The sequence below is a fragment of the Aulonocara stuartgranti genome (genome assembly GCF_965226115.1).
Source record: "Aulonocara stuartgranti genome assembly, chromosome: 19".
Lineage (NCBI taxonomy): Eukaryota > Metazoa > Chordata > Actinopteri > Cichliformes > Cichlidae > Aulonocara > Aulonocara stuartgranti.
The window spans coordinates 13773695-14042060 of record NC_138955.1 but is presented as its reverse complement, the minus strand read 5'-3'; the positions used below and the strand labels follow the sequence as shown (position 1 = coordinate 14042060).

The window sequence follows — 268366 nt, the reverse complement described above, 5'->3', positions numbered from 1 at the left end:
AGTGTTTGTCATACAGTTGAGATTAGTTTAAGTTCATTTCCAGAGTGAGTTTTTGTCCCCAGTCCTACTTCTTTCTTTCCATTGCTGGTCCTGGTGCCTTTTGAAATTCAGCCCACATATGTTCGCATCTGAGAACCAGTTGTTATGTAATGTTATTATCAGATGGTATCACTTTATGGTCAGGTTTATGTTGTAATTGCATTTATTCATGTAAGGAAAAACACAAAATCCAGCATGAGCTCAGATAAAATGGAGAAAAGTCTCAGGGGTTCTGTGTTGCCTAGTTACACAGATGAAGACACGATCAACTCTTCTTCCTGTTATCTTGGTGTGGTTCACGTTCGTGTGTCACCTGGTCACTGTAGTGAAAATTTCAAACAGTGTTTTTGGGATTATTTTTTTTTAGGAATTATACACATCTCAGTGATGTTACTAGCAGAATAAGAACAAAATCAGATGCCCACAAACTACTTGATTTACAAGTAGTTTGCAATTCATCTGTCAGCTAGGGTCAGCTAACACTGGCCAGAATGTTGGCTATATGTGTAGCCAACATATGAGACAAACAAACAAAATATGAGACCTATTTTTCCCCACTCAGACCCTCTGCTTTGGTTAAACAGTAAATGTGACATCAAACTTCGGGTTTGTGCAGATTTTATATATGACTGAGATTTTACTGTTATGTAAATACTGTATTATGTGCTTCAGTGTAAGTGATTAAATCTTATAAATCATTTGCTTATATTGCTTCCTACAGCACAAACAAGGCTGCAGGCTGCAAAAACCAGGTGACACTGTTATTATAACCGACAGCAATGTGAACCTGAATATTTCTCAATGGGATACACTGCTGCTAAGGTTTGACTTCTTTATTAAACGTGCAGAGGAATGTCACAAACCTGCAGACGTTTTAATATCCACTTAAGGCTGGCTCCAAAAGTGAGTCAGTTTCCATAGACTCCCATGTTAACACATCCAACTTTCAGCAGAATTGGATTGGTACCCATACAACACCTTGCTACTCATTTGAGCACTCAAAGTGCTTTCTTACTACAAGTCTCTTTCACCCAGTCTCCCACACACATTCATGCAACACTTTTATCTATTTCTGAGCACTTTCACACACGCTCAGGCTATGATCCTGAAAAACAATCAATCCCACTAGTGGAAGTTAAAGTTGGCTCTATTTAGTTTCCATTTACCTTTTATTGTTTGAAACTATCCAATTTCAGTTTTGTTTACTAGTTTATGTCTTAGTTTTATTTTTTATGTTAAATTTCTTTTGAATAGAATAAATAATTTCTTGACACGAAAGCAGGCTGAGGGGTGGATGCATACATGGGCAGCTGTAGCTCAGGAGGTATCCACGTCTAACAGCCTGAAGGTCAGTGGGCCAATCCCTGCACCCTTAAAGCTGCTTGTTTTTATTACTGTACATCATAAACATTAAGCTGATTCAGTTTTGCTTTTGAAATTATTGTAATCTCATTATATCAATGACAAGATTTGATTTTGGATTTAGATTGCAATGAGCTATGCGAGTGGCGCTTTTGGTGGAATTTTTTAACAGAGCTTAAATATCGTTTTTGGCCCTAAAAATTTCAGGCAACATCTACATAGCAGCTGGAGAAATACGGCAATAAAAAGTGTCAAATTTTACCTAATAGCCATGGCCTCATTGACTAGGATTAGGATTCAACTTTATTGTCATTACACATGTATGAATATAGGGTAACGAAATACAGTTTATACAGTGAAATTCCAAAAAGACAATCTGCTTATTCTGATTGGCTCAGATGGGAAGCACTTCCTGATTTTCTATCAGACGATCCAGCTAGCAGTGGGAGAAAACCTGAGAAATTAAGGTGAATATAACTGCAATGAGAATCACTTTAGGGCTTGTTGTCTATATGACTATGGGTAGTCATATTTTGTTGAGTCATTCACAGATAAAGTATTCTGTGCCCTGAATCTTTTGTAGAACACTAAAAGTGTGGTAATTATTAATAGCTGATACTTAGTGTTAGTTATAGTAGCTGGCTGCAGTATCATTTACCTTTGTTGTGTTGTGTGGACCACATGTCTGCATGTGACCAAAGATGACGGGATTATTGACCTATCTCCTGATGTTATCAGTTATTCTTTCTCCCTGTAGCAAAAACAGATGCTAAAGACAACTTTACTAAACAGCTTTTTGTGACATAGCTGTCTATGTTGTTACACTTATAACAGAAACACAGGAATTCATGGTTATAATTAGGCTAAATGAAGTGATAAAAGCCTGGAGAAGAAAAAAAAGACATTTCACCTTTTATTTTTCATTTGTAACAGCCCATCTGTGTCACCCAGACCCTACGTGCTACTTTTATTTTTATGCAGGAGTGCTACTTCAGCTTGCTTAATGCCATGTTAGTTTTCAGGTTCCAGTTGACGTCATAATATATATGTATGGAGGACCAAAACAGCCAAAATCATATAACGGATAAAAATTTCCCTGACACAAATAAATATGCCAAATAAATGTACATAAAAAATAAATTGACTTTTTTTTTTTTTTAGATATTTAATCATTTCTGAAATATGACATTTGGTCATCTTGATCAAAATCACTTAAATGCTTCTTATTTGCTTCTTTCCCCCAGTTTATTTCTCTTATTTATTTATTTATTTATACATACATATACATGCAGTTAACCTGTTTATTTCTTTATTTCTTTCTACATTTGATTCTTAATTAACTATGTAAATAAGAGGAATGTCATTCAAAGATGGCCATTCAATAAACTTAATGAATGCCCACAATTATTTTAGCATAATTTGCAGTGGAGTTAATAGTTTTCATTTCTTTATTAGTTCTGATTTCGACACTTTCAGCCTTCCATAACAGAACGGGTATTTTTTCCACAGTACTGTCTGCTGCCCAGTACTTCTCTTTAGGTGGTAGGTCATTGGAGGTTAGTTGTGGTTTGGTCAAAGAAAGGGAAAATTTGTGTGCATGAACAAACAGATCACATTTCGGGACTATTTTGTGATTTTCCATGAGACCAGGGTTATTCATCATGCAGATTTGCTCTCAGTGCTCCTGTGTGTGACCTGCTTGATGTTCTCTTTGGCCTTTTCTGGCACCTCATTGAGAAATGTTGTTTTGAAAAACCCCAAACCCAATTTTAAAAAGAACAGATATAAGACATGAGACATTTTTCCCCACTCAGACCCTCTGCTTTGTTTAAACAGTAAATGTGACGGCAAACTTGGGGTTTACTGTTATGTAAATACACTCAAGCACATAATACAGTAAGTGATTAAAGCTTATAAATCATTTGCTTATATTGCTTCCTACAGCACAAACAAGGCTGCAGGCTGCAAAAACCAGGTGACACTGTTATTATAACCGACAGCAATGTGAACCTGAATATTTCTCAATGGGATACACTGCTGCTAAGGTTTGACTTCTTTATTAAACGTGCAGAGGAATGTCACAAACCTGCAGACGTTTTAATATCCACTTAAGGCTGGCTCCAAAAGTGAGTCAGTTTCCATAGACTCCCATGTTAACACATCCAACTTTTCAGCAGAATTGGATTGGTACCCATACAACACCTTGCTACTCATTTGAGCACTCAAAGTGCTTTCTTACTACAAGTCTCTTTCACCCAGTCTCCCACACACATTCATGCAACACTTTTATCTATTTCTGAGCACTTTCACAAACGCTCAGTGTGCCAACTCGGTATTCAGTACCTTGCCCAAGGAAACGTTAACTTGCAGACTGGCCATGTTGGCTAATAATCATTGTGAAAACATCTAATTCAACCCTTAATCATGGCCTCTTCCTGAACTTAACAGAGCAGTTTTGGTAGCTTAACCTAAACCAAAGAAAAAATGTATATGGATAAAAGAACAGGGCATCAACAGCAGACCTACAGGTTCTGGTGTTCTCAGGTACATGCAAATCAGGCTGCACAGTGGCTGGGCTGTGAAGAAAGACTACACTAAAGCTTGCTAGACCCTCATGCTATATCCATAGAGTCTGTTTCTAACAGTTTGGTCTGAAATATACATGTGAGTAATCTGTGGGTCATTCCTCTTAACACACAGGAAAAGATGCTCGTCCTGCTGGTGGGTTGATGTCCTTCTATGGTCTTATCCAGCTCTCCTCATGTAATGGCGAATTACATGAGAAGAACTGGACAAGGCTATCCTCATGTAATTCGCCATTACACTTCCATGTATCAGTTCAGTATCTTGCCCAAGAATACTTTGGCACACACACTGGAGCAGTTAGGGATCAAACCACCAACTTTCTGATTAGTAGACAATCTGCTCTACTTCCACAGCCAGCCTAAACTTTTCTGTGGTTATGAGTCATTGACCAGCAGAACATTTGCTCTAATCATGGTGATAAAAGAGAAAGAACTCGATGCAGATAACTCTGGGTAATAAAGCTAAATCTTTTACTGCTGCCAAGGGCAAACGCTGCAGTAAAACTCCAAAACTGTGACAGATAAAAGATAAACTCAGAAGTGTTTGAGGATATTTATTGAAGGTATGATCAATGATCAGTATTTATCTACCTAAGCTGGCTCTCATATTAGTCAACTGATATGTTTGCCTTAGGCGTATCCCTCTCTCCATCCTACTCATTGGACCTCAGCTTACTGTTTTGAGCCAATGAGAAGACAAAATGCATATTCGACCTCTAAAGTGCATTATTTTCCCTTACCTTCCCCTCCTCCTCTGCCAGATCTGCCTTGCTGTGACACACTTACCCTCCTTTAACCTCTCACCTATGACGTAATACCTAACCTCTGTTTGTGTGCATTTCTGAACCTGTCTGATCGACCGGCCTACTTGTTTACTTACGCGGCTCAAGCTGCACTTCACACAAATCCTAACAATTACTGTAATCAGGTGAACGGAGCTAACAACAGTGTGCGCTGCTGCTAAAAAACTGCAGCGCAAAGATAAAGCCAAACCAGGATAGCCTCTGGTAAACTGAACAAGTCAGAGAAATTAATTCTGAATTTACACTATATGACCGAATAGTTGTTGGGGTTTTTTTGTTTTTGTTTTTTTAATAATTTAGCTCTGTCTCCTTTTATTGAGGTTCTAACATCTTTAATCAGCTTGAGGTCTGGACTTTGGCTGGACCATTGCAACCTCTTGGGGTTTTTTTTCCAGCCACTCTGTTGTAGAGGTTCTGGTTAGCTTAGGATCAATGCTCTTTCCATGACCCAGTTTAGGCCAAGCTTTAGATATTGGACATTTAAGTCTAGAATACTTTGGTCAATTGAGTGACTCCCCTATGTGGCTGCAAAACAAGCCTAAATCATCACCCCTCCTCCACCGTGTTTGATAATTGGTTTGAGGTGTTTTTGTGGTGTTTTGTGTTTGAGTTTTGCCAAAATGTAGTGCTGTGCCATGATGACTTAACATCTCCACTTTGGTCTGGTTTGTCCAAAGGACACTGTTCGACAAGTCTTGTAGTTTGTTCAGTTGCAAATTTTCAAACCTAAGCTATGCTGCCACGTTCTTTCTAGCGAGGAGATGTTGTCTTCTGGTAGCCCCTCCAAACAAGCCATACTTGTTCAGTCTTTTTATAATTGTAATAAAATGCTAGGATTTAATTTGCCACAACTGGAGCACTGACTCGTTTGTGGTATGTTAGTATAGTTAACTGAATACACGTAGACATGGAGGGCTAGCAGGAGGGACCATGCGCTTACCTGCTGCTCTCTGGCAGGTAGCTCCATGCCCTCCTGGGTTTTAAATGCACCTTACAACACACATGCATCAACACTACAATGAGCGGGTGGAGGGAGGTTTGGAGTCTTCTCTCACCCCCATTCTCTGCGACCTGCTGGAGCGGGGGGGCTAGGAGGAGGAGTTGGCCGTCCGACTGCGGTCTGGAGTGTGGGGCCTCCCTGCTGCTGCGGCGTCGGGGCGGTCTGCCTCTCCCCACCGCAGGGAAAAGGGTAACACCACCTGGGTCTGGGTGCAGTTCCCCCCTCCAGGGGCAAGGGTACCTAGACCCGGTTTGTAGAGTACGCTTGGGGAGTGTGATCGTGTGTACAGCGTCTCTTTATGTCTGTCTCCACGTTGGTTGAGTGTGGAGTAAGTGCATATGAGAGCATGAGGGTGGGAATGGATGTTTGTATATGTGTGTGCCTGTATGTCTGTGTCTATATGTCAGGTTGGGTATCAGACGCCACCTCTCTGGGGACACCTCAGGCCCTCCAAGGTTTGGAGGCCTATCTCCACCCACCACCACTTCCCCTGCCAGTGGCGGACTCCCTCAGGTGTCGGTGCGTTGGTGGTTCTTTGTGTCTGGGGGTGGGCGTCTGGGTACACACCGGCTCACTCCTTGGCGGCCGCTTATCGGGGCCTGGAGCCTGGGGCTCGCTCGGGCCACTTCGGAGGTGGGGTGCCCCCAGCCTCTCGGCCTGGGGTTCGGTCACTCAGGCACAGCTGGCTGCCGGCGGAGCTCACGGGCGCGTCACTGCAACTCCCCCTGGCCTCTGCTCCGCGGCTGCTGAGTGAGCCCTCATCTGGGACTCTCCTCAGCTCTTACTGGGACAGTGGCGCGGCTGCCCCTCTGTTGGTCTTCCTTGGTCTCTTGTGTTCTGGGGGCCTCTGGATGTCTGGAGTTTTGATCTCCTCCATACCTGCTTCATGCCCTGGAGGACGGGGCTGTGGCCCCCCCACACTCCCTAGCAGATCGTTACATGGAGAAACCTTTGGAATGCAAGCATGCTGATCCACACAGGTATGCACACATGGGTATTCACAGACGCGGACTACAGCTTTCTTGGCTGCTGCCTCAAAGCACATTGTGCGCGGTCTATCTTGCGTGCTGCACAATATCGTTTATTATTTAGTATCTACTGATATCTACTGCTAGCTAGTTTATTGTGATGGTGCTGTTTTTTTTATTATGTTGCTCTTTGTTGTTTGCTTTCTCTTCTGTTTTTTTTCTCCATACAGGTGACCCAGGTGTTTTTTTTTTTGGTTTTTTTGTTTTTTTTCTTTCTTCCCCCCCTTCTCACCGTCTTTTCTCCCCTTTGGTTTTCTTTCTCTCCCTCTCTTTCTTTCATTCTTTCTCCCTGTCCTATCCCCCAGTCATGTCTGTCCCGTTTGTAGCAACTGAAAATAAAATAAATTCATAATTATAATAAAGGTCAATCAAATGGACCAATATGGCAAGGCCATGATGATCCACTTGGTAAAATAAATCCGCTTGGCATCTTTCTTGGCCTTAAGACAACAATTCTGATGGCTAAAGATCCAAACGGGACACACAAAAAAAAAAAAAAAAAAAAAAATAGTATAGTTAACTGTACAGTAAACCTTATTTTTGTATCGGATAACTGCATTCAATTTACTCCAAGAGGCATCAACTGGTCTGGTTTAAGGACTCAGACTACTTCAGTAGCATCAAAGCAGATAGGTAGGTGCTATATCCACTTGTGCTTGCATCCATCCATAACTTGAAAACACCACACCAGTAATGCTGACTTTTGAGGTTTAATAAAATTGATTAAAAACAACTGTTATAAGTGGAAAATCTATAGATCTAAAGGGGAAAAGCTACCAAATCTGACTGCAAACGTCTAAAATGTTAACATGAAAGTTTATAAGGATTTAATAATTTTTGTAGCCAGCCTCAAGTGGCCATTAGAGGAACTGCAGACTCCAGAGGTTGATACTTGGATTGCTGTGTTGGTGCTTTGCTATTGTAAAAGTTAAAGGGTGTTATCAAAAATATATTCAATGATATACCTTTGAACTCATTTTTAAGACAACTGTAAATAATTCTAATAATTTATAACAATTTTCTATATCCAATCAATTGATCTTGTTTTCTGTATCCCCATGATACTTTTAATCTGAGGTTTCTTTGAGAAATGGTTTTGATTTAAAAGATTTTCTGTTCTGTTTTTCGAGGAGTTCCTTTATTTTAAGAAATATTTCCCATCTTTATAATTTTTTCCATGTTGATGGCTGAATTTTGCAGTGTGGCTTTTGTATTGGGTGTATGCCAGCCCTCTACACATCTGTGTTTTTGCTTTTACCCTGATATCAGAGCGCCTGCTATACACAAAACGTGCGAAAGAGAACGTGTGAAAGCAGGATGTTTGGCATTAAAACGGGCGTTTTGACGGCCCAACAAACACTGAGCTCTGAGCAAGGTCACACTGAAACTATCTGAGCAGAGTCGACAGATAAAGTTCCCAGGACAAGTTGACCTGCCCAAAACATGAGAGTTCACCTCACCTTACGTATTTTAAATATGTAACGCTGGTACATGTATTCCGTTTCTCCCCTGTTCACAGCACATGTGTCAAAACATGTCTGTCTGCATACACACTGAGCCAAAGCTACACGTCTGTCCACTTCCAACTGTTTACCTCAGCAGGAAATGTGTTTACTGTACTGTAGTTTACTGTGTGTGAACCTTTTGGCACCACTGTGCTGTGTAAAAGCCTTTACTATTTAATTCTTTATGTTTTACTTCCAAGGAGCCAGACATTCTTGAAGTTTTGTGGTCTTGATCAATTGTTCTCCAGGTTTCCACTCCAGTCATTGTACCTGGCCATTTTCTGAGGCATGTTTTTTTTTCGTTTTGTTTGTTTGGTAAGCCACTTAACCATGACTCACTGACTCAAGAAAACAGTACCTAACTCAAGACAGAACCAGTGCTGTGTCTACACATGGCAGAAAACTTATCAAAGAACTCATTTTAAATTTCTTTGCTTAGGCTTTTTGTTAATACCAGCCTGTTGCAAAAACACAGATTCATTCACATTTCCTTAGTTTAATCTACAGTGAATGGCAACACAATTCCAGTTTATACTTTTACACCAACTTGGCATATCTTGGTATCGTGTTCAGTGTGTCCAGATGAGTAGTATCTGAAGGTCATGACCTTAAGAAATAGGAAAAAATCCAGCAAAGATCTGACACAGGAACTGAGAGATGCATCTGGCTCTTGAGTTGATCCATCTACTGTTCTCATCAGAAATGGTCTCAGTGGGAGGGTGGCTGTCAAGAAGCCATTCTTAAGGAAAGAGAACAGAGATCAAAGGCTTCTATTGCACAAGAACTGGATTGAAAATCAATAGTCTGCTTTAAAATGAGCCATCCTGACTAAGGTAAACATACAACATATACATGCACAAGTGAAAATCCGAAATATTCCGTGTTTTAATTTGATAATTTATATGTCATGTTTTGGTCGATTGTTTCCATCTATGCTTTACTTCCACCTGTGTCTTCTCTATATTCTTTGTATATACACTTTATAATGCTTGTACATCTTTGTATTTCTTTTTCTGAGTCTTTGTAGGATCATTTGTATTCTTCCTGTGTGAGTCTTCATCCACAATTACCTTTCTTGGGATATCAACTTTTCCTTTGCACTCTGGTCTCTTGTCTTAGTATAAACCCTTCGGGCTCCAAAAAGACAACATGTAAACAGAGCAAGCTTAGTTAAACAAGCCACAAAATTCATCCAACTGAATGAGACTGAGGGTGAACATTTGTATAATTTATAACGCCTGGCTAAGCTACAAACTGGTCCAAATCTTATTGATTTAATCCTTTTGTTAAAGGAGATTATTTTGAACTTCCTTTTATTGTTAAGAGCTTAAAAGAAGGTGATTGGACTTGTTTTTGTTTTTTGAAGATGATCACCTCTTATCAAAGAGTGGAGAGTCTCAGGTATACCACCTTCTAAAGGTGTTTGTTGACCCACTATTAATCATGTGCATCATCACATGACCCAAGGTGTGAAAAAAGGGATGAAGCATTACTTGGAGATCTTTTTTTTTCTGGATTCATGGATGACATTTTCTCTCTCTCCATTAAAATGAAACTACACTGTTCATTTGTACATGAGCCAACTTACAAATACAGCATGGGATAGAATAATTATTTACAACACTGTATATGCTTGCAAAGCTCACTCAGCTTAATTATCAAGGCAGGCTTAACATGATGATGGCTTAAAAGCCATAATGTGCTTTATTGCCCATCTGACAATGCTTTTCACAAACATTGGAGCGTAAACCTGGTTTGAAACTTGGTGACGATAACTTTCTTTAATATAACAAGATAAGGCACTCTACACACAGCCTTTCTATTTCCAAAACTAGAACATATTTGACTTAGAACTGAGCGTATTTATGTAGCACTTTGGAATAAATGAAGTAACTTGCCAGAAAATAACAAATAATGACACTAATAGCAGTTATATAAGGTCACTGTGCCCAATATAGAATCTGCCAATTAAAACTGTAATTTGATGATGCCAAAAATAGGAAAAGTCATGAGATCATAAAGTTAATATGTCTGAAAAAAAAAAAGAAAAGAAAAAAGTGACATTTTTTTAGTCTGTTATCTTGGGTTTGCACCAGAAAGAAAGACGTCTCTATTTTCTGGGTCTGCTCATTTTATGTCACCTTAAACACCAGTATCACCACTAAACAGAAAAATGTCTTTGGCACGCACCCAAAGTCTTCCTTAAAAGCTGACCTTGTGTTGACCTTCAATCCTAAATGTCAACATTTTTCTGGGTTAACTGAGCTGAAACAGTGATCTGTTTACACACTCGCTGATAACCCACACAACATACTTACTACACGGCGTGCGCACAAAAACACGACTTTTGTCTGAGACTGTGTGTTTGTCAGCAGAGACGTGTTTATGTGTGCGTAATTGACTCACCACAGACTGCGGAAGAAATTGCGTATCAGAGAAATCCGGATGTGCAATCCATAGTAATAGCGGAGAAGATAACCACAGCAATCTCTCAAAAGTGACAATATGTGTGTTTGTCTCTCAAGAGTCATTTTAAAAACATACTATTAGGCCCCTGTGTGTGTGGGTGTTTTTTTAAAGACCCCAACATTTCTCAGCCTAAGAAACAACTGTTTTACCACAAAACTTCAACCACTGGATGAATTTCTTTTTTCCTCTTCTACTGTCTTCAGAGCCTCTCATTTCTAACATAAAACATCAAATAATTACAATGACACAGTTTTTATTAAATGCACGTTATTCACTGATAAAGAAATCCTCTGGTTGGCAGCATACGTCACTCCAAAGTCTTTATATATTGTTCACTATTAATGGGCCCTTACATATGTGAAAGCTATCCCTGTCATGTGCTTTACGGCCCCGCATACCATCACAGATGCTGGCTATGAGTCGTGTGCTGATAACAAGCTGATAATCCCTCTTCTCTTTAGCCCATAGGATGCAGCGTCCATGATTTTTCTGATTGGTGAGACCACAGGAACTTTTTCCACGAGGTCTCAGGCCATCTTCAATGAGGTCAATGTGAAAGCATAGTAATGTCCTCTGGTCTCCTACAGTTGTTTTACATTAAAAAAAAAGAATGCTAACATTTAGACGTGTACAGTCCACTCTCCTATCAAAAGATAATTACAAAGGAGTAATCTATTTGTTCATGTTTGTGGACATTCATTTTTAAATCCAGCCTCGTGTGAACTGATTTATGCCCATGTACTTCAGGGTCATGAACAAGATGACCAATAACATGCACACACCTGTTGTTGTCTCCTCCCTGTCTGAGTTTGAGTGTCATTTTGCCGAATAATGTTTCAACAATTATAACATCAACTGCTGTGTTTTCATTCTGAATTGGCTAAACAAAAAAATGGCAATTTTCATAAAGGTTATGCATCCCCATTGTTTTGTATATTTTCTTCTGTCATGTGAGCACTCTTCTGTTAGTGTCATTCATTTTGTCAACATTGTGTAATAGATAGCTGAGTTTGGAGAGAGTGTTAGTCTCAGTAGGGGTGGGGATAGAGGGGCAGGTGAAGTACAAACATGTTTTTAACAATAAATAAATAAATAATCTGGCTACAAGAACTAAAGTTTAAGAGAATAAAAGTGTGTTTAGTTTAGTTTTAGTTTTTTTCCTTCTTTCTGGATTGGACCCTGAGCAAGTGCCTAGAATACCCATTGGATAACCTGTCTTAGACCCTGATGAAGCCCATGTGATGAAACATGCTAAAACTGGGTATCATACTATGAATTTTGCTGGAACTTTAACTTGTTCAGACACAATGCTAAAATGCAACAGTGCAACATCTTTCAAAGGAACACCCAGTCTGCAGACACAGAGTCCGCTTCCTTTCTAACACAAAATGTCACAATTTGTGCAAGCTGCATTGCAAAGGCTTCTGGTAAAGCAAACTGAATCATCCACAAGTTTACACAAGTTTTCCGATGAGCTTACTAACTCAAACCACTGCACATTCCTCCTCGTCGCTTACTGAACTCATGCCACATAACTCTCAATAAGACCTGTGTGAATAAAATATTTTTAAGACATTAATGCATCCTTACAGGGTGCGTTCCTCCGGCTGCTGCTCACATGTTCACAGTAAAGGGCAGAGATTTATAAAGGCGCCTCTACTGACATAGACTAACTGTTTTGTGACTGCTGTCATATGAGCCTGTAATAAAACTCTTGCTGTCTTTATTACTGGCTGTTACAGCTGAATGAAAGCTTTGTACCAGTGACCTTTAAAAAGCAACTCTTAAAACTGTATTTTTCTTCTTTTTTTTTCATAATGTTTTAATATTTAAAGTCCAGGGGGTCTAAAATCTTAAATGGTCTTAGGCATATTAACTGAAGCCTTGTAAAAATTTCTATAATGATATTTTTGTATTAACATAGTATTTTATAGTTGCAATAGCAAAACTGCACCAATTTGACGTCTATGGAGTAGAGAAACAAAAGCAGCCATTGACCTCCTGGATGTGTCATCTGTTCTGGTAACTCATTGGATGATATGTTTTTAAAAATGCTTTCCACAAAAATTTGAAGACTTATATCAAAATGTTTGACAGGCAACTAGTCAAAATGAAGCCCACATGAGGGGTCTCTGGATTGCCTACATTTCAATGGCTGCCTACTCTTGTAGCTGTGATTCCTTATGGGTCAAAATAATTTAAATGAACCATTTCTGATATGATATTAATTCAAAAAGAAAAGACACTTGGGTGCAGTGGATGTAAAATGGATTTGGTCAAAGTTTTTGACAGAGTTTAAACATTGAGTGTGGCCGTCTCTTGGGCTCAGACTATATCTAATCACCTCTAAACCCGATGCATTAGTTTAGACTCATTCCCCGTGAGAGGTGATGCCATTTAATTACATGAAATCCCTATGGTGGTTCCTGCAGGTGGTGGGCACAGAGCACAGAAGGTGCATGATAAACTTTTGACCCCACTTGCGACCATTTCCTTTGTGAAACCTTATCAGGGACAGACTGCCCTCAACAACACAGCTCCTGGGATCACTAGACTACACAAACCCCTCCACAATGATAAGGTTGTGATTTACGGAGGGGCAGGTGAGAGGTGACCCTAATGTAATCTGGCTATTAAATAACACACATAATGAAGCTGTGTGATAATATAAGTAAACTTTGAACTCCGATAAAGGAAGCTGAGTTTTGGTTTCCAGGAATTAAGCACTTCTAATACACGGGAAACCATAATCTCTGTCATGCCTTTTTTCAGGAATCTCATAAAGGTGAATTTAGAGATTATACTTCAAGCCAATGGCATGCCTTCACTCATCCCAGAGCATTTCCTCTCTTCAGCGTGGACAAGCCTGTGCATGAGAGGTGAACAGCAACATAAACAACCTGTGGTGTTTAGTCAGCACCTCTGCTTGGCTTTTTTATAGCCTCTTGGGAGATTGCTTACAACTTTGGGCAGTAAATACATTTTCCCAGTACTAGTGTTTGAAAAGCATTCTCAGGAACCTTATCTATATCTGGTTTTCATATGGAGTGTATTTGTGATTTGATATACTTTTCTCGTTGCAGTGTAGCCTGGTAAATACTTACTACACTGACCTTCAGTGGTCTGATACGTAATCACAACTCTTGTCCTTCATTTGACAGGAAATTAAAGGACAAAGGGAATAAATTTAGAGACCTGTGACAAACAAATAATAATAAATAGAAGTCAAGCCTATCTCCTTTTGCACCTCTGCATCACTTCTACTTATAGAGAATGAAACAATAAAACAATGGGCTTTATCAAAACGAGACAACCACAAAAGTGTAAATGGAGGAACAGACAGAATGACTTCATTCTAATGTCTTTAGCCCCTCTGTCAAAACAAGCTATTAGCTCCTCCCCTTATAAGGTCAGGCTCACTTAAAGACAACTATCGTCTGATTCGCTGCCCCTCTTAAAGTGTCACTCTCTCTCTCTGTATGAATATTATATATACACATTTTAGTTTTTGTTTATGTCTAATATGAAAATCCAACCTTTGAACTTCAAAGACACGAAATGCGGAATAAGTAAACCTTTTCATTTGTGCAGTGGCAGTGTTAGAATATTTCTTTAAATCATTTACTTTTGTTTACTGCCTTCCTTTTTAAATTACATTACAGCCTTTTAAAATTATTCAAATCACTCTGACATCTGTGTGCCTCTGGAAGTCACAATATTTACATAAATATTACATGTTCTGTGGGTTTAGCCCTCAGACCAGTGATGAGCTAAATATCTGAAACTTTGACCTTGTGCAAGATGCTCACCCACTGCTGCGACAGTGTATATACGACCAAAAGTAAGGAAATGGCAGAATAAGATTCACTTTGATCCAGGATATTGCTTGGTACAAACAGCAGCTAGGTGCTCTCAGAAGTTGTTTGCGTCACTGAGACAGCTTGTTCTTTAATTTTATCTCAGTCTGAAGCCTCCCAGTAATAAACAGGAAGCTAACGCCCGTCCTACTGACACCAAACATCTCGATATAAACTAACCTTTTTGTATGTGACACTTTGCAATGAAGGCCACTAAAGTGCTGAGATTCTCAGTGTGTTATTTATAGACATTTAGTAGCCTGTGCCAACCTGTTGCTCGGTGCATTCGCATATGCCATGATAATTACAGTTATGCAACACTTTACATGTTCATAAGGAACAATGAATGTGTGTCTGTAGGCCTCAAGTTCCCATTAACTCTCTCTATGAAACTATGCGTACTTCATTACCAGCTGCTTATGTTCCCACTGTGTGGTCCAGAATCAAACACCCCATGTTAAACTAGATGAGCAGGACTTCACATTTTTCAGTCCGACTGAAGCAGTCTGTTTGTCCCATGAATATCCCTTCACATTGAGAACATTTAAACACTCTTGCCACATTTTTAAATTAGCTTTGTGTAACTTCGACATACCGTTGTTATTAATGACACCCGCAGTGAACTGCAGTTCGCGTTCTCTTACATATGTGAATGCCCTCTCCACACTACCATCAGCCCAAACAGGGATGAGACATGCACAGACTGCTCTGCACTGTTATTTCATAATGCTGTATGCCATGCACAGTGTGCAACATTGTTGTTTTATAACAACGCTTTTAGTGTTTTGGGCATTTAATATATTTGTGAGTATTATTTTTTTCTATAGAATCAAACCAAGCAGACATAGCTTCAGGTCTTTTCCCAAAATGTTTGAATCTCTCAGACAAACACAGTAAAAAGTGTTCTTTTAGCTTCTGTGCATTTAGTGCATATGCTTGGAAAATGTTTAGTATGAAAAGCTAACTTGTACAGAGCGCATTTAACTATGATAGCTTTTAAATAAAATCAAATTGGAGTTTCTTCCAAGCAAACACGTTGCAGAAAAATCTGCAGGAGCAATAGTAACACTTAGACTGCACTACTCCTGCTATGTCCTGCTACAAAGGACCAGAATCTTCGAGAAGAGGAATCTTCAGAATTGCATGATGAACTAACTTGTTATGCAACAAGTCAGAGAAACCGCAGGAGTAAACAGAGTGTAACAACTTGCCCTGAGTCAAGGCCGTAGTTTATAATAGTCTTAAAGTAGTTACTTTTTTAAAAATCTGTCTACTTAGCTGGTAAAACGAGTTTTTACTCATCTGTTTTACAGTTGAATATAGAAAGCGTGATAGCATAAGCTAAATTAGTAGCCCCAAAGTTTAAGACTTAATTAAAGAAGTATTATGTGAAAAACCTGGGAGCTTCTGTCCATTTGTCCTCTATTTCATGTTTGGAAACACATACAGTAACGATGTGCATTCACAGAAACTCATACAAACCCCAGGTAAATTAGCTTGCTGATTGTGCCGCTTTCCTTCCTATCGAGAAGCTTGGAAAACACACAAGACAAACATCAAACAATGGGAAAGTAGGAAGCAGTTTCTCACTCTTTACACATGGTAAAATCACTCTATACACCCGGACGTGCTAAAAATATCACTTTACAAAGGGCTGGCGTACAATATTAATTAACAAACAGGAAGAACCTGCCATAAACAGACATTTCAGTGATTGAGAGGAAACTAAATTTTGTTTTAATGTCCTCACAAAAATACTTCAGCTGCAAATTTAATTATTTGTTGCACTCAAAAAAATGAAATTGGGTGGTTGTTACATGCATAAGATCCAAACTTGTAATTTGAACTAGTAAGAGTGGCTGGATCCAGGCAACTAACCGCTCTTACTAGATTGTATGATGTCATCTCAACAAGAACAAATTAAGTTGCTGAATTTCATGCAGATCCTACATGATTTAATTATGGTCACCATAAAAACATGGAATTATTTAGTTCAAATTACAAGTTTGGATCTTATGCATGCAACAACCACCCAATTTCATTTTGGGGGTCGACTCACGAAATTCACAAGATCACATTAGATGTCAAACCACAGGAAAATCAGTGGGGTTACAAGAGGAAGACAACCACACCACGTGTATGCTGTTACTATTTCTTATGGTTTAACTTGTCAAGAACAACAACATAAAGCATCATCAAGCATAGCTTTCCTACTTTTGTTAAGTCTGTATTGACAGATTAATGCCATGGTGGTTCGTGCTGTTGCCTCAGAGCAAGGAGATCCTGGGTTCAAATCCACAATGTGGCGAAGTTTGCAGTGGGTTCTCTCTGCGTACTCTGGTTTCCTCCACAGTTAAAAGTCATGCAGTTGTAAGGGTAACTGGTTATTCTAAATTGCCCAAAGGTGTTGAAGTGCAAATGATTGTTTGTCTCTGTATGATTGACTGGCGACCTGTCCAGGATGTACCCTGTCCCTCTTGCCCTATCACTTCCGCAGCCCAGATAAAGCTAAGAAGATGGGTGGATTGGAAGTTGCTGTAAATCCATTGATTTTTTTTGGTTGAACATTACTTAATATGAATACAACATGTACTACAGACATAAGTTACATTTCAGTCATTCAACAAGATTATCATTGGTGTAACAAACAACTATTTTACTAGTTCATGTAACAAGACTGATTTTTGATGTGCTAAAGTGTTTAAACAATATAAGATGGATTTAAATAGATTTAATTAGACTAACGTGGTGCAAACATGTTGATTGAACAAAAGTCAAATTAATTGAATGTTAATGTTAATATTATGTTAAACCTACACACATATATCGTGTTGACACAACACAATCAAGATGGATTAATATAACATGATTTGTTTAGATGGAATATAAGTGGCAAGATAAAATTACGTTCATCCAATGAATTATTTTTTTGAGTGTGTAGTAAAGTTAATGGTACTGAGAAACTGCTCCTGCTCACTGTTCTAAAATCACAGGTCACTGACAGATACAGAGCAGTGTGCTCTTCTTGCATAATGACTGTTTAACAGGGCAGATGCTTGTTAGCCTGTTGAATATGAGTTATAGTGTTGTTGCACAGGGATGTTAAGTGGGAGACTAGCCAATCAGAGGTGAGGCACAAAGTGTTAAATAGGTGATAGGCGCTCTCAGCTATGTGCCCCTCGGGATGATCTGATATTCTCGTGCTGGTGTTGTTCCCAGACCATCATGAAAATGTTGTTCCAGGTTCAACATTGCAAGTGACCAATCACATTGTTGTGACGTTATTCTTTTGCGCGCCAAGCCATTCGTGCATTTATGAAATTCCAATGTTACAAGGACAATATCAATTCTGCTTACTGTTTATTAAAGGGTTACAGTTAGGGTTAGGGTCCGTTGATCGGCGGACAGAGGCGGTTTCTCGCAGCTTAAGTACAGTTTTTTGTTTTACGCCGGTTTTTCCCAAAGTCGCAAAGGTATGACGTCACAACATTCTGATTGGTCACTTGCAATGTTGATCCTGGAACAACATTTAGTATGATGATCTGGGAACAACACCAACACGAGGATATCAGATCGTGCACGTTCCTCGACTGTGCTGGGTTCGCTATATGGTTTGGACCCAAAGATACTTTAATAAGTTCATGTTTTATTTATTGTAATGTTTTATTTCTGTATTTGTACGTTATATTTACTTACTAATTCTCTGTTTGTTTACAGGGAAAGCAATGACTGCTGTTAATTTTAGGATGGTCAGTGTAGTTGGATTGTTTTGAGTCATGTTAGTAGTTGTGCTCACTGTAGGCTTTTATTTTGACCCTGTCCTCTCCTCCTGTGTTTGGTGGTTGTCCCCAGTCACGGGTACCGACACCATACTGGTAGTTTTTGGATGATATCATTTCTTTTTTCTCATCCTTTTGTAGTAAAGATTTTAATGACATGCCATTTATTGCACCTGAAGAACACTGACAGATATGTCTCATGCATCTTCTTACATTTGTTACAGTCTGTAAAAGATGATATTACACTGCTCAAAAATGCTGCCAATATAATGAAGCAACATCTTGTTTAGGTTTATCCACTAAAAATTACTTTGTTAAGTAAAATGACTAAAGGTTTACACAGTAAACTATTACAACTAGAAACTATTCTGTGGGGTTTTGGCACTAAACTACTAGCTTATAAATCTAGAATCTCACTGCGACTACGCCAAAGGAATGGAGGACTGGACATTTTCCATCCATCCACGCATGCACCAATAGTTACCCTGGGAGCTTATCCGGAGGCCCGGTTTCATGGGGGCAGCAGTTTAAGCAGAAAACCTTCCTCCTCCAGATACCTCCTCCAGCTCATCCCGAGGGACACCAAGGTCTTCATAGGTCAGCTGAGAGATATAATCTCTCCAGCATGTCTTGGGTCTGCTACAGGGCCTCCTCCATTCTAGTCAGATGCCTGAACCACCTCAAATAACCTCCCTTGTATCTGTGATTTCATTCCTTCAGTCACTACTGTTTATAAAAGCATAAAACAATATCACAGTCCATTTTTTTGGTGTCATGCTGAGTGGCAGTCTGTTAAAGCAGCTATTTTTGTAGTTATCTACTTGTTTAGTTTAAAATTTTGACTTTATTGCTGGAAAAGGCTGGTTTTTCTTGCTTGTTGCGATTTTGTTTATTTTTACAAGTGTACCGGTGCTTTTTCGTCATATTACATTGTTGGCAACACCAGCTGATCGTGCTCACTGTTTTGCCTCCTGAGTGAGGGCTGTAATCCTGGAGGACCTAAAGAGGAAATGACAGGGTTTCATTGCACTGGAGCTGTTCAAGTAATCATCATAGTGGATGTTTCAAAAATAATATCAATAAACTCGGTGAGCTGATTAGGATGAGTGGCGCTTGATGCCCTCGATGTAACGTTGCAATGTGACACAGTCACACTTCCCAATCCTCTGACAGTACCTGGCTTTAGAACATTGACAGAGATGTTAACCTGGACAATAGGAAGAAATGTGGAAAACTGATGTGACCCCAGATGACATTCTGTCAAGAGGTAGGTTCTATGTCCTGAATATTGAGCCACTAAATTTGGGTATGCATCCACGTCATTCACTGTTGTTGCTGTTTGAATCGACGCTGTTTGGATTCCTCCATCAGGTGACAAAAAGCACTTCCAAATAACTGTAACTGCTGTGGATAATCAAGAGATGCTAACCACCCTCTGTACTGGTTACTGTGCAGCTAAATATTCTCTCTAACATTTTCTCATCTTACCTACGATGATTTTTAGGATCCTTATTGAGTAACTTGAGTTTTTTTGAATCGCTTCTTCTATAAGATCCCAACTTTAGGAATAAAGTATTTCATTTTCTTCTATTTAAAGGAAATAACCATTGACTGTGAATTGATTACACAGGAGGGTGAGCTTTGTGCCTAAAGGATATTTTTGCAATGAGGAAGAAGTACACACAGTGCCAGCTAATCCAACTTTGAACTCAAAGTTTCATTTTTGCTTCCACAAAGAAGGTTCTTTCACTTTCTATTTGCAAATCTGACAGACTATTTGTGCGATAGCTTGAGAGATCAGAGAAAAGAAATAACAGCTGAATGGCGTACTTTAGCTGTTATTGTGCACTTTAAAACTAACATTTCTCAGTAAATACAGAAACCATTTTTATTTTTTAAATGTCAAAACAGATCTCTACAAAGATTGTCTCCTCCAAATGAAACATTGTTTTAATTCACCCACAGTGGATGTTGTTTTATCTGATGTGGCGCTTCTGCTTGTCTTATCTGGGTTGACGGAAAATCTGGAAGTCCCCCATATCCCAAAGCTCTTTTCACCACAAACCAACAAGATGGCCTTCAGCATCTGTTCATGTTTGGCTTTCATACAACTGCAGCCAAAAGGGACCAATCGAGCAACATTTACAAAAGATTTATCAGATTTAATTTATGAGATAAGTATTGACGTCAATATCAGAGGACTTTGTTTCTCCCTATTTTTCTCACGGCATGTGAAAATACTCAGTGTTTACTCCTTAACAAATGGATATGTGATGTGTTTCATTCACATGGCCAAAATTCCAAAACACAATTTGTGTGATAAGACTGATAAGATTATATTTTTGTTTCTAATCATGATTAAATGTTGTTGATGCTTTGTTTTGTTTTTTTACAAAATCACTGCTTTGGAAAGTTCTTCCAAAAGGGTCACAGTGACAGGGCTCTTTGTGCGGGCAGGCAGAGATGAGGATCCAAATGCAGGACTCTGAGACAGAATTGTAACTGAAAACCTCAGCTTTATTGCTGGCATGAAACAAGAACACACACAATTCTGAGGGTACAACGTGACACTAATACAAAGAAACACTAAATACACTGAGGAAGTCATCAAGGAATTACAGACAGAAGGGGAACACAGCTGGAAGGAATGAGACCTAACGAGACAGGGGGAACAAAGCTAGAAACACTGACATCAGACATGAACAGGAACCTTCAAAGTAAAACAGGAAACAAGACACACTTAACTAAGACATGGACTAGACAGGGTGAGACAGACTAGACACTGAACTAAACCTGCAATAATAACAAAATACAACCAGAACATTAATCATAATACAGAAATATATCAGAATAACTAAAACATAGATTTATTATAATACTCAACAAAGCACCAGAGAAACAGAAAACAATCCATCATTCAAAAATAAACCAAAACATAAGAAACTCAAAATGCTGGGTCAAAATGACTCAGAACCGTGACACACAGTAGCCCAAAAAACACAATCTCTCTTTCAGGATGTAAGTATCTTCCTGTGAGCCTTATCCTGTAACACCTCATCTAGGAGACATTCAGGAGATATCCTGGTCAGTTGCCTAAATTTTCTCAGCTGTCTACTTTCAGTGTGGAGGAGTCGTGGCTCTTCGCTGAGCCTCTCCTGAATGATTAAGCTCCTCAACACATTTCTAAGGGAGAGTCAAGACACCCTAAAGAGGAAGTTCATTTCTGTTTGTATGTCCAATCTAATTCATTACAAAGCCAGAACAAAAAATTCAATGCACTCATCAAAAAGACAACAAACAACCTGGGACAATGACAGAAACTTGCAAAAGCTAAATCACCCAAGGAAGACTCAAACTTGCCACTTGCTGATGAAAACACTAGTCAGGCAGTGAAACACACAATGAGACTTAATTTATTCCAGATATACATAAATAACATAAAAGTGTGTATATTTTTAAAAAATAAAAGAAACGATTGTTATATAATTATTAAATGCGGCCTGACTGGACCTTCTTTATTTGTGCAAACAACATTAACCTCTTTTCTAATTTTTGTTTGTTTTTTGCAGCAGTCAGTTGTAGGTTCCCTACTTTGAAGCACCTTGAGCTGAGTGTTTTTGCGATTTAGCTATATAAATAAAACTGCACTGAATTGAACTGAAACTGTTTCAACCATGTATGCAGGAAAGTTGTGCAAAAGCATTACGTTTAAAAAAAAAAAAAAAAAAAAGCTGAATCTGCAGATGCTCTGTCAGGCGCACAGATCACATGACACAGTTCAGCGTGTTAAATGAGGTTCTCCTGTGACCTCGTGCGACCTGTCCAGGGTTTAACTTGTCTTTCATCCTGTGACAGCTGGGCTCTAGCTTGGAAAGCTAGCTAGCTTATCTCAGTAACTGGAAAACTGGAAAATCCAACCATGTGAAAAGCACAGGAATGTAAAATAAGAGACCAACAGTAAAAAAAAAAAAATTACAGTGCACAGGTCCAGTTTAATTTTTCAATTAACTGCCAGTGACTGGCAAACAGCTAGCAGCTACGATGCCTGTTTCCATCAAAGATTTAAAATTTAAGCCTTAAAACAATTTAAACAGGTGAGTTAATGAGTCAGAGTAGCACGTTGTTTAGCGCGGTTGCCTCACAGCACGGAAATCCTGGGTTTGAATCCTCCATCTATCCATTCTGTATGGAGTTTTCATGTTCTCCCTGTGTCTGTGTGGGTTGTCTCCAGGTACTCCAGCTTCCAAACAAGCAATTACTAGGCTTAGGTTTACTGGTGATTCCCAGCCACCTCAACAGACTCCTCTCAGTGAGACTATATTATATATGTTGACTACTATATAGACTATATTCTCAGCAGCCGCAGCAGCACTCTATTCCTGCTGTGTCACGAGAGCATCAATTCCAACTCCTGGGTTTAGCACCAGAACAAGCACCAGTAACTTTGTAACCGCAGTTTTGTGCAGCAGGCTTAGCATGGGAGGTGTGGAATATGGTCCATTCAGACTCAATGTCCCCAGCTTTTCTCAGGGAATCAGAATCAGAATCACCTGCACCCCTGCTACCTGATCCAACTCACCACCAGGTGATGATTTGCTGACACTAGAGTTCCTGTAGATGGAGCACCCACACTGTGTAGCTCCTTCCGGCTAAGCCTAGCTGGGGGCCATGGGCTAAGTCCCAGCGATCAAATGATAAGTCCCTACTCCAGGCCTGATGCCAGGGTAGGACTCCAGTAACCCCGTCTCAGGAGAGGTGAACTGGTCTCTTGGTCTTCTGGTCATCACAGGTCTGGTCCCTCACCCAGGATTTATTTGCCATGGGAGACCCTACCCAAATGAAAATTGCCAGCATAGCAATTTGACAGCATAGCTTCTGGGATCACTGGAATACACAAACATTACTACCATTATAAGGTTGCAATATTAACTGGAGTGGGTAAACATAAATACAGTGGGATGCAAAAGTTTGGGCAACCTTGTTAATAGTCATTATTTTCCTGTTTTGGTTGTTACAATAAAAAATGTCAGTTAAATATATCATATAGGAGACACACACAGTGATATTTGAGAAGTGAAATGAAGTTTATTGGATTTACAGAAAGTGTGCAATAATTGTTTAAACAAAATCAGGCAGGTGCATAAATTTGGGCACCACAAAAAAAGAAATGAAATCAATATTTAGTAGATCCGCCTTTTGCAGAAATTACAGGCTCTAAACCCTTCCTGTATTTTGGACAATTCCTCTTTACAAAACATCTCTAGTTCATTCAGGTTTGATGGTTTCTGAGCATGGACAGCTCTCTTTAACTCACACCACAGGTTTTCAATAACATTCAGGTCTGGGGACTGAGATGGCCGTTCCAGAACGTTGTACTTGTTCCTCTGCATGAATGCCTTAGTGGATTTTGAGCAGTGTTTCTGGTCGTTGTCTTGTTGAAAGATCCAGCCCCGGCGCAGCTTCAGCTTTGTCACTGATTCCTGGACATTGGTCTCCAGAATCTGCTGATACTGAGTGGAATCCATGTGTCCCTCAACTTTGACAAGATTCCCAGTCCCTGCACTGGCCACACAGCCCCACAGCATGATGGAACCACCACCGTATTTTACTGTAGGTAGCAGGTGTTGTTCTTGGAATGCTGTGTTCTTTTTCCTCCATGCATAACGCCCCTTGTTATGCCCAAATAACTCAATTTTAGTTTCATCAGTCCACAGCACCTTATTCCAGAATGAAGCTGGCTTGTCCAAATGTGCTTTAGCAAACCTCAAGCAGCTCTGTTTGTGCTGTGGGCGGAGAAAAGGCTTCCTCTGCATCACTCTCGCATACAGCATCTCCTTGTGTAAAGTGCGCCGAATGGTTGAACGATGCACAGTGACTCCATCTGCTGCAAGATGATGTTGTAGGTCTTTGGTGCTGGTCTGTGGGTTGACTCTGACTGTTCTCACCATTCGTCGCTTCTGTCTATCCAAGATTTTTCTTGGTCTGCCACTTCGAGCCTTAACTTGAACTGAGCCTGTGGTCTTCAATTTTCTCAATATGTTCCTAACTGTGGAAACAGACGGCTTAAATCTTTGAGTCCATTTTCTGTATCCCTCTAAACCATGATGGTGAACAATCTTTGTCTTCAGGTCATTTCAGAGTTGTTTTGAGACCCCCGTGTTGCTACTCTTCAGAGAAAATTAAAAGAGGAGGGAAACTTACAATTGACCCCCCTAAATACTCTTTCTCATTATTGGATTCACCTGTGTATGTAGGTCAGGGGTCGCTGAGCTTACCAAGCCAACTTGAGTTCCAATAATTAGTTGTAAAGCTTTTGGAATCAATAAAATGACAACAGTGCCCAAATTTATGCACCTGCCTGATTTTGTTTAAACAATTATTGCACGCTTTCTGTAAATCCAATAAACTTCATTTCACTTCTCAAATATCACTGTGTGTGTCTCCTATATGATATATTTAACTGACATTTTTTATTGTAACAACCAACGATTTATACAGGAAAATAATGACTATTAACAAGGTTGCCCAAACTTTTGCATCCCACTGTACATGAGAAAACGTGCTGCCTCTGCCTCTCTATAGAGAACATGCAGGTTTCCCATCATGTCCTTCAAAGGTATAAAGACATTTCATTTATTTGGGTTTTTAGATTTTACCACTTCAAAAATAAAAAAATGTTTTTTTAAAAATCCACTAGAGACACAAACAGTTATGTAGTATAAGTGTCTCTGAAGATGAGCCACTGAGTACCTGAACCTGTTTGACAGGTGTGGCCTGTATACTGTATGTCCTCAGGGTGTTTGGAAAGATACTGTTAATCAGGACAATATGTGGCAGACATGCAAATAAAGAAGTGAAGGTGAAAAAGAAACTGCTGAAAAAAATGACTTAATGACCGCACTCAGTCACTGGAAGGCTAAAGGTAACATGTGTCAGTGTCCAGATATGAACTTCTTAAATGTTTGCTCAAGTGATGCTCTCTGTTTTCTTTGTTGATACTGAGAGGAGAAAAGATCAAACAAAGGAACCCTTATCTGTATGTCTGTTCTGTTTCAGGCGATCAGACAGAGATAGGAGGGTTTATTATCATTATATGTGAGTCTGAAGTTTGTTTTAAAGGTTGAAAGATGAAAAAATTACACCAATTAGACTTTTCAAAATCACTGCTGGGCTATTTCGTGTAAAATTAACAAAATATGAATAAAGCTCCTGCGAGAGATCCTTAGAATTAGCTGGGGTGTTGTGGTAAAGTAGCTTTTACCTTCATTATATTAAGGCCACTGAAATATGGGTGTTTGTAGTATTTTTTTAACAGTATAGAGCCTTTATAACTTCAGAAACACAGGAGATAGTCACATGAAAATTTTATGACTTTTTCTAATTAAAGTTCAATATCATGGAATATGTCAGAGCTGCAGTAGTATGCCTGCATCAGTTTAATGGTGTTAAGGTACCCTGGATGTTTTGTATGTTTTCTGATCCAAAAAGAATATTTTATGCATTATAACATTCAGAAATGCAGCTTGCAGCTGTGAAGCTGAGAAACAAAATTGGTGTTCACATTTTTTATGACATGTAACCCTGTAAAAAAAAAAGAACATTTTCATATATCTGCACAAAGTTGTGAAAAAAAAAGTAAACCCTTTCTGCTTGCATGGGGAACTAAGAGAGCAGCAGCCAGGTGTTGCCAATCAGATATACTTAATTAGTAATCAGCAGATTTCTGGTCTGGCGTATTCAGGTGTATCTTAGCACAATGCCACAGAAGAGGATGTGCAAATTCATAATGTCGAGCCATGCAATACTCAGAGAAACTGCAAACAGCCCAAGAATACATCTCAGACTGCAGGTCTCAGTTAGCGTGTTAATGTTAAACTTTATGACAGTACAATTAGAAACAGACCGAACAAGTATGAGTTGTTTGGAAGGTTTGCAAGAGCAAGCCTCTTTTCTTCACAAAAACATGGCAGCATAGCTTAAGTTATATCTAAACAAACCACAACACTGCTGGAAAAATCTCCTTTGGACAAACAAGACCAAAGTGGAGATGTCTGGTAAAAACCAAACACAGCATATCAGCACAAACAAATTATACCAACTGTCAGCAAGCACAATGGTGGAAGGGTGATGATCTGGGCTTGTTTGACCTGAGCATGTTCGGTCGACCAATTCAACCACGAACGCTGCTGTATATCAAAGTATATAGAGGGCCAATGACACCAAGCACAACAGCAAATCCACAACAGAATGGCTGACAAAGAAATAAATTAAGGTGTTGAAATGGCCCATAGTCCAGATCTGAACCCAACTGAAGTGTTGTGACCTTAAGAGAGCTGTGAAAAAACAAATGCCCACATTAAACTGATGCAAGAAGAAGAGTAGGCCAAAATTCCCCCCAACTGATGGGAGCGACTTATAAAGCCAAACAGAAATTGATTATTTCAGTTTATTCCTATGAAAGGTGGTTCTACAAGCTTTTGAAACATGGGGTGTCCTTTGTTTTTCACATGACTGCATCATATCAATCAAGTTCTGAAGACATTTTTCAAAGTCACTGAAAAGAGATGGCTAACTAAATGTCGCCTTGATCCCTGAACATTTCACGTGGTTAGTTCCTGCACTCGTTTCTTACTGTGATTAAGTAATGAAGGCTCAAAACGTACTAGGATGACCTGCAGCTCTGAAATTCTTAATCAAGATCAACACTGTTTGTGGGATGGTCAGATCTTACCGAGCTTGTGGTAAAAACACTACAAGTTTGTAACTTATACTGAGTATATGAGTTCAGCTTGAATGAATTTCAGGTATTGCATCAGGATCAGTCATGTACTGCTAGCCTTAGGCTTTTTTTTCCTTGAGTGTGTTTGGTTTTATGCTCGAGCAAGTACAAGTTAGGTATAAACTCAGTTTATTTTTAGGTTGCTTGACTCACACACACGTTTTTAGAGCTCTGCTTTCTGCAGTAAAAAGTAAAAAGATTTTTAGAGACATATTAAGTTTCCTAACATAACAGTTGTACTCAGAGCTGCACCAAACGATTGGCAAACCTATCCATAGCTCATTTTCTCATGGCATAACACTTGAAAGTGTGGGAAATATCTGGCTGGCTACACAGCTTTGTGCAGGCTGGCAGTGCAAGTGTTAACCTGTTTGATTTCTATACCGAAGAAATAAAATATAGTAATAAGTAGCAGAAAAAAACACCTTCATCATGTCAAAGAATGTCACTGACATTTTACATTAACACACACTTAAAATAATTATACACAAGAGCGTCCTTCTTTAAAATATTTAGGTTCACTCCAAAACAGTAATTTTCCATGTTGCAAGACAGAGTCCTCGTTTTATGTCTTTACGCTGTGCTGGCGCTTTTTCCTAGAGGTGACTGTCCTGTTACCTCCTGGAAAAATTGCAAATAAAGACCATCAGTATGCCAAAGATGCATTCAGACCCATTTTGTTTTCAGTAGTTGAGAAAGTTTATTTCAACCAGAACTGACTGCACATTTGAAACGTGTCAAAACAGGCCTACATAGGCATAGTCATGGTGTAAAAATGTGCATCAGATTTAAGATAATTTTGTAGCAGCAGTAAAAAAAAAACCTCCCAAAACCAGAGTCTTCTGGTTTTACAGCGAGGCAGGAGAGAAGCTCACTTTTAAACCATAGCACACCACATTTAAGACGTCTACAAATTTCATGCTTTTCTTGCCCCTGGTGCAAAGAAATAACATTGAATAACCAACACTAGAAAGAAGAAACCCCACAGTAGGGGTTGTGGCTTCGATTTTAGAGCCAAGCATGAATCTCCAGAGCTGAAAAATGAAGCAACGGAGTCACATATTTTAATGAATGACAGATTAAAAAAATTCAAATGAAGTGTAAAAGTTGGGTCTGCGGTTGCTAAATAACTCACTCCAACACTAGCCCAACCACTCTCCAAATGCGGACTTTTTTTAATGCTTAAAAAATGGAAAATAAATTTTGTGCACATGGAGATGGCATAAAAATAAGGATGGGAAATTCATGTTCTGGAATACAAATCAGCTATTTCAAACACTGCCCTTTTGCAAAATTGATAGCCTGTGGGGGAGATCATTCATCAGTTTCTGTATTTTATAAAGGTTTGGGATGTATATTTAAGTCTATGGTATTGTGACAGAAAGCTTATTTAACTTGAACTTGTCATGACAATTACATCACTCTATCCATGTAAATTCCTACCAAACTGTCTGTATAAATGGATTAAATAAGTAATCTTTAACTGGATGGAATGTAGGCATAGATAGTGAGCCAAACAATGTTATAACAAAGGCCACATTAACTGTGTTTAAAGAGCTATTTTCTTTTACTTCTTCTTCTTATTACTTATACACATTATTATTTAGAATTCTGGCTCTTTTTCAATGTTAACGCTGAAACCAATTGAGGACTTTTATTTTGAAGGCAAAGTGCCTGCATCTGTCATATGTAGATGGATGTAGTAAAACCTGAAGAATCTGATCCCATTCAGAAATTCTAAAACTAAGACATTAACTGTTTATTTCTATTTTATTTAGCTTGTTTTGCAAGTGCACGGTGTGGTTTTAATTAATGGTTAATTGTTATTTTTTAGCATAATTTTGAATTGAATTGAATCAATTTTCTTTTACTTAGTTTACTATAATAACTGTCGGAACAAGCTGACTTCACGACTGTGAATTGTACCACATTCAGAGTCCAAAGCAACCGGAACAGAAAGGCCCTGGGTTTGAATCTTCTAGGTGTTTTGGTGCTTACCACAATACAATGTATGAGGTATCTATTGGCATTGCCACAAGTAGGACAATGAAAACAGGAAATGCCAATGAAATTGACATTAAATACATAAAATAAAATACATAATAACCTGACACTGAATAAAACCATCTGTGTGAGGACCTGGGCCTGCAGGCGACCCTGAAAATCGTAGCCAGACTTTTTCTACACCAATTTTCCACACTAATTTCCTGTGGGGCCCCTTCCTCCCTTGCTCTTGGCCACCCTGTTACAAAAAAAGACGAAAAAAAAACGTGGAAACGCCCCTGCTCTGGTGATCTCTTAAAAATTTTCATTCTTTTTGACTGAAGCTTCTGCGATTTAAAGAGGTTTGGATGTGTAAACGGTGTTCAGGAGTGCACCTGTAGGAAAAGAAAACAGGGAAAGAAGGAAGCGGATTTCAGAGTGGTTCACTCGTGGGCGGTGCTCGGTCCCGTTGTTCTTCATTTGCAGTCTGCTGCTCTCAGCGCTCAGTTTACCACTGGTTGCGCACGTGGACACATTACTACTCCTGCAGCTCCACGCGCGCGCACGCTCAACGAGCTTTTTGAAGCGCTTTTTTAAAGCTTTCCCTGTCCGGAGCCCGATGCTGTCAGCTGGTCTTTCTGGGAAACTTTTGGTAAACTTGCAGAGTATGAGCTCTGCATAGTTTCGGTTCCTGCTCTTATCTGCCCCCCTCCCTCTGTCTTTTTCCCCCGTCCCGCGCGCTCTCCGAGCCTTTGTGCAGAAGTATGGTAGATAAAGGTCCCTTGTTGACCTCTGCCATCATTTTTTACCTGTCCATCGGGGCAGCCATTTTTCAGGTGCTAGAGGAGCCCAACTGGAACCAGGCTGTAAAGCAGTACAATGCCCAGAAGGACAAAATATTGGAGAAATATCCGTGCTTGTCCGGGGGGGATTTGGACAGAATATTGGAGGTATGGACATCTTCATTCAAACGTTTCATTCTGTGTTTCACAGCTGCATGAAGATAACTTCCTGTTTAGTTTTACTGGAAGGCACTGGACACTTGAGTGTTTATTGAGCCCCAGCTGGTTTGTAAGCTTTTACGACACAAACCTCCTGGCCTGATTAACCAGCTGCTGTCAGACTGGCAGTTTCACTAATATATAAATTCACTACTAAACGGTGCCTATTTTTAGTCCTTTATAAATCATAAAGCAACAAATTTCCACGAGAAATTGATGCAGGGAAAAAGCTTAGCAGGAGAGATAACTTAGCTTTAACTGTTTACATGCCCCCAATCTTAAAATTTACAGGACCAGAACTCATGTAATAATTATCATCAAACCGTCTTATTATCTTTGCTGGCGTCCTGTTGTCCATGCCTAATGATTAGGATAATTATTTTATTACTTGTAAACGTGACAGTGTATCTAAAGCAGTGATTATGTGGGTGTGGATGTCCTAATCTGTGACCTCAGATCTTAAAATCTGCAGTACTTGTTGTTCCATTTACTTTCTTGTCACAGTGGCAGTTTCTTTACCAAAAAACCGGGGCCACTGACCTCTGTGGTTTCCCCCGTCAGCATGGAATGACCACAATATGTCAACAATCATGTAATTTTTTTGTTTGTTTGCCCCACGCAATGCTGTTTGTTCATTTACTTTGACTGTCAGAGCTTTATGACCTTTTGGTTTCCATTTGTTGAATCTGAACTTGGAGGGAAGTCCTACACTGGAGAAGAAGAGTGCTGAAACAAACTGTTTGGCCCGTATTTGCAGTTTTCTAGCTTCCTTGAATCAGCCAAAGATCCAACTTCATCGATTAAAATGGATTTTTCATTAATTGCATTTGGGCCCCCCAAAACTGGGAATAACCCATGCTGGCTCAGCATGGGTTATAAGACTGAACTCGTGCTCCTCATGAGAACAGCAAGGCAGCTGGGCAGGGGTTGATGGTGAGCTGAAGCCACCAACTGACACCTTTTCTTGGCATGCAATGCTCCCAGCATTAGAAGTCCTTCCAAAGGATCACCTGCAGAAACGCACTTCTTCTAGAAGGATCTTGAAGACCAAAGCTTCTCCTTTTGTCATCTTGACACTTTAGATGAGCTAAACTGTGAATGAATTTGTGCTGTGTGAAAATGAATGCTCAAAGTATGTTTTATCATCATTACATGCTTTATCACAATCCATAGCAGTCATATTTGGGACATATTCAGGCTACTTGTGGCACTTTCAGCTCTGTTTCAGTGCAGGAAAGGGGTGGAAGGGCCTGACGCATCCTGAGTGCCAACACACCCAACAAGTGGCCGATATAATCTCTCAGATTATTTCAGAGTTGGGAGCATCAATAAAGGCCACAGAATACTCCCATATTTGGGCCAGGCATTCATTGTTTTCTGGGACGCATCAGAGAAAGGAGAGAAGCCTCACCATCTGCCAGAGGTGAAAATTTAGATGGTATCTGGGTCCTGTTTCTCACATTTTGCACTTGGAACATGTCTCAACCTGTTTCTACCCCCCCCCCCCCCTTCCAGTATTGGGGGGATTCTCCCCCCCCTCTCCTCCTTCTGCTTCTTTGTGGGCAGTTGAAAGAGTCTCAAACAGCCAAAACCCCTGAAGCGGCCAAATCTGCATATGAATGTAGTTGAGAATAATATGGCTGAGAGATTTTGGCAGTTTCCCTTTCAGCAGCAGCTGCTGCTATAAATCAGCTGAGAGTGAGAAGTTTATTTGGTGTTAGTAGCTGCTCAGCTGCAGCAGAAATGACTCCTGCTTCTGTTTTCTCTCTGAAGTCTTAGGCAACATGGTGTGTGTGTGTGTGTGTGTGTGTGGGTGGGGGGTCACATTGACATGTTCCCCCAGCTGCGCAGACAGTTGTTCTCCTCTTGTGGTATTATGTTTTCTCTGTTGCTGTTTGCTGAAACACCTGCTGCAAAAGCATTACAGTCATTTTAATAACAAGATTTTTTTTAAGAAGCAGATTCTATTAGATTTCCACTGTGGTAACTCTGCCCAGCTCGTTAACGATTAAATCAAATGTAAGCAAGCTTAACGAGAGACTGTAACACTATTGTAAAAGTTCTGTTTTATTAACAAGGAGTTTTACTATTAACTGCAGGAGCCTTGAAGTGGTCACAGTTTGCAGATTGGATTTTATGGCCCATCAAAGTTGGCTCTTGAGAGGCTGCTAAAAGTTCAGCGGGGGGGGGGGGGGGGGGTGAACATTATCTCTCCCACAAAAACGACTGAAGTTTCCTGAAAGCAGTAGCTGTTATAAGAGAAGTGGAAGCAGCGTGCTTTCTGTTACAGCCCAGAATAAACAAGAGGAGGAGGAGCTGAAATTTACACATGCAGGTAAAAAGTGTTCTGAGCTGCATTTGCAGCAAGTGGTGTTTTATTTGCTCGGGTTTGGTTTTTATCTTTAAGCAATTATGGCACAAATAGAAGCACATTTTGTTGTATTCTTCATCACCACTATACACTAATCTAGTAAGAGAAAAGATGTACAATTTCCATGTGTAGCCCTGAGGCCTGTGCACACAATATTAAATAAGTGTTAAAGTTTTTAAAAAGTGTGATGCATATTCTTGGTCTGCAAAATGAATCCAGTGCCGTAATGTGGTCAATCAGCATTCTTCTTAATGGCCACCTAGGGGGTAACGTACGGGTGTAAACAAAAATCATATTGTACAAAAGTCTGAGAAAATTAGCTAAATGAATCTACAGGCTTGCAAGTTTGAAGTCTTATGCAATACGATGTGATATTAATTTTAGATCACATTATCGTCAAGAGGATGTGATTTATGACAGTGCTAACTTGAGATTGACAGTTTGCTACCATATGAATATCTTTTAGTTTGCCAGGCAGGTTCACACCTTACTTGTCACCCTCAGCTCGATGTTTCAAAACCTGCCTTCTCAAACCAGTCGGTTACATCTCAGTGGCTATATCCATCTTTTATGTACAGTCTGCAGATTTTAACCAGTTACGTCATCATTATCCTGCCTATCATATACACTGAGATGGCTTCTCGATCACTTCAAACTGTACTATGTAGCACAACAGGTAACAATTTTAGGCCTTTTCTTTTTAGCCTTCTGAAAAAAAAATCAAGAAGTCAGCCATTTTTAAGGTATGTGACATCTCTTGGAAGAAAATTTATCTTGAGATGAAATCATCCAGACTGGAACGGCTTTGGTGTTAAGTCATGTTTTTAGAAGTCTTTCATTACTCAGAAGCCCCTAAATAGTTTGGTAAGAGGTACAGCTCAGTTGTTACTCCCATTGGCATGAGTAAAATAAACTGACGCTATAAATCTGACTCCCCACAATCTCCCCCCCCCCCCCCCCCCCAAAAAAAAAAGAAGGGGAAAAAAAAACACTCCACTCAAACTCTGTGTGGTTAGAATTCTGCAGTAAAATGACTTTAAATGATCTTGGAAAAAGGTGTCCACTTCCTGAAAATGCAAGTGAATTACAGGATTTTTGTTTGTTTCAAATGACTGGCTCCAGACAAACATACAAATTGTAGTGCTTGTATCCTCTGATTATCTGCTGCGTTGCCAGGTTAACCTTCAGTCTAAGGTGGGATTATGCTCTGTTGTAAACATGGAAAACTGCAGATAACCAGACCAGTGGTCACTCTTTGAAGTCCACTTGAAGAATGCATGTGTAGTTGGTGCTTTAAAGTGCAGTCTCTCCATGGATGAGTCCGAGTTTTAAAAGAAACTGGCAGGCACACAGCCATCCACACTAGCAAATTCACTAACATATATTTTAAGATTTAAGTATTTTTGAGTCTCTGATGGAAAGTGTTTTTTTTTTGTTTTTGTTTTTTTTTTCTCTCTCTTTTTCTTGCTAAGAAAATTGGTATTTTTAGTTTGGGGGAGGGTGTCTTTTTTTTTTTTTTTTTTTTTTTTAACTTTTTAAAGAAAGAAATTTGAGTCTGAACAAGACGTTTTTAGCGCTTTCACGTAGGACGATATACGTTGTCTTGATATTTATTTTTTAAAGCCATAAAGTAAGAACAAAAAGAGTTCTTAGTCAAAGCTGTGTCCCAGATCTCACACAGGCACTTTTATTAACATACAGTGTAGATGTACATGAAAGAAAAATTACTCAGAAATAAATTATCAGCATTTATTAAATAATAATGCTCCATAAATAAAATAATGTTTTTGTGCATAACAAAAAACTCAGAACTGTGCAGTTAAATCTAAACTAAAAGACGCTGAGCATAATAACAAAGACCGATTTCGCAGCTGCTCTGTTCCCAAGTTCTACTGTGTGACTGACAGCCTTGAGTTTGAAATCCTCTTTGCAACCATGTCTCTTACAGGTGCCATTTGTGGTCCGTATATGCACACAATACAGTAATATTACGTTGAAGCACAGTACGTATCACTCCGCGAGGCTCCTGACTACGATAGCCGTAATGCTCCGACAATCCATCAAGTGGTGCGACTTCGCAGCTTACCAAAGTCGTACTAAAACATTTTTTGACAGATTGCTGAGCACCACATAAAATCGGTTCGAGGTCAGTAAGCACAACCAGAATTCATACATAAGGCTCGCTGTCGATTTTTGAGAAAATGAAAGGATTTTAGGCCTTGCAGCCCCCGTGTGTGGGAGAGACAAAAGTAGACGAAAGAGAAGCAAACTTGCGTCTCCACAAGTATAATTATGACGTAACATAGACTATCGATTTAAACTATATTGTTATATCTCAAATAAAAATATAAAGATATATTTAAAAACTCGATATATCGCCCAGTCCTGCTTTCACGCGTTTGGCAAGAAATTCAAAAGAAGCAGAAAAGAGAAGTGGCTCTCTGTTTTTGGGGACAGCTTATTTTGTCATGTGCCTGGAAATGTTGTCCACCGGTCACTGACTTGTGATAACCAAGACTTGGTTCCTCATTTTGGAAAGTGAAGAAATCACAGGGTGCGGCCCTGTAAGTTTCTGTAGGGTGTCGGTGACTCCCTTTAGGTGCTCTTCAAAACTCATACATTAGTCTCCAGGAGGTTAAACTGAGCTGAGTCCCAATTAAAGCCAGGATTGTTCTCCATCATGGGTGAGCACATGATTAGTTGTAGACACTGATCTAAAGGAGCCTTGAGTCTTAAATATTTGTACATTTTCAAGTGTGACATAAAGTTGGTAGTTGTTTGGAGTCCGGACTCATTCAAAAACAAAATCAAAACATGTGATTATCTAGTGCTCTAACAAATACAGTATTCATTCTCTAATGAAGCACAGCATCATAACATCTCGTGGAAATGGGATCTGTTTGTTTGTGTACATGGACAGAGGTGCCAGTGGGACCAAATTTTTTTTTTTTTTTTTTTTTTTTTTTTTTTTTTTTTTTAACTTTGGCCATGTTTAATATGAAAACCTGCCGTTTCACCAGGATATCTGAAAGAAAATGTGGGCAAGCAGAGTAGTTCAACAGAAATTTGTACATTAAGGTTTGAGGGTTGTGTTGTGCAGTAATAGCATGGGGAAACCCTGCTGAAGCAAGGATTAAATAATCTGTAGCGTTTATCCAGATAACGGCACATACTATACAGTGTCTGTACATGCTGATTCAGCATTTAGGTCAGTGCAGCCTCTCTCCAGATAAGGCCTGTTTCCTCTGAACCTTCAGTGAGCCTGGTTTAATTTACTTAAATACTAATAAACTCAATAAATTGGATAATAAAGAACGCACTGTGGTGTCAGTAAAGCAAGCCTGCTTCATGTGATGGTAACAACCTAATTCAAAGCAACCACTCACAAATCTTGATTTCACCATCTTGGATATAAAAATCTTTTCACTTTTACTGGCTTACAATTTTATTCCCCTTTTTATACATTCATTAAATCCATGAAAAAGATGGATAGTCCTTTTTTTCCTTTACTGTTACTTCATTTATCCTAAAAAAGTTTGAAGACGTTGTTGTTGTTTTTCCTCATGCTTGGATCTTTGGTTGCCGTACCGTACATGCAGTCAGATGTCAGTACTGTTACTCAGATGCATTGTTTGCAGCTTATCTGCCTCTTCCTCAGGAATAAATACATAATGAGACAGAAGAGCTTCAGTTTCTTCATTAATTGCAGCTCAGAAAGGGCTTTTGTACACTGCTGTTTGCTTCTGTTGTACTGAAAGTGGAAAAACACAGAGCTGGAGTGGCATGTTGAGCTGCCGCTGTCCTGATAACAGTTTGTCATTGTGGAGGGTTTTTTTTTTTTTTTTTTTCTTAACTGTTATTTTTGTTATCTGTGTCCTGCAGCAGAGTGGTAAACCTTCAGTTAGTTATACAGAAATGAAAGGAGCTTTTAGTAGAGGAGTGAACTGTGTTCTGTCATGCGATGTGTGTGTGATGAGTGTTAGTGTTGGGCTGGGTTGTTTGTTTTTACTTTTTTTTGTGACACAGTGGTGTAATTTGAAATATTTAAAGATTTCATCTCTGTCTTTTCAGTGGACAAGATTGTAGCTCTGAATTACAAACAAAAAAAATGGCACACTGAAAACGTGAGACACAGAATTATGCTCTTCTCTAATTTTGGTGAAACAGATAATTGGTCCGGGAACTTTACGTGAGAGACACAAATGGTAATGTTAGTTATTTGTATATTGTGACGTAAAACGATGCACTCTAATGCTTTCAATAGTTCTGTCATTAAAGTCAAGGTGTGGTTGCTCATTACAGAAAGCGCTTGTTTGCATATAACTGGGCTACTTTCAGTTGAAATGGAGTTGAATACAGACTTATTACATCCATCAGCTCAAGATGCATTAACATAAAGCTGCATTTCTTTTTCTTTTCTTTTATTGAGTTGTTTCACTCCTTCTTTTGGGTGTTCAGGGGGCTGGATTAGGATGGTCCATGGGCTGATTCTGGGCCATGGGTTTTTGTTTGTTTGTTTATGTGAAAACAGTTCTGGCAAGGGGTGGATTTTTTTTTTTTTGGATTTTTTTTTTATTTATTTTCCTCTCTCTCTCATTTTGTGAATGAGGCAGTGGGGAGAGCGGTCGCACACAGATCTCCATTTGGAAGATTTGAAGATATTGCCCAACTCCACAGTAGTTAAATTTGTTTGTTCTTTCTCTAATTAATAAGCAGTCTTTGATTCCGACCTAACTAAAAGTGTGCCATTCAGAATTCCTCACATAAAACTTTATCATGATAGAGAGGCGTTAAAGCATGTTAAACCTGCTTAAAGTTACAAGCATCTTGCTGTCATTAATGTTATAGTCCAGTAATGCAATGAAGTCTTTGTGTGGTTCATTTTATTGAAAGCAGCATTTTATTCATTTTCCCTCATTTAATTTGTCATGTGCTCTGTGTGCAAATTGGGGAAAATGTAGTTTGCTTAACAAGATTTGCCAAATTTCTTTTTATTTTACCCTTTTTTTCTTTTTTTTTTTTTAAATTTGTGCATTTAGAGATAAACGTTTTATAAATAAACTTTACATTCTGTGATCACTTTATTTGCAAAATAAGCTGCCCCGTGGGAGTTTAATCTGTGTGGTTTAGCTACTATTTGGACAGTGGCAGACATGTGATGAAGCCAGTTTAACAGCTTCCTCCTGAGCTTGTTTGGTCCCGTTTTGACACAAACACACTTTTGTGCTTTTTGCTCATTCCTCATGCTCATTAGTGACCTGAGGTGGCCTCTGGCTGACCTTTTCACCTTTCACGGACTTTTAGCTCTGCAGAGCTTGTTCGAGAGAAAGTTTAGTTGTGGAAACACAAGAAATTTGAAGACTTGCATTTTCAGTCTGCTTTAATTTTAGATGTCATCACATTTTCTATTTGACTGACATACACCGGAGGTATGTGGTACTTGCTTCCATGCGTCAGCCTTTGCTGTGCTCATTCCATTCAGGTGAATCAGTAGCTTTATATGTGCTAAACTTGAGCCATGTATATCTGCCAGACAGACTATGAACATCCTCAGATCTTCTGTATAATGCGAGAATGAGGTGAAGAGTTCACATCAGTTTCAGAGTAATGAACGAATCGCTTATTATTTATTGCTTCATCTTGAGATTAAATATCCACCATGATTTCCAGAAAGTTAGCTGTGTTATTAGAAATGCCATCACTCTGCATTAAAGCAGCCCAAGCTATCAAAGTCTGACAAAGAACAAAAACCAGACAGGTTTTTCAGGTCTAAAAAGTGCATTGCTCAGATTAGAGCTGTGTTTGCGCATATTAGATTCTTGGAGAGTCGTCGTCATCATCTAGAAGATGACACGTTATATCTGTATCTAGAATTTATAAGGTTAAAGAGACCTTTGTTGATCAGCTGAATAGGTGCATTTTTTTTAATACACTCTATGACACAGCCTTTGAAAAGATTAGTGAGTAGTACTGTGGAACAAAGCACCTATGTGGGAGTCTCTGTTACACTTTCTAACATGATTCACATGCCTGGTAAGCTAGCTAATACCATGTGTTTTTCCCATCTGTTCATTTAGAGGCTGCAAAGCATCCTTCATCTTATTCAGGTTCCTCAGCTTGCTGGTTTCGGTGCCACCTGTTTTGTTCATCGAGAGAGGAGATCTGTACATAGATCTCTCCACCCTGGCAGCTTGCGTAATAGCTTTTTAACATGTGTTAAAACTTTCTAGTTTTTTTTGCCGACAGTGCAGCGATTGGGGATATGTTGCACAAGCATGGATGTGCAATGCATGCAAGAATTCAAAATCCTCAAACTTTTAGGGATCCTTTGATTGTGGGGGAAAAAGTGGACAAAAGTGAAAGAAAAATGGATCGCACTGTAGTCGCACGCGAGTGTAGGTGTACAGCTCTCCACTCAAGGTCAGCAAAATAAAAAGGATGATGGAATTAGCATATTTTTATACGTGCCCAAAAAAATGCTGACCGTAGACTTGACCAAACATTGTTTATATCCAGCCAATTAGCCTGTTTATCTGTGACACATATTCTAAAAATCCTCTTAGATCCTAAACTCTTTTTCCTACCTCTAACCAAGAGGAGTCTGATACAATTAGGGATGGGTATCGTTTAGGTTTTATCCGATACCGGTGCCAAATCGGTACTTTTGAAACTGTGCCGGTGCTTAAACGGTGCTCGAACCGGTGCTTAAAGAATGGAGAACACAAACTTTGTCCAAAAACCTCCCATGTTCAGCTGTTTTGTTTTGTTTTTGTAAAAAGATAACAATGTTAGCCTTTTCTGCAGCTATGGGGCATATATGGTATCACTCTTGGCTGGAAGCAGTGCTTAAACAATGGGGAAAAAAAACACAAACTTTGTCCAAAAACCTCTCATGTTCAGCTGTTTCCCACTTTTTCTTTGGTCATTTTAGCCTTTTTGTCCAGGGTGAAGGGAGTATCTGCCATCAAACAAGAGGACAGCCGCATGTAGCTATGATGATGTTTGCTAGTTCACCTTACATGCATTAATGTAATAACGTGGTTAGCCTACTCAACGTAAATTACACACGAACAACATTTAGCTACTCACGCAGAGAAGAACGGCTGCTGCTGCATCATCATCCTCATCATTTCTGCTACACTGGCAGGGCTAGGGGCCAGGACTCTATTCTTTGGGTTTTTGGGGGATGTTGCTCCGGGTCCGATAACTGGCAACCCACCCAACGTGCACGGTGTGAGGTCTAGCAGCAAACTATCAAATACGGCGCATTTCTCGGCTTTTAAAAAAAAAAACGCTATGCGTCGCCAGGTGTTTCATCAGTTTCGAGGTGTTACCTCCTTTGACAGTATCACAGTATCAGCTTAAAGCACTTGTTGCAGGCTGCTGAGTTTGCATCTTTTGCTGTGAAGTACAACCAGACTTTTGACCGCTTCGCCTTGGACATTTTTAATCTGTAGCTCTGCTCTAACTGAACGTACGTACCTGGACCCACCTACTATCCTGGGAAACGTAAAATGATTGGCTAGAAGTGTATCACAGCTCAGGAAAAAAAAGCACCGAAATAAAGCACCGAAATGTGCGCTGCTTTTCGGTCTGGTTACTACCGTTTATGTCAGATGGCACCGGACACCGGTACCCATCCCTAGATACAATACTACATTTTCTTTCTTTTATGCAGGTAGATTATTCTCTAAGTTAGATGCTTGCTCTGATCATCTGGTACATGCAGTTGCAGTTCCTGTAATCAGTTTTATGCAAGCAAAATTTAAGCCTCAACATGGCCAATAAGTAGTTTACCTCATGCATATAAATGTAAGCAGTCATTAGATGTGCTGGGTTGCTGGGAGGATTGGCAAAAGTGCGTAAGCGAACAGCAAACGACTGAGGTTTTTCCTCTTTAATTTCTAGTCATGGATTGAAAACAAACTTGGTCATCACCGCTGTCATCCTAAAGCCCAACAGTCCAACTGTGTTGTTTCAGAAGACAAAAGACTGGCCTCCCCTTGTTCTGGTAATTACAGAGGAGAACTGTAACAGGCCTGTTATTATTAGAGAACCAAGCATCTTTCAGGACTTGAGGGCTTATGTGAATTTTGCCAACGCCTGCACATTTCCCCCCTTTTCAGCCCTCGGGGAGAGAGAGCGTGGGGTAGTGCATTGTCCCGGCACACATGGTTGGGTGTTTGCTAATTCCCAGGAGGAAAAATTCAGTTTTTGTTGTGGTTGCGGATGGACACGTATGGTTGGGGATGATTGATTAAGCGCCTTTTGCCTCATCATCTGGATTTCAAAATGTCATTGAAAGAGTTGGCTGACATATTCCACACATAACTTGGTTAAACCGGGTTTTTGGGTCTTGGGAAAAGGAAAAACAGTCCAACAAAAGAACTGCTTTCAAACTACCTGATCTTTTTAATGCTGCATAATCATGCGATTATGAAATGGGTGTTTAGGTTTGCAGTGCTTGCCTTCCTGTTTCTCTACCAAAGTAAGCAAAGGCTTAGACTTAGAAGCCCTCAGGTTAAAGATGAGTCTCAAGGGTGCCAGAGTGACGTTTCAGCTCATCAGTAGTACTCTAGATACTGTCAGCATATCACAGGAAGGATGTGCTAGAAGAAACGCAGGTTGCACAGGATGCACTTCCTGCGTTCTTGTACTGAGCTCGGTGGACTGTTTTCTAAATGCTAGTTGATAGCACCCATCTGTTGTTCTATCTTTAATTCTCTCTAAGACAAAGTCCAGCCTTTTCTCATGCACAGTCTATGTTTATTGTCCCCAGGTGGTGTCAGATGCTGCAGGCCAAGGGGTCACAATAACAGGCAATAAGACTTTCAATAACTGGAACTGGCCAAATGCCGTTATCTTTGCCGCTACAGTTATTACCACCATCGGTAAGTTCTTCTGGATGTTTGACAGCTGGATTTATAAAACGGATGCAGGATCACTTTAGAGCTGGGCTCTTGGTGGTTTTTATATTTTAAATGTCTTTATATTTACACTCAAATTTAATCTTAAAGGAGCACCGTGTAAACTTAGAGGACAGTTATTAATGACACCAGATCGTGCTCGTTTGTATCAGTCAAAGCGATGAGATATACAGTCTGTCCTGTTTGTAGTGTATGTCATGCAACCACTTAGAGACTGAGCCGAGTATCAGCATATTGACGGCAGAGTTTACTTGGACATTGTGAAGCTACTGATCTCAGATGGTTTTGTGATTATGTAGCCAAGTAACAGATTGATGGGTAACAGTTTGCTGTAGAAAGCCAGTTTTAGTTGCTTTTCTTTGTTTTGTGCCATTACGTGATTTCTAAAATCAGTACTGTAGAGTTAAATATTGAAGTAATTTGGCAAACTAGTCAACTAGTGTTTCCACTCGGATATGCTTTTTCTTTTGCTGGTGATATCGTGAGCCAGCAAGCTTTTGGTGACTGGAAAATGGGCAGCTGAGTTGGTAGGGCAGATGCTAGCTAACATTTTAGCAAAATCTATGTTTTTAGTGTTGTCCTTTTAAGGACTTCGTGTTGTCCCGGGAGCTGAATGTTTGTTCGCATTTGTGATTAGTGAAGTGTTGCTCACTGTTGAAGCTGTAAGTGGAAGAGACACTTGGGAACAAACCTAAAAGCTTCACATCCTTTGGATTCCATTACACAGAATTTAGTCCAAAAGCTCTTGGAGGCAACAGAGCAACTTACAATCCATTCAGATGTGAACAGTAAAATTGTTTATTGCTTGAAAGTAACATTACATCATGCATTTTTAAACGTTTCAACAGTGTGCTTATCTTCAAATTGTAAGAGATGCTCAAGTGGCGTCTTGGAGTCTTTTATAACTTGCTTACCTCTAATGTAGGACTCTCAAATCCTCTTAAATTATCTTTGCATGTTGCATTAAATGGCCTCTTGTTTTCTGATTATACAACGCAGGACATTTCAGGGAGTAGTCAGGAACCAATAGGGTGTCCAAATGTAAGCATGCTGTTAGGAATGATAATAAAAGTAAATTCAAAGATAAATCAGAAAAACAAATTATTTACAAATTAGCCAACAGGAGTATCAGATGTTGTAACTCTGACGGTAGTCAGTCCGCATAGTTTTGCAGATTTGATCATGAGCCACTTATTTGTATAATACAATGGAGGTTGTTTTGGGTTTTTTTTTTTTTGTTTGTTTTTTACCCCCCTCTCTCTCTCTCTCTCTCTCTCTCTCTCTCTCTTAAGGCTATGGGAACATTTCTCCGAAAACATCAGCAGGACGTGTGTTTTGCATCTTCTATGGCCTGTTTGGTGTGCCTTTGTGTCTTACCTGGATCAGTGAACTGGGGAAGTTTTTTGGCGGTAGAGCCAAGCACCTGGGCCTATTTTTAACCAAAAAAGGCCTATCACTGGTATGCTGATACTCCTTTTTTTTTTTTTTTTTTTTTTTTTCCCCCTCACTCCCTTCTTTAATTTCTTTGAAAAGTACTTTAATCTGTTGTTCAGCTGAAGTAACTTTTTTTTTTCTTCCCTCCAGAGGAAATCTCAGTTTACCTGCACGGCTATCTTTCTTCTTTGGGGTGTCCTGATCCATTTAGTCCTCCCGCCTTTAGTCTTCATGTCTCAGGAGGGTTGGAGTTACATTGATGGCTTGTACTTCTCATTTGTTACCTTGACCACAATTGGATTTGGAGACATGGTGGCAGGTAAGCTGGCTTCTAAAATTTAGACAGTTAAGTTAGTATAGTAAAAGGTGCCTCTTGATGACCTTGAACTTCAATGCAAATCACTCACACTGTTCTTTGTCCATGCAGGTGTGGATCCAAACAAACAATATCCACCTCTGTATCGTTACTTTGTGGAGGTTTGGATTTATCTAGGCTTGGCCTGGCTTTCTTTGTTCTTTAACTGGAAAGTTCGGATGGTGATTGAAGCCCACAAAGCCCTGAAGAAACGCCGCAAGCTGCGCAAGCTATCTCTCGAAGAGCTCCGCCACTACAAAGAGTCTAACAAAGTTTCCCCTACTTCGCCTCCCACTCTGAATGATGTCAACATTTTCAGCTTCTTGTCCAAGAAGAAGGAAGGCTACAATGACCTGATTAAACAGATTGGCAACAAAAAAGATGGCAGCAAAACGGTCTGTAACTCTAAAGAGATCGGTCGCTCGAAGAGTTGCACCGATGCTCCTATGTTTAACGGCCATACCATCCTCAGCCTGGACCGCTCGCCACGTCAAAAGAGGCGCTATAGCTTTAGTGACTGCGTCACTGTTGCATTTTCTAAGTCTAAGAACTACCTCCTGGGCTCAGACAATGGTTTACTGCTAAAGGAAGATCAGGTGGAGGGTGACCTAGAACTAAACCATGATCAAATGTTTGAGAACCAGCTTGACAAGGATGTGAATCTGGAGAATGGAGGAGAGAGAGAATGTGTATCAGTCGGTCACAGGGCGTGGGACTCCAAGGAGTACCATTCTCTAATGTTCCAAAATGCCAACATCACCTTTATCGACGAGGAGAACTTCCTCAGCAATAACTCTGAGGAGCTCGAGGACGACGACGACGATTCTAAAGCAAAACTCTCCATCACCACGTGCGACGAAAACATTGAGACGAACTCCAAGGAGGAGCAAAGCTCCGAGTCCGAAGGATCTGTCTTCACGAGTGACGGTTCAGAACACAGCCACTCATACGAGAAACTGGTAGAGGAATATGCAAAGGAGGAAAACACAGACTCCTGACACGTGAAGGCAACACACGCGAAGCATTGTAATGTGAAGTGTTTGAGAGGAAAGTTGCATTGCACTTTGAAGGGGTCTGATCATGAGAAGTCAAGATCAAATTTCAAATCAAACTCTTGAGCACGTGTTCTTTGTCTTGCTGAATCTGAACTGCAAAGTACGTGACACATAACCCCAGGAGTATTTAACGACTGATCTGTTTCTTTGTTTTATACGGTTTGGAAAAACTATAAGCAACATTTTGTCATGTCCAAAGAAGCAAGTATTTCTTTGTTTTGTTTTTTTCTACTTTCACATGGGATTTCTTCTGATTTCCTGTATTTTCATGTATTTATAATCACCATATTGGTGTTTTGTTTTGGTTTTTAATATATTTATTCAAATGAAGGAAAGGGTAGCTTTTATTCAGTGGCTACGTGGGTTTATGTTTCCCGTTGCACAATTCCACCAAGTGAGGATAGACCAAAGTTCATCCCAGTGCACATTGTTCTTTATATAATCTGAGCCAAGCATGTCTTAAAAAAAATGAAGGGCCAAATCTTATTGCTGTGTCTGAGATTTCAATTTATTTTGACTGTAAGAAACAGATATGACTGTACTCTGCTACACATGCGTCCTAGAACAAACGTCTTTGTGAACAGACTCCAAACTTGTGAAGTTGTGGGGCGGTGTTGTGGTTTTGTGCACATCTGTTCGATGCCTCCTTAGGCATTTGCTTCCTAAAGTTGGTATTTTGACTTGGGATGGCGCTGCCTGACTGGAACAAGCCTTTAACAGTAAAAACATTCCTCCTTACCACTCTTACACGATTTTTATTTGCCATGTAAATATTGGCTGAAGTAGCCTCAAACATGGCTCGGGCTTGGGACGCGGCCTTGCTACTCATGTTTGCCTTCGGGGGGCTCGCACTGCCGTCAATGATTGAAGTGCCACTTGTGAAAGGGAGCCAAGGTTAACTCGGAGCAGATCGATCCTCTTTGACGCATGTTTCAGCCGTGCCTGCACAGGCCTGTCAGTTGTTGATGTCTGATGCGTCTCAGCCTTAATTATTTCTGCCTTTTTTGCACGTGAACTGGCACACAAACTTGAAACAGTATTACTCCGAATGGTAAAATGGCAGAGATCCAGTGCCACAAAGGGCTACTTTAAATCTAAAGCCAACTAAATTTAGTAAAGTTCATTAAAAACTCATAAAATACACATTAAAACGTTTTGTTTTGTTTTCCTCATGTAAACATGAAAACTGCCTTGCAGGTGACCGCCATCACCTGAAATGGCTTTAAATCCACTGTGAAGCAGTAGATGAACATCACTGTAACATCTGTTGAATGTGACTCACTGAAAAGTTCTTTCACACTGGGTGAAAGAAGATGAGGAAATAAGTTCTGCTTCCTCTCTTGTGTTTCATCAGAGCCACTTTTTATTTTTCTTTCTTTTCACATTTTCTGAGATGTGTTAGTGCAGCATTGGTGTGTGTGTGTGTGTGTGTGGACTGAATTTCTAGCAAAAAATGATTACTTAAGAACAAGTTAGGTAGATTTAGGGCCATTGTTCATTGTTTCCTTCCTAATGTTGCTCCATGGTGTAATAAAACTCCATTATACTCGTCTGTAAGTTTCTTTTTGTTATGATTAAGTTATTCATGTTTTTGTGTAAATTTTGTATATGAGTTCTGAACAAAACTGTATATTTCGTTAAAAATAAACACTGAATGAAATCTTGAGGTTTGTTTGTTTTTTGTTTTTGTTTTTTTGTTTTTTTTTTCCCCCTCCATTTATTGGACTGGTAATGCATTGATGTCTTTTCCAGTGGTGGAGGTATGAGGTAGCTCTTAGTTCATGGTTGGCTGTGGCCATGCATCATATAACTGAAAGAGGGAGGGGGGGGCATTTTGGTGCAGATATTTTAAGTTTTTGAATGTAACTTTGCACTGCCCTTTGTTTTGAAGGGCATTTCCTCTGCGCAGGTAGTAATACACAGTTCAAATTATGCTACATTTGTAAACCCTATTTTCACAAATAAGGAAAAACAGTTGGATACACCAAATATCCTTTCCATCACTAGCTGCATTCCAAATGTTGTAGTCATGGGTGGTTTAGGGGATTAAATAGTCCTGTATTTTTTGTGTATGCTGCCCAAAAATGACCACAAATCTATCCTGGTCACCCCACTGTGTGTGTTTGTTTTTTTTTTGGGGGGGGGGGGGGGGGTTTCCTGCTCATATCATGAAATGATCTCAGATGGTTTCCTCACGTCTTCATGTCTCAGCTCTTGAGTCATGCCACAATAGACGAACGGTGTTTTAAAAACTGTGCTGTTGTAAAATTTTGGCAACCATAACATGCAGGTTATGGTTGTATAGCTAAAAATAAAAGTGCTTTGTTCTTGGTAACACTTGCTCGACTAAATGTACTTCAGAGGGCAAGTTACTTAAAAAAAATAATAATTACCCCTATGTATTTATGAGAGAAGTTGAAATTTTGGATTAATGTTCTTTTATACTTCAGCAAGCCATGCTAATTGCCAGATGAGTTCCACAGTATTCCCACTTCCATGAATGACAAAATTAAACTGGATGGTGAATCCTCAATGAATTGAATGCTTCCATGTTTGCAGACAATAAATTCCAGGGATGGTATCATTTCAATGATGAGTGACCGTGTAATCTGCCATTTCCCATTTTGTAACAATTTCATACCAGTTGTAGCTCAAGCCTAAATATAAACTGGTCAGAGATCTAAAGCATTTGGTGTTGCATGCTGCAAAATTTGGACATTTAAACACGCAAGTCTGGGCATTGACTCACTTTTGGAGCCAGCCTCAAGTGGCCGTTAGAGGGAAAAGTCCAGCTTTTGGCATTGTGCACCCATTATAGCTTTCTTCTTCTTCTGTTATTTATCTATGCTAGGAGCAAAAAAATGGATTGCAAACATGTTTTTAACACCATCTTTGCTATGCAGCCCCAGAAGTTGTGTAGCACACATAGACTATCCATTAAAGTGGGCATAATTTGTTTTTCCTTCTCAACACCTAATTTATGGAGTGAGTCAAGGACACTCACTAGTTCCAACCATTTTCTGTTCTATCTTATGATAGTGAGAGCCAGTCGATCAGAAGAAAGTTGGCTTAAAATACTAAACTAAGGATTCAATAAAATTATGAGATAAATAATACTAAATTGATAATTTACTTTGAGTTGTGAATCTTGCAAAGCTACTCTGGAAATGAGCAGAATGACTTCCTTTTAAACTGAATCCATATTGGAATGCATCTTAAGTATCCTTCAAAGGTTTAATGATACTTTCATTTCATCTTCTACAGTCTGTCCTTTATTATAAGAACGTAACGCTTCAAGTTACATTTACAGTATTAAAAATACTGTAATTGTGTTATTTCCCCCCTTTTTTTGGAAACACTAATTCAGTCTGTACAGGGTCATGGTCATGCTGGCAGACAACAAGTAAACACAGACACAGCAGCTAAAAGCAATAAAAGCAGCTATGATAATGACACTCAGTTTATTCATAAGGGTGGAGCCAGGCTGCTGACATCTCCTGATCTGCTAAAAGAACATAAGGTTAATGTTTGCTTGACAACCAGTTTTTGTTGGCACAGTCGCCCACAGAAACTATGATCGTCTTCCACTTACAAGAAATCTGCTCAGAGAGCCTCCAAAAAGTTGTAGAAAAGGCTTAAAACGGACAGCGGCTGATATTTTTAATCTCTATTTAAAACTTTTTTTCTTTTTCTTTTGTTGCGTCTCCGTTTGAAGGTGTGTGAAAATGGTGTAAGATGAACATCATGTAGTTGGGGGAAATTAATAAAACAGCACACTGACACTGAGCAATAGTGGAGCAGTGGTTAGAACTGTTGCATCATATTAACAAGGTCATGGGTTCAAATCCACCATCTCAGAGGTTATAACAGGGGGTTTTACTCAGAAGTGAGAATAATGAGTTTCTTAACTGTTGTTATGTCCACTGACCTTTTAGCCTCTTCTTAGAAGAGAGCTGCTCTCCCTCCCTCCCTCTCTGTTCCAGGTTACCACACCCGTTTGCCACAGCAGAGCAGCATCAAGATCATTTGTGGAAAAGTACATATAGCTCTAGCAACAAGTGCTTCGCCCTCTCTTTTAACCATTAAGTGCTGGGAAGTGTTGCGTTAGTCCTGTCTAGCTTCAGTTGTTATTGAAGATTAAGGTGGCAAATTTGTGGGACGTAGTTTGTTTCTCCTGTTTTGTGGCCAGCCAGTGTGCCCCCTATACTTCACAGACAAGGGAGGGGTCGTAACACCTGTCTTTCTCACTTGATGGGAGAAAATGTTGCAAGTGGCACCAAGTGTAATTACATAGTTAATGAAATCACTGAAATAATACTCATCGTTCAAACACTTAGATAAACTATTAACATGAGAACAGATTATTATTCATACATATCTGCTACACTGTAGAGTTACTGCATGAGCTGTGACAGATTTCCCGTATCTGTCGTTTGGGTAGCGGAGCCGAAACACAATTTAAAGATCCGAAAGTGCTCACACTTTGAATATGAGCCGATGCTGAGCACTGATGATTCTCACTGAACCGAACTAAAAGGAGAGCTCAGCATGAAAACGTGCTGAGCGTGGCAGAAACACAAACGTCTCCTATTACAGTGCGGTTGAAGCAAAACTTAAATCATCACTCTGCAACTTCGTCAAAACGACTCAGTCTGAGTTTTTTGAATCAATTTCTTAAGTGGTCAGTTCAATTAAAATCAACAAAGTCTTAAAACAAATGTTGCCACCTCTAAATAAGCACATTTTCTATGCAATAACTCTTGCATATCTAACTCACAGAAGTATACGGGGGTGGCTTGAAATGTTCCACTTTTTCATTCAAACTTTGAGTATTTTTGAGCCTTAGATTCTTGTTTTATCTTGGTTTATTCTGTGGATACTTTCATATCAAGGAAACAAATTCAAAGTCAAATTAAAACAAAGGGGAATATAAGTACCATCTGCGTAAATGCTTACACTCCCTGTGCCATATGTAACAAACTATTAAATATCTCAAATCTAAACTTTTACATATTATATAGCTACTATACCCAAACAAGAGTAGGTAAAAGTTTACCACTTCTAGAGATCTAGTCCTTTATAAGTTAATAAGTACATGATTTATCCATATGAAAAAGGTCAGGACAGAAAAAAAAAGATTTCAATCGCTTTAAAAATCAGGGAGAAAAAAAGTCTTACACTCACTCCAATCGTCACCATAAATCGAAGCATCAAAATAATGGGCTATAACATAAACATTAAACAGCAATGATGTATAATGGCTGTGAGATGGAGTAACAGAAACAAGCTTTGGTGCTCTGGATGTTCGATCCAGTTTCTGATATGCACTGAAGGAAGATTCAAAAAGTGCATTTCAAGGGTCACATCACCATATGAGATGGGCTGCTGGTTAAAACAGGTTCTATCATATGAAAGGCCTCATTTTTACCTACAGTTTGTTACCCGGCTATCCTCCAGTTGTGATTCCATTCTAAAATAGGCATCGTTTAACACTTGCAAATAAAGCTGTGAAATGGAGAAACATCATCACTCCTCCTGTGTTTAGACATATTCATTAAGAAAATCAATTAATGTCATTTATTCAATGATCCATTTGTTCTCTTTTCTTTGCCCTCACCCTCCAATCAGTTGTTATAGATGGCTGGCCCTTCACAAGTCTGCCTCTGCTGGAGATCTCTTTCTGTTAAATGGGAGTTCTTCATCCCACTGTCACCAACTGCTGTTCAAAGTGGATTGATTGACTGATCTGATCCTCTTACCTGAAAGCAACTCTTATGAATTATTGCTACAAAAACAAAATTGAATTGGAAGGTTTTTAAAAGCTACGATCAGAAAAACAGCACTTTGTCTGCAAGTCTGAAAAAAATATAGTCTGAAATACTGTCTATTTACCATCTGAATGTGCAGCTAAAAGAGCCTCAATCGTACTGCATGTACGTGAGCAATTATTTCATGGTTTTATTATTAGAGCCAGGAATACCAGGCAGTTGTGGAGAGGCAGCACGTGTTGAACATCACAGTACAAATGTGTGCAAAGAGTGTATTCAAGGCTTTTCTCTTCATCATAAGAGTAACTGCAATGTGCAAGATGCCTTCGGGATACTTGGCATTTGGTCTGAGACAAGTCTCAGTTGGTCTCTGTGATCGAACTCAAAGAGTCAGTGTTGTCTGGCACTCGGCTCAAAAGGGAGCAGCTTGTTTGGTGGCTGTGTGTGCCGTCATGCTCATGGGGCAATAACTGTTACGTTCCCCTGAGGGGTCTAGGCGGTGAGGGGGGAGTAACAAAAAGTGACCGGGTTAGAAAAAGGACAGGTGAAGGAGGATCAGAGGGTCTCGTGTCTTTGGTTTCATGGTGCTTACGCTTCACACATTTTATCACAATGTCAGCCATGAAGATTTTATATGGTTAGGGGATTTTTGGAGTCAGATTAGATCAGGGTGAGAGGTTTGTTTGCACTTTAGATAGAACATGCCTCCATCAAGTGTGCTGGCTCTATCTGGAAACTTGAATCTGAGCCACACTAAATACCCTAAGGTTTATGGTCCAAAGTTTATAAAGTTTATGTTATAATTAGAAGTAATATAAAGCAAAAGGGTTGCACATTGGCACTTGTCACCTAGAATCTCAACTTGTAAAGTTCAGAGTTCACCTGTCATAAAAGAGTCTGACCTTTGAATCTACATTCCTGCAGCTTTTTATAAGCTCATAAAGAACAAAGACGCACAAAACAGGATCAAATATTCAGCGGGTATTTTAGATATTCTGATCACATCATGGAAAAAAGAAATCATGTGTATCAATTTGAAGTTAATATCTCTATATAATGTCATAAAATTACTTTCTACATGAAACAGTGGAACAAATCAAGACTATAAGAGAATTTAAAAACACAAACACCTTTCTCTAGGTGTAGAGGGCGTGGTGGAAAATCAAACCTGTATCGGTCCTCCATGGATAGCCACAAAGTAGCAATGATGAGATAAAGTTTAACTGCTAATACTCAAATAATTATATCTATATTACAGTAAAACTTGAACTTTATCCTTGTTTAGCACATCAAATGACCTGCATGTTTTCCATTCTTCATGGGTGTGCTCTGTGCTGTTCGTTTAGGGAGTACGATAATGCAAGAATGACCTAAACCACGCTTCAAAGCCTCCTCTGTCTATCCCATCAGCAAAGCACCTTCTGGCACAGCTTCCTTATTAGCTTGTGTAATAGATTACAGTAAGACAGCAGCTGCAAGACTTCTGGGAAAACATTTAGAATCACACTGAAGCCTATCACCTTTTACAAAGTTTACCCGCTTTGTAAAATGCAGATTCAAGCGAGATAGAGTGATTTAAGATATAATGACAGCATATCATAGACTGAAGCTGAAATGTTATTATTCATTTCAAAAGCGCTTCCTTCCTTGCACTGCTGCGACAGTTATTTGAAGCTGTTTCAAAAGACCAGAAAACAAAGAAAAGATCAGGTTAAATACTCAAATGAAGAGACTCAAGAACACCTAAAAGCTGCACAGCTTTTTTACTTTATATAATTATATGGTTGTGATATGGTTATGCAAGGACCTGCACCCTGCAGAGTTTCCTTAAAAGGTTTTTGTTCAACATTGCAGATTTCATGTGAAACGATTGTGAAATGTCAAAGACTGCTTAGCAAGCTCTTTCTGTCAGAAAACTGAAACCTTTGGTAACCTCGTTACAAAACGGGTTTGGAGTTAAGCAGAATAGTGTGTGTGTGTGGGGGGGGGGGGTAAATAGAAAAAAAAACAAGTTGTTTAAGTGGGGGCTTGGTATTGTACTTTTACCTTGTTTGATATATCAGGTGCTTGACAGTTTGGTGCCTCCCTTGTCCTTACTTACTTTGTATAATGTTTCTTATGGGCCTGGAGTCTTTTACTGTGCAGAATGCATGAAAACCTTTATTATTAAGTTTATTATTGTCTTGCTGAAACACATCTGTAGCATATGCTCCCCACAAACCTGTACACATCAGTTAGCATTAATGGTGCCTTCGCAGATGTACAAGTTATCTATGAAAAGTGTACTAATGACCACCCGCCACACCTTCACCAATGCTGATAACAAGCTAGCTGGTCCCTTTTCTGCAGCATCCATGGGACGTGTTTCCAGAGAAGGTGGCTGATAGCATTTCATGTTCTTTTTAGTCTTTGTTTTCCCTTTGCACGCTAAAGTTTGAATCTAAATTTTGGACTATGCTCACTGACAATGGTTTTTAGACGTCTTCCTGTTAAGATGTAGTTTAAATTGGGCCATCATATGGCAGACTAGGATGCCAAATACAAAAAAGACCAAAAGTAATTACACCAAAAATACTGAGTTGAAAAAAAGCATGGGAAATAGGCATAACAAAACTAACATGAAGGAAACTGGAGGTCAAGCAGATGAGGAAGGAAGATGTGACTAATCATGTCTAAATGCCTGAATGCACTGAGCTGCTGCCATGCAATTACATACTGCATTTAGAACAATGAGCATATGAGCAAGTAAACCTAGAACAAAGAGTGTACATTATTTAATAAAACTATAGCTCTGTCAGTTTCAGATTTTTACACATTCTCTTTTTACTGTTTTAAATCAAATGTGGAATTTTAATGACAAAGTGATAAAAAAAAACTTTGTTTGTTTGTTTTTTTTACCTCTATTTACTTTTTACACATTGTTCCAACCCAAAATGTGGTAGAGAACAACTTAACATGCCATTAAAAAAAATTAGTTATTTTGTTTTATTTTAATAACACAACAAAAGTCTGAATGGCACCTATGACGTTACACATGTTTGTCTAGAACCTGCAAAACAAAAGCCAAAAGCTCAAAGCGGTGGCTAATAGCATGTATAAATACATAAATGCCATCTTCCATTGTGTATCAGTAGCACATTCATCCTGAGACAGAATGATGCCAGCACGCTCTCCTGTCAACAAAGGAAGACGGGGAACCAGATGGAGAGTTGTTTCTGCTGCCTGGAAAACAGCAACGACACTTCAGGAGGGAGCGAATACTCCATGGACCTCTCTGACACCCAATTGTTTCCTGAGTTTCTGTGTCCGGCCTTCCGGACCGGAAACTTTTGGGCACCCCTCGGGGGCTTGCTTTGCATGTGTGTACTCATGTGTTCATGCACTCCACCGGGCGTTAGTGTGCGAGCGTGCTGTGGATGTGAGAGAGTGCAAATGAAGACGCAAAAAGTACACTGGCACGTTGCCCAGTGCTTTTTAAAGAAAGGGATGGGAAAGAAAGAAATGGAGCAGCTTTCAACACTGCCGGTAACAGCTGCTTATGTTGACCACAAGCTTCCAGGAAGGGAAGTGGCAGCTTTGACCTTTGACCTGACAAGATCCTCACTGAAATTATGCTCTATGTCTTCAGTAAAGTTAAAAAAGCAGAAAAGGAAACACGCTGAAAGAACCTAATGTGCTGCATAAATCCTTTAGTAAAGTTAAGGATTATAGCTGATCACTGGTGTATTGCACTGTATTACCCTGAGACTTTAGTGTGTCTATCACTTAGATTTATAAACTTACAAGGGCTGGAAAAAATACAGACAAGGGCCTACAACCTGCAAAAAAAAAAAAAAAGCAGCTGATTCTTAGTCACACAGCTTTAGTAGACAAAGATTCAAACCAATGACTGTATAAAGGGACAATGAACCCCAGTCTTTTATTGTTTAGTTTCTTAACACAATAGCTTTTCTGTCATATCTAACTTGTCAGGCTATTAAGGACTACAGGTGGAAATGTATTTATGATTATAATCTGGTTCAAAGCATCTTCTGCTTCTCATGACAGGAGGAGTTTGGTGTATGTGTGCTCTGTCCCAATCAAATAAACCCAGTAAACTAAAATAAATTACTAAAACCAAGCCAATTATGTGATATTACATTAAAATACCAGTTTATATTTCCGAGATTTAATTCAATTTCAGTGGCTTATGGTGGGATAAGGTGAACTGCTAACTCAATTTACCCCTTAGCTCACTCACAGCCCTTGGCTGCTGTTTTGGAAAAAGATGTAGCAGATGTTACATCTGGTACATCAAACTTTTACTCTGACAAGCCAAAAGGAAAAGTTTCTGAGTAAACTTATTAAAGTTTTAGTTACTCATAATGTTGTAGATTTTAAAATAGAAATATTCAGATTTACAATGCTGTGTTAGTGTTGATAAATTAGCTGGTCTCATCATTTAAGCGGGCTAATTCATGACTTGTAATTGATTTGGGACCAGTTATTAAGGATAGGAGCTGAAATATGTTTGAGTCTTAGGTGAATTCATTTATTTTATGCAGCACCGCCACCTGCTGCTCAAACTAATTAACTACCAGATAGAGAGATAGATCTTTGTCTAATATTAAACATTTATTTGATTATCTGAATAATGTAAGTGGGACAAGTATGCACAAAAAAATAATAATAAAAAATCATTTATGACTATTATAACATGTATCAGGAGCATGTCTTCATTCCTGAGTGCTGTAAAACAAGACCCAACTATACAAAGTTCGGAGATACTGGACATCAATCTAAAAGTGAGCTCGTCTGTCTATGGATCAGTGGAGGGAATGGGACTTTTTCACGAATATAAATTACGACTGAAAGAATCAAAAGGAGGCAGTAAGATAACATAAGGAGATGTAAAGTGCCAAGTGCCAACACCACAGAAGAAGAAGAACGTCCCTTGCTGAGGAGCTTGTATTTCCTAGCAACGCCCCTTGTTGCTAGGAAAAGGTGGAGGCGCGCTCGTTGTGGCGGACTGTCAGCAGTAACAACAACAACAACAACAACAAAAACGACAGCATGGAACCTCCAGAGGTAATTTGCACGATTGCAGCTTGTCTTCTGGTGTGATAATATTGGAACTCGTGGTTCGGGAGCCTTTAAAGTAATTCTCAAGGCGGGAAATGTGAATATAATCACAGTGTTGGCGATATTAGTAGCTAGCTGGCTAGCTAGCTAAATGCTAACCGCTTTGCTAACTAGCATTTAACGTTACCCAAGTCTCTCCAGTATAATGTTCCTTGTTCCATGTCCAGTTGCAACAAACGTAAAGAATATGCACATTAGTCAATGGTTAGTCTCTTGAGTTACACCAGGTTAAATGTAACCTGTTGCTTCTAGTTTGTCAGTCCATTTAGTCTGTTAGTTATAAATAAATCACTTTGATGACTAAATGCTGCTAATGTGCCGACTCGAAAAACCGCAGATTTGTTTATAAAATTAACTGAGATAGAGATGTTAGATTACAATAATGCTTTGTTTATATAGTTTAAAAAAAACCCAAAAAAACACAGACTTGCTATGAGGATCATTACAGTCTGTAGCTATCCACCATCATTTCTAAAAGGAAGAACTCCAAAAATTTTACGAATGAAGAAACGAGGAGAAGAGCGTGTTCTTTATCCAAAATAGAAGAGTGTCGATAATTGTATTATGTACTGAGATGATCAGCAACAATACTCAGGTAAACTGCGGTGTTTAAATGATGCTCATTTGGTAAGAAAGGACCCACCTGAAACCAAACCAAACAACGTTTTTCTCGTCTTATTTTGTCCCGTTTGGGTGAGCCCGTTGCAGACTTTGGTTTCAGTTTCTTGCTTTCCTGTGATACCAAAGGCACGTGGTCTGGTCTTGCTGGTCCTACCGTAGCTTATTTGTTAAAGGTTTCATGTATTGTACATCTTCTGCATACTTTGGTTGTAACAAACACTTGTTTGAGTTGCTGTTGCCTTCCTATCAGCTCAAATCAGTCTGGGAATTTTCCTCTGACTTCTGACTGACAACAGTGTAATACTGGTGTAATCAAACTGGAATCAGAGCTGCATGGGATGAATGTATGAACTTTTTGCTTTCCACTTTGCTCATCAAGTAACAGACGTTTTTCTCAACAGACATTGGCTTGTCTCAAGCAGAGTTATTGATTGCTCAGTTTCGTTTGATGCCCTCAAACCACCATGTAGTAATGCGGGACCTCCTGTAAATGAAATGCTGCCAGAATTAAAGTGTGATTCTTTTCACAGAGGAGGGCAGCATCTCCTGAGTTGACAGCAGATGAAGATGTGAGCCGTTCTGCTGGACAAACACACATAAGCCAACTAGGAACACAAAGACATTCTGAACTTCAGCAGCCAAGAACACCTGCTCTACAGTTAGGTATGGATATTAACACAGTAATGATTGTAGATTGCAATGCTATCAGTATATTAAACCCCTATTTCCTCTGCATGATACATTTGGTAGATTTGGTATAGACAAAGTAGAGTTTGCAGATTGTATACTACTGGAGTGTCAGCAGAGCTTTAATCTCTTCATCTTTTGCAAGTGTCTCAGCCCACTTAACTCTGACTTTGTCATCAAACAGATTTTGTTTGATGTATGATTTATTCATGACAACAGGAGGCTGCCAACACTGATGGGTCTTACCATAGTTTTATGTTAGATTGCTGCTTTTTTTATTTGTGTGTGTTCATTCTGCACTTTCTGTTAGATGTTCAGGACAGTAACATGTCTCCAGCCCTTTCCCTATTACCTGGAGTTGATCACAACCTCACTGAGTTTTCTTTATTACAACAAAGTGAGACAGAATTTGCCCCTCTAAGGTAAGAAAAAAAAGTCATCTTAATCGCTTGCTCTGTGTGCATAGTTTTCTACATATTGTGTGAATGTATAACATGTAGATGGATAATTATTATTTACGTTTTAAGGGCATACCCTGATGTTTCCATGGCTTCAGAGCGGTTTCAGTTTTTATCCCAGGATCACACCACTTGTACCTCTGAGCGTGGCTCATTATCCCAGCACCCATTGGCCCAGGCAAGCATCCTTTCTGAAGAAGGAGAAAGCAGCTGCTGCTCCCTCTCTCAGCACAGTCTATCACCAGGGGAGCAAAGTAAACGAGAGGAAAGGGTTCATCCCCCAGTGATTGTCATTGATATGAGTAGCAGAGAGAAGGACCTAGAGACCTTGATTAAACCTGGAGCAAAGCTAGAAGGAGAACCTGTTGAAGATGAGACTTTCTTTCTGAGTAAGAATATACCTGCTCAGCATCTTCTGAAGCTCCTGCAGAAAGATGTTGGGATGCTTAGCAGCAATAGCAGTGCTACTTCCTCTGCCTCTGAAACCTCTGTGAAGAGAACAGAGCCTTCTACAGAAGAGTCTAAAAGTACTGAGGTTTGTGAACTGACCACTCAGCAAACTACTGATGTAAGAGAACACCCTCCAGGTGAAGTCTCTTTTCCCCAGCAGCAGACACAACAGCAGCACAAAGTTTCAGATCCTGACCAACCACAAACAGTGTTATCTGAAGTGTCTAACATCACTGTGGGTTCCCGCAGTACTCAGCCTGATGAGAGTAGTGAAATGTTACATAGAGAGCTGCTCTCTGAAGTAGAGAAACGCAGCAGGATTGAAGCTGAATCCAAAAACAAACAGCAAAAACGTCCTACGCCACCTGGTCCATCTCTCACACCTAATCTCAAACAGATGTCTGAGGGGAAGCCAAGTGCGAGTAGAACAAATGTGGTTGGTATGCAATGGACAGGGCCATTTTCAACAGGTGTTGAACGGGTTTGCAGAGAGCAAGACCTCTGGTCCTCAGGAAACCATACAGGGTTGGATGGCTCCTACCTGGGTTTTCTTCCACAGTCTCAGTCCACTCCAGGGATTTTTAATGCCCCAACCAAATCCAGTGTTAAGGATAAATTGGGGCACCTTTCCTCCATTGAATCTAGTAAAGAGAACTCTTATCAGTCAGTCACAAAAATTTCTCAACAACCAGCTTTTCCTGTAGTTTGCACCCATAACACAAACACAGCCACTCAGTGCCAAGAGGATGCTGCCTCTGCAAAAGTCCAGTCCCTCCCAAGTCTAAACTATATGCAGAAAGTAGATGCGTGGAGGGCAAATCAGAGTTCAGGCAAGGTGTCTTTGTTTGATAGACTGTCACTGCAGGGATTTTCTAGCATCCCCTCTAAACAGAAAGGTTATGACGCAGTATCTGGCAGCCTGAATGAACTGGTTAGTCAGAAGATTAGGAGTTTACAGCAGCCTCTTGTTTCAGGTGCTGCCACACAGACCTCCTCAACAGCACCTTCTGGCTATTCTTCTCCAAGAAGAACGGAGGCAGTGGGCAGTGCTCTTGCTGATGAGGAGAACACGGGGTCTGCAGTACCACCCTCTGCCTCACCCCTAGGCAGGTCACAGTCTCACTCTTCTCTTAGCACAGTTGTGATGTCAGTTCAAAAAGATCAGCAGATCGACAGCCCTTCAGAAAGAGACAAGAGTCAAAACCAGGATGATGATGCTCATCATCATGATCAAACCAATACAATTCAAACCTCACATCTCACAAGCCTCGGTCACTTCAGTGATGTGTCACTTGATCGAGACTTGACACTTTCGAGTTCTCAAGATAGTTGCAGCGGAGTAAAGTTAGGAACTTCCATTGGGACGTCATCTGTTGTCAGCCTAGAAATTGATAACTACGTACCCTCGTGGACTTCAAAACTGTCAACACCACCTCTCCCCAAGCCTCGAGAGCTCAACATTGATGAACGAATTCCGGTAAATTTAAAAAAAAAAAAAAAAAAACAACCTGGGAAAAATACTCTATGTTTAGACTTACACTTTATTATCTGGTCTTCTCTCTGTTTTTTTTTTTTTTTTTCCAGTTGTATCTTCGTAACTTGGGTATAGACCAGTCTCCATCTACAATCCTGACTCCGTTTGTGCCCAGGGGACCAATCAGAGAGCCTGAATTCTCTCCCACTGAGTTCTGCACAATTAAAGGATCTACTGGAACCCCAACTAAAAGCACTCAACCCTCCGAGGGTATCTAACCTCAACAATTACTATTACAAGTTTACTTTTATGAAAAGCTGTTGAGATTTTAAAAATTCCTCAGGCAATGAAAATATGGTCATATATCCTGTTCACACACCCATTTAAGTACCCAAATTTGAGGGGTTTTACAGTTTGAAATATGGTATTGTGTTTTCAGGTGGCAGTCCCCACAAAGAGGAGTTTTCCCAGTCCAGCATTCTGTCAGTAGACTCCAGCATATCCATACCGTTCAGCCTGGACAGTCTCTGTCCAGCGGCAACTATCCCAGAGCAGGCCAGGTGGACTTCTCCTACATCATATACAGAAGCTAGACAGAGTAAACACAAACTGGCACCTTACACCTCACCCAATGAAAACACTCGTTCTTCCATACCGCAGCCTTGCCAACAGCAGAAGGACAGCAGTTTAAGCAGCAGTGGGGGAATCAGCCAGGTAGAAGACAAATTTAACCCTGACATGCCACCAGCTGTCAAGGAGAGGCACAGAGAAAGAAGCTTGGAGTTGCTTTTACAAACGAGTCGTAGTGCAGATCAAAGTGCAGAAGATTCTTTCGTTAGCTCCAAGGCCTTGTTGGAAATCCGTAAACTGGTCTCTCATACAGAGACCATAATGTCCACTGGGTCTTCTGCGGCTTCCTCAACCTCCCCCATTAGCCCCCGTCTTCTCCCCGATCAGGACATATCCCCATTACTGAAGAAGAAAACCAGCAGACTTGAGGATTTGTCCTCGTCCTCTACAACTGGAGACCAAAGAACATGTTCCTCACTGCTTTGGACCAGATCCTCCTCTGACTCCATGCTGACCTCAGAGAAGATGAGGAAAAGCTCTTTTGGTCAGAAAGGTGTAAATCGATCGTTGCAATCTGATTATTTATCCACACAAGCTGTTTTTACTGCACCAACCAAAGTGGCATACAAAACACCACAAGATAGCAATGTTAATGGTGCAGGGATGTCACTTGTCCTCTCCAAATCAGCCTTCCGGACAGAGCCTGAGGGCTGCAGTGCTGCACCTCCTGACAAAGCCCCCACACAGCCGGTGGCCATCAAACCTCCACCAGCTGTGAGTACACAAGAGCTCACTTCTACGCCTACAGATTCAGTTGATGTCCCAGAGGAGGAGGAGGAGGAAAACACTCCCTCTGAAGGTGCTTCACAGAGCAGGTCCTCCTCACCCATCCTCAAGGATGCTGATCAAGGAGTGATGAGTGATGGGAGCTGTGAAAGCTCACTGACAGCCAGAGTGGCCAAGTTGCTGCAGAGTGAATCTCCATCCACCATGGTCTCCAGTACACCGAGCATTTCAGACCAAGAGGAGAGCAAAGCTAGAGGTAAAACAATTAACATACACTCATGAATGAGTTTCTTACATCTAAGGTTTTAACATTTTAGATAATTTCAAAAATTCACCTGCCGCACTGACCACTAGCTGCACAACTTGACCCTTCAAATTTGTTTAGATTTGATCTAGTTTAAATTGTGATCCTATTTAAATTGTAGCTTAAGACATCAAAGACGTCTTTGTCAGATGAAAAAGCGTGTCTTAATGTTGCAGAATGGATTAAGCTGAAGCTATCAGGACAGCAGTGTGAGCCTCTGCAGCTGGACGAAGAAGATAGAAGGCGGATAGAAGAGATCAAGCGAGAACTGCTGTTAAAAAATCCCATAAAGGTAATTATTATAAGAACGACTCTTAATTACTGCACTTTACAAAGTAGGCAACCGCCGTATGTAATTTGTAGCAATGTACTTAAATATAGTGAATTATAAAATGTAAATACGTACGTTTGTATGCATTTTAAACTAAATTTGTGTAAACGTTTATTTATCATCTGCTAAACGTGTCTGGACAGCTCTCATACTCAAGGTAACTGGTGTGTTGCAGGACTGCTGTGGGCAAATGTTAATTTGTTGTAGACAAATTATAATAATAATAAAACTGTCACCAGTTATGGTTCACATGCAGGTTTGCAGTGCAAAAATATTTGATGTGTGGTGAATGAAGAACACGTATAACACCAACAATGTCCTTTCCTGGTCTCCCTATTTGACACAGACTTGTTTTTTGCCTCTTTCAGAGCCAGTTCAGCACAGATACAGAGAGCAGTGTAGCATCCAGTGTTAAAATCTCGAGGGAGCTTGATCCATCTCAATCTGCGGAGACGTTTGCTGTTCCTAGGGATGCTATAAATGAGCCAATCCAGCTGCTGCACAGCCTGAGTAGGACCACCCGCGACTCCAGGACACTGCTACAAACTGCTCTTCAGTCAGACCTAGAAGCTCGAGTGTGTGAAATTGCTGCCAGAGAAGGAGTGACGCTTCCTACTAAAAAACCTCAGGTCTTCACATCCATCACTATCGCCACCCACAGAAGCTCCACCTCCCCCTCAAATTCCACTTCCCCACCTCCCATCAGCCCAGCCCCAGAGCCCCTCCGCCTGACCGAGCTCTCATCAGGAGCCGTCAGAACCACAACAACAGACAGGCAACTGACTGAAGAGCATGGGGTTGATTTACTACAAACAACAACCAGGGAACAATCATCAGTGCATGGACCTAGTAACAGTTTGCACAGCACGAATCAAAATGTGACTCAGTCTGCACCAGCCAATCAGAAGAGGCAAGACACTGAGGGAGGCCAGTTTGAAGAGCCGCTTCCTCCCTCACAGGGTTTAGATAAAGTAGATGTGACTGTCAGATACAACAGCACACAGTCATTCAGGCCAGATAGTAAGTTATCTGCTTCTGGTATGGGTGTTAGTCATGCTTTAGATCAGGCCACAGGCTCATCTGTAGTTGAAACCTCCGCCCATACAGGTCACAGCTCACATGTCGATCTCACTCTGCCCCCCAAAGCTACAGATCCCAGCTTCACCTCTATAGTCTACTCCAGTCAGGCTGATGTAATCTCAAGGCTGCCACCTAATGAATGTCTCAGGGGGACAAATTCTTTATCAGCCGCCAGCAGTCCGGATGAAGGTGTCGGTTTGTCCAGTCCACCTGAGTGGTGCGACACCAGAGAGCCATCACGACAGCGGCTGCCTGAAAGATCCAACAGCTCTACTGTTTTTAAAACTGTTGTGCCTCAGGAGAGGATGACCACCACGTCTGCACAGCCCTTTACACCACGTGAAAGATCTGAAATTTCAACAAGACCCTTTAACACCGAAACCCCAGGTAGTTTTTTTTTTTCCCTTTTTTAATTGTCTGTAATTTCAGCAATACATCAGTCATAATACCAACTGATTCCAACTGCATCTCCCTCCTACTTCAGTGCCTGTCCTGCTGCCTTATAAACCTCATGGCAGTGAGGAGGTCTTCTATGTCCCTCACATAGAGGCTGATCTCTCCTCCACAGAGGCATCTGACACCACCATGGAGAGCACCCACACAGGTACATTTATCACAGATTTTTTTTTCTTTTTCAGCCTTGTTCCCATATTGCTGTGCTGAAGTGTCACAAGATGAGGATTTTAACATCTGCAGTTCAGCTCGCAGCTTGTAGTCTGTTCACACTGTTAGATCTTAAACCACAGTTTCATACCTGGTGAGTTTAGGGTGGTTTTTTTCTTTTCTTTGAACAAAATTCAATTCAATTCAATTTTATTTATATAGCGCCAAATCACAACATAAGTCGCCTCAAGGCGCTTCATAGATACAGAGAAAAACCCAACAATCATATGACCCCCTATGAGCAAGCACTTTGGCAACAGTGGGGAGGAAAAACTCCCTTTTAACAGGAAGAAACCTCCAGCAGAACCAGGCTCAGGGAGGGGCGGCCATCTGCTGCGACCGGTTGGGGTGAGAGCAGGAAGACAGGATAAAAGACACGCTGTGGAAGAGAGACAGAGGTTAATAACAGATATGATTCAATGCAGAGAGGTCTGTTAATATATATTATTAATAAAATATATTATTTATGTCTATAACGTGAATTTTTGGGGCCATTTTTGCATCTTTAATGCTTTCGTAAATCACACTGCAAGCTGTAAAACATGTTCAAAGGATTAGAAATAAGAATTCAGAGGCATGCTGGGAATTGAATTGTGAGCTCTCATTTCTCCTGTGCTTGAATGGGTAGCAGCTGGTTCTTTGTAATGTACACCAAGCAGCACATTAATTATTCATGTTCAGGGGCTGGGTGAAACAAAGGCAGGGCTGAGACCCTGAGACGACAAGCGCAGGCTGTCCCTGAACATCTTTTCAAAATATTTACCCAAAATATTTCGCTTACTTTTTTTAACTGGTTTTTTTTGTTGTTGTTTTGCTTTTACAAGAAGAATAGTCGTGTTTTGCTCTGAATGCCACTCCTCATGAGATAACAGAGAGTATTGAATTCTAACTAGGCTCAGACGACGCCGTGCCTCCTCACTTTAGCAGTGACGTCCTCGGGAACAAGGACCCAGGGTTGGACCGCGGAGTGACCATCAGACACACAGAGGGCATCTACAGCAAGAGGCTGAAAACTGCCAACTTGACCATGCAAGAAAATAGGAAGAGAGGTAACCTGAACACGACGCATGCATATTCACACTGGATACCTCCTTTATTTCTTTGGTTTGATTCTGAAACATTATGTTACTAGTATGTGGAAAAAAGGTAATCATGTGAGTTCATTAATTTTTTTGAAGTTGCTGTAAATGTTAAGTTGGACAGTTTTGTGTCTGAAAACTAGCTGGTTCTTGGTGTCCTGTTACTGTGTGTAATTTTTCTGTGTGTGTGTCTCCTGACAGATGCCTCTACAACATCGAATAAAAGCTTGCAGACTGTGAGCCAAAGACTAAAGCCTTCTTCTCAGGTTTCTGTCACTTTTATCGAGGAATCGTTACTGAGGAATCAAGAAACCTTCAAGAGAGACCAGGGGACCAGCCCAATCCAGTTCACCCAACACCATCAAAGCGAGTCTCACCCTGAGAGGTTTCAGCCGTTTATTTCTGAAATGGACTACGGTAAAGGAAACAATCACTGGGTCCAAACCTCTGAGCCTCAGACAGGAAGCGAGCAGCAGAGGGGTTCTGAGCACCCTCTGGACCAGTTGTGGCAAAAGTTCTGCGATCAGTGGACCACGGAGGAGTTGCATCCCAGCAGTGACAGAGAAGCATCACTTCTGGAGCGTTTAGAGCACCTTTCTCGCCTTATTCAAAGTGCAAGGGGATTTAATGTGTGTGATGCACAGAAGGTGACTGGTTATCATCCAGAACAGGAGAGGAGGAGAGAGGATGTGTCAAAGAGGAAGAAAGAAATAAAGCAGACTTTGGGGGAGATTAAGAGGAGTGTAGGAGGTGAAGTCAGAGAAGATGGGAGTAAATTAAGAGGACAGAGAAAAACTGAATCTCCCATTCAACTGAGCTTTCGTGTTGATGAAACCTGCCGGTCTACAGAGGATGGCAGCCATGCCTCCCTCACCTCCAGCTTCTCCCACAGCTCCTCCCCGAGCCAGTACGCCTCTCCCAGAGACAGACATGTGTTGGAGACCCTGTCTACCACGTCTGGCTCCATGTCCACTGTGGACACAGCCCGACTGATCCGAGTCTTTGGCCCCCACAAAGTACAGCACCTGAAAAGCGCCCCAAGCCTCAGTAAACTGTACAACACCATCAACAAGCAAAAAGAAGAGAGGAAGGACAGTGGAGGAAGAAACAGAAAGCCTCCTCACGCCTCTGCACTGTCAGTGACAACCAGCACTGATCAGTCGGTATGTATATCTGCGTGCTGCTGAGTAAGAGATTATTAAACCGATCTTAAGGAATGTTCACTAATCTGTAAAGCAAAAGTAAACACTAGAGATGGTTGTGTTTCAGTAGATCAGCAAGTTCTGAAATACTTTGACTAGCCCGTCTGGTACCAACAAGTTTGAATTTCAGCGAGTCATTTTGACCATCTCCACATGCCTAAAAGCACAAAGTTGTTGCCATATAATTGACTAATTAGATATTTACAATAATGAGTAGTTGAACATTACCTAACAAAGTGGCAGGTGAGTGAAAAATTATAGCTTTTTATAACATTTGATGTTACTGTATTCGTCTTCAGGTTGCTGCTGACTCTGTATCGTCGACCAGCACTTACAGCGTCCCTTCACACCACGGGCCTTCCCGGAGTCTGCCGGGTAGGAAGGCCATTAAACTGGTGAACAAAAGAATCCAGGCAGGTCAGAGAAGACGCATGTCCCACTGATTCATCAGATTTAGTTAAAATTGTGATATACAAGAACATTCTGGTCCTTTTTGTAAAGGTTTATTGGCACCAGCTGCTGGTGCTGTAAAATCTTTGTGAAATCGTCTGTGCTAAGATTACATTTCTGTTAAAATTCCTTGGCATAAAATGTATTCATTTGTGTTTGTCACGCTTTTAAGGCTTTCTCCTGAAAATAAGGCAGGAGTGTTTTTTAACACGAGTGAAGCACATGTGATGGAGTTAATATACATTCAGTCCAAATTCACACAGGTGACCTGGAGATTGTTCATAACGGGACTCGACGACACACCAGAGATGTTGGAACCACGTTCCCTTCCCCGGGAGGAGCTAGAGCTTTCAAGCAGATCTCGTTGTCTTCGTCCAGCGTAGTGAGAGAAAGAGGAGGGCGGAGGAGGAGCAAGAGAACCCCACCAAAGCCTTACCCTAAAGGTTTGTAAACTAGCAACGATTTGTAGCTAGGGGTGGGTATCGTTTAGGTTTTATCGATACCGGTGTCAAACCAGTACTTTTGAAACGGTGCCGGTGCTTAAAGAATGGAGAACACAAACTTTGTCCAAAAACCTCTCATGTTTAGCTGTTTTCTACTTTTTCTTTGGTCATTTTAGCCTTTTTGGCCAGGGTGAAGAGAGTATCTGCCATCAAACAAGAAGACAGCCGCATGTAACTACGACGGTGTTTGCTAGTTCACCTTACGTGCATTAATGTAATAACGTGGTTAGCCTACTCAACGTAAAATACACACGAACAACATTAAGCTACTCACGCAGAGAAGAACGGCTGCTGCTGCCATCATCATCCATCATCATTTCTGCTACACTGGCAGGGCTAGGGGCCAGGACTCTCGTCTTCGGGTTCTTGGGGGATGTTGCTAACTCCGGGTCCGATAACAGGTGCACACCCCACACCTGCACTCGGTGTGAGGTCTTGCAGCAAGTTATCAAATACGGTGCATTTTTCGGCTTTTAAAAATAACGCTATGCTTCGCCAGGTGTTTCATCAGATTCGAGGTGTTACCTCCTTTGCACAGTATCACCTTAAAGCACTTGTTGCAGGCTGCTGAGTTTGCATCTTTTGCTGTGAAGTACAGCCAGACTTTGACCGCTTCGCCTTGGACATTTTTAATCTGTAGCTCTGCTCTAAAAGAACGTATGTACCTGGGCCCGCCTACTACGCTTGCAAGGGTAAAATGATTGGCTAGAATTAAAAGTGTACGGCATCTCAGGGAAAAAAATCTCAGGAAATGTGCGCTGCTTTTCGGTCTGGTTACTACCGTTTATGTTAGAACCGGTGCCCATCCCTGTTTGTAGCTAACTGTAAATTTTCATTTTCTAAATTAAATCCCTGTTTTATTCTTGGTTAAATTTTTTCTGTGGGCTTTTTCAGCCGTTTCATGGTTCATCTCTGCTGACGGCCTGCTGTCAGAAGCAAGGAAGGAGAACCAGCCGGAGGAAGAGAGACCAAACATCGCCTGGTTTGAACCGTACAGCAGAATCAACCCATGGAGACAGCCGCTCAGACAGAGACAAGTGCATGAGGACACAAACAAACATCACTCTGAGCCTGAACTGGAGCCGGAGCCTGATCCTAAACACATGATGTCTTCTGGTCCAGCATACATGTCACTTCAGGTTAGCTTATATTCCTCTTTAGAGAATTATAGTCGTAGGAATTGTATGAAAAGATTTGAATTTCAGACGTGTAACTTACCTACTTAAAGGCTTCTATCATGGGTGTCAGCAAGATAAACTTTACCATCATAATACCAATTAAAAAGGTAACACTGTCGGTTTCCTGTTACTTTGCAGGAGGCCTTGGAGATGCATCGTCCAGAGTTTATTTCCCGGTCCATGCAGAGGGTGAATCGTCTGTTTCTGCAGGTGGAGGAGAGGAAGCTACAAGCTGCTTTAATCCAAGAGAGGGGGGATCTATTTAACCACCCAGGAGGAGCTGGGAGGCTGCCAAGGCCTGCAGGTACCAAACAGCGGAGGGGATGGATGCTGCTCAAAGAACTTTTAGTTTACTGAGCTGATAATCTGTCCACTTGTCCTTCTTATATCCAGTAAATGTTACCTGAGGGACTATAAGGTCTTTTTTGATTTAGCTTAGAGAGTTATTCAGTTAGTTTTTAATTATGGTTTGTTTCTCTCTATGAAGGCGCTGCTCTGCTCCAGAGGGCCGTTCCCAGGAAGGAGATGATCCAGAGGTCCAAACAGTAAGCTGCTGTTATGATTCATTTTATGTGACGACATCAGAACCATAACTGTACCTCACACAGTATCAGTGTCAGTCTATCTTCTACTGAACACTGTCTCTCCGTCAGGATATACGAGAATCTGCCAGAGGTGCAGAGGAGGAGAGAGGAGGAACGAAGGAAAGCAGAGTATCACACTTACCGACTGAATGCACAACTTTTCAACAAGGTACAAACACCTTTTGTCATTCATGTGTCCGTGCTTCGAGCACTCCAATTACATGTTCCTATAAATAAGCCTCACGCGCTCAAATTAGAAGAAAGTTGTGTGTTAAAGCAGTTTGTATGATTGAAACCACAGATGTCTTTAAGACTGCTTGCTGTGTCAAACTGTAACGTTGTGTGAATCGAATCAATGACTGTGTTTTGTGTCTCTTTTAGAGAATCACAAACAGACTCCTGGGCAGAAGATCAGCGTGGCAATAATCAGAACAAGAGACTGGATATTGAAATCAACGACGTGAAACTATTTTTTACACTTTTAATGTACATATTTTTAATTTAAAGATTATGTTGAAATTAGAATTACATTTAAATGGAAACATCTCTGATGTTTTTGTTTGTTTGTTTTTAAGGTCAAATTCGCAACTAGAAAATGTTTTTATGTTAAAATAAACAAAATTTGAACAAATTTACATGTTTTAGATGTAAATTATTGTTTTTGCTTAACCCACAGTAGATTCAAGACGGTGAAATGCTTGTTTTAATGTCTTTATTGATCAGTTATTGGTTGTGCATGAGCAAGAAGCCACACAAGGAAAAAGGTAAGACAAGCTGCAGTTTCAGTACATCAGCTGCTCACTGAGAGCACAGATAAATATTACAACCAATAAATAAGAGATGTCTGCATTTCCCTCTTTAACTACAGTTACTTAGATTCCCATTAATAAATAAAACTTCAAGTTATGACAGCACTGTGTAAACAAAACAGTCTATTAGACAAATTAATAATAAATTAAAAGCTCCTTGAAAATCAAACATGGCAGATGTGAAGAGAAGAAAAACAAAGACTCTTTGGCAAAGATGTTGCTTTGCTTAAACAATGTTTGGTTGAAACAAATTGAAAATAAGACAGGTGACTGATCTTTACCAAAAGGCTCTCTGCAGGTTTAAGGCTCGGACAAAGTTTACAAAATCTACAGCAACGGGAAGCTCGGCAGAACACAAGCAATGCAGTCGAATATCACCAGTGCGACCAGTGTGTCATTTATACCAAGCCAATAAAGTACACAGTTACAGGTTACACCAAAAGTGTAGTATATGTGAAATCATTTAAACCATGTAATGCTCTGGCTAAAGTGCAGCCAGATTGTGTGTAAATCTGCAGAAGAATTTCAGGAAAACCACTGAGCTTAATGTTTTTGTTTTATTTTTCTGTTCTGTGCAGCCAGCAAAGCCACAGAGGTAAACACTAAAACCCTCAGTTTGTATTTAACTTCAGAAGGCTCAGTATTTAAATTAAATGTGCAAAAAAAACCGTGTCAATGCCCGCTCACTTAAACTGGCAAATCCATCATTTCAGTGCTTCTTTCCTTTTACAGCAATGTTCTTAAAACGGAGAACGTCACTGTGACACCTCATGAAAGTTTACAGCACAGGCTCATGATTCTTCACATCTCGTTAGGCAATAACTGCAAACGGGAAATATGAAACAACATCCAATGTTCTGGCCAAATATAAACCACACCAGGGTGCAGGAGGAGGCTGGCTCATTTTCTACTACATAGATTTGGTGAATCTGGGCAGCATGCAAGAGCATTGTCGCTTGTATCTCTGTTTTTCTGGCCATAAAACAAAATCTAGACGTAAATTACAAGGATGGCATCACAATCTCATCATCCAGGTTCCAATTTACAGCCAGCAAGGCCTCAGTCAAATGCAGAGTTGCCTGAAACAAGTCACATGTGCAAAGATGTGCAGTCTGATTTTGGCTGTGTGAAAAAACAGAACAGTCCTTCTCTTTAGCCTCTGACCTGGACTGAAAGTAATCACTAGTAGTTAATCTCCCCAGTTATTTTCTCAGTTCTTTTAAAATGTCTTAAAATAGGAATAATTACAATAAATGTTTTTCAAGCCATCAGTGTAGATTCCACTGATATTCAAATAACACATGAAAACCCTCGACATTTAAAAACGCTAAAAATCTGAGGAAGACTTCTCAGTCTTCAAAACTTAATGTGACAATGACTAACACAGTTGCCAATAAGCTGCTTGTCAGTCGACTAACAAATTCAGACTTCTATATTTCTACGTTTTAGCCTTCACCTGTGCACTTTGATGCCAGAGCTGCAGGTTGTAATCTCATAGCTAATAACCTAAAAAGCCTCCTGGTTTGACTTGTTTGGCCCTGGAGAAAAAGCTGATGGTGGTGGAGTGTTTTGGTGCGGCTGGCGGGAAGGCGGGGCATGTGATGTTTAGGTCCGCAGCAGACTGTGAACTCGCCAAAGCTCCGACTGTGACAGGACGAGGCGGTGGACCTGCTCCTGACCGCGGGGACACGGCACCATGACCCTTCCCACCAGCACAGTGTCACCCTTCTTCTCCTCCTTCACCTAAACACAGAAAAGCAGTCGGCTTTAGAACTTTAAATTCACAAGTATTTGTACCCTGTTGCTACTGTGAGACCGCCAAAAGCTTTCATTCATCCACCTCCAAGTCAAAACAGAGCTTTACCAGAGTGCATGGACCAGCAGACTTACCTTAACAAATGAGGTCGAAGGGAACGTGGCGAAATCAGATGAGACTCGGGCTCCGGGCTGCAGGTTGACGACATGTTCTGCTACCTCGTCCTGACAGAAGCAGAAGAGATGAAGACTAAGGTGAGTACTTCAAGTTCAGCATCAGCTTGAACAGTAATGTTTTAATGTAACTTTTGTGCATTTTTATCAGCTTATTCTCTCTGTGCTTCACAGCTTTGTGTTTTATTTGCACCTTCAGTCTGTCCAGAGTGTCATTCAGGGACTGCAGTCTAGCTGTCTGTTCCAGAAGCTGAGCACCAGGGGTCACTGCAGGGCAAAAACAAAATGAGAAAATCTCTGAAATCAGTGCCCAACAATCAGTTCTAAATATTTGCACATGATTTCTGGTGTAATTAAGTTAAGATCATCCAGGATTCTATAGATTTAGCAGACAACACAAACAATACAAGGCAAATATTATGAAGACTTCCTGTTACCTAACCTGCTTTAGCCTACAGAAATGGGAAAATGCCAGTTTAATCAAAATAATTACTCTTGGTGGTGAGATATCAGGTAGGAGAACATTTTAGTTTTCTTTGCACATTAATTCTTCACTCAGCTAAAAGTTATTCAGTCTAACTGTGCTGCTTTTGACACTGTCGTGTCAAATATTTATGAATTCCTTTCCTCGAGGAAGAAATGTCACATACCAGGAGATTTTCCAGTGATGTCCACCACCTTGACATTGGCACTCATTTGCAGCAGTGTCTCAAGGAGCTGATCGGTCTTACGGTAGAGGGCGCTGGAGAGCACTTCAGGACGTCCGTCTTTGGAGGGAAGCTTGGTCACATTGAGAGGAGGCAGAGAGGCGAGCTGAGCACGCATCTTCTCCGCCTGTTGGAGAACACATGTTGATGGTGAATAAAAATAATCCATCTAATTTTAGGTGTGGTGATCTTAACTCAAAAAGCCTCAAACCATGTGGAAGTCGAAGTAAAATCTCAGCTTTGAAAATCTACAAGTTTGGTTTTTTTTTTTACCATATTTGTTGTGTTTAATGAAGGAATAATTTCACTCTTCAGTTATTTGTGTAGCCTCTGCAGGTTCTTTGACCTCTAAAGTGTGACTTCACTGTTGCATCCGTCGCATGCTGAGGTGGTGGAGAGGCATTCGTTACCTTCAGCCTGTTGTTCTCGTTCTTCAGGTGTTTGATGCAGAGCCTCTGAGCTTCGATCTGCTGAGTCAGCAGAGGTGAGTCGATCACTTGAACGCCCGATCCAGAGCCGACACCTGACACCATGTTTGCTGTGAACGATAACAGGAACGCCTTATGAGTATTTGAGTGCAGCCAAAGCTTTATTTAAACCTGAATGTTGGCAGTATTTTCACATTCGTTTGACCCTCTGACCACAGCTTTGCACTCTCGTCTTTAACATTGAGTTCTGATGAAAAAGTAAATAATCCTCTTGCATGCTAGAGGTGCACGGCGGTGGAAGCAAAAATACATTTGACTTTTTATTCCACTGCATTTACTTGGCAGATGCCATTCCTGTGCATTCTGACTGACTTGCATACAAACATATGCATAAATAATAAGCAGATGTCCTTAAAGACATGGGAGGGATATGGTGTGCATGCCAAAACAATGCATATACACAAAAATGAGTTCCTACAAGGTTTACTAAGACTTTTAGATACTGAGTACAACACAAACAATATGATGCTGTTTGATCCACCGTCAGATTATTTATTTCAATTTAATTCAAAGCTCTTTCTTGTGCTACAACGTCCTGGTTTAGTGGTATTATTATTTGTAGTGACACATGCATGTCATGTTTAACTCCTCTCATATCATGCGAGTGAACCACTAAAGGTAAAAAAATAAAATAAATAAGCATGCATCATCACATCAGATGCCAATAGAAGCAAGTAGATACCTTTTTGTTCCTCTGAAGAATGAGTAGGTGAAAATAAGAGGAATTAAAGCAGAGTTATACGGAGAGAAGAATCATTGGTTGTTGAGGAAAGGTATTAAACTGGAGTTAAAATAATGATATATAACCACAAAATTCAGTATCAATCCTGCAGTGTGATTATCAGGTAGGTTAGTTAAAGTGGGAATTTATCTATTACCAGAGAACCACCAAACTAAGAGCATGTTATGCAGCTGCTTCACTCACCTCCGGCCATTCCTGTGACAATGGAAGCGATTCCTGACGGCCCGGTTCCTCTCAGCCCATCGATGGTCATCTTTGATTGGCTGTTGATTCTCTGCTTCAGTTCGGCCTTCTCTGCCTCAAGCTGATCGATGTCGGCCTGCAGAGCGTCCATCGTCTCCTCGAACTCTCTGCAGAGGAGAGGACAACATCACACAATTGTAGATCTCAGTAATCTACAGACGTGTTCTTATTCTTACTTCTCCTTCTTCTTCAGCAGAGTCTGGGCTTCATCCAGTCGAGTCTGGATCTTCTCAACACGTTCGTCTGCATCTTTGGATGAACTGTCCAGCTTCTTTTCTAGCAGACTGAGACGCACGTTCGCCTCGCTCAGCTCTTCTCCCTGAAAAAGCACACATACCCCCCTAAATCAAAACACTGTGTCTCTGCAGAATTTGTGACTTTTCTTCAGATATTTTGGAGCAGATTCCCTCAGTGTGTACAGATGTGAACGTTGACCAGTTCAGAAAACACGATTACACAATAAACTCCAGATACATACCTATCATTTCAGCTGCATGAGCTCTAACCTGACAAAAGATTCGGCAGTTCTGTGTTTTTAATGTTTTTATTCACAGTGAATTTGCTGCTTCTCTCTACCTTGATCTTGAGAGACTTCTTCAGCTCCTTGATGACCGTCTCTCTGTCCTCCAGCTTCAAGCCGAGTCCTTCTGCATCTGTGATTTCTGCTCGAAGAGCTGCCGCTCGCACATCTACTGGCGGAGGGTTCTGGAAGAAAAACGGAGTAATATGAAAATAATATTCTGGGTTCACAAAGCCAGAACTAAAATACCGACACACCTTCACAGTGGCCCCAGACTGAGCTAATTACCTTGTTTTGAGGCTTCTCTGAGTCATACTCTCCCTCCTGCATAGCAGTCGCCATCTTGTTCATGGTTGCTATGACGATGCTACAGGACTGTCGCAGATACTCGTAGGGGTTGGCACCCTGGGATCCATAGATCTGAAAACGAAAGTATGATTGTCCAGGAGGCTGTCAAAACAGTTGTCCATAAACATGCTCAGACACACAACAAAAGTCAAAGTGCATGAACTCCTCGATTAGCAGGTGAGACTTTTATAATAGTTTCCGTTACATAAACACTTTCTCAGCTCACATTGAGTTCATTCAAAAAATTGCTGGCTTGCAAAATTTCCAATAATTCCTGCTGCAAGATGACTTCTAATGGAAACTGTTGTCACTGTGTCACTGCATTGTTTTTAATTCATTTAATTGAAATATTCTGCTATAAAAGAATTTTTGCACCTAAATCAATATTACTTTTTGTTGTCAGCCACAATTCTGAATTACAAATGACTCTAAGCAGTGTCCTGGACATACGTCTCAGTCAGGTCACTTGGCCTTTATTAATTAAGTACTAATGTAATGTAATGTACTTGTTCTCCAGCTTTGAACGCCACGTCCTCCAGTTTGACGGCCGACAGCCCCTCCTGGTCACCGAGAGGTGACATCATCTGAGCTCCGGCTGCTGCCACTTCTTGCAGGACTGCCACCACCCAGGTCAGGTGTTTCCTGCAGTCTGAAAGGGTGTCTGACACCTGTTGGGTAAAAAGGTAAAAACGAACATGAAATGAAAAAAAGATTTTAAAAAAATTTATTTTTTTTACTGTGACTTTCACCATAGATCTGGGGTTCTTGTTGTTTTGGGGGGGTTTTTTTAACTTGATGGTTTGGTCACTATGGTTACCTGCTGTCCGAAGCTAAGTGCCGCTGGGATGCCGGGCGCGTCAGTTCCAGGCATTCTGCGACGGATCTTCTTGCAGAACTGCCTGATGTCACTACAGGATGTCTCCAGATCCTTCAGCAGCACGGCGAGATCGGCTTTTTCCTGACCCGCGTGCAGGAATGCCCGCAGACGACCCACCTCCACAGCCATGCAGTCCAAGGCACTCTGGGTAAACTGCACATGAACATAAGCCACGAGTAACCAGTGAAGTCTATTTTCTTTAGGCAGCAGAAACAGAAGCATCTTAATAAAAATACATGAAAAAAGATTGAAACAAAGCTGGATTGAGGGCCGATGGGGTTTATAAACCTCCTACAGATTCCTCGGAGACTGCAGGTGATGTCGATACTCACTCTGATGTGATCAGCGAGCTGCATGGTGCAGTCCTCATTCTGATCTGCCAGGTGGATGCTGTACAGGTGCTGAAAAAGGACAAATATCATTAAACAAGCAGTAGGAGTATAAATTGCATGTTTTCATCATAATGCAAATGAATTTTGTAATACAATATAGAAAAATATACCATATTGAAAATGTATTATAGTATAAAAATAAATAATATAAATATAATGAAAATAAGGCAGAATATTAGACATTAAATACTTTATGTTTTAATAAAACACAGTTATATTAAACTGCAGTAATCACGCATTACGTTTGTTTGTGTGTACCTGATAATATTTAATGGCCTTGGTGAGCGGCTCCACATTGACCGTCTCATCCAGCTGGTCTTTGTGCAGCAGGTCAATAAGGAAGTCCAGAGATCGCTCATGGACGCTCATCTCTGGGTACAGAGAGCCGATCTTCTTATAGACCTCCACGCTGCACTGAGACAGAGCTCTGACAAGCACAAGAAGAGCGTATGGAGGAGTTACTCTAATGATAAGCAACCCCTGAAAAAATTCTTTATTTGGAAGCAGTGAAACAGCGTCCGGCACAGCCAGGACATTAACACTGAAAATACAGTTACAACTTAAAAAACTGATAGAATAGTTGTTAATCTTTAGTTTAGAGTCTGTGGTGAAACTTACTGCTCATATTTGTGCAGCGTGGCCTGCAGCAGACTGAGCGAGTAGACGAGACCACCCGCGAAGCTCAGCTGCTCACCCAAAGCTCCCTTCAAGCCGGCTCGCTCCACACAGTTTTCATTCAGGTCAAATTTCTCCTGTGCCTGTTTGCTGATCAGCTCGGCCTAAAAGACATGTAAACAGTTACAAAAACATATTTAAACCTCACGAAGAGCAAGTCTCCAGTTTCTAAAAGATGCAGTGGCTTTTACCTTGCAGATGAGTCTGGGGATGAGCAACAACACCAGGATGCAGTCGTGGTCTCCACCGTGACGGAGGAAGGACTCTGGCATGAAGGAGGTCAGAAGAGAAACGTGTCTGTTGGCCTGACCCACCTCCATCTTCCTCAGCTCCATCTCAATAGCCTAAAACATACACAGACATTAGAAGTTTTGTTTAGCTCCAAAGTTAAAATCAGAAGTTTTGATTTAAAACCTGTAAACACGTGAAAAGAGGATGAGAGCTACTTATTATTCAGACCAAAACCCTGTGATTGTTTCTGACCTTGGCGTAGGCCTTCGTCTCTGCAAATTTAATCTTGAAATCAAACATCTCTGCTGGCGGCTGCTGCTGCAGCTCTGCTGAGGCTTCCTGCTGGCTGGTCAGCTCTCTGTTCACCTCCTGCAGCAAACACATGAGAACAATCGTGACTGACTGACTGTAGGACACCAACACGTGATTAACAGGTTAGATGTGAAAACACATTTTACATATTTCCTCTACATGTTTACCTGTAGGTGAGCTGTGAGCTCGCGGTACTTCTTGATGGTCTGCTGGTAATCGGCTACGGTCTCCTGTGCGGCTTCAACTCGTTTCTCTGCCTCTCGGACTCTCGCTGCTCCCAGATCCAGCATCTCCCTCAGCTCCAGCTCCGTCTCTCTGGCGTTCTCCTGCAGCTCGTCGTTCATCTCATTTATAGCTTCCTGCACAAAGGAGATGTGCACACAAACAATCAGGGCCACCTCCTTTTTTTGAATTTGATTTTTGAAATCTGTCTCTGTTTTTCTAGATCAATTAATTCTTGTGGGATAATAATGAGATTTTGCAGCTTGTATAAACTCATGTTTTGTTTATTCTTGGAAAAAACAACGTTCTTTAATGACAGGCACAGGACAGACGAGTTTCTTGTGTAGGATCATATGATCATTGTTCTAGGTCAGTGCACACCAAAGGAGCACTTTAATCCAACAAAAGCTGCAGTGATGACAAACACCAGATGGCTCCAAATGCATATTAATGACCCCGGCCCCATATTATTAATGAAATGAGTCAGCAAACAGCAATACTTCAATTTTTTCAGACCTTATTACTATGAATGTATGCAGGTAGGCCAGTCTGAGCAGTAAAACGAGATAGTGAGAAATAAATCAGAGTGTTTATGGACTGAAAATCACTTTGGGATTTTTTTTTTAGCCATGTTTGTTCTGGGCGATTGTCACTCACCAGATCTGTGACTGTCTCTCTCAGCTCTCTGACTTTCTCCTCCAGGTCCAAGTTCCTCTCTGTCAGAGTCTCCACCATCTCCTCTGCGCCTAAGGCTGCATCCACCTGAAACAGAGCACATGTTGTTTTTCTGCTGTTATCCATCCCACGAATTAAAAGATCACAGGCCTGGGGGGAGCTACCTTTCACTTCCTTTACATACAGCTGAGTCATAAGGTCCACTGACCTGCTCTTTCAGCTCATCGATGGTCTTTTCTGCCGCTTTCATCTCTTCCTGCAGTTTCTCCTTCTGGCTTCTCAAACAGTCAAGTTCCACGTTCTTCTTCTCCATCTGCTTCTGCAACTTCACGTGTTCCTGCTTCTCTGACGCAGACAGGTCACGCATCCTGGACACAAAAACACGCATCAGTGTTTTGGAGCTTGTAAAGTTCTGAATTAAAGTTCAGTTCAGTATAATTGTGGCTTTCATGAAGACATCAGCGGACCTACCTGACCAGAGCTTCCTTCAACCTGCTGTTCTGCTCCTCCAGCTGTTTCACATGGTAACTGGAGGCGGCACCATCTGAGCCTGACAGAAACCCAAAAACAATACAAAAAAGAAAAGCTCGTCATTAAAGCTTGCAAACTTTTCACTCTAAATTGATGTTCATTTTACATACTTTAAAACCCAGACTCAAACTTCAGTATTTGTATTGATTGTTCATGTCCTGATTTAACAGAAATGAGGCCTGGATACAACATCTGCAATGATAAAATCAGCTCTTCAGTACCTTTCTCCTCAATCTCATGCTTGAGGATCTCCAGGTCCATGGTGAGCTCATCCACTTTCTCCTTGAGGGAATCCACCTCCAGCTGCAGAGACTCTGCTCTCTCCTCAGCCATCTCCTTATCCAGCGTCGCCATCTCGATGGCGTCCGCTGTGTCCGACATTTCCTCCATATAACGCTCCTTTGCCTCCAGAGCTTCTTTAGCCTCCTACACACAGAAAAGCTTAGTTTCAACAAAGTATTACATAACTGCATGTTATTTAAACTGCATGCAAATCGTATACTTTTCCCCTTATTCCCCTTTAATAATAATTTTACAGAAAGTAAGAAGGTATGTGGCAGCCAGGTGCTGTTAATCAAACACACTGTGAACACTTCACCAAAATAAATAAATAATCTGCAATAAAGGTTGAGATGAGTTTAGGCCCAATAATCTCAAAACCTACAGACTTAAATTAAGAGTAATTAATAAGATTTTTAAATTTGTAGTTCATTGGAAGCTAAGGAAGGAATGCAATTGCTGGATAGTTTTTGTTAGCAGTCAACTGCTGCTTTTTAACACTTTTTCAGCTGAGCCTGAGCATCTACACTCCCCTCCCTCCTCCATCTGTGGCTCCTTACCCTCTTGGCCTCCTTGAGCTGCTTCTGCAGTTCGGCCTGCTGCTCTTGCATCTTGGTCTTCCACTCCTGCAGCTGCTCCAGCTGGATCTTGTGCTTCTCCAGCTCCTTCAGTTTTGCTTTGTCCTCCGTGCGCTTCATCTTCAGGGTCTCCAGCTTCTCCTCCAGATCCTTCACTTGATTACGCAGCGCCTCCTCTTCCTGGGTAACAGTTATATGGACAAGATGAAGGGGAAAAGTGAGATTTAAATAAACACATATTAGAGGAAACTCTCTAAAACACAAAAGGAGGATTCAAACTTCCATTTTCTTTTCTTTTTATGAATCATTTCTCTTTAATGATTCTTCAGAGTGAAGACCGAAAGCAGTGAATCAGGTTTAAAGTCTTGTGTTAGAAGCACTTACGCATTAAATATTAAACCTGCAGAAAATGCACCTGTGGAGAGAAAACACACGCACACACACACATGCTGTATTACACATCCAGTGTGCACACACAGATAATCACACTCCTCTAAACACTCTCTGAATCCTGTGATAAACGTGCAGCAGAGACAATCACTGCACACACACAGGTTAAAAAAGGAGCCACGCCTCAGCTGATTAAAACGTTAGTGAGAGCAGAACAACACTTCAATACTTCAAGTGCAGAAACATCACATCACACCACCTCGCTGCACCTGTGTTTCCATAGTGACATCTTCCTGAGGGGACAAAATACCAATTAGACTGATTATTCCGACTTTAACATTTCATTAAAAAAAAACAAAAAAAAAAAACAACACACTCAGAAGGCGATTTTTACAAAAGGTTGATGTGATAATCTCTGATGTTTAAATACAACTTAATATGCAAAAGAAAACGAGAGACACAGATAAAATCTTGGTGTTGATTTGTTATCAGCACATTAACAGGCAGATAATTCACAAAAACAAAGGTAAATTCTGTCACGTTGCCTAAAAAGCGTTTCAGGCCTTCGGCTCTCGTTCTGACTCTGCTGGATGATGTCAACACAAAGTGACAGCTGGGTCAAAAAATACACTTAAATTTAGAGGAGAGATACTGACAACGTTGTCACATCTGATTTTACTCCTTCGCTGGGCTTGTGTGGGTTATACTCAGAGTCCACTGACTGTGGTGGTACATTAAATCCTGCTAAACAAAATGTATGAATGAATTAATGTGACTATGGGTAGTGCCTTTTTAAGCAGGCTTTGCTCATTCGCATAAATACTTGTTGTGGACTAAGTGCTGCCACAGAAGCTTCCTTCATAATGGGTCAATAAGCATTCAAAGAAAAGAAAAATGTATAGATAAACAGTAAAACACATCAGATCTGTCCAACGCAGGGTGAATAGAACTTCTGATCCAGACACACACTGACCTTGCTGGGGATGGGAGCTGGAGGGTTTCCAGGGGAGTGGAGGGTGGGGATGACCGGAGCAGCCAGGGGGGTCTGTGCCGGCGTGCTGGGCTCGCTGCTGCTCATCTCCCCAGCAGAGGCTGAAGCCGAGCCAGACGCGGCCCCCTTCCCTCCTGCAGGTCGGCTGGGCTGCTGAAGGAATCGAGAAAAAAGTCCAATCAACAACAAGAATTACATTTTTTTTTTTAAAAGAGAGAAACACTTTGCAAAAAGCAGCTAAGAGTAAATCATTTGTGTGGATGAGGCCAAAAAAGGTGTCCCTCTGCAAGCTGACTGCATTTAATTATTGTAGTTGGGGTTTTTTTGGCTTGACAGCTGTGATTCAGGATGTGGTGTCTACAAGCAACATGAGAAGAAGCACCATGAGAAATGTTAATAGCTGCATCTGACTGAGTTACAGTGCTGTGGAAAAGTCTTCCCTCATTTCTTTATATTTTCTTTCCAAGGATCCCGATTAAACAGGACAACTTTTAAACTGTACCATTAAGCACATTGTTACTAACAGACTGCAAAAAAAATGTATAGCTCAATAAAATAAATATGTTGAAGAATAAAACATGGTCATAACAACACGGTCTTTAAAATTGTACGAACTCTGCCATAGATGCTGCATTTTCTTTCATGTTTGTGCATGATTTAATTAATCACTGCACATCTTTCTCTTTCCAAGCGAAATGTAAAGACATTGGGTAAAGTTCACCACTTTTGCACTGTGCTCTTAATTTAACTCAACTTTGGGGCTGGATTTAGCTTCTCTATAAAATCACCTACATCAAAATAATTGTTAAATTATTTATCATTACATTTTTTTATTCTACTAGCTGAGACCTGAACATCTGTATAATATTAAATGTCTATACAGTATATTAACAGATATTTGATTATTCATGCTCATTGTTTTGTTAGCTTCAGACCTTAAAAAGAGAATTTCAGTTTATCTAAAAATTGACTGAGTTGTTTATTAGCTGTTGTAAATTTCCCAAAGAAATATACAAATGGGCCCTTCTTCAGTAGAACTCAATAGTGACCTCAGACACAATTAAGACCTTAAAATAGAGAAAACAAATACCGATGTAATACTAAATGAGAAGTGCTAAAAATATATGAAAAAAGGTGTGCAGCAGATGGAAAGCAATAAGAAATAAAGCAAACTTTAGATGAATAAATGTAGTGTTGACATAAACATAAGATGTTTTAAAAAGTGTAAAATCTGTAAGATTAAAGTGGACCATCTTTTATGCTTTTGAACAAAAATATGATTCGTGTTATGAGTTATGTGCATAAATCTGATCTGCCTCGTGAAGTGAAAATAATAATCGCATGTTCAAATAACGCAGGCTGACAAAAGGTGGAAACCCTGATGATGTTGAAGACTGGGCTCACCTTTGGCCTTCTGGCCGTGGTCTGAAGAAGAGGAGAGGAAGCAGGTAAAGGTCAAAGGGCAGCAGGAGGAGAGGAGGGAAGGGAAGGAAACAAACAACCAGGGTTAGTAATTCAAGGCAAAGTCATAGTAAAGAAAGATTCCAAAAAAATAAAAAGTAAGAATGAGTGGATGAAGCTGATATGACTTTAGGCCATTGTTGAATATTTGCTGCTTCACTCACAGTTGAAACCCTGTTAATGTATTCTTCTTGACAAGACGCCCCTACTTATATTACTATCATCTATCATAATAACATCTACACAGATCTCTGCTCTGTTTCTCTAATGATCTTTATTGTCTTAACTCATCTCTGGGCCTCATCTCATCCACCCATATGACCACAGTCTTGGCAACAACAGAGACACTGACTGGTACTGCCGCTGTGACCTCAATGACCGCATTGTATCTCAGTTAGCTTCATCTATGTCGAACTACACTCATACTGCTGAGGTAACAGCAGCATTCAGGTACAACATGTGTTTCAGACATGCTACACCGCAGGGTGGATGACAAGATTTGCAGTTGAGCTTGTAAAGAAACACTTTGCACTGTATAACACACATGGGTTACACTATTTTTGATTTCCTACCTCGAGGATGACAATGACAAATGCAGTTAAACTATAGATTCCCTGGTAACTTGTCCACAAGTCTTCAGTCACCCAGGCCTATAGACTAGCCAACAATCCCCTGTGAGGAATGTGTATTCCTCAGTGGGTTGGAGAGTGGTTTTTGAAACCAGTTGCAAAGTTGCTGCAACACAAATGCCCTTGTGATTGGTTTTGGTAGCAGACTACCACGGCCGACTACAGTTTTCATGGAAGATACCAACTTGTCTGCAAACACTTGCCATCTAACCACTACCAGTAGTAAAACTTATGCAAACTGGGAATGCCTCCAAAATAAGAGATTGAAAGCAATACATTTTAAAACTTTTACTTTGGTGGTCTCCATTTATGGTTTGTGTTACACTCTGTAGTTTTACGACTGCTTAGCAAGTATTTGGGGAGTATATGCAGACAAGCTGGCATCTTTCATAAGTCTGCAAGGAGGTGCTCGGTACAGCACTGTAACCCAACTTCACCTACTAACAGCAAAAAACCTCCAACATTCGACTGGTAGAAATACATTTTTCCCCAACTAACCAAAGGTTATCAGGGCTTCATAGACTGATCTCTAGGCCCAGGTTACATGACCTAATTATTTACCAGCGACATGAAACTGAGAAACTGAGTCGCTATTCAGCAGATTAAAATCATAGTCTGTTTTTCTACAACATACTAAAGTTCAAATTATTTTCTTTAAAGATCCTGGAAGTAAGTCTTGCGACTAGTAAGTCTAGATTTGCACATGGAAAAGATTTCTAATATATTACAAATGTACCAATTAACCATTGTCTCTGTTACCTGTAATTAGTGTTAAATTACAGAGGAAACAATCTTTGACGATACCAGAAAATTCTGAAGCATTCAGGCACTGCTACAATAAATCTACAGTTAACAATATTAATCTTTTCTTGTGACTATCACTTCATATTAAAGTACGTCTATGATGATGATTTAAACTTAACCCAAGCCTGACCAGACACTTGTATACTTTCTACCATATTCATGTAAAATGATCTGTTGCATCCAATTATCTTCCACTATCTGCCCTCAGTACACTCAATCAATATCCATCTCCATCTGGGCTTTGGCTTGTTATTGTTCTTTATTGGATTAAAGCACTACCATCCAACAGAAACTTGCCCAAGCTTATAGCTGTACCACCTAAGATCTGTCAGTCCTCTTAAACCACCATGTTGTGCTATAGTTGCCAGAACAAACTGTACTCAAACCACATCTGCCTGCCTGCCACATCTGCAAACAGTGATGGAAATCAACGTATAGTCTTGAGTAAGACATAGCTTCTGTATGATGAGGCTAAATAAAACAATAAATATGATACAAGGCAACTCAACAACTGCAAACACATGTAGAAGCATGGACAGCTACCGACAACATGGGCAAAATAAACTTAGAAGTCAAAGAAAGAGCACAGCTGAGCTGCAAACACTTTTACTTTTATGCTGGGAATATTAAATATCAATGGTCTGGGGAAAAAAATGGGAAAAAAGGCAATTCCACCTTAAACAAAATGAGGACACATGACCTTTACAACAGCTCTGCCAACAAAACGAAAAGGATGATAACATCAACACAAGAAACCCAACAGAAAAAGAGCATCACATGGAGTTCTGTACCTTCCGGGGTGCAGGAGTCTGTCTCATCATTTTTGCAAGGGAAGAAGACATACACACACACGGTCACCCAGAAACATACAAACACACACACACAAACAGGAAGCTGATAAAACAGGCAAAGATCCACAGACAGCGGGTTCAGAACAGACAGGCGGAAAGCTGAAGCTGAACAGTCAGACAGGCAGCGGCTCAGGCCGGGGAGCTGCAGTGGTGCAAATGGCCGCGGCGATTTATTCCCAGGCTCCCCCTCCCTCCTTCTGTTCGTCCCTTCCTCCTGCTATCGTCCTCCTTTATGTCCTCTTTCTCTCATAATCCATTTGCCGGCGCCCTCTGTCAGCACCTCTCTTCTGCTCTCGCCTCTGATTAGGACTCGAACATCCCTCTGCCACGAGCCTCCAGCCTGCTGCCGTTTCCTGCTACACCGGAGACGCCTCTCCTCCCCTAACCTCTCTCTCCAACCCTCTGTCTCATTTCCCCCCCTCTTCTCTCTCTCGCTTGTTGGGATTTGTCAGCTGCTCCTGCATTACATCACTGTGTGCCCTCCTCCCTCCCTGCTGCTCACCCACTCATCACCACCTCTAACACAGACAGACAGGGGGGAGGGAGGGAGAGGGGGAGGGAGGGATGGGTGTAAAGTGGTGATTGGGGACAGACAGGGGAGGAAAGGGATGATGTGAGGGAGAGGAGGGCGGGACTGTAAATGGAGGTGAGAGGGGAAAATGAGCAGCCATGCTGATGCAAGCCTCTCTTATCTCCTAGCAACGCTGGCAGATCCTCAAAAAGGTTCATTAAAATGAGGCTGATGAAAACAAAAGGGGTGGGGGGTGGGGGACACACCTGAGCGGCTTTATGAGGTCTACCTTTCTTAGTGAGTCTTGCTATTTTTGAACTGCGCCTAACCGTGCTTTACATAGACACATACCCAGAGTACAGAGGTTAAGAAAGCCTCACATAAAAACTCAGAAATGCAAACATCATGACAGCCAGAGATAAGATCCGAACTTTAAAAGTAACATTAACTGTAGCAAAAGGATTTTTTTTTTTATTTAAAAGGGAGATTTAATAGTTCGACAGTCTCCTAAAGAGCCGTCTAAGGAAGCAATCGTGATACCTTCCTCACTAATCTGTTGCTCTGCACCAACAGCTCAGCAGGAAGAGAGAGGGATATCTAAGAGGATTAATCCACAAAGTATAAGATACTCTGATTAGTTGTGAGCTTTAAACCTCGAATACTTTCACGTCATGGGCAAAAATAACATGGGGAGAAAATGTCCAATGAGGTTTTAGTAAACGGGCGATGTTTAAGAGTATTAGGAATCTGATTGTGGAGAGAAAAAAACAAAACAAGCAACAGGACGTCAGGCAGCAGAGGCAGAAAGAAAAACAGCTTATGAGTATCTATTACAGAGCAGCTTAGAGAAAACTGTCCTGTTCAAATATTAAACATATCTTTTCATAATCCACTCAAATTCTCTCCAGCACACAGACTAAGTGCTACTCTGAGAGCGATGGAGTGAGAGCGGCCGACAGACAGAGTGGATGCGGAGATGGGTGGAGATGTATCAGGTTCCTGCTTTCCCAGCACACAGAGGGAGGATCGCTGCCTCCGAGGTCACTGCAATGCAGCTTCAACGAAACGAAAGGAGATAAAATTACTGTCCAGAAAGCATAAATAAGCCCAAAACCTTAGCTGAGAAAAATAATGGCTTATGGGTCAAGCTTCAGAACAGCAGTACAAAAGCATTTTACTTTGCTTTTCCTTCGCTGAGTTTCCATTTTGGTCTTGTCTAACATTTCCTACTCTTCCTCAGTTTCACCGGCTCTGTGACTGAACATTTGATCCTCCTGCTTTAAAGTTCCCTCCTGATGTTCAAAGTCAGCTTGCCAAGGAGGAGATGCAGACCAGGAGACGATAAAGAAGAACCGAGCTGACGGGAAATCTATACTCTGCAGGTTACTGCAGGCAGGAGGGCAGCTCATTTCACCTCAGTCGCATTCTGACATTTTCAAGGAACGCCTGCATGTATGAGTCAGCCAGGAATGACAAAGAGCAGCGGACAGCCAGCTTGGATCTCATGATAGACGTGTGGGAACAAATACAATATTATAAGGAAATTATATTTTCTAACTTTGTGGCTGGTCTCAAAATTATTGTGTAACAGGATAATGTACACACCACCCTGTCTTTAATAAAGACCTTTATTAACAAGAGTAATAGGGAGTGGTGCAACAGATGGTCCAGCCCTCACAGAGCAGTGAAGTCAGCATCATGCAGTCAGTGTAGGATTACATGAAAAGACAGAAGAACTGCAGTTCTCTAAGATGCTTCAAACAACCTTGGAAACTTGGTGACGGTCACACCAAAGACTGGTTTAATTTAGTTTGTTCTCTTAATACTAATGCTTTAGTTAGTAATAAATTAAAGTGATTTAGTAAGGCTTTCATTCAAGAATCAAAGGCTGAATCACTGGACTTTTCAACAACAACCGAACTAATCCATCTCATTCACAAAAACAGAGACTTCAGGGTTTAATATAAAAGTGTTAACTTCCATAATAGGTTGCAAGATATGTTAATGTTATCAAAAATGCGTGAATATACAACTTAGTATCTAGACTGAGCAGAAATATCCCAAAAGTGACATAGGAGTGAATGAGAGGGCAGGACCAAAACCCATGAACCCCAAAACATGTCCTGATCTTTACAGTTATTTTTATTTCATGCAATTAATCTGCTGCAAAAAATATCTATTGCCAACCAAAAAGTCCAAAGCTAAGGTGTAGAACATAAGATCCAGAAACGGCCTGGCAAAGACTCAAATCTGGCCGGTCTTTGGAGAATGTGACGGAGGATATACATTTTTGAAAGTATTTTTTACAACATTTCCTACTAAACAAAGACCTCCCCATGGCCATTCATTCAACACCAAAGTAATTAACCAATAGAAAAACAGTTAAGTCAGACAATTTCCTGTTTTTTCATTGTCTACTATACATTTTTTTTAAAAGTGTGTCTGTGAATTAACAAAAACATTGTGCTTTACAATTACAGGACAGTGTGGGTAACATGCTGCCACAACTTCTACACCTTTTACAGCCTGTAAGACACAGGTGACCCTCCCCTCCCATACAAACCAAACAGCAGACCATGGCTTTAACGGGTGGGGGGAGATCGTAACAGTTGTGTTGACAGATTTCTTTATCATGTAGAAAACCTGAGACATACTGTTAAAATCATACTTCTTTTTCTTAATTTGATATTGCGGAGATTAAATGTGCAGTTAAACTTCTTTACATCGACACAAAGAGGATTTTCACCACTGTGGCCCATCCAAAAAGTGCTGTATGTGGTGCATAATGTAAAATCTGTTTGACATCCCTGGTCAGAAGCCTAAGATAGTTACATGATAATGATGGACTGCTTTTTGTCCTTTTTGTTAGCTCGTGTGTGTCATTTTACTTTTATAGATGCAACCTTGCAGAGGAAGTAGGTGGTAAGTGGTAACCATTATTGTTAAAAAACAATGGTTCCATGCAGGAACCACTGCACGTTCACAGAGCCTCTGAAAAACCTTTGGACACTTAGCAAACTTAGCATGTTTGAATGTGCACAGAAAGCAGAAGACCAAGCAGACAATGTTGGACAGAGCTGCACCGAACAGAGAGCAGAGAGGGCGGTGAGGTGATGGGACACAGCTTTCATTCATACAAACACAGAGCGCTTCAGTACAGAGACCAGAGATGGCTGCGAGGAGTCATGGGTAAAATGAGGGGTGAGGCTCTGTTGCCATGCAGCAGAGAGGCCATTCAGAGCCACGGTTACCACGGTTACTACGGTCATCATCATAACATTACCACTGTACCGAGGTTAGAGAAACATGCAGCACCTTTTTGGGTTTCACTCCTCGCTGCGTCGGTCAAAGGAGGTAAGGAGACGAGGAAAGGAAGGAGGAGGGAGGGAGGGTGAAGGTTAAAGATCAGGAGTTTGTCAGCAGCATGCCAGAGGTGATGGGAACTGTGGTGGTTTGGACCTGTGTGTTGGACCTCAATAACTTTCACAAACACAAATCTCTTCATACTCACTTCTTCATTCTCATTTTGTTCATTTTCTCCACATTAAAAACACATTAAACTACACTTTCGTGTAAAAATATTTTCATTGCCTATTATTAAAATAATTTGAGCCATTCTCCCATGGCTGGTCAACAAAAAAAAATTATTCTTCTATTTTCTATGACACAAGCAATAAAAATGGAAACAATGAGATCCTACAAATACAGTATATGTAAACATGAAGTACTACTTCTTTCAAGGGTAAGGTTTTACATATTAGGACATAAAAGATTATCTGGTCATTACCAGGTATTAAAATTAGATCAACACAACCTGAGATGAACAATAAACAGGACACAGTACAAGTTGTAATATATTTAACAAAAACTGAGTGAAAAATCAGAAGCAGCCTGTGAAAAACAGAAGCACACCCCATGATTCAGTACCTTGTAAAACCACCAACAGCAACAAAAACCTGAAGTGACTGTTTTCACTTTATCACTTACTAAGGACCAGATTATTTTCATTATGTCCTCATACATGAAACCTTACAGTTAACTTTCTTTTTACAATGACCGTACAATTTGCATAAATAAAACAACATATCTGGTCATAGAAAAAAGTCATTTAAATGTGACTAATTTGGAATATACTTTTTAAATCAAATGCCTCCGTTCTGGTTTCCACTTGACAGAGTGAACTTATCATTACAGGTTATTCCCTGTGCAAAGATTCTCTCAAAATGCTGACATTTGAATCCAGGACTGTCAGTGGATTAACCTTTAACAGCAAAGAGATTTTTTTTTCCTTGATGTGTACAACTTTAAAGTTTAATTCAAACCCAAAACTTCTCAAAATTCCTTTAAATCCAGATATCCATACATCACTATAGTCACATCCATAAACCATGTTTGCTTTTGCTCTTTTCATCAAAAGTGAACTCACACCATATTAACAGACTGCAGGTTTAAGGTAAATTTAACCAGTATACTTCTCTTCAGCACCAGATTTCTATTAAAACATATAACAATTCCTATGAAAAATTACTGCAATGGATTTAAGTGTCAGTTTGACGTGAAGGCAAAAGTCAAGCACACTAAATAAATTATTAGTTAGATCAGTGCTTTTTTACTCCTGAGTCATGGCTCTGATGTGCTGGATTCTTTCTACATTTTTCTTAGTGTCTACCAAACATGCAGAGTAACACTGGACTTACGTGAGTAAACGGCGCCCTCTACTGGACAGAGAGAACTCATTCAGCTCTAGAGCTACAATTTGGTTTAGCACATTTCTGAATTTGGTAAACTCAGATTAAACTGTAATTGCATTAAGATGAATTAAATGGAAATATTTACAGATGTAAATATGCAAGAGCCTCATATAATATTGCATATTGTTTAATAATCCCATTACTTTATTTTTTTTATTGTAAATTAAAACTAATTACCACATCACAGTGTTATGTTACACTAGTTTCATGTAGGAATCACCTTTTAAATTCCCAGCCATGCTATGATGAAGCCAAATTAAATGTTAATCTACTGCAGGCACTTTCCCCAAACACCTGATCCTAACAAAACCTAACAAAACAGCAGCCGTCAGAAATAAATTAAATATCTCACATATGAATCTCCCTGCAGAGTGCAAATCGCCAAACAATAAACACCAACACATAGCACTTACTTTAGTACGTCTATGTGTGAGTGTGTGTGTGTGTGTGTGCAGGTGGAAGTCTGTATGCATGAATGTGTGTACGTGCAGTGTGGGTGTGTGTGTATTCAGGTGTCAGGCGGCACGTTTGCCTCGGCTTTCCTGCAAACTTTGCGTCACAGTGCAGCGTTATCTGACTCACCAGTTTAGCAGACTTGGCTGACTCCAGGATTTCTGACGAGATAAAGAAGAAACACATTCCCAGAACATTAAGATAAAAATCTTTAAGAGTTATAAAAGTCCCACAGCAGGCTATGGCGCAAACAGAGTCAACATAATTTATTGTTCATTCACCAGATGGTCAAACCTGACTGGCAGCTGTTGAAACCTGTATGCACCCTTATTTAAAATTCACTTCTCCATGCCCTTTTTTCCCTACTCAAGTTATTGAGGGAAAGTGTTATTTGCATGCTGGTGATCTCACCGTCACTTTCAGAGCCCCATTTACTTTCAGACAAAAGCCAGATCGTAAGACAATAACTTTTCTTTCTGGCTTTCAGGCTGGCAGAGTTCCAAATTAAAGGCCCTAACTCACATAATGGCTGCAGCAGCAGGTAAGAGAGACAAAAATCTGCATCCTGGAAGATTTGTGTAATAGTAATAATCTGAATAATGTCTCTTTCTTCCACTCACACAAAATAAAACTAATAGAAATGTGATTGTGGTTTACAAACTTGCGTGTCAGAGATTATTATGAAAGGGCGACAGAACCGGATGTTCCAATGCCGATATTTTCTTGTTTTCAGTTGGCTGATTGATTTCATTTGTGTCTTGGAGGCCCTTCATGTTTAAAAATAAGAAAATATTGGCAATAAGGCAGAGGTAAAATTACAATGTGTACAATGTGTACAATGTGCCTTGCCGCAAATTAGCAACAACAGGCAAAACAAGAGAAAACTGTAAAGTTGAGACCCACAGAGGCTGAATATATTTGAAGATATGAAGATGTAATATGGGAAGACTTGGGAAGGCATGTTATAAGAATTCAATAACATTGAATGGATAACGGTAAAGCCAGAGTGGATATAAAACTCACTGAAAAAGGTACCAGAACACGAGACAGACATTTTTTAAATATATTTATGGGGTGTAAAAAAAAGTAGCTCACCTAAATAGACTGGAGCCTTTTGAATGTTATTACTTATACCTGTCAGCTACACTTACTGCTCATCTTTCCCTTTGCATTTTGGTGCATAGCAGCATTTACAGAAGCACTCAGCGTTTCAAGGCCTTTTCTTCGCGTCACTGCTTTAAATGAAAAAGTGTCTTGTTGCCAGGTTACATCTGAATCAACTGTCCAGTCTCATTTAATCTGCCTTTTCATGGCCCAGATGTCCATCAAAAATCTCACAAAAAAAGTGTTTACCACTGAAACATCACGAGTTTAGTGGGGAGAAAATAATGTGTTATCCACATATATGTGTGTTAAGATCTCAAATCCACATTGGGATCCACATTCATAATTCCCTCACTTGATAAGACATGACATGATAACATATTTCCTCGTAATGTTAATCTGCTGTAGATCGTTTTATGTTTTTTAGACCTGCCACTTCTTTTGTCCTTCATTTATCCAGTTTCCTAATTTTTCTAAGGACATGCTACACACCAAGTTTTCAGCTAATAAGTCTTTCGAAATCACCTTATTTGTGCAAAAAAAAATCAATTTTATGCCTGTTAAACTATGTTATCTTTAACATTTTATATAGATTCAAGAAGTGGAGCACATTACATGTTCTTGTGACAGGCTGTTAGTAACAACATGCATAAAATGGGAATTTAAAGTTTGTTCTGTGCCAAGTTATCTGTAATGCGTAGAGACATAGACACAAGTTAAGTGCCTTTTTTATGCTTGAGCGATTTACGGGTCAGTGTTACGTGACTTTAAAAAAATAAATATATAAAAACATTCCTCTGAAAACAGCCAGAGAAATGAAGTTTGGAGAACTACTGCTCAAAAGATTTGCAAAAAAGTCGGGCTCCTTAGAAGACAAATACAAAGATATGAGGGGTGGCTCAAGATATAGCAAAGTACTCTTAAATAAAGACACAGCTATTGTTTAAACTGTGGCACGATCATCACCTTTATCTATAAAGCACTTTAAAACAACCACCGATAAAGATTTTGACATCTGGTGGTGGCTAACTTACCGTACGTGGGATTCAAATCCACAATTTTTACTTGTTATTCACTCATCACATAAGTAAAACCAGGCAGCATCCCTGTAATAAGATACTAAATGTACCAAAGTGCTTTTATATCTTAGATCTTCAGCTGTCTATCTAAACTACAGCAGGAGAGCAGGTGAGAATAAACCCTGCTTATTGGTTTCAAATATGGCATGCACACTTACTATCAGGCTCTATAAGGACAGGATAGACTGGATTTTACTGTGTTTGGGCATTTTTTTTAATTTTACTGATAAAGCAGTACCAGCAGAATACTAAAGACGACCTGCAAATATGACCATCTGGATGTGTGTGTGCGTTCTCACCTCGTTTGGGAACCTTGCCAGTGCCGGGCTCAGGTGTCTCAGGAGACGTTGTGTCTGCCCCATCATCTACCAGCTGGATCTGAGACAGCGGGAGAGAGACGTTTAGTCATGTCTTCCAAAAACACAACTGTGAGTGCTGCTGTTAAATGAAAGAGGTGACAGAGAAGAAGAGGCATATCGCAAAAGGGGAGCCACAAGCGAGCCTTTTAAGCCAAGCAGGAGACACGCTGAAGAGGATTAGTGACACAACTGCTAATCTACAGTAAAGCTGAATCTTATGCATAAACGTGTAATTCTACATAGGTTTGATGTTTCTTTTTAGCATTAAATTCGTATCACTTTTTTTCAGCACAGTCAAAAGGTAAAAAGCTTTAACAGTTACTGGTAACTGTAACAGAACACACAAAGTATAAACTGTTCTCTGCTAACATTTAAGTACAACCACCATCACATTAATTGGTAATGATTTTTTAGCCCTGAAGTGGATGGATTTGACGAGCAGCCAAAGAGTGATTGATGTGTTTGGATTCAGCAATGTAGACATCTCGTTCTGATTTGATGACTGCAACAACTTTGTGTAATTTGATCATAATAAGCTACCGTAAAATGGTGCTTGTCCCAGCACTAAAACAAATAGAATTAAACTGACAGTCACAAAGACCGATATGACAATACTGCAAGTTACATTACACTGACTGTTTATTATTGTGAGCCCGCACATAAGAGATATCCTGCAGGTACCATTTCTTCCAATCTTTTGACTTTTTCTTTTTAGTAGTAACAGTCCAGTTCCACATTAGGTTGGCAACCCTAGAGATGTAGATTACAGTCATATGATTAACATAAACCTCACTGTAAACTTGCTCCTCCCAAACAGATTTATTTATTTATTGCCAGACTCAGTGTGGCCTATTCTCTTAGCGCTACTTATGAAGGATAAAACAGGTAAAGTAAGCCATCGTAATAATCACAGGTCCATAACCTTAGCCAGTATAATATTTCAGAAAGACTTTTGCAGGATAAATACATTTTTTAAATTTAAACCCAAACATGGAACTGGTCTGTGTATGTATATTTTGAAGGAAATTATAAACAAACACAAGAAAAGAAGTCATCAGTTTGTATTTGTTTTATTTCTATGCCTGCAAACCTTTGATTGTGTAAAACAGAGTTATTTTGCTGAGCTGAGTCATAAAGGGATGCCTGAATACATTGTGAGAGTTCTGATTTATAGTTGAATTATGGTCACATTATGCAGAATTTTGAGGGAGAGAAACTCGGAGCTGTTGCAGATCAAAAAGAATAACCAAAGACCCCGAAGCAACAAAAACCAAAAGCACCACAGAAGACAATAAAGGAAAATATCAGCCCACACACACAGCACACTGTGCCACATAAAAGGAAAACAAAATCTCTTATGTGTTAAAAAAAATAACTGGGGTAAAGACATTTACTTAATACACCTGTATTTACCTGTGACTGTCTCACAAAAATCCCATGATTCTCTTCACAGGTGAAGTAACGCTTTCCCTGTACGGTGCCGTCATTTTTGCCCTTGGCTTCATCCAGGATGACCCCCACCCATTTTCCAGAGGCAAAGAGGGTGGTCCCGATGTAGGCCACTGTGCCACGCTGCCCCTTCCCAATCACCTCCACCAGGGAGCCCACTTTGACGGGCCGCCCGCCCCCGTCTGAGCTCATCCTGCTGCTGCCACTGCTGGTGGTCTGGGTGGGATGAGGAAAGAAAACACAGACCTGGGCTGTTAAAACAGGCATTTATAATCAGCTCAACATCACAGGTGATTTAGTTTGAGTGGTATTAAGAGGTATTTAATGTTTAGCATTAGATTTAGGTTAATGTATTTATGTTAAATGCTACTGTTTAGTTTACTTTGAAAGAACCATTTTCCACATTGTGTTGGCAAAGGTTTGCAAAAAATTGATGTTTCACATTCAATAGATTGTCAAGATGACTGAACTGGTTGTGTTCTGGTTATATTTCTATATAAAAGTAAGGTCGCCAAACACTTGTGTCCTTTTGCAGTTAAATCATAGTCATGCAGAAACTCTGTCACAATTTGTGAGGGAACGTCTGAATTTCTTTAAAAAATAAAAATAAAATAAAAAGTTCAAATGAATTTGAAATTGTGATTTTCCCCAATTTATCACAGTTAATCATCACATTATAACAAACAACTGCATGTAACTACCAACTTAACCCAATTTAATCTGATAGCAGACTGACAGCAAACTGACTCAGTCTTATTGTTATTTTCTTGCACTCCTGATGCACCTAAGACCCTTAGAAGAGAGTAACTGACCGCGAGTGGTCACAGGCGTGGTCGCCGACCTTAACAGGCAACAATATTGCAAGATGATTGCACATGTTAATAGTAATTTTTGGTCAAGTTGCTGTTTTCAATCACTGTGTGACTGTAGCAAAGACCGATTAGCTCAGGGATTAGGGTTGGTTGGGTGATACAACAGCGGGTGCTTTTATGAGACACAGTGGCTCACCTTTGAGGGACAGAGGACCAGGCCTCATCCTGATGCTGCTCTCTCTAAATGTCAGTGCACGCTTGAACAGCACTGCTCTTTCTTTCTAGCTGAGGAGGCAAACTTTATGGTAATTCCATGGCAACAAACACCTGAGACGTCACAATGCAATTTGGATGTGTGAAGAACAAAATGCACACAAGAACGTTTTCAAATTGGCTTCAGCTACAATATTTTGTAATCAAATAATACTGCATAACCCAATTTACAGAGCAATGTCCTAGAATTGATGGTGACTCAGCAGAACAGTGCAGAGAGGAGCAGATATCATTCTCTGCTTCAGCTAAACACACACTGTCTATGTGTTGCTGTTTAACTTAAAGGTTAAACTACACAAAAACCTTTGTGAAAGTTTAACCAAAAACAGAAAAACACCTATAGCATGAAGACTCTTCGACAGACACTGTATCCTCTGCTGTCACTACTGCTGCAAGAAGCTGTGCTGTTATGTTAATTTGGGGCTTTTAATGATTTCTTAGAAGTGTTCATTTTCAGAGTGGAATGATAGTACATCGTACATCTTTACTGACTTTAACAAACAAGAGTTGCGTGCACAAGTTTTTTTATCTAGTTTATTTTGGAATAACTGTAATCTACGCATGTTGAAAAGTATACAGCCTTAAATATATACATAAACTCGCTCAAATCTGGTAACAAGTGGTGATGAAGGTTCTAAAAAGAGGTCTGTGTCTTTTAACTTGATAATGCCAAGCCCTATTAACTTGTCGTTAGCGATCATGACTGACAGGAACTGATAGTTTTGCTTTGTCTGCATCTCACTGGACTGCCCAATAGTCATATAGGAAAAGTATTAAAGTCGAACAAACTCAGTGAAGATCGAAGAATGAGTACAATTGCTTGACCTGATGATCCCGATGTTATTTGGATGAGTCACCACTCTGCCTTTGTCTGGAAAAAGACCTAAACTGTTATCATCAGTTGTGGGAAAATTGGTTAGGATCAACCCAGGAACCACCAAGGCTCAAGCCTGCCATGAGCTGAAAACTACAGGAACACCAGCATCTGTCATGGTCCTGGGACTGCTGACTCAGTGTTTTTGTTTTGATTAAGAGTTGCTTATGTTTCTGATTAATTCTTATTAAGATTTGCTAGTTCCTAGGTTTGATTTCTGTGCTCCCTCTGTTTAGTGTCTAGTCTGTGTCTCGGTGCCTGCCCTGGTCCCACATCTCCTGTCTAAGTTCCCTCTGTACCGTGTCAGTATCGGGTCTCTGAGTCTACCAGTTTCACGTTGCAATGGACTAAGAGCCATCTTTTGTGCCACCCAAGAAAGAAACCTCTGCTTCAAATCCACTACACATTGGGCCTGTGTAAAATCAACACCTTTAAGCTTGATTTAAATTTGTAGCTGCCCACATTAATAAATCAAACTAATTCTGGAGAAAGGTTTTTTGGTCAGACAGAACAAAGACAGCACTATTTGGTCACGACAAAAGGTATGTTTGAAAGAGTAAAGGTGAGGTTTTCAAACCTAAGTACACTGTACCAACTGTAGCATCATGCTCTGGGGCTGTTCTGCTGACAGTGGTACTGGTACACTGAAAAAAGTGAATGGAACAATGAAGGAAGAGGACTACCTCCAAATCCTTCAACTTCACCTCAAATCAACAGCTACGGTTGAAACTTGAACACAGTATTCTAACAGGACAATCATCTCAAACACACATCAAAACTGGTTTGGAATTTAAAAAAAGCAGGCTGACATTAAGTTTCTGGAACAGCCTTCCCAAAAGGAAGGCAATAAACCAGTTTAAAATGTAAATGAACTCTACCAATTTTTCCAAGAAATGTTGTCAAATATTCAGCCAAAGCACCTGGTCAAGGTGCAACCTGCTAAGGGACATTTAACCAAACTGGAGGTGGTTGTAACTTTTTTTGCCCTGTGTGGAATAGAGAAAGTCCAAAATAAATTTAAACTTGTGTTCCCAGTTCTTGCTTTTAAAGTCAATGAAGATGTATGCTGTACAATTATTCCACTCTGCAAAAAGAACAATTTAAAGAAATAATTCAAAGCCCTGTGACATGTATGTCCACAATGAGTCGATGTAAATTTCTGAACACAAATGTACATTATGGTCATTCTAGTTCTAAACATAAACCTCAAACATTTGACTTTACTTCTTGTTTTCTGTGACACACTCGCTCCAAAAATGTCCAAACAGTTAACACCAGCTGAACAAGTTTTCCAGTCCTGTTTTAGTGAGCCTCAGTTAATGTCATCTCTGGCCTGCATGGTGATTAAAGTGGCGTCTAAGTCTACAGTGAAGGTCCTCAATAAAGGCAAAACGTATTATGAACAGGTGTCTACTCTCTTCAAAAGAAATCAACACAAGTACACTGGACTGCCATTTGTTCTTCAGATAGCAAAAGCTTCAAAAACAGTTGATGTGATTTATGGACCAAGACACACATTTTGTTAACTGGATTATAATTTCATGCGTTCAAGGAAACCCCTTTATTCAAACATGTGGCTTACCGTACTACATATTTGGTATAAGTTTGAACTTGTTAGCTTTTAGGTCTTCAAAATCTAATCTGATCATCTGCTCCACATAAAGCATGAAGCTTCCACTACATTGTGCATTATTCTTGAGTTTCAGTATTCATGAAAACATTAAAACATAAAATCTGGTTAAACCACATGCCTAAAGGTCTTAGACAATCAGTACCCTAATGTAAGGTCACTGAAACTTTGCAAAGTATACATTGGAATGCTGTAAAGTAAGGAGCGCTTTGCACAATCACTCCAAGAATTTTAATGGTCATAAAATCCTGGCTTGAAAAACATATTTAAGTATAAAGTTGGTGTTTCAATGATTTAAAGGCACTCACCTCACACTGAATGAAAGTTACATACATGTATCTTTATTATAAACAACCATAGCTCCTCACACATAAAGTCAGACAGTCACTGCTGATATTCACTTAAGTGGCAGCTTTTATTCAAAGCCTGGATCCCCTTAATTGTTTAAAGTCGAATTAACTCCTCTTATAATTCATGACCAACATGGAGCGAGACATTTTAACTAGTCATGAGCAATAAATGATGCTTCCACAGTTTCTACGTCACAGCTGAGTCCTTGAAGCTTTTACTTAAAGCGTCAAATCACTTCAGTCTACATGGCTTCACAGGGCAACACAGCTCAACAATCTGCAATCACACATCCATCAGGGGATTATACTTGAAGTCATAATGAAAACTTGAAAGCTAACGAGTCTGTAATGATGTATTCACCGATGTTCAGTCATTGCTTAGAACCGTTTGCCATGTGCTGGAGGCAGAAGACCCAAGGAGGGCGTGCTGAATTATTTAGTGCCACTCTACTCTTACAACACACGCAAGGCTCGCACTGACTTTAAAGCTGAAATAAGATGAAAAACACGCATGTAGCTTTCTGATTGTCAGCACGATGTTGTATTTAAGCAAGAAAAGCTGTCATATGCGTGCTTGCCACAGACCGCCTCCATATAAGTTAAAATCCATACAGTCTAGGAGCTATTTTTGCTTAGTAAGCTGACATGTAAGATCACACACTGATGTCATCCCTCCCATTGACAGCAAAGTCGCCTGACTCAGACACGGATGACAAACAGGAAGTCTTCTGGGCTCATGGATTGTGTGTTTAGCTGATAACAAAAAGCGAGCCAACTACCTACCTACTAGTTCACAGGTCGTCAGAGTCAAGTCATAGCAAAGGTATGAGCTCTCAACATCGCAGCAGCAATGTTGATATTGCCCCAGAGGGGCATTTGAGCCGAACAAAGAGGCGACAATTCAGACAGAGGAATGCAGCAGTGAAATGGATTAGAAACCCTCCTATTGAAGGCAGGAATTGACAAGGAGGGGATGACAGAGTGAAACAAATCAAAGAAACCTTACAGAAACAATGGCCCGCTGAGCAGGACAAACTTAAACGCCACTCAGACCGTTCATTCAACTACCTTGAGCGTATATATATATCCACTCACCCGGGTGTACGTATTCCTCCTAGTGTGTGACATGATTTCTGGTTGCTGAGCCCCCCACTCAAAACTGCCAGTCTTGACTGAAAGAGCGTGTTATTGGGGAGAGCGTCAGCCAGACAGAAGGGGGTCGAGGAGAGGGGAGTGGGGTTCAGTGATGCTGCCGGAGCGTCTCCCTCTTCCTCTCTGTCTCCTTGCAGAATCACACCATCCCTCTCCTATTGCTTACAGCCCGAGCTCCCAAAACTCCACCGTCCCGCCTCTCTGCTGCCCACAAGCCAAAGTCTGCGGGAGCTTTTTTCACCATATCAGGAAGTCTCTGCTGGGGAGGATGCTGCCAATCCAGCCCTCTGATTAAAGGTGCCAAAGGCGAACAGCAGCGATATGAAGACGGGGGAAAAAAATAAAGCCAAGCTGGGTCTGCTGTGAGCGCATCAGCTGAGGGGCAGCACTGCACTGTGCTGTGTCTAAGCTGGCTTCTGCAGGAGGGAGGGTGGTTTAGGCCCAGACAGTGCTGCTGGGTCCTAAAGCCTGCAGACATGCTTCTCAAAATAGACAGCTATTATTCCCGTGCATGCCCTCATTGTTTAGGATGATGCAGAGGTTCAGGCTTGTTTTTTACTTCTTATCATGAGTGCACTGATCAAAGGCTACTTTCAGCCTCGGCAACACAGACTTTTAAGGTAAAAATTAATAATATTGACTCAAGTTATGATTAATCAGTCAGGGAATGGAAAAAGAAAAAACATACGGGGTCGTAAATACATCAAAAGAAAAGGCTGAAATTACACTAAACCTAATTTCTCGCTGCACTGCAGCCTATAATGGATTTCCAGGGTTTTTTTGTGTGTTTTTTTTTTATTACAAAGCATTCCACTTTCTTTCATCTGCTAGAGTGAGAACTGGGAGGGGGGGGAAGTCAAGAAAAAAACAGGTGCTAAGCATTTTTCATCCAGTGGGAGGTGAACCAGTTCAAGTTAATCAACTGCTGTTTCATTGTGGTTGAACACAAAAGGTCCAGGTGATGCTCCATAACACAGCACATTGTAAGCAAAAAGCAGCAGAGGTTGCATTAGGGTCCAGCCTAAAACTGTGGCCCATCACAGAGCAAGGATTAGTTCTTTTATCTGCTAACTGCATGGCTGGAGCTTTTCAACTCCCAGTCATCTCTGTTTCTCTGCTGTCATCTCTTTGCAATGGAAGCAAGCGCTGCAGGGTTTCTGTGTAAAAGCTTTCAGCTTAGAGGCTGATGAGAAACGCTGGCACCCAAGCCTTCAAGAGGAGAATATTTTTCCTTTCAAAATGATGCAGGACATATTAAGCTTCAGCAACAAACATGGGCCAGGATAACAACAAAAACCAGCCATATATGCAATCCACAGACTAATATTTCAGCTGGGGGATAGCTGGGGATGTTTAGGGACAAAACAAACCTCTGCAGTGTCTTTGCACCCTTTTATGCAAATGATGGAGGCAGAACCAAAAAACGGGGGTGTTGGGCATTTGTGGGAAGAAATAGAGAAGGGGAGCCTCTTATCTCTCTAAAGACTAGCAGACAGTCTAATTCAAAGCTCGTCCTCCTTATAGAAGATGATGGAAGAGAAACTGAGAAAGAGGCGGTGCTGCTGCTTTGAGCCCACTCAGACCAGCGAACGGGAAGGACGCAGGAACAGAGGTGACACTCTGGGATTTTAAGCAGGAAAATTACAGCCACACTGCACCTCTGTCTGTCTGTCCGGGAGGAACAAATCAATATCACTCAACAAGGTAAAAACGAGCATAACTATTGCTCCAAGGCAGCTTTTATTTAGCACAAGCTTGGCTTATATGACACAAATTTTGCCAATATGGACACAGCAGCTGACGGTCGACTGAAAAAGAAACTGCAGCATCATCCAGGTAGAGTTTTAGAGGTGACCATTTTTAAAAGGAGACACTACGTTAAAGAAAAGAAACTAACTGAAATAAATTGAATAAATAATTTGTTCATTTTAGGTCAGGAAATATTGAGGTTACTGTGATTATTTTTAGCTTGGTTTATTAATCTTTATGTGAATAACAAACATAATTAATGGACTTACTTGAGTCACTGAATTATACATTTAAATTGTAATCAGTGTAGTTGAGCAGTGTCACTCAAGTTTATTTGAAGTGAGATTAAAACAGCAGATGTGACCATGCAAACCTTTTTTCAAACAATGTTTTTAAATGTGTCTAATTGCTGGAGAATACTGGGGGAATTACAGCCTGTAATGCTTGCATGTCAATGATATTCAGGATGGTCTCATCACTGAGCAATGCATAAAAGAAAAGTAGGTCATCAGTTGAATAGTTGTGTAAAGCCAGCACTTCAACCCTGTATGCATTCAATTAGGATTTGAGTGCATAAAACACAAAGCACCCTTAGTATAAACTGGTATAAAGTATTTATAGTGTGCATGTCTATAGTCTGTACCATATGTTTACATATGTAATCTGGTGCCATCTAGTGTGTATAAAATCTACTGAAGGCTGAAATTCTGCTGCAATAATCGGGACATACAATGATATCTTATTTATACATGTATTACTGGGAAAGAATTAAGATACTACTACACATTAAAATAATAACTATATACATTTCTGCGTATTGCTTCTGCTGGTAATCACAATAAATCACAGCATGGGTGTGGCTGAAGCCCTACAGGACATTTTCTCCCGACAGATTAACCAAACTGGATGACAAATTAAGAAAAACAATCTGGATTAGAAGATTATTTAATTTAACCGAGAATAATCATCCCTTTAGGATTGGATATCGACACAGCCGCCTTAATAGCAAGCAAGGCTCATTACACTTGCCATGTTCTTCATTATTAGTCGTTTTAATGTGAGAACATTTAATTTTAACAGCTGTAACTAATACTAAACCTTAATTTTAACGCTCACATTTGGTGCTGTCAGCTGTCAGGCAGACACTCCCTGATCAGCTGCTAGCAGCAACGTTCGTTAGCTTCGTTTGGCAATTTCAATAAATGAATAAAAATAATAATATCCAAGAGATAATATTAAGAAACCCCACAAGCTTATAGTTTAAGACAGGTGTGTGTGTGTGTGTATTCTGAGTTAAAACCCCGACGGTCAGATGATAAATATGCACTAATACCTACCTGCTTACGTCAAAATATCCGGCTAACTGCTCCGCTTCGTCCCTGACAGGCTACATCCATCCATGGAGGTCTGGCCGGACACATCCGCTTCGAGGTGGCCGAGCTGCTGCCTGACTCAGCCCGCCTGACACAAACTCAGGGGCCCGATGAAAACTCAAGTATTTAAACGAGCTCAGCAGCACAAAGATGACACGGTTTAAACACATACAGACTGAGGCTATATCAATAAAAAATGAAATAACTTTTTAATTTAAATTTTGCTTTTTTCTGTCATTTTTGTGCTATTTATCGTGGCATTATTTTGTACTTATTTCCTGATTACAGGCAAGTACAAAAGTACCTTATATCACAATTTAAGTATAAATTTTAAATGAAACAAAAATACTCTTCACAGCTTTAATTATTTTTTTAAGGAATAAAACAACAACCTGACACAGGTGAGCATCATTGAGGTGGTAGTCATTTACAGCGAGGCATATAGCATGTAAAATAAACTCAAACCAAAGCAGTGACCCAAAATATCTGTTTGGGTTCTTCACCCTGCAGCCACAACCTCCCCCTGGCCCACAGTAGACACTGTTGGGCTGAACAGCTGTCAGCTTCCTTTTTGGGCCTCCAGCAGTACAATCTATAGTCTCAACACTCTGCTCAGAGGACCATAGAAATAAAGATGACTTCAGGTAGTTTTCCATGCATAGAGGTATTAAGTGATTTGTACATATATGAGTGTATTTCTGGATAAAACAGAAGTAGTGCATGCATTGTAACATTACACACCACTGTGCAAAAGTCCTAAGCTACCCCTCACTTATCTATATTTTACTCCAAGCAGCCAGACTATCTTAACATTTTTAAGAGGGCCTTGAGGAATACTTCTTCAAGGTTTCTAAAGTTCTTTTAAAGTTTTCTGTCGGCATTGACTGCTTTTTCGTGTATTTTCAGTCCAGTCTTTGTACCTGACCAGTGGAAAAGTGGCTGTCAAGGATAAGGTATGGCAAATGATATAAGAACTGGACTGAAAATCAGTGGTAACAGGTCGAAGGAGATGATGGAGAGATTATTCCAAATTAGAAAATGTTTCAATACATATATGGAGGAGGTAAGGAGAGACATGCAACAGTGAGAGTGTAGAGCCATCTGTTAAAAACAGTGGAGGCTCTCTCATTGTTTGGACCTAGCTAACATCTGGTGATGTTAAAGATCTTGTCCAAATTAATAGAATTATGAACACAGAAAAGTACAGTGAGAGAAATTTATAACCAAACTATTATGAATATTTTAATGACACCAGAGATTGTTGTGGCTAAGTTACTAAAAGGGCCTCTAGTGATCTCCTGTATTGGATCAATGCATCACAAACTGAGCAAAAACAACAGATTTGAAATAACACTGCAAAAGTGATCGCAGCTTTTGTGTTCAGATGTATACATTTATTGTTAAAATCATGTAGAAGTTAAATAAAATGACAAATCAACACAAAACCCTTAACAAAAGCTGAGTTTTTCTACTTTAACATTTTGTGGAACCAACTATTTTACACACAAATAAAACAGTAACGATCTTGTGTGTGTTTGAAACAGGAGAAAACACAACTGGACCAGCTCTACAAGTGTTGAGTAAACACGCCCCCATCTCAACCCCCCATGCCCGACCTGTCCAGAGTGTTTCTGCCTCAATCAAATACATGCTGGGAAAACACAGAGTGGAGGAACTAGATAAATGTGTTGTACTGCTGCCCTGAAATGGTTGTCAGTGTTTATATCTGATTCAGTCCATTCTTCAGTCCTGCTGTAAATCAAGTCTGTACTCAAGCAGGGTGAAGTTTAGGATTTTGGCAAGAAACTCTGGAACGACAAACTCTCTTATCTTTTTGTAGCCCATGTGCTCGTACAGCTTCTGAGCATCTGTCTGCACCACAGAAGTCTGCAGTATTACAGCTCCGTAACCCCTGTCGCGAGTAAATTCAGCCACTGTACGACACAGAGCCTTTGCGATGCCCATCCCGCGGTGACTGCGGCGGACCGACATGCGTTTCAGCTTCAAGCAACCAGGAGCATCCTCAGCAGGAAGACAAGCCACCGAACCCACTACCCGGCCATCGCTATCAGCCACCCAAAAGCATGAGTCTTTCCCTTTCAGGTAGGTCTCACTGATGTTGTTGAGGTCCTTTCTGAGCGTGGATTCGATGTATTTGTTGAACATGTAGACGACCATCTGCCGGGCTCCAGCCAGGCAGAAGGTGACGGCCAAGACGGGAAGCAAGAAGGACTTAGAGCTGGTCAGGAGAGCGCAGAACATGCACATGAGGACCATCTGGGTCAGCGGCTGCTTCAGAACGTGCACAAAGGATGAAGGCACGTGCTCACTCATCCCCAAGGTGAAGAGCTCCTTCACAACATCAGCATCTTCATCATTAAACTTCCGGATCTGAATGTTGTCCATGGCTCGTTCAGCTTTTCAATCACAGAGGTAAAGACATGAGAGATGTCAAAATACAAGCAGGGATCAAACAAATCTGCAATACAAAATCACTTTTTTCACTCTGACAAAAGCTTTCTTTATCTCAGGCGAAAACAATCATTTTCTGTAGTAATTAGTGGTAGTAAAGACATCTAATCATCAACACTTGAATGCAATTCAATTTCCAGAAAAATATATTTTGTCTTTGCAGAAATTATAACCTAAAAATACAGACACCAATATATTTCAGTGAGATAATACACTCAACATCTGCTTTATTAGGTACACCTTTCTGGTATCGGGTTAGACACCGATTTGCCTTTAGAATTCCCTTAATTCTTCTTCTTTGGTCCATGTTGACACGACAGCATCACACAGCTGTTGCAGATTTATCGGTCGCACACCCGTGATGCAAATGCCCTGTTCCGTTACCTCTTTTTTAAGACACAGCTGATCACGTTGTTTCACCAACTCTTCTGCACAAGGCATATTGTACAGGGTAAAACAGCCGTGGCACTTGAAACAACAAATGCAATCTCCACATTTTGACTTTATTCTCGAAATAAATGTTAATAATAATGAAATCCTCCATCGGATGGCTTGATTTATTGTAATGTGAGTACAATAACAGAGTCATTAAGACACTTGCAGAACAGGTTTCTTCTTTATTTCATATGCAACCCCTTTATAAATCCTGTTGACTGTAGTCTATTTCCAAATATAAGCGAAAATGTCGACCATCACAAAGATTAAGAAAACCCTGCTGGCTTAAATGACTCGTAAAGTATGCACCAGAATAAACAGTGTAAACATAAATAAACAAACACGGTGTGGCTGGAGTTGGAAGCTATTTTAAAAATTAAACAGTTTCATCTCTGATCGAAATGTCCGTTAAACACACCTGAAGGCACATCACATGAGTTAGCCCAAAACCGAAATAAGCTTTAGTAATGCTAACTGTCCGCTATTTGACCAGATATTAGACGGGACACGTTCACATATTAAACTCGTCGTGTCCTTTCAGAAAAGGTGAATAAACAATCCAGATTAGCCAACAGAAGCTAGCATCAGTGCTAACCTCACAAAGGCGCTGAGGATTGGACTGCAGTTTGCTCTGATATTTTATGACTCACAAAAACCACAAAATAAATGCGACTTACCTGTTTTATGCCAGTCCTTGAAAGTGGAGTGTAAATTCAGTTTACCCAAGTCAAAAGCCCTTCATTTCGCTTGGCTCCTAAACTACTTCCTCATGTCTACCGTGCTACATTCAGGGATCGTCGGAAGAACTTTGAAAGCTGGCGTGAAAGTGTTTTAGGGTTGATATTAATGCATTTAATGTATTAATGTATTTTTACTGTTACTGTTTTAGGCTGTTGCTACAGCCTTTTTGGAGATATTGTTCCAGATATGGAGATAATGTTGGGTAAAGTTTAAATCTTTACTTGCAATATCATTGTAATATCACAGTTTTGCAGTGGTGCACTGCCAGGTTTCCTGCTACGTTTCCAAACAACTTCACTACATTACAAGGATAAATAGTATCCCTAGCCTTCTCTGTGATGTGTAAGTTGTATTGCAGATTCAGAAGTACACTGCATATACATGTTACTGCTTAAGAGTATTGTTTTGAAGACTCACCTTCATGAGTTAAAAAATTAAGATGTCCTCACACATCAACTATGTATAGCCCTAATATGCAGTATTCTTCTGCTCAATCACTGTTTATATCCTCAGATACACATATACTTATGTAATCAGCATTTTTTTGTACATTTCATGATTTCATAGTCTGTATATAGAAACCATTTTTAAAATTTTTCATTGCAAAGTAATTTATTTTTTAAAGTGTCACACATATTACGATAATCACTTTTTATTTCATTTCTGAAAATATTTGAATGCTTTAACTTAACAAAGACAGTGAAGAGAGATGGGAAATGAGGGTATTTAGAGGATGGATAGGAGAGCAGACAGCCCAGCTAAACAGGAACCACCACTGAAGGCATTTTCTCCCATGTCTTATGTGTCCTAATCACTCCATTGTCAGGTCACCCTGAGGATAATGAAGAGAGCTCATAAAAAGTAAGAAAACATATTCTGATAAGCTTTTTTGTTATATGTCTTTGTCCAGTGGAGCATAATAACTAGGTTGTATTGTGCTACATTAATTGCTGTATTAAAAGAGTTGCTATATCAATCACAGTTCAGTCTTGGTGTAATTATCATTCAGTTAAATCCCTAAACGAGAAAGGGCAGCGAAAAGAAATCTGCACGTTTGAAATACAGCCGCAGCAACACAACCTGGAAAAGGTCAGAGAGGTCAAACATTTTCATTTTCCTGCCACAAAGGGAAACAAAAAATTTGGTTTACAGTGTAGCACTGAAAAGGTTAAAAAATAAAATAGTTCACAATACATGAAGGCTGAAAAAATAATTTATTGTCTCCTTAAAATACATCTAGATTTCATACATGACGATGTAAAGGTATTCCCTTTTTATGGAGTAAACACTTCCACTATATTGATTGTACAAAGGTAGAAAAGTATTGTTTTAACTTTTAACATCAGGATTTCACTTTAAATTTACTTTGCAGTCCAGCTCTGTGAGCTGTGAGCAGAAACAGAAGCAGCTCGAATCTATTTTTATTTCCAGCTTGTGTCTCTGTGTCCTCTAGCCCAGGTTGATCTCTCCTGCGAACATGGTGATCAGAAGTATGATGGTAAACCCGGTTAGCAGCCCTGCATTTTGGATCAGGAAGAAAACAATCTTCGTAGAAGTTTTTTTTTGTTCCCGTGCTATGCTGTCCATCTCTGGGAACTGAAATGAGGAATAGCAATTAGCAAGGTTGAGGTTTAGATTTGGGAAGCAACAATATAAAAAGAAGAAGTGTAAATATTCAGGTTTGTATGGCTACAGTTATATTGTTCTCATGTGGTTCATATGAAACGAGGGAAGTTTTCTCATTGTTAACAAATTCCATGAAAACCAAAACTAAATAAATTGCCCTTCTTAAATACGTTCCTTTACATGAAACAGCTGAAGGTTTGAGTTGATTAACAAAACAGGAACAAAAACAAAGTTCTTCACACAACACATTGTACTTATAATACCAAATACTGCAGTGAATATTTTTATTTCACTGGCCTTAATTAACCAAACTTAAAAGGTAGAAAAGGCACTGACAGCTTACAGAAATACAGGAAAATATAAGGTTATTTGGTGCCATACACATTTCTGAACCTTTTAATTAAATATGTATTTTTGACTTAATTTTAAACCTACACTTGAATATTACCAGGATACTGCTATATTTGCTGGCCACTTTATTAGGTATTAGGTGTTAGTACCAGTTCAGCGTCTTTTTCTTTCAGAAAAACTGGCATAGATTCAACAAGTTGCTGGAAACATTCCTCATAAATTATGGTGCATATTGACATAACAGTATCACACAGTTGTAGCTGTACAGCTGTACATCAATAATATGAATCTCCCATTCCACCGCATCCTAAAAGTGTTCTGTTACATTGAGCTCTGACTGTGGAGCACATTTGAGTACCGAGAACTCACTGTTTTGATCAAGAAACTAGTTTCAGAAGATCTGAGCTTTGGGACATGGTGCATTAACCTGCTGAAAGAAGCCATCATCAGAATGGACACACTGTGGTCATAAAGGGGTGGAGATGGTTGGCAATAGTAGTCTGCCATGTTTAAACAATGCTCACTTGGTACTAAGGAGTCAAGAAATGTTCTCCCTCACCTTCCCATGTTTTCAAGTTGTATATGTGCACAAACTCACTGTTTTCAAGTTGTTAATAGTTGTTTCAAGTTGTTGACATGCTCTTCCAACCAGATTTTCCTTTCTATTGTCCAATATTGGTGAGCCCACACAAAATGCAGGCTCAGTTTCCTGTTCTTTCATTTTGCCTTTTGTTTCTAAAGACTATCAGAGATGCTCTTCTGCATACCTTGGTTTTGAATTACTGCCACCTTACTATCAACTTGAAGAACTCTTAGCATTCTCCTCTGATTTCTGATATCAACAAGGTATTTTATTTTAAATGTTAGAGATGGTTGTGGAGGAAAATCCCAGTAAATCAGCACCTTCTGCAAAACTCATACCATTGAAAGTAATTTAAATCACCATTCAGATGCTGGGTTTAAACTTCAGCAGTTCTTTTTTGATCCTAAATGAATCAAGGTTAACGAGCAGCTGAATAGCTGTACCTAACATAGTGGTCACAGAGTGTAACTGACATATATTATCATATTATATAAGCTGGCATACTGAATTTTTTATCAACCCATCCACAGCTGACTGTCTCTCCAGTATCTGCTAAAGATAGGTCCAATATGTTCTCTACTTTTAATTCACATGAAATGTTTGTCTTAATGCTCCATTTTGGTCACAGCGTGTTTGAACAGGAGGAGTGTACACAGAGTTTACAGGTATCAGAGGCTTCACACAGATAGCACACAACTTTTTCTAGGAATAACACTGATAAACTCAACACGAGCGATTTTAAGCTGAAAAGTTGTGCATTGTAAAACAAAGACAATGGAGCTGAATGATCATAAAAAACTACATGCAGACAACCATGAAACCCATCAGTAATTTAATAGAGTGGAAGCCTCGAACATGTTGGGGAAGTCCAGTGACTGACTAAATAAATGTTGGTTCTGCTTTTTTTTGTATCTGCCATCAAGAGAACTCAACTCACCATGTCCGCCAGAGCGATATACAGAAACATTCCTCCTGCAATGGCAAAGATCGCATTGGGGGCAAAGTTGCTGCCGAGCAGGATGCCAAACACAAGGCCGATGTAACACGACACGGCTGACAACAGGTTGAAGAAAATGGCTTGCGGGATGCTCATTCCAGCATTCAGCAGGATGACGAAGTCACCTTGAGAGGACAAAATAGCTCTTTTACACAAGCAGATTGAACATTATACTTAAAGCAACATTTTTTCTTTCTGTCTTGTCTGTTAGTCACATTTCCCCCTTTAAAGCGAGCTACAGTATATTTCATGAAAAGATTTATTTTCATTTTTATACCCAGAAAGCAAGTTTGAACTCTAACTGTAAATATATACATGTTCCTTCCACTCATGTCTTTTCTGAAGTTTTTTAGTTGCAAGTCATATTTTCCATTATTTCTAAGAACATGTATTCTTGGGGCACTTCTGCAGCTTGTCTCTACATGCCCATAGATACAGGATGTACAGGCACATTCAATGCAAAGTTTGGCTGCACAGCAGAGTTTGGAATGACTCATGAGGAGGCTGAAACTGATTTTCCGCTACATATCACTCACCCAGCTCATGGGGAAACTCCTCACACACGATGGCAGTGGATGTACTGAACCCTGTCAAGACAGACACTGTGAAGGAAGCGCCGATAGCCAGACCATCTATGAAGTTATGGAGTGCGTCACTTAGAGTTATCATCCACGCCACAGTCTTGATGCTGCGGATGCGCTGGCCCCGCAACCAGCGGCACATGACATCAGGCACCTCGGCATCCTGGAAGAGTGGCAGGAGAAGTTACACATACACGGCTACGACTAATGCCTGATTGTGTTTTGATAGTGAGTGTGAAAGACAACATGTAGCTACATCACATACTTTCACAGTGAGAGGAAAGCACATCCTCTTTCAATTCTAAGGTTTTATATTATCATGACACAATAAAAATGATCTTGTTCTAACAGGATCAGATAAATAGAACCTCACATGAATAAGAACACAACAACAACAGAACTTATTATTATTATTTACAAACCTGCCATAGTCTTTTGAGGAAATGAGGATAGCTATAAAGTCATATCAAAGACTAAACACACCCACCAGGAAAATGCTGCCCCCTGTTGGTGAATGTTTCGGATAATTATAAAAAGTAAACTAAGCGTTAATATAGTTTGACATCTTAGTTTGGAATGTTAAATTCTGACTGAATTATGATGCTAATGCCAATGTTGTTGCAATCCACTGTAAAGGATACACACAAATCTTGATATTAAACGATTTCATCCAGTTCTTACGACATTTACCACAGAACATGGACATGATGCTAAATGAATGTGTGTTTCTAAGAAATTTATCAGCAGTCCTATTAATAGTTGGATCTCAAGGTTGAGCGATAGTTACACAGTCATAGAAAGAGTAACGCAGCTAGAAAGTCCAAAAATAAAGATGGTACTAAAGGCTTTAATCATGAAAGAGTCTTCATCTTTAACCCACAGAATAATACTGATTAATTGAAAACAGGAAATATTTTCTCTAAGTGGATGCACTGCATTACTCACACAACTCCTCGCTTACACATATAATGGCACGCGTGCTGTTAATAGGAAACCTGAGAACATGCGGACACAAACAGCGCCTTTGGGATTTGATTAAAGACATTCTGCAGTAACAATAAACCCCTTTTACTAGCAGTGGGCACACAAGGAGTCTTTGTGCTCCTTTGACAATTCCAGCGTTTAGACCGAGGGGAAAGACCTGAAGCTTGGTTTCGCTGCTCGGTCCCTTCTTGTCATCAGCAAGTCTGTTTGCTTGGCCTCCATATGGCACAAGAAATGTTGTTAAATATTAACAGACACGCCAATCAGCCTGAAAACAGCTCAATAAACGGCTCCAGGAAAAAAACTATCGCTGTTTACTTATTAAATATTTTTAAATATTGCCTACCTTTTCAATTTATTTATGCATATCACACATCCTAACAGCATATCATGATTGCTTCCTGTGAGGTGTGTCTTTTATAGCAAAATTTGCTGGACAGCAAGTCTCTATCAATCAAACACATGCTGTAGATATAATTTCAACGGAGGTTCAGTAGATTGACAAGCTTATCATAAGCTGATAAATACAAAACATTTGAGCTACTCTAGATAAAATGTCTTTGATTATAAAATTGATTGTTCCAAAGGTTGATGTGACCTAGAGCTGATACCTGTTGGCTTCCAAACCTGCGCAGTTTATTCAATCATGTGTCAAATGTTACCTGAGAAGTTTCCACGTTTGTATCTAGGATTGGGCTGCTCTTGTCTGTAGCGACGGTGGTGATGGCAGTTAAAATGATGGAGTCCTTTGTTGCCACCACGTCTCCGTTGTGGATAGAGTTTTCCTGAGATGTCTCTGAAAGTGTGAAGTGGCTGTGGCCGTGCTAAAAAGACAGACATCAAATTCAGCTTAAAGAAGCCTTTTCCACTTCAGGAACTTAAAAACACATTACATTTAGGCTATTTTAGGTGTTTACTTGTTATCTGTGTCATGATTTATGGTTTTGGTGGGTTTCCTCATGTTTTCTTTTTCTTCTAGTTTCGATTTTGCATACTACCGCTTTGTTATTTTCCACATCTTTTCTCCTTTTGTACAACTTTTGGACTGCTCTTTGAACACTCTTTGAGTGATCATGTGTGGATGACCCAAAAGATAAAGATTTCAGTGTTGGACTTTTGCCCTAAATGTGCCCTAAATATACGATTACTCGTGCTAAACATGGGCTGGGTTTCAAATAATAAGGTCAGCATGCAGTTAGATCCATGAATAATGAGACAATGACACATTTTTTATTTTGCAGATTTGCCTCACTACATCATCATAGTGTATTTTAAAACAGTCAGTCTAGTCACTGTAATGTGCACATACTGCAGAAACTGTGTCACTGTCCAAACTGTAAATGCACCTAATTGCTGTGAACTTCAATATCTCGCGTGTCATTTCTGATAAGAAATTATTTATGTACACATGACTACCTTGAAGTGTTATTAGAGTGATCAAATTATCCAATAAAACAGACATACTCAATGTCAGATGTAAAACAGGAGGGAATGAGAACATTATAGTTCTTTGAACCTGAGAAACTTCCTGCACTGTTATCTTACCTCGTGGTCCATCCGGAGGCATAATTTCAGTATCTTTTCCACAAAGAACAGGAGGTAAAACCCTCCAAATATTGCAGCTGCATTTGTCGCATAGTGATCCACTTTAGGATCAAACCCCAGGGCCTATGGAAAAAACGAGAATGTCAGTGGTGCAGAGAAGACTTCTAGAGTGTGTGTGTGCATTCATAGGTATTATTCTATGAAACAATTAAACATCTCTCAAAAAACCAGTGACAAGCTTAATTTTACTCACTCATCCATTTACAAACCTCTGGTATGAGCTGAAGAACAGCATTAGAGAAAAGCGTCCCGATGGCCAGACCAATGAAGTAGGTCAGCACTTTGGGGAAATAAGGCTTCTTGATGAACGGGATGAGCAGGAGACCAAGCAGGGATGCCAGGTTGATCACAGTAACGGCCAGAAACCCATAACCCCACACTGTCACGGCACAAAACGAAAAGAAAAGGTTCTCGAGAATTCAAGGTTTTTACTTCTTTCTGGACTCTTAAATGCAGCCTCGATACCTCCAACATACCTACTAAAATGGGGCCTGGCAATGTGACAAGAACCTGGAATGTGCAACCTGTGAAACACTGCAGTATTAAACCCTAGCTAACCAAACTCACCTGCAGAAATAAATATACCTTCTTAAATGCATTTGTAACACCATCTGCAAATGTGTGTGTTTTATTGTTTTTGAAAAATTGCCAGTTTTTTTTAAAAGAACTTCAATAAATGTGCCAGACATTGTTATTAGACCAGCAATAATGCTATTTAGTGAAATATGACGATATAAGTTATTATTTTAATGTGGGCACAAATTACTTTTCTTAAATATAATCTAATGGTGAATAGATTTTCTTATTTTCAGTGCCAGGCCTCTTTTATTTCGAGATTTTAAAACATACTATTACTATTTATTTGCCTGAGAGAAATTCTTCTCAGGCCAGCAGAGGAAACAGCATGATTCGGGAACAACATGCTGAACAACAGTCACAGTTGGCTATAACTGTGTCAACAGCACTGAGCAGGACTGTTGATATGGCCGATATCTGCGAGGTCAGTGGCTCCGTGAGTCCGACAATGTGGCGCGTTATAGCTTCACAACTACAACATTCTTCTTCTGCACTGTCCAGCAGGAATAAATTATTATTACCATTCTCAAACCATCTCTAAGCAATCAGAATCAAGAATGTCCCACATTTTCTTTATCAGGGTCAGTATAAGAAAAAAAACCTATCAACAGCAGCTTTAAAAATCATTCGCCATAAATGGGACTGTCCACAAAAATTTTCTTGACCCAATTCAAGTAAACAAGCAAACCCTGGCAAATTATTTAATTTACAGAGGTCTTGACAAATAGACACGTTGGGATGATTTGGCTCACCAGAGTAGTCCACATGAAGCAGTTCCTCGGGGGCAATGTAAGGGCAGGAAGGCAGCAGCACCTGGGTCAACACAGCAGGGCAGATCTTCTCCAGATGTTCCACAGTCAGCTGACTGACATTATTGTAGCCAAACTGGGATAAGATCTGCTTTGCAGAGAGACACTGAGGGACAGAAAGTTGTTATTAGACATAATTTTCATGCATTTAAATATAAATGTACCGGCTTCTTTTCTGAAGCCCTTTGTGATGCATGTACTTGGATATGCTGTGTAATTAAAACTTTCATTATAAGTGGCAGAAGAGACATGCAGTAAAGAAATATTTGAAGACAATTCTGCTCAGTAATGAAAGTTTAAGGTCATTTAGAGTCTTTTTAAAGGCAGAAATGATACCATATGGCACATGGAGAAACTTTGAGGACTTGAGTAAAAATGTAAAAAAAATAATAATAATAATGATAATAAAAAGTAATAAAATAAAGGTTAAAATGTTCTATAATTGCATATATGGGGGTAAGAAATGAGTAATTACACTACAAGACTACTCATATATCATTGCTACACAATATTTCAAGGATTACATGCAAGGTCAAATAGTGTGTGGTTGTAAGCCCCAGAGAAACATTCTTGGTCGTAAGCAACTTTAATGATCAATAACTCTAAATAATAAAAACTGCAGTATATAGGAAATAGAATACGTTTGTACCTCTTGCTCTTCCAGTGGATTTTCCTTACTTATTAAGTCAGATCGTCTGGCTGAGATCAACAGCAGTAAATCTTCAAGATTCGTTGTTGTAATGGAATTATTTTCACCATAGTAGTGGATAATATTCTCCAAAAACGCGTCTCCATCAGTGACATTCCCACGCACACTCTGGGAAGTTGTGATAAAAGCCAAGACGCACGTTAGAAAACATATGAGGTTCAACATTGTCTACTTTTAAGCGATGTAGTTTCTACTTTTACGCGATGTAGTTTCTTCTAGTGGACATAAATCTTTTTTCTTTTTTTTTTCTTTTTTTACTTCTGCTTTACTCAAAGCATTTCACCGATCCTCCAGGAAATAAGAATTAGGCTGTCCGTGGAAACCGCACGCAGCGCAGAGGCAGATCCATTCCAGGGTCGGAGATATCGGGGTTTTATCCAGTTGCCTAAATTATTATAGAGGTACAATTTCCGCTGCGGTGCTCTGAGTAATCTGTGTGGAGTTAACGAGGTTCAAAGATCAGCCATGAAAGGAAAAAACGGAGGTGGAGGTCGACAGCGTGCGCTCACTGTTTGAGTACTTTCTTTTGTGACTGACTTTCTCCCCACAGAGCCACACAAACACACACGCAAGAGGGGAAAAATAGTGTGTTTCTGTCTCGGTGACTATCTGTGTGAGGTAACAGTGAAGTGTTAGAAAGCGCATGCGGGATATCTTACTCAGAGTTGCTCAGCTCACAGCTGTGGCCCCGTCCTTTTGATCAATGGTGAAACAGCTGGAGGTAAACATAAACATGTGATTTGTTTTTGTTTTTTTTAGGTATTTCTGTCGCCCTCCGGTGGCATCTGATGAACAACGCAGGATACAGGCAGTAAGTTTGTAATATGTAAAAAATTACGAGTGATAGAATACTGCGTGAGCCACCTCACTTTAACACTGCTTTAGTGGTACAGAAAAAACATTTGTGTTGTGGAGATCTGGAGAAAGACAGCTGGACTTTTAACTTGTGGTGCAGTTTATTTATCTGAATTTTCCACCTACAATTTCAATAAATGATAATTTGTTGTTAGTTGTGTCTGCCTCTCTATCCTCTACCACATCTTCAAACTGGGAGAACTTACCAATATAATTTGTTACGACATGGTTTCTCATTCATCCTGGATTTTTTTTTACTATACAGTAACTAAATAATGGGTACAGTTGTTAAAAAAACAAGAATTAGGTGCAGAAGTTGAGATTTTTATGTATTTGAACTCAAATACACTCATAACTCCGCCCACTAATATTTGGTGAAATGTCCTATAACAAGTTGCACCTTCATCAGATGCTTTTTGTAGCCATCAACAAGCTTCTGACATAATTGTTTGGATATTTGATCATCCTTCTTGAAGGAATTGAGATCATTTATTTAAATTGGTTGGGTTCCTGGCATGTACCTTTTGGGAAGGCCATTCTAGAAGCTTAGTGTTAGCCTGCTTGATCCATTTCAAAACCACTTTTGATGGGTTTAGTCATGACTGTCATTTTTGTCCAAGTTTTAAACATCTAGCCACTGATCTAAGTAAAAATTTAATGCTTTGGAGGTAGTTCTTCTTAGTCGTTATTCCCTTCACCTTGTGCAATGTACCAGTACCACTGGAAGCAAAGATCTCAAATTTGGACTCATCAGACCAAAGCTCAGATTTCCACTGGTCTAATGTCCATTCCTTGTGTTTCTTAGCCCAGACAAATCTCTTCTGCTCTTTGCTTCTCCTTAGTAGTGGTTTCTTAACAGCTATTTGACCATAAGGGCCTGATTCCCCCAGTCTCCTCTGATCAGTTGCTGTAGAGATTCCTCTCATACTGGAACTCTGAGGCATTTCTCTGGGCTCTAATCTGAGGTGCTGTTAACTTGCGATTTCTGAGGCTGGTGACTCAGATTAATTTATCCTCAGCAGCAGAGGTGACTCTTGGTCTTCCTTTCCTGGGGCCATCCTCATGCGAGACAGTTTCATCGTAGCGCTCGATGGTTTTTGCAACTGCATTTGGGGACACATTCAAAGTTTTTGCAGTTTTACGGACTGAATGATCTTTAGTTCTTAAAGTAACAATGGACTGTCGTTTCTCTTTAAGTAGCTGATTGGTTCTTGCCATAATATGAATTCTAACAGTTTTCAAATAGCACATGAAGCTCATTAAAAGAAGGCCAAGGGTTTACAGCGCTGTACAAGACTTGAGTAAAAGACCACAGATATTAGCAGGTCAGTGAGAGTTGTTTTCTTTTATGTAGTAAAGGACTTTAGGTAAATATTAAAGTAAATCATTTTTTAAGCTATGCAACCTGTTTAAATTGTCTCATTGGGACCATTAAAGTCTTTCAAGCATGAAATCCTGATGAAACATCTGATTATTGCTGCTTTTTGTTTTTTCTTTCTCTTCCACAGTGAGTTGAACCTGGGCTTAAGCGTGATCCTGCCCACATAAAAAAGTGTAATCCTGAAAAGACAAGACATAAAGAACAAAGAGTTCTGCAGAGCTCAATCAAGCTTTAATTTAACATCAAATCCAAAAACAGTCCCTGATTGTTAGTTGCTCATTGCTCATTCATGCACTTCACAACTTTAGAGGCCTTGTGGAAAAACGCTTGTGCTCAGGTTTTGGATTTTTTTAAATGGCAGTTATCAAACAGTGCTGCAGGGTCCCTCGCTGTCCTCACTGTCATCCCACAATCCTCCACTGCTCGTGGCTGCTGCTGCATGGTTCACTCGCTGCTGAGCCAGCCCTGTCCTGAAGAGATGGGAAATGTGTTAGGAAAGTCAGCTTAGTGATCATATTTAGATTCATTCAATCGCAAATAATCGCAGTGCAATTTCCCCGAGCATGTTTGATCAACTTGCCTTGGAGAAAGGTTCACTGGTATCACATATTTCATACTCTTACCTCAAATTTTCTCTGCTCGGGTTGAAATTCTGAAAGTTTTGCCTCGCTGGAGCCTGAATCGGAATGAAACCTTGCCTGTTGTCTTTCTCTGGGGCTGAATCAGCCTGCGTCATGAAGACACGTGAAGTGCAGGTATATATTAAAGCATTAACAGGCTGGAGAATCAGTCATGTGGAGATACTTCAAATTAAAACAATTCTCCACCATTTCACGATGATGCCTCAGATGACTGTCTTTAACATCTGTTTAGGTAAGACACCCAAACAAATTGACAGTTCTGAATGATTTGATCGATGGTCTGACTATTGATATTGATATATTCTCCAACAGATTTTCTAAATGGCAAAATCGTTAAGACATTATAGAGAATTTTCTGATCCCCTATTTGATCGAGGTCACTATGTGCAGAATATCAAAGGTTGTTTTGATAGCATTTTCCACATAAATAAAGAATAAGATGATCTCAGTGGGAGCTGTTGCAGCACTATACCGCCTGGAAGGGACAAACTCTGCAAAAAAACAGCACTGAAAGGTGTATTAAATTAAAAGTGAATACCTGCTTTGACGGATCATCCCAGATTGGCCTGAAGGCACTTTTCGGGTGAAGAGGAGGCGATCCCTTTCTAACGCTGACTAACCTCTTCCCGTAGGAGCTGACGAGACACGGCGTTGGCCCGTCCATGTGGGGTCCTGATGGGTTCCTCAGAGGAGGGTGAGGGGTCAGTCTTGGAATCTGCCACCTCAGACACACAGTCCTCTCTCTTGGTGTCTCTTTGACCTGCTGCTGCTGACTGTATGAGGGCTTTAACAGCACTGGCACCTGGCTGTCTTCCTCTTCATCCTCCCCGCTGTTGCTACCGGTCATTTCTCTGCGCAGAGTGCCATCAGGGCTACATGAGGTGACTGAGGAATAGTCAAAGGCAGAGGTGTCATCGGGGTCTGTCTCACAGTCTTCCAGGCTGTGGTTCGTGCGAGGTGCCTCTAGCTCGTTGGTGCCTTTCCCCGTGGGCTGGCTGAAGGTGCCCTGGCCTGAGTCGCTGTTGTCTCCCCATCCTGCTGTGTCTGGAGTGAGGAGGGAGCAGTAGGCATGTCCACAGTCATGGGCCGGCTGGTTCAGGAGGGCTCGGTCTCTTCTCACAGGGCTGCAGGACCAACACTCCACACGCATTGACTGGCAGCCATTCACGCCATTGCTGAGGCCGACAGCTATCTGCTCTTCTCTGCTGGCAAAAGTAATAAGATGACCCCACCATGACATCTACATCCACTGGAAGAAAGCACTCTGCGTGGTACTCATGTAGAGTGCTCTAACAAGATTTTTTTTTCCTTTGTGTATTTCCCACAATGAAATGTTTCAAATTATCAAACAGATTAGACATTAGACAAATATGACCTAGACAAATGACAAAATGCTATTTTTTTAAAGAAAAATTAAGAGAAAAAAAGCTATGCAAATCTACCTGACCCTATGTGAAAAGATTATTTCACCCTAAACCTAATAACTGGTTGTTCTACCCTTGGCAACAAGGACTTCGATCAAGCATTTGTGATAACTGGTAATAAGAGTGTCACACGACTGTGGAAGAATTTTGGCCCACTCTGATACAGAATTGTGTTAATAAAGCCACACTGGTGGGTTTCAAACATGAATAGCTTGTTTACATCAAGCCATGTCCACTGGGTTGAAGTCTGAACTTTGACTAGGGCACTACAAATGTTTCATGCTGTTTTTGTTGTTGTTGGTTTTGTTTTTTTAGCCATTCACAGTTGACCTGCTGCAGATTTCATGGTTCCATCAGCTGATATTACAGTGGGGCAAAAAAGTATTTAGTCAGCCACCGATTGTACAAGTTCCCCCACTTAAAATGATGACAGAGGTCAGTAATTTGCACCAGAGGTACACTTCAACTGTGAGAGACAGAATGTGAAAAAAAAATCCATGAATTCACATGGTAGGATTTGTAAAGAATTTATTCGTAAATCAGGGTGGAAAATAAGTATTTGGTCACCTCAAACAAGGAAAATCTCTGGCTCTCACAGACCTGTAACGTCTTCTGTAAGAAGCTTTTCTGTCCCCCACTCGTTACCTGTATGAATGGCACCTGTTTGAACGCATCATCTGTATAAAAGACACCTGTCCACAGCCTCAAACAGTCAGACTCCAAACTCCGCCATGGCCAAGACCAAAGAGCTTTCGAAGGACACCAGGAAAAGTATTGTAGACCTGCATCAGACTGGGAAGAGTGAATCTACAATAGGCAAGCAGCTTGGTGTGAAAAAATCAACTGTGGGAGCAATCATCAGGAAATGGAAGACATACAAGACCACTGATAATCTCCCTCGATCTTTGAAACCAAAGTAGAACTTTTTGGTATAAACTCAACTCGTCGTGTTTGGAGGAAGAAGAATACTGAGTTGCATCCCAAGAACACCATACCTACTGTGAAGCATGGGGGTGGAAACATCATGCTATGGGGCTGTTTTTCTGCCAAGGGGACAGGACGACTGATCCGTGTTAAGGACAGAATGAATGGGGCCATGTATCGTGAGATTTTGAGCCAAAACCTCCTTCCATCAGTGAGAACTTTGAAGATGAAACGAGGCTGGGTCTTCCAACATGACAATGATCCAAAACACACCGCCCGGGCAACAAAGGAGTGGCTCCGTAAGAAGCATTTGAAAGTCCTGGAGTGGCCTAGCCAGTCTCCAGAAAATCTGTGCGGGAGTTGAAAGTCCGTGTTGCTCGGCGACAGCCCCAAAACATCACTGCTCTCGAGAAGATCTGCATGGAGGAATGGGCCAAAATACCAGCTACTGTGTGTGCAAACCTGGTAAAGACCTATAGTAAACGTTTGACCTCTGTTATTGCCAACAAAGGTTATGTTACAAAGTATTGAGTTGTATTTTTGTTGTTGACCAAATACTTATTTTCCACCCTGATTTACGAATAAATTCTTTACAAATCCTACCATGTGGATTCATGGATTTATTTATTTTTTCTTCACATTCTGTCTCTCACAGTTGAAGTGTACCTCTGGTGCAAATTACTGACCTCTGTCATCATTTTAAGTGGGGGAACTTGCACAATCGGTGGCTGACTAAATACTTTTTTGCCCCACTGTAAGTCTTCCAGGTCCTAAAACAGCAAAGCAGCTATAGACTGTCATACTACCACCATCACATTTGACTGGCTGGATGATGTTCTTATTATGAAATGCTGTGTTAGTTTTACACCATATGTAACAGGACTCAGATGTTCCGAAAAGTTAAACTTTTGCTTCATCAGTCCATAGGACATTTTCCCAGAAGTCTAAGGGATGATCAAGATGGGGTGGGTTTTTTTTGGTTTGTGTGTTTGTTTGTTTGTGTTGTTTTTTTTTGGTTTTTTTTTTTGGGGGGGGGGGGGGGGTTGTTTTAATAAATGAAAACATCATTTAAAAGCTAATTTTTGTGGTTATTTGGGTTATCTTTGTCTAGTGTTAAAATGTGATTGTTTGATGATCTGAAACATGTAAGTGTGACAAATATCTAAAAAACAAACAAAAAAAGGAAATCAGGAAAGGTTCGAATGCCTTTTCACAGCAATGTGAACCTGTACAGTTTAAAGTAAAAACATGCAAAACATTTTTGCAGATAAATGCCACTGAAATAGGCTGTTGCTTGATTTTGAGCAACACTTTGTGCCACAGCTGTTCTCGTGCATGCTGTATTGTCTGACGTCCGATGCGGGTGTCACTGACCTCTGAGCAGCAGCGTTTGACTCTTCCCTGGCCTGCTGAGACTCTCTGGTGTGCTGGCTCCTCGTGCAACAGTTTGCAGCAGAAACGCCAGCCCCAGCATCAGAGGTACTTTTTATGCAAAGAACAAGTTTACTTGCAAAACTCTAAATGCAGACAAATGCAGGTGGAGCTATTGTGCTCTTTTGTATTTTCTCACACATATAATGTACTGTGTTATGATGGAAAAAGTTTCAGATAATGAGGTCAGCATATGTGGAATCCCTGTGAGTGAAAAGCTCAAAGCACTGCACCAAATGCTTGTTTCTAGTCAGTTTTTCTACTCATGGAGCTTTATCATGTGAATGACAGTGGATATCCTTACTACGATCATCTCGGGCACATAACCACAACCACCTGTTTACAGCGGGCAGCCAATAATATTTTGAACTATGATTCATGCAAAACTAGTCTAATAAAGTCCAAAAATAAAAACATGGAGATGAAAACTAGCAAATAGGTCCTCCGTGAGACTTCCACATCAGCAACCCAAATCTGAAACAAATAATCTGACATCTTTGATAATGCTCTTACCTTTGTCCAGCTACTTCTCCTTCTTCCCACCGGACGTCTTCCTCGAGAATTACATGACAGCGGGATAAAATGCTCCTCAGAGCTCGCTCAGTTCCCAACAACAGGCTGCAGTCAGGATGCTCTTTACCAGTCCACTGCAAGAGGTTCTGGAGAAGGAAGAGTAAGCTGTCAAGTCAAATCCTTACTAAATTAACTTAAATTAATACACTGAAAGTATCTGTAGATCTTCAAAACTGGATTTGCTCTGGCTGCTGACTCACCTGAATGTGACTCAGGTAGCTGTGTATGCGCGCGACAGGTGCCAAAAGCAAGGAGAGCAGTTTCATTTCCTCTCTCTCCATCTGGCTGCCCTGTAAAACAAGACACAAAGCGTCTTTCTGGTGTCCTTGGTGGATTTTAGCTGAACAATGTTAATGGTAAATCTCTTGAAATACCTGCAAAATTTGACTCTTGTCAGGATGATTGAGTCTCTTGAACTCAAGTGAGAGGAATGACGCCAGGGTCGTTGTGTATCCGAGGTACATGTCTGAAAAAGCTGTCTGGGCAACACAAATGAGGAAGAATATGAAAACCTGTGTATCAGTGGAAATGAAAGATAGACTTAAATCATAAAAACGTCACAACAGAACATAGGCTTACATCGTTGTGGCCAATAAGCTGCACCAGGATGTCTCCAATCAGAGATTTCCAGTGTTCAGCTGATAACCGCTCCTGCAGTGTATTTCTGAAGAGCAGATGGCGCTGTAACAGCTGCTCCACAAACTTCAAATAGGTCTGACTGGATCACAGAAAACACACACGCATACACAGAATCTTTTACCACAAATGGAAACTTCTGTAACTCGCAGTGGAAAAAAGGGTCACAAATCCTCTCCAGCACTTACTATGGTTCTGCAGTCATGTGGTGAGCCGGTGGGGTCTTGTATTTGTCATACAGCTGGTTTAAGGTTGACACATATTCCCACTCAGAGTGCAGGAGCTGCATCGTGACCTGATGGCGTGCATCTGTAAAACCCAAAGAAAAAAGAAAAGGATGATGAATCTGCAAAATCAGAAGAAAATACTCTGCATCTATACAAGTGACGTGTGAGCTCACCTGTGCCTTCACTGAGACCAGCTTTGAGGCCCTGCAGGAAACAGTGAAGAAGCAGTTTTCCTCTGGACAGACAGGCAGGTGGAGCAGATGAACAATCACACTGACGCTGTACACGCTGCGGCTCAGCTGGATCGCTGCTGCACAGCAATGAACAAATGACAGCATTTACTACTTATAATCTTACCTAAAAATGTTTACAGTCTCTACTGTGCATTCACATCATGAATCTAATTGCTTTATAACTCAAGGTTTGCAAAACTGGAAAAAGGTGTTACTCCTATGGATAAAATGTTGGAGAAATGAGCTTGCATTGACTAATAAAGGTCCAAACGACTCATGAGGCAAAGATGAGATGTAAGGATGAGGTTAATGATGGACTGTTCGAGGCTAAAAATCATCTGAGCTGTGCTTTAATGATACCATGCTGAATTTTTTACCGAGGTATGTCAGCAATAGCAATGCATTCTTCCAGGGTCGTGGTACATGTGTACCTTTCTCTTTGCTTGGATGTGGAGCTTTTTCCATCCTGCTGAGGTCTGTGTCTGTTGCTGTACAGCTGCACGATCTGACACCTCATCACACTGAGTTCCTCCTGTAGTTGACAAAGCACTGATGCTGAGCTTTCGATCTAGAAGTAGCTGAGCATCATCACTTGTGGAGAAATATGAGAAACCCTTCGGGTTAATTTTTAAGTCTTACCCTCAGTGAGTCGACTAGAGCCTCCAGCCTTAAAGCTTTTTTCTGACAGCTCCTCCTGTTCTCCTCCAGCTCCTCTCTCAGGTATGTGTCTCCATGTTGGATCTGACTGAGCTCCAGCAGAGCGCTGGTGAACCCCGACTTCAGCTCCGAGACCATGCATTGTAACTGGAGGGGATGACATAGTATCGTCTAAACGCTATTTTGGTCATCAAAGTTCAACTAATATGTCTCACAAATCCAGGCTGGCTGATGAGGGAAGGTTCAGCGTACCTTGGAGATTTCAGTAACAAGCTCTGCCTCCTGAGGCTTCATGACCTGTGCAGGGAGACAAACACAAACACATTAATAATCAGTGTGTTTGCTGACACTCACAGTCATCTTTCTGATTTACATAATCCAAAAAAACTCAGATGGAGACCAAGCACGCAAGTCAATCTATCTCTCTTTCAGCAAACTAAACCTATTTTTCTTATTATTCAAAGAACCTGATTTAATAACTTCTGCGTCTTGTTTGTTTGTGGTACCTGCTCAGATGTTGCCCCTGCCAGCAGTCCCTCTGCTAAGGAAGTGGCAAGCCAGCCAAAGAGCTCAGCCCTGCAGGGGAAATGGCTGCAGGAGCCAAGATCCCTCCTTATAAGTCTGCTGACAGAAGGAGAGGCAGGGATCATCAAAAAAAAAGACAAATTAAACATGCATTGGATTCATTTTTTAAATATCAAATAAACCAGATACGATCACTTTATTATAGAGATTCATTATAGCCTTACAATTATTTCTAATTCTTTGAAATAATGCACATCATGGGTTTTTTATTCCAGGATGCCAGACTGTGATTTACAGAAACAAAAAAAAATAAAAAAAAATTTATGAACACATATACATGTTAGGGATGTCCAAACATCAATCAAACCACTCACAATACATGAGAGAAAAGCTGATTATTGAAGCAAACAATGTAAAAGAAGGCTAAAGCAGCTCACCTTAGTCAGAGCTCCTCAACAGTGTTTCTTCAGACATCCGAAAGAGGTCCAGTAAATCCTAAAAACCTCCAGGTCTCCGCTTTTCTGCTGTTCTAACGTCAGAACTGGTTTGCAGCGTGAAGGGTCGTGAGGCTCTGTGTGCTGCTCTGTGCAGACAGCAGATGTCCTGCGTGACGCTCAGTGAACTATGAAGCAAGTGTTGCTTCATAGTGGATTGCCCGTTTGGTGCTGTTGTGCAAATGTGCTCTGTTTTTCAATTTATTAAACATATTTAAATTGTTGTAATGCCTATATTTTATTGGCATGACACTTAAATATACGTCCAAGGGTTTTCAATATGTAAATGGAAAAATTACAAATTTTTATCTGTTTGTTCATTTAAAAGGGACAATAAAGTTTGACATAGCAAAGAGCACGAAAATGTGTTTCGCGCACCTGGCTGCCACCTGGTGCCTGTTGTGTGTGTTTTACAGTAAGTAAATAACAACATTTCCTCGTTAAATTGATGCAGAAATTGGCGCACAAGAATTCACCACAATGCAGAAAATGGCCACAATTTCTTTTACCTACCCCATTGTGTGTACAATACATTACGAAAATACGCTTAACTGAAATATGAACATTAGTATGGGAATATTATATGTGTATATACTGTACACCCCACCCTGTAAGACCCAGTCTGTTTAATTCTAAGAATATCCGATTTTGTGTAATTTCTAGTCGTATGTTTATTCCGCCCGCCTCGATGACTCCTCTAGTTAAATCGAACGCACAAGCCCCTGTTTTGTTTTGCCCTGGGGTGTGGCCAAGGGTCATTGCTCGAATCTGATTGGCTGCGTGCTTCATGGAGTTTTTAAATTGTTGCAGCTGCCGACAGACTTACAGGGCTGTCAAAACAGTCGCGAGGAAGATCGCGTGACTGGTGAGAAATCACGACACTACTCCGATATTCTGAATACTTACTCACAGACATGTATTTCCTTAAAGCTACGGAGCTTTCTGTTTATTTTGGGCGACAGTAAGATGGTGGTTTTATTTAATTTTGGTCTTGTTGTTATCGTGTTCTGATATGAGCTGCACAGCTAGCGTTAGCTGGGTTCGATGTGAAATAAACCGTCAGTTCTGATAATAATGTTCATAATAAATCAAACTTTATATTTATCGGAAATTTTATACCTGCAAAATATTGGAGAATCAAGTGTGTAGATATTTTGTTTACCTTGAGGCTGAAGGATTGGTTTGAAGCCTCCTTAGAGAATCATATATCAGAATAAGAATACTTTATTAATCCCTAAGGAAATTATATCCACACATTAACCTGACTTCTACATAAACCTCTTAAATGCCTTAATAATGGCAGGCCTAATATCAGGGCAGTTGCATTGTGTTTGAATATCATTTACTTTACATCATCATTGGCAGTATGACTTGACGTGGAGATATATTTTTTGTTAATAAAATGGTCAGAAAAAACATGATCATGCATAGAGTTCTGCTAAATGATTACACACATTTATTACCTTTACTGTGGGTTTTGATAATGCTCAACACAGTTAGTCACCACCTGAAAAAAAAATCCATTGTGACACTGGAAAACTCTTCAACTAAAAGCAGGGAGCCTAGCCTTTTTGAAAACAAAAAAACCTACTACAGCAAGCTTGTTATGGCAGTAAATATATTACATTTTGGTATTGCAATGGAAATTTTTAGTAATCTCTGCATGTCTGACATTACAGTGATGTGAATTTATGTGGCGATTATTCAAGACGGTATAATTCATGATATATTGTTGAATATTATCAGGACCGGTAAAGTGCCAGTTGCCAAACGTAAGTAAACTTTAGTGTGTCGCTTCTCAGCTGTTTAGGGGGGGGCTGAAGAAATGAGGACAAGCGAGTTTGACTCTTCATCTGAAGATGAGGTCGGAGAAGAGGAGCTGACTCCACTGCACATCTCCTGGTAAGTTTTGATCAATTTAAAAGCTGTGTGGATGTCTACGTGTTCTTGCTGACATGGACACAAACAAATATCACCCTGCTAATATTGGTTTTCATTGGTTTTAAGGTTGCCGCTATCCATAGTAGGGTGCCCGCAGTTTCTTGGAATATGTGCACTACCAGGTGAAACAATTTGTCTACTGTATTTACTGCATCGTATATTGAATTTTGGTTTTTTTCTGACTTTTTTTTGTTTTTGCTCTTTTTTGTTTTGTTTTTGTTGACTAAAGGTTGCAAATACAAAGAAATCCGCAGATGTCTGCAAAGAGATATTGGTAAGTTGGTGCTGATCCTGATTTTACCAGATGTAATTAGCATTCACAAGCAGATGTTTGAATCTAACCACTTAATTAAGAAGCAAGATTTCAACATATATTTTAAATGTTGAAAAATAGTCTTTACTGTAAGATGTAGAAAACCTTGACTTTGTAATAATAATTAACAATCCTTGTTGTCATTGCACATGTAGAATAGTATTGAATGCAACCCTGTCTGTGCAAAAATCTGTCAATTTAGAGCATGTTGAGTATGTTTTTTTTTTTTGAGTCAAAGTCAGTGAGTGAGTGTTGTCATCTTATACAGCCTACAGTAATTAACTGTATAGATACCTTCTAATTAGCGCACATTAAAATTTTTATAAAATACTAGAACTGAACTCACCAGAAGTCAAGCACAAACTTGATAGTGGATGCTTTTTTAACTTTATGCAAAACATTTTATTCGCTTAGCTATCTGATTTATGATTTCATTTTTTCACAGTATTTTATAAATAGTATGTTTATGCAGAAATTAGCCTTAAGTGGTGGAAAAAATGTGGATAACCTGGGGTTTTCCCGTTTTACAAGAGAAACTTCTCTTCTTGTTTACAGAGGAGCTCCAGAACCAGGGGGTGCAGGATGTGTTTGTTTTCTGCACAAGAGGAGAGCTTAGCAAATACAGGGTTCCCTCACTGCTGGAGGTCTACCAGCAGCGGGGCTTCAGGGTTCACCACATGCCTTTTCTAGATGGAGACGCACCTGAGCTGAACCAGTGCTGCCAGATCCTTGATGAGCTGCAGATCAGCCTCAAGAATGACAGGAGGACGGTGATCCAGTAAGTCAAAACTGAGTTCAGTTTAATGTTCCACACAGTGCGTGATGTCTACCTGCTAATTAATACAGACAAAGCAGAGAGGAGAGTTAGCATGTAGTACTGTGCAAAAATCTTAAGATTTTTTTTAAAATCTTTTGCTAGTAAAATGGGGGATGTATTAAAATGTGAAACATGTAAACACAACAGAAGAGGAAGAAAACAGAGTTTGTACAATTTGAACAAGCTCGAAAGTCAGTATTTGGCGTGACCACCTTCGTTCTTCAACACATCCTGAGCTAACTTGAGGAAAATATCTTGTTTGTAGTTTCATGAAGAGTTCTCCAGGCTTCTTGTACAACATTCAAAGCTCTTCTTTCGATGTTGGCTGCCTTTGGTTCCATTGTGTCAAGATGATCCCACCCTGCTTTAAAAATGTTGAGCTCCAGGCTCTGTGGAGGCCAATCCATGACCGATGGTGTTCCACTGTGTGCTTTTCTATCCAAGAATACTTTTCTTGCTATGGATGTGTATTTTGGATCATTGCCTTGTGTAACGTTTAATAGCTGTTTCGGACTCACCTTGTTGGTGCAATTATGTTATATTTGGCATTTTCTGTAGATATGATGAAAGAAAACCTTCTGAAAATGTTCAGGTACAAGGACTGGATTCAAAACGAGTGAAAAAGAAGCACTTTTTACACATGACCAGGGTTAAACAGAGTTACCTACAAAAGCAGATCAGATTGGATAGTAAAGAGAGGTTTTTGTGTCGCTCTATAAAACCAGGAGATCTGAAGTGAGCAGAGCTTTTACTGTTGTTACTAAAAGGCCCCTGAGAAGCTCTCCACTCTCCCAGAGAGCTTATAAAGCTGCTCGCTAGGCAACAGGAGGAAACTGGTTGTCCTGAACTTGTATGATATGAGTGGGTTTTAATTTTAATGCTGAGAGGTATCGCTACCACAGTATTCCCTGTCCAATAAAGGACACCTTGGTATCATAAAACTTTGAAGTGCCAAATGGCATCATATCACCACAAATACATCTGTTTTTAGCTCCTCGGGACACCTTTCATTATACAATACAACAGTTTTTTTTTTCTTTAGCTGTCAATTTCATTGGATTTTGTCATTTTCCTTTTCCCTATCTCCTCAGCTGCTACGGGGGCCTGGGACGCTCAGCATTAAGTAAGATTATTATTCTTTTATTTTGAAGTTTTCTATCGAACATTCTCTGTCCAACATTAGAAATGTCATGTAACCTAATTTAATGTCACTGCTCCCATCACATGGCTGTTGTTTGCCCTGCAGTCGCTGCCTGCCTGCTGCTTCAGCTCTCTTCCACAATGACGCCAAACAAAGCCATCGAAATCCTCAGGCACCACAGAGGAGGAGGAGCAATACAAACAGTGAGGGTGAGTCGCTGCTTTTCTTCCTCTTCATCTGTAGTTTTTAAGGGGTCATTTTGCTGCTTTTGTTAGTTTATTATAAACTCGTGTTTTTGTTGGTTTGTACCTTGCAGAGACATTTGATGGTCTAAAATTGCTGCGATTAATAAATTAGATTAGAATAGAATTTTTTAGCCCTGCGACAGCCTGGCGACCTGTCCAGGGTGTATCCTGCCTCTCCCCCTAAGCGGGCTATACAGACAGCTGGGATAGGCTCCAGCCCCCCTGCGACCCTGACAAGGATAAGCGAAAAGAGAATGGATGGATAGAATTTATTGTCATTGTACAGGCACAACAAAATTGTAATTAAAAATTAACTCTAACATCAAAACGCTCAATTGAATCTGCTCGAGAAAAGAAAAGCATAAACGTGGAAGAACTGCATGTAAAAAATGGATGTAGCTACTGAGCCTCCAACCTCAGCCTCAGCTTTGGCAGATGTCGCAAGCAAGCGGTGGATCTGATGAGAAACTGTAAATACTGTTACATACCTATATGAAAGCAGTTTGCTATTCACCTTATTCTAAGTCTGATCATTCACTGCTATGTCACTGTTACTCTAAACAGATTGCAATAAGATCTGTAACTAGTGATTAAAACCAGAACCTCATGATTTTCAGGTAACTTGCTGCTAGAAGAGTCTTGGGGATCTAATTTATAAATGGAAAAAAAAAAGAAAAAATGTTGCTTATGTAAAATAATCAATTTACACCCAACTGTCACTTTATTAGGTACAGCTTGTTAGTACCTGATATTGGATACTTGCAACGGACCCCTTTGCCTTCATACCTGTCTTAGTTCTTCATTCATCAGATTCAACAAGGTGCTGGAAACACTTCTCAGAGATTTTAGTCCACATTGACACAGTTCCTGGAGATTAGATTGACATCTTGTGACTATGGAGGCCATTTGAATACAGTGAACTCAATGATATGTTCAAGAAACCTTTATAAGACACTTTGTGACATGGTGTCATCCTGGAAACACTCATTGGAAGATGGGTACACTGGTCATATAGGGATGAACATGGTCAGTAATAATTCAGGTATGAAGGGACTCAAATTGTGCCAAGAAAGTGTCCCGTTCACCATTATTCCACCGCCAGGAGCCTGTACCACTAATACAAGGCAGACTAGAGCCATTCTTTCATGCTGTTTACCCCAAATTCTGACCCTACCCCAGGAATCTTGCAGCAGAAATTGAGATTCATGAGACCAGGCAACATTTTTACAGTCCTCTCGATGTGTGAGCATGTGTGAATTGTAGTTTCACTTCCTGTCCTGCTGAGAGAAGTGACATAAAGAGAAGTGACAAGTGTGGTCTTCTGCTGATGTACACTGTCAGAGATGCTTTTCTACATTCCTTGGATGTGGTTATTTGATTTGTTTTTGTTTTCAGTCTATTCTCTGTAAACCCCAGAGATGGCTGTGTCAACTGCCAGTCAATCAAAACACCATAAATTATAAATAAAGCCTCTGAATTCATGAAGAAAGTATCATCACAGCATTATATAGTCTCTGATTTATTAAAACTTTAGTCTTTCTGTTGTGTGATCCCTAATTTTCCATTTACCAGCATCTTTTTACTTTTTTGTAGCAATACAACTTCCTTCACGAGTTTCGGGAAAAGTACACAGCCTACCAAAGTGAAAGTGAAGCTCGCTCGGAGCGCTCGGTGTCTCGGTGATTACTGCTCCTTTCTACAGAGCTGGAAAAGTCTCGAGTTCCTCAAGCTTGCTTGTTTGCCAGTGATGCTTTCCTGATTGTGTGGTGGTATGATTATATTCTTGAGAAATGCACTTTAGAATGAACACTGTAATATATTGCTTTTTATCATCCTCATTATAATTAATTAAAGACTTGATGAGGAGATACTGCTTTATGTTATTAGATGGAAAATGTTGTTTCGTTTATATTGCAAATAAAATAATGGTGTGTGTTAGAAGTGCTATGTCAGCTGGGCAATATATGTGTGTACTTTCCAATGGTCTTTTTATTTAAGGGGAATAAAACTGCACAACAGCTTTTCAGACATCAAGTCTGTCTCTAAATGTGAAGCTTATCAGTTATTTCTAAAATTTCTAAGTTACTTTCTTCATTGAAACCAGAAATTACTCAAATGGGGTCTTTGTGAACTAAATCTAATGATGAAATTAGGCTTGTATGAACTGTAATGGTTCCTTCCTTGTAGCACAAAATCTAATGCTGCAAAGTTATGTTTTATTTTTCATCGTATTAAAATATCCCACAATTTATATTATTCTATCTACATTTTGTGACTCATACCACTTGCAGCAGTGAAATGCCAATAACGTTTGCATTGGATTATTAGTCCAGTTCTTGTATAATTTAGCATACCTCAGCCTTTTCTATTGCTCCTCTTTAAGAACGGCTTCTTGACAGCCACCCTTATCTTTTTAAGTGCAATAGATTTTAATAGATTCAACTAAAGATAGGAACATTGTGTTTTGATGACAGGGTACGAGTAACTAAATTTTTTTTTTTGGGGGGGGGGGGGGGGGGCGTGGTTTGTGGACAACACTTGCTGCCTTTTTATACTTATAATAATAATAATGGATTGAATTTATATAGCGCTTTTCAAGGCACCCAAAGCGCTTTACAATGCCACTATTCATTCACTCTCACATTCGGTGGAGGCAAGCTACAGTTGTAGCCACAGCTGCCCTGGGGCAGACTGACAGAAGCAAGGCTGCCACATTGCGCCATCGTCCCCTCTGGCCAACACCAGTAGGCGGTAGGTGAAGTGTCTTGCCCAAGGACACAACGACCAGGACAGAGTGCCCGGGGATCAAACTGGTGACCTTCCGGTTACAGATACGCTTCCCACTTTGAATAATTACAAGTCTCGCTCCTTAGAGGCAAAATATAAAGACATGAGGGCTGTCTTAAGGTTTTTTGTTGACATTTGCATAGAAATAACACTCCAGTCCACATTAACAGAGCAGGATAGTTTATTTAGATTTAAATAAACAATTTCCTAGATGTAATTTGATGTGATCTAACACATAAAAACTTCTTTATTTGAATGTGACAAATGATAATCCTTTTCCCTGATAAATTTACATGTTAAACATGACAATAAATACTCTAACATGAATGAAAAAATTTTTGCAGTGGCCTAAAACATCAGTCTAGATTCTGATTCTGGAGATGAGCGATACTGCAAGGAGTGCTTGATATTCTGAAGAATTACTAAAAACAAGAAAAAAGGTCAAATTGAAAACATGAAAAATAAAACGTTGGATCTTCTAACAATGTGGAATATTTGGTGTTGAAATTAAAACGCACAACGACAAAAAGAAATTCAAAGGTACATTCAACAGTATGGCACATCAGCTGATGTCGATCAAAACTTGAATGCCGAAAGGAAAGAGGAGGATAGTGTTCCTTCCTAACGGTGAATACATTAAAGCAGCGGTCCCCAACCCCCGGGCCGGTACCGGTCCGTGGCCCGAGAGAGTTGAGACTCTGGTGTGAAATGTATGGTTTTCAGGGTTTTTAGCATTATTTTGTTATCGTTTTTTTTGTTAACTCTGTTTTCCTGGGTCTTTTCACGTGTGTTATGAATAAATCTGTTTTCAGTACCGGTACTAGTTTTTTGTTGTATTTATCCGCGACACCTTAAAGGCCGGTCCGTGAAAATATTGTCGGGCTCAAACCAGTCCGTGGGAACCGCTGCATTATAGTACTGTTGAGTCTACCTTTTATTTACAGATACCTGCAAGGACGGGTCTACAGATCACACACATGGCGGTCCACACTTAAGAAAACATATCAGCAATAGTTTGACAGGGATGCATGGAAACAATACATCAGATAGCTTGAAAGGTGATAACCGACAACCAGACTACTACCGTCCTTGTGCGACACGTTTCGTTAACATGCACTTCAGCCCTCAAAGTGTCACGTTATAAGACCTTCTGCATCTGCGGGCAAGAACAAAAGTCTGTTTTACACTCCGCTGTTCATTTTAGTCATGGTAATGAGTCACGTGGCAGGTGTAAATTGGCTTTTAAAGCCCGGGATCTTATTCACAGAAAAAGCTAATGCAGTTCAGCATACAGCTTAGATTCTCACAGATAAATGCACACCTGAAAATGTCTACCTAGTCTGTAAACACTCAACAGTTGGGAAACGTGATGAAAAAAAAGCAAACTTTATTTTCAATCCCAAGCATAAAAAAACAAAAAAAACACTATTAAAAAAAACAGGGAAAAAAGAAGAGAGAGAAAGATGTGTCCATTCAGGTCTGTCCGTATTTTCCATAAAAGCTTTGTAACTATAGTGCTATGAGAGGAACACTGCAACCAGGATTCTCTTAAAACTGGCTAAATGTTTCTGAAATGACAGGTTTGTCCACTTGGAAATGGCGTCTTGTGTTGCTGAAAGGTGGTCTCCAGCAGGTCCAGTGCTCCAGCACTAAGATCATAGTGTCTGGTCGTTTACTGTACATGCAGGTCCTTTTGCTTCATCGCACCATTTAAGAGCTCACCAGAACGTAGATCATCCTGTTGGAGAGAACAAGAGGAATATCTAAATAAGCATCAAGACTGGTACATAAATCCAAAAATTGTTGTTTGACAAAGGAAGACTGAGCGCCTTTTTAAAAGCTGCTGGTAGGCAGATTTTAGACAGAGCCATGCTGTGTTGCTCTCCTGTCACTACTGACTGCCTCTACCTTTCAACGAACAAATAAAGTGGTGTCCGCCTCTCTGACAAAACTACCCCAGGATCAACATATCTTCATATCCACACATTTTTTGCACTGCAAAAAATAGCCGCCGTAATGAAGTCTAAGTCTCAAAGATACAAATGAAAAGTAAAGTAAAGAGCAGAAAAATACAAGTGAAAAACATACCCGTAGAGATAGTAGAAGAATGACAGGAGGTAGAAAGCCAGTTTGCACCAGCCTTCTTTTTGACAGTACGCCAGGATGTCAGCGTTCATGATGGTTGTTGGGTCGTAAAGTCCTGGACAGCTCATCACAGGTCTGCTCATATACCTGCAGAAAGGCAAACATGAAAGCAGCGAGTTACACGCAGATGTGACTTGTTTACAAAGGTTTAGTTAAGTAAAACCAGGTGTTGACTCTAGGATCAGTGTTTTCGAATACGTACCTCCAGACATGATAAGCCAGCAGTGGTAAGTTGAGACAGAGGGTGAGCCACTCGGCCGCACAGAAGAACATCACGCAGAAGAAGAAGTGGATAAGATACTCTGGGAGCACCAGCTAAAGGAGCCAAGGAAGAAGACATGTCAATATTCGCATACAGCTGATAGTTCAATTCTCTTGTTCTAATTCTGACTTAGTAATGTACTGTCTAAACAAAGTTAATCAATCCACTCAATGTGTGGAATAAATGCAGAGACTTAGAAATTGAAGCACACTGATCAGAGGACAACACAATGTGATGTAACGAATCCTCAAAGGTAATGAGTCCTTTTTACAAGGAGAAAGCGGCGCTATTTAAAGAAGCAGACGTCTAAAAATTGCAGTAGCTGAAAGAATACAAGAGAAGGACTGAATCACAAATGAACTCTGGTTAAGCTATAATTTTGTGCTTTACATGTGCTATACAGGCCTTTAGTGAGGTCCAGCTTCATCTTATATTATGTAAAACACATAAACACTGCCTTATTTTAACACATGAAACAGGGTGAAAAATTAAAATCATCCATATGCAGATTTTAAGCCATTCCTCACTTGTTTAATGCTTACAAAAGGTGCCACAGTGAAGCCATAATGTGGCTACGCATTGAGAAAATTTATTTGTATAATCGCCTCTTTTAGTCACTGAAGAAACATGTGGTGCTTGCATAATTTTTTTTTTAATAAACTGTTGCAAATGGATAGAGAACATGGTTAATTTCCCACCCTGGTTATGTCATGCATTATCAAGTGTGACCACAATTAAAGGGGGACAAATTGCTCTGAAGAATATCTGCGCATCCCAACATCGACATTTTCTGCAGTGAGGGTGAACCTACAGATCATTCCACTTCCTGACAAGCGCACTGGACAACACACCAGAGAAGGACCATGCTGTGAGCACGCTTAGCATTGTCGATGCAGCAGTCTGCCTCAGGTTGACAGAGTTCGAGCTGGTTGCGGGGTTCAGGGGGGCAGATGGAGGCGCCACATGGAAGCCATGCATTAAAAATAAGAGCAGAGGGCGGAGAGGAGGGGGCAACCAACAGCCCACAGATGGAAGGGTGAGGGGTGTGTGGGAAAGAGGAAGTTGCAGGAAGGACGGGACGGGCTTTAAATGTGCTGAAATCCTGCACTGTGCTGCCAAATACAAAACAACTGCACAAAAAAATAAATAAATTTATTGTGCCAACTGAGCTGAGAAAAAAAGAGGCCAAAACTGCAAATCGGACTGTGGAGCATGTCAAGGCTTAAACGTAGAGGAACCTTCACTTTTCAGCTACGAATCACTGACCAATCAGGAGCTCTAAATATTGCTGAGCTGGAGAGTGTTTGGATTCTGCAGCCATCTGTTCTGAACCGCAGGTGATGCGGGTTAGAGCCAACACTGAGATCATAAACAGTGGCCTAGGTCTGCTAATTGCTGACTCAAATTGTAGCATTCACCTTGCAAAAAAACAAGTTGTGACATGCATTTAAGAAAACCGATGATTGAAGAATAAAACAAGCTGTCTTGGAAAAATCAAACACGCAAAGTATTAAAAAAAAAGGGGGGGGTTTACAAAATCAAAAGACTAGTGTTCGGGCTGCTGTGATTCTATACCATCCTAACAGTTATGTGCAAGCTCTGCCAGAACTGCTGTTTCAAATGGAAAACAAGATACCCATCTCTCAGAGTTTCCTGGGAATACTCTATACTTGTAACTATATGCAAACAAAGGGTAGGTTGTAGTAAAGATCATGCATGTTTTGAGCATTTGCAAGTCTTTTCAGTTAACAGCTATTCTTAATTCATAATCAATAAGGAGGACTGTTCGTCCAAGAGTATAGTGCTTACCCACTGTTAGATATCCATTTGCTTCTACGGCCAAAAAAAGGTAGTTCAAGAAAGCTGAAAACATGCCTGTTAGCCAGTGCAATCAGTCTGAAGCTGAACTTTGAGGCGTACAGGAGAGAAATACAAAGAAGAGATTGAAAAGCCAAAAATAAAACTATAACGACCGTGTAGGTGGGGGGAGGAAATAAAAAGGATACAGGTGAGGCACAGGTGGCATGTTGTCTAATCCCGAGCTGAACCCTGACCTAAAGATTAGTTAACTGAAAAGACGTTTGCAAACACTTCCCCGTGCAAAATGACAAGACTGCAGACTGAGTTGGACTTGAGCGGGCATTTTAAAGATTGGTACAAACCTTTAATGCAATTTTGACTCTTTTAATCTTTTTGACCTTTTCAACTGTCTTTTTGTCGTTAAAAGTGGTTTAAAAAAAAAAAAAAGCAGATAAGGAAAAACAAAAAGGCTGTTAGAGTTTGACAGCTGACAAGATCACTGAAGTTATAACAGGCAGGTTATTTAGCATAACAGTGCAGAGAAATGAGAGAAAAAGACAGATAGGTGGATAAAGTTGTACTAAAATAAAGAGAACATCTTTCATCAGAGCATATCTGCATGCAAGGAAGGTATGATAGCTGAAGAGGTGAGATCACTTACCGGATTTAAAGTGTTACATTGATCTATAGGATTCTTGTAGTCAGTCTTCAGCTCATCGAAAGCGATTATCTGAAGGACCAAGGTGATCAATGGTAAAATGTTAAAAACAGAGACTCAGAGGACAGCAGGTGCAATAATATTTTACCAGGTTACACTACCCATACTGCTCTTATATACCTTCACAATAAAATTTGATTTAATATGGATAATGCCTTGTATACTGGTGCTGTATTTACTGACTTTCAAATGGCTTTTAATACTGTGGATGAATATAAAAGCAATAGATTTAATCAATAGGTGACAAAAGGTCACCAGCTGGAAATGTTACTTGTGGTGTACCACAAGGATCTATTTCAGGTCTATTACTTTTCCCCATCTACATTAATAACAGGTCTGAAGCTCTGTATTGTGAACTTTTTTCCCCTAATCCTAACAATATTTAACTAAAATTCTAATCTGTTAGCCTCTGACTACAGGAAAATAAGCTTTGACTTCCTCTTAGGAAAACTGAAGTTATGCTTTTTGCCAGTAACTGCAAACATAACAAGGGTAGAATTCTGTTAGCCAAATGTGACTCTGTTTGAAATTAGCTCAACTAATCATTTAACACATCTAGGAGAAACTAAAAATGTATCATGTATAAGGTAACTGCAAAAATTCCACTCCTATAGACAAAATATTAATTCATCTCAGTAAAACAAAGGCAAATGATAAATGATCTGTTCTAGTCCAACCAAACTATGACTATGCATGTCACTCATGGTTAATTGCTTTCAGAAAAGACTAAACCCCAAGTTATAATCAGCTCAAACAAACTCATCTGCTATACCCTCAGCTATACCCTCAGCTTTGTGGCTGGGGCGATTGTGGCTCAAGAGTTGGGAGTTCGCCTTGTAATCGGAAGGTTGCCGGTTCGAGCCCCGGCTTGGACAGTCTCGGTCGTTGTGTTCTTGGGCAAGACACTTCACCCGTTGCCTACTGGTGGTGGTCAGAGGGCCCGGTGGCGCCAGTGTCCGGCAGTCTCGCCTCTGTCAGTGCGCCCCAGGGTGGCTGTGGCTACAATGTAGCTTGCCATCACCAGTGTGTGAATGTGTGTGTGAATGGGTGGATGACTGGTTGTGTAAAACGCTTTGGGGTCCTTAGGGACTAGTAAAGCGCTATATAAATACAGGCCAGGCCATTTGACAAACTTTAGCATAGAATAAAAGCTACTTTTACCACATTTTTGATTTGGCAGAGTCTTTATGCTGGATGTCCTTCCTGACACAGCCCCAAAGGGATTTCTATCTCCTCCCGAAATCAAACAGAGGATCATTTGCTTGTTAGTAAATGATTCCTCTGCATCAGGGGTGTCAAACTCAAATACACAGTGGGCCAAAATTCAAAACTGAAACAAAGTCGCGAGTTAACGTTAATATTTATTGAAATATATTTATTGAAATATATTTATTCCTCCAGATATAAGAATGAATCTTTTCTAATGGACTCAAACACGTTTTGCTGAAAAACTGAATATGGAACAAGCAAAGCTTAATACTAAACAATATATATATTAGCTGTATAATACCTGTAGGCCAGCTCTAATAGTAATTTGGTATGGCTTCGCGGGCCAAATGTAACTAGGCTGCGGGCCAAATTTGGCCCACGGGCCAGAGTTTGACACCTATGCTCTACATTAAAGTGGTAAAATATCCCAATAACACGTATAATATTCACACCAAAACTGCTCCCTTATTCTTTCGCTTGCAGTAACCAGAGACATGTTAAAAAACAGGAACAAAAAAACTTTAAGATGCAGCACCATCTTTAAAAAAAAGAAAGAAAGCAGAATCTAAACAAAATAGGTCATTTTATAGAAAATTAATTTACTACATCTTCGGGTATTGGGTAGGTTGTGGCTCAGGTGATAGAATACTTGTCAGGTATCCTTCGGCAAAATACTGAACCCTGATTTCAAGTGTGGATACAATCAGATAAGCTAAATTCTCATATTTAACTTATTTGTGAGGCTGATTTGTTTGAAACGTGGTTTGAAATACTTAGAGAGGGTCTTTTACAGAAAGGAGTAAGATTACCTTGTATGATTGTATTACTTCAAATAAGCTTTTTAATCAGTGATATGAATGAAAATCAAAGAAAATTAGTATTTGGTTTGCATTCAAAAGCAAATTGCATGTTCTCTGTCTTCAAGTTATTTATTCACAATACAACAGGTAAGTTCTCCAATATGACCAGCCAGAAGCAGAAAACTGAAGATATCCAAACTGGAAAGTTTATTTATCTATTTATTTATTATTTATCCCAAGCCACGTCACTGATTACCTCAATCTAGTAAATGACTGAACAGCTAGTTAATTATTTACAGCTAGTTTAATGTGCTCCAAACTCCCCATGCTTACGTTGGGGTTGTGACTGCAAAACCTGGCGGTATTACACAATGCAGAGATGTGACATGTCGATAAACACATGACAGCCAAACGTTAGCTTAGCATGCTAACTAGCCAACACTGCACTCTGAGCTGGCAAGCGATACAAACAAAATAAAGGGGTATAAAACATGTAAAAGTGGTGTTGAGCTCTATATGGATGATGGGAAATAGTTTATTAAAAACACGTCTTGGTGTTAAAACTGCTAACTTGTTGTCCTAGCCGACCGGACAGGGTGTGTGCCATTCATTCCCAGGCTTCGTTAGCTCACTGTTAGCCCGTCTTTCTCATTCTTTCTACTTTTACGTCCGCACCGTTTGGCAGGCGACCTAGAAATGTGTACTTACATGCCAGATAGCGAAGAAGATAAGCGCGGCCGTTAGCAGCAGTGCGAGCATGTAGCAAAAGGCCGCGAATGTGAACGCCATTTTTCTCCGGTTCTGCTGGTCGGTTCCTGGCTCGATCGGCAGATGATGCAGGCAGCTTCCCAACCGATTACTGCTGCTTCTTCCCCTTCTTCTTTGAGTGTTAGTGGCTGCAAGTCAACCATCTTACAGCAGGGTGCGTTACCGCCACCTACTGGACCATTTACTTATCTGAAATCACTTTTAACATGCATTAGCGACATCTCCTGGAATTTCTTTCTGAACTTCGGTGTTTTCTTTATCTCCTGGAGTCCCACAGTTTCAGGAATAGTGTCCATTGTGTGGTTTTCTATCCAGGTATGCTTTTACTGCATTGGTAGTGTGTTTATGATCATTGTTGTGCCTAAAAATGAAGTCAGGGCCAATCAGATGTTGTCCAGATGGTATTACATGATGGATCAAATTCTGATGGTACTTTTCTGTGTTCAGACACCAAGACCATCTTTGATGAAGCTCATATGACCATTTCAGTTTGAAAACAGCAGTCTCTGGAAACACATGGGTAAACATCACTGTCATTTTATTTGGACAACAGGACAAGACACTTTTATAAAGTATGGGAAAATACAAATATCTCAAGTTTCACTGATGCCACGAGGCAGCTGGTTATGACAGATGTTTCAGGTGGTTTTTTTTAGTAAAAAGGAAAGAAAATAGAATAGGCATTTAATCAGAGGACACCGAGCGCTGACAACACAATTGCAGGTTAAAGTAAAAAAAACAAAAAAAACCACTAGAGGCCAAAAACTATATGCGTTCACCACATAAAGATAAAAAGCTGTTAGAGATCCACAGGACATAACCAGATACATGGCTCATAACCAAAGGGGGCTCTTAGTTAACTGGACCTTACATTAGGGAGACTGAGTTTGATACACGATGAATGGACAGTTTCTTATACATCCCATTTAAAATAGCAACAGCAGAGGCTTTCTTTTAGAGAAATTAATGTCAGTTTGGGCACACTTCAGATATCACACCTGACGACTGTGATGCAAACCTTTTATAGCGTTCATGTGCAAATAAACGATGTCAGAGACTTTGTGTAGCTGTTCAGAAAGCATCAGTAAAGCCTTCTGTAAGGCTTACTTACTTTAAAGCATACACTTCTTCTACAGTAGCTCTCCACATTTTAGAGGTCTTTAGAATTTAGAAAGATAAATATATTCACATCTAACCCAGTACATTGCACATTTCAATTGCATTGAATAAACAGTGTTCATTTCAAGCTGTGCATATTCCTGAATTTACAGACTTTCTGAAGGGTTTTTCAGGTCATATAAAGGTCATTTAATCTAGTGGATTTGTGTTTTTCTGCTATTAGTAGACATTAAAACAAGTGATTACACTTATGTCCCCTTTGCTCCTGTTGGATAAAACCCTGCCCTTACGAATGATGCACGTGGAGCAGTTTGATTGTATGAAAACATCTTTGAGCCAGATCTCTGGGAGAGTTTCTGTTGTTTATGAGGGCATAGACGCCATCAGAGAAAAACAGGTTTTGGCCTTGCAGCATGGCCTTGGTATGGTAGCCTTTGCAATATAATATCATGCACTATCTGGAGAATTTCTGGGCTTTAATTCAGCAATATAATTCAGGGTAAAAGTGGACATTTGTAGTATTATAAATAAAAAAAAGAAGTCTGCTTCTCGGGTCACTTACTACTGAGGTTACTCCTGTTTTATCACAATAAAACCAGTCTGTATTATCTGCAATACATGCATAGTACATTCTTATACAGCTTTAACTATCTGGGGCTGGTCATGCTGCTACTAATCCTTTGGGTAGTGTGCTGCACTGGCTTAAATACTGACAATATTCAGCAGGGAACCAAAAGCCAGGAAAAAATGCTGTCCCTTTGGGGCATGAAAAGCCAAATACATCCGTTTGTAAAGTGTTTGAGCTGTGTGCTCCAGCACAATGTATTTTAAAAATGCTCAAAGCTAAGAAAAATTGGGTAAACAAAAACTACAGACTGAGCTGAGGATATTAGACATTGGCACAAAAATGAGCTGCTGGCACATTCAATACATAAATATCAGCCTTTCAAAGAAAAAGCTACACCGGTCAAATCCCGCGTCTGCATGGAGAATGTAAATCGGCCAGATGCTGTCATTTACCTGCCAATTCTGGCACATCTGGCGTTTGGAGAAATTGCAGCCGTCATTCTCAAGGCTGCGACAACCATGAAGCAATTCACGTGGCTTTACATACGGATTTAAGTACGACATTCATAAACACCAATAACAGTAAGAGCTATAATGCACGATAGGAGCTAACAATCACCCTAAAGACACAGTAACCCATTTAAACAGAGTCGCCCAGTAGATTAAAATGAGGGCGGGAACTACCGCCCTGTGTAATGCAGTGTAATCATCACTGTCATGGTCGCTAGACAGAGGTTTTTGTGTGTAACTGTTCACATCTGGAATGTTTCAGTGGAAAAATATCGTTTTCCTGGAGTGTTGGATTCTTGTAATAAACATGCAGGTCGAACGCATTACCCACAATTCACACTGTTTTTTTCTCTCCTCTAAACAGAGATTTAAAAAACAAAAACCTGATGACAGACTAACAGGGTTACATCTGCAGCTAAATAAGCACCACTCAAGGGCTTCTGCCAGCTTGTGTTCTTGTGCACAGGAGAAGGTGCAACGCATATCATATAGATAGATGTATTAGTGTTACTGTAAATTATAACTGAAATGCCCTTGACTAAAGGAGAGACGGAGTAAAACAAAACAGAATTGTAGCTATGATTGTTCCGAGGTTCTGGCAGGAAGTTTGTCTTTCACAATAAAAGAAATGAAATGAATATAAAGTATATACTTAGCTAACCCTAGAGACACCAGAAATAACTAAATATTAAAAAAAGACTCTCAGATTATTAAAATCTAATGAACATAAAACGGTAAAACTTAGGAGGTTCTGAGTGTAAACATCTAGAAGAAAAAGAAAGTGTTGTTAAAAAGTGTTCGAATTCTTTTGAATTGTAGAAATGGTCAATTTCTGCACTTGAAGAGCAATGAGAACATTAATTCTAGGGCTGCCCCCCCAAACAAAGACTTTCTTAGTCGAGTAGAAGTTGCAATTATATGTTTCTCATATTAATTTAAGTATTTAAATGTGTATTTTAGGAGGGAGGGCTGAGAAAGAAAAGTGATAGCACAGTAATAACACTTATCCTATTATCTCAAAGTAATCCCACCCTTTAGATTTCCTGTTCATAATATGCAACTATCAGCCAAAGAGCTCAGGGAGTAGCTGTGTAAACAATAGTATCTGGCACAAATAACTGAGTGTCAGTGTCAATTAATCATGACTTGAGTCTTTGGTTGACTAATGGGGGCAGCCCTCGTTAATTCAAAACAGACACGTAAGAGAAATATGGAGAGATTGTATGGAGACAATAACAGACCTGCTTCAAACAGTATGGTCAGTTTTAGGCTGCCAGATCGGTGAGGTTTAATAAGTGCCAGAAATGTTGGCAGTCACAGAGAAGCATTCAAACTCTTGTAATTGTGTGCACCTTCTGGCATCTTATGAGTTGTACTGAGCGTTAAACGCCACCGAGCAGGCCTAAAACAGACGACTGCAAACACTATTTAAATCAGGTCTGATGCAGGGAGGAGGGAAAGGTTAACTGTGGTGTGTTGTCTCCAAGAGATGTCACGAGTTGTGCAATCAGGATTCTCCTCGTATCCCAGACCCCTGGAGGAGGTGATGGGTTTAGCGAAAGAATCCAAGTTTCTCTCTAAGCCATTCCTCTGTGAGGTCCTCTGTGTTTCTGATCTCAAACACCTTGAAAAGAAAAGGAAGGACTATCACTTTCTCACACGGCTGTGGGGGAGTTTTCACCCATTTTTCTTTACAACATTGCTTCAGTTTATTGAGTTTGCAGGTATGAGTTTATGCACAGCTCTCTTAAACTCCCACCCCACATTTCCCTGCATTTCAATCTAGTTAAGGTCTGATCTTTGACTGGGTCATTGCAACGCCTTGATTCTTTTCTTTTTCAGCCATTCTGTTGTAGATTTGCTGCTGATGTTGGGATCACTGTCCTGTTGCATGACCCAGTTTGGGTTAAGCTTTAGCCGTTGAACAGATGGCCTCACATTCGACTCTAGAATACTTTGGCATACAGAGGAGTTCACCGTGCAGACCCACTGACTGAAAGGTGCCCAAATCATCACCCCTCCACCGCCGTGCTAACAGCTGGTACAAGGTGTTTGTGTGTCTTTCTGCCTAAAGGATATTGTTCCAGACGTCTTGTGATTTCTTTAGATTCTGCTTTGCAGACACAAGTTGTGCTGCCATGTTCTTTTTAGAGACAAGATGCTTTCTCCTGGTAGCCCTTCAAAACAAGCCATACTTTTTCAGTTTTCTCTGATGAACATTTGAAATGCATAGTGAGGCCTCTATGGACTGAGATGTAGCTCTTAATTTATTTGCAATTTTTCTTAGCATCGCATGCTCTGATCAGATTTGCTGCTATCAGTTGATCAAGTGATTAGCAGCACTCCCCACTTACTCTGTGTGTAGGGGAGTACTTAGTTTTTCACAAGGCTACACAGACCCTGTGAAACTTTCTTTTTCATATGACTACATTACATGGCACATGGCAATCTACACAGCAGTTCTTGACATATTTCAGTTTGGACCACAGTGGTGGGCTGCACTGCGCGTCGATAGATCTATGCAGTTAACACAACTGATAGAAGTAATTCAAATTTATACTACCAGTTTATTTAATTTTAAACATTAATGTGGCAAATACAAGAATATAAGAGCTGCACCAAATACACCCGACACTGGCTCATTTCATGAAAAAAATATCCCAAATATGGACAAAAAATATTCTCAACTACCTCCTCCTTTAAGTTGATTTTTTTAAATACAGTGTTTTAAGCATTTCTAAAAATTTACAAGGTCTCAAAGTCACATGGATTTTTATACATTTTAATTTGTGTTATTTCTTTTTGAGCCCTCATAATTTCATAGGTAGAGGAAATAGCCACATTACATTTAGAGTGGGCTATATCATTTCACCAGTTTGATGTCAGCAAAGTGACATTAAACTGGTGTATCATAAAAGTCAAGTCAATTTATATATAAGCACATTTAGAAACAACAGGGATTGACCTAAGTGCTATACAACTAAATTGAATAAATCAGAAAAGGAAAAATACAGAAAAATAGAAAACAAATAACACAGAAACAAAAGAAAAATATCAAAACTCAGTCTTATTTAAAACCTTTACTAACCTTGGTCAGCTCGACAGTCTGCACCAGCTTGTTTTTGCTTCCTGCGTACATCATCTGCTGCTCTGGTCTGCAACCTGCCAAACACAAAATCAGCAACTTTGACAAAAGTTTAGCAAACAGTAGTTACCTAAGTTTTGCTCTAAGTGTACGTATATTTAAAAAGTAATCTCAGAGAGGTTCATACCCACGGGGCTGGAGAAGATGAAGCAGAGGGGATAAGACACACGCCCGTCGTCATGTTCGTACTTATAACTGTAGACGATAAATGTTCCTGGTGCTAAGGACTGAAACTAACCAACATAGATAGATCACATGTAAGACAAACCCACCGCCTAACCGTTCCATGTGACATATAGGCTGCTTACAACGATTATAATTCATTTTATGCTGATAAAATATTGTTAAAATAAGATCTATTCAAAGGATATCTTGGCTGTCTCTCTGGCAGCTCGTCCTTTAGATCATCAGGAGAAATATCCTAAAACAAACAGAAAGAGTTCAGTTGACATTATCAAGAAAAGCAATCATCTACTAACATCCAGCACCTGGCAGGCTGTCAGGTCAGAGCTTAATGAGTTCACCGTCACTTCTTTCAAACCATACACTGCTATCTAATTAAACATTTAAATTTTAAACCTGATTTTTAAATATTGTTGAATGTATTTGAAAGATAGAGTAATATAAAGCTCACCTTATGCTCTTCCTCCAGAATAACCAGCTGCTTGTCTTTATCAATCTTCACTGAATGGTACAACAAGAATATAAAAGCTGCATTAAAACAGTCACATTTTACAAGCAGTTGTTTAGTGCTTCAAAAATGATGATGATCAAGGGGGGAAAAATCAATATTTTGGGCTGCAAAGCTCTAAAACGTGACCGTGAGTCTGAGTCCATGTCGTGCAAACAAACGGCTAATCCCATTTGACATTTTGATCCAGAGATGGATCAGGTTTGATACACACAGCCTGCTGCATTCGGAGGCAACTCATTCTTTCCTGCATACAGAACAGCAGCTACCTTAAAGTTGTATCTAATACCAGGAACATTTTCTTTTGTGCTATATTTATAACATTTGACTTTAACTGCAACAAACCACAGAGAATTGTACAATCCATGTCAAACCACAGAATGCTCACAATTACGTTGTAACCACTGCTGATTGAACTGCTGCCCATCTTGGCGAGGACACTCTTTTTTGAATCTCAAGAGTCACACAAGTTAGCAATCTAGAAGCTCTACGAGTATTAAAAGCTCCCTAGTGGAAAACAAAAAACGAATTTCAAGTTACTCCGATTTTTATGACTCAGATTAAAAATTCAGGAGAGACACTGCTCAGAGTCTGTGACTTACTGATGATCGCTGCATTGTTGGTCTCCTTCCGGAAACGAAACTCCTTCAGCTTTTTAACCAGATCTTCATCCACTTCACACACTACCAGTGATTCACTCTGATCCGGTGTGGGAAAACAAGGCAATGGAAACAAATAAATGAATTTCAAATACATTAACAATTTAATATACAAGTCACTCGACACACAAATTAAACTGTATATTACTTCTTTGGGGGTTGATGCAAAGTTAAACAAAAGTTTATTATCTTTATTTTTTATTTTGTGTGATAAGCAGTTGACATATTAATCATTCAAGCATTTAAAAGGGCACCTATGAAGGAATTACAGTCAACTTAGCAAAGAACTATCATATATCTACAGCTGATGAATGGTATTTTAAAGAAACAGGAAAAGAATCCACCAAAGACCTGTAACTCAAGACCAGAGATATGCATCTGGCCCTTCACCTGAATCCTCATACTTTTCACTCAATCCTGATCAGCAATGGCCTCAGTGGAAGGGCAACTGTCAAGAAACCATTTCTAACAAAAACAGCTACGGTGGAGCTACGGTGTTGGTGATGTTGTCAAAAGTGTTAGTGTCAGATTTTGATCCTACCATCTAGAAATCAACTGATATGCAACAGCTGATTTTTTTATATGACAATGATCCCAAAGGAACTGTCAACATTACTGAAGCAGTGTGGGATCATCATGGCAGAGAACAGAAGAAAAGGCAGGCAGATTTCAAAGAAGAGCTTTGAATAACTTTCAATAACCCTGGAGAACTATTCCGAAAATTACTGTTGTGGGATTTCTCTTTAGTGTATTGTCCTGTAATGTATTGTCTTGCTTTCATGTTACTTAGTTTAGTATGGGTTGTGCGATCTCTCTTTAATGTATTGTGTTGATGAAATGCCTTCATGTTACTTAGTTAGTATTAGAGATGGCACGATACCACTTTTTTATGTCCGATACCGATACCGATATCATAAATTTGAATATCTGCCGATACCGATATGAATCCGATATAGTGTTTTTTAATCAACACAACTGTTTTTTAAATATCTTGCTGCATTTTGTATAAGTTCATACTCAAGTTTAAAACAACAACTACACTAAAGCTATTCTGTTATACCTGTATGCAAAAAAAAAATATTTCATAGTTCAGCAATACTGATCAATCTAATAAACTTAAACCTACACCATCCTCCCTATTCTGGTATTTTAAAGAGTACTTAGCATAAATATTAAGCAACCTAACTAATAGGGCTCCAACTCCCAGCAACAACAAAAATAAATAAATAAAAAATAGGGAACCACCCCTCACGCGCCACCTCATGATGCTTAATCGACGTAATCAACCTTAATTTGATGCAGTGTGAAAAAAAATGCACAGAAATCAATTATTTTTCAAGAAATATTAAATAGATTCAACATCTTTCTTCAACAAAATTGCAGACTGCACAGATGGTACCTTCCCAAAGGAAAAAGTACTATAGCTTACTAGGGTATATTAGACTTAATAGTTACTATATACAGTAATTGACTTCTATTCATTTTACATCAAATTAAAACTTTGGGTGTCAGATAATTATTTATTAAAAGCTAGACATTTTAAATGAGAATAAGAAAGAAAAGTATGTCTTTGTGCCCCCTTTTCCCTGTTAATGCCCTATCGGCCCCCCTGGCTAAACTTTGCTAGATCCGCCCCTGCACAGTTACCAGCGTCAGCTACGTAGAAAAAGATCCTCGAGTAGAAAGTAATATTAAATACATTCTAACAACAGCTGATCAAGCTTAAACGTGCTGCTGTTGTTCAGCCGCTGGTTTCCTCTTTCTGGTGCAAAGTGGGCCAAAAGCAAACTAGAGACACGACTGGCGACAGAAAAGCCGATCAGCTGATCGTTAAGCAGTTTCATGATTGAAGTAGCAGCAAGAAGAGGCAGTCGCTCCATATATCGTTTGTTAAGCTTAACGCAGGAATGCTTTACAAACATTCAGAGATGGACTTACACACTTGCTTTACTTCTCTCGGGGATAACTTTGTCGGAGATGAAATGCCGGGTTGCTAGCGAAGCTCCACATGCTATCCAGACCACCGACAGGTCCTGCATGCCACAGCCGCTCTATCACGTGATGCATACTGCTCCGACTGCTAACGTTCTGAGGTGAGTTACGGCGTGTTGCAAGTTTTGTGAGGCGCTTTCGTGATATTTAATGGATCGGATTACATTTTTTATTTTTCTCCGATATCCGATCCAGTAATTTAGGTCAGTATCGGACCGATACCGATACGTAATATCGGATCGGTCCATCTCTAGTTAGTATGTCTTGTTCACACCTCATTCACGCTGGGAAACAGACGGTGAGAAACTGGTGAATGTCTCCCAGGATGCGGAAGCTCACACAGGAAGGCTTGACCCCAGAGTGGGGGAGATTCACACAGGTGATAGAGAGTCTGTCTGTTTAGAGCCAAGGTGTGAACTGCAACTGTAAAAGCCTTTTGTTCTGTGACTGTAAAAGGACCTGAACTGTTCATTGTCAGAGACGACTTTCAGTGCCCCCTGACTGACTTCCCTCCTTAGGCATGAGATAGCTGAAATAAAGGTGTTGTTACAACTCATCGTGTCTGCAGGCTTTGGTAATTAAAATTTCCACAACAGTACTAAAAGAAATCACAAGAAAGCTTGGCTAAAAGAGTTCAGACTGAAGAATAAAGGCAGTATTAAGTATTCACATAATTAAGTTCATTAGAATTGTACAAACTCTGTTTTTGCCTTACGTACTGTAATTCCATGCATGTTTGCACATTTCAATAAACTGCCACACACATTTCACGTTTCACAAAACATAAAGACATGAGGGGGGCAGCCTAAAGTACTGTAAAGCAAATGTTCTAGCAGCGCCATGATGAAGTCAGAACATTCATATATGATTGACTTTTTCCTGATGTGAGGTAGATGATTTTATATAGTCAATGATACTGTGGTTTAATAGTTCCAGACTGCCGGGGGATTCCCATGATGCATGGGTCTGCTGGAGGTTTCTTCCTGTTAAAGGGAGTTTTTCCTTCCCACTGTCGCCAAAGCGCTTCTTATAGGTGCTCATATGATTTTACCTGTTGTATTATTGTAGGGTCTATCTTACAATATAAAGCGCCTTGAGGCAACTGTTGTTGTGATTTGGTGCTGTATAAATAAAACTGAATTGAATTGAATAATGAAGTGGAAAACAGAAAACACCGCTATTACTGCATTGATGTGATATTAGTAACAAAACACAGTTGCAGTAGTACATATAAAGAGCATCTTACACACTGTGACATTCAAGCAGAAAATGAAATCAGCAGAAATTTTACATTCATCCTAATCTACTGCTATATGTGTTAATTTTAATTAATATTTGAAGACAGCTTATCGGTAAGAAAGACAGCTGCAGAGTCACAGATTGTGGCTTTAAGTGGTTTTCATGCAATTTACTACTTTGTCATAGCAGCTATATCCTGAATTAGTGAGCCAGGGTAAAAAAAAAAAAAAAAAAAAGAAGAAAAAAACCCACCAATGCTGGTGCAATTTTTTGTTTTGTGTAAATATTTCTGTCATGTTTACAGTTCCAACCTCAAAACGGAAACTCCATGTTTTGGATTTAAAAGATTTGTACTTTCGTGAGGAGCTTCACGTCTTCTTGACCTCTGCTTAACTTTGCTGTGTCTTTGTGAGATATGTTATCCTGTGTTTGTGTATAGTAGTGTAATAGAGAAAGAAAGGAAAAAATTATAAAACAGAGGCTTTTTAAGAACACCGAATAATCAGCATGTCTCTTCCTGCAAAAGTCCAATATGATGCACAGGATTTCATCCAAAAAACAAATAAATCGATTAAATTAAATGAAAAATCAATGCACCAGCCTGAACAGGATTTCATTTCTCTGAACCTTTGTCACGTCCACACACAACATTACATAACACCATCATAAAGACATAAACTCTCCACGAGTCTCTTCAGACTCTCTGAAATCTATAATTACACCTTGGAGAACAGATGGCTGGTGGGAGTCGGGATTTCACTGAGCTCAAGGAAAGATCTTCATAGATTAAGAGGAGGCTGGAGTGTCTGTCGCTGCTGGGACTCTTTAAAAACAGGATGCATGGGGAAGGGATTAGGGACAGCCAGGACAATGAAAGCTGGGGATGGCCAAAGGGTTACTTCTGGTTCAAATTCCTCCAGTCAATGACAGCTAGCTCATGAGTTTGGCTGCCAATTCAACCAGGAAATGAGAGCCAGTTAACTTAAACCACCAGTTAATAATGGACCCGGTGTGTTTATGCAGTAAATCAGTAACACTGCTCTAATGAAGATAGCTGAACTGCCATGACACGCAGCGAAAGACCCAGAGGGAAACGAGATTCATCTGGACAAACAGCCGAGCTAACGTTAAGGCAGCTCCCAAAACCCAGACGTGTTGAAGCACATCAATGCAGACTGCTGCATCAAGCCACCCGCGCCCAGCTGCAGGAAGTGCAACAGCTTCGCCTTCAAAATATAAACATGCACAAACTTGCTCTAACCTCATACTAAATAATGTCTTGTTTTCTTCATTTAAACACCTAAACTACAAATGTTTAGTTGACAATTAAAAACAAAAACCAAAGAAACGTCACTTCTACACCTCATGAACTTAAACTACTCTTTTTTTTTGCCTTTTCTATTGTTATTATTAAATATATTGCAATGTTCTCCTGAATTATAATCAGGCTGCTCTAAAATGTCCTTGGAAAGGTTTCAGTTGAATAAGTTAACTGAGACGAGGGAGAGAGCGAGAGAGAGACAATATTTCTCCCATACTGGCTTCCCTTGATTGGCTCCCTGTTAAATCCAGAATTCACTCTCAAACGACTTATTTACTTGTGGTTCCCAAAGTTTCTTAAAGTAGAATGGGAGGCAAAGCCTTCGGCTTTCAGGTCCCTCTTCTTTGGAACCAGCTACCTGTTTGGAATCAGGAGACAGACATCCCGTCCATTTTTAAGATTAGACTCTAAACTTTCCTTTTTTTTTTATAAAGCATATATGTAGGGCTATATCAGGTGACCCTGAGTCCTGGTTTAGTTAGTCTGCTGAGGGATGCACTGAGTATTTCTTATTCATTCACCTCTATTCACTCTCTCTGTTTATCCACCACTTTGCATTTAATCATTAGTTATTATTAATCTCTGGCTCTCTTCCACAGCTTGTCTTTTGCCCTGTCTCCTTCCCCTCCTCCCAAATGATCATGTCAGATCGGCTGGCCCTCCTTTAACTTGGTTTAACTGGAGGTTTCTTATTGTTAAAAGGGAGCTTTTCTTTCTCACGGTCACCAAGTGTTGAGGTTTCTTTCTAATATTGAAAAGTCACTAAAATATAAAGTCCCTTGGACTAATTTTTGTAACTGTTATTGTATTTAATAAGTGGTATATTCAAGAAAGTTAAATTTTAATCATTGAGTGCTAAAATTAAGACTATGTGTCTTACAAATTCATAATTTAGTGGAGATAAGCACCACAGTGAAAACGTACAAAGCACAAAATAATCTTGATCCAAACTGGATTCAGATGTTGTGTGAAAATAGAAAGACAACGTGTGAATTCAGAGGGAAAGGTCACCTGAAAAAAGGAAAAAAATAAATAATAAAAATATTTTAAAAACAAAAGATGTATATCTGTTAGAGGGGTAAGCGTGTAGAGTAACTGGAATAAGGACCTAGTATTGTATTATTTACAACGTAATTATATTTTTTTAAAGGTAAAAGAGAGGTAATATTTAGTTTTGTCCTAGTTTATTTTTTATTCTTAATACTTAGTGTCAAAATCTAGTTTTAAAAAGTGTCGAGATTTAGAATATGCAGTACATAAAGGTTCATCTTTCACCTTTTCGGCCATTTGTGCCATTTATTTATTCGTTTAGATTAAGAAATGCTAATAATGACCCAAATTAAAATATATTTTTCAATTTATTTTACGGCACAGCGTTCTGGGTTTTTTATTTTGAAATTCATGGCAGGAAACGCGTCACTTATGCTACGGCTGACTTGACAGGGTGGAACTAATGCCATGCTAGCAGGCTAAAGCTAGCCAATCTGCGACCTTACTTTTTCCTCAATAAACTCCGCATCTGCCAACAGCACACGATTAAAACGCAACGACGAAGCTCGCAGCAGCTCACTTGCAAAGAAAACCGAGTAACTTACCATTGTTGTGGAGTTAATAAATTCCCCCGGAGCTGCAGCGGCTGTTCTGAATGGTAGGGACGCTTTCAGTGTTTTTTCGTTTTTTTCCACCTCACATCATCTTGTGACTGGTTTGACCAATCCCATACAGGCGCCCCCTCCTTCAAAAGTTTCCTGTAAATCTGTGCTCAGTCTAATTTAGAGTTAAATTTGAGTTTGAAATCCAGCGTCTTACGTTAAAAACACTGCTAAGTCATTTTTAAACGACTCATACTCGTTACTATTTAATAACAGTTGATACTTCTGCTTATTGATTCCCACCTAGGCTGTATTTCCTGCTGGGACATCAATAATGTTTCAGTGTAGTTAATTCAATATGACCTCAACTGAGAAATGATTACTTATGCTTTTACTTGGAATGCATGATTAGAACCTTCAGAGTATTTCACTAAATTAATTTGGTAATTATTTTAAACAAAGTGAGATTACTTATTCTTAAAAATTATGTTAAGACATGACAAACAGTGTTTGGATGAATAAAAGTGAGGCTTTCAAACTGTAACTAAAAGGAGAAGTGTTCTGTAGTTTTATAGAGGGTGGTAGGAAATATTTCCTTTATAATAGCTCAGCAAGTCTGTGGCCACACTTCAGAACAATATTCATTATATAAAAACTATTTCCTTTTATGTCTACAGGCCCAGTCTCTTCAGAGTGTAATATTATTAATCAAAGTATAATAATAAACTATTATTAATTTATTATATTTTAATGTTATGTGGAATATTTTAATTATTTTTAATCAAAGCTGAGTACCAGATTCCACACAGTTTCCGCTAAAGCATAACATCAATTTTTTAATGCTAACATTGAGTTGTTTTGCTTTGTGCGCACATATACTAGAGATCCCGGTAGAGCAATTGAGACCCGATTTCAAAATAAAAGTGATCTCTAGGTTAACCAGCACATTTACATGAGTCCAATATGAATCCTATAATCATGAAATAAATAACAATAGAGAAATAAAAATTATTTTAAAAAAGGTGATATTACAAATAACAGAAATATTTGAATATTACACATAGTAACTATAATCACATTTAAGAAATAACATTTAATGAGATGTGTACGGCAATTACAAGTAAAACCACTGTCCAACAGACTAATTTTAAAATTAAAAACCAGACTGACGTCTTCTGTGGAAACAGAAAACAGTAATTTTGATTGACAGTAAAATTGATATTTTGTAATATTTGCATTTCTGTAATGTTATGTTTTTTATATGATTGATAACGTGTTGGTTAATGTTAAACTCACGTTCGCCTTAAGATTGCTTTTGTTTTGAAATCGGGTGTCAGTTTCTCTTGCCGTAGAACTTAGTATATACACACAACGCAAACCAATTTGTGTGCTGGTTTGTGCTCGAAAGCCACCATTTCTTACCGTAATTCCTAGAATACATACACATAACACAACTGACGACATTTGTCCCCTAACCTTTAGACTAGTTTTCCTCTGGCTCTCACTGTGTCGTCCCCAGCTTTAGAAGGCAAACCTGACACACCTTAACAGGCTGACACGGAGTTTTAAAGTTATGTCTGCAATCGTGTTTAGTTAGGGTTAGTTTATTGGTTTGTTTTAGGTATGTGTGGTCGTGATGTTGAGGGGTTAGGGAGTAAACTGTACCAGCGAGAGCTCTTACAAAGATAGAAGGCGACCGGCTGTCTGTGTGTTTTCCAGCCTGAACGCGCCCACCCTTCACAATACGTCATCAGTGAAGCGCGTGTGCGTGCCTCCTTTTCAAGAGTTGTAGTTGTGAAAGCAGATAAATCGTTAGCTTCTACTTGTGTACCTCGGCAGGCTAAGTTAGCGAGCTAACTGGTTCCCACAGCTGAAGAAATCCTCGCTGCTACCCGCCGTCTTTCTTTGGAGAGGAGTCCATCTTCTAGCGAGGTAGCATCAAAATCTAGCTTTCAGCAGTTTTTTCCTCAGGCACCATGAAGCTAAAAATAAACAAACGAGCCAGCGTTAACTAACAGTTAGCTGCTGCCAGCTAGCTCGCTAGCCAACTCTAATTTAATTTATGACAGTTTTTGTGACTCTCTGCCCTGATTTGTAGCCTGGACTCAGTGTAACATCTGTATGTCTTGCCTTAGTAATCTTTCATTGAGCTGGAGTTTTGTCAGAAAGGTTTTTGAGGATGGAAATATTGAGTGTGTTGTTACTCAGAGCCTTTGTGTGCCACCACTGTTTGACAACTTGTTATTGTCAGTTGTTATAACTACCTAATAAAGCTTGTCTCTTGTTTTGTTGTAGATCATGGATGATTTCTCGGTGAGTTCAAACAAATACACATTTTATTTTTATTATGTTCAATTAGCTTACAGTTTATTGTACAAGTCACTTCCTTTTACTCTTTTATAGCTAGCAGATGCCTTAGGAGATGATACTACAAGCCAGGCTAAGAAAATAGGCAACAACAACCCATCTGCCCCCACTAGCAATCCTGCACCTCCTTCAAACCCAGGATGGCCTAGTTCAGCTCCTGGAGCCCCCACCCAGCCCTCTGCTCCACTCGACTACCACGGTGGATCATCTGGCCCAGGGGCACCAGGGCAGTTTCCCTTCCCTTCAGGTCCTGGAGCACCAGGGCAATACCCTGGACCTCCTTCAGCACCTGGTGGGTTCCCCCCTGGTCCTGGGATACCTGGACAATATCCACCTGCACCAGGAGCTCCAGGTCAGTTTCCTTCCGGCCCTGGAGCTCCTGGGCAGTACCCTGGGCAGTATCCACCAGAAGGAGCGCCAGGACAGATACCTGGAGGCGCTGCTCCTTACCCAATGGGACCATTTCCTTCGGGCCCCGGAGCTCCCCCTGGCCCTTATCCAAGTGTGCCTTTCCCAGGTGGCCAGCCAGGAGGCAATGGCATGTATGGGCCAGGTGGTCCAGGTGCATTCCCACCTGCAGCTGGACCTGGTGCTTTCCCTGCATTCCCCAGCGGAGGCTTTCCCCCGATACCACCCGGTTCTTGGGGACCACCAGCAGGTGGAGGCTTCCCAGCTGCCCCTGGTCCCTTTGGCCCTGGTCCGGGGCCTATGGGTCCATATGGTGGGCCTGCTGCCCCAGGAGGGACACTGGTGAGTACTGGTACTTTAATGCAATATTGCTTGCTGCATTTTCCTGCTTGTGTGCTTCTCTGGTGTGCAGTGGAGCATCTGGTGTGAAATTCTTTTAGAGTAACATAATCCTGTAAGTGGTGGATAAAGGAAGTTAGTCTTATTTCTTTGCTGCTGAAGGAGGGTTAATGTATTTATTTATGTTTTTCAATAACGGCGGAATTGGGATGATTATTTCTGTCTCTTTGGCTCTGCTGGGGTGCTAAACAAATATAAAACAGAATAATACAGTATTCAGAAGCAGTTCTGAAAAATGTATTCTTGTCTTTCAGCCCAGATATAGGCCACCGTATTAAGCAATGAGCAATGAACTCAGCTTTTCAGTTGGACAAGGACATCACTTCCAGAATCAACATATGGTTTGATTAGTGCCAAAGACTCAATATATACATAATATTCAACTAAATTGCTCAATGTATTGTCTTAATTAAGTGCAATATGATATAATTTACACTTTTACTTGACCCGTGTTTACGGCATCATGACGCCTTTTATGATCTCTAATAAAATTATGAATTGATCAAAACACACTTGTAAGTTGTTTCCATGATAATAATAAATGGGGTTTTTTTGTTTTCTTTTACTTTGCTCAGCTGTTGTAAAAATATAGTGAATGTACTTTTCTGTCATTGCCATGACCCGTCACTGCTACTTGTGTAATAGTGCTGGAATAACCGAAGGATATAATGACTCACTTGGGTGTTGCTGTAGGAATGTGGGCAGGGTCAAAGTTTTGAACAGTGCTTAAATAAAATTCTCTATTATACGTCATTCGGGATGCTGCTGTGAATTGCCAATTTAAGACTCAGTGATCAAATGTTTTATATGTGCATATTTTTCTTGGAAATCATAGAATTGCATTGTGACACATAAACTTAATATCTACACTGAGAACAGTACATATATTGTCACGGTTTAAAATGGAAGTATTTCTTGCAGATGGTGCCCTACGATCTCCCTCTTCATGCTGGAATAATGCCGCGACTTTTAATCACAATAATAGGGGAGCCTCTTCCCTGTGCAGACAGGTACAGTAATCATCCAACATCTGTGCCTGCTAATAGCAATCCGAAACCTGATTCCTTCAACTCATACTTACATAATAAAGGGGACCTAGTATACTTATTTTCAGCTCCAAATGTTTATTCTTGGACGCTTCTAGAGTAGAATAGTTCAAAACAATCCTTATTTGTCATGTACTGAGCCTTGGTATAGGATAAATCTATTTTAACACCTTAAGCTTCTGATTGGCTACCCCTGTTTGAACAGCAGGTACCTTTATATGACCATGTTATATGAAGTGAAGTGTAATAGGTCTCCTTTAAAACACATCTATGATTTGCACTGTGGGAATACTCTTTAAAATGTTTACCACCATATTATGTTAAACTGATTAGCAGCAGCATTTCTTTCTGCTAATGCTTTGCTTATATGGGTTTTTTTTGCAGGTTCAATGTTGACTTTATCAAAGGTCCAGACGTAGTCTTTCACTTCAACCCTCGTTTTAACGAGCAAACAGTTGTTAGAAACTCCAACTTAGGCGGATACTGGGGACCTGAAGAGCGGGAAGGAGGGTTTCCATTTGTTCAGGGACGACGTTTTGAGGTAAGTTAGTATAAAATCTTTTTCTTTTCTTTCTTTTTAAAATTAGCTGATTAGATTAGGGAGATGACATTTAACAGAGCCCTTGAATTTAACCAAGGATTTTGTTCAGCTTACACCAGTATAATTTTTCCTTCATGTCAGTGTGATATGGGCATAAATGAGCATGTTTATGCACATTTTTATGTGGTAGAGCTCTGACTTCAGTGCAGAAAGTGAGGCTTTAGGTGAGGAAGAAGTGGGTGGTGTAGAAATAATGGAGGACAGAGACATAAGGAGAAGGAGTTGATGAAAATATGATGATGAAAAGATACAAGTACAAATGTTAAATGGGGAGATAAAGCATACTATGCACGTTGCTGGACTCTAGCCACATACTAGCTACGTTCTGTCAGTCTACCAACCAATTAATTAGCAACTGGTGTCCCCTACAGCTGAAGATCCTCGTGGAAGAAGACATGTTCAAAGTGGCGGTGGACGGCACACACCTGTTGGAGTACGAGCACAGAGTCGGTGGCCTGGAGGAAGTGAACCTCGTGCGAGTGTGCGGAGACCTCGTCCTCTACAGCGCTGCCCCGAGCATGATCTGAACCCACGGCTGAAGCACATGCTGTACAGGCGACCTGAGTCAAACTTTACCACTGTATTTGAAATCCTTTTTAAATACTTGGTCGCATTGCAAAGCGCAATCGTTGCCTACCTGGCACATTTGTCACAGAACAGCTGTACGCCATAATCCTTTTCTCTTTTTTTTAATAGTTGCTCCAATCCAATTAATTTGGTCACATATGAGAATTTTTAGTGGTAAAAGAGTTTAAAAGCATTTAAAATAGGTATTTTTGGGAGAAAAATTAATTTATACTTAATGAAAAGATTGTAGGCTAAGAAGAAAGGCATGACAAGTCCCAAACATTTCAAATATTTTCCACTGGCATCTTGTTTTTCCGTTTACATGTAATCATTCTAAGTCTCTGTAATTGCATGAGAGTGTGATGCTGAAAATCATTTCTTTTTTATCTGCTGGCCTGCAGACGTGCTGTACAGTGGAACAATGATGAGGTTTCTTAAAATGCACAGAGTAATATAAAGAGAATGTGTACTCAGGCTGGAGGGTCAAGAAAAGATTTAAAGAATTATGATTTCATGTTGAAGTCAAAACCCTGATGGTAAAAAGACATATTAAAGGCTGGTATTAAAGAAAAATGTGGAGGGATGGGGTCTCTGTTTGTTGCCAGCACTGACACTGTTGAGGTTATAAATTGAAAGGAGCAACAAACAAGAAAAATGACTGATGGAAGAAGATTGTTTACTTCCCCTGAGCTTCTGACGTGCACTTATAATACAGGTTACCCCATGTAGTGTTTCTGAATCTAAAGCCAGGGAATCAGTTCCTGTGTTACTGATGGTGTAAGTTTGTGTGTTTGACTGAATTTATATATCGTGCCCCCTGTGGTGCAAGTGCCAGATTCTGATGTTAATAGATTTGACTACAGTTATGCCACTCAGTACAAAATAAAAACATTTCAACCTTGGACACTTTGCTTACTTATGCAACTCACGAGGGACTCTTGTATGTGTTGCATGTATTTCTTGTGTCTTCATGGCTGTCTTTGGGCCACACATTGCAGATCATGTTTTGGTTGCTACTGTATCTATAACAGGATTTAGACCAGAAACATCCACCATTCAAGATGATTTTTTACCTAATTTCTGAGATGAAAAACTCAAAATCAAATTTGATGTTTTTCACAGCAGTAACCGCCATTTGTGTTGAACCTGATTGAACCTTAATGACAGGGTGCCTCATGCCGTGGGCAGAAAGACCATCCAGGTTAACAGTTTTCTGGTATTTTCAGTGCTGCTACATAACCCGAGTGAGCTTAAGTTTCAGGGCACAAACTGATAGCCAGACGTTCTCCTTCAGGATTTCCTGGTAGAGAGCAGAACTGTTACTTTAGGGGTCACCACAGAGATCATCTTAACCCTCTACATATCTTCCTTTACTACATTCATGAACCTTCTCTATTTGGGTTTTCTGCCATATTCCATGTCCTTTGTCCCTCCTCTTCTCCACCCACTTCTCCCTGCCTGCACTTTGTTCTTAAGCTCTCTTGTGCACCGTCCATTGCTTTGGATGGTTGGCTGTAGGTATTTAACTCATCCAACTTCACTACCTCTATCCCTTGCAGCTTCACTGTTACACCTGTCTCCTTCTCGTTCACACACATGTATTCTGCCTTGCTTCTACTCACTTTAATTTCTTATCACACCAGAGCATACATCCACCTCTCCAGACTCTCTTCCACTGGCCTCCTACTCTCAGTAGGGCTCACAATCTCATCGTTCACAGAGCCTGCTACTGGACTTCATTTGTCAACCTGTCCATCAACACTGCTTTGCACATCACTTTTATTCGTGGAAATCTGTACCAGCACATTTTCCACTGCCTAGCTATCTATACAGGTATGTCACCAACACCCTTTCCACTCTTTACATCTGTTCTCACTTCCTCCTTACTAATTCTCTTCACTCCCTGATTCACTAACTGACCTCCATCTGCCCTCCTTTCTCTTTTATGTCTTTTATTCATCAACTCCTCAAAGCACTCCTTGCACCTCCTCAGCCCATTCCCTTCACTCATTAACTCTGATATTGAGTATTTTTTAATAACTTGTCTCTGATTTGCCTCCCTGCCCTGTAATTCGAAAATCAGCCTGGAGTTCAGCCTCTTGCCGTCAGGGGGCACTGTTACAGCTCTGTCTGCGCCGGTGGTGGCCAAAAAGCAAATCGAAACTCCTCAATGAGTTCACCTTCAGATACATAGTTTGTCCCTCTTCTCTGAAGATTTATTTTACCAGGTTGACGTTTGGACACAATGAACGGCTCTCTGGACACTTCTTCCAAAGTGGAAACCATAAGGCTGAAGCGAGGACCGGCTGGTAAGGAGATAATTAGTGGGACTGTTACCAGTGGATAGCACCACTAGCTAGCTGCGAAAGCTAGCAAAAATCATCGCTGTCAGGCTGTGCTCAGTGTCCTGAAGCTAAAGGCTAATTTGCAAATAAAAGCGACCAAACCTCCGCGTCGTTGTGGCGTAAATGGAGGAAGTAGATTATCGAGGCCAACTGAGTATTAGCAGCTGCCTTATTTGCAAAGGAAAAGCTGATTTATGCACTTTGACCCAGTGTTAAAATCTTTAAAAGTTATCGGCCCTATCACGCTGATGGACAGCTCGTTCATAGACACCAGTGGTTTATTTATTTTACAGACTCGCTTACACTCGGTTATGTAACATTTTGTCAGGTTGGTCTTGCTTTTAATCTGCTCGTCTAAGTAGCAGTGCAGCTTTGGAAGATTTCCTCTTGAACTTTGATCTACTTGGATAAATATTATTGATTGGGTCAGCAGCTGCTGGTCTGGTGAACCTGATTATATACTGATTACACTAATGTGTTTTCTTTTGAGGCTTGGGTTTCAATATAGTTGGGGGCGTGGACCAGCAGTATGTGTACAATGACAGTGGTGTATACGTGTCTAAAATCAAAGAAGATGGAGCTGCAGGCCAGGACGGAAGACTACAGGAGGGCGACAAGATCCTCTCGGTAATAAAAGCGTCATGTTTTTGCTTTGGACTGAAAAAGACACATTTGAAGAGATGTCATGCATTCACCATGGCCTTTTCTCTTAACAGCTCACTAATAGAAAATGAAACCAAATATATGCTGCAGAACGGGTTGGAAGTGAGCTTTTATTTATTTATTAACTTTAATATTTCTAGATAAACGGAGCTGTGCTAGAAGGCCGGACACACAAAGCCGTGGTGGAGCTGTTTCGGACAGCTGGGGAGGAAGTGGAGCTCCTTATACAGAAAAAGGTCAGGAGTCAGGAGCTACACTCTCAGATCAGAGAGACTGACTGCTTGTTATGTGGTCTCAGTAGCTCTAGAGCATTATTGTTTCAAGCTTTATGTTATTAAGACAATTTTAAAATTAATTCTGAATTTCACTGGTAACAAGAGTAGTGGTGATGTGCGAGTGTCAGCAGGTTTTTATAAACAGTCTCACTGCTGCAAGCTAAGGAGGACGGAGAGGTGCATCATGCAAAACAAGTCTGTAAAAGTTTATAGCTCTGCTGGAGGAATTTAAATTGCTGATTGCCCTTTAGCATCTTTTAATGTTTCTTGAATTCAAAGTGAGAAATAAGCAAAAAATAAGTCTGGCAATGCCAATACAAACAAAAAACACCAAAACATAAAGAAGAACTGCTACCAGTTAGTGCAGTACAGTGCGCCTCCAAGCGTATCAGATCCTTTCTGTTAAAACTGTTTCCTGACGGTTATGCAAATCAGTGATGTCATGAACATACCTGTAGAACATACCTTAAACTGCGCGTGAGAGTTTTACTTTCCGTCGGTTGTTGAGCTTAAAATAAGTGTGCGTATGTGCACACATGTATAAACAACCACAGAAGATAAGTTTTCTCTGTCCACCACAAACATTTGTGTCAGTATCCCCTCAGTGCAACTTTAATCTTTGCTCCTTTTTATGTCTTGCAGGAATCCCACCACATGAACGGCTCCACAGGCTCTGAGTCCGAACACCAGTCTCCTGCGTCTATTCTGGGATTACTGGCAGTGTTAACGGGAGCTGCCGCAATCCTCTTTTACATTTACAGGCGGCGCGCTTAGAAAGCGCAATGTCTGTACATAATTTTTAGGATCAAAAACCATTGCTAAATGCCAACTACATGAGAGAGGGAACAAAATGTGAAAAGTAGATCTTGTTTTTGCGATTAGCAGGTGCTGGTGTCACTGATGAGGTCCCCCCCCCACACACATACGTGCATATTTTGTGATTAATGATAGCTTTTTGATACCCCTCCTATGCAAAAAGTCTTACCACAGAGATGAGATAACTTTTATTAGGTAGCTTTACGATGGTAAGTAAAAGAAGGGTGTATACATTCCTGCTGCTGGACTGAGTTTCTCAGGCAGAAAAAAATGGCTGCTTGTATATGCAAAACTATTTAATCTTTGGATAGAGTCTGACTGCTTGAACCTGATCATTATAAACTGAAAGAGTGTTTAGGTTCAGTCACTTGTAGGCATCTAAGCCTCCATCATTGAATGGGGGATCTCTCTGAACTCTACCTTCATGCTTCACACACATAGGTTTGATTTTCATTTTGAAGTGTTGCACAGAATTGTGGGAGGAGCAGCACCCTAATGTGGTGTTTATCAGGAGCTGTGGCAACTGATGAAAGCAGTTGCTGTGATAAAAGCTCATAATGGACTTTTTTTTTGTGTGCCTTTTTCCTGTTTGCAAAGAAACGGAGGAGATTGCGTTGCTTCATTTTGCTCTCAAAATGAAAATCAGACCCATCCGCCCTCACTGTAGCCTGTTAAAAGACCAGAACCTATAATGAGCCAGTCGTCTCTCTTAAATGTTTAAAAATAGACATCAGATATATTATTACATAAAAAAAATATTTTATTTAAAGACTTCTGGTGACTGAAATTTATTGAAAACCTTACTCAAGCAGGAGGAAATGGTGTATTTATTGGGGACTGTTTTCAGCTGCAGATGAATACACATTCAGTGTTCTAATGAGCATTCCAAGTACAGGAAGTTGTGTGTGGGATTAACATTACTTGGTGCAACAGAGCAGCTGGATGACAGCGTAGAGCCCTGTGGCTCAGACAGCTAACCTATGAGAAGATGGGTTAGTGAAATCACCTAATATTTGGTTATTAGTCTGTGACACTTGTCCACAGTTTGGTAATATGAACTCAGTAGTATGAATTTGGTACCTTAGAAAAAAACTCTTGGTCAGGCCACTCAGGGTGAACCGCTGATCTGAAATCAGGCTCATTTCTTCAGGCTGAAACACTCGCCAGTGTGTATAAAGACACTAAACCTCCTGCTGAGCTTGAACATAGATGAACATACGAAAGAAATTGTTTGTATTTGTCTGACGGACCAAACAGCAGCTCGACACTGAAACGCAGCTAAGAAACGATTTGCTGTCAGCCTCTGTAGATGTTTTTACGTTTCTTCTTGCACTAGCCACAATCATGCAACTCCTCCATTAAGGACCATAGTGCAAGTAAAGAAGAAGTGAATCGTGTCCACTGTGGTGGTGTGTGGTCTGTAAATACATTTCATGTTGCTCTGCTGAGTGAGACGGTAGGATGTAAAGTATCTCAGAGAAAGAGATGTGAAAAGTGTAATAAAATATGCAAATACTGTGTGTCATCCAGCAGGCAACTATTAAAATTCATGAAGAATTAACTGGTGTGTGTGTGTGTGTGGGGGGGTGATTTTTAGTTTGGGGTTATTTGGGGGGGGGAGGTCGATCTTTAAGGCAAGTAATGTTTTACTTAAGTGAATAAAAACAAGACGCTAGTGGAAGATTGCACAAAATAAAAAGTACTCAATAAGGAACGTCAGAGAGAACTGCAAATTCAGGATGTTTAGAATTGTGAGCCATTTAATTATAAACTACAATGTTGTGTTTAGCTTTGAGGGTCAAACCTGAGGTGACTTTAAGCAGGTGAATTACTAATTCAAGGGGGAGGTTGAGTTTTAATATATATATATATAAATATATACGTTTAAAGCAAATATAGCAAGTTAGTATATGTTTCATCATCATCTGCATGTGTATTAATTGTGCTATCCTATTTCATGTAATCCTCTCTGTAGATTGAAAATAGTTTGATCTGTAATTGTATTTATTTGTTCCAAACAAAGTGCCCATCCAGCCATTATACTTTATCATAAGCGGATTGATTTATTCATCCAAATTTACTTCTAAGTTTCTAAAATGATAGTAAATTAGGAATGCGTGCACATCTTAAGTTTTTAATGTAGTCTAAGTAGTTTTTTTTTCATGTTTTTTTATTTAAAGTTATTGGTTAGTGAGTTTCGTTTTTTTAAAACTGAGATTTCCGAAACACGAAAACAAATAATTTCATTATTTGACATTAAAGAGAAATTATAAATTATCTCTTTTTTCCTTTTTATTTCTTTTTTTGGTTGGAATTTTGGACGTTGACCAACACCGGATGTGGTCTGTTTGTTTTTCAAAGTAAAAGTGGATTTGCGAATATTAAGAGTATTTTTTTCCTTTTTGTGTCAAAGTGTAGCACCAGTTGAGTTTTTTTTAAGTACACAAAACGCTGAAATTGTTTCTCTCACTTTAAACCGAGTGTTCCCTAAATCGGTGTAAGTTGGAGGTGGAACATTAAGAGCATTTCAGTCTGTCGAGCGGGCTGACAGAAATAGTAAAGAGGTGTCTTTTGTAACAAAATGTGCTCCTGTACTCCCACCAGCGGCTCTGTCTCCCATCAGCTGTTGGAGGATGCCTTGCAGGCACATATGATGTAATCAACCGGGGAGGCAGAGCCAGAGCTGGATAATAGCCGCACAATACGGATGCATCTCGGCCGCTTCGGGACTTGGTGAAACCGATTTGGAAGCCTTCGTGGAGCGGTCTCGGGGAGAGGATCGGCGATGTTTTGGGGGTCGTATCGCGGAGGTTTGAGTCTGCTGTCCTCCCTTCTCTACGAAGAGGATGTTTGATGCTGACCAGCAGTAGCAGCAGCACCGGCTGGGGATGCTCCTGCTGAACTTGACTCCCCTATCAGCTGTAATTAACCGCCATGGCCCAGGAGTCTTTCCCTCCCGCAGTTGCTCCATCATCCTCCGCGTGAAAATGGCCCGCACTCCGCCTCCATCCTCGACTTCCATCTGCTCTAGCTGTCGCCTTTTCGCTCATGATGACAGGAGGGCACCCGCCTCGGATTTCAGCGCATGCAGGGCCTTCGTGTCGACTATGGATCACATCATCACCCCTGATCTGATGCTGTGAGCTGAGTGCCGTGGTTGCTGTTATTACGCAAAGGCGCCTGCTGCCACCATCGATTTCCCTTAACAGCTGATTATATTTCGGGGCTCGGAGATGGGCCTCTTTCATTGCTGCACCTCGCTTTGCCCTGCTCGGATCTGAGTTCCTGACCGTACTTGCCGTAATGGCTCTGTGACATCTATCTCAGCCCTCAGCTGCCCACTTTCTTTAGACTTTTACGCGCGGAGCTGCGTCCATGCAGTTTTGTTGCCTTGTGGGGGAATGAGCATCGGCCGTCCCTCCTGCAGAGGTCTGCCCGTTGCAGCTCCTGCCTTCCACCGTGTGGCCCTGTGACTCCACCGGGTGAGGAGGTGCTGACAACCTTAAAACGCGGACTAAGGTTTGCCTTTCCAGCTCAGGTTAAAACCATGGCTAATGAACCCGTCATCCTTAACGTGTATGATATGGTAAGGATCCACCTGAACCAAAGTGCACTCACTTTCTGTTTTCTTTTTAGTCACTGTCCTCTGTTTGGTATTTACACTCAGAACAATGGCTTGGGGAGTGAAGGAATCCACATGTGCTCATGCTTTGAAAACCAGGGAGTGGGGTACCTGCAACAAAGTCCACTCTTACAGTATCACTTTTAAAGCTGAGGTTTCCACTTCACATTCTTGTAGTGTCACACTAAAACAAAGCATTTTTTTGTATAATTTTTTGCTGTTACACCCACCTTCAAAGATTTACTGCAACGCCAAGTGAAGAAGAGCCTGGGTGGTTTCGTAGCCGCTCAGCATGTAGGTTGGTCTGCTGCAGACGTGACTACATTGTTTTATTCTAGGCATTATTTAACTGTGAGCCCCATTTGGCAGGTGGAGTCATTTATCTCTGACATTTAAATTGAAGAAAGTAAGAAAGAAAAGAAGAATGATAGGAAAATTTTGTTTTATAGGCCACTAGGCAACCACAGACCTGTGAAACAAGAGACTCCCTCAATCTTCTGACCTCTGTCTCTGTGCCTGGGATTCACATCATATGTATACACAAACACACCAGCAAAGGACAAGGGTCCTCATTCAGACTTGGACCCAGTGGCTGTTTTCGCATACTGTACTGCTGAGCAGTGTCCTGTGTGAATCTTATGCAGAATTCCTCCATTTAGATTGAAACAATGTTATCATTTAGCAGCATGCAGACAAATAAAATACGATTCTGTGCAACAACAAACACAGAATGTGTTGTAAATTCAGGGATTTCACTCAGTATCCAAGACAAAGTTTGATAATAAAGCAAAATGGTGGACTTTAGCTACATCTCAAAGCCAGGACAGAAGAGAATTTTAAAAATATATATATAAAAAAACATTCATGAGTAATTAAGTAATTTGCAGAAATCTTGAGGCATGTGTCATTTCTTTATATTTTGAGGATCCCGACTTTCTTGTAAACTTTAAAGTGGTCATCAGCAATAGTTCTCCAAGCTTTCTGAAGGTCTTTCAGAGTTTTTCTGTAGACATTTGGTGCGTTTTCACTCATTTTCAGGCCACTTTTTATACACGACTGTTTTCAGAAGTGTTTTTTGTTTTTTTTTAATCCACTTACCACAGACCTATGAATCATTCAAGCATAAAAAAAGCATTTAACTCAAGGGATGAACCAGACGGACAGCTTAGCAAAGAACCCATTTTAAACTGTATCTTTAGGCACTTTTGTTACTAACAGCCTGTCATGAAAAAAATTGTTCTTTTGTTGACTCTATGAAAAATGGCAAATATAAAACAATTTGACAGGCATAACATTTTTTGTACTAATAAGGCACCAAAACAGCTATCAGTCAAAACCTTGTCATATCTCAGGATGCTGTACAATGTGTTCTTTAAAAAATAAGATAAGTGGACAAGTGGAGGACAAAAGAAGTGTCAGCCTTAAAAACTATCTACAGCAGATTAAAAGTATGTGAAAGTTATTAAGAATTAGGGGGAATCCAACAAAGACCTGACACAGGTCAGAGAAAAGTACCATCATATTGTGAGACACCATGTAATACCACGTGGAAAGCATCTGACAGCACCTTCATTTTTCAGCATGACAGTAATCCCACTGTATATGCAGTAAAAACCTGGATAGAAAAAACATGCAAGAGTCATAGACTGGTCTCCACAAAGCCTGGAGAACTGTTCCTGAAGATTTCTTAAAGAGAAGGTTCTCACTTGTAAAATAAAACTGTAGAGCTTATATTTAAAGCAAGAAATTTCCCCACTAGGTATTTGAATCCCACATTTTTCTATTCTTAGTGAAGTTAAATATTTCAACAAGTGCTTTCATCTCCAAGCTTTAAGACTGTTTGGAGAAGGAATACAGTCATGATTCACACCAGAACTGAGAGTGTATACTGGCACGCACTTGCGTACAACCACAAATGAAGCCAGGTGCAGCTTTGGACCTGGCAGCTTCCTCCTGATAACTTCAAACTATCTCACAGATGAGGATTTCATTGTGACAGCAGAAGTAACAGCTGCTTAAACAGCTGATTAAATTCCAGGGTGGTGGCTCCACTGTGCTGGGACTTAACAGGTCATGTTGTTGTTGTTAAACTGGGAGAAAGTGATCACGAGGGCGGTGACAGCCAAAGTCAGCCTTAAATAATTTGTGGGGAATTCAGCACGACAAGAAGAGGAAGCAGCAGGATGAGAGTAAATCGACGAGGATGATGAATCAATCATCTCTGAAATGAAATCTAAGCGATTTGTAGATGTGTGCAGCGATGCATGCTTTATCTGCAAAGGCAGGAAATAAAAGAAAGCTCAGCTAATGGGACTCAGTTGTTTGTGCACTCTCGGGGAAGTCAAGTCATTGGACATGTTTGTCCTTGTAGACTGTTTCCTTCTGGTTGTATTATTCTTCCATCCCTCATGTGAGAGCTAAAAGGCAGGAGGTCACTGCAAAAACATGAGGAGAGCCTGCTGACACGAAGCAGTGCGGTGGAAATGCTTTTATTGTATTATTCTACGTCCGGAAACATGATTTATTATTAATAAGGGACAGCTGGGGTAGCAAAGATGGCTCTTAGCATGTTTTCCCTGGGGTGTCTGAGGATAGGGGAGTGTCGGTGGGTGTTGGGTGAAGGAGCTTTGGACCTTCAGTGAATTATCTCATAACTGTCTGCAGTGAAGGGCAAGCAGGTTGGCTCACAACACCACCATCAAAGGATGATGGGTAAAATTTCCTCCCGTAGTCCAGTCTGTGATTGATCGCAATGCTGTTCTGTGGCAAATCTATCCATCACTGGGCATTCTCAGTGGATGCTGGTATGCCAATGCTTTTGCAATCTGAATAGAAATGTGTAGGTAAAGCCAACAAATGCACTGATTCGTGCTCTAAAGTGCAGGTAAATTAAATTAAATACTTTCTACCAACAGTAGGAGGAGTATTCTGCTACAGGACAGGCATTTTATGCTAAACTAAAAACCTTGCAACAGTCAGATGACCTGCACACAACATGGAGAAATAAAGCACATAGACATGTGCTAATAGGAATCCTCACATCACTGACACGCAAATTAAATCTGCACATTTGTTGGTTTAATTGAACATTATAAAAAAGTGAACTTTAGAGCCGCTGGCGGGAAGGCTTCGTCACCTTTGTACAGAGCAAGCTTCTGGTATAGCTTTACTGCACAGGCCTATACAAACAGTACAGAGAGTAAGTGTATTCTAAAAATGCCAAGAAAGTTGAAAAATGTCCAAAATGCACTAAAAGATGCATGTGCAGTCAAAGCCGTTCACTTCTTATTTGGTAATAAAGTATAAGACAGTGCTATTATAGATCGCAGTGTGATTCTGCAGGGCAGCCGCATGGTTTCTCCTTCCTGACTCTTTCCTTCTCTCTGTGTTTCTCTGCAGTATTGGATAAACGAATACACGTCCAATCTGGGCATTGGTGTCTTCCACTCAGGCATTGAGATTTATGGGAGAGGTAAGAATGGAGCTTCCTGTATGTCTCTGAAATCCAAGTTAGTGGCATCAGAATAACACTACGAGTGGAAACTCGGAGCGGTGCATCACTGCACAGATGAAGTCTGGTTTTAAAAATGGAATAACGGGTTATGTTCCTAATATCATGACCCCATTTCCCTGGGTTGAGTCATCACTGACTCACTGTGTGTGTGTGTGTGTGTGTGTGTGTTTGGTTTTAAAATAGAGGCAGAAACCAGCATGAAACCAGATCACTGGGAATCCATTACATCCTTGCAACTGGAAATATTGGCTCTCTGCACAGAGAAATATGATGATAGCGAAAATATGGGCTTTACTAGGAGAGGAAATGACTCCATTAATGGAATTTACTCATAATAACCTGAGTTTGAATTAATGACCCATGAATTAAATATACTGCCACTGATCTAACGCTACTTTGGACCTAATAATAAAGTATAAAACGCGTAGACTTGGTTGCATTTAGTCCATCTTTTGGACAAAATCAGGTGGAGGTTTTATTGGTGTAGTTTAGTTAACTTAGTATTTACTAACTTGCATTTAGCTACATGTTTAAGCATCTCTATGCAATACTTTGTTGATCACAGTTTTTCCTAAGAAGGCTGTAAACAAAGGGCTGAGAGACCTGCAATTAAACAGGCCTAATAATTTAAGAACAGTGTGTCTGTGATTAATTGTGTGCTTCTGTGTAATTACAGTTGCTCAGTGCTTTCATTCAAAGCGCTAACCTGTGTTTTGCCTCTTTGTCCTCTGCCACACAGAATTTGCATATGGAGGCCATCCATACCCTTTCAGTGGCATCTTTGAAATCAACCCCGGCAATGCTGCCGAACTGGGAGAGACATTCAAATTCAAGTGAGCGTGCTCCATTTTAGCATACAGTGCACTGTGATGCTGTTAATGGTGGAGGTGAGTGTGCTCACGTAACTCTTTCTGCTTTTAAACAGGGAGGCCATTGTTTTGGGCACCACTGACTTCACAGAGGAGGACATAGATAAAATCATGGAGGAGCTCGGTAAAGAGTTCAAAGGGAACGCCTACCATCTAATGCACAAAAACTGCAACCACTTCTCCTCCTCGCTGTCTGAGGTCAGTCTCATACAACTATGTTCCTCTAGGTCTAAGTAAAAACCTGTAAAAAAGACAAAAGAAATCTTCCTTTTCAAGCGAAAATTTGTGCACAGGAATACATTTAGAGCTACACATCGAAGGTCAGTTAAGTCATTACAAGCAGTCTTAGTGAAAGTTGTAAAAGTGCCTTCTGTGGTTCAGGAGGTTCATTCAGCATCAAACTACCACAGGAGAAGAACAATAAAAGGACAAACAGTTTAGTAGTTGTAAAGCATCCAGCTTTGGGGTTTTATATCTAGATAAAGATATTCAGACGTTAACACGAAGACACAGACAAAGAAGGCCTGCAGGTCAAAGACAAAAGAGAAGGATGAGGCAGAGGAAGGAAAAATTAGGGAAACCCTGAGGGAAGTAAACACATGAAGAACAATAAACTCAAAGTAGAAACTGTAATTCCATGGAAACTAGACTATAACACTGTCTGTAAAAGAATAATTTAAAAAACAGAAGCATTCTATAAAGGAAGAAAAACAGAAACTCAAAATTAAAGCTATGCAAGAAGTCCCGAGTCACAATAATCGAAAAATAGCAAAGACCCTAGGATTATGACAGATAGAAGGTTGTCACCTTTGCTAAGATAACTTAATATGTTTTGTTTAACAACACATTGCCTGTTTGTAATTTTTTAGTAATGCTTTGTAAGCATCGTGTCAAGCAGTCATACCACCAAAATCCACACTAGGAATTTCAGTCATGAATGAAATGGTATTTGTTGAGGAACTTTTTGAAGACAACCCTTGCTGTCCTTTTCCTCCGGCACCATTATGAGGTCAGCAATTTGGGGTTTTGGGGTTCGTGTAGTATTATGCAAATGTTCTTTTCAAACACGTGCCTGCAAAGTTAACTACGAGGTATGAAATATGTCTGTGAAGGTTCTCAGTCATCCAGGTCATCGTAGTTAAAGGAGCTTGCAAAGAAAAGCGACCCAGCAACACGCTCAGACAAAAACTGGTTCACCCGAAAGACAAAACGCCAAAACACAGACTTAGCAATGTGGTGTATGCTGCACAGTGCAGCGAGGAATGCCCAGACCTCTACATTGGAGAGACCAAACAGCCACTTCACAAGCGCATGGCACAACACAGAAGAGCCACCTCCACAGGACAAGACTCAGCAGTCCATCTGCATCTGAAGGATAAAGGACACTCTTTCGAGGATGCCAATGTTCACATTTTGGACAGAGAGGACAGATGGTTTGAAAGAGGAGTGAAAGAAGTCCACTGTGAGCGACCATCTTTGAACAGAGGCGGTGGTTTACGACACCAACTCTCTGCCATCTATAATCCAGTTTTGAGATCCCTTCCCAGACGCCTTAACGCCCACTCACATCCTGGGCCATCTGATCTCAGGAATTCGCATGATAAGGTGGGGCCAGGTTTCACAATGAACTCACCCGAAACTCTGGCTGATTGGGACCCACACCCATTTTCACACCTTGGCACGGGCGATTAGAGGATCATCAGGGGGTCCTTTTGTCCCTCTGTGGGGGGATACTCCCACTAGGTTTAAATCTGGGACTCCCCACCATTTGACCTTAGAACTGAAGAAGCTTCTTGGATGAGAGGTGAAACGTCTTGAAGTAACTTAAAGAAGTCCAGATGCTTTTCTTTGCAAGCTCCTTTGGCTTCGAGGTATGAAGTAGATAAAGTGCTTAAAGTGGACAAAATAAAGAAATCCCTGTATGAATGTGAGCATCGCTAAGGGCACTAATGCACTAGTCTTAGTCGTTTTTTCTGCCTCTTTATTGGTGGCTTACCAATAAAAACCCAATTAAAGAAAAAACATCCTGCAGTAGCATTGCATTACTTGGTCAAGCTGCATCTTGGGAAATGTAGGATGTACCCCAAAAAACTGTAAGGAAATCTCAAAAAAAATTGGGATTTCCTTACCTGGATGATTGAGCGTGCATCAAAACAAAATGTAGGATACTAACTGCAGGCGAAAGCACATTAAATCCGACTTTTTTGTCCCTATGCGACCCATATCCGATCATGGCATGTCAGTGTGAACAGCACAAATCTGATATGTCCAAATCCGACCTGGGTCACTTTCGCATGTGGTCCTGAATCCGATACATATCTGATGTTTTAGAAAGCGACTGTTGTTTGAACGGTCATGTCGCATTAAATCCGTCTTTTACGTCACTGACACAAGACAGACGCCAATTATCAGTGCCGGAGAAGACAACGTGAACGCTTCCTGGCCATCCAGTGTAGATAGTGAAACTGTTTGGAAGACAACGTTGGAGAAACGTGAACATTTTATTTGTACTGTATAATCTGCAGATTCTGACAGAAATCTGCAACTATCCTTTGAAGCACTGCTCCTCTAAAACAGCAATACGGATAATTATTAGGCCATACTGAGGTCTTGGGCCGTGGTCCATTTACTGAGGTCTGCTAGTCAGCCGCTAGACTTTAACTTCATTATACATAAAGAGAAATAAGGAACACATCCACATAACCGTCTATAACCACATTTTCTTCTAATGTTTAAATGCCTTATGCTCTAAAACAGCTAAAACAAAGACAGTATGTGGGATACAGCTCTTATCATCACTTATTCAAACTTTTTTCAGTTGCTGTGTGGACGGGAAATCCCCCGCTGGGTCAACAGACTGGCGTACTTCAGCTCCTGCATCCCTTTCCTGCAGAGCTGCCTACCCAAGGAGTGGTTAACCCCGGCCGCCCTGCAGAGCCACATCAGCCTCGGCCTTCACAAAGAGGAGCATAACGAGTCGAGCGACGAGGACCCTTCGTCGCCGTCTGGAGCCACAGCCGCTGGCTCGGGCTCCTCCCACAGCTGTCGTCACACCAGAGTGTGACGTGACCTCTGGACCTTCTCACCACTGCTTCTGATGGCATTTGTAGGCTTGAACAACCACCTGACCTCATACTGTTTGTCCTCTGCGTAAAAGAGGCAGGAAAAGAAGAGTTTCCTTTTTGAAAAGAGAGCTGCTGCCAGAGACTTCAGGCCTACAGACTTACAGAGAAGCCGTTTGTCCTTTCAGCAGACGACAGCATGACGAGGGCGTGCTTTTCCCTGAGCCCTGAAGTGCGTGTCTGATTTTGACAGTGACTACTTGTAGATCTGAAGTTTGTAGTATGTTATTATTAGTCTTTTCCACAAACTTTGAAATCTTTGTCAGCCTTGTTCCCTGCCCTGCCTTCAGAGCTGCTTTTGTAGAATGACCACATAGACACTGGATGGTTACATCAGCAGGAATCTGCTCGACTCCAACAAGTTCTCGTTCGATAACCTCTATGTGGCCTTTGCCTGATGTTGTTGATTCGGCTTTCTTTGTTTGGAACTTTTCTTTGGCCATTTTAGAGGGTTAACGGGTAAAAAAAAAAAAAGGAAAAAGATTTGATTGTTCCCTGAGTTCAATCTGAGTGAGTAAAAGTCCTGCATGTGGAAAGAAATTAACAAAAGATCCCACTTAACTTACTTCAGATAGAAGCTCCTTCTTCTATTTTTTAAAGCGATTACCTTCGTTCAAGCTTGTTTTAAACATAGACGGTTTGAAACAATCAAGGGCAAACAGTGCCGCTGTGCACACAGCCTCGGACAGCCCAGTCACGACCTGTGAACATCTCAGAGACACAAACACAAAGAAAGTCAAGCTGCTACTCTGACAAATATTGACTTTGTGACCCAGAACACATTTTGTCTATACTTTTATATCCAAGTGATCTTTATATTATAAAGGTGCGTTAACTTACAGAAAGGGAAAATAGACATTTACAGACAGATTCCCCCTGGATGACATCTTTTTCACCTATGAGACCGAGCTGCCACGAGAAAGAACGACAGACATTCAGTGTTTCCTCTAAATTGCAGAAGTCATTAAAGATAATGTTCTTTTTAAATACCCCCGTTGGCTCTCTTGCCTAGATTTAAAATACAACATAAAGTCCATGTTATGCCTCTACAGTTAATATTGAGTTACAGCCAGCAGGTAAACATCACTGAAGCTCACAGTTATATTGTGTTTGTTTAATCAGACTAAGGCGTAGGACTGGAAAAAAAGACCTGTGGGTCTTTTTCTTGACTGGGACCAGTCACAGAGAGACACACAGTGTTTGTGAGTATTAAACAAGCCATATACAACATGTTAGAGGTGTTAGCGGAGGATTATGTGACCTTTTTACAGAACCATGCTAGTCCTTGTAACTAGTTCCTGTCATGCTAAACTGAGGTAGACAGTTTCTTAGATATGAATCCTATGAACATTAGACTGGTGATAATATCGCAACAGTATAAAAGAGCATTTTTCCTAATATAAAACTGTTAACTAAGTACATATTATATTGATTGATTTCCCCAGTGATGTTTTTACAGAAAGTATTTGAGCCTTTTAAAATAATGAGTCATTATGAGGAGATAGAGAGAGAGAAGCTCACGTTCTCAGAGGGGGGGAATTGTGATGTCGTAAAATTAGTTCCAGTCACTGCAGGTTTAGCATACATGTCAGTAAAAGACGACATCAATGACTTTGGACCCTGATTAAGAAACTGTTACAACGATGAAGACCTGCTCCTTGCTTGAAGAAGACGAGGCCACGTGTTTGAATCTTTGTTCCCCACCTCTCCTGCTGTGGTGCGTTGAAGGACAGCTTTCTTTTTCTCAGGAAGGAAATCACATACTTGTAGTAGTGACAGTCATCCCGTTCATAAATGGGCTCAAAAGTGCAAATTAACTTTTTCATTTTATTTTCTTCTTGTTCATAAATAAGCTACCGTATCTCCCTATATGTTGGCATATTCTTAGTTTTTTTGAAGTGTGCTGTGATCAACTTTTTGGTTCATTTTGAGTTGATAGGGAGAGGGAGTGTACAGTGATCAGTACTACATGCTCAAAAGTCTTCAACACTTTCTACAAAGCAAACCAGACAGGTTTTTTTTTTCTGTTGTACTGTGTCAACCTAAACCTTGTATTTGTTTTTCCTAACCCAGGACAATTTTAACAATGATGATAGTGCTAGAATAAAAGAGATGGAATCCTAAGTGATGCCTGGCTTCTTCTGTTATAGTCCAAAATATGGGCACTGGAGGACCATAACACATATATTTGTATATTTCAAATTATCATTCACGTTTTTAGTATAAAATACTTATTCTTTTATCTTTTGGATGTTCAGTACTGTGAAAGAATCATGAACCACCCCTCATTTCTTTATATTTTAATAGGAAAAGGTGACAGAGGTGCAGCAATTTATTTAAATGTGCAAAGATACATGGAAATACAAGAACAGGGTTTGTACAGTTTTAATGAGTTTGTTGAAGCAGAGAAATTGATGACAATGTTGCAAGAAAGAAGCCATTAAGAAAAGACAGGAAGGAAGGTCTGACTGAAGAAACTGAAACAAACAAAGAGAAAGTTAGAAAAAAGGCACAGCTTTCCAAAATGTTTCCACGGGAGTGTTAATAGTTAAAGAAAAATAATTTAAAAATGTTTGCAGTGCAGTAAGAATAATACATTTTTGGTCAACTTGAAAGAAATGCATATGTGAAAATAAAAGAGAGATCAGAGGTCAATTGGGACAATCCATGTGATACTTAGAATCCCAGTTTACCAGTATTGTTTCCTAAATGTTGCCAATACAAAGAAAGGCTGTGGGATTTTAAGCATAGTGTTAAAGATAAAAGTCATTTTTTGTAAGTCTGGCCATATTTGACCTTGAAGAAGAGGTCAGAGGTCAATTGTGACATAATATTTCAAATCTTTTAAGGTATTTTTTTTATATGTCGACAATACACACGAAACAGGTTACAAGACTTTTTGTCAGCTGTTGACCAATAAATCATTAAGTTCACCTTGAAGACATCAGTGGATGTGAGACAGATTTTAATGGATCATTAACATGAACTCACTCTACACCCCTACAAAGTTTTATCAGAATTAATTCAAAACTTTTCAAACTGTCTTGTTTACAGACAGAATGACAGGCACTCATGCAAATAATATCGAACGTGGAAGTAATAAACAGGAAGCCAGATAAAGTTAAAGAAAAAAAAGAACGTGGATTGCAATAAAAAGTCATTTTCAATGAAAGGTGTGCTAGTTTAAGATTTGATATGAAATAAGGAATACAAGAAAAAGATTTAAATTAAAAGGTCAAAGTCTACGCCTTTACATGCAGTATTTTGTATTTTTACATGCAATTCTATTTTTTACTCTTATTATTTTATTTTAACTGCAATTGTATGCATTGCCTTTTGGTATTTTGGAAAAACGTGTTTGACATTATTATTATTAGTAGTAGTAGTAATTATTTTAAAGACTTGCGTTTTAACTTCCTAACACAGCCAGGCTTTCATTTGTTCATGCCATGGTAAGAGGTACTTATAAATTGGTTTATAAAGAACAAATTCAATATTGATAAACAGAGTAAGAGTTTTGTGAGTGGCAAGTTTACGCTTAGGTTTGTGCTTCAGCACGGTTAGGAAATGAGGCCTGTAGGGCTTGCGATACAGGATGTGAAAAAATGTTTTAATTTTCTTGAAAACTAACCCTACTTGTGATATATTATGTACAAATTTTAATAATCCTTAAGGAAATAATATCATAAAGGAGTAAAATCATTGCAACTAGTATGAAAATTACTTAAGATTAAGGCATGCAGAACGCTGCGTACCCAAGAATAGGCTGATATGAGTTGCCAAATCTGTGTCTTATCCTCCTTTCAAGTATTCGAAGACGCTAACCTTAATGCATGTACTCGTTTGTCGTTTGCACACATTCTTTGTTATTTTATGTGGATGGTTTATTATTTTAGCTGTAAATATTACTGGGGGTAAAGCCCATGGCTCTAACAGCGTAAACCTAGTTAAGCGTTACCTGCTGCAATCACGTGACACTGTGAGGGCAGCAACGCATTTTGCGGTCTCTGCTCTTTTTATGCTCACTCGCCATTTTGATTCAGCACAGTCGGTGACCTACTTTGAGCAGGAGCGAGCCAGCAGCGAAAGCAACAAGGCCCAAGCAGCTCTATTAGGAACAAAGAAACAGGTGAGCGGTTATTAAAGCGTATTTGTGTTATTTCAAGGATTTTGCGATTTTTGTCAAACGTTAAATTGGCGCGTTCTTCGCGCTGAAACCGAAGTTAGGTCACAGGCTAGCTTCGGCTAGCTGGGGATGACCTCGAGGCGAGCGTCAAGAGCGAAATTGTGATGAGGCCTGCTTGTGCTTACTGTTACCCAGCTAATATAGCACATTATTTGTCAGATCCGCAGTCTTTTACATCCCCTTACCAGCGATCCTCTAATTTAAGGTAGGATTGCAATAATAATCGACGCCGATGGTTTATCTGAGGCCGATTGGCAAGGCCCCAAGTCATTTTTCTGGTGTCTCATAATCGGAGAGAATCGATTATTTAATCATTACTGATTACCTGCAATGCAATCGGACTATTTTTTTTCTCCTTTGATGCAGATCCATTGAGCTGTTTTAACGGGCCCCTTGATCGCCGTTGTTGTGCTGTCTGCACATTTCATATCGCATAAGAAGAAAATGTGTGGAAATACCTGTAAATATTGATAAACGCGCTTTAAATTACAATTTAGCCGTGAGAATGATTGTACGGTTTCAGTCAATAGCTCCATACAAAACCGTTTTCCATTTTGAGCTCGATGATGCAAATAGCCTGCGAACCGTCGGGGTACGCTAAGCCCAGTTTTTTTTTTTGCTTACAAGCTAAACTACACTCGTTTAAACCGGAGAGGGATCATGGTGCGTGTTCCGATCCTGTTGAGCTTTGTTCAGTTTGCCAGGGGCCTGTTTTTCACCCTAGCTTGAGTGTATTGCAAGTCTCTTTACGTTATTTGTCATGCAAATCTAAAACGGATTAACATAATTAATTTTGCTAAAGTTTCATAAAATACATGTAGTTTAAACTATCTGCTTTTTTTTTCTTTTTGTGGTTAATATTTAATTTAGAAAATGGTTGATTAACTTGTATTTTTGCAGCGGATGTGACCTTTGTTTCAAGGGGTGTGGCCTGCTTATCTTGGCCATAAAAGGCAGCACATGACTAGCACATAAATAAAAAGCAACGAGTAAACACTTTGTGCGGTAAAAGCGCTGAGCTAGATGCTGTTAACTAATTACTCTTTCATCTCAGCTGATAAAATCATCATGAGTGGCTGCCGTGTCTTCATTGGACGCTTGAGTCCTCACGCCAGAGAGAGAGATGTGGAGAAGTTTTTCAAGGGCTATGGTCGCATCCGTGAGATCAACTTGAAGAATGGTTTTGGCTTTGTGGTGAGTTTGAGCATTTTTTTTTTGTGCAAAGTGAGAGTTTTCAAAGTGTTTTTGCTTATACATAATCACATTTTCCTCTTCCTTTCAGGAATTTGATGACCACAGAGATGCAGATGATGCTGTGTATGAGCTAAATGGCAAAGAACTGTGTAGTGAACGGTAATGATGTTGTCTTTATGTCTTATTTGGTGGGTGTGGGTCGGTTACATTTGACTTTTTTCCAGCAAGCTATAATTGCTACTTTATCGCAGCTTATTAAGTTTATTTTTTGAGAACCTTACAAGCTGTTTATACTCTATGACCGAGCAGCTTCTTCATTTTATAAGTAAATTTCCTTGGCTGGTCCCGGTTCCTCTTTCTGTGCTGTTAGACTGCCACAGACCTTTTAAAGGCTCATTTGTGAGTGTTTGACACAACTCAGGAGGCCCTTCAAAACAAGTAAACATTCAGACAGTGGCTGGAAAGGAGAACTAGTTCCTAGTTATTAAGAATAATTTCTCTGAGCTGATAACTTCTTTTTCCTCAGTCTTGCTTATCGCAAAATAATGACGTCAGGCTCCCTGTGGTGGAGCTGTCGCATGCCTGAGTCACATGGAGCACACACATTTAATCAGATATAATTACTTTGTATATAATCTGATAACACTGATTGAACCTCTTTTTTTGCCCATCAGGGTCACTATTGAGCATGCTCGCTCCAGAAGAGGAAGAGGTGGCGGCCCTGGAATGGGACGTTTCGGAGGCGGCGGCGGTGGTGGTGGTGGTGGTGGCGGCGGCTATCGTCAGTCTCGCAGCAGTGGATCCAGGTACAGCACATTTTCAGTAGCTTCCTTTAAAACAAAGTAATAATTTTATAAAAAGCACTTAAAGATAATATTCATGTAAAAAGAAATAATGATGTTAAATAAATAAAATTCTAATAAATGGACAGATGCAGATTAAATATTGATATTAGGTTGTAAACCTCTGACACGTGATAACAGATCCTGTTACGTGGAAACTGGGTGTGACAATAGTTTATCTGGTCCAAAGTCAAATACAGTCCTGTGACAGCTCAACCAATATTATACAAGCTGGAAAGATACACATACAAATTTGCATACATGTGGCAGGAAAGTAGGATTGAGAGTCTCTAATGGACTACACTAAAATAGGATTGGCCAGTGTTGAGTTTCACCTCTGAAGCAAACTCAAATATTTACAGAACCCTAAGGTAGACGGTGAACGTGACGAGACACCAGCCGTGTTTTCAGGCACAAAGGCAGATCCGGATGTGGATGCATTCACCGGATCTGTGCTCCTTACAGAAAATGTAATCAAAGCTGTGCTGGTGTTTGTTGCCTCTGCAGATATGGCCCTCCAGTGCGGACTGACCACAGACTCGTTGTGGAGAACTTGTCTTCGCGGACGAGCTGGCAGGTAAGAGACAACAGGACACAAGCTTTTTAAAAATGACCTAGTTTTGTAAAGGAGCAAAATTAATTTTATTGGCCGGGTCAGTTTCTTTAAACACACAAGGTACAGAAAACAACACATACCAGGCAATTTTCTATTTACTATAGGAAGCCCCCTAGTGTTTATAAATACTTTTTCCTTTTAAACACTCTTTTTTTTTTTTTTTTTTTCTCCACACAAAAGCACATGTTATTACTGATGCCAGGCATTCTAACAAAAACATTTAACTGTTTTTATTTATTTATTTTTTCAAACAGCTGCTCTGATATGGTTTCCTTTGTATCAGAGGTAAATGCACACCCTCCACTGGGTGTCACAAGTGTGTAGCGCCCTCTGCTGGTTGTTTTTCTGAATAGTGTCCATTTGGTGCCTTTCCTTACACGCAGTTGCCGCTGATGTAAAGTCTTGGCTGGGCCCAGTAACGGGTGAGAGTGGTCTAGCGCAGGATACGGTAGCCTTAGGAGGTCCGTAGCCACAGTCTGGAGGTTCTGTGGGCTGGCACTCCCGACTGATGTAACCCCCCTCAAATCCACGGTCCCTACACTCTCCCATTTGGGTCTTTTTCTGTTGCTGATGGAGCTGTGGGGGGTGTTGGGTCGGGCGCACACCCCTCCTCCTTGATCTCTGGTGGTTCCTTACTTGTGGAGGCCGGATGCTGAGTCAAGGCCGAGGGCGTTTCTCAAGGGCTTAACACTGCATTGGTTCCCATTTGCTATTTGGACAAGTGGCTCTATGCTAATATCTTCCTGGGTATGGAGCGGTAAGTAGCATAAAACTCATGTGATTGGGTTTGTTTAGGGTCGGGTGGTAACGGGGTGTAGAGTTACAGTCCTAAAGGGGACTCACGTAAACAGTGTATCTCTGTTGAGCCAAATCTCTTTAGAACTAATACATCAACAAAAAGGAAGTCCACATTAGGGTTTTTTTCCACCTACCCATAGTTTTGCCTGTAAGTACATAGCATTATCTCAATCGTATAAATAGTTGGCATACAGAAATTCATCCGTTCACCCAAAAAAACCAAACACAGTTCTATGTTACCCTTCAGGCGTTTTATAATACAATTCAATCTGGTTTTGTTTGATGTGCTTAAAAATATAATTTAAGGGTACAAAAGGAATTTAAAAGAATAAATAAATGAAAAAGCAACACTTGTCCACTCTCAAAATGCAATTTGTGTGGCTCTTTTGTTTACGTGGCCTCCACTGAAATGGAAGCTTATCACTAAGTGACAAACGTCAGGACTAGATGACCCAAGTTTCAGTGGTTTCTTGCTGCCTGTTCATTTCTCTCCCTCCAGGTCTGAGAAGGCTCTCACTGACACCTCAGGTTTCATTCCCCGTTGCTAACCCGCCTTTATGCTTTTAAAAATAGGACCTGAAGGACCTGATGAGGAAAGCAGGGGAAGTTACCTTTGTGGACGCTCACAGACCCACCAAAAACGAAGGGTGAGTTGCTGTTTTTTGAGTTGAGCCTTTCTGTATTCCTAATGTGAACTGTTTGTCCACTAATTTCTCTTTTCATGCAGGGTGGTTGAGTTTGCATCCCGCAGTGACATGAAGAATGCCATATCCAAGCTTGATGGGACAGAACTGAATGGTCGCAAGCTGAAGATGTTTGAGGACAGCAGAAAGTAAGGTTTTTTAATTTATTTTAGGTTGTATCCATAAATTGTTCAGGAATTTGCGAGGTTTCAAGTCAGTTTGACAAACTGTTAAGAGATTTAATATTTTATTTTGAAAAGCCGAAACATTGTGTTGTAATTGCGCGCTCTCTCTCCCCGCAGTCACAGCAAGAGCCGCTCTCGCTCCCGCAGCTACTCCCGCTCAAAGAGTCGCTCCAGGAGCCGCAACCGCTCCAGGAGCCGATCCAGATCCGCCAGCCGGACTCCCGAGAAGAAGACGTCAGGAGGGGGCAAGGCCTCAGCCAGATCCCCGTCCCGCTCCAAGTCTCGCTCCAAGTCGCGCTCCAGATCTCGCTCGCGTTCACCTGCACCGGCTCAGGACAAACAGTCTCCCCGCTCTCGTTCCCGCTCTCGCTCTCGCTCCCAGTCCCGCTCTCGTTCCCGCTCCGCCTCAGCAGACAGCAAACACTGAGATGGGTACACCTGTATGTTGTAACATAGACTTGTAGTTGCTCGGTGTGGGTCTAAGTCTTTTTCCTTTCTTTTTTTTCCTTCTTTGTTTTAGTGAAGGGGATGCATTGCCTTTTTATATGGCTTCTTTTGAAATAAAGACTGTCATTAATGACACTTTCGTGTTTATTATTTGTAAATCTTAATTTTGGATGCGTCTCCGTAGAAGGAAGTTTTGTTTTTGTGAGATTTATGTATCCCATCTTTGTACAGGCATTTCATATATACGAAATACTCAGTTGGTGATGATGCCCGTTACAGTCTAAGCTGTCTGCCATGTTTTGATTCCATCCAGCACTCTGTGGCTTTTGGTCACGTCATTGATTCTCCAAAATGTTGACGAGTATGTTTTGGTAATGCGAGCTCCCGGTTGTTGCTGTGATTACGCTTGTGATGACGTATTTGTACACGTTTCATTCACTGCCCTGATATGTGAATCTGCAAAGACTTCAGCTAGTTATTTGTCTGGATTTTTTTTCTTTCATTTTTGTAATGGATTTAGATTTGTTTTTAAATCATGGCCTTATTCCACCTGCTGAGTTTTCTTAATCTCCACCCTATTGGGTGTTGAGGGCCTGAACACGTTTGTCTCTAAATAAGTTTATAATTTGATACTAATAAAATGCCCACTGCATTTCCTTTCCTTTTTTTATGTCAGTTTTTTAAAATACTTTGTGAATGTGGTTCAAGAGATTCACATACGCATTAAAATTTCTGCGATTGAACTCAATAAAGCTTCACAACTGTTAATTCTGTTCGTTTGTCGTTTCTCAAGTCAGTATTGAGCAACATTAATTAAAATTGGAGGGTTTGCAGTGCAGGTGCTGCAGCTTTCTTGTGTGCACATACAGTAGTGGATAAGCTTGAGAGTGAAGATTAAGCCAAGCTCATAACTACCACAAGATCCTGTTTGAACACGTGTGGCTCAAACCTTGCTGTAATGAAGCTGATATAGCAAAGTGCAAACATTTATGGGTTGTATTAAGATTTTGACTTTATTTCAAGTCCTCTGATACAATTCAAGGCTTTTTGTTTAGATATTCTTTGTACAATGAAGAGGCACACAGGGTGAAAGTCAATGGCTCTTAGGTGTAATAAAACTGCAGTTGTGTTCGAAGTTTACATACACACATAGGCATGAATGTGGTAATTTGCTGCTTTCCATGATTTCTTTGAACGGTTCTTTTTTCGGTGTGGATACAGAATATATCTTTAATGACTTTAAAAACAATTCTGAATTTATTTTTGGCTCAGTTATATAAACATATTTCAGATATTTGGTTAAATCCCCCTTAGCAGGTTACACCTCAATTAGATGCTTTTGGTAGCCACAAACAAGCTTCTTGCTTAATTCTGGCTCGATATTTGACCACTACTCTTGGTAGAATTGTTAAATTGATTGCATTTCCTGCTACTGACCTGTTGAGGGTACTTGAGTTGAGATCAGGATTTGGGAAGACCATTCCAGAGTGTTAGCTTGCTCTATTCATTTACACAACCAGTATCTTTGAATGTATCTTTGGGATCATTGTTTTTTTGGAACCCCAGATTGTGTCGAAGTTTCAACCTTTTGATTTGAGGTGAAGTTTCTGTGTACATTATACCACCTGCTTTATGCAGTGCCAAATCCTAAATAAATGCAAACTTGTGCACCCAACTCTTATTTTTTAAGAAGCACTTGTTTTTGACTTTTGGGGCTGGTCCCAAAAGCGAGTCACTCCCCATAGACTTCCATGTTAAAGGGCCCAACTTTACAGGATTATAAAAGCTAACTATAATGACATCATGGGGCCAAATGTATTTGGAATACATCTGAATACTGGGCACACATTTGACTAACAGGTGTTCCAACAAAGACATCTGTACCTGGTGTGTGCTAACTGGACCTCTCTGCTATGTTTGGGCTGTTGGTGCATTTTGCAGTTTATAACTTATTGCTCCTCCCTTTCATCCACATATGATCACTTCTGGCTCCAGTGGTGACTACATCCACTTTTTTGTACAGTCTTTGGCTCTGACGGCCTTTATACTGAGAAAAACCTGATTTTGAACAGTAAAAAATTAATTAAAGTTCACTTTTTCGCTTGTTCAAGGGGACAGAGGGGCGATTACTGAGCAAATATGATTATAGACAAGCTTTCTGAGGATTAATATAGTAACAGCTTATCCAGGAGCTCATGCTAATCCTTAAAGTGGCCACGTGCTTTAAAGACGAGTGGTTTCTCTTTACGTTACTCACCGTTAAAGAGTAAAACATGTTTGTTGCGGTCTTGGTTAAATGCAAGCAGTTTTTATTACTTTGGCTTTAATCCCATTCATCGTGGTCACCACATGGTGGCAGTGTCTACTCGCATTGCAAAGTCGCTGCATGGCTGTACATGAGTGATCCACCATTAGGGATGACAATAATCAGGACATGATTTTCCAGGTGAATGAATGGAAATAATTTACGCAGGTAAACTGCTGTGATTTTAAGAGTGAAAGATGTAATCACGCAACTCGAGCCGTTGAAATGGAATTTAACATGGAGTTTTTGCATATCTATCTATCTATGATTATCTATCTGTAGTTCAATGTTGCTCCACCCCCAGCTGCTCTCACAGCAAAGCTTTGTTGTTGTTATTGTTGTATCACTCAGGTATCACTCTACCTGCCACTGCAGGGAAGGAAGTCCTGCGGTGACGTTTTGTTCTGGAGAGAAATATATGAGGGATAATTAATGCCCTGTTGAAGCGCAATGAATGCAAAGGCAGTCAAATTTAAGTGCCAGACTTATAGAAGGAAATTAATGCCATATTTTAAAAACAAAAACAAAAACAAAGGTTTTGCATATAATGACTTAATCTTAGTGAGATACTAAAAGCTGTATGCTTTCTTACCACTGCAGTATCTTTGCAGTAATAAAGCTCCTTGAGTCTCTCAGTGGAGGAAGTATGATACTCAGACACTCGTTTTGCCTTCAAGGAAATGGTCTTTGTTATATGGTAATAAACACTTACTTTATTAGGTATTCATCTTGTTTATGTCTAATTCTGGCCCTACCATCCAAATGTGTCATTAGAACTGAAAAAAACTAAATAACACACATCTCTTGCTGTATAAGTAACATCCTAACACTTTCCTTTTTAAATAAACAGTGCCACTGTGGTATTACAAAATGCTGTTTCATCAGTCTGAAACGCACCAACTTCCTCAAAATGCCTCGTTTATCTCACAGCGACACTGATCCAACATACAATAAAACTTAACGCTATTTGATGTCAGTGTTGCTAAGCTTTTAGCTGAACTGCAATCGGTAGAAATGATTATCTGGAATAACTGCCACTACGCCACTATTTGAGCTTTTATGGTTTCACATCAGTTGGAGGGTTTCGTGATGTAAGGTTGTGATAGTTATAGTGTTCTATCTGAAGTTGGTGTACTGGGTTTAACAGCTGCTGATAGATTTAATTTCCTTTTGTTTATGGATACACTGATTTTGCTTTTTTGGAGAAAGACACGACTCGTGGTGCATATTTGCAGGACTCGGCTTGATAAAATAAATTTACTGTACTGCAAAGATGAGTCCAACTGTGGGGTGGACTAAACCATTTTACCATCTGTTTCCATCCATCCTTTTCCACTTATCTAGTTAACCTAACATACAACTCCACAGAGAAAAGGCCCAGCAGGCTGGTGGATTTCAAATCTGTATCTCTAAATATGGAAATGCAAAACTGCAAACAAAACAGGCTTTGGAGGACTCCTGCCACTGTCTGTCCTTAGGTAGTCTCTCCCACTCACTCCACCCCACCTCAGCAACTAGGGCCCCCTGGTAAAAGCACTGAGTTACTCCCATCTGATTGGTTGATTAAATATTTACATTAACATGCAGTTATACAAGTGCATGCTCTCTTACCACAGTTTTATCATATAGCTGGCATCATATGTCATATCATACATGCTTTTCCTTTACAAGACACATTTTATTATCTGGTGCAAAAACAAAAACACAATGCAATGAATGCTGTGAATAAGTGTGTGAGTGGGTAAAACGTTCCCCTCCCTCCCGCAACAGGGCGGCACGAATCGCCCTCCATACACTCAGAGCAGCGTGGTAGGCACAACAAGCTCAGCGGTGGCTCCGCTGCAGTCCCTCCCTGGCACAGAGGACCACACCGGAGAAATGAGCTCGTCCTCCGCCGTCTGCACTGCATTAACGTGAGTGCGTAACGGCTCTTTTTCACGGAAACACACGCGTATACAGAGGACCTGCACCGGTCTGCTGTTTCCAACCCCCCCAGCTTGGTGTCGGATAGTCCCACCGGCAGCTCGGACCATGGCGGAAAGAAGCGGCCGGCTGAGTTTCCCCGGGAGCGGGGCTCTCAACAGACCGGTTCCCATGAACCTGTTTGCAACGTGGGAGATAGACGGATCGTCCCCGAACTGCATCCCGAGGTAAAACGCGGCTGGCGCCGTATCTCGGTGTCCTTTTAAACTTTAAATGCGACGCTTGCACCGTGCCATACGCGCAAGCTGTCAGTTGTCAGTTGGCTAACGTTACGCTTGCACCAGCTAGCTGTATCATCATGCCAAGTGGATGCCCATGCAGGCAGGCCCTGCACCGGGATCCTCCATCCATCTGCAGCACTGTTTGAATGTAAATATTGCAAAGGGAGGGTAAACTGTGCCTTGTTGGTAGGCTACAAAAACAAACACGTTCAGTGCAAGGTTACATCCCACCGTGAAGGTGTGTGTTCTGCAGAAGAATGAAAGGTAACCAGCCCCGTGCCAGATCACTGTGCCCCGCTTCATGCATCATGGAGACCCAGTGGGTTCATTGGGTTCTTGTGAGCCCCCCCCCCCCCATCCTCCACCCTCCACCCTCGAGGAGACTTAAATGCAGTGTGCATTCCAAGGTTGCCCCGATTTGGGTGCATTTCTATGATTTCTAGTGTTCCTCATCTCAGCACTGGTAACATTTCACCCATGATAGGAGAGCAGCTCACAACAATTTTCACTATTGATTGTCTTCTGCCAGAAAGTATAGTTTAATACCTTCACAGACAATAATATCTCAAAGTCTCTGGAGGCTTTGGCATTGTTTTTAGTTTACTGCCTCATATCTCCCACTATGTAAACATACTGTAAAAAACAAAAAACAGCCAAGAAACTTCAAAATGTCATTTCTGTAACTTCTCTTTAAATTTGTGTGTGCAGCTGCTGAAAAAGCAACAAGCAATTTTAATTTTCCTTTGTTGCCTATTTGTTTTTCAATACTCAAAACAAAAAAAGCTCTGTGTAGGTGTGTTTGGTTCTTTTAAACTTATGCCTTGCCCTCAGGTTGCAAACAGAACAGAGCAGTGTTTGTGTAGTTGTTCTCAGCTGGAGTGTCACTGTGGTTTTACTGGACTGCGCTCCTAAAACCCAACAATGTCTAATTATACGGTGATTCAAAAGGGAGAAAAAAACCAGCAAATTTTCACTTTTCTGATGCTGGAGTTAATTACAGTAGCGTAAACGGTTCATTCATTATTCAAATGAACATGGGTATATAATTAAGGCTATAGTAAATACAGGAATATATGAGATTTCCTCCTCCTCTGAATATATTTGTCTGTTAGGCTTTTCCATATATAGTCATGGTAAAAAGAAAGTACAGTTTTAATGTCTAACATATCAGGACATAACAAAAATATCCTGGCCCTTAACAGGTCTTAATATTTGGTAAATACAACTTCAGGTGAACAGAAACGCATGACCTATCATGCTTTTATTTATCAGCTTGACTCATGCACTTGAGTAACTGATCATCAGTAAACGTGAGCTCCTTTATAAAAGCTAAAGTTTTGGTGGTCTGGAGCATTCAGGTGTGGTTTAAAAGAGAATTTACATCACCACTGAACCAATCTTTCCTGTTCATCAATCTGGGTGGACAGATTGATGGACAGGAAGTTGTTTAAAAGGCCATTTCCAAACGATTTGAAGTCCATCATTCTACAATGAGAAAGATTATTCACAAGTGGAAAACAAGACGTTTGGACGGGCATCCCAGCAAATTCACCCCAACAAAAAAGAAGTTAGTTACTATGTTAAATGTTAAACTTATTAACGGTACAAATTTCCAGGAGAAAGCATTTCTAAAAAGAACAAACCACAAGACTTTGGCAGCAGCGTCCAAAAGACAAATTAGGCCAAAGTAGTTATGACTGGTTATAGTGAAAAGAGAAGGGAAACATCAGCAGAAGCACATCACACCAAGCACGGTGGTGGAGGGTTGATGATTTGGGCTTGTTTTGCTCCCAGAGGACTTTGGGACCTTACAGTCACTGAATCAACCATGAACTCAGATGTATATTAAAGTATACTGGAGTCAAATGTGAGTCCATCTATCCAACAGCTACAGCTTGGGCAAAACTTCATGCAACAGGACAACGATCCCAAGCACAGCAGCAAATCTGCAACAGAATGACTGAATTGTTTTGATGGGCCGTTACAAAAGCTGTTCATAAACAAATGCCCACAAACCTCAATGAACTGAAATGACATAAAAATAGTGGGCAAAAATCCCCCACAATGATTAGAGAAATTGATAAAGTCAGACAGGAAACTGATTACTTGAAGTTGCTGCTGCTAAAAGTGAGTCAACAAGCTACTGAATCATGGGGTGTACTTAGTTTTGTTAGTTTTTCAGATGCTGTTTCAATAGACACAGTGTAATATGTCATGTGTTGTCATTCATCTTGGCTTGTAGTTACCTAATTTTAAGACCAGCTAAGGAGCAGTTGATTGTTCACTGTGGCGTTATGCATAAAACCTTATAATTGAAAGAGGGTTTACTTTCGTTTTGCTATAACTCTGTGTTTGAAAGCCTAATGCAAATGTTCAGTTTGAGAATAATAATTCTGAGTGTCAGACCTTGAGCTCAAACGCTGGGTTATCGCACAAAATAGTCGGTCTGATTATGAAGTGGCATTGAATTAAACCACAGCCTTGGTATAAAACCTTGGTCAGCAGTTCTACAAACTATCCTTTAAACCTGATCTCTTCCGATATTTAATGTTGTAACTATCAGCACAAGCATGTAATGTGGTTAGATATTTTTTTGAATTAAAAACAGATATGAGGCATTTCAGTACGAGTATAACTGTAAATAAATCTATGTTTACAGGCATATAATCAAATAAAGTTGTATTTTTCCCCCCATAAAATCAGAGCCAAAACCTCATTAGAGGAGGTCAGAAAAGAAATCTTTTTTTTTAATGGTCGTATATCAGATTAAAATACGGTAACTATTCAGCACTTGGATGCAACACAGACAAAATCCTGCTGTCAGACTTCGGTCAGCATCTGTCAGGCTGCAGAGAAGAGGGAAAACGCTGCAACTGATACAGAATATGGAGGAGTATGTTTGTGTGTTTATTTACTTTTTTTAAAACTCTCTCTCTTCAGCCTCGATCTATCCTCTTAAGTTAATACCTTCAGTGGGCATTAAATTGCATGGCTTTTAGCTGAAATAAAACTAATTCATTTCCAGGAATAGCATAGTCGAGATGTTATTCAGCTGAGTGGACAAGTGGATAAAAAGGTTCCTGTAACTAAAAAGTCCCGGGTTCAATCTGCACCGACCCTGCACGTCTGTCAGCAACAAGAGCAGCGTGGGCTGGCGTATGAAGCTGCTTTACAGAGTGGATTTACTTCGCTTAATGTGTTCGTGGGCTCAGACACTGCAGCAACTCGCCTGCTAGTGTGAATTGAATTCAAGACCTTTAAAGGCTGTAGCTCTCTATTGACTGCTGTCTGTCAGAGTTTAGACAGGAGGAACTCAGCTTGTTAACCAGGTGTCAAATCAACTGTCTTCCTCTGTCAGTCTCACACGGGAACTAAATAAACTGAACGCCTCACTGCCTGCACTACTATCTACTTCTTTTAGTATTTAGTTGTTTTTTGCTGAAACAATGGAGAGGCTCTTCTTTCAGTTTTCTTTTCATGTAGTATAATTCATGGTTATGATAATTAAAAATTTAGCTTTGGATAAATAGTGTGAAAAATGAACTTGGTTGTTTCTATTATTCCAAAACATAGACTGTATATAAAAGATGGATCGGGAAATGCAGAAGACCTTTAAACCTGCGTTTCTTTCCCCTAATGGTCAGCAGGAGGTCTTTTTTTTTTCCACTTACAAAAAGAAGTCTGATTGAGAAAAGACCAGTAAATACATTCGCATTAAATGTAATAATCTTCAGCGGTAGCTTCAGATCATGAAATGTGTTAATGCTCATTTTGTAAATTGTATGCTTTAGGGCATGGGCACCTTATGTTTGACAAATCAGTCAGGGTCTAGAGTTCATCATTCACTGCTATGCAGATGATACCCATTTATATTTATCTATGAGGTTGAAAGACCAAAATAAATTAGCTCAGTTAAAGCTATAAAGCCTCTGATGACTGCCAATTTCCTACTATAGACACAACTAAAAATCTTTGCAACATTATGTCTAACCAGATACTTACTGTAGATAGGCCTTGGCTTCCAGCAGCGCTGTGAGGAAACTTTCAGTCATTTCTAATCAGGATATATCCTTCACCATGCACATTAAACAACTATTTAAGATTGCTTGCTTTTATTTGATTCTAGCTAATGTATTAATTGCTTCTAGTGTGGCTATTTAATTCATTATTATCAGGTTGTTCTAAAAAATTCCCTTACAAGCATTGTATCTTCTATTTTCCACTCCCAACCAGGTGACTGCCCCTCCCCGAGCCCTCCCGGAGGTCTATTCCTGTTTAGAAGGGAGTTTTTCCTTCCCACCTTCTCAAAGAGCTCTTATTAGAGAATCATCAAATTTAGAGGGGTTTTTTTTCTCTAATGCTGTAGGGTCTTTACCTTAGTATCTGCCGGTTTGTGACAAAAATTGAGAAATATTTTTGTCGATAGCTAAAATGTTAAGAGCAACTCTGCAAACTAGTGGATGATGGTAGCTGTGTACATCTTTTACATACAGTCTATGGTAAACGACTGAAATCTAATTGTTATCATATTTGCTTCCTTTCTCAAAAATGTGAGCTCTCAATAAAAACTGAATGCATGTTAAGTTTTATTAACTGCCATCTGTCATCCTAATTTTTGCAGTTGTACAAGCAAGCCTTCAGCTTATGCATTGTAATAAGAAAAACAGTGCAGTTCTTGTCAGCAGCGACCATGACAAGTTAGTGGATTCTCTATGCGAGACAGAGGTATTATGAAGGGAAGAGTACTTAGCATGAAAAGTGATTTTTTAAAATTGTAAACACATCTCCTTTTTAGTCCTCAGGAGCCAGAGTTTAATTTTTTATGGGGAAATCAGGTTTGGTGTGAAGAGAGTCGGTAACATGGTTCCACAGAGCTGTACTCATTATACTGTTCTGTTGCCAGAATGAGGATTTAAATTAGTAAACTTGTATACAGTGCTAATCAGATCCTGGCATCCCTTTACCTCACATGGGTTCATTACATTTCTAAAAATCAGCCAAGCTACTGTTAGTAACATGGGACCAAGCAGCATTTTTAATTTGAACTAGCATATGTGCTCTTCTCCTGATTTTTATCATTTTATCCTGTACCTTCCTCATCCTTCCACAAATACTGCTCGCAGTGGCTCGGAGGTCTCTGAAGCCCAAAGGCTATTAGCCTGGGAGGCTTATAGAAGTGCTGCCTCGGCACTGATCTCACGTTTCCTAGAGTCACTTCAGGACACGTGCCTCTCCACGCTGAGATACTTCATAATCACCTACCTCAGGAGAGGTAGGGGGCCTTAAACACATAACGTAGAGGTTGGTGGGTTGTGAAAATCCAGATGTGAGATCTAAAAGTGGCCGCAGTTTTTATGAGGTAGCACTAAGTGGTTATGAGGCTCTGATCCGTGCTTACTAATAATGCTAAGAAAGGAAGCAAAGAACATGATAGGTACAATGAAGGCTCCTCTTATATTCTCAGCATCCTCCTTAAGTGATCCCAACTCTGAATGTGAAATGTAGTGGTAAGTCCTGTCACCTCATCGTGAGAGGCATTTGAATGAGCACCAAATGCGCTGTTTCATTGCTCAGGGCATCTGAACGCTGTGCTATAATTGCACACTTGTTCCTAAAGATGCTTGTGTCTTCTAAGAGCCTCTTAAGACCCCTATCATGCATGTAAAATCAATCAGCTGCTGATGCTACATCTGCTCTTAAGAGCCAAGGGCAAGGAGCTGTGTTTCATTTTGGTATTTTTGAAGTGGGCATCAGCTGCATTTCTGCACATCAGCCCACAGGCGTGTGGCTAAGTGCTACAAGAGACGGGGCCAATCTCAGAGACAGAGCAGGGATTGAACGGGCCCTCGAATGGCAGCTGGAGCCAGTAGGCAGTCATATTTGGGCCTGTTGGAGGCGAGACTGCTGAGATGTCGCTTTGAGCAGCAGCGAGACACTTGCTCTTTTGTCCCCTGGCTGCCTGGGATGGTCACACTGCGGGAATTTAGAGTAGGATGAATGAGGGGTAGTTAAAGCCTCTCATTGTTTTTTGTTCCCTTTGTTGTTCTTGTTGTCCTGCACTCGGTGCTTGTTCTGTACCAATGTTTGTGAGTTTTAACAAGGCTAAGAGGCTGCAACTATGCCAGAAGCCCTGTGAAGCTGTGCTTAGGAAGTTTTTTGAGCTAAATGATAACGTGCCTAGAATAACAATGCTTGCGTGCGGATCTCCAGCAAGTATAGTGTTTACCATCCTAGCTTTGCATGCAAGAGTGATAAAATCAATAGCAGAGGTTAGCAAATGGTTTTTATTCTGAGGGTAACAACTGGAATTTTTTTCTTATTATAACAACTTCAAAACATTTCAACAAAAAGTAGGTTTCATCATCTGGGAGCACATTTGTCCCTTCTTTCCTGCAAGTGTTGCCATTTTTTATTGGTTAAGTCAGAGGGTTTAAGTTTCTTGTGGTGATATATAAAATGCCAGATGTTCAGAAGATGTATATACATTCATATATCCTCTTGGGACCATGAATGAACCAATTTCATGGCAAAAGTGTGAACAGTCATTGAGACATTTCATTAAAAGAAAAAATAGCAAAATCTCACCCCAGTGGTGGTTGTAGATTAGGTCTCAGTCACGCAGCCCCAGAGACTCGTTGCTAGGGAAAGTATGGAGATCACTGGATGTCACTGGATACAAATTAGTCACATAAAGGGTTTTACACTACGAATCATCTCTGGGTTGCGATGGTCACTTGCAGATTGCTGCTGTCACCCATAGTTTGCACAGGAGATGTCGACTTGCTTGCAAATATTTGCTAACTGAACCACAGAACGGCAGTTAAACAACACAATTGACAGACTTGACATAAGTTCACCTTCAAAATAAAAGTCTTACTGTACCTCACTGTAGAAATCAACATTTTAAACCGTACAACTTTTAAAATGTCTATTAGTGATGAAAGCAATCACCAGGTGCTGCTCAGCGCAGCATCGCATACCTCTTTACATCTAGTTTCACCTAGCATCAGCAGGCAGCCTCCTGCAGACATTTGCCAAACTGTTTGGGGAATACACAATCTCTAGCTGCGGATGGGTGCCAGGCAGACCTGTGCAAACCATGAACTAAATTTCTTGGCAGTTGGTTGATTATGTTTATGCCAGGCGCACAGGCACAGAAAAGGAGGCAGGAATTAGAAACTGTATTTATTGCAGTGTTATGGGAAGCTGGGGAGCAGGTTTGGGAAAGCTTGTGCTGGTAGCACTGGTTGGCTGGATTAAAGAGAGGAGCTGTGTTTGAGGCCTGAGAAGCTGCCCTGAGGGAACAAAGAAGACAGAAGTGCAGCAATACTGATGTGCAGCAGATTCTACTGCTAAAGGATCTTAAAAGCAAAGATGTGGAGCGCCAGTGGACTGACACTGCCATACACAGAGCCCCAAATGCTCTGATGATTTCCACACTTTAAACAGACACCTTTGTAGAGTCATTCTCCTACCATGCTCTTTGAATGTTAACTTAGAAGGTCTTATGTAAGAGATCCCCCCTGAATCTTGCTGATGCAGAGCATCCTGTAGGACAGACAGGGCAGGACAGGAAAGGGCAGTTGTCTCCTCACTGCAACACACACACACACCCTCCAAACACACATTTGAGATGCTTTGTGACTCTGCAGGCCGATCAATTTTGCCTACAGCTGACTTCACTCATGCCTCAGCGCCCAGCTCCATGCTTGACTGCCTGCTTTTTGTGCTCCTCTTTTATTTCCCCAGACAATATTAGATTTCTATGAACCTGTGTTGATAATATCTGTTTTGCTTTCCTGCAGAATGAGATTACGAGCATGAAAAAAAATGCTGCATGGCAGCCTGTATAGGTTCTGTTTGCACAATATGGGATTGCTTACATTGAATCTAGATGGTGGAAGAACAAGCCTGTGTTAAAGAACAAGTTAAATGTCAAGGCCTGCAGAAGAAAGATGATAAAGTGCAGACATAAACATCAAATTACTGTAAATGGCCCAATGTAACCCAGGTTGGTAGGGTAGCTCAAAAATGAAAGACAGCTTAGGAGAAAAAAACTGCTATAATATGTTGCATGCACCCGCAGCACTGATGTCGCATTAACATATGCACCACAAATGAATTTCATGCTAACCGGGAAACAGAACATGGAAAAATACATTTCTTCTACAATTCTTGGGCTCTTCTTGCAAGAAAATGCGAGCCCCAATGAAACAAATGTAAAACAACCATCGCCGCCATCTATGTTCTTGAAATCTTCAGTCCAGGGACACAGCGTTGTCTTTAGCGGGTCTTTTAGTCTAAATAAGATGTCTAAAGACTAAACGGTGTCCTACTGAACCCAACACATAATAAAAATGTCTTAATAAGACAATATCAGCAAAACTGGCACAGGAAATGTTACATCTACTACTGATTTCCACACAGACTGATAAATGTATCTGAATGTGGCATTTTTATCATTTGAAAGACTGATCTTTTGCTTATCGGACGGCATGTCCTGCTATATATAAAATTCTCTTGGAAGTTTTGTGTTTCGTCTAAATGTTTCTGGCATCACTTGACATTTAGTTTGGTTATTATATGTTAAAATGGGGCAATAGTAATAGGTAATAATTAAGCAATAGCTGGTATTTACAAAGAACGTATCTGACATTTGCGTAACGAGATAAAAAGGGGCCAAAAGAAAGTACGAAAATGGTGAAACACTGTTAATAACAGAATGGTCAAATTTGGGTATTTAAAGGTTATGTTTAAAACTAAAAGTCGCAAAAGTTTTCTTTTCAGAGTAGGTGACGGTGAGGTGAGCGCCCTCATCATTCATTTCTGAAATCCTATGATGGTGTCAGCAACACCCACCGCAGTGATAACCTAGATAGGATGGAGGAGGAGCTTGTTGCTGGTGGGAAATATTGCCCTGCAACATGTGGTTAATGTTGTGAAAGGAAGTGAGAAGCGATTAGAAGTAGTGTTTGTTAAAGTAGTGGACTGTGTGTTCAATATCCCCTTTGGGAACTAGTGTGTTGTGGTTGAAGTTGTGTGTGCTTGATCTTTAGTAACACGAGGCTTTTCTCCTGTAAGTGTGGACTTTGTGGATTTTATATTGAGAACAGCCATAAATGACTTTTTTCATATTTCTTGAAGGTGTAAATACATTTTTTTAAACTTCTTGAACTTTTACAGTACTTTATATTTTCTTGCAAGGAGCCAGACTTTCTTGTCATTTTTAAGGTGGTCTTGAGCAATAGTTCTGCAGGTTTTCTGAAGGTCTTTCAGAGTCTGGCTGCTTTTTCACCCATTTTCAGTCCGATCATTGTACCTGACCATTTTCAGAGGAATGTTTTTGTTTGCTGTTGAACCACTTAACACTGGCCTATGAGTCAAGCTTAAAAAATGCATCTGACTCAACAGATGAACCAGTGTTGTTTTTACACATAACAGACAAAGTTAGCAGTTTTAAACATATCTTCTGGCGCTTTGTTACTGAATCTATGAAACATATCACAGAAAGTATTTTTGCACCAAAAAAATGATTCTCAAAGAGTTAATAGAGGAATACTTGAAATCTTTCTTCATTGTTTGTCCTAAAATATTTAAGGAAACTGGACCAGTGGAGAATAAAAGAAGAAGTGACAGGCCTAAAAAAAAAGTTGTTTACAACATATGAGCAGGGCTGAAGTATGCCAAATTACGCAAGAACTGGACTCAACATCAGTAATCTGCAAAATACAGTGGATGCTATCTCATAGTTTCGGGCTACATTTCAGCCAGTTGTGTCAAAATTCATGAAATTATAAATGCAGAAAGATCCCAATAGATTTTGATCCACCGTGCAATACCATCTGAGAAGTGCCTGATTGGCAACAGCTTCATTTTTCAGCTTGATAATTATCACAAGAGTGATAGAGTCCGAACTTCAACATTACTGAGTCAGTGTGGGATCATCTTGACAGTGAATAGAACAAAAGACAGCGACTTCCAAAGAAGAGATTTTAAAGGGCTCGGGAAGCCTGAAGATCTGTTCCTGCACCCATTTCCCATTTTCCCAACAAAATGTATAGAATTGGGGTGGCTCACAATACTAAAGCTCTTGTACTTTGGTTAAACTAACAGTTTCCTGTAGCTTCATTTGCTTTTGCAGAGTTTCTCCTTGTCTTCATTAGCCTTTGCATAGTTTTTAAGCCTATAAGACGCTTGTTTCCGGGCCTTGAGTTGATTAATTCTGTTGAAAAGGTAACATTGTTACGCAGCGCTCATTACTTTCATACCCTGTTATGTAAGTGTGATAATGCTCCATTCTGTTACAACAATGCCCGCTTCGTTTCTGCACCCAAATCCACAATTCTGCTAATAGATGAGTTCCATTTCTAAAGAACATCACTGTGTAAAACTGGATTTTCTGTGATTGCTGGAGGTGACCTTATTTCCAAATGTGGCTCAAATTATTGAAATAGCTCCGTGATTACACAGGCCACCATGGGGCCTGTTTACTTTATCCCATGTTCCAGTATTATTTTTTTATGTGTAATGCAGGAATAAAAAAAGAGGTTAACAGGCTGAAAATAGAGCGAGAGACATGTCAAAAATTTGTGCTAGATGTAGATGAGATTTCAGCTCGTCCCGCTCTGATTCAAGATGTCTTTGTAGCCCAGAGGAAAAATATTGATTAGTCTATTTCCTCTAATCAAGGTGATAAAGTTTGGTTAACGAGACAACAGAAATGCAGATTTAATCATTACTGTCACAAAAATGTACAGAAAATTAACAACAAGAATCGATGTCTCAGGCTTAAAGTAAATTTTCTGCCTCGCTAGTGCTGTAACCTCAACTGGCTGTCTGAAGAAGTTTTATATTTACACTTTGGCTTCTTTGCGGCATTAGTATTCATCGAGCACCTAGCTTTGATTTACTTGATTTGTTCCCTCGTTTTCATGCTAGTGTTTTTTGTTTTCGGTTTTTTTTTATCCTGCAGAAAAGTGAATTTCTGTGCTGAACGGACTTATTGTTTCTTACTACGACCTTATTTCCAGTGTAGCTGTGTGGTTTTTGATTTGTGTGTCCAAATAGTGGCTTCCAGGGAAATCCTCGTAATACATTAATCACTGATTTCCTTAGCAGCAGTGTTTGTGTCGCGTTTCCTTTTGGCAGCAGGTAAATCTGACGTTGTTTGTTGATCATTAATGTCATATGTGCCTCGTGCCTTCCTTCCCTGCATTTTTGTGCGGTCTCTCATGAGCGCGCCCTTTCATTCTTGCGGTTTTGCAGGAGGACCCTGTAGGCTGTATTGTGAGCGTGGCTCCTGCAGCCCCTGGCGTGAGAAGCAGTTGCTATTTCGGTTCTCCCTTCACAGAGACTTAAAGAACCTTTTTTTCTGAATTCAGAGCATGCAGGAGAAATGTAGGTCAGGTTTCTCTGGAAAACTTGCAGCCGTGAGGACAGCTTAGAAGGTTTTACATATTGTAGTAATTAGGAAAGCTGCTATGCCACATCTGGCATCTCACTCCTGGGTGGTTGAGTCATATGACCTCGTTCGTGTTTCCACCGAGCTCCTCCCTGTTGGCTGGACAGATGGACACGGTGAAAATCCTGAGGTTGGCACTAGCAGCTAAAACCTCTCATGTGTCCCTGGATAACTGTAGAAATGAACGTTCATTATCACTGCCAGTCAAAAGTAAAGCGTAGCTTGACAAGCCTGTGAACATAACCTTTTTGACCTCCTGGACGCTGAGCAAGCTTCGACAGCGCAGCCCTGTTAATCTGCTCCAGTACGGATGGTCAATAAAGTTGTGGGGATTTTAACAACGGAGATCAGTGATTCAAATTATTCATCAAGTCTGCTATGATATTTTTTTTTTAAAAAAGCTTTGTTTTGTCCAGAAGGAGAGGATTTTTAGTCTCTGACCTGACTGTTAAATAGCACTTCACCTCTTTAATCCATTTTTGTTTGAGCAGACAGACGACATTAAAAGCTTCTCTTACAGCTCAGACAGGCTCGTTCTTTGAAATGGGTTACCGTGTGATGTGTGACCCCATAAAGGAAATATTGTGCTCTGACAAAAGGCAGCTGAGCCTCCGTGAAGCTGAAGCAGGTCACAAATGTAGAGCCGATTGTCCAAAAAAATGGTGCAGAGGGTGACCTATAAAAATGAAACGGAGATGACTGTTTAGCTCACCGGGTACACCAGATGACACATATGCCATAAGGTTCAAATCCACCCCGAGGCCATTTAATGCAGGTCTTACTCATAGCTTTCCTGTCTTGGAAAATCAGAAAATTGAAGAAAAAAGTGACTATATTGCAAAAAAGTTTTAAAACTTGCTAAATAATTGGCTGCAGGAATGAGAACTGCTGTCAAATAATATAAAGTCAGATTTTAAGGTAATTTTTTAAATGATTCGCAGATTTTGATGCTAACCTTCTCCAGTGATCCACTGCACAGTTTGCACCACTGGTTGTTTATTTTGATGACTACTTATATCCAGATAAAAGTACTGGATCCCAGTGGGCTTCAGTTGCCATTTTCCTCTATCATTTAAAATTTCTCTACATTTAGATGCAACACAAGCTGTCTTAAGCGTTACAGAAAACTACAGTTGCACTGAGCTTGAGTTAATAGCACTTAGCACGGATTCCAGAGGTTTCCTAGCTTTGAAAATGAACTTGCTCATGCTTTTACCTTTTCTCATTCAAACTCCTTTAACGGGCTTTTTACTTCACATATTTTGGCTATTCTTCGTTTGTTGACAGTTAATTATTAGAATTCATTTTAAAATGTTAGTTTTAACTTTTAGAGCCCTACGTGGTCGAGCCTCCCAGTATGTTTCTGACCTGCTGAAGCCTCGTTCTTCTTCCTGAGCTCTTGCGTCATTGGCTCAAAGGTTGCTGCTTTCCTGGCGAGGATCGGGCTTTTCAGACAGCCTTTATGTTGTACAGACTCCACTGAGTCTGTTAAAAAGCAGCTGAAACATTTGTATACAGATAGTCTTTTGTTTAAGTTGTTATATGTTATACTTTTATTCCTTGTGTGTGATTTTAAAGTACTTTTTTTTTTTTTTTTTTTTTTACTATCGGCCAACTCTGAAATATCTATTTTTAGTTTACTACAAAATACTCTGCAGCTTTTGATTCTTCTTCAAAAAATACAGGACTTTATGAGAGGGTGAGAAGAAGGGTGAAGCATGCTTTTAAAATGTTGACTGGAACATTTGGCCATCTGAATTCATGAGATCTGTTGTGCATCTGCTATTATCAGCTACTGCAGGGAGGAGCTTCCCTAAAGGAAGACTTCTATTTCTTATCATTACTAAATTTGTGCATTCTGTGCTTTAATAAGATGAATTCTTTTTGATGTTTGCTGGATTTTTTTTCTGTAAATGAAGCAGTCTTTCGTTCTCATTTATATCCAGAAGTTATTTTATTTGGAGTATCCATTTTCAAATGGCGTTCTGAACATACTGCGTTACGTTCAACATCCACTTTAGCCACAAAACGCACACTCGCGTGCAGTTCATACACTCTCACGGGCCATTTGACTAAAACAGTCAGAGGTCCAGGTGGCCACAGTGTGACCCTTTCAGCCACTTCAGTCAAAAAACATTCATATAATTGCACAGAGCGCCCTGCTCGTCCATTTTCAGCTCCCCTATAATGCAGAAACCTGTCAGAGCAACAATATGAGATCTGCACGAAAGCGCCCTTCAGCTGAAGAACATGGTGAATACAGCAAATGTGCCTTCTCTGTTGTGACTGCGCAGTTAATTTGCTCCATAATTACACAGGCGAAAGAGCTCCCAAACTCTCGACTGGTATGAAAATCATTATGTTGGACACTTCAGACTGGCTGCAGTGGAATCTGAAGTGTCTGCTGTTTGTTTAATGCATCTTTAGATTGGATTTTTAACCCCAGCATGGTGAAATGAAAGTTCTGGCAAGATCTGAGGCTTTTTAAAAATGATTGAGTGAATCATTCTCAGTCATATTTTGCAAAAACTAAAAATTTGTGATTTTTTTCCCCTTTCCTGCATTGCCATTCCTGTTTGTGCAAAGCCAAGTACTTAAAGAGATCTTTTTCCTGTTGTGCAAGACGTTAACTAGCCTGTACAGATTCCAGACCTCAGACACATCCAACACCTTTGGGAGGAATTGGACAAGTGGGAGCCAGGCATTGCTGCCAGACATCAGTGATGGATCTCACTAATGCTCCTGTGGCTGAATGTGAGCAGCCAGATTGTTTTTAAAGTTGCTTTTTCTTCGTCCTTCTGGACTAGCAGAGACTCTGACAACAATCTTGTGCAATATATGTTGTCTCAGTGTACCAAAATCGAAATTTTCATATCAGAGATAAGCCCACAGGCCAGACTCACACAGCATATGCAAATGTTTTGCGGTAGTGTGGCAGCTGAAAGTTTCGTGTGGATTAAAATGACTTCACGAGATCATCTTGTTTTGAAAAGTCCTGGATATGGACACTGGTCTCAGACATGCTGTAAATACCAGGATTTGACAGCCTAGAGATGATTAAAGTGGGTGTCCAGAAAGCTGGCATCATAAGAGGAGTGTGTGCAGCACGTTGCTGCATACAAATCTTTTTTTTTTCCTGCTCCCAGAGGCCACAGATCATTTTATTCTTTAGTGCATCAGTTTCTCTGCACTTTGGCTGCAAAACATGAAACAAAGACTTTGCTTTGGGCTGCCTGCTTCATGTTTGTCTGCTGTTCTGTACCTCAAAGCCAACTCAGAACCTATATATCAGAATCAGAATCAGAATCAGAATACTTTATTGATCCCTGGGGGAAATTATTTTTTGTTACAGTGCTCCATTTTAAACCAACATTAAGACAAGACAGACAATACGCTAACTAAGAATAGTACAATATATACATATATATACATACATACATACATAAGTCACTTATAAATAAATATTTGGAAAAGAAACATGTGTAGTTGTAGCAGCAAACAGTGTGTTAATACTTTATCCTTTTATACATACACATTTTTTCCCCCAGACACTCTTCCTTACAAAGCAGACACATCTCCCTGGAGATAAATCGGTTTTCGTATCCATCGTGCTTTTAATTGTTTCTAGGTCATTCAGACTCTGAGCTGATGTAAAACATAGAATTCAAATTTTCCTGTCCTGCATATTTAATGGAGCACATTTATTATAGATTTTTTTTTTAACATTGTGAATATAGCTCTAATAGGTCAGTGTTTTCTCACTCGACCATCAAATTTCATGGTAGAGGATATCGTGGGGTAGATAGCAGATGTGAGAAAATTTGATTATTGGGCCGTTTCTGTCTGTCTGGCCCTTCATTAGGCAACACACTGTTATAGTGTGCTATTTCTGTGTGATGCTTAGAGAAACTGCAATAAAAACAGGATCTCAGACTCTACAGGCTTCAGTTAGCATATTGAATGTTAAAGTTAATGACAGTATAATTAGAAAAAGACTAAAGAAGTGTGTATTGTGTTGAAGGATCGCCTCTTTAAAAAAAACAAAAAAACAAAAACACACCAACAAGAAAAACATGGCAGCACAGCTTAGGTTTGGAAAGTTGCTTCTGAACAAACCACATGACACCTGGAACAAAGTCCTCTTGGACAGACTAGACCAAAGTAATGTTTGGCCCTAACACACAACATGTTTTGAGAAAACCAATGCAGCACTAACACCTCATACCAGCTGTCAAACACAGTGGTGGAGGGTTGATGATTTGGGCTTGTTTTGCAGCCAGAGAATCTGGGAACCTCGCAGTCATTGAGTCGACGATGAACTCTTCTGTATACCAACGTGTTCTAGAGTGTAATGTGAGGCCATCTGTCCGACAGCTACAGCTTGGCCAAAACTGGGTCATGCAACAGAACAATAATCCCAAGTGCAAATCTACAACAGAATGACTGAAAAATTTAAAAAAAATCAAGGTGTTTTGAGTCCAGACTTCAATCTGACTGAAATGCTGTAGAGACAGCTGTGCACAAATAGATGCCTGCAAACCTCAATGAACTGAAATAACATTGTAAAGAAGAGTCGAGCAAATTAATTACGAAACATCGTCTGACTTTGGAGTTTCCGGGGATTTTCACTCTCCGTCAGACTTCTCTGGAGCCCGCTGCTTGCGTTGTCATAATGAAAGTCTGATGATATATAACAAAAGAGCAGTCAACAGTGAGTATTACACAGCGGCTGTTTTTCAAGAGCGATATATTGAAATTTATATTAAAGCTATTTATTGCGCACTATATCTGATCCTCCTTTTGTCCAAAAACGTCTTCTGGCCAGCTTCATGGCTAAATGTGTGCTCTTGTTTCAGTGCACCTTTTCTCCCATGCTTTTATGGGAGCATGAACCTCTCCCCGCTGGTTTACTGTGATTTCATTCAACAGCTCTGGTGTCTGCAGGTACTAAAAGCCATAAACCACCATCAGCCTGACGTCCAGTGTACACAGACTGGGAGATAGGGAGGGAGACTGCTGTTGATTACTTTGTGGGGCTTTTTTACTTCAGGGTGCAGGGAAGGTTAGCCTGCTCAATACTGTCTTCTAAGTTCACAAATTTACAGTGCAACTATTGGCTGTTGCTGGTCAGTTGGGAAGCTAGTTAATGTGCATCCAAAGCCTTTTTTGATAGAAAGTAATGCATTATTTATTCGAGGAGGCTGTTACTACAACTTTGAACTTCCATGTCAGTCTCATTTAGTGTTTCATAGCATCATGCGTTTGAGGTTACACCTAGTAAGGATCCATTTTTGCTGTTCTGTTTTAGAAATGGTGTGTATGTCAGGGTGGCAGCGTCTGTCAATCCAGGATGAAAAATCTCAAAAACCAGTGGAAGGATTTCTGTGAAGCTTTTTCAAGATATTCGTGTTCTCCAGAGGATGACCCCTAACATGTTCAATGATCACACCCCGGGGTTTCTCACTGATGTTTGATTTAAAATGATTTAAAACTTAAATCAAACCAAACGGTCATGCTTGTTTGAGGTGATTTCAGCTTAGACTTGTTAAATCCAAACAAATATAGAATGTCTCAAGAGTTTATTAATACAGTGCTCACACTGATGCTAGTATTGCTTTGGACAGTGCAAGAATTGTTTGTGCATGATTGCAGGCATAACTGTGTCATTGACGCAGTCATTCCCATTTAATTGTCTCAATATACACATAAAATGTAATAAAAGCACATCTTTGTTTCTTTTGTCCCCCATCACACCTCCTTAAATGTCGACTTTCAGCCTTCACGAGTGATTGAGTTTGCTCTTTGATCGATGGCCGTCTCTCCCTTTGTCTCTGCTCCTTCTTTCAGCTTGAACTGGGACAACGTCAGTGAAGCAATCAAGCGTGAGTGTTGGCAAACCTCGAATTTGTTATCTCGAGATAATGAGGCACAGGCTTTACTTTGCTGAAGGAATATGTTTGATATCTACAGCCCCTTTGAAGAATACACAAACCTGCCTCAGTCTCTGCAGCCTTTGCAAAATATGATTACAGCTCTTTTTTTTTTTTAACCTCAAAAGAGACGTTTCAGGAAATGAAATGAACCCATTCATTCCCTCCTGCTTCTGTGATGATAGCCTTGCTTCTGCACTGTCTAACATGTACCACCACAGTGACGGTGAAGACTCCTCTGTTGTGCGTGAGGCTAATTAAGAGGCCGTGTTACAGTGAAGCGTTGAGCAGATGCCAGAATATGAGACAATAAGAAAGAGGTGTCTCGTGTGAAGGCCGGCGGTGCTTTGTCTCGGAGCACACACACAGTGAAGCGCCGACGTGGCCTCGTGGCCTAATGGATCTCTCTATTAATAAAAGATAAGCAGTCAATTATTGAGCTGTCAAAATGACTTTTGGGACGACACGAGCTGGAGGGCTAAGGGGAGGCGAAGAGCCAGAGTTTTAAGTAGAAAAGGGAGTGTCTATCCTCAGAGACTGTCACCTTTAGCACTCTGTTGCCTTCTTTCTCCTTCCTCTTTTACATTTTTCCCCCTTTTTCTGCATAAACTAGTCCCCAAATTAAATCCGCCTTCTTCCTCTTCTCTTCATATTTCATGTATAAAATGAATGAAACTGCATTTAAACTGCTTGCGACTGCTGCTGCTGCTTTGGTTCGTTTTTAAAGTAGTTTTGCTTTCATTTCAGTCTAATTCGGTTTAGCTGTGAGTGCTGTGACTTAACTGTTGTTTTTCTCTTTCAGTTCCATTTTTCACATGAATTTTACGGTTTACACGGCAGGGAGTTACGCTTTTGAAGCTTGCGCAATTACTTTTTGTGCTCATTATTACCCTGCTGTGCAATTAAAAATTTAAATTCTCTCTCACACAATCACTAACACAACTCCAGTTTATTTAGTCCAAACCAGATGCAGAAATACTACTTTAATTATGTTTTCGTGCTTTCGTTTTTCTTTCTACTTTATCTTTCATGTGCACCCATTCACTCCTACTGGCTTCCCTTTATGCCGTGTCCTCCCTTTGAGCCAATTAGGAAATACCAAGCTACAATCCTAGCATACAGTTTTTCCCCCACTGCCATGTAAAGATAAAAATCTGAAGTGCTCTTTCTCGCTATTTTTTCCTCGACCTAATAAGTAATGGCATTCCTGTGTTTGGCAGTGTTGAGGAGAGCCTCAGCCAGCATTTCCTCCTCACCACCTTTCATGATAAAAGCATGCTGTTGTGCAGACAGAAGTGGAGGTGTGAAGAAGCCAGAGCAGAGCTGAATGCGCTGGCCTTCAAAGCTTAATGATCTACTGACACAGATTCACTGAGCAAATACGAGCGTGATTTATATGGAGGGAGGGCGCGGAGGTTCAGGATGGAGTTTAGACTTTGCCTCAGTCGTCTGTTTATTATTCATGAGCGACTTCAAACAAGGGATGAATGTGTATGAGTGTATGAGTACATGCGTGTGTGCTTTTGTTGTGGACTGTATGGGTTCAGCTTGTATGAGGAATGATCTGATCACAGTTTCCATTTGTGTCCTGCACATCTGTCACTACTGAATACTTAAAAACATGGCTGATCTTAGACCGGCTCTGCTAGTTTTATGTTTAACAGATAGAGATGAGGATGATGTTCATCTTCTGTACTAACTCATCGCCAACATGTTTAACTTGGCGTGTTTGTGTGCGTGCGTGTGCACTTCAGCGCTCATTCATTCACAGACTTGTACTCTTGTTGTCAAAGCTGTCTTCTCTTGTCAGAAGGGTTGAAGTCAAATCTATTTTAAGCTCTGTTTGTCCTGAGCTTCATGACCAACACACACACTTACACACAGACGCGCACACATCCACACACCTACTAGGCTTTGCTCTGTCACTTCACTGCATCTTCTCCTTAGCCAGCCAGTAAACCCCGCAGCTGAATATTGCATGAGCAGCTGAGCGCTCGAGGGCCTCCGGCACACGCCTGAATAATGGCAAAGAACCGCAGCAGATTGATTATAGCGTGCGTGGTGTGACTGCTTGGTCTGCCTACCATGGCAAAACTCTGGACCTTTATTGTGTATAGAAACTTACAACTTCCATATATGTATCTGTGACACTCTGTAATGAGGGTGTTAGTATCTCCTGATCAGGTACTCTAACATTGCAGTGGATAAGATTCAGCTCCTACTTGGTCGGCAGATACTTTGATCATTTCAGTTGTTGCTGCACTCATTTTTATCTTTATACACTATATGAATTTATTGTGGGACTTCACTGGATTAGGCCACAGTCACACAGGCCAAGAGCTCTGTCATGTGGTAACCATTGGTCTTTGGTGGGAAGGCATGCAAACATTGGAAAGAAACTTTCTTTTTACAAGTCGTTCCACAGCACAAGTGACAGGCTGCATCTTTGCAGCATGCTAGTACAGCACAAGCTGGGGGTTTCCTCAATCCTACTAATAAGTTTTGACAACATCCATTACCCTCTTATCTCTCCGACTGCGGCTGTCAATCTTCATGCGGGGATGGAGGATGTTTTCTTTCCTAACCATTTGTCATTGCATGAAAACTAGTGACTTTCTTAAATCACTGCACTGATGTTTTCATGCTTTACTGTATACATTTAAGCGTGACTAAATGTTATTATGAGCCCGAGTGGGAGCCCACAGGGTTTGCTCTCTGCTCTGATTCTGACATCCGGGATTAACATTACACTCTCTGAGTGAATGTGTAGTCAACGGAGACAGCTGTAAGCTTGTACAGTTGATGGTTGATGTCTGAACTAATGATGTTGTGGGTTTAGTCACTGCCAGTTCATTCCTGAAGCACCCAAAAGGTTGTCATGTCCAGTGAGACTCGCTTTAGTGTCTCCAACAACCTGCCAGATGCTTCTCAATGTGCCAGAAACTTTGCTGTATGTCAGTTTGTGTGAGAACTTGTTTGTGCACTCATTAAAAGCAAATACACACTTTAAAAGGGACTTGCAGTTTTTAATACATAATAACTTACTTATTTCATTTTAAGCTGGTATGCGCTTTATTTCTGAAGTTAGGTAACCACTGGACCTGTGGTAGAAAATTTACATAGTCGTCGACTACACACAATCACTGACTTTGAATAGTTCGTTAGATCTTCTGTCTCTTTAGCTTCAGCTCCATCTGACAGTCTTTATCAGCCACTACATGGCTCTCTTCTCTGGGATGGTGGATCACTTCATCTCCCTTAGACCTCAGTCACACAAGCTGGGCGATCTTGATCGCTACCAGGCTGCCATTGTCACCCATCCAAGATGCCTCTTATTTCCAAACTAATCACCAAATGGTAGTGAAACCATGAACTCACACACTTGCAGGGCAACACACTCTTCTTCATTGGATAATACTTATGCAAAAGTGTGCAAGGTTTTCATGTATGCACATCTAGTTTTGTGTATATTCGATTTTTAGTGTAACTTCCTAGAATATATGCATTGTTTTCACAATTACTGAACAAATAGTTTGACTGAAGGATGCAACAAGGACGTGCAGGGGGTTGGCGTGATGGAGGAGGATGCTAGGGATAGGGTGAGGTGGAGGAAGATGATCCGCATGGTGACCTCCAAAGGGAGCAGCTGAAAGAAGAAGAAGGACTCAACAAGGCTAATAACGGACAGGAGTCAGTGGAGGTTTTCGAACTTTATAGTATTTTATGTTCTGCGGTCAGCCTTTAGTTCACCGCCTGTCGCTGCCTCATGTGCCACAGAAGCTATCCTAGCAGTAAATCCCAGAGTAGTCCCAGACTGAGCGAAAAATAACCTTTTCTTGGCAAAGTTTTATTTTTGACTTGCTGCTTTAAGTTTCCTCAAGAAGGTGCAGTAATTGAGAGTTATAGGCTGGCAGATGTCAGTGCTTGAAACCAAAACCCTGAGAAAGAGCATCTGGCTGTCAAATCTGTTTTTGCACCATCTAAAATAAGTTGTTGCATCTGTGCAAGCACTGCCCTCCTTCTCTTTCTGTCTTTGGTGTGCTTTCACTCTCATTATAAAGCTTTTCTTTTCTAGCTTTACTCTCCCCCCCTTCTCCCTCTCTCTCTCTCCTTTCTCTGGTCTCGCTGAGTATAAATTCATCCTGCCTCTCTCCCAAAATTGCAGCCTCATGCACATTTGTAAAGCTCAGAGATGTAAAAGCAGTGTTTTAGGGGGCAGCCTGGGCACTGATCCAGCTGAGGACTCCCTCCCTCCATCCTAAGGCTTCCTGGCGTCTCACCATGTGCCTCACTCTATCAGGATAATACTATCCAACAGGAGAGAAGAAAAACAAGAAGAAATTGCCTGATCATCAGTCTGAACCACTCTCTTTCTGGACTTGAATTGGTTTATAGCTTTTACAAATTAAGCATTCGGTCTCACAGCTGCTTTGGGTGATTTAAAAACTGGAGCTGATTCATCTTTGAGGGGAAACAGCAGACAGACACTAACATGGCAATTAACAAAGGTCAGAGTTTACATACAGTCGTCCATAACCTGAAACATGACTCATGTCATGCTTCCATAGTGGTGAACTTTATTATAGAGAAAGAAACTGTCAAATCTGAAGAAGAAGATCAAGTGAATAAGGTCCCAGTTACACAGGGGTAAAGACCAGTCTGCAACCATTTGGCAACTGGTGGTCGTGGAGGGAAGAATCAGTATTCCCCGACTGGTTGTGAATGGTTGCTGGGAATTGAGGGTACTTGCTGTGAAATTTATTGCTAAAGCCTTACTCATAGACTGGTCAGTGAACTGGCCAACTGAGTCTGATCGTATGGAGATTTATATGAAAATCATAAAGAATACACGAGAAGCTCAGATGACACCGCTTTGGAGATTGTTTTCAATTCTCTGTTTCACTTCAGCTCTTTGTACATAATAATTTAGCTCTTCTTTGTGGTTGGCTGATAGACCAACAACAGGGAAGCAAGAGTAGCCCACAGTCCAGTTGTCTGTGACACTGCCCCCTGGTGGCAGTAAACAGCTACAACATGTAAACGCCAGAAAAGCTGAACCTACCTGCTGCAACTAATTTATAATTAAAATGACTTCACAATAAGAGCTTCGCTGGTAGTGATGAGAAATGGTTGGAGGGAGGTTTGTTCTTTTTTTTGAATGAAGGATGGATATTGAACTTTCAGTTCTTAGCATTGACTTAAACCTGAGGTAGGCAGAAATATTCCAAATATTGTACTTTAAACCGAAAGCATCTTTTTTGAAATTATATTTTTGCTAAGTCAGTTGTTAAGTCAATAATCTGAGTCTTTGCACGTAACACTGTTTAGATGAGAATAAACAAAAGTTTTTGATATTTTGTGGGGGGGTTTTCTTTGGGGGGGGAATACACACAACAACTTCAAGCGTGGTCGATCATTCCTGTCATAAATCCACCACTCTCACTCATCTTTCCTGTCTGTAATGCTCACCAACCAGAAATGTCTAGAAAATCCAAATCATCCAGTCTTGTTTACCAGCTTCAGCTTCTGACTACAGAGGCGGGTGAGGCATGCGGGGGTTGGGAGTGGGGGGGGGGTGATGCCTGTGGTGTTACAGAAGCTTGTGCGTGGCATGTTTACAGTAGGATGACACCAAACCCAACTGTGTGTGTGTGTGTACAGAGGGAATCTAAATAGCTGGAATGCAGTATTCCTCTGCGACGTATGTGTCTCAGATTTCGTTGTGAGCCTGGCAGACAGGCAGGACACTGTGTCCCCTGTGACCGCTGCTGCTTCTTCTCTCTTTGATTTCACAGCGCGCTAACAGATCTGCTTTCAGTATTTACACTGTATTGTGCATGTACCATATGCTGCAGTATGTATAATCCCAGTGCCCTCAGTGACAGTAACCCACCAATCAGCCGCTGCATGTCTGACTTCAGAGTGTGACAGGTGCGAGACGCATCCTCGTCAAATCTAACGCTTAACTTTTGAAAGGATGTGATGAAGTGGCCGCCTCGCCTCATCGGAGAGGAGACGCAGATGTGTGAACAGACCAGTCGTGCTGTTGGGGAGATGAACAAGCAGCAATTACAATCGCACCCTAAATGTTTATTTCAGGCACACAGGCATTTAAAAAAGGATTGCATCTTATGAAGTCTGCCATTTTCTCACAGATGTGTGGCTAATAATAAAGGATTGATTTTCTTTCTGTAAGATGCTGGAAGAAACATTAGCTCATTCACAACAACTTTGTAAGCAGGTGGGACCACTTAAGATTAAAGACTGTAACTATAACTTTAATGAAGGTTTAGGTTCGACTTGTCAGCAACTCAAATCTCTAACCCACTTCATATAAAAGTTTAAAATGACTCAAAATGTGTTAAAAATCAAAAAATATACGGACGAGGGATTCAGAGAATCCATCTTCAATCCATTTGCTGCTGCTCATCCAGATCTGGGTCACAGAGGCAAGAGGTTTAAGCAGAAAGGCCCAGACTTACCTCTCCTGGGTCACCTCCTCCAGCTAAGTACGAGAGATGTAATCACTCCAGCAATTTCTGGGTCTTCCCCAGGACCTCTTCCCGGTAGGACATGGCTGAAACAAACAGGAGGCATTCCTTGTCAGATTTCCGAACCAGGGGAGAGTGGAGCTCTTCTCCTTGTCGCTAAGGGGGAACCCAGACCCCATTTAAAGGAAGCTTGTATCTGTTTGTTTGTATCTGTGATCTCACTCTTTTGGTCATTATCCAGAGTTCATGACCAGGTGAAGGTAGGGATGTAAATTGGCCGGCAAATCGCCACCTTTCACGTTCAGCTCTTTATCACAAAAGATTGTTAGAGCGTGCGCAACACTGCCAACGGTGGACCAGTTCATTCCTCAGTCTCACGCTCAACTCATGAGCAAGCGTGGGAATCCTGACCCAGAGTGGACACTCCACTTTTTTCCCAGCTGAGAATCACAACCACAGACTCGGAGCTCCAGTGTGAGCTGGAGGCCATGACTCGATTAAGCGAAAAAGTAGAGACGAGGTGCTGAGACCACCAAATCTGAAGTAGAGATGGACCGATCCGATATTACGTATCGGTATCGGTCCGATACTGACCTAAATTACTGGATCGGATATCGGAGAAAAATAAAAAATGTAATCCGATCCATTAAATATCACGAAAGCACCTCACAAAACTTGCAACACGCCGTAACTCACCTCAGAACGTTAGCATGTCGGAGCAGTATGCATCACGTGATAGAGCGGCTGTGGCATGCAGGACCTGTCGGTGGTCTGGATAGCATTTGGAGCTTCGCTAGCAACCCGGCATTTCATCTCCGACAAAGTTATCCCCGAGAGAAGTAAAGCAAGTGTGTAAGTCCATCTCTGAATGTTTGTAAAGCATTCCTGCGTTAAGCTTAACAAGCGATATATGGAGCGACTGCCTCTTCTTGCTGCTACTTCAATCATGAAACTGCTTAACGATCAGCTGATCGGCTTTTCTGTCGCCAGTCGTTTCTCTAGTTTGCTTTTGGCCCACTTTGCACCAGAAAGAGGAAACCAGCGGCTGAACAACAGCAGCACGTTTAAGCTTGATCAGCTGTTGTTAGAATGTATTTAATATTACTTTCTACTTGAGGATCTTTTTCTACGTAGCTGACGCTGGTAACTGTGCAGGGGCGGATCTAGCAAAGTTTAGCCAGGGGGGCCGATAGGGCATTAACAGGGAAAAGGGGGCACAAAGACATACTTTTCTTTCTTATTCTCATTTAAAATGTCGAGCTTTTAATAAATAATTATCTGACACCCAAAGTTTTAATTTGATGTAAAATGAATAGAAGTCAATTACTGTATATAGTAACTATTAAGTCTAATATACCCTAGTAAGCTATAGTACTTTTTCCTTTGGGAAGGTACCATCTGTGCAGTCTGCAATTTTGTTGAAGAAAGATGTTGAATCTATTTAATATTTCTTGAAAAATAATTGATTTCTGTGCATTTTTTTTCACACTGCATCAAATTAAGGTTGATTACGTCGATTAAGCATCATGAGGTGGAGGGTGGGGGGTGGTTCCCTATTTTTTATTTATTTATTTTTGTTGTTGCTGGGAGTTGGAGCCCTATTAGTTAGGTTGCTTAATATTTATGCTAAGTACTCTTTAAAATACCAGAATAGGGAGGATGGTGTAGGTTTAAGTTTATTAGATTGATCAGTATTGCTGAACTATGAAATATTTTTTTTTGCATACAGGTATAACAGAATAGCTTTAGTGTAGTTGTTGTTTTAAACTTGAGTATGAACTTATACAAAATGTAGCAAGATATTTAAAAAACAGTTTTGTTGATTAAAAAACACTATATCGGATTCATATCGGTATCGGCAGATATTCAAATTTATGATATCGGTATCGGTATCGGACATAAAAAAGTGGTATCGTGCCATCTCTAATCTGAAGCCCTCCACCCCACAGCTGCACCTCGAAAGTCTGTCGATAAAAGTTCTGAACAGTATCTGCGACCTACTCAAAGAAAATAAAACATAAAAATAGTTTTTTTTCCCATAAGTTTTTACTTTATTAATACTCTTTGCACAGATTTGTTCACCGTTTACATTTTTTCCCTGCAAATAACATACAGCTGTCCATTGCTGAGGTTCTTATACACTTAAACATGATTATTCAGTCCAAACAAGCTCCTTTTGTTACCTGTTAGACTGCAGATTGACTTGTTGAGTGGTTTGAGTGGATGTTTTTTTTTTCTTCCGAAATTATTTTAGTTTTAATACGGTCGCACAGGTGGTACTTATGTGTCAGAGAAAGAAAAGCGAATTGGAGCGATCTTCAACCATTTTCTTTCATCGTTGATGGAAAGTGCTGCTCTTAATGTTGTTACTAACTTTAAAAAAATGCATTTTCAGCAGACTGTTTTTATTACGCTGCCCTGTATTTGTGTGTCAGGAATTGACTGTCATTATGCTTTAAGAGGTTGTATTTATTAGGATCGAAATGTTATGTATTTGCACTGTCGGAAAAAGTATTTTTCTGGAATATCAAATAAAAAAATTAATAATAAAACACATCTTTTTTTGATGTAGGGTTGGATTTGACCTATGAGCTATGATTTTTTTTTTTTTTTAGTTTTTGCCCCCATCACTGCCCTAACACAAAGACTAGATATATAGGTCGTTATCCTTGAGTCTCGCTGAGATTACAATCTCTCTTTCAAGAGGGCCTTGGACATAAGAACATAACAAAAAAAGAAAAGCACCTGAACCGATAGTCAGTTCAGACAAGTGACCGCAAACATGCAAATCATGTGCAGTAACAGATCATTACAAGAGCATTAACCAGACATTAAAAGTAGTCAAACCGACCCAAAGGCACAGACTGGTTACATTCTCGAATGTAACCAGTTCTGACAATTTCAGCTCTTTCTGTAGATTATTCCAAGAAATTGGGTCCACGTATTTAAAAGCAGGGTTTTTTTTGTAAAGCACAATGATGGGCAGCATCCAAACTCTCTAGGGACTGGTGAGGTGATTGATAAATTCTTAATAAAAAAATAATGGTAAAAATAAAAGCCTGCAGTGATCAAGCCCTTGAATGGTTTGGCTCTCTTTGCCATTTGAGAAAAACATGATTTACCTTCATTTAACACCAACTCAAGTAGAGTTAAATGAGATGGAACAACATCCATAGATCCAGATAATTCCGTCAGAGAAATTCAAGTGTAGCTCTCAAACAATAACGGTTAAATAAGGAGAGTTCACTTTAAAGAAGTGAGGTGGAGATGAGAGTTTGAAAGGGAGAATGACCAAGAGCACAGATTTAAACGACACAGAGTGGTGGCTGATTGGCTCTAAGAAGGAAGGCAAGAAGGTGATTGGACAACAGTAATGGTGTCAGTGTCTTCCTTGTGGAAATGATAAGAAAGCAACAAAACAAAAACTGAATAAAATAAATGGTAAACAATAAAAATCAGTTAGTTGTCTTGGAAGATAGTCATGACCAAGCTGTGAGTCTCTTGCACTGAGCAGGAACTTCCAGTAATAATAATTCTAATAATAATGATAATAATAATATATTTAATTTGTTGGCACCTTAAAAAAAAACGACATATGGACACGTGTAGAACATTTCTCAAAACCTGTTTAATTTTTAATAATTAATGAGGCATTTCTTTCTGTGTGTAGTGCGTAGTTTCCTGCATTATTAGACACACAAAACAGATGCTGCACCTTCCCAGACTGTGGTTGGTAAGCCTTGTTAAGCCTGTGTCGGTGCAGACTCGCTGTTTGATGGTTAAGTAACACTTCCACAGAACTACTTGGTTTTAAAGAGCACTTAATTTGGTGGATCCTCCACTCAAAGCACAGAGTGAGTGTGTGGAGGGAGAGGCTCCGGGGGCCGGATTGGAATTGGGCCACAGGGAGGTTTAATGTTCCACAGGTGAACTTAATCAGACACTAACAATGGGAAGAAAACAACAGAGCCACACGAGGCAGTACCCTTAAAAAAAATGAAGCGTAAACCGTGGGTCCCTCCCATGTGACATTTTTGGTCTCTGACAGGTGAAAGGTGTGCGGTTGGTGCATCCGACAGTTGCCTTTCTTAAACTGCACACAGCATTCTCCAGCTGAGGAGTTGTGTTGGTGATTGCAGACTTCTTTCTCAATGAGTCATAAAGCTGGAGATGGGTTGAGTGTGACTAACTGAACGAGAGAGGGAGAGCATGATTACCTTAATGAAAGAAGGATGGGCTGACACAAGAGGACGTGGATTTTCCAGAATCCCGGGAGACGTGAGAATGTAGGTCAATCTAGCCCTGTGACATGCAGCATTTGTACACAGGGAGGAAAATCAACACTGCACGAGAGGCTGGGACAGGCAGGGACCTGGCCGTGATGTTCTCTAGCACATACGGTCGTATTTATGCCAGACCGGAGAATATCGAAAACAGTCAGATTTCCATTTGTTCCTAATCACAAAGAAAAATGTACCGACTGCAAAAAACCCCAAACAACTGCCATTGAAACAGTGTTCAGGACCTTTGGTCAGAAAGGACTGTGCAGAGGTAGATGGCAAACGAGTGAAAGGACAGGGGAGCGACATTTCTCCCTACTTCAGAATCAAATCTTTGGAGGGCTTCCACATTAAAACCAGATTTTAATACCAATAAAATATTAGTTATAGCTCATATTCCTAAATAAACTCGCATTTCATCCCTTTCAGCAAACATGAGTCGGAGATCATGGGACCCTCTCACTCCAGGGCCGGTTGGTAGGTTGGAGAATTAACAGGAGAATTACTGTAATCGGACTACAGAGCGCACCTGATTAAAAGCCGCATGCTCTAATTTTAGAAAGAAAATCAATTTTGTACTTGCACCGGATTTTAAGCTGTATGCGTTTCACTCGTAATATGAGATATTTACACAGAAATGTTACACGTGAGGATTTTTAACGTTTAATTTAATCCGTAAGGTAACATAAACGTGGTAACATAAACGTTATGGTAACATACAAAAATACATACTGCAAATGCTTTTTTTCCTCGAACAGCGCCTGTAACACGGCTACCTTTAAGTATAGGTATGTATCAGTAACACACAATTACGTAGCTTATGGTTTTTTACGGAACAGTGCACAAACATTACGTCTCTTAACAACCGGTAAAAATATATACCGTATATATACTACTTATCAATTTTCTTGGTCGTTACCAGGCAAAATGTTTTTGGCCGCATGAAAAAAAAATGCATTAGCCGCACGTCAGTATAAGCCGCAGTGTTCACAGTGTGGGGAAAAGTAGCGGCTTGTGACCTGAAAACTACGGTAGGCCTACACGTTGTCTTGCTTCTTGTATTCTCTCGAAAGCTGTGTAATTACCAGAAAATAATACATAAATCCATAGCCAGGGTGGTACCATGGATGAAACACCCAAAAAGGGGAAAAAGAGGAAAAAAATAAGAAAAAATGTTGTTTTTTAACTGTTGCTACACACATACAGCAAGTTTGAACATGGAAAGTCACTGCGGCAGTGAAACGAGTGAGACATTAACACAATGCAGCTGAGCTCACATCGCAGAACAGTTATAATTTACAACAGGGTTCCACCGCAGCGGGTAGAAACCTTTCCTGTTCATGGTTAATAACCACCTAAAACTTCTCCAGCTGGCTTAGACACATTAGCCCATTGCAAACAAACAAGGCTGAAACCCTGATATCATCTCCTCGGTCAAAAAAGTCATTATACGACAGCAAAAACTGAACCATAGACAGACGGATGTTATTTGCACGTAGAATGGAGGTCAGGTCAGAACGTTTTTTTACAACGCCTGAAATATAGATCACATTTTTCTTTAAATAAACATTTTTAGTTTTTTTTTTAATCATTTCACACATTTAAATTCTATTTTATTTTTATCTGATTGCTTGGACTCTTGCAATCATCCCCTCTGTGCCTGTGATGTCTGAATCATTTTGGAAAAGCTGCTAGAAAATTATTTGTGTGCAAACTTTCTCTTACTAGCAGGTGTAACAGTGAGGTCTATGCGCCCCTCCCTGAGCCTGGTTCCTTCCCACTGTCACCAAGTGGTTGCTCATAGGTGTCGTCTGTATTATTGTAGGCTCTTTATCTTGCAATATTAAGTGTCTTGAGGCGTCTGTTGTTGTGATAAAAATTGAATTGAATAATATCCTCTGTGTTTTGAACACTGTCCTCATACTGCACATTGTGTCTTCAGCTAAAAGCTCTGTGGGAATCTTTTTCCTGCAAAAATATAATTTTTATGCCTGTCAAACTGTTACATTTTGCATTTTCTTCACACATATTCATACTAAAAAATGAAAACAAGTGGTGTATTTTGGTAAAAGGTTGCTAATAACAAAGTGTCTAAACATTTAACATCTAAACATGCAGTTTAAAATATTTTGTGTTGACACAACACAAGTTAGGTGTAGTCTTTATGCTTTAATGAGTCACATGTCAGGGTTAAATGATTTCGTTTGACCTTTGAAAACGTCAGGCACAAGGACTGAAAACCTTCGAAAGACCTTCATGAAGCCTGGAGAACTATTGATCAAGACCACTTTAGTATAATATGAGAAAGTCTGACTCCCTGGAAGTGAAATATAAGGATTTGTGCACAGAACTGCAAGTGCTTAAAAAATTAAATAAATGGATACCAATTATCTATAAATAGATAAATGGTTGAAACAGTCAAAAACCTATTGAACAGTACATAAAGTTACATGAATTACTCTGTAAATATAATGTACTGTTCTCCCTCCAAACTGCAGCAATAAAAATCCAAACTTTGACTTTTCAGCTGATTCAGTTGTGGTAGCATTGGTTTAATATGAAATCAGATGGATACATTTGAAGCATGATGGGTGTTGGAGCTTATCAGACAGGCCCGTGGGAGCATATCTAACAAAAATAGTTGGGAGTTACATGTTTGGATAACATTCTGCACCAAGACAGGATAAACCTCAGTGTAGCATCTGGTCACACTTTGTCCAATATTAGTTTTTTCCAAGTTTTTTGTAGATACTGGTACTTTCAGGATGTGTCAGTTTCCAAACAGATTTACTTTGATAAACATGCAACATAGGACACATAAATGCTGTAGTGAAATATATGATATCAGCTGTTCGCTTAAGCCTTTCACAGTGCTGGCTGTACTCATAGAAATGTCAGACCAGGAGAAGTGCATCAGTATGACACACATCAAACTGGCTCTTAATGCATTCCAGCCTGCAAAGCAGCGAGCACTCAAAATCATTGCTTACGCACACGCTCGCATGGTCTGCACTCTACTTTATTCATAACTGATGGCTGCCTGTTAACCTACATTAGACGCAGAGAAACAAAACAATTCCCTGGCAGGCCGGAAAATTCATGCTGCAAACTAAAGTGTCTGAATTAAAAAGGATTATCAGAGACTGTCCAACTGCCACTGCCATCAGTTTGTTTCCCATCAGTCCTGGGTTCATGCTTGCGCAGCTGTCGCATGTTTGGCTCGGTCTGCCTGCATGGAGCGGGCTAATGCACCAACTTTGCAGGCAGAAAATTTAAGACCCATGCACTTTATCTCCATCTAAAGATCATTAATTACCCTCCTGTATACAAGCAAACGGATACAGCATGCTTCCTCTGTGTCTTGAGAGCTCAGTAGTACATTGAACAACAGCCAAACTGCAGGTGAAACGCTTTTAAGTGTTGCTAATAAAAAAATGCTGCTTTATGCTGCAGAGGCAAGTCGTTCCCTTTGGCTCCCAGCTGTGAGTTAAATACTCATTTTATTAGTGAGGAAAGAATCCCAAACACGGATCAAATCCACACGCTGAGTAAAGACAGGAAAGAGCAATGACCGCTGACAAGTGTGGCTTCTTCTTTCCACCGCCGCCTGTAGATTCTCAAATATGATAAAACCTGAACAATTAATGGAATTAGAGTGTAATGAGATTATTTTTTATTAATAAATACTACCCTGGAGAATAACCCCAGATCAGATTTCAGTTTCTGAGGAAAAGACTGCGTTGTGAACTGGAAAGGAAAGGTTTTGTGGTACAATTTGGTGCAGTCTGCTTCGCTGGCTCAGCCAGCCTGAGGTTGGAGTGCTGAAGGTGTAGAAGAGCTGCAGCTATAGTGCTTTGTGCAGCTTTGAAATCCTTCTTTCTGCTCAGCCCTGAAGTGTGAACATTACAAAGCTGGCTCAAGTCCATTATCAGTTCGACACATTCAGAAATTGGATTTTCTCTTAGTGATTGAAAGATGCAGAAAGCATGACACGGCCTGTGTCGTGTGATGAGATTGACTGGCTTGTTATTTAAGAGTGAATTTGTGTTTCACCATAAAAAATTTCTGCACTGATGGGGAAAAATGATTCTCCACCGCTCCTCTAAGAAAAATATTGAGTTCTCTCCAAGCTTTTAATATATGGTAAACCCTTTACTTTGTCATTTGCTTCATGGTCTAAGACTCAGTTTCTACAAAAGCAGCATGTGGTACATTATTGTTGAAGCTGGATTGTATTGTATTAGCTTACACGTTGTATTAGCTTACACGAAGGCAGAGTACCCACTGTCTTGTAGAACCCACCAGACCCCTGAGATTGTTTCACTCATGAAATCAGAAATCTGATATTGTTACCTAATTCCTATATCATGCTCTACCATCTATTTTAAGTGCCTTGGTGTGTGGGTGGAATGTGGGGCAAAAGGGCAGGAAGTCACAGTGTGAAATAGGAAATCTCATTATCGATGCAGTTTGCTGCTCAATGCTGCAGAGCTCCCAGTGTCCAGTTGCTCAATTCACACTATTAACAGAAGGTGAAAATCCAGGAGTTGAAACTGAACCTCAAGTCTCTGCTGTTGTGCTCTTCCCTTGCCTCCGTGAGTGTGCTTTTTTAAAAAGAATTTAGTTTTAAAATGATTCCTTAAAAGAAATTATAGATTTTATTTCACTGAATCCATAACACAATTATTTCTATCTTGAGATGCGGTTCTGAACACATAATAGAGCAGGACTCGGTGAAAGCAATGACACAGAAAAAGTCAGATACATTATGAAAGGAGCAGCTGGGGTTAGGACGGCTTGCAAAGTGGCTTGCAGAGCCTTTAAAAAAAAAGGGAGAGATACTTCTCTGAGCTGATCTGCCACGTTTGTACTTAACTTGTCTTTTGCCTGTTTAAGCTAATGCTGTGCTCGACTAAAGAAACAAAACATCAGCTTTCATTTAAATTCCAGTAAAATTTAAATGCTTTCCCGTGTAAAGATGCCAATATGCAGCTGCGTCTATTAATAAAATGCAACCTAGCTCCTTTTTGAAAGTTGCAAAGTGCTGTATATTCAGTTGTATAGTATTTGTTAGAGTTGTGCTTGAGAATTTTGTAAAAATTCTGAGTAACCTCAGTGTTTGCTGGCTTGTTGTTAAGTTATTTATAGTCTCGATTAAGGAGAAGAAGCTGGTTGATGAGCACCAGAACAGCAGTGACCCCCTGTTTCCATCCAAGGGGTCTGTGTGAGATGAAGGATTACAAATACCCCAGTATTTGGAAAAAGTAGAAGCCCTCTGCGAGAAGGGTTGAAGTCATTCCTTTCTCAGATGACTGAGGTCTTTTAATATCTGCTGGGCGATTTTCTGGATGTTTTATTAGTCTGTGGAGATCCTCTATGCTGTGGAGTGCTGGGCCAGCAGTCAGAGCAGCACACACCAGCAGACTGATCCTCAGTGCCAGTAATGTTGTGGGTGTGGAGCTTGACTGTGATGGCAGAGTCAGAAAGGAGCATGCTGTGCAAATTACAGACAGTATTGGACAATCCTTCACACCCTTTCCATAAAGTGCTGACCAGTTACTGGAGGATGTTCAGCCAAAACTCATTCCACCACAGAGTGGCAGTCACAGAAAACTAGCAATCACCTCCATAAATTAACTGAGCATTTCCCCAGAGCGTACACATGAAAGGAGTCATGCTGGCAGCATCTGATCAATCACAGTTATGTGTAAGTTCACTGGCAGAAGAGCAGCTGATGTTACAAATGAAGTAAAAAAAACTATACGAAGAGATTAAACACATAATACAGACTGAAAGCGACACAGCTGCTGCAGACAATGAAGAAGAGCTGGGGTGAGAGGAAGAGTGTGCAGTAGTTTGTGTAAATGACCTTTAAATTTGGTAAATATTTTTTACGATTGTTTGAAAGGCACTTCGGTTTTATTTTGAAATCCATGCTTTTATTTTGAAACAGGAAACTGGCACAAAACCGTTAAAGGGCTGTTAGTAACGTTTCTTTTAGGATATGATAAATAGTGTGCCTTAAAGTGAAAAATATGTACGTTTACTTTGCCAATTAGTACCTGGCTGACAGTGGCACAAGGTTTGTTAATGTTTTCTTTAACGGAATAAGTTACATGCAATCAAAATGTCGTTTAATAGAGTTTATGTTGTTAACCTTGACCTTGACCTTTATGTGTAGTTGTAAGTTAGTGAGGTGATATAATGAATTGAGTGATGTAAATTTGATGTATATGCTATATGTGAGCAGGAGAAATTTGTTTCCTTTGATGTTATGGTATTAATATTGCTGGTTTTGTTTTGCTCCTAGCTCTTACGGTGTCTTCACTGAATGTTTCAATAAAAACATTTCCAATAAAACCTCTGTGAAGCATCAGTATAAGAGACCATCATTCAGCCAGGGATGCTACAGTTTGACATTAAGAGTGCTGAATGAATGAGTGAGCAATTTAAGTGCTTTGGTCAGTGAGACTGGAGAAGAGATGCCAACTGCCTAAGTTAACAGACTTATCAAGATCACAGCCTTATCTTTAAATGACAGGAGAATCTGATGGATTATAAATTGAGGATTTCATTAAACTAATGTCTAAAGGACAGTTTTAGTTTTTATTCTTTTGATTGCAGCCCTGAGAGCAATAAAAGATAAATATCAAATAGACTACACTTTAATTCTGTGTGCAAATTGGGTATAAGATCAGCACCTGGAAATAGGTACTCTGTTTTAGGATGGCATGTTAATGCTTAGAGGAGTGGGTGGTAAAATCCATCTGTACTATCCACACACAGAAGTCAGAAAGATCCTCCAGGATATTTAATAATTTTCAATTAAATGTTATAAAGTTCATAGATACGTATCAGCCAGAACCTTCTTCAAGGACAAGATTTACAACTATACAAACAGAGCAGTTATAGAGTACTGAGATAGATACTGCACATATCTTGAATAAGACATTGTCATGGCAACAATAGATGCAAACTGAGCAATGTAGCTAAAACGATGGTATTACACTAAGTGGTTTTAACATCTTTCCATCTGAAAATGTGATTTTCTGTCCACTATGCAGTATCAGGGTCTTTATCCTGTTATTTTGCTCCTTTATTCTTTTTTTAACAGGGTAGGTTCAGTGATCCAAATGAAAAAGTTCATGATTCATAATAGACACATTTCAGGACATTTCTTGTAGTGTGTGGTATCAATATGATTCTGTCCTGTTTCACCAGTGAATGGTGTTTATTTTCAGTGACACCAAAACAAATTCCTGTCGGAGTGTTGCTGTTGGCAGAAGAAGCAAATGTGATGGTGCTATCACAGCACCACACTGGGCCGGATGCTAATTCCCTCTGCCAGAGCATCTGTGCCGAGCTTGGCCACTGGATCGGGATTTGGCAGGCAACGCTCGAGGCAGCAGGCCGTGTGTTTCTTAAGGCCGGAGTCTCCCCTGGGGTGACAGAGAGGGGACAGAACAGGGAACAGGTTTCTTTGCTCCAGCGCCAGCAGCACGGCTGTGTGTGAGCACGAGTGTCGATGTGTGCACTCACTTGCGGGAGATGGCGAAGTGGTGGGAACGCCTTCGAGTTCAATGCAGAGTGAAAAAGGCAGCAGCTGCTGAGTGAAACGCCAGCACTGTGCATTGTTGTCATATATTGTTCTTTGGAACAGTGAAGATGTTCAGGCTGAGTCGGATACTCCTCACGGTCTCACCAACTTTTACAGCCTTCAAGCAAACTAATGGAAGCTTCCTGGAGTTATGTTATTGGTAAAACCACTGTATTAATATTAATTATCAATTAACATTATTAAGTCCGGTGCAATTGTCGATTTTCTTTATGTCTTTACAACATATGACATTCAGAAATTATAAAAATGACGTCTATCGTTTTTCCTTGTTAGCATCAATGACCAGTAACTTTTCACTTGGAAGCTTCCCTCTGAAAGGGCAATTATCAGATCATGATTTACAATATGTTACAGTGCTTCACTGTTAAAGGCTTCCTGAGAGTCTGTGCACTGCACAGAAACAGAGCTATTAACCTTTTTAGTCCTGGCTTCATACTCAACTGAATGAAATTATGCACTTAACATTCAAGGCTGAGCTGACGACAGTTTCTCCTGCCCATACGTCACAGTGTTATAGCACAGAGCGGTAATGGGATTGCATAATGTAAAAATGGCCCAATTAACACTAAAGTGGACAAAGTGAATGGTAACGTTTACGTCTGCATTTAGATTTACTGCTTGACATCTTAAGTGCTGCATTTTTGTTGGCTTTGTAGTAATAGGTTTGCAGTTTCAGGCCTAAGAAGATGCCCGCTCCAGTCTTTCTTTTCTGTCTTTTTGTTTAGTTTTGTTCTGCGATGGGGGGAAAACATGGATGAGCAGAACATCAGACATATGTAGGCGGTACCACAGATGTCTCGTACCAGGCTACATGGAGTTTGCTCAGGCAGAGATGGGAATTATGCGAAAATAAATACAATACATTTTCTTAGGAACAACACAATGTTGTCATATAGTATCTAACGTATAGAGCAAAAGTCATTAACCACCCCTCATTTTTATCATTTCTTTGATTGAATCTCTGAAAACTATCAAAGATAACAGCTTGACAGACAGAAAATATTATTATTTCAAAAGCACGGTGATTCCAAAAGAAGTATTAGTCAAAAGCTTGGCATATGTTTGTAGAGTGTGCAGGGTGACTTTAAATTTTTAATGAAACTGGACAAGTGGAGGAAAAAAGAAGTGGCAGACAAACAAAAAAACTATCTGCAGCAGGTGAACGGTATCTAAAAGTCATGTCCTTAAGAAACAGAAAATAAAAACCACAGGACTCAAAAGGGATGCTGTCAACAAGAAGCCATTCTTAAGGTAGGGAAAGGGGGGGAACGGTCGATTAATGCCAAATTATAACAGAACAGTTTTTGCCTTATATACTGTATTTCCACATGTGTTAGCACATTTTAATACATATTGCACCTATTTCCCGTTTTTATCCCAAAATATAAAGAAATGGGGGTTGTCCAAGTATTTGCATAGTACTGTATATAGATGGGTATATTTGGTACACTTTTTTCAGATTCGATGCAATCCAATGCAACAGCTGTGCAATAGATTCTACATTTGCAAAGCTTATACATTTTCACTCCACTGCTTAGTGAAAGGGCCAAAAATGTGACCACTGTTACTCAGCGAAGAAAGTCAAACAAACGTCAGAGGGTTGTTTGACCAGTCGTGTGATATCAGTGGTTGACTTTAGTTCCATTAAGTAGATTTGACCCCAATGCTGCAAAATAGGACAAAAAAGCCAAATGTGCAGTCTGTGCAGCAGGTATCATTCAGCTGTCAGTGCCTACTCAAATCAACATCTAGACACCTATAGCATAGCTCAGACAGATGCTGTTGTTGGCTTGGGACCAATGGGAACAGGGTAGAATACAAAACAGGAGTACAAGAATGCTGCATATTGTCTGTGTGTGAGGCAGCTCGCACACAATGCGAGCCTTCATTTGGTTTGCTTCCATTGTGCCTGGGATTTCTTGGGTCCTGTCTCAGCTGAAGAACAGAAAAGTCTTCATTCAGCCTGCTAGGGCTTCTTCAGACCTGCCATTGTCGTGGCATCTCGTCTCTCTGTCGCAGTGTTTTCCTTTCCCTCGAGGATGATTGATACCTCTCCGCTGCAGAGACACGACTTTATAATTGTCGCTCAGCAGACTGTGCGGTTTGGAAGCTTCTGACTGATACCGGTGCCGCCTCACCTCTTCGTTTCCTGTTCTCAAAATAGGAAAGTCAGAGAGGATTGAGATTACTTACAAGGTCAATGAGGCTGTCTTGCTAAACGATACTGAATATGGTTGATGGTTTAATAATGCAGCCGCCTTGGACTTTCACTCAGACATTTCTCTCTTCCGTGCCTCCCATGGCTGTTTTAACCAACAAAACTTGGTGAATAGCTACTTTTACTCCTGAATGCACCCGAATAATTTAGGAGTGATGTCATTCGAAGTAGCAGCACTGTGAACACACTGTTTAATTTTGCCGTAAAAAGGAGAGCCAGATGATAATTGGTTGACCTCCAGACTGAGCCTGCTCTGAATGATTTAGTCAAAGCAGCCAAAGTGCCTCGAAAGAATGGCTCCTTTAGGGGGAAAAAACACAGACACACACACACAAAACTTTTCTTCTTCTTACGTTTTCTGAGGAAGTGCCTGAAAAAAGTCGTGACAGGCTTGTTAAAGCAGCCCCCCCTCCTCAACACACACCACCCTAACAATGCTACCCCGCCACTGTTCTCCTTCACTGTTGCTCTTCTGCTCTACTGGTTGATGACGACTAAGAGGATTTAGCTCAGCCTGCTGCAAAACCCTTGGTTCCCTTCAAGTTAGACTAAGAAGTGTAGGAAAATGTTCGTGTGAACTTCACTTTCAGTTAGATGGGATTTTCTTTTGTCGTTATTCTGAACGGAGATCACTTTTAGGTGCTCACGGGCCACTTCTGGTCACATGTTTGATTGCAACCTCGAAATTAATTAAAAAGCCAAAGTTCCTAAATGTGAATATTTGGTTGACACTTGGATCAAATAGAAGAGTAAGGGGCTCATAATACCCACTATCCGGCTTACATCAAAATAATATCACATTAGCTGTTATAAGCCGCCGTGTCTGCCGGTTGTGCACGTCTCGATTTCAGACAAATTTTACACATCAGCACTGGAAGTGAAAACCCAAAGCAAAGACATACTTTTGCAACACCTCCCTCTGCATAATCTGTGAATCCCCGAGTTTCTGTACTGATATGTCATTAAATCTGTGGTAAAAATCAACATGATCATACACTTGTGTCTTATGTACACTGTATATAATGGCAGCTAATCCCCCACTCTAGAAAGCTACAGCTCTAAGAAGACTTATTAATATTTGCAGGAGTGCCTATTATGCAGGAGATGTCCATTAAAGTCACAGTTAAAGAGTTCTAAAAGAAAAATGTCAACAGAAGTTTAAATGAAAGTCTTTCTGGCAACATGGCCTAAAGGCAGTTTTTTTTTCTTCTTCTCTTCTACTAAATGTGTCAATGCTACAACCCACAAACGTTTCTACAGAGTCTCAGGAGGTAGAGTGGGTCGGTGGCTCGATCACGCCGGCAGCATCTTTGGGCAAAATACAGAGGATCCTTTCTGTTTCGAAAATGGGAAATTTTTGAAACGTGTTCAAACAAACATGGAAAAACAGTGTGACATTATTTTTCTGTGTTCATAAACCTATTAGTTTTGGCACGATCCCCAACACCACTGGGTCCAATGTAGCCCCAAACAATGACAGAGCTTCGACCAGACATTCACGGTCTCTCCTGACCTCCTCCACACACATATTGATAACAATTAATAGGTCAGGAGAGTTAAAATTTGGATTCAAAAGACCTGTTTCCATCATTGGAGTCCACTTCTTGTGTAATCTGGCATACGTCAGCCATAAAAATAGCTACTTGAAAGCCACTGAGACAATTTCTGATGAGGCTTTATTGAACACTAGCTGGATCAACTGAAGGGCGGGATGAATCTTGCACGTCTTGTGTTAAGTCTTTACTGGATTTTTTCCTATTCCTTTAATGACATGAATATTAGATACTGTTCATTTGCTGGAGATAGCTCTTTGGGAATCATCTTAGTGCAAAAATCTTATTTTTATGCCTGTCAAACTGTGTTATGTGTTGCATTTTTTTTAATAGTTAGGTGCAGTTTTTATGCTTGAATGAGTCACAGGTTATACGACTGATCTGAAAATAAGATAAAAAGCAGCCGGTGTTCAAAGAAAAACTTTGATAGACCATCAGAAAGCCTGGGGAACTATAAATTACAAGAAAATCTGACTCCATGGATGGAAACCTGAAGAAGTAAAGGGTGGCTCGAGACCTTTGCGCAGTTCTGTACGTGTTCTGTGCAATTGTTGGCCGTCATCTCTTTTCCTGAGCGTGTTTAGTAAACTCACCATCTGTTTTGTTGTGAATGACTCATGTGTTTGTGCTTATTAAAAACACCCCAGCAGTACTAAACTAAACATGTTTTCCTGCCTTCATCTCTTTCTGCGTGTCTGTGTTTAGATTGTGCAGTCTGACCCTGAAGAAGCTGGTCGTCATGAGGGAACTTGATAAAGAGCTGATTTCTGTGGTCATAGCAGTAAAAATCCAGGTACGCTCTACATACAGTTATAAACACAACACAACAGAATGTGGTTTGTGTGTCCTGGTTGAGGTAGTCATGTTGATTGATCTCATTTTGGTCATTTAAAGAAATGTTTTGTTTTAAATGGTAGTACGCATCATTTTAGGTCCTTCATATGCACACTCTATAAAGTGTTGCAAAGTAAGTAGCAGCTTTCAGAGAGAGTGCATACTTTCAGCATATAGTGCTCATTAAATGAAACACCAAAGGGTTAGTATTTTTTAAATTATTTAAATATTCATGTGTGTTTTTGCAGGGCTCCAAACGGATTTTAAGGTCCCATGAGATTGTGCTGCCACCCAGTGGGTCTGTGGAGACTGATCTGGCTCTCACCTTCTCGCTGCAGGTAAAGGAGAAAAAAAAAAATCATCACCTTAAAAAAAACAACAATGAGAAAACTCAAACATATGTTCCCAAATAAACCATATGGGAACAGGTCTTAACTCTGCATTTGTTCTTCTTCTCCGAGGTAACATCATTGTTAACTATGCGTGGGATGAGGTTTATTGCCATAGTTGCCATGGTAACACAGTTCCATTATAGATCATTTTGAGTATTGTAAGAAATGAAGAAATGTATTTTCCGCAGTGCTGAAAGCATGTATTAGTCTTTGAGCGTGCACAGATATTAAGCCTGGCAACAACAAAATCTGCATCAATTTGTGCACGCACACGCGTTCACTACAAGCTGGAGGCTGAGGCAAACTTTAATGGCGTGTCTCTGGACTATTTTCAGTCAGCTCGGTTTCAAAAACAAACCCACAGGGTGATGAAGAGGCAGATTAGGCGACTTTTAATTGAGGATGTTTGAATTGCTCGTAATGCAGTAATTAGCATTTGTCATTTTAAGTGAACAGTTCATCAGTTTATGATTATGTGCAGCTGACTCGAAGGAAAACTACAGCACCTCTCTAATGAAGGAACTGTCCCGCAGTGCTCCAGTTTGCCTCGCTGATGGTTTCGAACACCAGTGCTGGCTTTTTCTATGTATTTGTTTTTGTTTTTTTGTCTTTTTATGGACTTTGAGTGAAATATAGAATATCAACAGACCTTTGCTCAAATCTATACTCCAAGCTGTGGGTCCAAGTATGAATGAGTAACTTACACTTTTTCTTCCTTGTTTTCCTGTTTCTCTCACACTCAGTACCCACACTTCTTAAAGCGGGAAGGAAACAAGCTGCAGATCATGCTCCAGCGGCGGAAAAGATACAAGAACCGAACCATTTTAGGCTACAAGACTCTCGCGATTGGATCTATCGATATGTCAGAGGTACAGTCTTGCCCTGCATATATGCTCATGTTCTTCGCCTCAAGTGTTAACAGTGGGTTCAGGAGCTCTGCTGCACTTGTGTTCTGAAGACTCTCTTTAATAGCAGAAAAGTGCCGGTCATTTTTCTACCATCGTGCCAAAACACTTAAAACACTTAAAAATAAGTAATAATTGAAAGCCTTAAATTATCCTTAACATGTCCCTCTGTGTGGATACAGTTCTTTTTTTCCCCCCGTTTCAACCCAGATTATGATTTTTATTAAATAAATACACATTTTATTGTTGTTCAAATTAGAGGCTTATAAGTTCTAATAAAAGTATCTTCTGAATTAGGGCTCATAACCCAAAGAGATGTTGGGCAGCTTTTTGTGCTCATCCAAAAACCAAGTGACTGATTATGAGCCCTTGGCACAGACTTGTAAAAGATCCTGTCCTATATAGACTCTCAAACTTAAAGAAACACACAGCGACCTCAAATCTCAAACCACAAGTCAAGCTGTTGGTGTTGTTGTTGCATTGGTTGTCTGTGGTCATTCTCTTTGCAGTGGTTTGGCTTTTACTTTAATAAATTTTGTGTCTTTGTTGTTTGCAAGTCATTTTGTGCATTGTGTTGTTGTTTGTAGGCATTTTTTAGTTTCTTTTTGTGTTTATGGTGAGAATTTATAGTCAGTTTTGGATTTCTTAGCAGTTTTTTTTAAATAATTTTGAGTTTCTTTGCTGCTGCTTTGAATTATGCTGAGGCTGAGTACAGTAATATATCATATCTTTGTCATGCCTTGTACCTCGTTGTGGTAGTGAACAGCTGCTTCACAGACTCTGTACTGAATGTTGTCCAGCAGGCCTGTTTTTTTCCCCCCATCTTTTCAAAATCCAAATAAAAAGAAGGTAACTTCTCTTTGAAAATTTTCTGTAACCACCATGAAGAAAATTGACAGTTTAATAGCAATAACACAGGTTTAATGCATTTATTCTCTTATACTTTTAGTAGATGAATCTTTTATGTTTTAGGTGCAGTTCCATGATCTTTGCATAAGATATTAAGCATTTGTAAAATCATCAAACATATGTACAGCGGCATCAGAAAGACGCTAAAAATGGAGGAAAAAATAGAAACAGGCTTTTTGTGTTTTAAGAAAACCTTGAAGACACAAATGAATGGCTTGATTTCACTGCACATGATGCTGATCCACCAAGCAGTTCCCATTTGGCTGACAAAGCTCAGCGGAGCTTATTAAGGTCACATCTTGGCAGCTGAGAGAAGGATAAAAAAAGCATTAATGCAGCTGAGATTGGGGGGGGAAAGAAGAAGCACAGAGCTGTACTGACTCGAAAGAAAGAAACAGTCCCTACAGTTTCAGCTAAAGGATTTAAATCTGTGAACAAAACCTACCACATAGGATACAGTGTAAGCTGCTGCAAGGGGATGTATGCAGTCTCGTGAGACTGTTGGAACAGAAAGGATCGGTCTGATTTTCAGCAGTATTGTCCTTAAGTGACCTGGGTTTGTTCTCTGCTTAGGTGCTGTGGAAGAAGGCATTTGACCTTCAGCTGTTTGTGTGAAGCCTCTTAGGTAGTGTAGTACCTGCAGGAGGTGACTGAACTGGGCATTTCCTCTCTCGCTCATGATGTTTGGCCTCTCGCAGGTGATGCAGCACCCGACAGAGGGAGGCCAGGTTCTGCCTCTCTGCAGCAACCAGAAAGACATGCTTGGAAAAGTGGCAGAGATCTGGATCTTTTCCCTGTCTAGTCAGCCAATAGACCATGAGGAGGCAGCCCTGCAGGGGGGACAGAAGATCAAATGCTCTGGTATGCTTTGCTTCTCATTACCCCTGATGCTCTGAGGCAAAAACAGCGTGACGCCATCACAATCACCTAATATGCTTGATGAGTTAAACAGAGTGGCGTTTCACAGGGTTTAGAGTGTTTTTTTTCCCCCACTTCTCTTTCTCTAATCACCATGAAAGCAATAAAATCCAGGTAGCATGCAACATCATGCATATATTTAGAAACTGGCTGGTTGTCAAATTTTAAAGGGGTCATCGAAAAATGTATGAAGCATCTTCTACACTCAGTCTTTAATCTGCCTGCTGTCTCCAGATAACTACTCAGAAGAAGAGTACGAGAGCTTCTCCTCAGAGCAGGAGGCCAGCGATGATGCCGTGCAGCCACAGGTGATTTTATTTATTTGTTTATTTTTAAAGGCTTTTGCAGTTTGGGGGGATAACATGTTTTACATTATTCAGGTCAGTCTGTATTCTCTCTGTATTGGTTTAAACATGTGTCCTTCATGTTTTCAGGATCTCGAGGATGACGAGTATGACGTGAGAAAACCAAAGAAGCAAAGGAGGTCGATTGTAAGGACTCCCTCCATCACCAGAGTAAGAGATGTGAAACAGCAACTGCAGATCTAATCTGAACATCCTGCCTGCAGGGAAACAAAGCTTTCTCTGTGACAGTGAATGTGTGGTTAATTCTCCATCCAACCACAGCGTGACAACTTAAATTTTAAGAGTTTGGCCTGATGAAGAAAGCCGTGTTAATTAGAGAGCTTTAGATTAATTTTGTCGCCATTTTCACCTTTCTGCACTCTAACAGCTTAACCAAGGTTAATTGGCTTCTCTTGTAAAGATAATTTAGTTTCTTTCTTTATCTTGGCACGTGTCCTGAACCGCAAAAAAATTATTCCAGATTCTGTTGAAGCTCTGTTGCTGCACTGGGCCTGGGAGTCCAGTTGACTCGTGGGTTTTACTTTTCATTTGTTTATACCTGAGGTAAAACTACTACATAGTGCAAGAAGGTTCTGGATGCAGAAAACTGCTATAAAAAAAGCGCCACACCTATAATTAGCTGCTTTTCAACAAACCTAAACAGCAGATGATGGATGTTATAAGGCTCAGCAAGCCAGAGCAGCAGATGAAAGCCTCAGAAAGCAGATGGAGGATGATGTTGCTTGATTATTGATTTACATGAGCACACACTGCAAAATCGATACCCGGCCAACACTGCAAATGTATCTACTGCTGGTAAAATTACTAAGTTGGGCTCAGCAGTGGCTGCAGCTGTTTTTTGTACTGGCCGAAGTAATTCAGAACTAGGTCACAATCTGACTTGCGGTTCTGCGTTTGTTCTCCTGTGTTTTAGCAGCAGAACTTTAAGCAGCGTGTGGTGGCTCTTCTGAAGAGGTTCAGAGTTTCAGATGAGGTGAGTGTCACTGTCTTGCGTTGGTCTGGTCGTCTGACTGTGGAGCTGCAGAGCCATCGGATATGTGATGTTTTTGTATTTGTGAAGGTGTTGGACTCGGAGCAAGATCCTGCAGAGCCACCTCCCGATGTGGAGGAGGAGGATGTGGACCTGGACAGCGTGGAGTTTGAGAACCCCAGCGACAGCGGCCCAGACATGGATGATGACGACAGCGTCCTCAGCACGCCGAAACCTAAACTCAAGTGAGTGACATACTTATCCATGGTGTTCATGGATTTCCTGCTGGTTAGACTACATGGACTGTATATAGCTTCTGTATGTAGCTTCTGGTCTTTCTAATCGCCAGCAGGGGGCAGTCCTCTTGTTGCAGACATATCTTTTATTGTATATAAATCTGTAAGAAAAGCACCTTTTGCTCACTTTAATCTGTGACCTCAATTGAGTTTATGTTCTCCTTTGTACGGTGGCCCTGAGAGGCCAAAAGGACTGCAACTTAAGAAAACTCCAGCAATAAGAAAAATGCTGCAAAAGCACACAAAACACAACGCAAATGGGAAAAACGACAACAGAAATAGGAAAAAACAAAACAGAAATAGGAAAAAACAGATTTCCAAAAGCACAAGGGAAGTGTTTCTGGGGAGACAATAACCCGACGGACCGGTTGCAGGAACCAAAATATGCTGGGAGACACTTAAAAGAAGTGGAGGATCTATTGGTTTTGTGAGGAAAGAAAAGATGAGAGGTAAGTTAGTGTTAGCCTAACTATTAGCCTAAAAATCCGTCATCAGTATTATATGAATCGTGATAAAACACACCTACTATGTTTTGGGTTCCTGCAACTGGTCCGTCGGGTTATTGTCTCCCCAGAAACACTTCCCTGGAGTTTTCTTAAGTTGCAGTCTGTTTGGCCTCTCAGAGCCACCGTACCTTTACAAGTTTCAGCTCTTTGTTAATACAGCACAATGTTTATTTTGTAAATAGTTTTCCCGTTTACAAGATATTCCCTCAAATATTCCTTAAAATAGACAACAAAGGAGGGGCGCGCTTTAGGATGTGGCCTCTTTGTGACTGACAAGGTGTGAATCTGCGATTTACTTGGTGTATCAGTCAAATCTGGCTTCTCTGTGTAAGTCAGCAAACCAGTTCACAGCAGCTGCGTCTATTTTACCTGCTCTAATGTAACGTTGGCAGAAATTCTTTTTAATTTGTTACAGTTGGTCCATATTTTTCCAAAAATATTCTGAATAGTGAAAATGTTTAAAAACGATTTATAAAACGGTCCAAAAGACTCATGTGTTTATGTGTGGGAAACAGGTGCAGAGTTTATTGGGACATGTGCAAACTTACTTGGAAATATAATATGCAAGTCAAAACAGAGTTTGCACAACTCAAACGTTCAGATTTGGATTCCTCACCCCATAAGACTGATTTTCAGTCCAGTTCTTGTGTAATTTGGCATAGATCAGCCGTTTCGCCCTGTTTCTCTTTCTTAGGAATGGATGCTTGACAGACTGAACTCATTTCTGGCCGTGTACTTACCCCCTCACTCAGAGGAGACTGCCAAGTCAATAAACCTCAGCAGGTATATTTACATGATGTGAAACAAATGTATTTTTCTTCTGTTTCAGGCCATATTTCGAGGGTCTCTCCCTCTCGAGCTCTCAGACTGAGATTGGCAGCATCCACAGCACTCGGAGCCACAGGGAGCCTCCCAGCCCGGTGAGACCCCCGACACACGAGCACATTGTGAAACACCAAATGGCCTCCAGTAGTTTCTGCTTATCTTCCACATTAATTGATTTCAAATCTCCTCCTTCACTTAAACAAATGAGTTAAGTAACATGTGAGTGAACAGCTGGAGGCAGGTGAGCTGCTCTGATGGCTTCTCCGGCTCAGGTTTTTCCTTCAGCCTTCAGGTTTATCCCTCTGGTTGCCTGTTTGCGAAACTGTAGGGCTTCAGTTGAACTAACAATTCATGATGATATCTCGAGTCAGACAATGCTTTACTTTCTCTGAAATTAAAGTTTCCCAGAGTCCATCAAATCCAGGTGATGTTTATTATTCTTCCCACAACCTCACTCCAGGTTGACCCAGATAAAACCAAGTGCACCGGGGATGACGGCGTGTCTGATAACATCCCTTTTGTGAGTGTGAATCTAAGCTTTTTCAGATTGATGCACTGACTCAATATTGTATTTTTATTATATGTAAGAAAGGCTAAAGAAGATCTCCTGTGTTCTCTGTAAGACTGTCAATAAAACCTGTAATCCAAAGACGATCCTTAAGGCATTTAAGATGTGAAAAAGTGTTGAAGAGCAAGAATGCAGAAACACATCTGCCAGCTCTTAGCTCATAAACACTGTTCCAGTTTTTCTCTGCTTCTGTTTCCCCTCAGGAGCAGCCAGAGGCGGTGACCCCAACCACAGAGCTGGAGATGGACAACATGGACACGTTTTTAGAGAGACTCCCACCGAGTGGCAAAATGACCAAAACAGAGTCTCTTATCATTTCATCCAACAGGTAAATATACATAATTTAATGATAACACACTTATTTCAAGCCTGTAAAGGCAACGCTGTAAATGCGCACGCATGATTCTTCATGTCTGAATGCAAAGAATTGTTTAACTTGTCTCTCTCTTCCTTTGCTTTTTTTGCTTTTAGGCAGGAACCAAAGTTGGCAGGGAGGCGAGGCAGGAGCACATCGCTGAAGGAGCGCCAACCCAGCAGGCCCCAGAATGAGAGGGCCAACAGCCTGGACAATGAGCGGTCTCTGGATACCAGATGCCACCTACAGGTAGGAGGGTAGAAGTGCAGGGGAAACCAAAAACAAACCAAAAACTATGAGTTTTCTTGTATTCACAGGCGTGGGAAAGATTTTCTGAATATTAAAGATTTTGGCATTTAGCCTTTATTTGACAGCGGGGAAAAATAGACAAGAAAGGAGGGAAAACGTGTCGAGGGAAGACACATAACAAAGGGTAGCAGGGTGAACTCAAAACCAGGCCGCCTAATTTCAGCCAGAAAGCATAAGCCAGTGCACAGGAATGTTAAAACAGTTAATATGAAGATAATTCTCAATTCAGGCAAGAGAGTCACTGTTTTGGCAGCATATATGTATAGGACAGAGGTGCTTATTGTAATGACCGTCCGTGTGTTAATGTATTCATAGACATGTCTAATAGATTGTGCCGGAAAAGAAAAGTATGAGATCTTACATTAACATGAACCTAACATTAAGGTTTACCTATTTTACTTCCCTAGATTCCCAGAAAGACAGTGTATGACCAACTTAACCACATCCTGGTATCTGATAACCACCTCCCTGATAGTATCATCCTCATCAACACGTCTGACTGGCAGGGCCAGGTAAGCAGCAGGCCTTTTCAAAGATAAAGGTCTTACTTACTTGTATACAATTTTCATTTAGGTCATTTAATTAATTAAATTTTCTTTGACCAGTAGTTTTTAAGTGTTTAAAGATTTACAGAGCATTAATTATTGGTTTATAATGGAGTCCCTCCTCTCTCAGTATCTTTCAGACATGCTGCAAAACCACCATCTGCCAGTGGTCTGCACCTGCACCACGGCTGACATCCAAGCTGCGTTCAACACCATCGTCTCCCGCATACAGAGATTGTAAGTCTGCCTCCCATGCTTTATGAAAGCATGCACACTCTGGATTAATGTTGCAGTAATGCAGAGCTGCGCTGCTCGTTTTTCTCCCTAGCTGCAACTGTAACTCCCAGACGCCTGTTCCTATAAAGATAGCGGTGGCCGGAGCGCAGCACTACCTCAGTGCAGTTCTGAGGCTTTTTGTGGACCACCTGTCCCACAAAACTCCTGACTGGCTCGGCTACATGAGGTTCCTCATCATCCCTCTAGGTTTGTGACGGCGTAGCTCTCGTCTCTTCTGTTGTTAGGTGCACCAGTGAGGTCATGTTTTTGTTTAGTGGGATTAGGCAAAAACTACTTTGATCCACTTTTCTTCAAGAGGAGGCGCAGCTTCCCTCGAAGGGCTATACTAAAACGTTGATGTTTTATGTTTTTATAACAACATGCTGACCTATGTGCTAGAAGCATTACATACTAAAATGATGTAATTTATTATCTTCATATCCATATGGTTGGAGCAGAATCGGCTGAAATCTTTGCCTTCTATAAGCTGTAAACACTTTTTAAAGATATATTCATTTGTGACTGCAAACTGAAACTACTGCTACTTACTTGGAAAAAATTACTTTATATGATTTCTCACATAAGTTATTTTATTGGGTTTTGCTTTCCAGACCCATTTTCTGTCAGTCAGTCAGAATCAGCTGTGAAGCTGCTAAACAGGAAGTCATACAAGGCTCCTTTCTCAGTTCTCAGTTTGTGCCTTCTCGATTCCTTTGCTCACATCTTAGTCCCTTCAACCAGGGAAGAAAGAAGGAGAGAGGAGCTGAGGCGACACACATTTATCAAAATCCTTAGACATCCTTGCTTCAAAGTCTGCTGTATCCCTGATATAACTGTGTTTGTGACTTTTTTATTTTTAAGGCTACTTCTAATAAAAATCAAATAGTTGACCAATTTATAAATAACTCAAACACTTTATGAATAGACATAAATTATTCTGCTCCTTCCCTGGTTTATATATCCCAGCTGTGTGCAACTCTGTTATACGCTGCAAAAATACTTCTGCAGAGGATGTAAGTGTGCATCCTCAATTATATCTCCTCAGGCAAGCCTCCTCTGTCCTCCGACCTCTGACCTCCAGATAGATGTTGGGATCCAGTAACGTCTCTTAGCATGGCATACAGAGGCACAGGCAGGAGGACTGAGGACAGAGGAGACAAGGAGGCACAAATGACAGAAATGAGAAAGCGACGTGCACTCAGGGCCTCACTGTAAGGAAGCAAAAGCAACTTTGTGGGATTTGACCACTAAAGCTAAAAACTTTCATGAGCCGTCTGGATATTTCAAATTTTCTGTTTGTTTTTTTTTCATATTCGCACATTTGTGAAAAGCAGACCAGCAGCTTTTTCAGAGGTCTTGTGCTCTACTAATTTTTCAATATTTAAAAGTGCTGTATTTGTGTAAATTGCAGTGCTGCTTGTTAATATTAGTTTTAACCTTGTTGTAGTGGAAACGCGGTGGTGATATTGATGTCAAACTGCAGCAGCTCTGCACTGTTTTTTTTAAATCATGACTCTCTCTCTTTTCCATTGGCTTTAGGTGCACATCCAGTCTCCAAGTATCTCGGCACTATTGACTATCGATACAACAGTTTGTTCCAAGATGCTGCCTGGAGGGACCTGTTTCACAAATCAGAGGCTCCAGTTGTTGGTGGGCTGTCACGCTTTTCTTTGAACAACATAACACTCATTTGTTCAAAGTTTAAAGAGCTCTTAAAGAGCCACTGAAATTATTTTAACCAGAAACATAATTATGATGTTACATGCTCACTAGCCACTTTATTAGGTACACCTATTTGCTTGTTAACACAAATATCTAATAAGGCATTAACCTGCTGAAGCTCAAAATTTAAACTCAAAATGAGGGAGAAAGGGGATTTAAGGGACTTTGAATGTGTCATGGTCGATGATGCCATCTACTTCCCATGCAACCATCTCTAGGGTTTTACAGAGAATGGTCAGGGAAAAGAAAAAACAACATCCAGTGAGTGGCAGATTTTCTTTGAGCTGCCTGGACAGTAACACTGAAGAGCATCTCTAAATGCACAACACGCCAGACACTGAAGAAGAGCACACCAGATGCTTCTCCTGTCAACTCAGAACATTAAACCGAGGCTACAGTTTGCACCAAAGTTGGACAACAGACGAATGCTGCGTGTCTGGTGGTCTCAATTTAAGCTCCTACGTTCGCTCAGATCATCTCAAAGGAGTTTATTGAACATGACAGAAAGTTTTCTATAGTCAAATGGCTTCCACAGTCACTGGATCATAGTCCAGTGAAGCACCTGTGAGATGTGGGGGAACTGGACTTTCTCATCAGGGGTGTGTAGCCCACATATCAAAATCTCCAGCACCTTGTCGAATCTATAACAAGTATTATGGTAATTCTGAAGGCAACAGTTGACCCATACCGGTACCAGTAAAGTATACCTAATAAAATGGCTGGTGAATGAATACTGTATGTTGCTGACTCTGTAATCAGGTACTAATCACCGTCTCCTTTACAGTCCAGGAGAACCCAGATGTAGTTTCCAGGGTAACACAGTATATGGTGGGAGCTAACGGAGCTCACCAGCTCCCTATCGCAGAGGCCATGCTCACCTACAAGCAGAAGAGGTACGTGCTTTTTTTTCTCAGGATTTCACCCTCATTTAATGACAAAATAAAGTTACAATCTAGTTGTTATCAGAGATGCATGGAAGCCTTTGTTTTAGGCGTTACAGTCAAAAAATCGGAGTCTATGTTTGCTCTAACATATGCTTCTAATGCAGAGCTTTCAGTATTTTTAAACGGGGTTTCAAATGTTTATTTAAAGAGAAATCCACAGTGATAAGTTACTAGAATCTCCCTGAACATTACAAATTGAATTAAAAATACCTGCACTGCATATATTATTACGTATATGCTGCAAGTATGCTTCTGTGGTGCAAGTTACTCACACGCACAAGAAGGTTTTAAAGCAAACATTAACTACGGAGAGTAGATTATTAGACATTTGCTAGTAGTAAACAGCCAGCTTAGCTCAGGCGAAGATTAAAGGCCACAGAAATGAGGTGCACCTTCTGGTTTCCATTCAGCCCCTTTTTGAAAGAAATACTGAGTGAATAGTTTCACTAATGTTGCAGGGTTTGTCTGTTTGTGTGGGGGTGGGTAGTGTGTCTTCTAAGCATCACTGTGTTTCCATCACTGTGTGAGTGAATAACATGATTTATCTTTGTGTTGTATGTTTTCTTTCTTTGAAGGAAAAAGAGCTTTCATTTTGATTTTGCAGTAAGGTATTGTGAACGATAGTCTGTTTCTCATGTAGCCTGGTGATTCATGCGCTTTCTCTGTGGTTCACGCATTTCTCCCTGAACCCTCTCATTGTTTTTTGGATCTTGTCGCTTTAACAGCTGGCTAAATTATCAAAAGTTTCAATGTAAGCTTTCCAGAGTAAAGCTGCAACGACACAGAAGCAGTATGAGATGTTTGAAGCTGCACCAGATGAAGTTTTGATTTTGACGTTTTTATGAAATCAGCCAGTGGGATGCAAAGGAGCTTTATACACTGATTACATTTCTCAGCATATAAAGATATTTAAAAATAAATAAAATAACCACATTGGTTAGGATGTTGTGTAAAATATATATGTAACAGGAGCACGGTGACCACTGTGTGTGTTTTCTATAAGTTTCAAAGTTAAATGTTTCCCCATTTCTCAGTTCAGATCCTCCTTTGTTGCAATTCTCCCTTCTGGCAGCATAGGTTGTTCAAAAACATGTGTATCTCATTCAGCATTGGAGCTTCCACACATGTGCATATTTCCCTATGTCTGGTGCACTAATGTGATAGCATCTCTACTAATATGCATGCTCTCGTTTGAGCTCTGAACTCGTACAAAGCCAGATGGGTCCCCCTCTTGTTTGGTCCAGAGGACGTCAATTTAAAAAAGGAATTCAAGTTTTGATTGGTCAGGCCAAAAGACTTTCTGGTACATATATCAAATGAGCACTGCCTCATGTATTTTATTAACATGTAGAGGTTTAACGGTTCTTCAGAACTGCTTTTCACACCATGTGGTTATTTCCACTGCTGTGCATGTTTGTTTTTAATGCAGTGCCATCTGAAGATAATTTTTTTAGCCTTGCATCTTGATATTTCCCCTGATTCTTGGAATCAGATGTTTAAAAACCCTAAATTCTTTAATTAATTGACCAACTTTAGTGGTAGATGTTGGAATAGCTGTTTACTTTCTCATTCTTTAGTTGCCCACTGTTTTTGCAAACAAGGCTGTTGTGGTAGAGAGAGTAATAGCTTCGTAGTGCAGTGTTTAACACAACAGTCAAAAGTCATTTTGTAGTAATAGAGAGGGGACGATTTATATATCATTTCTATCTGCTCATAAAGAAACAACTATTGGGTGATTAGTAAACTGAGCTGAGCGCATCTCTGTGCTAAATGTGCTAAAAGCTAACGAAAACTGTTTTAAATGGATGTTACAGCAGTAATAACCCTGCACATAATCCTCTGTCAAACCAGGAATTGGCATGGTTTGGTATGGATTTAATAACCATGATTTAATATTTTAATTAGTGAACTTTTAATGTGCAGGAAGTAGATTCGGTTCCTTTTGATTGGACCAATGTTTTAATAATTAAATTTTATCAGCATCCACTGAAGAGCTTTTAGTGCTGCATGTATGCAGGCGTTTGCTGAAACAGAACAATTCATTCTCAGCGCTGAGCCGCCGTAATTTTCAAGGAACAATTGTGCTGTTAAAGTGGCAGGTGAACATTTACAATCAGCCTCTTTTGTTTCTCCCTCCCTGCTGTTTCATGCTTCCCGGCCAATCATGTCTGTCTGTTATTTATCTACTAAGATGTATGAGATGTGGATACTGTCAGTAAAAATAGGGTGTTATGTTGATGCACTCTTCTTTTATTTAATTATGAGCTGCAACCACCAACAACATTGTTTGGTTGAATCCAGTTTAATATCGGACAAACATATTTATACATGTACACACAAATTACACATACAAGTCTGTAGGGCTTTAATAGCTAAACAGGCATTTTATTGTATGAATATTATTTATTTCTAAATTATTTTAATAGGCTGTGTCTTGGAGAGGTTCAGGTGATTTGATTATTTTTATTTTATTTAATGGAATAGCTCAATAAGCACAACTATATATCCATTTATTTTGGAGAGCATCACTCTTTCTATGCGCTTGTCTGTAGGTAAATATCCATGCACAAATTTGAGGTAAATCTTTAGACGATCCTGCTGGATGTTCAATAAATAATTTTAATAACTTACTGGAAATTGTGCAAATTTGTTTCAGTGAGAATTATTAAGAAAATATTTGGAGATTATTGAGATCATTGAGAAGTGCCACTCTTGGACATGGAAAAAGCTTATTTTAATTAGAGGAGTATAAATGCTTCTATAAAGTGCATGTTCATAATTCAGCTGTCTTCAACTGTTTACATGGGTTGATGTGCATGTGCATCTTTCAGATATCAAACATTAAATTTAATGAATGGATGAAGTGGCTCAAACAATACTCACGTACTCTGTCGTGGTCCATACCAGGCAGACATCAGGCTCTCTCTCTCTCCGGCTGCTTTGAAGTGATTACAGCAGAGATGTGTTTGTGTTGGAAAAACAAACTGTTACCTACTGTAGGCTGTCTCTCTCTCTCTCCCCCTCCTCTTTAGTCTCTCTGTTTCTTCCCTGGGGGGGCGATGGCAGGTTTCTTCAAGGCAAGAGCAACGACCTTTCGTGTCGCTGAACATCTTTACATTCAGAACACGTAGACCTACAGAACAGTAGAACTTTATTCCGGCTATTTTTCTGGGTATTTCCGGGAAAATAGTTCACACAGTAGAAGGCTTGTTAAATGTTGTAATGCACTACCTCTGACAGGTAGTGCATGGAGCCAAAAGGTTTTGGACTTAGGTTGGTGCTCTTCCTTTTCATCGACTCCTTTATGACTCTAGTTGACTTGTTCCCCTGATGGACTTGCTGCCTTGCTGAACGCCCTCATGACTCTGTTTGGGTCGATCCAGTCTGGTGCTGCAGTGATTTGATGGCTTTGCTCGAGGCCCCAAATCGGCCAAAAGCTTGCATGTTTTGCTCTCTGCTTCTCCAACTCCAATCAGAGGCCTGCCGTCAGGAAGTGAACCCGTTTTAGTGGAGGTTAAATCCAAGCAGCATGTGCAGCTGAGCTTTGCATAGTCCCCTATGCAAGAGAGGACTCAGTTATTTCCAGATGTAAAACAATGGAAATCAGCATCACCCAAAGTCATTATGCACAAGCTACTAATGACTAGATTTCAATGTTACTAACTTTAGATTTACATTTCTCCAAATTATAATCTTAATTTCTTTTAGTACTCTTTGTAGCCAAGTTTAGGAAATGCTTGTAGCATGTATTCCCTTTAGAGCTGGCTACTTTATTTTGATCAAACTCTAATTTCTCTCCTTGTGCCTTCTTGTTACCTGCACTCGTTACAGCCCAGATGAGGATTCATGTCAGAAATTCATTCCTTTTATCGGGGTAAGTATTATCTCTCTCTCTGCCTAAATACACTGATCAGGCATAGCATTATGACCACTGACAGGTGACGTTTACCTCTTTATCGTGACACACGTTAGTCAGTGGGATATATCAAAGATTACACAGTGCATCGTATTTTTGTTATGCGTGAGGCTGCATAGCTTCTGACCAGTCAGGGTGTCCTTGCTGACCCCGTCTACCGGTGAAAGCACCAACAATGGCCAAGTGAATAACAAAAGATGATCACGGAGCAATGGAGGAAGGTCTGGTCTAATGAATCACAGTTTCTCTTGCATCACCGGGTGTGTATGCATCGCTTACCTGGGGAACATCTTTCTGTGAATAGAAGGTAACCAGGCGAAGGCAATGCAATGCTTTGGGCAATGTTTTGCTGGGAAACCTTGGCTTCTCCCATTCATGTGCATGTTACTTGGACAGGTACCACACCTAGCATTGCTGCAGAGGATGCACCCTCTTTCATGGAAATTGCATTCCCATCCTCTTTCAGCAGGATAATGTGCCCTGCCACAGAGAAAAAATTTGATCAGGGATGATTTGAGGAGCACAGAAGCGAGTTTAAGGTGTTGACTTGACGTCCAGATTCCCCAGATGTCAATCCAAGTGAGCATCTGTGTGATGTGCAGGACAAATAAGTGTAGGTGTGAGGGATCTGTTGCTAACATCTAGGTGACAGATACCACAGCATGCCTCCAGGGGTCTACTGGAGTCCATGCCTCGAGTACTCAGGGCTGTTGTAGCAGTAAATGAGTGACCAGCACAATTTTAACCAGGCAGTCACAGTGTTATGTCTGATTGATGCAAATGCTGCACTTTTCAGTTTATCTGTGGGTTTTTGTGGCACTTTGAAGTGGTGCTTAAAGTGATAAACCTTTGCTTTTCCATTCTGTTCTTCAGATGGTGAAAGTTGGCATTGTGGAGCAAACAGCTGCAACATCAGGTACACCACTGTTTGGCCACTTTGTGGTTGTTGAATATTAAAAGAGATGTTTTGTCATAGGCTGCATGTTAAACCTTTATATAAGACTTCATTAGACAGCTTTACTGAATGAAGTGAGCAGCATTGCCATATCTACATTCCTGTTGATCCTTATGAGCTTATTAGATGTAAATATATTCTCAAGGCATTAATAATCAATTCCAGAAGGACTTGTTGATTTATACTGTAGCAATTAATCCTGTGAGCCTGATATTATATCATCTTTGTTATGCTGAGACTTTGAATAAATAAAAAGCTTCATGTTAGTGTTGCAAGTCAACAAGAAGACATTTTTGTGTTTAAAGTCATTTAAATGGAGAGATGGCTAGTTTACTGATTGTAGGTATGATGCAATCTAACAATATTTCAAAAGAAATTGCAAGAAATTGTTATTCCTGATGCTGCTTGCCTCCTTTCACAGCTCTTTTTTGCTTTTTCCTTTCTCAGGAGACTCTGATGATGCAGCGCCTCTGGGCTCCTCGCTGCTCTCCTCCACCCCTCCACAGGTATCACCCGCTTTCAAAGAGGCATCGCCCACGCCGCCCTCGTCTCCCTCTGTCAACACCAGCTTTTGTGCTTACAGGTAAGATGTGCTGCCTGCTGGAGGGAAATTACATCAAGTTCTTTTTTACTAATGTCCTGGTAAATCAAAGCAACGTCTCTGCACAAAGTTTAAAATTAAATGTTTGAGCCAGAAGATATTTCATCTTCTGAGACTCTATACAAAGTCTAAGAGCAAAACTGGCACATTGCAAGAAGCTTTATGCAACGCAGTCTCTTTGAGGGGTCCCAGCTTTCAGATTCAAAGCTACTGATGCAAATTCTTTACAAAAATCTGTAACGTTTTACGACTTGTACGTGTATTCCACAGCTGTATATTTGTCTTTCATTTGTTTCATTTAAGCACATCTTTCCTTTAAAGTCTGAAGTTTCACATATCAGGATATAAAAATCTGGTTTTTTGCAGCTTCTAAAATGTAGAAATATTTGAGTGTGTCATTGTTTATTTAACAAAGAATCAAAAGAGAGAAGCAGTGTGAATAAACTAGAGAGATTAATTATTTTAAAAATGAATACCATGTTCGTGTACTTATATAGTGCTGTATTTATGTACATTTTCCTAAAGACAATGACTGCGTGAATTCCTTCTATACGATACTGCTCAATTCTCTATATTATCTCATATTGTTTTTATGTAATTTATGCAATAAAGTTTAAAATTAAAGCCTTTTCACAGTATCAACATTGCTGTTTTCCTGCAGCTCTGGTGGTCAGGTGGAGCTCATGGGGCTTCAGGTGGACTACTGGGTGGCTCCGACAGAAAGGAAGAAAGATGTGGAGAAGCGAGACTCCTCCTCCAAAAACACTCTCAAGTGCAATTTCCGCTCGCTGCAGGTCAGCCGGCTGCCACTGGGGGGCGCAGAGCCAAGCTCCCAGCCCACCATGTCTATGACTGTGGTGACCAAGGAGAAGAATAAGAAGGGTATGTTGTATGACTGTGTTGTCACAGTGCGCTGAGGCAGTCGTGGGAAGCCCAAAGGTAGGGGTGTCAAACTAATTTTGCATCGTGGGCTGCAAACAGCCCACTTTGATCTTACAGTAAGGGGGCCGGTCCTGTGAAACTCCGCCTTTCTGTCAGTATAAAGAAGTTTAACTACATAATATCTTAGTATAAAAAAAGCACAATTTCAAACATAAATCTCAGGTTTTCTACATGAAAAAGAAAAAGCTGCTGTGGCAAAGAAAGAGATCTGTGAGCATGACTCCTCGGGCTTAAACTGAGAAATAAATGTGCAAAATCACAGAAAATAGTAGCTCGTTGTTCAGACCGCCTTGTAACTATAAAACAGAAATATTTTGTTAATTCACAGAAAATCATAGTCATATTCTTTTTTGTAGTCCCTTTGTATGAAAATGAATTTCTGTAGTTGATAGAACACATTTTTTGTTTTGTTTTTTACTATAATTTAATTGTTTATCTATTGATTAATTACTTTGGTGTAATATGAAAAGCCATGGGAGAGGTCTTAATCAGGTTGAAAATACATTTAAAAGTCCAAAATGTATACCCTTCTTCACTCATTCCAGAGCCATCTAGTGGCCCGAATTAGAGGCTTCACTGGGCCAATTCTGGCCCCCGGGCCTCATGTTTGACACCCCTACCCTAAGGGTAGACTTTGGTTGTGAATGAACCCTGAAAAAGTCAATAAACTCTATAGTAGTCATTAAGAAAACAGTGTAAAATGATTAAATCCAGTCTTGCAAAAATGTTTTCACATACGACTCCTGAGAGACCAGAAAGATTCTGAGATCACAGTGTGCATCTCTGTTGTTCCCTTCTACCAGTCATGTTCCTGCCAAAAAAGAGCAAAGACAAGGAGGTGGAGTCAAAGAGTCAAGTGATTGAGGGCATCAGCCGCCTCATCTGCACTGCCAAGCACCAGCAGACCATGCTGAGAGGTAATTTTCTGCACAGACCTCCTGCTCGGTTTACTCTTCTTGCTCAGCGGCCCAGACATCCTCAGACAGACCACAGCTGCTTCTATTTTGACTGATTACTCACATTTTAAAAAGATCAGATCAGGAGTTGTTCCTCGCCGACCACTTCGTACTAATCAATATCTAATCAGTCAATCACATGGTGGCATTTAGGCATGTAGACATGTTCAAGATGACAAGATGGCATGGTTGTCGGTGCTGGACAAGCTGGTCTGAGTATTCCACAAGCTGCCGATTTACTGATCCGCATAGAAACAGCTGCGTTTTCAAAGATGCCCGTGTAGGTGTGGACTTAGCGTAAAAGAGTTAGTAGTGTATTACTACCTGATTGAATTTTTGAGGTGTGAAATAAACCGCAATGGAGTTTTACAACAAAATATGGGTGTGTGTGGCTGGAGGATGTTTGTGTGCAGGGGGGGTGTCCCCAACTCTGGGAACCTAATCAATGCAAAAATCTATCTGGTCTATTGTGGAACTACTTTATTAACTTCTGTTGTAGCTCCAATAAGCAACTTTGCAAAGTTTAAAGTTTAAAATTTGCATGAGCCGTGGAACTGAGACCAATAACCACTTTCATACTGAGAGCACTTTTTGTTCCGTGTACTGCGGTGTGGCAGTTTGGCAGTTAATATGTACATTTGAAAGCAGTAACACCTGTTACATCATGAAGAGGACCGTGTGAATTTCAGCGAAAAGCAATGTTTATTTTTATGGGAGGGGCGTTCATATCTGGTGATTCAGATCTTAAGACAAGAGGAATACTTGTTCAGCATTTATTCCCAAACTTTAGCGTCACTCATATCAACAGGAAATGAATCCATAAAAATTGTGAGCTATTTGAAGAGTAGTACTGGATAATGCAAAATAATGCATGCCTTGCACATACCTAGAAGGAGTATTTGTTATTCAAGGACCCTCGTTAAGAGTTTAAAAAAAGCCATTTCATAATGAACTCCAAAGAAGACCACGACCATGTGCTTTTACACATTCACTCAGCTGCTAACTCAAAACCCTAAAGTGCCATGAATGGGTGAAGTGTGTCACCTCTTGCTAGATTTGCAGGTAGAAATACTTCGGCGTGTAACCGTTTGTCTCTTCCTCCGCAGTGCTGATCGACGGCGTCGAGTGGAACGATGTCAAGTTTTTCCAGCTGGCTGCTCAGTGGTCCTCACACGTCAAACATTTCCCCATTGGGATCTTTGGACACACGAAAGGCCCTTATTAGCAGCACCTAAGAGACTGAAACATGGAGGACAGCAAACCCACCCTCCCTGCCTCCCTCCCTCGTGCCAAGAGCTCTTAACCCCCTTCCTCCTACCTTCGCCTGCACAGTTCCTCCTATTCTGCTGTCTTAATTTAAACTCCTGCTTTCCACACTTGCATTGTCCCCGTTATTTAATCTTTTGCGTGTTTTTTGTTTTGTTTTGTTTTGTTTTGTTTTTTAATTTTCTATTTATGTAAACACATCTCAAGGCAGAGCTGCTATGAGAATATTTCTTTACTTGGCTTTTTAAAACAAAAATCCTGCTGACGTTTTATAGACTTTTGAGGAAAAAACATTAATTGAATAACAACTAGAAATGACTTCTAACCTTTAACATAATGAGTGCCCTGGTTTCACTTGGCCATCAGTTTTTTCGTTGTTGTTTCTTTCCTTTTCAAATTCGATGAGGATGGTTTTAAACACTTGGCCAGCACAATTAATCACAGCTATATTATAAAAAAGAGCCATCTGCCTCATAATAAAGGTCATATTTTCTAATTACAGAGAAGAAATTTTGGATTTACAGCCACAGAGACTGTTGGCAGTTCATTGTCTTAAGCCAGAGGGAGAAAGGATAAACGGCCTCCGTGAAGAAGTGTAATGTGCAATAGACGAAATATTGTGTGAATGCGATTCTGCTAGAAGATTTCACACTGCTCTTAGTGGTGATTTTCACTCTTTGCATCCCTTCTCTTCTTTACTTTACCCTCCTGATAAACTAGTTCAAGGTTTGAAGAGAAGCTTTTTATATTAGAATTACGAGCGCAGTTAACCACAAACTTACAGGAAAAACTTTGGGAAATGCTATCTTGTTGAGAATTGAATGAGAAGATTAATACCTCTCTTATTTTTTATGGTAAATTTGAAGCTATAGTTGTTTACAGTAGAGTAAATAGGTACCCTTGTTCTTTTGAAAAGTAAAAGAATAACTACTTACCAGCACTTCTGAACCTCACTTAATTAAAACCTTATATCTTGTATGTTTAACCCCTATAGAAACTGAGCCAACCTAACCGTTTCTATGTTTAGTAGAGTAAGAATGGGGCATTGTGGTTTTATGGCTGGCACATAATGCACCCTCCCTCCATCACACACAAAATAAATAAATCAGGTTTTATACATTCTATATAAAGCTAAGCTAATGGTTAATGACTGACCCGGCTCTAAACAAACGGAACAAAATCTTCTTACCAGCATCTCCAGATCTCACCGTCTATCAAACATCCACATAGAAAATGAGACAGGGTAGCTGTTGCTCTGTTTGCAGCGCTGAGCTACGCTAATTGGCTGCTTACACATCTGGTATCAACTACAGTACTGTGCAAAGGTTTTGAGACACCTCTCATTTCTTTATACTTTGCAGGAAAATTAGAAATATGTGCAGTGAGTTATTGAAAAACGAAGCACAAAACAGAATATGCATCATTCTAATGAGCTTGAAAGTCAATATTTGGTATGACTATCTTTGTTCTTCAACACATCCTGAACTCTGTTAGGCAAGATTTCTTGTCATTTATTTAAGTAGTTTTCAGGAATAGTTCTCCACGACATTCATAGCTCTTCTCTAGATGTAGACATTGCTTTCCAGATGATATTGCACGGTGGATTAAAATCTGACTGTACTTTTTCTGTGTTCATAATTCCCTCCATTTTTCCATCAACAACTGGCTGAAATGCAGCCCCAAACCATGACAGAGCCTCCACTATGTTTTACAGATGGCTGTAGACACTCACAGTTGTACCTCTTTGCTCTCTCTTTGTACATATTTGAGAGTATTTATTACTCCATATGACCTGTTGCCACAGATTTTCCGTGTAGTTCTTGTGTAATTTGACTTACTTCAGCCTTTTCTCCCTGTTTCCCTTCTTTATAAATCACTTCGTGACAACCACCGTTCCAGCATTTCTGATGATAAGCAAACAGCAGATGGATAAACTCACTTTTTATAGATTCAGCTAAAGAAAATTCGAAAAAAATATGTGTTTATGACAGGCTGACAGTAACACAGGGCCTCAAAAAATTTAAAACTTCTTGTTTTTATGTTCTGACACAACACTGGTTCGTCCCTTAAATTTTGATTTTATTTTTTTTCATGCTTGAATGATTCATAGTTCAGTTTTTGGTACCACAAAAAAACGTTCCTCTGAAAATAATCAAGCGCAAGGGCTGAACTGAACAGGAGTTACAAACCACCCAATGTCCAAAGAAAAACTTTGAAAACCCTTCAGAAATTCTGGAGAACTATTTCTCAATACCACTTAAAAAACATTCCAAGAAAATCTGTCTCCTTGGAAGCAAAATATAAAGACACGAGGGGTAGTTCAAGACTTTTGCACAGTACTGTACTTGAGAAAGTTGGAGCCCAATGTCCACTGTGTTTCCTAAGAGTTATCTGATGGATTAGATTCTGCACAAGTGTGGCACACATCAGCTCAGCCAAAATTAGGAAATGCCCCACTGATTATTGGAAAAAAATTGACCACTTCCTGTTTTGTTTTAGTTTTTTTTTTTTTTTTTTTACTATAATAAAATCAATAAATAATCTATTGAAGCCATGGGAGAGGTCATTATCAGGACAAAAATACATATATGCCCTTTACATTTATACCCTTCTTCACTCATTCCAGAGCCATCCAGTGGCCCGAATTAGAGCCTTCGCTGGGCTGATTCTGGCCCCCGGGCCTCATGTTCGACACCCCTACCCTAAGGGTAGATTTTGGTTGTGAATGAACCCTGAAAAAGTCAATAAACTCTATAGTAGTCATTAAGAAAACAGTGTAAAAATGATTAAATCCAGTCTTGCAAAAATGTTTTCACACACGACTCCTTAATGAAACCGGTATCACTCTTTTAAATGTGACTCTTAATGAAGCCATGTATGACACAAGAATCCTACTTAAATTAAACAGAAGTCATCACAGTTCTTTGGTGTGTATGCAGCAGCCATAATCTGCAGGCAGGTCAAATACCAGTGCACAACGCTCATGATTAATCATATTTAGGCATGGTGCAGACTAATGTCACCTCATCTCAAAATGTGTGGTGCTGTGGCAGTGGTACTGATCTTCTCATTTAACTCGGCAAAGAAAGCAAAAACAGCATATCTCTCGAAATGCCAAACTGTCCTTTAAGATCAGCATACAAGGTGAAACAAAAGCGGAGAGTGTATTACATTACATTCATGAATTCTTCCTCCTTGAGCCCCACACTCCTCCATACACTCCATATGTTCCGCTAAAAGCAAATGTTACTTTTGCCAAAGGAAACGCTCAAGAACTGCAGCTCACTCATTACTTGTGTGGTATTATAGATGACTTCATAATGTAGAGGTGAATGTATTGACGGTACCTTAATGTAAAGCACTTTTAAATGTTTGTCCAGTATAGATTAGTATGTTACACCCTGGGAACCTGCAGGTACTGTTGGCTGTCTGCCGTTATGTCTGAGCAAAGTAAAACAAGCATCCGTGTCTCCTCAGTGCTGTAAAAGCAAAGTTCATGCTCGGCTTGAGGCCTCGTCAAACTATTTTAGATTTTAGTTACATGTTCTGTGAGGTAAGCCTAGAAAGTGTATGTGGATTACGTCTGTAGATTTTGCTCCATCTTTAATTCACTTTTAAGACTGAGTAGTATTTTGCTTAAATTTCTTTCAGTAGCAGTGTCATCATAACCTTTACCAGTTTCTTGATAAGTGCCTAAATTGCTTAATTTTGACAAATCAACTGAAGTAAATATCCCTCGCTGAAATGGTGCTGATTCGAGCCCGGACAACAACAAAATATCTCAGTACAGCACATTGATTTCTCAACACAAACACGTGCGGTGTGCATCGGTGGGAAGTAAAGTCACGCTTGACCAGCTGATTATCAGTAGTTTAAAGAACACTACGGTCCATTCATGGCGAGCATACATTTGTTGTTTCTCTGTTTAGAGAATATTTTAGATGTTTTTTTTTCCATGTTGTCTCAGAAAAGGCTTGTTGAAAGTTCCCTAAAGACTACCACTGTAATCCCAACAACTGGGAGTAATAAAACTACTATACACACTAAAATGTAGTTTTCATGTGTGGGTTACTTGACTTGGTTGGTGCTCCAGAACTGATAAATTTAAAATAAGAATATGTGATTACAAACTTTATATATCTCGTTCGCCCTACTTCTTAAGAGGACCTATAAAAGGCTGCGACTGTATATATAAATGTCCATGTGATAAAGCTTATGTGGACTTTTTGCACCATCTTGTGGTACAAACTGGTTTTAAACAAAAGTACCGTCCAGCCCTAGTTCAACTTTCCTCGATATCTTCAACACAATACGCAGGTTTTTTTTTTCAGATTTAGCATTGCATTCACAATAACTAGCTAATCATAATACATTTGATTTCTAGGTGCTGTTCATGACACTCAAGGATGCCTTACAAGCCATTAAAAAACAAAATCATGGTATAGAAACCAGTCTATGGAAGATAAAAATAAAATTAGACAGAAAAGGAAAACCTTGTGTTTTAAGGCTGGCCTTGCGAGGCGATCTACGTTTTGTATGTGGTGCATAGGGGGCCACTCAGCTGAAAGCTCTTAAACCCATGGTGGTCAGGTGGGGAGATACTACAATGAGGGTAGAGGAGGTGGATCTGAGAGTACAGCCAGGGACGGTGATGTGTAGAAGATCATAGAGATGTATAGGTGTGAGATTGTGGAGAGACTTGAAAGCAAGGAGCGGAATCTTAAGATTAATGCGATATTACACAGGAACAGGAGGAGGACAGGAGTAATAAGGAAGGAAGGGATTCTGGTAATGCCACGAGCAGAAGAAGTCTATGAAGAAGTTTGTATGGTAAGGTTAGATGGAGAGGACAGAATTATAATAATCAATACGAGATGCAACCAGAGCATGTACAAGAATAGCACAACTGTTAGCTATAAAGAATGGGCACAGCTAACAAATCCTGCGTAGGTGGAAATAATGCAGAAAGAGCTATATTACTAATGTGTTTCAAAATCTAAGGTGGGAAAGATGACACTTTTGTCACTGTTTATTTAATAAAAACAACTATTTAAAGGCATCTACCTGTTAATCAAACCTGATAATTTTTATTAACAGACCAACTACCAAATAAACTGAGGGGCTGTTTTCAACATCTATAATAAACTCAAAACCAAGAATTCATTATACTTCTCAAAAATGTGAAGATCTACATATCTGGTGAGGACCATGTGAATGAAAGTGCAAGAAAAAATTTGGTGATCTTTATTGCACCAGTCTGTTAGTAGCAATGGTGGGAAAAGTGCAAAGTGATACAAATACAAAGAACTACAGGGAGTGTGTGCATAAGAATTGGGAACAAATCCAGGAAAGACCTGGCACATCTGACCCTTTAGTTGATCCATCTACTGTTCACTGAAGCTTCATCGGAAATGAGAAACGATCTGGGTGGAAGGGTGGCTGTCAAGAAGCCATTCATAAGGAAGGAAAATAGGGAGGAAAAGCTGGGGTATGCCAATGATATATGCATGTGTTTCTAAAGCTCAGCTCCTGGGAGTCCTTCCCTAGGACTGTACTGTTCTTTACAGAGACCTGGAATCTGCTGGATCTATTTGTCCAACTTGGGGTTTACAGCTTCAAACACTCCTATTACCACTGAGATCACTTTGGACTTCACCTTCCACATACGCCAGTTGTTCCGTTTCCTGTACTTCTCTTTATAACCCTCTATTTACTCCTCCTTTCTGTATGCTGGGATTGTTACGTCTTCTGCTCCTTGTCAAGCACCACTGCGTCTTGCTGGTTGGCCGGCAGCTGCTTGTCTATCTGGAATATAACTACAGAAAACTACACAGTTTTGATCTATAACAAGGTATTGCATAATAAATAGATACATAAATATACTGATCAATTTGGCAATAAGAAGAAAGTAATATACTTCATACCTATACGGGAATAGATAAACCATTATAGTGTAAGTACCAGAATAAGAAGCACTAAAAAGTAAATACAAAGATCTCAATTAATTAATTGCCACTCTCTTGTGTAACATTTGCATTAATTATTAACCTGTAATAAGAATAATAAGAATAATTAGCGGCATTTGTGCGTCACATGGATAGCAAACTAAAATATTAAAATGGTACAAACTTGACAGAGGGTAGTTCAATGGTAAAATGTGAGCTGAATGGTGTGAATTAAAGGGACTGGAGTGCTGGCTGGTGGTGCCGAGTGACAGCCAGGGGGAGAGAGAGGTCCTCCTCCACCGGAGCAGGAAGCTGCTGCTGGGACTGGCGAGAAGACAGAGGAGGTGCGAAATAACGTCGACATCAGCAGGCAGCGGGGTATCCACCATAATGTAGACCCAACAGTGCGCCACATCTTCCCCACAGTGTGAGCAGATGTCCCGGGTGCAGTAGTGAAAACAAAAGCAGAGCGGGCCGTATTCGTGCACGGTGAAAATGAAGGAGCTGAAGGGCTGCGCTATGCGCTCCTCACTGGGCTTTCTGTCCCGCAGAGAGCTGACTGGGCAGCCGCTCCTGAAGGAGGAATTCCAGAGGCGCAGGCTGGCAGGCTGCACCAGCCTCTACAAGAAGGATATGCTCGGACATTTCGGCTGTGTCAACGCCATTGAGTTCTCCAACAACGGCGGGGAATGGCTGGTGTCTGGTAAGTTGTCAAACCCTCCTCTTCTTCCTCTAGCTTGCACTGTTTTAATTTGTTAGCATGCTAACGCTAGCTAGCCAGGCAGTCAGCTGTAACCGTAGCCGATGCTAAGTTAGCCTAGCTTTTCTTGATGGCTAGTGGGAGTCAAACAGTCAGAGGGGGCAGCAGCAGCAGCTACCTCGGACCGGTCCCATCTTCTGTCAGTGCAGAAGACGACCCATGTGGGCTCTGAAGTGGACATTTTTCCCTCTCATGAGTCAAATCATGGCGACCTCATGGAAGCTGTTAGCGTCCTGAGAGGATTAAAAACAATCATCTGGCCTAGCGTGACAGCCTGTGGCTTGCCATTTTGAGTCTACAGTTTACATTGCACCGTGGGATTCCAGCATGTTAGCATGAGTCTGCCTTATGACACGCATCTGTTTATCTGCCACAATAAAAAGTAAAAGATGCATACAACACAAACTTGGCTAGAGTTAATTAGTATGTAAGGTTCTTGCATGAAATGCAAATCACTGGTGTTTTAGTCTTGCTGGTATGCAGGCGGTGATATAGAGACTTGAAGGGAGTTGGGAGACAAATGTATCTCATTGCAATCCTGTGAATTTGGATAAGGAAAATATTGTAACAGGGAAACAGTGGTTCCAGGACAAGCAAGGTCCAGTCATGTTGTTGGGGTCGCATTCAGGTTTTCTCTGGCAAAATGTGATTAGTGTTAAGGGTAAATATGTAGTTCATGTCTACTTAGTTTAGTACCCCAAACACTTTCTGTTGCAAGTCTCAATACATTCATACAATACTGCCATGTATGTCTAAGCACTTTGTTTGGTCTGCTAAACAACATATAGAAAATATTTTTATTTTATCTAGTATTTTTGCTCAAAGTTCTGTCACTATTCTGTTACTTGTTGCACTGATTTCACGAAGAGTTTCTTTCCTGAAAGCTCATTTATCTGGAACCCGTGAGAAAGCGTTGTTTTTTAAAAGTTTGGTCGTAATGCTCCATCTTTACTTGCAGGTGGAGATGACCGTCGGGTGCTTCTGTGGCACATGGAGAAAGCCATCCACGGCCGCTCCAAGCCTGTGAAGCTGAAGGGGGAGCACCTCTCTAACATCTTCTGTCTGGCCTTTGACAGCACCAACAAAAAAGTCTTCTCTGGTGGTAAGAAAAAGACAAGTACTATCTGATCCCTGCTGGACGTAACTACTCTTTTTAACCTTTGAGCTGGAAGTGTTTGTGGGACGTGTACAGCAAACAGAATTTAAAAAGTATTCAGACAGATAAAATGTTTAATAGAGACTTTGATGCGCACTGTGGAAAAGTCTGAGCTTGATTCACTGCACATGAACGATGTTGAGTATAAATAATAGATGGGGGGAAAAAATTAAATTAGCTGCAGGAGTTGCTGATTTCAGTCTGGCTGCTATGCAAAAGAGTCCAGAGACTCTAAAGTTCTGTCAGGCTTTACTGAGCTATTATTTGAGAATAAAATAACTATAGTATTTAACACACCCTTTAAAAGAAAACTACAGTTGTGGTCAGAAGTTTACATCCAGTCATTATGGGCATGAACTTCATGGTAATTTTGAGCTTTTAATGGTTTCTTTGAACTGTTCTTTACCTCAGTGAAATGATTGTACAGCATACATCTTACACTTACTTAAATCTTTTAATAAGTGGTGCTGAAGGTTCTACAATCACTGATCAAGATTGATTACAACTAGTAGTTTGTCTTTGCAGCATAAAAAAGGAATTATTTCACAGCACTCACTGGACTGACCAATACTCAGAGCAATGTTAAAGTCCAAGGAACTCTGTGCTGATCTAAGAAGGAGAACTGCAGATTTATACATTGGTAAGGTCTCTTCCAGTCATTTCTAAACAACTGAAGACTCTAATCATCAGTTCAAAAACTGAGTTTTACATCGTCATGGGTGGGTGTCGACTAAGAAAGAAGGCCCTACTCCAAAATGGACTTATTCACGCTTGAGTGAACTTTCCAGCTGCCCACATGGACAAGCCAGATGCCTTCTACAGAATAATAGCTAGTTATTTTTGGATAATTAAAAGTAAGGCTTTGAAACCTGTGTAAAGTACACCAGCTCTAAAGCATGATGGTGGTAGCATTATTCTCTGAGGTTGTTTTGCTCCTACTGGTAGTAAATTGCCAAAGTGGATTGAATAATGAAGGAGGGCCACCTCCAAATCCTTCAACTTCACTTCAGATCAACAGCTAGTTGGTTGAAATCTGTGCACAATTGGTTGTTCCAACAGGATAATGATCCCTAAACATGCATCAAAACTGGTTATGGAGTAAATTAAACATGCTAACATTAAACTTCTGGAATAACCATTCCAAGGTGTCTGTGCCAGGAATCCAACCAGTTAAAATGAACTCTACCAATTCTACCAAGGAGAGTGGTTAAATATCCAGCCAGAATTCTACCAAAAGCTTTTTCATGGCTTTAGAAAGCATGTGGTTGAGGTGCAACTCGAACATTTACCAAATATTTTTTAGCAGTGTTTGTACATATTTGAGTCTGTATGTATACTCTGACCCTGTGTGGACTGGAGAACATTCAAATCACTTTCAAATTTGCTATACAATCATTCCACCCTGGGAAAAAGAACAGCTCAAAGAAACGACTTAAAGCTCAAAATTACTACGACATTCATGCATGTGACTGTATGTTAACTTCTGACTACAGCTGTAGCTTGAAGTTTAAAATGTATTCTTTTCCTTCACCTTGTAACCTGCTTTATGTATTTGTTGTTGAACAGGAAATGATGAACAGGTGATTCTTCACGATGTGGAGAGGTGGGTAAAATGACCCTTGTTACTGTAGTATCAAAATGTTTTGATGAGCTCATAGCCATCATGAAAAGGTCAGCGATTTAACCGCGCTAACAAAATGATTAACGCTTGACTTCCTGCAGGAGGGAAACTCTGAACGTGTTCCTGCATATCGATGCTGTGTACAGCTTGTCCGTCAGCCCGGTCAATGACAATGTGTTTGCCAGCTCATCCGATGACGGACGGGTGCTTATTTGGGACACTCGCGAACCGCCTCATGGAGGTAAGAGCAGTTGGATTAGATGATGAATAAGTTTGTATAGATCAGTTCGAAATCCCATGCATTTCGCACATTGGACGTTTCAGACACCGATCTCTTATGTTTGCTGTCATGGTTGTAATTGATAAAGCTGCTAATATCCAGTCACACGGTGTATTTTAAGTGCGTGTGTGTGATGGGTCTTGGTGAGACTTGTTGATATTTTTACAAATGCAGTGGATCATCTTGCATGACGTCTCCATCCTGCTATTTTAGAAGCCTTCCTTGTGACCAAGTTGGCCTGATAATACATTTAGCAACATTGGGCTTCCTTTTCTGCCTGCAGGCTTTTTTTTCACCTGCTGTAGTCCAAAAAAATGTTTTTGCGTTCCTCTCATGATGGATCCAATCATAATTTCCACTGTATGCAGAAAGCCCTGTGCTGCTATTTGAATGATTGAGTGTGATTGTTTGAAATGTAACATTCCTTTATTAAAAACTGCTGTGAATATGAAAATCTTCTCTCCCTGTAGAGCCCTTCTGCTTGGCCAGCTACCCCTCAGCCTTCCACAGTGTAATGTTTAACCCCGTGGAGCCCAGATTGCTCGCCACGGCCAATTCCAAGGAGGGTGTTGGATTGTGGGACATCCGCAAGCCGCGCAGGTCAGACATGCTTCTCTTTTCTTTGTCTTTAAGAGATTAACATTTGTTCTTCTCGAAGAATAAATTGACTCAGCAGTGGAAATTATTATGATGTTGAAGCATAAAAATAAGATGGCGTCTGCTTGTATTTTGTCCATTGTAGTAAGAGCCTTTCATGCAGTAAAACTTTTTTTACTGAAATGGAAAAAACCTGAATCTAGCTTTAAAAAAAAAAAAAAAAAATCTTTGTGGTTTCACATAAAGCAGTCTAAGCCAGAAAATTATTAAGTAACAGATTTACCTGACAATCTCCACCAGATGGCACTGTAACATCACCATTAAACTAACACCTGCTTTTCCTCTTCCAATAGCACAACTGTATGGTGGCCCTGAGAGGCCAAACGGACTCAAACTTAAGAAAACACCAGCAAATTAAAAAAAAAAAAAAATGCTGCAAAAATATAAAACAAAAGGTTATAAAAAAATAAGCGACAAAAACTGAAGTGTTTGTGGAAACAAAATGAGTTGATGAATCAGATCTGGAAGTGAAAAGCTACCAGTAAACATAAGTGTCTTAATTCATATAGAATGGATATCAGAGGCTCAAAGAAGCTAATTTTTGCTAAATGGGGCTTAGAAGGCAGTTGATACAAACACATAACATCCTTACAATATATGGTGTAACACTATAGATAAACTTGCCTCAAAATATATAAAGCATATTAAGATCTGCAGCAATAACATGCAACAAACAGCTATACTATTAATCCATATCCAGGCATATTCATATAACTGAAGAAAAAGAAATAGTGACATTTATTTTTAGGTATGGGTCCAAACTACACTGTGGTCATTAAGGATGTTGTTGTTTTAACTTGTTTTAATGCTTTGTATCTTATTCTGTTTAATATGAACAAGCACCGAAAAGTGAAGTCAGTGATCACTGTCGGTCTCACTGGGTTTTTATTACCGCTGTTCATTTGCAGCACGTTTTAAAGCTCAGTTTTTAAAACCTTAGGATGTAGCTACAGCACAGGGCTCATTGCTCGCCAGACACCAGATAAAAGAATGACTCTGAGGATAACAAAGATTTGAAAGGAACAGGAGTTTTATATAGCGAGTAATGCTAGCATTCACAACCTGTCTGCATTTTTCAGCACCTTCTGTTTGTGGATTAACTGGCATTAATTATCCATAAAATTGTGCTTTTACAGCATTTTTCTATTTGCTGGTGTTTTTTTGTTTGTTTGTTTTCAAGTTGCAGTTCGTTTGGCCTCTCAGGGCCACCGTAGGACTCTCCTCCCACTGCAAAACAAAAACAAATGTTTGCACCAATAAAAATGTGTCTGTGAAAACACTGAACTGAATGGCGCTGAGTGTGAGTTTAGACATACTTGGGATTTTAGCGCAGAGATGATGGCCAGTAAAAGTAAACACTGAGTCATTTCTCCCCCACCGGTGTTGGCTCTGCTTCTCTGCAGCGAGGGGGATGTTTAGAGACGCTCCTTAGAAATGTCCTCAGTTCACTATCAAGTTTAAAAATAGCTTCCAGCTAAAAGGTGTTTCATGAAATATTTAATTTACTTAGCCAGAGTAATTTAACAGTCTCCCCTTGGCTAAAGGGCAGACATGCTTTCTAATGATGTCATTTTCATCTAGATTATGATGTACAGTAATGTGCAAAAGTCCTGAGCCACCCTCATTCTTTTTATTTTGCAGCTAGACTTTCTTATAATTTCTAAAGTGGTTTTTAGCTGTAATCTCCAGACTTTCTGAAGTTTTTCAAAGTTTTTCTTTTTGGCTGCTTTTTCACTCATTTTCAGTCCAGTCATTGTATGTGACCATTTTCAGAATAATGTTTTCACCCATCTAAAAAAGCACCTAACTCCAGGGATGAATCTTTTTTTGTGTACACAGACAACTTAGCAATGAGCCAATTTTCAATTGTATCTTTAACTAGCAGCCTGTCATAAAAACACAGCAGTTGCTCCCATTTGCCAAAGATAACAAAGTTTGAGAGACATAAAAAAGTATGTTTGCACCAACTAGGTGATTTCCAAAGAGCTACTAGCTGAAAACTTTCAATTTGTCTTCATTGTGTCCAGTATGTCCAGTGGTAGCCCTTAAGAAAAAAACCCCACAGCAGATGAATAACATATGGATGTTATGTCCTTAACAAAAAGGAAACTTTTCAGGAACGACTCCAGACCTGAGACATGTATCTGACCCTTCAGTTGATTGATCTTTTTGCTTAAAGCCCCAGTAGACATGGAGTGAGTGAAAGGATGGATGGCAAGAAGCCGTTCTTAATGAAGGGAAATGAGGACAAAAGGCTAAGATCTGCTAAATTACACAAGAACTGGATTGAAAATCAGTGGCAACAGTTCTTATGGAGTGAGGGATCCAAGTTTAACTTTTTCTTTTATACAAAAACACACTGTGGAACATTATCAGTCAGTGGCCTTTCCAGAGACTGAACCTCAACATTATTGAAGTTTTGGATCATCTAAAGGCATCCAAACATCCACAGACTAGCTTTGAGAGCTTTTCCCGAAGGCTATAAAGAATTACAAGAAAGCTTGACTATGAGAGTTCAGGGTGTGTTGAATAAAGGTGTTTATCCCAAATATGGACTTTCAAGCTCATTAGAATTGTACAAATGCAGTTTTTGATTTATATACTGTATTTTCATGTATATTTGCAAATGTTTGGGTAAGTCACTGCACCCATTTCCCATTTTCTTAGCAAAGTATAAAGAATTTACTCAAGTCTTGCACAGAATTGTATCTTTCTCTCGCTGTTTTCTCGTGGGGAGTTCTTTCAAAGGTGCCAAAGTATGTGGAAAAGTATGAAGATCAGTACTTAGAAATTGTGTAATGCTGTTTTAGTAAACTTTCACAGCATGTTAAAGTTAAACCACAAGAAAAAGTCGTGCTATTCATCTGTCTGAATAATGACTCATCAGCACTGTTGTTTCTCTTAAATAAATACTTAAATATTTTGGCTCTCATTATTGGAACTACAAGATATTTATTTTGGGATTACTTATGTAGTGAAAATCACCTTGTTTTATCCTCATCTGGTTGTTTAAAAAAGCGGTTACCTACATATTCTTGCTGTCTTCTGTGATTGTAGTACTGTGAACAATGAGACGGGTATTATCATTTCTCTCCTCTCGCCCTCTCAGCTCGCTGCTCCGTTATGGAGGCAGTATGTCCCTGCAGAGCGCCATGAGTGTTCGCTTCAACAGCACCGGCACCCAGCTGCTGGCTCTGCGGCGCCGCCTGCCGCCGGTCCTCTACGAGCTGCACTCCCGGCTTCCCAGCTTCCAGTTCGATAACCAGGGCTACTTCAACTCCTGCACCATGAAGAGCTGCTGCTTCGCCGGGGACAAGGATCAGGTCGGTAAACAGATCATATGTGTTTACCGACCCGTGTTTTAAATGATACACGGGACAGCTGATTTTCTCGAGTGGGATTTAGCTCCTAAAACAATAAGCACGTACGAAACATAGAACAGTGATTGTTTTAACTGACTTTGTGGATACCTCAAATGAAATTTAAGGAGGGTATTTGGAGACACAATGAAAATAGAATATATTAGTTCCTTCTGTGAAACTGGGACTTTTGAGTGCTGGAGGAGCACCAGAAGCCCCTGGCCTCAGTCACTGATCCTCCTGTTGGTCCTCTTCAGACATGACATCAGCCTCTAGTCATGTTTATTACGTTAACATTTGCCTTTGGTGTCAGTTAGGCTCAGAAAGGCTTAAAAAAAGATCTGAAGGTAGTTCAAAGAGTGCAGAATCGGGTCAGGACAGCACAATAAGGTTTGAATTTCCTCAGCTGCTGATGGAATGGAATTTCTTTAATACCTACACAGCAGTCGCGAACTTTTCTAGACATTAATTGATGAAGGCACATGTGAGGAGGCAAATTTCCAACCCAGCCAAGTCCGATATCTAAGTCTTTGACCTGCTAGCTCCTTAATACAAAGACTGTAAATTCTGATTTGCACAGATGTGAGATCAGTGCAGGTAGTTGTCCAATGAAATCACAGCTTGTAAGTGTATTTCTCGTGTCCTGCTTCAACCCCCTCCACTCAGAAAACACTGTTGCCTAAATTGCTTGATTTTTGACCAGCGAGAATGCATCTGACAGGAACTGTTTCCTGCTCTGTGTCAAAATTCAAGAAGAAAAACAGACTTTGAACAATCTTCCTGCCTCTTTCTGATATTTTCCAGAGTTCATTAGTGGACTCATTAATCTAGAATTTGCAGAGTTCCAGATAATATTTTAAGATGATTCATTTTTATTGAACTATTCTCAAAATTTACTGATAAAATCAACCTTTCACTTTATTGGAAAACAATTACATATGCAGTAATAACATGCATTAGGTTCCAACTATGTTTAATTTGTAATCAGGGATGTAACGACTTTCAAATTGTCAGGTGTACATTCACATAATCATGACCTGAGCTGTACTAACCTGTTTGTGCCGCAGCTGTTCTGGGCCTGTTTAATCACAAATCATTTCCCTGTGTTTAATATTTAGCAGGTTTTCATGAAAACTTACTTGCTGACTTGTTTGACATAAACAAAGCAGAAGGCATCTTGCAAAGGGTTATTATATACACAGTGAGCCATCTGTGTAGCTATTTTTTGCCATAATCAGTTTATCTTTTTTTTTTCCAGGAAAAGCACTGCATCATAATTACATTGATATTTTAAAACTGAGTTTACTGAGCCTCTGAGTAAATGGTAAATGGCCTGCATTTGTATAGCGCTTTTCTAGTCCCTAAGGACCCCAAAGCGCTTCACACTACATTCAGTCATTCACCCATTCACACACACATTCATACACTGGCGATGGCAAGCTACATTGTAGCCACAGCTGCCCTGGGGCGCACTGACAGAGGCGAGGCTGCCGGACACTGGCGCCACCGGGCCCTCTGACCACCACCAGTAGGCAAACATGGGGTTAGTATCTTGCCCAAGGATATTTGGCATGCAGCCAGGAGGTAGCCTGGGATCGAACCACCGACCTTCAGATTAGTGGCTGACCTGCTCTGCCACCTGAGCTACAGGTGTGTGAGTGCAGTTTGAGAATTTCCTAAGCCAAGTAGAATACTCTCAGCTTCTTGTACTAGGTGTACTAATTACACAATGGATGTTGGAGGATAATGAGAAGAAGTGGTATAAGAAACCAAGCAACTGACAGGATGTGATGGAGGTTTGACCAAATGTAGCAGCTGTAACCGAGTAGCTCTTTTTTTCATGCAGGCTCTGCTTGTAGTAGAGGATTTTCTCAGAATGGTGTGAGAGCAGAAGAGCTGAGTGGTGACTTGCTGCATGAAGCTGATAGAAAGGAAAGAGGGGAGTTAGTTTTGGGCACAAAATTCCTTTCCTGATGTGTCCTCTGGGAACGGGAGGCAAAGCACACAGGTGTTGAGCTAAAAATGTGTCCATGCCCAGCAGCTAAACTAATCTCACCGTCTCAGCCTCAGGCATGATTACTTTTCATCCCTGTTGATCATTTTATGTAGGACTTCTCTTAGATGAAGACATGGGTTTTCTGAAAGCATGCATATAATGTTGGAAAAGAACTGTCTAAAAACAGTGGACAGTAAAACCCTGTGAAGAAAAATGCACCGGCGAATGTGAATTATTTTATCACAAAAGAATTTGCCTCCACTTGTAAAATGGGGCTTGAAAGCCATTCCCATTAAATAAAAATCTGCTAAAGAGAAATGCAAAGATGTAGATTTTGTTTTTTTTGATTCTTTGAACACTGCTGCTGGTTACCTGAATAGGGTAACATCTGCATATGCAAAATATGCATTCACTGGCTGCTTTATAAGCTGTTTGTTCATGCAAAAATGAGCCAAATCTAATGTCTGCAAGTTAATGCATTTAGGCTTGTAACCATGGTCAAGATGACCCGCTGAAGTTTAAACTGAGCATCAAAATGGGGAAGAAAGGTTATTTAAGTAACTCTGAACTTGGTGCAGTTGTTGGTGCCAGACTGGTGTGAATACTTCAGAAACTGCTGATGTACTGGGATTTTCCCACACACCCATTTTCAGGATTTATAGAGAACGTTCTGAAAAAGAGGAAATATCCAGTGAGCGTCTGTTCTCTGGATGAAAGCGCATTGTTGATGCCTTAGGTCAGAGGAGAATGGCCAAACTGCTGAAGGCAACAGTAACTCAAATAACCAGTAATTACAACCAAGATATGCAGAAGAGCATCTCTGAATCAACATCCCATAAAACCTTGAAGCAGACGGCTTACATCAGCAGAAGACCGCACTGGTTTTCACTCCTCTCAGCTCAGCACAGGAAACTGAGGATTTAAGTCATACTGACTCAACACAATTGGACAAGAGAAGATTGGAGCAATGTTGCCTGGTCTGAGGCTCAATTTCTGCTGCGTTGTTCACAGGTTAGGGTCAGAATTTGGCATAAACAACATGAAAACATCTTTCCCTCCTGCCTTGAATCATCGGTTTAGGCTTGTTGTGAGGATGATTAAAGGCCACATCCTACCTGAGCACTGTTGTGGATCACAGCCATTCCTCTATGAAGGCTTTTTCCAGCAGGATAATGTGACTTGTCACATAGCTGAAATCATCTGAAACAGGTTTTTTGAACATTAGAAAGAGCTTACTCTACACAAATCCCTTTCTTTTTTCTAAAACTCTAAAGTCTGGTTAACATCACCAGGACATGTAATGCAGTGGATATGCTAGCTGTAAATGGGTTTTAACCATAAAGTAATTCTTCATTCTAGTCTTTCCTTCTTCATGCTGTTTTAAGTCATACGTATAAGAACATAGAGCACCCCCACCCCGACTCTGTCAAAGCCTACCTTAAGCGACAGGTTCAAGTGGAACCATCTGTTCCCAAAATCCAACAACAGTCAAGACGGGCAGCAGGAGCTCTGTTGGGGTCAGACTGCCGTGTCGTGTGAAGGCGGCATTTGATCGCACATTATGAGACACGGTGTCGCGATAAGATCGGTTGTTTTTGTGCTACGTATTGCCCAACCACCCAAATTCCCCATGGTTCATTACTCCCAGCATACATACGCATGTCAGCAATTTTCTCTTTATAGCTGAAATGGAAAGTTTAAGTCATACAAACTGGGGCAGATTGCAATCTAAACATCCTTTTGTTTTCCCCTTTCTCCTTCAGTACATCTTGTCTGGGTCAGACGACTTCAACCTCTACATGTGGAAAATCCCAAAGGATCCAGAAGCAGGTGAGTTATTGGATCTAACTGCACCGATGGCATATTTATGTCTTTGCGCTGTTATGTTGAGCAGGATTTATTGCATTTTTGACATTTTGGTGCAACAAAAGAAGTGAAATGATTTGATAATCTATATCCCAGTGTGAGATTGTCTTCTGTCTAGTCAGCACATTAAGCCTGACAACGTTTTGCATTTGGAGACATCATCAGGGCAGACTGTGGTTTACCCTCAGCTCATTTGGTTATAATAGACTTTCCAGGCACGAGTAACTACAGAATAACCTGTAGCTAAGCTTCAATGCAATGTCAAATTAACGTTGAATGTTTCCACCTGCTCACACGAACTAAAAACAATTTAGAAATTACTGCTCGATATATTCTTACAGTGAAAATGCCTCAGATATAATTACTCCAGGAGGAAAATCCCCAGAAATGCAGCAATCCAAGAATGTGGTATTTGTAGCTCTGTAACACCACCTGCCATATTTATGACTTTTCAAGGAGTTACTCACATTTGAAATATGCACACAGAGCCTTTTTGTTTGTCAGGCTAATGGTATATTATAAAGATTAGAACTGCTATATTTCACAGTCTGCATTTTCTGTCTCAGGAGATCAAGAATCAGGCTGAATTGCTGTATAACCGAATGTTTTTCTTCTTTAATGAGTCCCTGTTGTAGTCTTTCATTTCTGTGGCTCTGAATGATGTGTTTTGTGTGCCGGTAACATGTTAACAAAGCTTTTCTTTTAAGGAGGCCCTGGTCGTGTTGTTAACGGAGCTTTCATGGTCCTGAAGGGTCACCGCTCCATAGTCAACCAGGTCCGCTTCAACCCTCACACATACATGATCTGCTCCTCCGGTGTGGAGAAAGTCATCAAGGTAAGTAAAGGAACCTTTATACTGTGATTTGTTTTTCTGATTTTACTAACTGCATATAAGAAATGTTTGCTGCAGACACTAAAACATTCTGACCAGGCTGTAAATATAAAATAAAACAGGCAGTTTAACAGGGAATCTCCTGGGATTGACTCGCTCTTTGAGCCCACCTCAAATGGACGTTTGAGGAACTGCAGTTTTTGGCGTCAGCTCTTCTTTCGGGCTTCGTGTTGGTGCACAGATGTGTCTCTTCCATTTTCTGCAGCTTCAGGGTGACGAGCGGTTAGAGAAATGATCCTGTTAGTGGACTGTCCCAACATCCGAGTCTCAGCATCATCTGTTGCTTGGACAGCAAACGTGCCCTTAAGTGAGACATTGGTCTCCAATGACACCACTGAGTAACTGACTGAGCTCTAACGTCCCGCTTGTGCAGTGGGGATTGAAAACGGATGGATTTCCCCGATCACTATTGTCGACTGAAGCAGATGATGTTGGGCGGTGTTCATAAAGTGGGTCATGAAAGATGTGAGAGGTTCTACACATACAGTATTTCTGAAACCAGAGCTAGACTATATTATGAAATACAACAAGGCTTTCTAAAATCTTTGCAGTTTAAGGCAGCTAAAGGTTGTGTAAGCGTTGAAATAAACACGTATTATTGTTAAACTCTTCACTTGAGCTCAAGCTTGATTAAGCTGCAGTATCAGTTAAATATTGTAGTTAAAATAAAATAAAAACTGAGGCTTCTCATTAAGTTCTCTCAGTCTGCTGAAGCCATTTGTTTTCATCTGTGTATCACATCGAATCTGGTTGTCTGCAGATAGTGAATCATTTGGTACAGCATGATTTTATAATATTAGAATTAGAGCTGCGTTTCTGTATTATCTTATGAGAAAATATGCTGCTCATGTTCTCAGTAAACCAGGCAAGCAGTATTTGAAGTTTGCTTCATGTCTCAAAGTTAATAACACAGCTTTGCATCATCAGTTTGCTTCTCCCCATAGAAGCCGTTGTTTTATCCTCTTTGCTTGTGTGTGTAAGTGGTCCACATCCTTGGATGTGTGTTTCTCAAAAAATCCTGAAAGTAGAGGAGGTGGGGTTGTAAACATGCAGTACTCTGCAATAATCTTGAGCTACGCCTTATTTCTTTATAATTTGTTTTGAAAATGGTTGCATCATCTTATTTAAACATGTGCAAACATTCATGGAAACAAACATATCAGGCAAATTAGAAAGTGAAACCTTTTATTCTTCAGCACAGTGTGAACTCTCTTTGGCAGCTTTCTTGTAATTTAAGAATCTTCAGGAATAGTTCTCCAGGCTTCTTGAAAGACATTCAGCGCTCTTCTTTGGATGTAAAATGTTTTACATTATTTTTGACACTACCTCCCAACACCACTGTAACCCCAAACAATACAAATGCACATACAATTATTTCAATTTAAAACAGACGTCTCGCTAAGTTGTCTGTTATGTGCAGACCCAATACTGAGTCATCTCTTGAGCTCTGTGCAATATTTCTGCGTGAATGATTCAGAGGTCAGTGTTAAGTAGCTTGACAAAAACAAACAAACAAAAAAAATCCTCTCAAAATAGTTGGGTATCGGAGCTGCAGTGAAAAAGCAGGCATAACCTTGTAAGGCCTTCCAATATCCTGGAAAACTGTTGCTCAGCACCACTTTGAATGATTCAGGAACGTTTGGCTGCTTTGAAGCAAAATATAAAGAAATGAGGAGTGGCTCAAGACTTTTGCACAGTACAGTTATACCTGTGCATGATAATAAGCAGACTGCTAGCATACAACATAGCCTAGCTGAGCTCTAAACTTTTTGTATTAGTTTATATATTATATAAAAATTAAAAATGGCTTCTTCGGTTTAAGAAATTCTGTCATTGATGGTGACAAAAGCCAGCTTCTCTTTTTTTGTTATTTTGGTTACACAAACTTGTACGTCACTGCTCTGAGTGGAAGTCGATACAGGTACAGGTGTTATAACCTGATCCTGGCTCACTCTTCCTACTCCTCACTTTCTCTCTGTCATCTCATATGTTTTTGTGTGTTTTTTAACTGCATCTTTCCCTTTTCCTTCCTTCTACTTCACCCTCCACTCACCCACCTTTACCCTTTTATGTTTCTGCCCATCTTAGGTGTGGAGTCCCTACCAGCAGCCTGACAGTCTGGGAGATCTGGAGGGTCGTGTGGAGGACAAATCCCGCAGCCTCTACACTCACGAGGAGTACATCACCCTGGTTCTCAACAGCGGCAGTGGTCTGTCCCACGATTATGTCAGCCAGTCTATCCAGGAGGACCCCCGCATGATGGCTTTCTTCGACTCATTGGTGCGTCGGGAGATTGAAGGCTGGAGCTCAGACTCTGACACTGACCTAAGTGAGGAGGCCATCATGCAGCTCCACGCCCGGGGACGCCGCTCCACACGAACCACACCAACCGCTCCTACTGCTGCCTCTGCTGCGGGTCACCACAGCAACTCTGATAACTCCTCCTCCTCCTCCTCCCTGGCTGGACCTGATGCTTCAGGAGCGGAAGAGCAAGCCGGAGACGAGGGGGAGGAACGACCCAGGAGACGAAGCAGACATCAGCGCCATCAATCTGGCTTCCTGGTGAATGAGGACTCAGACTCCAGCGAATTTTGGCTCGACCCAATGCCCCGGCCTCGATCCCCAAGCCCCAGGGACAACTCCACAATTTCCAGTCCCACCTCCTCTCCTTCGCTTCCCGCTGGAGCCTCTAGCTCCTCCACATCCACTTCCAGTTCCAGCAGCGACGACGAGGAGCGCCGTAGCGCCGTGAGGCGGCGTAACGTCATGAGGCGCAGACGCATGCATGTTGTCTCCAGAGCTGGGGATCGTCCCGAGTCCGTGCAAGCTCTCTTTTCCGCCATCGACTCTTGCAGTTACCCATCAATCTCCATCGATGACCTGTCTTCCTCCTCGTCAGGCGAGGAACAAAACGCCCTCGAAATCAAGCCCCGAACCGGCGGCGCCACAGAGGAGGAAAAATGTCTGAGCCCTTCGGACTTTGTGTGTCTGAGCCCAGTAATGTCTCCTGAGAGCCAAGAGAATGAGGAAGGGAGTGACAGGACTGAGCTGGAAAGACATCCAGCTGCATCTCCTCAGTCACTGGATGGATGCAGGACTGAAGGGAGGGCTGCTACAGAGCCAGTTTTAGACAGCTCTGATAGCGGAGAAGCGTGTGGCAGCTCACCGGCTGTAGACCGCACCTCCCAGAGCCGATGCACCCTCGGAGTGAACGGGCAGCACCGGACTGTGGCACCAATGGGAGAGTACACGACTGAGGGCCCACATGTTGCCTCAGATCCAGAGGAAGAGACTGGCGTTCCACCTGAAGACAAGTGGCCACAGAGAGAAAAAGTCCCTGCACTGAGTGCTCTAAAGCGGACTCACGTGGGATCAGACGAAGCAGAGTCGGCCTCCTCGCCCTCAGAAAAGAAGCTAAAAACATAGTGATGCTTTCTCGCCCTGGAAAGAAACTGTTAAGAGACTTCATTTGGGAAGTGGGTTTTCTATGCGTTTTTACAACTCAGCTTTTCTCCTCTGTTTTTTTTTGTCATGTGACACACACTAACTGCTTACGAGCAGAAGGCGCTAGGAAGCTAAAAAAAATGACAGTAATTCGTTTTTTGTTTGAGAACAAATCAGTCAGACGTTGTCGTCATTCTTCAGGTCGAACCACAGATGACATTAAGAGATGTATAACATAAGCTTAATATTGTTGATAACAGTGAGACGTGTTTAAGTGAGACGCATTTATTTTCATGCATCATCAGTGTTTCTTTCTCAAGCTCTGGTTGTTGCACAAAACTCCACCCTGGATTTGGAGCTCTTCCAACCATAACAACAAAACAGTCTTTTGTAGGAAAGAAGCTTGGCGGAATTTTAATTTCTGTGATTTCACACTGAGTGTAAATCTGGTTAGGCTTATTCTCATTTTTAAGTGATTCTCGGCTCAGACTGCTTCAGGGGGGCCTGAAGAATTGACTGCCTCCATAGAAATCCTGAGGAGCACCGTTTGTATAAGCTGTGTATTGAAATGATGCTTTCATTGTCTCAACCAGCTGTTCTTGGTCTCATTATCCAGCCCATGGGTACCATTACAAGCCAGCTCGCTTTTGTTTTCTTGCAATTAAAGAATAATTTGTTCTCTAGTGACAAAGCAACAGCGTCTTCCTAAGGCTGACTCGCCGATGGGTGAAACATTTACTCTTTCTGACACATGTCTGTCTGAGGTAATGGAAAACGAGTCATTTTATTGTAGATATCGGCTACTCTACTGCTGTGAGCTTACGGAGTTGCCATGGCAACGCAACCTCAACTCTCCCGTGAAAGAAACGTGACCCTGTGCAAACCGTATCAGTCCGAGTAGAATCTTTTATTGACTTAACCAAAAAGCTGCATTTATTTAGGAGAGTGAGTTCAGTCAATTATGATCAGTCTGCTAATACTGCAGATTTACATGT

General features: G+C 40.3%; 14 protein-coding genes and 1 long non-coding RNA gene across 34 annotated transcripts; 8 read left to right on the top strand and 7 right to left on the bottom strand.

The window, feature by feature from the left end:
• Nucleotides 1–29489: 29489 nt before the first annotated feature.
• On the top strand, nt 29490–45996 carry LOC309696042 (potassium channel subfamily K member 5-like). 2 transcript variants are annotated; one of them, XM_082517105.1, is made up of 5 exons: nt 29490–30139; nt 41341–41452; nt 42781–42947; nt 43073–43241; nt 43350–45996. In XM_082517105.1, exons 1-5 carry the CDS (start codon nt 29954–29956, stop codon nt 44273–44275), a joined length of 1560 nt encoding a protein of 519 aa, XP_082373231.1. In that variant the 5' UTR covers nt 29490–29953; the 3' UTR covers nt 44276–45996. The 2 variants fall into 2 exon arrangements, with proteins under 2 accessions (XP_082373231.1, XP_082373232.1); XM_082517106.1 differs by lacking the exon at nt 29490–30139 and adding an exon at nt 32399–32525.
• An 8979-nt stretch (nt 45997–54975) lies between these two features.
• Nucleotides 54976–69119, top strand: alms1 (ALMS1 centrosome and basal body associated protein). Of its 2 annotated transcripts, XM_082517097.1 has the most exons (19): nt 54976–55167; nt 56373–56505; nt 56840–56951; nt 57057–58914; nt 59022–59181; nt 59351–60523; nt 60748–60863; nt 61271–61922; nt 62049–62369; nt 62467–62586; nt 63539–63694; nt 63926–64887; nt 65226–65343; nt 65640–65819; nt 66774–67018; nt 67196–67361; nt 67545–67602; nt 67711–67810; nt 68023–69119. In XM_082517097.1, the coding sequence occupies exons 1-19, from the start codon at nt 55153–55155 to the stop codon at nt 68065–68067; spliced, it is 6690 nt and encodes a 2229-aa protein (XP_082373223.1). In that variant the 5' UTR covers nt 54976–55152; the 3' UTR covers nt 68068–69119. The 2 variants fall into 2 exon arrangements, with proteins under 2 accessions (XP_082373223.1, XP_082373222.1); XM_082517096.1 differs by having other exon boundaries at nt 61271–62369.
• Nucleotides 69120–69238: 119 nt separating this feature from the next.
• Nucleotides 69239–101320, bottom strand: LOC309696040 (dynactin subunit 1-like). 6 transcript variants are annotated; one of them, XM_082517100.1, is made up of 30 exons: nt 101217–101320; nt 92996–93247; nt 91523–91601; nt 89170–89201; nt 87128–87172; nt 83266–83283; nt 80985–81005; nt 79563–79733; nt 78182–78379; nt 77564–77768; nt 77283–77361; nt 77020–77179; nt 76794–76898; nt 76082–76273; nt 75855–75971; nt 75563–75715; nt 75315–75475; nt 74955–75123; nt 74637–74705; nt 74245–74457; nt 73934–74095; nt 73368–73499; nt 73136–73264; nt 72736–72878; nt 72500–72666; nt 71497–71624; nt 71030–71213; nt 70573–70646; nt 70341–70430; nt 69239–70193 (listed from the first exon to the last, which is right to left on the bottom strand). In XM_082517100.1, the coding sequence occupies exons 2-30, from the start codon at nt 93221–93223 to the stop codon at nt 70056–70058; spliced, it is 3762 nt and encodes a 1253-aa protein (XP_082373226.1). In that variant the 5' UTR covers nt 93224–93247; nt 101217–101320; the 3' UTR covers nt 69239–70055. The 6 variants fall into 6 exon arrangements, with proteins under 6 accessions (XP_082373226.1, XP_082373227.1, XP_082373224.1 ...); XM_082517101.1 differs by having other exon boundaries at nt 101209–101310; XM_082517098.1 differs by lacking the exon at nt 101217–101320 and adding an exon at nt 98066–98492.
• Nucleotides 101321–102662: 1342 nt separating this feature from the next.
• Nucleotides 102663–104962, bottom strand: LOC309696043 (putative N-acetyltransferase CML1). The gene is made up of 2 exons (XM_082517107.1): nt 104829–104962; nt 102663–103661 (listed from the first exon to the last, which is right to left on the bottom strand). Exon 2 carries the CDS (start codon nt 103648–103650, stop codon nt 102988–102990), a length of 663 nt encoding a protein of 220 aa, XP_082373233.1. The 5' UTR covers nt 103651–103661; nt 104829–104962; the 3' UTR covers nt 102663–102987.
• A 1127-nt stretch (nt 104963–106089) lies between these two features.
• slc39a8 (solute carrier family 39 member 8) lies at nt 106090–114357 on the bottom strand. Its single transcript, XM_082517005.1, has 8 exons — nt 113654–114357; nt 112948–113110; nt 111829–111998; nt 111560–111682; nt 110677–110838; nt 108986–109193; nt 108390–108574; nt 106090–106488 (listed from the first exon to the last, which is right to left on the bottom strand). The coding sequence occupies exons 1-8, from the start codon at nt 113876–113878 to the stop codon at nt 106342–106344; spliced, it is 1383 nt and encodes a 460-aa protein (XP_082373131.1). The 5' UTR covers nt 113879–114357; the 3' UTR covers nt 106090–106341.
• Nucleotides 114358–116143: 1786 nt separating this feature from the next.
• On the bottom strand, nt 116144–125105 carry LOC309694983 (uncharacterized protein). 7 transcript variants are annotated; one of them, XM_082515311.1, is made up of 16 exons: nt 124877–125105; nt 123658–123803; nt 123202–123316; nt 122948–122992; nt 122678–122842; nt 122416–122570; nt 121979–122115; nt 121767–121887; nt 121522–121660; nt 121317–121421; nt 121143–121232; nt 120883–121028; nt 120313–120420; nt 117129–117795; nt 116573–116676; nt 116144–116419 (listed from the first exon to the last, which is right to left on the bottom strand). In XM_082515311.1, exons 4-16 carry the CDS (start codon nt 122987–122989, stop codon nt 116314–116316), a joined length of 2085 nt encoding a protein of 694 aa, XP_082371437.1. In that variant the 5' UTR covers nt 122990–122992; nt 123202–123316; nt 123658–123803; nt 124877–125105; the 3' UTR covers nt 116144–116313. The 7 variants fall into 7 exon arrangements, with proteins under 7 accessions (XP_082371437.1, XP_082371435.1, XP_082371436.1 ...); XM_082515309.1 differs by lacking the exon at nt 124877–125105 and adding an exon at nt 124228–124416; XM_082515310.1 differs by lacking the exon at nt 124877–125105 and having other exon boundaries at nt 123202–123319; nt 123658–123879.
• cdkn3 (cyclin dependent kinase inhibitor 3) lies at nt 124524–130422 on the top strand. The gene is made up of 8 exons (XM_082515316.1): nt 124524–124579; nt 125517–125616; nt 125722–125777; nt 125885–125929; nt 126524–126746; nt 127877–127908; nt 128032–128135; nt 129765–130422. The coding sequence occupies exons 2-8, from the start codon at nt 125540–125542 to the stop codon at nt 129852–129854; spliced, it is 627 nt and encodes a 208-aa protein (XP_082371442.1). The 5' UTR covers nt 124524–124579; nt 125517–125539; the 3' UTR covers nt 129855–130422.
• Nucleotides 130423–131121: 699 nt separating this feature from the next.
• cnih1 (cornichon family member 1) lies at nt 131122–138776 on the bottom strand. Its single transcript, XM_082516611.1, has 5 exons — nt 138601–138776; nt 135827–135895; nt 133306–133418; nt 133047–133190; nt 131122–132696 (listed from the first exon to the last, which is right to left on the bottom strand). The coding sequence occupies exons 1-5, from the start codon at nt 138679–138681 to the stop codon at nt 132669–132671; spliced, it is 435 nt and encodes a 144-aa protein (XP_082372737.1). The 5' UTR covers nt 138682–138776; the 3' UTR covers nt 131122–132668.
• A 405-nt stretch (nt 138777–139181) lies between these two features.
• On the bottom strand, nt 139182–151607 carry gmfb (glia maturation factor, beta). The gene is made up of 7 exons (XM_082516489.1): nt 151499–151607; nt 145295–145391; nt 144636–144685; nt 144373–144422; nt 144129–144211; nt 143945–144018; nt 139182–142480 (listed from the first exon to the last, which is right to left on the bottom strand). Exons 1-7 carry the CDS (start codon nt 151499–151501, stop codon nt 142409–142411), a joined length of 429 nt encoding a protein of 142 aa, XP_082372615.1. The 5' UTR covers nt 151502–151607; the 3' UTR covers nt 139182–142408.
• Nucleotides 151319–157785, top strand: lgals3a (lectin, galactoside binding soluble 3a). Of its 2 annotated transcripts, none has more exons than XM_082516487.1 (6): nt 151319–151551; nt 153791–153808; nt 153899–154612; nt 155591–155679; nt 156100–156256; nt 156688–157785. In XM_082516487.1, the coding sequence occupies exons 1-6, from the start codon at nt 151549–151551 to the stop codon at nt 156841–156843; spliced, it is 1137 nt and encodes a 378-aa protein (XP_082372613.1). In that variant the 5' UTR covers nt 151319–151548; the 3' UTR covers nt 156844–157785. The 2 variants fall into 2 exon arrangements, with proteins under 2 accessions (XP_082372613.1, XP_082372614.1); XM_082516488.1 differs by lacking the exon at nt 151319–151551 and adding an exon at nt 152954–153427.
• A 1184-nt stretch (nt 157786–158969) lies between these two features.
• Nucleotides 158970–172051, top strand: LOC309696259 (uncharacterized protein; the record flags this gene model as incomplete). The annotated part of the gene is made up of 10 exons (XM_082517406.1): nt 158970–159192; nt 159719–159855; nt 160032–160127; nt 160809–160932; nt 163902–164121; nt 164292–164568; nt 168004–168076; nt 168858–168951; nt 169044–169185; nt 171806–172051. Exons 1-10 carry the CDS (start codon nt 159129–159131, stop codon nt 172049–172051), a joined length of 1473 nt encoding a protein of 490 aa, XP_082373532.1. The 5' UTR covers nt 158970–159128.
• A 4040-nt stretch (nt 172052–176091) lies between these two features.
• On the top strand, nt 176092–181828 carry srsf5a (serine and arginine rich splicing factor 5a). Its single transcript, XM_082516707.1, has 8 exons — nt 176092–176238; nt 177350–177489; nt 177578–177648; nt 178164–178295; nt 178839–178908; nt 180319–180392; nt 180473–180577; nt 180731–181828. The coding sequence occupies exons 2-8, from the start codon at nt 177364–177366 to the stop codon at nt 181038–181040; spliced, it is 888 nt and encodes a 295-aa protein (XP_082372833.1). The 5' UTR covers nt 176092–176238; nt 177350–177363; the 3' UTR covers nt 181041–181828.
• Nucleotides 181829–185166: 3338 nt separating this feature from the next.
• pacs2 (phosphofurin acidic cluster sorting protein 2) lies at nt 185167–249444 on the top strand. 5 transcript variants are annotated; one of them, XM_082516482.1, is made up of 25 exons: nt 185167–185515; nt 225826–225913; nt 226203–226292; nt 227090–227215; nt 228859–229021; nt 229313–229386; nt 229513–229593; nt 230360–230416; nt 230504–230658; nt 232045–232135; nt 232501–232560; nt 232812–232936; nt 233080–233212; nt 233680–233784; nt 233948–234054; nt 234146–234300; nt 235633–235743; nt 236600–236708; nt 237335–237367; nt 240591–240633; nt 241549–241591; nt 242078–242213; nt 242893–243113; nt 243977–244090; nt 245236–249444. In XM_082516482.1, the coding sequence occupies exons 1-25, from the start codon at nt 185397–185399 to the stop codon at nt 245352–245354; spliced, it is 2658 nt and encodes an 885-aa protein (XP_082372608.1). In that variant the 5' UTR covers nt 185167–185396; the 3' UTR covers nt 245355–249444. The 5 variants fall into 5 exon arrangements, with proteins under 5 accessions (XP_082372608.1, XP_082372607.1, XP_082372609.1 ...); XM_082516481.1 differs by having other exon boundaries at nt 230357–230416; XM_082516484.1 differs by lacking the exon at nt 185167–185515 and adding an exon at nt 214703–214762 and having other exon boundaries at nt 230357–230416.
• Nucleotides 249445–250525: 1081 nt separating this feature from the next.
• On the bottom strand, nt 250526–251611 carry LOC309694820. The gene is made up of 3 exons (XR_014272959.1): nt 251525–251611; nt 251320–251370; nt 250526–251211 (listed from the first exon to the last, which is right to left on the bottom strand). It is a non-coding gene; the product is annotated as an uncharacterized lncRNA (long non-coding RNA).
• Nucleotides 251612–251829: 218 nt separating this feature from the next.
• On the top strand, nt 251830–268062 carry dcaf5 (ddb1 and cul4 associated factor 5). 2 transcript variants are annotated; one of them, XM_082515049.1, is made up of 9 exons: nt 251830–252043; nt 253059–253202; nt 254823–254859; nt 254979–255118; nt 255628–255757; nt 258924–259137; nt 262933–262999; nt 263743–263870; nt 266016–268062. In XM_082515049.1, exons 1-9 carry the CDS (start codon nt 251836–251838, stop codon nt 267351–267353), a joined length of 2406 nt encoding a protein of 801 aa, XP_082371175.1. In that variant the 5' UTR covers nt 251830–251835; the 3' UTR covers nt 267354–268062. The 2 variants fall into 2 exon arrangements, with proteins under 2 accessions (XP_082371175.1, XP_082371176.1); XM_082515050.1 differs by lacking the exon at nt 251830–252043 and adding an exon at nt 252154–252482.
• The last annotated feature ends 304 nt before the right edge of the window (nt 268063–268366 follow it).

Bases quoted from the DNA above. Each gene is read 5' to 3' on its own strand.
- LOC309696042 (XM_082517105.1), top strand. From the start codon at position 29,954: ATGGTAGATAAAGGTCCCTTGTTGACCTCTGCCATCATTTTTTACCTG. The intron at 41,453-42,780 runs GTAAGTTCTTCT...CTCTCTCTTAAG, and splicing joins TACAGTTATTACCACCATCG to GCTATGGGAACATTTCTCCG. The intron at 43,242-43,349 runs GTAAGCTGGCTT...TTGTCCATGCAG, and splicing joins ATTTGGAGACATGGTGGCAG to GTGTGGATCCAAACAAACAA.
- alms1 (XM_082517096.1), top strand. The intron at 59,182-59,350 runs GTATCTAACCTC...TTGTGTTTTCAG, and splicing joins AAGCACTCAACCCTCCGAGG to GTGGCAGTCCCCACAAAGAG. The intron at 64,888-65,225 runs GTATGTATATCT...ATTCGTCTTCAG, and splicing joins CAACCAGCACTGATCAGTCG to GTTGCTGCTGACTCTGTATC.
- LOC309696040 (XM_082517098.1), bottom strand. From the start codon at position 98,098: ATGTCACACACTAGGAGGAATACGTACACCCGG. The intron at 76,899-77,019 runs GTCAGTGGACCT...GCTCTGTTTCAG, and splicing joins TCGATGAGCTGAAAGAGCAG to GTGGATGCAGCCTTAGGCGC. The intron at 70,431-70,572 runs GTGCAAATAAAA...TGCTTCTGTCAG, and splicing joins ACACTCTGGACAGACTGAAG to GACGAGGTAGCAGAACATGT.
- LOC309696043 (XM_082517107.1), bottom strand. From the start codon at position 103,650: ATGGACAACATTCAGATCCGGAAGTTTAATGATGAAGATGCTGATGTT.
- slc39a8 (XM_082517005.1), bottom strand. From the start codon at position 113,878: ATGTTGAACCTCATATGTTTTCTAACGTGCGTCTTGGCTTTTATCACA. The intron at 111,999-112,947 runs GTGAGCCAAATC...GTGCCGTGACAG, and splicing joins GCTTCATGTGGACTACTCTG to TGTGGGGTTATGGGTTTCTG. The intron at 108,575-108,985 runs GTGAGTGATATG...TGTCCTCTCAAG, and splicing joins GGAGTTTCCCCATGAGCTGG to GTGACTTCGTCATCCTGCTG.
- LOC309694983 (XM_082515311.1), bottom strand. From the start codon at position 122,989: ATGAAGCCTCAGGAGGCAGAGCTTGTTACTGAAATCTCCAAG. The intron at 122,116-122,415 runs GTAAAAAATTCA...ATTGCTGTGCAG, and splicing joins GCTATTGCTGACATACCTCG to CAGCGATCCAGCTGAGCCGC. The intron at 117,796-120,312 runs GTCAGTGACACC...TACTTTTGCCAG, and splicing joins TCAAACGCTGCTGCTCAGAG to CAGAGAAGAGCAGATAGCTG.
- cdkn3 (XM_082515316.1), top strand. From the start codon at position 125,540: ATGAGGACAAGCGAGTTTGACTCTTCATCTGAAGATGAGGTCGGAGAA. The intron at 125,778-125,884 runs GTGAAACAATTT...TGTTGACTAAAG, and splicing joins TGGAATATGTGCACTACCAG to GTTGCAAATACAAAGAAATC. The intron at 128,136-129,764 runs GTGAGTCGCTGC...ACTTTTTTGTAG, and splicing joins GAGCAATACAAACAGTGAGG to CAATACAACTTCCTTCACGA.
- cnih1 (XM_082516611.1), bottom strand. From the start codon at position 138,681: ATGGCGTTCACATTCGCGGCCTTTTGCTACATGCTCGCACTGCTGCTA. The intron at 135,896-138,600 runs GTAAGTACACAT...TTGGTCCTTCAG, and splicing joins TCTTCTTCGCTATCTGGCAT to ATAATCGCTTTCGATGAGCT. The intron at 133,191-133,305 runs GTACGTATTCGA...GCCTTTCTGCAG, and splicing joins CTGGCTTATCATGTCTGGAG to GTATATGAGCAGACCTGTGA.
- gmfb (XM_082516489.1), bottom strand. The intron at 144,212-144,372 runs ATATCCTTTGAA...AGCACCAGGAAC, and splicing joins CTGCCAGAGAGACAGCCAAG to ATTTATCGTCTACAGTTATA. The intron at 144,019-144,128 runs GTATGAACCTCT...TGTGTTTGGCAG, and splicing joins CATCTTCTCCAGCCCCGTGG to GTTGCAGACCAGAGCAGCAG.
- lgals3a (XM_082516487.1), top strand. The intron at 154,613-155,590 runs GTGAGTACTGGT...TATTTCTTGCAG, and splicing joins CTGCCCCAGGAGGGACACTG to ATGGTGCCCTACGATCTCCC. The intron at 156,257-156,687 runs GTAAGTTAGTAT...TGTCCCCTACAG, and splicing joins TTCAGGGACGACGTTTTGAG to CTGAAGATCCTCGTGGAAGA.
- srsf5a (XM_082516707.1), top strand. From the start codon at position 177,364: ATGAGTGGCTGCCGTGTCTTCATTGGACGCTTGAGTCCTCACGCCAGA. The intron at 177,490-177,577 runs GTGAGTTTGAGC...TCTTCCTTTCAG, and splicing joins AGAATGGTTTTGGCTTTGTG to GAATTTGATGACCACAGAGA. The intron at 177,649-178,163 runs GTAATGATGTTG...TTTGCCCATCAG, and splicing joins AAAGAACTGTGTAGTGAACG to GGTCACTATTGAGCATGCTC.
- pacs2 (XM_082516481.1), top strand. From the start codon at position 185,397: ATGGCGGAAAGAAGCGGCCGGCTGAGTTTCCCCGGGAGCGGGGCTCTC. The intron at 232,136-232,500 runs GTGAGACCCCCG...ACCTCACTCCAG, and splicing joins ACAGGGAGCCTCCCAGCCCG to GTTGACCCAGATAAAACCAA. The intron at 241,592-242,077 runs GTACACCACTGT...TTCCTTTCTCAG, and splicing joins GCAAACAGCTGCAACATCAG to GAGACTCTGATGATGCAGCG.
- dcaf5 (XM_082515049.1), top strand. From the start codon at position 251,836: ATGAAGGAGCTGAAGGGCTGCGCTATGCGCTCCTCACTGGGCTTTCTG. The intron at 255,119-255,627 runs GTAAGAGCAGTT...CTCTCCCTGTAG, and splicing joins TCGCGAACCGCCTCATGGAG to AGCCCTTCTGCTTGGCCAGC. The intron at 255,758-258,923 runs GTCAGACATGCT...TCGCCCTCTCAG, and splicing joins GACATCCGCAAGCCGCGCAG to CTCGCTGCTCCGTTATGGAG.